The 288,358-nt window shown below is 45.6% G+C and overlaps 2 protein-coding genes, 1 long non-coding RNA gene and 1 pseudogene across 13 annotated transcripts in view; 2 read left to right on the top strand and 2 right to left on the bottom strand.

Moving 5' to 3' along the window:
- Positions 1-20,879: 20,879 nt before the first annotated feature.
- Positions 20,880-137,376, bottom strand: NRP2 (neuropilin 2). 5 transcript variants are annotated; one of them, XM_047082172.1, is made up of 17 exons: positions 136,434-137,376; positions 121,376-121,553; positions 102,296-102,477; positions 95,705-95,935; positions 94,138-94,293; positions 92,269-92,438; positions 90,222-90,377; positions 77,602-77,746; positions 76,120-76,469; positions 74,133-74,277; positions 69,477-69,593; positions 66,452-66,592; positions 54,795-55,057; positions 53,130-53,226; positions 51,932-51,952; positions 26,774-26,821; positions 20,880-24,167 (listed from the first exon to the last, which is right to left on the bottom strand). In XM_047082172.1, the coding sequence occupies exons 1-17, from the start codon at positions 136,504-136,506 to the stop codon at positions 23,863-23,865; spliced, it is 2,778 nt and encodes a 925-aa protein (XP_046938128.1). In that variant the 5' UTR covers positions 136,507-137,376; the 3' UTR covers positions 20,880-23,862. The 5 variants fall into 5 exon arrangements, with proteins under 5 accessions (XP_046938128.1, XP_046938127.1, XP_046938126.1 ...); XM_047082171.1 differs by having other exon boundaries at positions 26,774-26,824; XM_047082170.1 differs by having other exon boundaries at positions 26,774-26,824; positions 51,917-51,952.
- On the top strand, positions 71,871-83,508 carry LOC124514117 (uncharacterized). 4 transcript variants are annotated; one of them, XR_006962589.1, is made up of 6 exons: positions 71,871-72,092; positions 72,612-73,055; positions 80,378-80,571; positions 81,507-81,578; positions 82,247-82,378; positions 82,915-83,508. It is a non-coding gene; the product is annotated as an uncharacterized LOC124514117 (long non-coding RNA). The 4 variants fall into 4 exon arrangements; XR_006962590.1 differs by having other exon boundaries at positions 71,871-72,010; XR_006962588.1 differs by lacking the exon at positions 72,612-73,055 and having other exon boundaries at positions 71,875-72,092.
- A 50,608-nt stretch (positions 137,377-187,984) lies between the features above and the next one.
- PARD3B (par-3 family cell polarity regulator beta) overlaps positions 187,985-288,358 on the bottom strand; it is a 1,011,734-nt gene continuing 911,360 nt past the window's right edge. For all 4 annotated transcript variants that reach the window (XM_047084837.1, XM_047084838.1, XM_047084839.1 and 1 more), the window contains 2 exons: positions 245,865-245,944; positions 187,985-192,703 (listed from right to left, as the gene is read on the bottom strand). In XM_047084837.1, coding sequence (XP_046940793.1) covers positions 192,346-192,703; positions 245,865-245,944 — 438 coding nt within the window. In that variant the 3' untranslated portion in view covers positions 187,985-192,345. The remainder of the gene's footprint in view (positions 192,704-245,864; positions 245,945-288,358) is intronic.
- Positions 251,340-251,476, top strand: LOC124516801 (uncharacterized; annotated as a pseudogene).

The raw sequence follows: 288,358 nt of genomic DNA on the forward strand, positions 1-288,358 counted from the left end.
CAGCTTCCAGGCACGGTGACTCATCTCAAAGGCTGCATCATCCCCCAGCAGGTGAGGGAAGAAGCCTGGAGAATAGGGGAGAGACTGGTCAAGATGTTGAATGTCCAGGGCATCGACTTCAACTATAGAGCACTGGCAGAGGGCCATGCTCCTTAGATTGTCGTAAGATGGGTTTATTTATCTACCTTAAATAGACAATTTAAAGTTTTACAGTAAAAAGTTTTCCCTTCGATCCTTCCCCTTCCCCCATCCTCCTAATTCTCCATTCTCCTGCCATGACAGTCATTCCTCTTAGCTTCCTTCATATACTTCCAGAGTTCCTTAATGTAAAACAAATGCAACTATATATTCTTATCCCCCCCACCACTGTTAGACAAAATTTGGAATGCTTTGTATGCTGTTACTCTGTGCATTAAAACAAAACAAAACAAAACAAAACAAAAACTTAGCAATATATCTTGGAGATCTCCATGTGAAAGTACACAGAAAATGTCCTCACTGAAAATGTCTACATTACTGCATTGTATTCAAACGCTCTGCTTCTACCAAGGTTTATTTAATGAGCTCCCTATTGGTGGACGCTTGGCTCATTTCCATTTTGCCATTTCAAACAAGTCTGCAAAGAACAACCTTGTACCTGTTGTATGCCACATGGTGGGGAGGTAATCTGGAGGATAAATTCTCCAGTGTGACCTGCTGGGTTGAAAAATATTTGTAATTTTGATAGATGTGTTCAAATTGCCTTCTGTAGGAGCTCTGCTGCTTATGCCCCCATCAGCAATGCCTGAGAGACCATACGCTGTGTGTGTGTACGTGTGTGTGTGTGTGTGTGTGTGTGTGTGTGTGGTGGGGAGAGGTGTGGTTTAAATTTCTCTGAAAGTTGTGATAGTATTTAAATAAGAGGGGTGGAGTGAGAGAAGGAAGTGAAAGAGTTTCTTCTGGATCCCCAGAATGTGAACAAAGAGCAACAGGGACTCCAGAGAATAATAACACTAATTGTTAATGTTTAATGTAATGCTTGCTATGTGTTTGACACTAAGCGCTTCACTACATTCGCTCGTTATTAGGCGAGGATGGTTCATCTGCTTTTGATTTTCTTCTAACTTTTGTTTTCAAATAAGCATCGAGAATTTACCGTGTGTGAGACATTCTGCTAGGTGCTGGTTGACGTAAGTTTTGTTGACAGAAGCCCTGCCAAATGTCAACAGAAGGGGAATTTGGGGGCAAGCTCTTACCAACACCAACCAAGATGGTGTGGAAAGTATCAACAGCGATCTTGTGTCGGGCACCGTGTAATGTCTCCCGGAGGCTGCTTGCCCTGGAAGCTGCAACACAGACAAGGTGTGTGGTTGACTCACCTGCTGTAGGTTGAGGCAGAGCAAATCCCAGTAGCTTCATAACACGCGTGCACTGATGGTCTGCTTTGTTTCATGTTTCTGTTTAATAATTCCAGTTTGGGGTTGGATGGGTCGGAAGGGGGAGGAAGAATTTGATTTTGCGTGAGTGAGCGAGCGAGTGTGTGTGTTGTAACACTCAACTAAGAAATAAATCCAGTTCGACGACATGTCAGATTTTGTCAATAGCTGGCGGTTATAATTAGTATATGCGATGTATTACTTCAAAGGAATATTGAGAAGGCAAAAAAAAAAAAAAAGTCAGAAGCCAGAGTTGATTAGCATTGAGAGCTACTGCTTCCCCTTAGTTTCTGGTTTTTCTTACTTTTTTCCCTCTGCCCTAGGCCGCCTTCAAGATGACTCCAAACTTCTGTTGTCCTCACTCCTACCCTCGGCTTCCAGAGACTATCCCTTTACCGCAGCTGGCCTGCCTTCCTGGTTTCTAAGCGAAGCTATGTTATAGTGCCAGGGATGATTAGCCTTTGTGTGTACACCATGGGGCTATGATGTCAGTGTTACCCTTGTCTTTAGGATGCATTTGAATAATGGGAGGGGTTTTAGGGTGGGCCAACTATGGTTAGAGTGTTAGGCATTGGAAACTAGTTTTAGGGATAGTATTTATAGCGAGGGAAGGTGTTTGGGGTAGAAGAACAGTCTTTTGGAGCTATCACTGCTATTTGGAAATAGAAAAACAGGGGATTTAGCAGGAAAATAACTCACAGGAATCGATTTTTTCCAAGGCAGAAGCAGAGAATGGGGTTCTGACTCTAAAAAGCTGGGCTAAACACGGTTTCAGTCATGGTCCATTCAGGTTAATGTAAACCACGGTAGTTATTTCAAATAGGGGGAGACCTACTAGAGGGAAGTGGATACAAGCATCACATCTGGGAATAACTTGTTTGGGCTTGGAACCAAATACACTCTTTTTAAAAAAAATTTTTTTTTTAACGTTTATTTATTTTTGAGACAGAGAGAGACAGAGCATGAACGGGGGAGGGGCAGAGAGAGAGGGAGACACAGAATCGGAAGCAGGCTCCAGGCTCTGAGCCAACAGCCCAGAGCCTGACGTGGGGCTTGAACTCAAGGATCGTGAGATCGTGACCTGAGCCAAAGTCAGACACTCTACTGACTGAGCCACCCAGGCGCCCCCCAAATACACTCTTTAGATAGGACGTGTGCCTTGCTGTGTGCCACAGCCCCTGCTTGGCCCATGAACTGGGTATAGGCTGGCTGGGCCCCTGAGAGTGTGATCCTGATTGCAGAAGGAGTTTGTAGCAACAGAATCAAGATATGTTTCTTGGATGAAAGCCTTTCACCTTGTCGATGTTTTATAGGCAGACTATCATTACCTTCCAGTCGCTTTTGACACGTGGGTCCCTGAATTTTTAGACCTGTCCTTGACACTCCTTAAAAATAGGTCCAAGGCCTTCTCTTCTCAGGCTGTATTTGACCCATCCCTAAGAGATCCCATTCATACAATGGCTTCGGTGGTGCACAGATGATGTTGTGCCTCCGGCATAGTCTCCTCTTCTGAGCTCCAGTCTTCACAGACGCTTCAAAGGCGAATCATTTAACACGTGTGAGACCGAGCTCACCAAGCCCTACAAAACTCCACCTTCTCCCAGTGTTCTCCCAGGGACAAACATCACCATCTATCCAGTGGCTCAAGTCAGCAACCTGGGAGTCATTTATGACCTTAGCTCATTTTTCCACATCTAATTCATTGCTAAGTCCTCTCACTTTTACCTCCTAACCATCTCCTGAGTCTGTCCTTTTCTCTCTCTCTGCCCCTCCCACCCTAGTCTAAGCTACCATCAACTCCCTCCTGAATAACTAAAATCGCCTCCTCACTGGTCTGTCTCCATCTATTTTGATTTCCCTCCAGTTAATTTTCCAGCTGACTCTGGTGTGCTCTTTTCAAAGGCATATCTCATGCTAACATATTTTTCCCTCAGGGATGCTTTCTCTGCCCTTCATATCACTAATCACGGTGGCAATTTTACAGGGCTGAGTGTCATTCCTCAGTTACTGCCTGCCTTTCCCTGTGGATTGTCAGCTCTTGGAGGGTGGTGGCCATGTCTGTTTTTCCTGAATTTTCTGACATTCTAGCTCTCGGTGAGATGTATAGCCCATAGCAGGGACCCAGCAGATATTTTCCATAATGCTTAGCACAGAGTTTTGTACTTCCTCAGTGCTCTGTGAATACTAGATATTTACAAATACCAAATATCAACTGAGCAAATGACTTTCAGCTTCAAAGATGGGTTGAGATGCAGTTACCAACCTATCTGAAGCCACAGAATGGAAGTCCGTGAACCTCTATTTCCCATGGGATATGAAGGAATGCTTCTCAGGGTTTTTAGTTGCAAGTGATAGAAGCTGGGTCTGGCTGAGTGCGCGGAGAAGGATTTGTTCAAAGGGTACAGAGGGGTTCACAGGATCATTGAGACAGCTGAAGGGCCCGGCTAGAGGCTAAACCTCTAGAAACATGCCTACAATTATGCCGTCAAACCAGTCTGATGGGGAAGCCACTGCAGCCACCACTATGCATTGGATGCTCTAATTGGCTCGGAAGCAACCTCTGCACCAGGAACTCGATGTGCTCCTCCCGCCATTGCGTCTGATTGGAGGGGCCCAGGCCCCATGTCTGCACTGCAGCTGCAAGGGAGATAGGGAAGTGAGTTCCTCTCCAAACATAAGATGCATATGTAAAAGATGTCAGGCAGCCACCAACCTGACCGATGTCCTCTATGCATGGACGGTCATAAAGTCTTTGCTTGCTCCTAGCTCGTAATTGTGCATCTGGATGTTGGCATGTACCAGTAAGAGTAGTTATATGGATAAATGGTCAGAGCTTGACCCAGAGTACTCTAAACTCTTTTCCTCCCTTTGTAGCTGATTTTGCATTTCACCATTAGATGCTTTAGCTTAACCATCTAGACAATTAATGTAATACTAGCTACCAAATGCTGAGAATCAGCAGTAATGGTAATGTATTTTGAGGTTCTTGGATAAAAGGCACTCCAAAGATTTGCTGTATCATTATTTAAAATAGAAGATTTCTGATGAAAATGCTAAGTTCAAAGGGCTTGATGGCTGCAAAATGGGCAATGCCTGGTACATTAGCTTAATAAAACCAGTCCCGAAGATGTTTGCCTAACTCTCCTTCCTGCTCCTCTGTGGGCTTTTGAAGGCAGGAATATGCGGGAATGGTGATGGGCGTAGTCACCACGTGTGAGCCTGTTCCATTGGCTGCAGGCACGGTTGGAGCCTTCTGAAACGAATCGCCGCTTTTTTGCAAAGTTCATTGGGTCGGACTTTCTAACGCCCCCTCATCCCAGATAGGTTGAGTGGCAGAGAAACTCCAGATGAGGCCACCGATAGCACTATTTACTCATGTGTGATGCAGCATGAGAGACTCACATGTGATAAACACACATCTCTGTTCTTTCAGTTGTGGGATCTGGAATCTTTTCCAACAGGGTAGGATCAGCAATTGATTTCCTCTTATGGCTCTCCTTCCTTTTCTAGTTCTCTCTCTCTCTTAAGCCTGGTAGCCTTCGCTCACTTCTTCCCTAAGGTTGCCAGCCAGTTTTTTGTCACTGACTCTACTGCAAAAAATGGCTACTCCAGCTTTGTAATCCTTCTTAACCTCTTGCAGCCGACCTTCTTTGGTGGATTGCTCTCCAATCCCAGAGCGGCCTTCATGGATCCCACCCTTCTCCTTTACACTCTTTCCTTCTTTTCCCATTCATTGGTTGAGTCTCCATCGATTTCCAAGTTAAGGTCATGGCGTGTCTATGTGTCTCTTCTCTGTCCGGTCTGCAGTGAGCCCTGGTCTTTTCCCTTTTCCCTTTCCCCTTATCAGCTGGAACATACACCCTGTTCTTCCTGTAAGAGGCCATGGCTTCCATGTTACAAGGTGCTTTACGTGGACTGCGGCAGGTTCTCTTTTCCTGTCAATAACATGGGGCACATAGAAGGATGGACGCATTAGGTTCCCACATCCCGTTATACCACCTGAGCTGATCTCGACTGAGGAATAATTTAGAGGGACTCTACCAACCCCAGTATACTCATGCTAATTTGCTAGCAAGCTTATTTGGAGGGAAAAAAAGCACTGAGAATTCCTTTTTTGGAGCCATCACAAGATGCAGGCGCCCAAGAAAGGTTTTTTGAGCTGAATCTGGCCCCTGATCAGTCAGTTGATTGACTATGACAAGTGACGGGAAGGTACAAAGCCTCCCTAAATGGCACACAAATTATAGTGGGGTGGTCATAGACGGAGAGGGCATTGGAGAAAGATTGAGTATTTATTAAAATATCTTTTGTCAGCCAGATTTATTTTCGTCTTTCTTTATAAGATGTGATAGTTTTGCATCAGCGCATCTAAATGAAATAATTTGCTAAAGGTCAAATGCAATTCCCTCCAGCCAGCTTTCATTTACCTTCTAATTAATAACTAAATGTCCACACATACATTAGCCTGAGGCTCATGCATAAAATATTAAGTACCATTTATTGAACACCTATTATGTCCCAGGCATTTTGAATACATTATCTCAAGTTCTCACAAACCCAGAAAGTAGAAATCCTCCTCTAATAGAGGAGGAAAATGATGCCTGGAGAGGCTAAGTAATTTGCCGTTGGTCATGCAAATTCATATCTGAAGCCAAATGCTCAGTGCTTCCTCATATCGCACTACAGGGCAGTGGCTTCCTGCAAAGATTTGATGTCTTGTGCCATCTGCTGTTACTAATGAACGGGAAGATGAGAGACTGGTATGGAAGACTGTGACTTTGTGAGTCAAACACTCGCCCACCGGAGGACATCGTGTTGCCCAAAGCTTGTAGTCCTTGATGGTTGCCATGGTGCTAATAGCTGGGTAGCTGAGGTAGGGACCTTGAGGGAAGAGCCAGAAGAGCCTCTGAAATGATGAAAGCTTTAGGAAATGAGCCCTCTGAGAAATCTTCGGCTCCTGCGAGCCAGTAGGGGTTGAACTTCTCTAAGAGAGGATGTGTCTTAGTATGTCTCAGCTCATATTTCTTCTCTGGGTGAACGAGTGCCATGATGGGTCAATGAAAAACAGATCTTCCTCTGCAGAATCGAGGTAAGAAGCCATTCTTCCTACATTTCTACTGACGTACGGTAGCCACAGGCATTCCGCAAAGGGAAATGACAAAGGTTCCTGGTGTTAGGGCCGCACTGCTACGGGGAACTCGCATAATGATGGAAAGAGAGAGAGGAGGAGGTAAATATATATTTGGGAGGTAGCAAAATGCTGTTCTGTTCTTGTTTTCAATCAGTTCATTCCCTCCCCCTCCCCCCATGTCCTCTCAATTGAGGGAAAGGTTGCAATTAAATCAGAAGAACATGCTTTGTATTGGTAAGGCAGGATTGGATGTGCCTCACCTGGAGAGGTAGGTGAATAGATCAAAACAGAGATTCGCCACCAAATGGTGATTTCCTAATGCAGGCATTAACAGGTTAGCTTGACGGGTGTTACCAGCTCATCACTTCCGGGGAGAGGCAGGCGGAACTGAAAAGTAGACAAAACTTTTTTCCGTAGCTCTCCAACCTCTTTCCTGACTCCTATTTCCATGTGTCCCGGACCCTGAAACTCTACAATGTATCAGCTGTTTACAAATCTAGTGCTCATTTTTCTTGCACATTACTTTTGGTATTGAATTTGTAAAAATCATCCAAACCTCCTTTTATTTTGAATTGGAACAAGCCACATAAGCTTTGAAACATTTATTGAGTAGTGATTGGACTACATCACATTTCAATGACAAAATCACCACCTTCTGACCTCTCAGAGCCCTCCTTCCCATTATGCCTGTAATTTGATAAATTTCCACCTGGTGGTGATTCCTTGCTCCAGCTGCATAGGTCCAGGACATTACCCGGTACATAAATCATAAGAGTAGCTTCTCAATAGCGCGATGTAAATCCCTTGCATCAAATTACCCAGGACTTATTCCCTGTCCCTTGTTAAAACACAGATTCCTGAGCCCCAACCCTTCATCCACCTAATTAGACTTTTTGGGGCGTTGGGTTCAGGAATCATCATTTTGCAAAAGCTTCCTTGGTGATTCTGATGCAGAAAAGCTTTGGGAATCACTCATTTTGAGAAAAATAGAAATGCAAGTAAGAAAATCTCCTTGTAACTTTTAAAATAGTAAGAAGAGTATAGAAAGTGATACCCATCTTAAAAAAAAACATGCAAACAACTGCTGTACAAAAATCGATGTGCAGCTTAAGTCTTTGTCTCATTAGACTTTGATTATCAACCAGTGTTTATTCGTAACTCTGCTTTTCCTTTCTTCCCTCTAAGCAAAATGTCCCTATTTTCAATTATTCTTAGAGTGTTAGACCAATGCCTTGGTCTCTCCTCACAAGCTCCTGGCAGTTTCCCTCATCCTACAGCTTTTACTGAACACCTTTAGTACTTCGACCTCCTTGTCGTGTCTCATCACCTGGCTGAGGTTCAACTTGTCTCTTTCCCAAGAAAGCCTGGCCTTATTAGTCTTATAAAAGTCCCCAAACCACATTCTTGCTTCCTGTTTCATCACTCTGAAACTGAAAAAAGAAAAAGAAAAAGAAAAATAAAAAGAAGAAGAAAAAGACTGCATGGCAGTTTGCATAAAATTACGGTTTTTATTTTTCAATAAGGAAAATGTCCTTTTGGCAATTACCTTCCCTTCTATAACTGGCTCTTCCAGGTGTGGCAGAGGGATTTTTTTTTTCTTAGATGGATGCTTATTCTTCAACTAAATTAGCAACTACACAAATTCCAGCTGTTTTTATTTCCCTCCATACTACCTTGGGTATTGAATTTGTAAAACTCAGCCAAACCTCTCTTCTCTCCTAATATTTTAAATCTGAACAAGCCAGACAAACTTGAAAGCATTTATTGAGTAGTTACTTGACAGTAACACACAAATACATTTAGACATTCAAGGGCAATATATTAAGCTGATCTGCAAGATGTTCCTCTTTTACTACATTCAAGACACTTTGTTTTCACCTTCCAATTCTCGATGAAGAAATTTGATATTGGTTCTGTTTCATCTCCAGCTTCTGCCTACTGGGAATAGAATTTCTAGCAATTACCATAAAGCATCAATGGGAAGAGATCATTTGACTATTTCATTGGTTGGCTGCAGGGAGGGGTTGGATTTTGATAATGAGATATTTCTTGTATAACCCATTTAAGGGTTATGATAGCGTATCACTTGACTGATGAGTCATTCATTCATTCATTCATTCACCATTTCCACAAACATATATCCAGAACCTTGGAGTGTTTCAGGTGCTAAAACACTCTCCTAAGTTGGCTTTTTCATCAAAGCAGTCACCACAATTTGGTGGAGGATAAATGCAAGACAATATAGACGGTGCAGGCATATGTATGATTCTCTTACATCGATTCTTGTTCCTGGTGTCCCAGCCAACTCAGAAGGGGAAAAATTCACAAAGGAATGTTGCAGTTTGGTCCAGCCTTTGTAATAGTTTTACAGCCAATTTCAGTTGAGTCCTGGAGTCTTCTTTCCCTCAGCTAGGGAATGTTAACCTCTGCCTCTGATCTTCACCTCTGTGCCTCTGGATTATTATAGTGATTTATCTGTACTCTTGGAAATAATTCCTCATCACTCTTCTTAACTGCCTTACCACTTACATCACGTGGAGAGCTTATGGGTCAGTCTCGGGAGACTTGTTCCCAAGAGGTGTCAGTTGTCAAAATTTAAGAAACCTTTCCAAAAAAAATGGGAGTCCAGGGCCATACTGAACAGTAATGTGGGCCTTAAACAGTGGTGAGCCGAGTGTTCATTTGACTTCATGGCATGAAAGAACTCATCGCCAAATCTGCCCAAATGGAAGTAGTCAGCCCTTACTTCCAAATTAGCCTACTTGTGTCTGGATGGAAGATCCGATAGGTGGAACAGCTGAGAAGAATTATTACATTTTAGGCAGATATCATATAGATCATTTACATCAGAGTTGGGGCTTCCCTCCTATGTGCTTAGTGGTTTAGAGCGTGGGCCCAGGAGCCAGGATGTCTTTGGCTGGCTCTATGTTTCACTGGCAGGGTAATATCAGGCAACTTTTCCTCTTTGGACTTCATTTTCCTTATCCACAAAATGAGAAAAGTAGTGGAATGTGCTTTACAGGGAATCATGAGGATTAAAAGAATAATTCACTTAGCACACGGTAGGTACTCAGTATGCGTAAACTATTATTTTTCCTTGTGATTCAGGAGCATCTCAGGTTCTGTCTCTGTTTCTTTGGGTTGCACCATTCTGAAGATGTCTTTTTAGTTAAACTTGAAGCATCGTGTTATTACTGATACATTCATCTAACGCATGCATTTCATGAGATTTGGAGTCCCTTTGCTCACAAGAGGGGTACCACGTATTAACCTGGAGGGCAGCCTCTGTGAAAGTACACACTGGCCCAGGTGCCCAAGGCCTACCAAAGTTCAGGAGGCTGAGGAGATCCTCACAGAGATCACACACACACACACACACACACACACACACACACAGAATATTTGCTATTTATTTGGCTTCCTGGAAGTCTGAGTCCATTGGCAAGTGAGTGAGTGGTGAGAGAGGGGACGGTTTAATGCAAATGGGAGCCTATGTATTGCTTATAGTCTATGTGGACTTTCCTAGAGCCCTGAAACTTTTTCCTGATTATTTTAACTTTTGACTAGATAACATCCATAGAGCTCAAACATTAAAAAATGCGAATAGGCTTATGGTGGAAATTCTTCTCCTTTCTTCTCTTCCTTGCCCTAGTGCTCACCTACTCCTCCGCGGGTGAACCTCATTATTTAGTTCTTGTTGAGCATTTCAGGTTTACCGCATGGAGGCATACCAGCAATACTGGCTTTGTGGGTATGGAGAATGCGTGTGGCAGTCACACAGGGCCCCGTGTTCAGGAGGGCCTTGCCTTGGATTTAATGCTCTGCTCTTGCTGTCTTGCAATTCTTAGTAATTTTTGACCCCCCTGCCCCTCCATTTCAATTTGCACAGCCCTGCAATTTATATGGTCTGTGCTGCATGCTAGACATCATTCTTCAGTTCGCTTCTTGGCTTCACTCTACGTCTTAAAGATCTTTTCATATTTATACATAAAGAACTTTCTTGCTGTTACGATTTTTTTTTACAGCTGCCCAATAGTCTATCCCCGAGGATTCAAAAACAAAAACCATATACACGGCTGCTTTAGGATCCCTATACCAGTATTCCAGTCCTTTAATGCTTCCAAATTTGGGAGAGAGAAAAAGATTGATTGAGAGAAGCACCAGAAAATCTTCCCTCCGGCTGGATCCCTCGTTCCGCCCTCATGGTTTTAGAAGCCCTCAGAAGCAACTCTCATTTCCTTACCAGCTTCCCGACTAGCAGTGTCCCCACTCCCCATGGCTCTTTTCCTGCCACCCCCCACCTTGCTTTACCTTTCAGTTCACGGTTACTGAAATCCTTGACAAGGAATCATCTGGGCTCCATCAGTCACAGCAAACTACTTCTGTCTTTGCCTCGATCTGCAAATACTTTGAGCTGAAGGAGAGAGTGGTCGCCAGAGACACTCTTTTAAAACCCCCCTTCCGTTCCTTTTTTATTCTTACTAATCACTATTTCTGGATAAGTCTATGGTCACGGCCCAACGATGTGGCTGCTTTTCAGAAGACAGCCTAGGCCCTCTCTCCTAAGGAGTCTCTCAACTGTTGGAAGGCACCGGAGTAATGTCCCGAAGCCCATAACTCATTTTGAAACAGCCAATAGCTCTGGCTCCATTACAGCCAGACCTATGTCCTTGAAGCCCTCTCTTGGAGTTAGACAAGGACCGTTCACTCATTCAGGAAGAGATCCCGAGTGCCCCACACCATAGCCGTTCCGAGCGGCTGTCCCTTTGGAAAGAGCAGAACTTTATATGAGGTCCACATTCCCTGGGAGGCGAGCGCTGGGGTCTTGTACACAAGCACATGTCTTGCCTGTCACCCCTCCTCTGGCCATGACTTCGGTTTGAGTACACGGATCGGGATCCTTGTGCCAGACTTAGTCGTTGAGGTGCGCAACGGGGCCGGCAGGCCCCCAGCAGAGCCGCAAGAGGTGCTGGCCACCAAAGGCATGCACCTGCTACCAGGCCTTGGCCTGTGCAACGGCCGCGTGGTGCGTCCGCCAGCGTGTGTCACGTGGGATAGACACCCAGGAGTGAACGGTGACGCAGGTGGGTGGGAGAAAGTCCACAGCCTTGTTGTGTTACCGCCTCTGTTCCTTACGGGGGAAGAGAAACCACAAACCACTCAATGGCTTACTTCTCCTCGTTTCAATCAAGCCATACCCTCGGCACCTGGAAGGAAGATTAACTGGATGCTAAAAATGCACTTTTGGAGTCCAATTCCACTGCCAGGGAAAGCTTCCAGGTACCCTGAGACTCCACCGGGAGAAAACAAGGCTACAATTCCAATTAAACACCATATTGAGTACTTTGGTCTCAGTACACTCTATTTGTTTAGTTTATTTGAATATTTGATGAGGAATGCTGGGGTGGCAAAAATTAATTAAAATAAGAAAGAACGATCTTAAGAGAGGAAGGGGGGAAAATGCTAAGAAGCCGTAGATGGCTTCTCCCCACACCTGCCAGCAATTAATCGCTAATCCGTTCATTATTTCCAACTTAGGAATCTCTGTCCCCTGGAAAAAAAAAAAGGTTATTATTTTGTAAATGTCTAATTAAAACATGTCCAAAGACAATCTCTGAAATGGGTTTGGCCCATGCTAATCACATCCGCAGGATGGTTGGGAGTTGATGGAGTGCAGTCTTGGGGCTTTCTGGGATTGGAGAAATCTTTTCTCATCAAAGCGCTGAGCCTTTGAGGCCTCCTTTCCTTACAGTTCACCGTGTGCGCCTTCTCACTCCAGGTATCAGTGGGCAGGGACGGGCGAGAACATCAACAGTGATCTCGTCCGCCTTCCTGCAGTGGGTCGAAGGGGAGGGCGGAGGATTTCCACCGTAGTCGTCCTGGGCAGCTGGTTGGAATATATGCATTTATAACAGCATTATCGAGACCTAACTTACATGCTCTAAAGGTCACCCTAGATTGTATTCTAACCCTCGGCAATTGACTCAGGAAAGTGCTGTACCTCTGCTTGGGCTGAGGACGGACGGAGGGAGTTCCGAGTTTCGCGCATCTCCATCTGGGGCCCAGCCAAGCGTCTTTATCCCAGAGCCCCGGGCCCACCCAGGTGCTTGTCCCCTCATTTTCCTGTTGCCTGCTCGCCCTTCTTCACTCCAGCAGCTGAGAATCTTTACCCAAAGTGATTTACAGCTGTGTGCATCAGGCTGGGTCTGACACTGATGGAGTCCCTTATCTCCCTCCTGTCCTCCCTGCTGACAGCCTCCCCCTCAGGTATCAATCAGGGCATCAGCTCCCTACTTCCGGGTGAGCCGGGGGCTGTCGGGGATGCATTCTACCTGTCATCTTCATCCGAACTGCCACCTGCCTTTCACGGCTTAAAGTCTTTTTGAGGCGTGCGGGGGAGAGCAGGTACATACACTCTTCCCAAGCAACCTGCCACAGCTCGGGATGGTTCCACGTGTTTTGGACAAATTTGGGGATCGTGGTTTCTAAAAGGCGGCACAGGGGACATTTGCTTGCATCAGCTGTTCAGCCTCCAAATCCCTGTCAGGATGTTGATGGGGGAGGCGACAGCCTCACCTGGCAAGCCCCTTCCCCCCCAGGAAATATCAGCACGCTGTCCTGTTTCCAGGGGCCGCAGACAACTAGGGCTTTGTGAGCAATGAGGCTGATGCTCTCGAAGAATGCAAGTGAGGAGCACGTAGCGGGGGAGACAGAGCGGTGCCGAACGAACACAGGAGTGGAGCGGGTGGAGGGGCAGCCCCTAAAGACTCCCCGGGATTTAAAACCATGGGGGCCAGGAGAATGAAATAGAACACCCGTCTAAGCCTGCCTGTTGAATCGGCCCCAAATGCAGTGACATTTTCTTTCTTGGCTGCTGTGAAAAAGGAAGTGAGGAGAAAACGGAGGCTCTGACATTAAAGATGGATGGGGCTTAGACAAATGGAACAGTTTTGAAGGTTCCCCCCGTGCGGGGAAAGCTGAGGGCACGTCTCCACGGTGCGCTGCTGGGAGAGGCGCTCTCTCTCTGCTGAAGCCCAGAGAAAGCCCCATCAGGAAATGGCAGCTTTCAGTCCGGGCCAGCTGCAAGCTGTCGGCTGGCGGGTGTGCCGGGGTTCGCTCATCCACTTTAGGGTGGCATTTGCAACGGGAACGCGACCGGGCCTCTCAGTGGGGAGGAGCTGGGTGCAAGGGTGAGGCCAGAGGACTGAACTCTTTAGTCTTCTGCAGAAGGCACCTGCGGAGAAGCCCCCTCCCGGGCAGAGCCTGTCGGTTCTGGGCCTGGCTGCGCATTTGACTTTAAAAGCAGATTCAGCTGGCTGGCCCCTCGGCATGTGAATGGCTGTGAATGGCATCTCGAAGGAGCAGAAATCCCATTAAGGAAGAACTATTGACCCATCTGTCTGCGTGCTGTTGACTCTCTGCTAACCTTCCATTTGTGGCCTGTGATTCTTTAATGTGGGAAGTGGTAATTGGAGAAGAGGGATTAGGAAGAGGAATGAGACAATGACTGCATGTGACACTGGAGAGCAAGGACTTGAAGGCCACTTGATCTGTGACGTCCTCTTGGCCACCACAAAACGGAGACTCCCTGTTCCCGTTGCCCCAGCACCTGTTGGTCCAGAGGGGCTCCAAACCCAGTGTATCTCATTCATCCTGGTCATTCCGCTGTCTCCAGCGCAGAATCTATGCTGGCACCTACTAGGTTCTACATCGGTCTGTGTCTGTGTCAGCACAGGGCAGAAGCACAAGGGACCTGGAGGCCAACAGGGGTGATGGCCAGGCACATCTACCGGGACATACGTGCACCCAGGATGAAAAGCAAATTATAGGACCAGCCCTCCCCACTCCCTCCAAAAAACCCTCACCCTGTTTTCATGCCATAGATAGGTACCAGACTTACAGTAGCAGTCACAGCCGGTGCAGGCCGGACGTAAAGAATTTCGCATAGCAGGCAGGTTGAATCTGCTGCCATTGGCATTGGCTGCCGCCGTGGCCCCCTTTTTGATTAGTGTAGCTGAATGAACTTCCCCGCCTTTGGGCTTCACTCCCACCATGCAACACAAATTGAAATAGTGGGGTGGCAGGCAGGGGCAGTGGCGGCTGTGGTGGGGAGGGGAGCACAGGGACCTTCCATCTTGTTAATGTAACACTTCCTTATGTGATGGGAGCTGAGAGCAGCCTGTAATGAATTTCTCCTCTGGTAATCATTCACCAGTGCATTGTGACCCGTGTGTTTTTGCTGTGCTACGCATTTCCAGACTTTCGCGGTGACTTGTCAGCACCTAGTAAAAATGAATTGGACACGACCCATCTCTTCACGAAATGCCCTCCCCCGACGCCTTTCGTCTCGGTTGGGAGAAGGAGTAGGTGGGACCACCTGGAATGGCAGCCGTGGACTCCGGGGCTGTGGTCCGACTCCAGGCCCACATCGCAGGCAGATTAACGCAAGCATGCCAAGTCTGTGGGCGCTCTTGTTACACTGAGCCATGTTCTCTGGTCCAAATGGTTCCAAAGTGGCCTTTGCCTCTTGCACCTGTTGTTTCTTGCTGCATGATGAGCCGGGGAGGCAATTTCTTTCATCGAGAAGACATGGGTGCAAGCGGTGGTACAATTAGGCATCTGGGCACCCCATGGGTTCTTACCAACTCTGGTGTGAAGACGCATTGATGGCGGGGGACAAGGCCATCGTCTGAGTCATCCGCATGAGCGTCGCCATCTGCAACTGTAATTCTAGCCACGTGGTCAATCGTAAGACGGGGTTTACAACCAGCTTTTACTGCATTTGTGGATCATGATGATTAAACAACAGATGGGAAACCCAACCAAGATTTTTAATCTCTACCTCTTCACTGAGGGAGCGAGTGAGGGCTGAGGGAGTCACTTCGTGGCCTCTGTGTAGGGCTGAGTCTATAATTAGGGCAGGCACCCCCCTGATATCCTAGCCTAGTTTGTACACACATCCCTATCAGACCACAAGCACCCAGTTTGGGTTTTGAAATGATGGTACCTGAATCCTGGGAAGGTTCTAGGAAGCTCATGGTGAAGATAAAGCCCCACATTTAGGGTTGCCAGATAGGATACACGAAACCCACTTAAATGTAAATTTCAGGCAAAGAGTAAATGCTCAGTTTGAGTATGTCCCGAGTATTAGACATAGAAAATAAGACTTCTTAAAAAAGGCAAGTTGCTTTTTTAAATTGTGGTAAAATGTGCAGAACATAAAATTGACCGTTTTAAACATTTTTTAGCACACAGTTCAGTGGAATTAAGTACATTCACAATGTTGTGCGATCCTCACCACTACCCATTTCTAGAACTTTGCCACCATCCCAGATTCTGTACCTGTTAAACAGCAATTCCCTGTTCTTCCTCCCCCCAGCCTTTGGTAACTTCTGAGGCACTTGCTGTCTCTTTGAATTTTCCTGTTCTAGGTATCTCCTATTAGTGGAATCGTAGGACATGTCCTGCTGTGTCTGGCTTAGTTCATTTAGGATAATATTTTCAGAGTTCATCTATGTTGTAACATGTATCAGAACATCATTCCCTTTTGAGGCCGCACGATATTCTACTATACACGTGTGCCCAATTTTATTTTCTTACCTGTTGACAGACATTGGGATTGCTTCCACTTGTTGACTATCGTGAATAACGCTGCTGTGGATGTTGGTGCACAAGTATCTGGTCCCCTGCTTTCAATTCTTTTGGGTGTATGTACTTAGGAGTGGAATTGCGGGATCACATGGTAATTCTATGAATAACATGTTGAGGAACCACCCTCCTCTTTTCCACAGTGGCTGCACGGGATATTTTAATTTGTTAACTCTGGCAAGCCTCCAACTTTTTCAACGGTATTTTAATCCGAATATATTTAACCTGAATCATCATATCTAAACCGAAACAGTGCCCATCTCCACGTTGGAACTTGGGGGCATAATTTCTCAGTGCAGCCTCTAGGAAATCTGTCAGGTTTGCGTCTAGAGTGGAGCACAGGTAGCAATGAGGAAGAATTGATATACATCACTCATTCCTTTAGGAAACATTTATTGTGTTTGTATGGTAAGTGCCAGGTCGGAGCTGGAGGTCCTGGTACAAAGAGGGAGCGAGACGTTTCTCCTTACCCCCTGCTTTTGCTCCACCCGGGTTTCCCTCTGGCTCCGAACCTCTGTCCATGCTGGCCCTTCTCTCTGACACATTCTCCCCCTGCCCTTCCCATTCACCTGACCCGGCCCGGGGTTTCAGCTCCCATGGGCCGCGGTGCTCAGGCTTCCCTGACCCCTCACGAACTCACAGCTGTCCACACGTCACTCCACAGCTCTTGCCCTGGTTATGATGATAGATTCGTGTGGTTATTGGATTCACTTATGTCCGTCTGGATCGTAAGCTCCTTGAAGGCGGGGACCACGTCTGTTATGCCTATCACTGTCCCCTAGCACCTAGCAAGGCACATAGCATGCATTTAATATAAAACGTGTTCACTACATGAATGAATCCATGCATTAATTATTTTCTCAGGAGTTAGTGGGAGACCAGTAAGCACATCTGCTTCCATGGGGCTCTGGCAAAGAGAGCACTTCTGCCGAGACGGAGCTGGGATTTGGGCCAGCTCCACAGTGGAGTCAAGCCCAAGGATGTGCTCCCCGGCGCCTCCGCAGTAGGGACACGGAGGCAAGGCAGGGACAGGAGGCTCTGCAGAGCTTTTTCGGACCGTGCGACACACAGACAACCAAACAGAACTGTTCCATCGCTAGGATGTCAGAGCCCGGGGCTCAGAGTTGGTTTAGCCCAACTGCCCTCTGCCCAGATGGGAAAGCCAAAATGTGCATCACCTTCCCGAGGTCACTGTGCTCTGAGGCAAAGCTGAGAACCCTGGTCTCGCAAGTTCTGGGACCAGAGCTCTCCCACCTCCTCAGCATGCCCACGTTCAAGGTTAGAAGAGCGCTGTGCATTTCAAAACCCTCTAAAGGTTTCTTTGAACTCCCACAGGATTTAAAAATCATTGGCTGGGAATAGAAATGTGAGTAATCAAGAAGATTAGGTGGTGAGGGTGGCGGGGGGAAAGGTAGAGAAAGAGGGCAAATCCAGAAAGGCTGCCTGCCAGGGCTCTGGAGGCAAGGCCCTGCCAGGGCGCTTATGCGTGAAGCTTGGCAGGGCGGGGGGGGTGGGCAGCCAGCGGGCGCTCGGAAAGGCTGCGCTTCAGCTCCCAGCGGAGGCAGTCAAGGGCTTCAGGATGGAGATTTATTAGCGGAGCTGTGCTCCAAACCGCAGCATCCTGGCCCTGCAGACGGTTCTAAGCGAGGCCTGGGGGCTGCGGAGGCTGCCGCTTGCCCTTGGCGAGAACTGTACCGGTTTCCAGGGGACTCTGTCCGAACGGGGGCGTCAGAGAGTCCACGCCTGACCGCGGCTGCCCAGGCCGGCTGGTTTGGTGAGGGGCCCAGAGCAGAGCACCCCAAATCTTCACATCCTGGGTCCTTGGCCTCCTGCTGGTGGAGGGCTTTTCTGGGCCCCTCTGTGTGCACACGGGCCCGGCTGGGCCTCAGGACAGGGTTTTGCACCCTGTGTGGGACCTGCTTGGGCCGGGTCCTCCGTGGAGACAGGGGCCCTGCTAACCTGCTGCCACAGGGCAGGAGGAGGGATGAGGAAAGGCTCAGACCCTGGGGCCAGGCGAGGCATGAGTCCTCAGTGGAAGGGTCTCTTGTTCTCATAGCACTTGAAAGCCAGCCATGACAGGAACCGTGTGCCTGCACGCACAGGTGTCGTATAGGGTTTTCTGGCAGGGGAGAGAGAGGAAACAGGTGTCATTCTCTGGATAAGCTGCGAAAACAACGGCAGCCCCTCCCTCAGAGGTCTCTCAGCCCGGTCTTCAGGGAGTACGGAGAAGGCATGCCCTTCCTCCAGCAGCTCCTCACAGGGTCAAAGGAAAGGAACGAGGAGGCCAAGCCTTGCGGGCTGCGAGGCCCAGGAATTCTGAGAAGTGGGAATTCAGAAGCAAGCTGTGCCTCCGCCTCCCAGGCCTTTGGCTTCTTAGGGCCCTTCCCATTTTGTTGACGGGAACAAGAGTCACGGTTTCTGGGGAGCCTGTGGGTGGATGCAAGGCAGCTCCGAGGACCCACACAGGTAGCATTTCCTATTCTGACCATCACCTCCTCCCCTCACACCCAGTCCCCTGGCGGGGAAAATGTTTCCCCAGGAATTTGTTTCGCTCAGCCTGGGATTAGAGCCTGAAGCCTGTAAGAGCTGGAACCGAGTCATCTTTCCATTTCTTCTTCAGGCTTCCCTTCCCCCCGCCGCGCGCCCCCCCCTCCCCCCCCCATCGCTACCACCAACGTCGCAGAGACAAGGGCACCTCAGCATCCAGATGGGTCCTGTTTCCCTCAAGGATGGGCTTGTTCCAACTTCATTTCACTCCCTCCCCTGAGGGTTGTATAAACATTTCCAGAAGGATGCAGATAAGGAAAAAAAAAAAAAAAAAGACCTTATATAAACACTAGATGGCTAGGGACCGGGAGATATTATTAGTTTCTTAGGACCTTGAAAATACCCAAAATCTCAACTAAAGGCAAGTACAAATTTGCTTTCATTGTAACCTCTGTTACTGTTGCTAAGGTCAGTAATATGATAGAAGCAGGCATCTCAGGAGACACATGATACCGTCAAGATCACAGGGGGGCAGAGAGGGAAGTTGCAGAAATTTGACTGTGGTGACCTTACCGGCCAGTGAAGAATGGCAAGGGGTGGTGGTGGGGGTCAGGGTGAGGAGCTGTCTTTTCTCTAAATTAAGGAAGGCCAAAGGGTGATACAGATCAGAGAGCATCTCCCCACTGTGCCTTAAAGGATCTTACCCGGCTCCCCGGCCTCTTCTCCATGCCTTTCCCCCCTCACGATCCTGCTTTTAACCAACCATTGCTTTGTGTTCCTAGGGGGCGCAGCAAACTCTTTCCCACAGCAGGGATCTCTCAGTGCTGTTCCTTCAATTTGGAAAGCTTCTCCCAGGCACTTGGCTGAGCTGACTCCTCCCCGTCAATTCAGGTTTTAGCTTAAATATTACCTCCTCAGAGGCCTTTTCTGACCACCCAGTTAGTGGGAGTGACCTTAGTGATTTTTAAAAGGGAGTTCTAAAGAGATATATTGTATTAGATTTCAGATTCATTAGATTTCATTATGATAAGTGTTGTTGACTCTAAAATTAGACAGTTTTATGTAATTACTGCAAATCCTATAACATCAGTAATAAAGAGCCGTGTTTTGCAAATACAAACTCAAGTAACACAAATATTACACCTTCAATGTCTAGTAATTTTCCATCAGAGCCACCGGTTTATTGCTTTTACATAACCAGTCCTTATTCTATGTGTTTGGCTATTTGCTTTCTGTCCCCTTCACTGGAGTGTAGGCTCCAAGAGCTTATAGAATCAGGAAATACTCAAAAACATTTCCTGAGTAAATGATTGAACCAAATTTCCTTTCCAGGGTGAATACAGTCTCAGGATGGGGGGTGGCAAATTTGTCTTGTGGAGTCTCCCATTTATGTGTCTGTGGGAAGTTCATGGTACAGCTTCTCCCTCCTCCTTCCCTGGGACCTGGTACTGCCTAGAGGTGAACTCAACCTCCTAATTTAGCTTTCCCTGGCCAAAGTCTAGTTTGCTTTGAATCCAATAACCCATCGTTGAAAAGATCCCTGACCATTTTGGGAGGCCAGGCTACTTTGCCTTTCTCTGAGACCAGACGTTCTTAAACTTGAAAGTGTCCCAGAACCCCCTGGAAGGGCTGTTAAAACACAGGATCCCTAGGCCCTCGTCCCAGAGTGTTTTAATCAGTAGATCTGGAGTGGAGCCCAAGAATGTACAACTCTGACAAGTTCTCAAGTGATGCTAATCCGCTGGTCCACACTTTGAGGAGCAGTGTCACAGACCTTAAAATCAGCACAGATGTTGACAAGCTAATGTTTGACCAGGAAGAAGCAGCGAAGAGTCAAAAGTTGCAGGGGATTGGCAATATCTTGGGGGCGAGGGGGGGGGTTGACAGGGATCATAGTCTTGGAACTTTACTGGGCAAGCCTTTGAGTTAAAGTAGCTGACCTGTCCAGGTAGCCCATTCCCCATCCCCATCTTTCACTTTATAAAAAGCCAGCCAATCGACCTACTAACTCCATAAGAAGTGTTTAGAAACATTGTCCTAGGAGAATGACAAACCATCCTGGTTTGGCTGGGATTGAGAGGTTTCCAGGGACATAAGATTTTCAGTACTAACACCAGGGGAAGCCTTGGGCAAACTGGGATGCTTTGGTCATGCTCAATCCAAGTCTCTTTGTCTCCGATAAAAAATACGCAGAAAAATATCTCTGGTATAATGTTTATTTAAATAGCAATCTTAAAAAGGCTTTATACAAATCATATAAACACAGTTTGACCTTGTCGTTTATTTTTTACATTGAAGAATCACAGTAAAAGCTCTCAAGTTCCCATGATCTGGCTCAGCCAGCGAATGGTCGAATACCTTTAGCTGCAAACTCTGGAAAAGTTAATCTTCTGTGTGACAGCTTAACCTTTCCCTTTGTGTTCTTGTATTCATGCTCATTCCTCGGACCCTCAACCCTGTCAACTCCCCATCCCCGCCCAAGAGAGAAAGCAACCCTGTGGCCCTGTTGACTGCCTAGTCCGGGAGAGCGTGGAGGTAATGTGTCATTCAGTACAAGGCAAAAAAGGAGATCAATACTGTGAGTTGGGTTTCCCAAAGGGAACGATTCAAGGAGACGGGTCAGCTAGCCTACCTGCAGATAGAGAAAACAAGTGCACCAGGGTGCCCCCTGGCCGAGTTAGAATCAGGCCCCACTGTCTTTCTGTCTTAGGACAGCCCAGCCTCTGGTGTTGCTGAGGTATCTACATGCAACCCCGGATGGCCAGCTTTCCTTTAGCAGGGCCCACCCAGGGCCTCAAACCAGCCAATGGTGAGTATGGTTCGAGGACTGGGAGAGGGATGCAGGTTGGGTTGTGGGTAACTTAGAGGCAAACTGCAGGCCGAAGACAGGGCTGGTCTTTGGGGAACTGTACAATGGCCCGCTGAGCATGAGTGGGCCAGGACCCCCAGGGTAGGCTTTTGAACTTCTCTTCTTCTGCAGGCAACTTCTGGAAATCCCTAGGACTTGCTAGCTTCCCGAACACTGAGCTACGTGGGAAGGCGAAGAGGAGGGTGGGCTAATGAAAAACTTGCTTCTGCTGCATGCCCAGCTCGGTGGGGGGGGGGGGGTCCTAAAGCTAAGCCCTTGGGCTTGACAGCTTTACTTTTCACCTCTAACTACCACTGTGCCAACGAGTGCGAGATCAGCGGTGACACTCGGGCCCTAGGTCAAAGTCACAACAACATCACTGAGTCCCACGTGACCATTCACATACACAGTAGATACAGAGAACTCAAAGGCTCGCAAAGACACACATATATGAATAAATAGCTGTCGGTTTGGACTCTCCCTCTCTGCATACAAAACACTGTGACATTACCATTTGAACTAGTATTTCCGTAAGTTAACATGTAAGGGAATCAGCCAGTCCCATTCACCCTTTCCCTTTCACCTGGGTAGGAGACAAATGAACTTGTGGGTGACCATAGCAGCAAAAATGGTCTGACAGTTTACCACTGATAAGCAATGGGCTGGGCATACTGGTGGGGTTTCAAAGGTATTTCCAGCACACAGGCAATCTTTAGGCATTACTACAAAATCAAGATTTGGATCTTGACGCGGACAATCTTATCCTTCACACGGTTTTTCTGATGCCTCCCCTTCTAGAGTAGCTGAGAGTCATCGAGGGCTATGACTGCGCCTCGGGAAGCAGGGCTCAATCCATTAGTAGGATCAGCGGTGAGTTGGGGGAGCTGGCAGTGGGGCCACAGGGGTTAGGGAAGAAGGGATGCCTTACTTAGAGGATACTCACTGATTTCTACATAGAGGGAAAATACAGTTTCTTCATTGTTTCAAGGCACTTAATAAAAAATACATAAAGTGTGTGTGTGTGTGTGTGTGTGTGTGACCTAAGAGAGACCTAAGAACATAGGTCTCTCTGGGGTTGAAGCAGTGTTGTTAGTGTTTTGGTCCTTGCATACTTCTGGCTCAAATCAGCTCACGTACATCCTACCTGCCTCTCCTGAAAGTTTGTAAACCCCGAGGAATAGTCAATGTTTACTAGCCTATAGGAGAGACTGATTCATCAAAACGTCTCTGTACAGTCTGCTTAGCCTTGGCTATGACATGATCACAGAGGTTGGATTTCCTTTTCCCTCTCCACTGTTCTCCTTTCCGTCCAGTGGTCTCCAGTTACATTTCACTGGGGGAAAAACATACTAACAGCCTGTATTTGCCACCCCATCTCTGAGAGTATCAAACAATGCTATGCCTTGGGGATGAGACGCCCGACAAATGGGCGCACGTGTGTGTGTGTGTGTGCACGCGTGTGTGTGTATGTTTTAGAAGAGCAAGGAGGAGGGTAAAGAAAAAGTAAAACCACCACCAGAGGCCCCACGAAGTAGCCTCACAGCCACAAATTCTAGGTCTAGATGTAATGAATGGCTCCTAGTCGCAAAGCACATTAAGGCTTGTCCGCTTCTAACATGGAGGTGCTTCTGTGGATTTCTGACGTGTGAAGTTTCCTTTCTGGTTTGTTTTAAATCGCATATAAGAAAGAGCTATTCATGCTGACCCTAAAATGGCAATTTTCCCCTGGATAAAAAAAGTTAAAGGCAACAACATCCTACTTAAATGCTAGGACTGGAAACGGCAGCTTGTAGGGTTGGCTGGCCTGAACCTACACAGCAAATCCCGTAAAGTCGTAAAACGATCAGAGGACAGGATAAGTTGGACGGCTTTTTTTTTTTTTTTTCCTAAAGATGAAAAGTCTGAAAAGACCTTTTGCTTTTCAAGTGTTGATTAGAAAGAGGAAGCAGAGTACCATGACCGCCACTCTGCTTCTATCCTGGAAAAGTCATTCTCCTCTTCTGCCTCTTTGAGTTGCTCACAGACCAAAGAAATAAAATATAATAACAACAAACTCACAAACGAAATAGAACTGTGACCCCCAAAGAGATGAGCTCCCGTCTTAGTCCCAGCAACGACTCAGCCACCGCGCTTCTAGGTGGGTTGTAACCCCCTTCGCAGCTGCATCGCCCTGCCTCCCTCTACTCGTCTGTCTGTTCTGTCCACACCTGCGGTATTCTGGATCGGTTTGATCGAGATTATGGCATTCAGTTTCCAAAGGGAAAAAAAACATGTAATCTTCACTAGCCCCTCTTGCTGGAATGAAGCGTCAGATGTGATTTGGGTGCAATCCGTCATGCCTCGGAGCAGCACTTCTGGTGGTTCATCTTGACCTTGTGCTTGAGGCCGTCGTAGAGCTCAAAGTTGTAGTTCTCCAGCGTGGTGCAGCTGCGGGAGCTCAGCCCTGAGTAGGAGCAGGTGCAGTAGAGCAGGAGCCCCGCACACGTGGCCCCCAGGAGGACGCCCAGGGAGCTCATGGCGATAATGGTGATGAGGATGGGATCCAATGTGTAGAGCCAGCTCTTTTCTTTGTCGGCCGAAGGGGCACCAGACCCTGAGGTCGGGGAAGAAGAGTTGCTCCAGTCCACCTCATACTCATCTGTGACATAAAGCATATGAGAATTGTGGGCACTGCCTCTTTCGAGGTGAAGTGAATGACACCCACCCCCCCCCCCCGCCCCAGCCCGGTGTAGAGGTTCTTCAGGGCACAAGGACAAGCAGGGGGACCCTGAAAGTGCACTGGCTGGCGTCAAAGCCCAGCCTCACCAGGTCTTTGCTGTGTGACTTTGGGCAAGTTGCTTAACCTCTCTGCCTGTGTCTTCCCATCTATAAAACAGGGATACTGTTAAGGCTGCCTTTACTGGGTTGCTAGGAGGATTAAATGAATTAATAATTGTAAAGTGCTTGGTGTCCAGCACATAGCTAGCACTAAGTATTTGATATTTAAATAATTTGACTCCGACTAGGTAAGCTCAGATTTTGATAAAAGCTTCAGGGTGCCTTTGGGACACTGGGGTGGTCCCGTGATCTGGGCACGCTTCTTTCTTTGCCTCCTCACCCCCCACGTCCACTTGCTTCAAGTTCAACCAAAGGACAGACAGGCTGAGACTATTTTCACACGACAAGTTTCCCAATTTAGTATTACTGGCCATCTGAGCAGCAGACTTTTTTCAAGCCACCACACTCACTTGACATACACCTTACCTTACTGTTACGGGTTGAATTATGTCCCCCATATGTTCATATGTTGAAGTTCTAACCCCTAGTACCTCCGAATGTGACTTTATTTGTAGATAAGGGCCTTGAATTTTTTTAAAGTAGGCTTTACACCCCGCGTGGAGCCCAACGCAGGGCTTAAACTCATGGCCCCGAGACTAAGACCTGAGCTGAGATCAAGAGTTGGATGCTTAACTGACTGAGCCACTGAGGCACCCCTGGAGATAAGGTCTTTATAGAAATAATCAACTTTAAATGAGGTCTTTAGGGTGGGCCCTAATCTAATACGGATAGTGTCCTTATAAAAGGGGGAAATTTGGAGGCAGACACAGGTGGGACATTGCCTTGAAAACATGGAGATGACCATCTACAAGCCAGTGAGAAAGGCCTGGAACAGATCCTTCCTTCCCTCATGGTCCTCAGAAGGAACCGGGCCTGCTGAGCCCTTGATCTTGGACTACTAGCCTCCAGAAAGGTGAGAAAATAAATTTCTGTTGTTTAAGACCCCCAGTTTGTGGTACTTTGTTACAGCAGCCCTAGAAGACTAATACACTTATTATTTCCATAGTGTGGCCAAGGCATGACCACATCCACAGCTCATTTTGTAAGATTTCCTAATAATTCCACGAAGAAGACAGGGTACTATTATAATTTTTTAACAGGTGAAGAAACTCAGGGGCACCTGGGTGGCTCAGTTGGTTAAGTGTCCGACTCTTGATCTCAGCTCAGGTCATGATCTCACAATTCATGAAATCGAGCCCCGTGACCAGCTCCATGCTGACAGGCAGTGCCTGCTTGGGATTCTCTCTCTCTCTCTCTCTCTCTCTCTCTGCCTCTCCTCCCCACCTCCCATTCTCAAAAAAAAAAAAAAAAAAAAAAAAGAAAAGAAAAAGAAAAAGAAAAAAGAAAGATGAAGAAACTCAGGTTTTTAAGAAATTAGGTGACCAGATAACTCACTTGAGGTTCCAGACTTAGCAAGCAGTTAAACCAGGAATAGGAATCCGGCTTTCTGTATCCTTATCCCCTGCTCTCTGTACCCATCATAGTGCCTCTTGCTGCTACACCTACTGTGGCCTCTCCTTTTAGGCCAGTTCCACAGCTTTGCCCATAAAAGGAGCGTTAGACGGGGTTTCGCAGGGAGAGTCTGCATTGAGTTAACAAGGTGCTGTTTGGGTTAGTCACTCTGTTTCTATAACTACACTTGAAGTGTTTGATTAAGGTCGGGTTAAAAGCAGCTGTTCTATAAACAGCTCTTCTTAAATGCATCAATCTTGGTCTAAAGTTGTTCTTTGAGAGGAACTGTGGTGATCTCTCTTGCAGATCAACTCTGGCGCTCAGAGAAGCCCAGACAGACATGTGCTGCTCTGAGTCGAGGGGAGAAATTATATCTACATGTTTGCTCGGCGGCCCTCCAGTCAGGGCTCTTGCTTTATCCTCTTGAAGTATGTGTATTTGAAGTGGGAGAATAGAACTTGGACTAAATACAAGATGGGCATTGTAGAAAAGAAACCTAAATCTGGCAATGGGCCCCAACTTGGAGTCTTGGATAGTGTGAGAAAGGCTCCCCCCCAAGCCAGGGAACAGGAAACCACAGAAAGCCTAGGAGAATATTCACATTTATACTCATTTACTCAGGTCCTTTTTGGGAAGAGGTCAATGGGTTCAAGCAGCAACACATTTAGAAGAGCCTTGCTTTTACTTCTAAAGGGTTTATCCAGATTTGAAGTCCATCAATGTCGAAAGTTGCCTGAAGTAGGGGACCTGTTTCAGATTAGGCAGAAGGAACTCAATAAACTTTCCAAATTTCTAAATTTGACCTTGACAAAGCAATTGATGGTTTCTTCACTGCTCTCTGGATTCTTTTCCCTTCTATTTCTGATTGGTAGTTCTAAATTTTGGCCTTCTCATACCCCAGGCATTATTTTTGTTGACATCTTTATAACCAAACCTGAATTTCATGATGATCTGCTAAATCATAGCAATACTCACCATCAATTTCATCTTCATAGCCCTCTCTTCCGTGTATTTCTGGAATGTCTACTATAATGAAAAAGAAAACAAACAAATCAAGTTATAACAAGTTCTATTGCCATGGTTAACAGGCAGAGATGCAGCCTTTCTGAGAGTGACTCCCCAGTACAGTGGGCAGCTAAAGAATCACATCTGCTTCTAGATCATTTAGTATGTACATTACTGGATTCTTTTCCCTTCAAATGATTTGTCTTTATTGCCAACAGCAACCAGAAGAACAGAAACAAAAAAGGTCTTTAGCTCCAAATAACTCCTCACTTGTGTTGTGGTAATGACTGTAGTTCATTGCCATTATAGGTCTGCATTTATCCAAGGTAACTTGGATGGCATGCCCATCATCAGTTGCTACAACTGTGATGTTTATTTAGTGTAATGGACCCTCCTCATATGCATGCACGTAAGTAGACATATCCTATAAGGGTCTTTCTCCTCTGGCTTTCAAATAAACGTATGGTAATTCAACAAAGTCACATTTCATCATTATATGTTTTCATGTAGAAGTAGGACTGGAAAGAATGTCATAATGCCTGTCCAGCTCCACGTATCTGTGCTAATATCTCTTGTCTTTCCTTCTCAGTTTACTTTTCCACTGGTTTTCTTTATGGCTTAGAATAGGTCAAACGTGGGCATCTAATCTGACTAGCCCAGGCTTGAAAAGAGCTAAATTAATTTATTGTGGATTTTCTCCAGTATTATCACTGTCTATCCTTTTCTTTTTTTATGATAATTTGGGGGGGGGATGTGGGAAAGACAGTCTCTCTATTCACTATGCTGTCCATCTTACAGAAATCAGAGCCAATGAAAATTACTGGTCTAAAATGGCAAAACATCAACAAAGAGAATCAAATATGTGGTGATTTATCATTTCTTTGTTTCTCACAGGTTAATTATGCCTGCCCTGGCTGTCAGCTTAAGATGGCGTTAGCAAGTGTATGGACACGTTAGGAGTTACATTGAACCCCAAGTCAGGTGCACAACCTTGAGGTCAGCACTATAAACCGATACCCCAAAATTCAGGCTTAAGTCAAAACCAAATCCCAAACAGCTAATACTATCAAACAAGAGGAAGAGAAGAACTTCACACTGGCCTGAACTTTCCCTCATCAGCACATCTCAGGGAAGATCTACTTGACCATGACATGAACTGAGGATTGATCTATCGCCACCACACTTGAAATTCAGTCTTTTCCTGGAAGCAGTGATTTTAGTCATGTTAGATAGAAGTCTTCCTCATCCTGGCCAGAGTGCTAAAGCACATTTTGATCCCCCTGGTCGTTAGTAAGGGATGCAACAAAACAACTTGCCAGGACCCCACTTGAAAGGATCAATGCCATGTGGCACTAATTTGCCATAAATCCAGCCTGTTTCTGGCATGTTTATAGCACAGCAACTGGCACCTGCAGGTCACAACAGCTTCCCCACCTCAATGCCCATCCCCTGCATTATTCTCCAGGACCCTACAATGCAGGCTGTTTCCTTGGAATGAAGATGTGAATATGAATCAACAAGAGGCAAGAGGTATCTGTCATAGGGATCAAACTGAGCTTGTGAAAGTCAATCTGGAGATTTTTTTTTAACCTTGTGAAAAAACAAACAAACAAACAAACAAACATGGAAAAAAGCATCACATTTCCATCCACTAATCGTTTTGATGGGATGCTCATATGTCTTAACACCTTCACGGTTAAGAGATGCAGAACATTGGATAAGAATATGCGAATCAGCCTAGTACAAAAACTGTGGGGCTCTTGCCAGTGACTTTTGGGCCAAATCCTGTTCTTGCTTTTAGGGATTTGGTCTCTGCCAAGGATGTGACAGATTCTTGGAGGCTAGAATGCCATTTTGCTCCATCTCACACCCTCAGGGAAGAACTCTTAGGACACTATTGACCGTGGCTGGAAAGGAGTAGATGTGGCATTGATCTTAAAGAAAAAGGGGTAAAAGGATGGTAATGAGTATGAGTACATTTTGCCCCAGGAGATCACAGCCTCTTGCCTCTGGAGGTGGAGGACTGGATGAGATGACCTCCCAAGAATCGGTCCATTTCTAAGGTTCTATGTAATTGATTGCTTAGATGGGCCGAGATTTCTGCACCTGGTGAATCAAAGGCTACCTAAGGTGAAGAAGAACACTTTAGAGGCTTGACTTGGCTTTTTGTATAATCACTGCTCCCAGGAGTTTGGGTGAGTGGGAAGGGTCAACAAAAGGATAAGTTAATCAACATTTTCAAAAGCGCATCTGTTCATCAAGCCTTAAAGAAAGAATGGCACACTAGGGAAAACCCAAATAAAGGGAACATTTGTACAAAAAAGCAATTTGCTTTGAGAGCAATTTTCTCTAGTCCTTGTTATTATTCTTGATATCTGTGATTAAGAGCTTTCTTTCTTAAAAGCCCCATTGCTCTTCATGGGCCGCCTTCCTTTTCTGTTAAGCCCAATAGGTAAACCTCACCTTGTTTCCTCAGGATGCTGGTAGGAAGGAGTATGACTCTCCCACCAGGTGCCTGTAGTTCTAGCAAGACAAGGCAAGGGCGGAGAGGGGGAGAAATGATGAGCTCGAGGCACAGAGTAGAGGTAGCACCTCCCTGATAGCAAAAGATAGCACAAGCATGTAGGGACCAGGGACCCTGAACCGAATTGAATTTCTCTTTTTTTTGTCATGAGGACAAACTTGGAGAAGACCTTCCAGGACCCTGGTTTAGTGAGTGGGTGTGTCTATGCCTAATGGACGGACAAGGGCGAGTGGAATGGGCCACACCTCTAGGATCACACAGATCTGGAAAGGATCTTACCACCCACATGACTTCCACTTTCACCCTTTGTGCTCATATGACCCTATTTCCTCTGGGGCCCTGTATGGACTCAGTCTCAGCCAGTTTGACTCCAAAGCCTGAATTCTGACTCTTCAGCACTGCGTGAGGGCCAGAGGTGACCTCTCACCTCCACCCAGGTCTGCCTCCAAGTTCTCTGGGTATAGGCAGGACACTGCATCTATCAGCGTATAATTACCACCTTATTCTAACAGTAAAAACGGGCCTGCCTTGTCTCGGATCCTAGTTGACTGGATATATGCTCTCTGGCTCTTTGCCTGCATCGCTCTCCAGACACTTTGATGGGAACTCAGGAGGACTTCTCATGAATGGGAAAATACGGTCTGAAATTTGAAGCTCATGTTTTCCGTGATAGGCGTGACTCAGAGGGGGAAGGCTGATTTGCCTTCTTCTTCCAAGGGTAGTCTTCATTACCCAACCAGTCAACCGATCCTTACTTATGAAAGAGGTTTACAAAGTGCCCAGGAGCCACACTGGGTTTTTGGAAAAATGAAGATGGATGGGACCAGGTGTCTACAGTCAAGGCCCCTCAGCATGGTCGGGAAGCAAAGACTTGTCCATGACAAAACAGTATAAAAGAACGTGGGGGCTTGTAGACGGGACTCTAAGTGCTGCTGGCATCCAGGGTAAGGATTGGGCACATGAAGCCAGGCCACTGCCAGGAAGGAAAGCATTCGAGTGGGGAGGAGGGTGCTTCAGAAGAGAGGCTGCTGCACTGTGGCTGTTGGTGAGTTCGAGCTCCTTTATCCGTTTGATGGACAGGAATGGCTTCGAACGTGGCACCTGAGCCTTTTTACTCATATACTGATCCCTTGGTTTTTGGCTTGAATTCGCTTTTGTCTGCTCCATCAAGGAATTCAAAGAGATGGCCAGGCCTGGCCACATATCTTCCACCTGGATTTCCCTACATGAGAGTCAGGTTTCTGCGCCTCTCCTCCACCAGCTGCTGTGAGCCAGCACAGTGAAAGGAAGAAGTAAACTCATGAAGGACTGGAACGGAGTTTACTAGAGTTTAAGTAAGCAAGTGAGCAGACTCACCACTACTTAAAAAACAAACAACCTAATTCAACAAAACCTGGTCATTTTCATATTGTCATCAAAGCCTCAGGCTGCAAAGTCCCGTTTCCCCAGGAGTCCCTTCCCTTAGCACCGTCAAGAGGTGGGTGAGGTACACAGTGGAGAGTGATTCAAGGTCTTAGTCCATCTCCTATAGTCCTGATTTTTCAGGGCAAGAGGCCCAGAGGGGCTAGTTATTAAAACACTCACTGACTGTTCCAGAACTCCTTCCACCCTAGAAGAGTCACGTATTTTCAAGTGTCTTTGTCAGTAAATTGCAACACTATGGCACAAAAGGTTAACGGCCATACCCAGTCATAAACCGAACCTACTCTAAGGAGCTATGTTTTCCCTGTGGGGTCTGGAACACTGCCTGGTGGTGTCAGACCACACATGTTATGCAGGAGAAACACCCCCAGACACTCAACCTGCAGCTGGGGGATTCCCCACCGAGCATGATTTATGTCTCAAAGAGGAATGCTCTCTCCCAGTCTTGGCTTCCCATTCTCTCCTTCCCCACTTTACACGCAACTGCCTGTGCGCGTGCACCCCCCCCCCCACTTTATCTATCTTCCTCTCTCCTTCATTTTCTTCCATTTTTTTCCCTCTTAAATTAAGATCCTTTGGTGTTAAACTGCTTTTCTGCAATTACTCTCAGAAAAATTTCGACCTTCCCTTTCACCACTACTGCTATGCTGTGGTCTACCGCGAGTGTATCAGCGCGGGTGTTGTTCTGTTTACTTTCTGCATCATAAAAGGAGCTTCGCAAGACTGCTGGGAAGTGAAAAGCCTGCCCCAAACCACTGGCTACTTTCAGATAAATCATTGAGGACAGTCCATTCCTGGGCCATTTGCATGGAGATCATCTCAGGACACCAAAATACACTGGTTTTCTTTGAAGAGTCCCTTCCACGTGAACTCCGAGCAGTGGAGTAAGAAGCCTGGTTGAAGCTGATGACAGATTAGTGAGCCAGAGGGTGTAGCAGAGACCCTCTAGGAACCGTGTAGTGTCAGCCCTGCTCTCTGTCTGAAGGAAAGGAGCATGGGATTTGGAGGAGCACTGCACTGGGAACAGGTTGCCTACTTCTCATCTGAGCTCCGCTATCCACCGCGGGTATGAGAGCCTGGGCGAGTCATTGACCCTCTGAGTCTCAGTTTGCTCCTCTGAAAGTAACCACTCATGTTCTTCCCTGCTCTAGTCTTCTACGTCTTATGGGAAGAAAATGAGAAAGGTCTGAGGGCCCTTCTGATGAGGGCACTCTCAAGAGGCTGCTGGTTGAGGTAGACAAGGTGACCCCCATAGAAAAGAACCCCACTCTGCTCACCACCCCAGTCTTCACCCCAGGTCTGTCTTCTCCTAGGTTGTTGCTCCCCGAAGTCAGCCGCCTTAAGGTGTGTGTGGAAAGAGAAGACCGCGAAACAGACAGGTAAAGGGAAGCTGTGAGATCCCATGTTTCCAATACTGGTTCATTTGCCTTAGAAATCAGCCCTGCGAACTGGCAATTGAAAAAGTAGTGGGTAAATTGTGCCCCGAGTTTTAAACTTCCACCTTAACGGAAGCCAGGCTGATAAAACCAACCTTAACGTGGCCACTTAACCCACCAAAGTGCAACCAGCCTTCAAAGCAAGGATTGAAGAGTCTCTTACACCCAGAAAATCATTGAAATCACTCATTTTCACAGGCACAGGTGTCACCGCTTCTATTTTAAAGAGAATGAAATTGAAGAAGGAGGGTAGAAAAATGCAGTAAGTCATTGAACAAATCAGTGCTAAGGCGAGTAAGCCACATTTTCGACACCTAGTTTAGGGCTGTGATTTATGTGGGATAAGCTCTTGGCTACTTAGAACCCTTGCTGAATTTGATTCCAAGTTCTTGAAACCCCTGAGCCAGCTAAATCACCGGACTGTTCAGATGGGAGTAGTCTTTAGAAAATTCTCTCAGCCATTTCGTTTTGATCCCAGCAGGAGATGTAACCCTGAGACTGAAATAAATGAGAAATAACGAAAGACTAGGAGATATTTCTTGGCCTTTTGCAGTGTTTAATTCAGTTTAACATTTAGTTTTGGCTGAAGGCTCCCCCACCCCGCCCCACCCCACCACCTTAATTTCCCTAATTCAGTTTGTTCATCCCCAGTTGCTACAGGAGCCAAAAGTTCAGATGTTGATGAAAGCTATGCCAAGCTCCTCCATTAGAGAGTCAGGGTACTTGAGAGCCATTTATCCCTTGCTGGGTTTGGCTTGAGTTGAGAAACACCACCAGAAGATCCTTTATCATGGGTTTTTATCTCTTGGGCTTAGAGCCAAATATATGCAAAGTCATGGAAAAAAATATTTTTTGGAGTTTTCAAATGGTTTCGAGCTGGAAAGCACAGGTTTGAGATATCTGGAGTCTGAACTTGAATTTAGCCATTATTTTCTATTATTTTTAGTTGAATAACTAGATGGAAACACTAAAAAGGGTTGGAAATACCAACTGCAAATGAGAAAGCTGTGAAATGACCTAATAATATTTTCAAGTGTGGAGGCGGATGAGCAGCTGAGGCCAGAATGGCTCCACTGAGCCACAACGATGATGTGAAAATAAGAAAAATGCAGCCAGAGAAATATTTAGCTATAAAGATGGGATTCAGAACTGTGCAGGTTGGAAACACCCAGCAATGATGATGGAGGAACATTCTGGACTCTCTCCTCCACCCTAGGTCTTTGAAAAATCAGAGATTTTCTTCATAAGTATCAGTAGATACGTCAAAACAACAAGAAATAGATACGTGAACAAAAAGAAATTCTTCTTTTGTTGGCTACCTTCTCCGAGTATGAAGGTGCGAAAACCCTAAAATTTCAGGGAAATTCTCACATGTTCACATTTCAGAGAGCTCGCCCAGCGGACTTTGACATTTCTTCTCTCCTCCAATCCTGATACTCAGGAAGTGTGCATGATGGGAACACCACTCAGGTGGAGTAGTTTCCTACCTCTTGGGTGAGTGAAAGAATGGCGTCAAAGAAACAAAACCACATTCGCTTCCACTGTGAAAAAGAGATGTCTTGTCAAAGCCTCCCCTCATATTCTGTAAGGCCCTGAAAAAATGCCCTATGTATCTCACCAAGTAAGCTTGCTCTACTTAAAAGGTGGGCTCTACTTCAGAACACAAGAATGAACAACACTGTGGTAAGAGGTTCGGGGTTCCAAAAAGGAACCTGTCTCTATCCACTCAATAGGTGATTTTCCCCAGAAGCTTGCTGTTATCCCAGGTCTGTAATTATAACATAAGAGAATAATTTGGTCTCTAGTAAGAACACAACTACTTGGAGGAAAGTAACCAATTGAGCTTTCGTTTGAGGGAATCCGCCCCCCAACTTCTCTGGGAAAGAGTTTGATGAAGGGGTGGAGGTGGGGAGCAACTATGAGAATGACAGAGGAGAGGAGAAGGGGCCACTAGGAGAGGGGGTTGGTGCAGAAAGGAGAGCCTGGCAGTTGAAGACGAACGATATCTGGCACAAAGGCAGAGGGGTGGAGACAGGTCCTCCTTGGGGAAAGAGGAGGGGATGGAGTCCCCGTGGCGAATTGCAGAGCGAGACAGAGGACGGCGTCGTGGGTCTGGACTTCCTATGAACGCCATTATTGAGCTTACACCCTCGGTCTGCAGTTGGCCGAGGCTAATGAGGTGCTCTGGGTGGCTGCTTTTACCATCCATGTCGGCCCCCGCCTCGGTCCTAAGGCCCATCTTCCCGCCTCAGTGCCAACTGTTGGGAACTGCCCAGGAGAAGCGACGGGGAAGTCCACGCGGGCCTCCTTCTCCCAGCCCCTCGGTGGCAGTAAGGAAACACAAAGGGACGAGATGGTTCTTTAACGGCCTGTGCTAAAAGGCAGCCTCAGTAACTAGCAGGCTGGCTGGGAACAGGACTTCGGTCAAGGCCTCCCCCAGCTCAAAGCTTTCTCTGCACTGCCATCATTACTGGAGCTGGCTGCTCTCTGGCAAGTCACAGAACTCTAGCTGAGGCCCCGTGTTAATGAGTCCTGCCGCCCGACGACGAACGCTCTACTGCCGAAAGCCAAGACTTGGTATACTACCACTCCGGTTCTGGATCAGCGCCCTCGCTTAGGGGTATGTTAGTTCATGATCTCTAAAGAGTTCAATTTTGCACAATTACACACAGAAGACAAAACAAGGCGTGTGCGTGCGTGCGCGCGTGTGGGTGTGTTTGCAGTGACATATTCGAGTTCATCCATATGTCATGCTCATGCTGCTTTCTTTCCTGAACTTCCCCCCAGTTATCCACCTGAACCCCATGCCCAAGAGGCAGAAGTCCTGGGTTTTTGGCAGGGCGGAGAAAAAAGCCCACAAAGCCCACAAATGGCGGTAGACACTGTCCGTTATGCTCGGAGTCCAACTCCCATTACCAAGATCCCTTTGTCTTAGTGCACAGTAGAAGTCAGAAGAGTGCTCTTGGAGGAAAAGGTGTTTTGACCAAACAGGCCCCTTGCTTCTCTTCCGCTCGCCACTTGGGGCCAGCAGCTTTGCCTACGCACACACACCTCCCACTAGAAAACAACCTCGCCTCCTGGTCACTTTCCTTGGGTCCCAGCAGCCCTGGACCTCCTCGGAAGAAAGCCCGACGCCACCTTTTGGCCCGGAAAGCCTGCTGTCCTGGGGACCGAGGTGGGCGCTTTGGTCCTAAGGCCCCAAGGATTGGAGACTTTCCGTCGACACGTGGGCCCTACTCGCGGCTGCCGGAATATTTTAGTCTGCAGCACAATACTGTGCACTGACCTTAAAGGATGTTTTTTACATGAATTTTTTAGTAGGAAACATAAATAAATAACAGCAAGGCACAGTGCAGTCATTCTTTGAGGAAACCAAGGGGAACTCATTAATCATGGAGAACAGGGCTCTGCCTACAGAACCCAGGGATGGAATTAACCCCTGTACCACAGCTGCCACAGCTCTGGTGAGCTGCCACTTACAGTCAGGCCACATTCGCCACAAATTGACAGTTAAAAAAAAAAAAAAGTCCCTGCGATTAAAATTCCCTTCAGCTAAAACTATATAAAGTCTTCTCTTACAAGCGCTCCACCCACTCCAGGAGAGAGAGATAGCCCCAGAGATTACGTGGCCTGTGGCGATGTGGGAGGGGATAGAATCCAGGACGTCTGCTAGTTTGTGACTCTCTCAAATGGGGACAGGTTCACTGCAAAAGGTTAACCTCAGCCACTTGAAGCATCTGGTAAAATGAAGCGAGGCACACCATTTGGCCGACTCGTCCTATCGCAGAGAAACATGTGCGCAAAGATGCAGCCTCAAAGATGTTCATTGCAGTATTGTTTATAACAGAAAAAAAAAAAGGGAATTAAACGCAACCTGAATGCCCACCAGTAGGGGAGCAGTTAATAAACTAGGGTACAATATGGAATGCCATGCAAGAGTTAAACACGATGGGGTAATCTGGCAGTGGGTACTGACGTATTGTCAAGATTTTGTGAAACGAAAAGGAGAAAGTTGTCCGACAACGGAGCAAATGTTGTGATACCATTTATGCAAACAAAACCGAATCCCAACCAAACAGATCACATAACCGGACACAGACATACAGGTTTGTAAAGGTCTAAAGCAAGGCCTGGAAATATATACCTCAAGCTGTTTCTCGTGATTACTCTCTTTGGGGAAGAGAGTGGGACTGGTTAGCAATGAAATGGACTTCTGCTTCTTCCGTATTATGTACACATTTCCAGGATGTCGTTGTGTATAACTTGTAAGTTAAAAAAAAAAAAAAAAGCGAGAGAAACATCCAGCCGGTTATTATCCTAAAATTTCCCCCAACAACCTCTTTCAGGATCACTGACCACTCTGGTCCTAAGCCTCCAGAACAAGACGTTTGCCCCCTTCCGCCCCCAGGGTGATGCTAGAATGTCAGTTGCTGATTTTTCAAACAGCCTTTCCTATTCCTTGGTGCAGTGCCTGTGGGCATTTAGTCTTTTTGGGCTCTTGGAGGTCGGTGACGGCAAAGCCTAAGGACAATTAGAGTAGAATGATTGTGGGTCTCCTGCCCTCTGGGCTGTGGGGGGAAGGAGGAATGGTTTCTGCTGGCTGCCTGCAAGCACCTAGATTCTCCATTGAGCCACACTATGCTAAAAGGGGTTTGTTTCGTTCCTTGGCCATTCTTCACATCTTGCATCTCTACTGCGCTTAGGTCTGGGGCCAAACGGACTCCTCCACACGGTTACTGCAAGTGTATTCTGGCTGAGGCATGTGGCCTGACGCCTTTTGAGGGTGTAGGTTCCTGATTATATCTAACCTCTAGACATACTCCAGTGCACCTGATCTATGTCAGGCTTAATTAAGTCGCACACTATTCTTAGATTTTAATTTATTTACATAAGGCGATTCTTTGCTGACTCTGAGACCATCAGCTGGTGTTCCTCTCTCCCCTCCTTTTTCTCCGGTTGGATTTGTTTTGTGTTTTCTTTGGGCCATCACCGAAGGGGACGAAAGGCAAAGGACAGCTGGCAGAGCCCCAGTGATGTGCACAATTAAAGAGCGAAAGCAAGCCGCACCTACACCTTGGCTCGGATGTGTAGCCCACAACATGGACAAACCACAACTTAAAAATGAAGCTCTTTTCACCAAAGATTACAGAAAGGCCACAATGTTTGTGCAAAACAACTGCAAAGTCAGTGAAGAGGGGCGATGGACGCAGACGCCGTGCCGCAGCAGATCGGCTGGGCTTGGGTTATCTGGACTGGGAGGGTGCTGTCTTGCTTCAACAGCAAGAACACACATTTAAACCATCATAAAGGGCCAGGTGGGAGCCAAGGAAGACACACGGGGCCTTGACATCTGGTATTTATGATCCATGGAAACACAATGTCTGTAACATTTATGCTTGGGCTCGTTCTGAAATACCACACTGATAACAGTGCTGCACTTGACGCCTAAGATTAGAGTCCTAACAGTCGTTGCCCTTTTGGGGAAGAGAGAATGCTTCTAGAATTAGCCCTGGGACTAGAACCAAAGCAGGAAGAGCAACGATGAAATTCTCAACCATGGCTCTAAAAACAGGAACGCTAATGAAGCATAAGTGATGGCTGGTTTAATTTAGTCTGGCAAATTTGGCCCCAGGCCAGCTCAGGGAAGTGTTGACTGAGCCTGGGTATTTGCCTGAAATAAATACTTTGGAGAGGCTTTCATTTTATCCTTTACTAATGGGAACAAATGGCTTTAAGGAAAGCCAAAGATCATTTACACAAAATGGATAATTATACTTGTCATTAGAGGCACAAACAATGCTCTCATCATGGACATTCTACTCTATTCTCTGGCATAGGACAGACAGTGACATCTATACTGAGCCATCTGTACTAACAGAGTTTCCTGTAGGATCTGAAAACCAAAATCCTATTTCCTTTTAGCACCCCTTAGGTGTTACGGATGTAAAAAGTATTCCTTCCTGGATCTGGGTTTAGAGGGGAAAAGTAGGACTCTGGTGGAAATAGGCTCTCTGGACAGTCCCTTTTCTTAGAACATTTAAGGATGGTTCTTGGACCCCTGAGGAAGTCTCCTGGGCTGATGGAATGCTCTTAATACACCCCAGGAATAGGGGGTGGTGGAAAATCCTTCCCCAACTTCTTCTTGACCACCATTTCACTGCCACGTTGTACTGCCTACGTTTCCCTGCCAATCCCCCACTGATAGAAATATTTTATGTATTTGATATAACTAATCACTAATGACCCAAACGGAAGAACCAAAGAAAAATATGTGTCCACAAGATCTGGCTTTTGGCTTTTAGGGTAAGTTTCCCCAAGCCTCTCTCGAAGTTTTTATGGAATATTCCTTTTACAAACTGCTCTAGCTGGACAGTTCCAGGTACATAGTCATCGTATAATTATCTTCATTACTTGCTCCAAAATGAAGTCTGGAATATTTTGGAGCCTTGAACACGCCATAAGTTCCCATTTTGTCTGGGAAAGTGCTCCTAAAGAGATCAATGTCCCCATGGAAGAAATGATTTGGTAGGCGAGGGGCATCATGTCGCCGCTTCTTCTCCAAAGGAAGCTATCTGTCTCTGTAGAGCCAAGTACATGATTCAACTCCACTGGTCCCATTCCCCCCCGGGGCCCCATGAAAGGCAGAGTCCAATCTCCAGGGATTTGCCATCAAGAGAAATTTTGTGGAATCACACTGAGCAATTTAGCACTTAGCAACTTTTGCAAAATCCCACACCAATCATAAAAGTTGGCTCAGCTGCACAAATTGGATAAAACTCCTAACAAGCAGTAATAAAAATAAAAGAAGAAAAAACTGGCATCCAGCCTCAAGGAGAAAACCCATGTACCTCCCACAGCAATGCCCTGTAGCTCAGAAGGCAGTGGTCAAACTTTGGAAAACATCAATTTGTTCAAAGCCTACATTTCAACTTTGTTCTCATAGGCAAACAGGAAAAAAAAACCCAGATGTTTGTATAAAAATATCATCATTTTATTACATTCCACACAATACATTTTCAAATAGTTTCCAATGTCCACAAGTTATTTAGACACACAGGCAACTGAGCAATGCAAGAGATGTCACAGTTATAGGAAGAGGGATAAGAATAGGAAGTAAAAATCTTTAAGTTTTCTTGTTTTGTTGTTTTTCTTTGGTAATTATCGATTATTTAGGTGTTTGCTTGCCTGCTATTTTTAGTTTAAAGACAAGATCTTTTTAAAGATGGGGTATCAACGTCAGAAATATTACTGGATTTCCTATCCTATTCTGGCTTTAATCCCAAAACTGTGGGGTGAGGGAAAAGACAATTTCACTTTATTTTCAGGGTCCTGTTTTGTCAATGGCAATGCTATAATTTTTTTTTCTTTTTTCTGCCTTCACCAGCAATTAGGGGAGAGCAATTGTTAGAATAATATCAAGGAAGGGATTTTTTTTTTTTTTTTTAAAACCCCAGAGATAAGGGTTGCCCTCCTGGAGCTGTTAATATGAAACCTCTACTAAGGCAAAAACTTTACCAGCCCGAGCTAGACCTTCAATTCTTCATTCATTCATTCATTCATTCATTTATATTTTAGTAGTTGCTATCACCTTTTTGTCTTCTGAGAAGCAACTCTAAACACATGCATGCATGCATTCACCTGTCCAGTCTATTTTTCTTAGAAGAGAGTGATCCTTCCCTCCCTCCATGAAATACAGAATTTTGCTTTCTAAAGCTGCAAAGCATGATTTTATAGAACAGCTGCCCTTTTAGCATAGTACCTAGATAATACTATGAAAGTTGCTGGGCCAGAGGAAGAGAGAGAGAGAGAGAAAGAGAGAGAAGGAGAAAGTGTGACATCCCCAGCTGAAGTTCATCGTGGGATTCACAAAGATTTGAGCAGTCTCATATTCTCAACTATGGCATGTACATAAAGATGATGCCACATGGGGCACCAGATAAAGACACAGCAAATGCACAAAGTTGTTGTCATCTTCTTGTAAAGAAGGGAAATCCTCAAGGGTAGATAGTAAGTAACTCAGACAGTTGATACACTGGCTGGATTTTCCAGGTGTAATTTCCTGACACCATACCTCCACGGGGTGCCTACGGGGATGTCAATCATTTCGAGGGAATGCCTGGCCCCAAATGCACAGCTGGATGTGGACACCTGAGATAAAAAGCCCGTAGTGACTGCCATGGAATTCATCACACGGTATGTTGGGCTTGTGCCCCTCCTCCCTCTCGCAGCTTTGTTTTCCATCTTCAGCTGGGGTAGGACACTTGAAATCTCAAGGTAGCTCATGCTCTAGCCTTTCATCTTTTCTTTTCTTGGCAGAGCTTCTGTGGTTGAGCCAGAGTAGCTCTTTGAAATAGAATAAGAGTGGGAGAGCACCTTTCTTTCAGAAGGATGAAACAAACCAGATGCGAAAGTGAGCGTGTGTTGGAGGGACCTGCGAATATATTCTGAAAGAATGCTAAAAGTCTCTCTCTCCCAAGCAGCCAAAAAAAAAAAAAATTAATATTTTGTTCTCAGAAGGTACCTGGAGGCTTTCAGCCCAGGCAACCATCTTTGGAGAGAATCTCACACTTCCCTGGTGGATTCCTAGCAGGAAGCGGAGAAATCAACACCCCCAAGGCTGAGCCCCAAGTCACTGAGCGTCTCGTTAAAATATGCATTTTCTATCAATGAAATTGACTTCATTATTGAATCTATCCTTTGTACAATATCATTAGGCAATTTATCTCTAACATCCCTCTCCCTGCGTTGCTTAGAGAGGACACACGGGCAGCAACAGATTTATCTTCATTATACCCTCTCCTGATGCAGCAACATCTGGAAATGCCAGGCCAGCCTAAGAAGGTGTATTTGCCAGATGCTACGAATGCTTTAAGGGGTAGCATTTTAAGGGTTGGCAGTTGACATTTAAAAAAAATGGTTACTTCTGAATATCCTCAGAATATTTAAATAAGTCAGGTGAACAGTCTTATGTTTTAGTGGCTATAGATTCAGGCACACATTAACACCACGAAAGGAAAGCAAACGATCCCTTCCCCCCATATTTTACAAATGCTATTACAATGACCAATAGAATACCAAAGATTACAATTTTTAAGCTTCTTACTCAACTCCATCCCAAGTCGGGCACAGTAAACCCCCCAAGTGAGGAGACTTTGAAAAGACCACATTCAGTCCTCCCTGCTCCTGCCTTCTCTCCTCCACCTCTCGCTCCCACCTTAAACAGGCTACTGCTTTTCCTAAGCCAGTCTCAGACTTGTTATGCTTTATGACGTATTCCAAGATTGGACTTAACTGATAAAAGCCACACATTCATTATGAGCTTTCCTTTCATAAGGCAACACGAGACAGATTTGCTTCAGGGCTGGAAGTAGAGATGATTCTGCACGCGCCCAATGGCTGCCATCTTGCTACTTCCAAGACTCCAGGAGACATGACAAGGGGTCATGTCTGAGTGCGCTGGGGGAACTTTCCTCTTGGGTCAGGTGGATCGGGAATGGGATAGGGATGGGAGGGGCCACATTTCATTTCATGCGGCCTCGAGTTTTTTTAGGTACCTGGAGAGGACAGTGGTAGCCAACAGAAACCCAGCCAGAGCTAGATAAGGCAACAAAAAGCTTCAATCTCTTCTCCAAGTAAACAAAACTAGTACAGCATATTATTTTTTTTTTTGGAGAATGTACCCCCGGAGAAGTAACACAAGGGTTAAAGGGGGTCCTCTCTGAACACACCCACACACACTACCCCCCACCCCCACAATGAACCAGTCTCTCTCTCACGTCCACACACACACACATACACACACAGAGCGATTCACACGCACATGTATATACTATGTACAAACACACAGATCCAGGTTTCCTCTCCAGTCTCCTGGCACACTGCCCACCGGGAGGAGGTATGGGATAAGGCAAGGGGAAGAAACAGGGAACCAGTCTCTGAAAGAAAACCAGCTGAGCCTTCAGTTGTGAAGTGCTGAGGGGCGTATCTCTTCTCATATTCCAAGATGCAGCATTAGAGGTGGGGGTGGTTGGTTTGGAATCAACAAAGGATAAAAACAAACCAAGAGAGAGAGAACCCAAGGACAATGGTCAGGATGAATAAAAGCACACAGGGTTTGGGCCCCCAGAGAGAGAGAGAGAGAGAGAGAGAGGAGAGACAGACAGAGATGTCTTGAGAGTCCACACAGAGACTAGGCGAGGAGAAAAAAGTGCAAAATCGAGGCAACGTGTTGGTAGTCTTTCTCGTTTGTTTTGGGTGCCGTCCTTGGCTTCGGCCCTCAGCAGTGCGAGCCGCGGTCTTGCTCTAGTTTAATGGTTAGGGTGGGCTCCACCGCCAGAGGGGCCCCGTTGGTGTAGTGGGAGGTTTTGTAGGTGATGGAGTGATCGGTCTTCTTGGCCGCATAGCGGAACCGGTGGTAGTGGAGCACCAGGGCCAGCGCGACGGAGACGAGCACCAGCACGGCGCCCCCGGCGGCCATTACGTAATACCAGTAGGCTGGGATGGGCTGCACGGGCACCGTGTCCACTGTGGGCTCGGTCCCTGGTAGGAGGGTGCCCCCTGGTGGAGAGACACAGAAGAGTGTTGCTAGGCTGAGAGCATGCAGACTACTCCAAAAATTAATTAAAAAAAAAAAAAGAAAAAGGAAAACACATACATGCTTTGGAGCGGATAGGGAAGGGGCAGGGGAATAAGACGGTACTGAGTACTTCGCTCGTGACAAGCACTGTTAAACGACTGACATCATTTCCTACTCGCAACCTGATGAGATAGGCACTGTCGGACCCATTTCACAGATGGAGGTCTAAACAGAGGCTCAGAGAGGCTAAGTGACGGGGGTTATACAGCAAGTGATGGTAAATATGGGATTCAACCAAGAGCTGTATGATTACAAGGCTCTTTCCTTCTTTCTGTTAAACCGCAGTTACCCTACCGTAGACAGAAGCGTCATAATTCACACGCGTACGGACACTCACGGATGCGCACAAGCAAGTAAATGATGCTGGAACGACTTCCGGGATTCCGGCAGGCTGATTCTCGGAAGGGGTGGAAATAGAGTATTTGGTCCGGTTGGCCAGCATTCGTAAACAAATGTATTAATTAGGCTGGCTAGACTTAAAGGTGAATTCCACCTTGGCTTGCCAAGGCTTCCATGCCCATCGAAATCAGCCTGGTCTTGTCTAAACAGGCCAGTTATCACTGTCAAGCCATGACTAACGCATCTTCATTTTTTTTTTTTTAATTGGATGGAGGATTTTGAAAGCTGATTGGAAAGACGTTGCAACAGAAAAAAAAAATGTGGGCACACACGATACGGGTATGTTAAGAGAGAGAGTGAGTAAGTGAGAGCCAAGGGAGGGAGATCATTCTTAATCTCAGAAAAGACAGAGGAGGGAAAGAGAAGCTAGCGGAGGATTTCGAAGGCAACCACATTCGCTGGCCAGCCTCTGGTTGCCATGGAGACGATACAGCAGATTTAAGCCCAGGGAAACTCTGGGGAAAGACTGGCCAGAGTCCCACTTGATGCAAAACAGTGCTACAACTTGATTCTCCCGAAGATTTACATCAGATGAGAATCTGGCCCAGAATGGGACTAGGAGCTTTGGAGCTTGCCCAAACCAGACATGATCTTTACTTCTGAAAAATGATGTATGCTTAACCTATGGAAGCTTCCATCCCTAGCTGCTTCCATCAAGTGGTGGTGGCCAGAAAGACCCATCCTCTCTGTCCCTGGGATCCCCCAGGGGGACGCACGGCTGGGAGGGGCCGCTGCCTTCTTCATCCATCCTTGGTCCTACACTGTGGGTGTATCTCTACTCAAGATGCAGCCAGGGTGCATTTAGATTTTCATGCCCCCCCCCCACGAGGCTTGGAGACCCTCAAGTAGAAGAAGTCCCTCTCCTGTTGATGTCTCCCTCAGGGGTTGGACAAAGAAAGCGCTCCACAAATGCTCTTGACTGAAGGGCTTCTGAGGTGAAGCCTCCTATCTGTGGGTCAGTGTTGGCCAACTCCTCAGCCTGAACACCACAACGCCTCTCTTTGATTTGGGGGAGTAGCTGGGGGGTGGTCAGACCTTCTGATGTGTCTCAGAAGTGGAAGCAAAATGAGAGCATTTTGCTGGAACTATCTTCTAGAGCCTGTCCACCTGCCCAGCCTTTAATCACTGGTTCCTCTAGTTTTAGGGATCCCCTTCTGCTAAAGTGCAGGGTTTGTTGGTGCCTCTCAGGCCACCAGGAGGGTGCAGTATCGGAAGAGCTTTGACAAGGATGTGTCACACAGCATATACACTGGCAGCCACGTCCAGAGCCCCACTGTCCCCATTCTACCTCGTCCCCTTCGTTATCACCTCCTCTATTTTCCTTTATTCCCAAATCACTTCTGTCTTTTAATAATTTCATTTCTGTAGCTGAGAAAGCTCTTTATCTCCCTCTCCCCCTTCTGCCTCCCCTCCCTTTCCCTCTCTCTCTCTCTCTGTCAATCTTTGTGACCATATTGAAAATTACGCGTAGAAATGGAAAGAGAAAGCAAGGCGCTGAAAACAGCTCCTTGAAAATGGCCAGCTTTTGAGTCACCGTGAACTGGTGGCAACTCATTATTCAGGTCACTAAGAGTATCTGCTGCCTGGCAACCACCCTGCCGTTGGATTTTCATGTGGGCTCAGAAGAATGCACGAGAAACAACAAAGTGCATGGGGACGGGCTGAAGTTCCCCAGTGCCAACCCCCTCTTCCCAAAGGGCATCCTTGGGTTTGCTTCTGATTTCGATTTGGTGCCATAGTGAGAGCCCTCCTCTAATGAGAAGAAAGGAAGGTGATACATCCACAGGGATTCACTCCCCACCCGAAGCACCTGATCATACACCACAAAGGGAGCAGCACAAATTTTTGTCAAGCCAAAAATGGTCACAACTGCTCACATTCCCTCCAAACCACATAGTTTCAGTTCAAAGGCTTGCTTTCCTTCAGTCAAAATGCTGGTTTTCAACATTAAATAACCACCCCCCCCCCGCCCCAGGGCTCAGAGTGCTAGGGCTGGGCCTCAGTGCTACTTCTGAAGTGTTTCTTGTGATAGAGACAACATTGGGCCACGGCGGGGAGGATGTCAGGGCCCACAAGAAGGGGAGATCGCAATACACGGGTTACACGTTCAGAGTCACAGCGAGACCCCTGGTCTCAGAGTTCTGTTCCGCTTTGGAAGACACACTCCACTTTAGGTATGAGACCCTTTCCCCTTTCCTACCAGTGCTCCCCTCCCCCAAGTTATCAACATGAAGAAAATTTTCGTGACAAAAGCCATCTTATGGACAGTGATGGACAGTACGTCAGCTCCTTAAACATTTTCCTTGGACATTTGTTTTGAGAAATGAGGAAGCATGCTATGTGAGTTTGTGCTTTTAATATGAAGGGAGTTAGAAAAGAGAGGATCCACCTACCAATTCTTCTCTCCTCCCCCCACAGGCAATTTTGGGTGACGCACAGTTGGGGCCAGAGTTTCTCGGGACAGTCTCCAGCTAAAGAGACTTAACTCCCACAGACAGGTGGATTGCTGGTTTGGAATCTGGCTTTGTGGCAGCCTTCAGGGGCTCTATACTAAGGCTATATACTATGCCAGACAGAGAAAAGAAAGGTGATAGATCAACAGGGGTTACATGCCCTTCCAAAGAGCCTTCCCAGACAATAGCAGCAATCCAATGGATGTCAGAGGGATGGATGGATGGATGGATGGATGAACAAATGGATGGGAGAATGTATTTGAAACAACATCCAGATTCCCCGGAAAACATTAACGACCCACTGGTACTTCACATAACAGTTATTCTTGGTGCTAGCAACTTTGCTGGCTCGTCTTGTGCCTCTTAGGTGAAGTTGCACAAAAGGTACCCCCCTCAGATAGATGTCACCTACACCAGGTGCCCAGGTTTGTGAGTGCCTCTATTTTGGCCCCGCTTATCCCCTCAGTCATATGGGGTGGCTGGGCCATTGCTTTGTAACAAAGGAGCCTGGGCTGGTTCCCCGATATGGGAGAAAGAGGGTGGGTAAGACCTCAGCCTTGTCTAGAGCTAGCAATGTGCTGGACTGGAATGTTCCTTTTGATTGCAGTAACGTCTATCACTTATTCACATCCCTCCCCCCCCTTTTTTTTACCCAATTGGAAAATGCCTTCAACTCTTGAACTATTTTTCTTTAATTACCATCCTCTAATTCTCCACAAAGTTTTCTCATTGTGTGAGATAATGAGAAACAAATATTTAAATAGTCAATAATTTCAAGTGTATTTGCAAGGTTGAGCAGGCTTCCATCTGTAAAAGTTCTGGGCCCCCTGGAGAAAGGGGCAATGCAAAGGTGTAAGAATTTGAATTCTGGCAAACCATAAATTCTAAGAAGCCATGCATAAGAGGAGACTGAGGGAAAAGAAGACACCCAGGTAGTGCTCCTTCCATTCCTCTCATGCACACAGGGTCACTGAATTAATAAACCCCTGGGAAATGTGGCCATAACAACAGCTACAACGAGCGGTCACTTTCCATGGGAAGGATATAGGGCGACAGGCTTCGCACGAATCACCCTGTTTGCTCCTCGTGACCCTCGGACGGGAGACCCGAGAATCTGAGAGGATGAGTGATAAAACCAGGAGGAACATCGAGGAAGAGGGCAGCGCAGCACAGAGCAAAACCCTAGCGATGGCTTGGAGCCCTCAGGAAGCTCATGCCGTTGGAAAGTAGCAGCGTCAGGACCAGAAGCACGTGCACCCAATCCCCAGCCTGTGCCAGGGCCCGGGGTCGGATGACCGCTCTGGCCCGCTGCCCAGTTTTGTCCATTCTGGAACACAGCCACCCTCCTCACATATTGCTTACGGCTGCTTCTGTGCTACAGCGGCAGAGCTGAGTATTTGCAACCCAGAGTCTTATAGAGCCCGACACGCTCTCTGTCCTTTTCCAGAAGAAGTGTGCAGACCCAAGCTGGGATGGGACAGGAAGTCACCCTCTCTCTTTCTGCCTCCAGCCTCCGTCTGAACCTGTCTGAGGACCATCCTGGTCAAGTTCTCGCTGAACCACTGTATAGAGAAAGCACGTCCTACAGCCAAGTTTACCCTATGTCCTCTGGACCTGGAGGAGTCACCCAGGTTTCCAAAAGAAATGCTCTGAAAGACCCCGGTGCCGGGCGGGCCATCTCTCCCAGAGGAAGGGATCAAGGCTCGCTGCAAGTAAGAGGTGGCCTTGCTGTGGGGAGACTTGGCCTGTCGGCCGCGTCCTAGCTGCACAGCTTGGAAATGAGGTGCAGGCGAAGGAGTATTTCAGACAAAAAGGCTTGTTGAATTTGTGAGATTAGACAAACAAACGAAAAAGGTTGGCGCCTCTGGAGAAGTTTACGAAAGACAGTAGACGAATGCGGCCACGTCCCCTGGCCTGTTCGGAAGAAGACTGTAAAAGTACAACGTCTCCCTGAGAAATGACTCTTTAGTTGGCCTTACAAGCAGTGTCCAGAGGGGCCTTGGAAGGGTGCCACTAGGCTCGCAGAAGCTGCACTGATCCCCCACATCTATCCCAAATGCCTCTGAATTCAGAGCTGTGGCTGGCTGGAGTTTCGGACACTTCTCTCTGGTGGCACTCTCTTCCCGGAGAGAGGAGGCGTCGGTGAAAAAAATGTCCTTCTCCCCTTAGGGAAACTGACGTTGGCAGCTGTTTAGATGAATGGCGAGCTTGCGAGGAGGGGCGCGTCGGGCCTCTGTGACGGGGGGGGGGGGGGGGGGGGGAGGCAGCTTGCACAAGCAAACCTCACAAAGAATGCCTCAGTGTCCCCTTAGGCAAGCTGTGGCAGCCAAGCAGTTATGCGGTTTACGCACATCTGATCTCCATGCTTCCTCGCTCAGCAACACCTAGCCTCAATCTGGCAGCTGGAGACGTAAGGGGAGGGGGGCCAAGGAGAAGGAATCGCACACCACAGCCGCCTTTCCGGAACCCTGGCAGGGCGTAGGAATGCTTCTCTGCCTTTCAGCCACGTAACCCTCACCGCCTCTTGGAAGTGCTTCTAGGAGAGAAGAGCTCAAGGGGAAGCCAAGGAGAGAGGGCACTGGGGGGGGGGCAACCCCAGGTCCTGCGCCCTGGGATGGGGGGACGCTGCACTGATGGGCAATGCCTCTGGGAGACGGCCAGTGGGGAATAAGGGGGGGGGGGATAAAAAGGGAGAGGGGGTGGGAACTGGTCCAAATTGGTTTGGACCAGCTGGCACCAAACAAACAGAACTTAAAACGTGAGGCGCACCCCGGCCAGCTCTGTCACTACCTGGGAATGGGTCTCTCTTAAGACTGCTCCCCTCTGTGCCCAGGAGACTGACTGAGATGTTCACTTTCTCCTGGTGTAATTGAGCAGAGCTGCAGAAAGTGAACTCTGAGCGAGACCCACGGCTCTCAGAACTGGTCTGAGAGCCCAAGCTCACAGCTGTTAGTTAGCAAGAGACACTGATGTCCCTTTTAGCATCCATCAGTGGCAGACCCAGTGCTTCTGAATGCTTTACTGTAACAACCACCTTCCCTGAGAGCCCCCGTGCCTGGGATTTCCACGGGCCTCTAATGGGTAGGGTACCAGACCCGGTGTCCCTGCTCCTGCGTTGTTCAAAGTCCTCAGCCTCTAACATGAACAAAACCTCTTGCATCTACTGTGAGCTCCTAAAAATAACTACTTGGTCAACAGCTACAGAGCTCTGATCATGCGCCCTCCACATTTTTACTGGCTTCTTTATTATTCTTTTTTCTTTTATGGAAAAAAGAAAGTATTGGTTAAGGGGAAATAATCCATCACCTTAATTATACCACTTTTCGGGTTTTTTTTTTGTCCTTTTCCTTTGTACGGGTTTTCATTTGTTAAAGCTCACGTTCTAGAAAAAGATACATGACGGCACTGTGCTTATAGCCGATGCTTAAAAAAAAAAAAGAAAGAAAGAAAAAAAAATGCACACCCACCCGGGCTACATTGTTTAAGACGTGACTCATAACAACAACAACAAAAGTCTTTTTACAAATCACATGACAACACAGCTTATTCACGTTCTCTTTTCCTTGTTCCTTCCCTCTATGGCTTGTTTCTCTTCATTACTGACTCACACCCTGGTTTACAATCAAAGTATACACACGAAGCAGAAAACATAAGGTGATTGGAATAAAAAAAATGTTTCATGGCGAGAAATGAGTAAGAGGCAGAAAAATGAAAGACACTTGCCAATATAACAGATCAAGAGTACCTAACAAGACCCAGCCCAGAGGCCACTTCTATTTCATTTCCTTAAAGATTGACCTAGTCCACGCTGGGCTCTCCCAAAGAATGAGATTGCGTCTGTCACATGGTTAATTTATAATGGAAAAGAAAAATAACCCAGATTCAAAAAAAAAAAAAAAAACAAAAAAAACAACCACACTAACAATGTAACCATCTATGGTTATTAGCTTTGAACCACCAACTCTCTGCATCCTGCCTGCCCAAACCTGAGTTCTCTTTGTTCCCCTTTTTGAGAGAAAAGGCCAATTTAATCCCAGGACACCCAGGCTCCCACCAGGGCCAGCGGTGCCCTGACCAGGAGAGGAGCAGTGCACCAGTCACCAGGTTAGGCAGGGCAGATGGTCCTCCTTCCTTTAGCCACTGGAAGGCTTTGCTTGAGTCAAAACACAGATTGCATGCTGAGGCCAGAGGGGTCTCGGCCCAAAAGAAGACTGGTCCTGGGTTCATCCGGCTACCGACTCTGAGTGCCATGTACAGCTTGACAATGTGATAGAAACTGTCCATGTTCAGTTTCAATCCTGCTCTTGACTCTATGTTCCTTGGCCCAGTCTCTGCCCCCCAAGACTCGGCTTCCTTCTTCCAAAGTGCTCGTTACCTCCAGAGACAACAGTCATGGGCCAATGCACACCCCCCGTGAGCTGCTTTTGCTTAACGCCCCAGATCAGCCCATCGTGAGAGCGCTGGAGACGCTTACCTTCAAGTCACTAAGCCCTGTGTTTATTTTGGCTAAATGAGCACTGCGGCTCCGATGATATTTTATTTATATATTTTTTACAAGAGAACATGACTGGACTGTAAAGCCTCACGGTAAACACAACCTCAAGGAAGCACATGTGCCCCGGTTTGTTTATTCTCTTACAGAAGCAGAGCACTTAGCCCCCGTGCTTGTCAGTCATGGACCCAGACACGCGTGCTCACTCACAACCATGTCTGTGGTCATAGCTGCAAGCCTTCAGCCAGCCTTCCCGGGAGCTTTGAGTCTTAATCAGCAGGTTTCACTTCCCCAACGTAAACATTACCTTGGGTCCTAGAGGTTAGAGCTTGAATTCAACTGTGATCCAAGTGATTCAGTTCGGATCTCAGCTTCCCTCCCAATGCTCAGATCCGCATTAGCATAAATCTCACGCCCAGAGAGCACCAACATGCACACGAATACTCTCCACCCTTTACAATGTGCAGCGGGGAGCGGGATGCCGTTCGGGAGGCAAGGAAGGGCGAGAGAGAAAGAAATTGTATTCTGTGTCCGTCTGTCATTCTCTGTTCTGCCGCTTTCTTCCCCACCTATTTGCTTAGAGGGTGAGGAGCGGAAAATGAGGCCAGATGATTTGGAGGCAACGGCGCATCTAGGTGGCAAACCGGGAATTCATCTCTTTCTAGCCAGGAGCTGGACAGATTCATGAGAGCGAAGGTAACGAGTCTAGACTTCAGATGTGAAAATGACTTCCCTTACCGCTGGAACGCTGTCACCTCTGGGGTTAAGGCCAGCCAGTGCAAACAGGGCACAGGAAGCCTCACAACTGTTTGCATAAACCAGGGTATGAAAAACCCCTGTCCTCGGGTGAGGGCGAGTGTCTGAATGAGCTTTGCCGCCCCGGCCAACAGAAAGGAAGAACTTAGGAGTGGCTTCTAAACACTCAGCATGGGGACCGTGGGCGGAAACGTGATCGGTGCGAACTCACTGGAGCACAAGAAGGGCAGAGTGTGGGACCCACTGCACCCCCACAGGACAGGCGTATACCACCACCCAGGCTCTGAGGGTACGGCCATCATCCCCAGTTCTCCTCTCTTTACTGTGCTCTCTCCTTTAGTAGGGAGAAAATGGCCTGTGCTGTGTTTCGGTCCCCTATTTCAATGCTCTAACTCCAGTCAGCGTATGTGCCTCCATCTTCCCTTTACCAGACACCAGCTCCAGAATTCTGCACCTTTTTCCCCCTTAGGATTATCCTTCCTTGTGTCTTTTCCCTAACTTTCTGCCCTCCTAAAGTGGCCTGCCACTGTACCTCCCTGAGGTTCATTGAAACCACTGCCTTGGTGCCCTGCAGCTGGAAAGAAACCATCTTCAGGCGAAAATAAATCATTGCCACCCCATTTCACTTTTAATTTACTACTGATTTTTTTTGTTGTTGTTGTTCACTCTCCCCCACAGCCTCTCCTTTCTCACCACTCATGCATTTTCAGCCTCATTGCTCCCCGTTGGACAATGCAAGGCTGAAAGGTTTATCTGTAACCTATTTGTCTCTATTATAGGTTTCTAAACTTTAATTAAACAGGAGACAGTGAAGATCTCAATCCTCTTTCCTGGAAGCTACAGGTGTGGTTGGTGCCATCTAGTGGCGGGAAGGTGTGGTGTCTCTTTTCTCGTGTGAGCTTTGTCAAATTTGGAGGTTTCTTCCCCATACCAAATTCACATCACATGGGGGGAAGAAAAAGACATGCAAAAAAAAAAAACGTATTTTTTTTTACCTTTAAAATTCTCACCTGCAAAAGCCGATATGGGTTCTGGGGGAAAAAAAAGAAAAAATATTGAGTTAGACAAGGGGAAGAAACAATCGGGCAGGTAGAGGGTATGATGTAGATGACTTCCAATAATTTTTTTGGTAATACCCCATGGAAAGTGTCCTGTGTCCTCCTCATGCTCTAGACTGTGTCTAACATATCAGTATCATGGGGGCTGGGTGGGTGGGGAGAGATTCCCAGAGTTGCTTTGGAACAAAAAGTCCTTTATAGAGCAATGGGTCCCCAAAGCATTGTAATCAGTCACTTACCACTGATTACTTTCTCAGAGCCTGGATTATGCTTAGATGCCCAGGCCCGAGAGCTGCCTGAAGGGACTGGGGTGGTTCCAGGCGCTCCTGACATCATCAGGCACATACACATCTGGGACCCACGTGCCAAGAAAAGCACTCGGTGAGTGATTACAGTTACTCTGCCAAGTAAAAGCAGGTCTGTTCCTTCTGGGGATTCCCTCTTGTTTTGGAAATGCCCATGGCTCTCATGGGAGATGGTCAGGATGCCCCTGGGGTGGCCTGGGTAAAATGTGTGCATCTTCCTTGGGCTGGTCGCTCAGCACTTCTGTCCAAAGGGACACTCATGGTGTCCTTCTTGTGCTGGTCACCTGGCATGTGATGTTTAATCTTACAACTCTGGGATCTTGGGCACTGAAGGCATCAGCTTCAAAGCAAACTCTAAAATCTTACTTCACCTGCCACAGTTTGCCCTGTAATTCATTCATGTAAGAAAACAACTTGGGTAATTGTGTTATCGCTCTGATATAACATATGTACTATTTTCTTTCACCAGTGAAGGCTTCCATTAAAAACATCAAACCTTTGCAGCATGTAATTCTGACTGGCAGTTGCTCTCAGCCTCTAGCATTTTCTTTGCTAAAAGCTGGAGTCTGACGATGGGGTCTTGGCACCCTGAGTCTCCATATACTTAATGCAGGTCTATTTCTGAATGGGAACAGGAGATAGAAGACTTCATCTCATTTATACCCCTCCCATCCTGAATGCAGCCTAAGATACAACTACATTCATACCTCACCTCCTGCACAGACTGTTGCTATTCTACCCCCTGGGTATCACTGGGTTTGAAAATGGTGTGATGCTTCCTCTTGTAGATCCCAGCCCTTGGTATCTTATTTGGAAGAGCCACAAAGAGACAGCTATTCACGTACCCATACAGTTCTCCAGTGGGACATCAGTGCTTATCCGAATGTCATCAATGGCAATTTCTCCCGAACGTCCTTTTCCTATGACTCCTTCAAACACAATCTAGAAGCCAGAAGAACAAGAGCCATGGTTAACTGAGCTGCTTGGAAATAGTGCAAAGATTTCCAATTCTCTGTTAACTGCAGCTTAAAGCGTGTGTGTGTGTGTGTGCGTGTGTGCGTTACTGTACCTGGTACACATCTGTTGACCACATGACTATGGTGCTTGAAATCTTAATTTAAAGAGTGGTTCAAATCAAACGTATATCTGAGAGGATTAAAAATATATATAACAAGGTGATGGACACTGTTGTCTAGTAATCAGAATGTAGAGATTAAAAGGACGAGAATCAGGACATGTTTACAGGAGGGTTGAAATGTCTCTAGCAATTTTGGAGGTTCCTTTCTCATGAATCTTTTAAATGCCCAATGCAAGTACTGTATTCGGAAACTCAGAGCACATAACAGGTGGGGGTAAGGTGAGAAATACAGCACTGGGCTTTGCCTTGGGGGTAACATTGTCTTAGGGCTCCACTATTACAACTAGGAGGGGAAGGATCTCTTCCTTCACCAACAGCTTACTGAACACCTACTATGTACCAGGCACAAGGACAGTCACAAAATCTAATAAGCCAGAGCCTCTGCCCAGAGAATCTCACCATCTGGCGGGGGAGACAAAAATGCAACCAGGCACTTACAACACGAAGCATTCAGGTTTCTAAACGGGAATGCAGTTAGGAGTGCGGCGGAACTCGGGATAGCTTGCAACCTCCAGGGCGACTGCAGGCGGCACACAGAGGCCCCTCTGCTCTGTGGTCTTCAATCCTCCCTCATTCCACCCTCCCGGGTTCTTTCCGCAAACTAGCACATGTCCTCTGGCAAGCCGAGCGAGCAGTTGGCTGCCTCACCAGCCATCTGTTGCTGCTTCTCGTCTGGGGAGGAGCAGGTTAATGCTTTGGCTGGTTCTCAGTCACCTCTTCCACAGTGTGTCTACTCCTACCCAAGCCTCAGCCACAGCTGTGCAGACCCATCTGTGCCTCAGTCTTTTGCTCTGTGGGGCAGAGATAATAGAACTCCGCTCCTGGAGCCACTGGGAGAGAAACTACTCATTTGGGAGTCTTTCTGGTCGGCTGGCCACTGAGTGCAAACAGCAATCCTCCCCTTCCCACGTTCACCCTGGGACAGGTCTGGCAGGATTTTCCCCTCTCCTTGGAGTGCGAGAGGGCTGGGCAGTCTCCTTCCCGTGTGTGTGTGTGTGTGTGTGTGTGTGTGTGTGTGTGTGTGTGTAGAGGTTGGTTCGTGTTGATTTCCCTGGCTTCTGTGTCCCTTTGTCAGCCTACCTGATAGCAATCTAAACTAAAATGGAGAGAAGAAACATTTGTTGGGAAGATTTTGGCAATATAAAAGGCAATAGGAGGAACAAAGAACCAAGTCTGGATGTGGAGATAGGCACGTTTTGAATAACAAATAAGAGTGTCATTCAGTTGCCATGGCAATGTGAGAAACACAATGAAAACAGCAGTGCTTAACCACGTTCCCTAATGATGAATGGGCACGGCCCTTTGAAATCCTGAAATACACATCACAAAGATTCCCTCGGATCTCTGCACCCACCTCCTGTCACCACCCTACCTGATACTCCATGTCATAGCTGGGCAGGATGATGCGCCCGTGTTTCCACTCGTTGCCCTGGTCCTCGCGGATAACCCAGAGGAGCTTGCTCTCCTGGCTGGCTTCGCGCACCACCTGCAGCGCCACCCCGCGGCCGCCCGTGGCTTGGTACTGGAACTCCATGCACACGGGGCTCCGGGGCAGGTGCACGGGAGGGCTGATGAGCCGCGCGTACTGGCCCTCTCTCCGGCCATCGCTCTGCAGCCGCAAGAAATTCCTGTCATCTGGGGGAAACAAACCCAGAGGTTCTTGGTAAACGCTTGGGAAAGAGACCAGTTTGCGGCTGTGGCCCCTCCCGGAGAAGCTGGGACCAGAGTTTAGGTGTCTTGTCGATTCATGCCTTTGTCCTCCAGGCCCCGTGTTTCTTTCTCAAGGTGCTTTCGGGGCTTGGCTGAGACGCCGCTTCCTTTTGAAGCCCCTTCTGGAGGCTCTATGTCAGGTTGGTCCTTCCTGCCTATTTCTCTGCGTCACCTTCTTTGCGCCTCTTTTACATACGGCACTCGGGGCGGTTGGCCTTGTGTCTTGGCTGATGGCATCTGCTCTAAGTCTCGTCTTCCTGAATTCTAAGATGCCAGGCCCATGTCTGATTCACCAGTGGCTTACCCAAAGGGCCAGTGTAGCCCAATGAACTACATTATAAGGGGCTGAGGTGGCTGCTGGGCTGGAAGATGATTCTAGCAGGTGGTTTATGCTTGAAGCCTTTGTCATCTCGGCTGGGCACTGTCCAAATGGAAGACATTGAAAACCGTCTGTCTCCACCAGGGCTACTAGACGGTGCCCGGACTCTAGGGAGTATTAGGAAGCCCGGTGTCAACTTCAAGCACAAGAAGCGATGCATGGCGGCTGCACAGGGATGAGTCAGGGACTCGACCCCCTACTCCCTTCCCTGTTCGGCTTGGGGAGGCCAGAGGTGGCCTTTTTCAGAGAGCCTGGCAAACAGAGCTCCAGCGAGAACAGGCACTGTCATTATCACTAATAAAGGCTATGTGTTTAATAGAGAAGATACGCATGATGGGAAATTAAGGTTTCGCCCGCGCAAATGTTTGGGGAAAGGGCCTTTCGGCGGATTAGTTTTCAACTACATCAGACACTGTGCAGAAGACTAAGTTCTTGTCGCCATTTGCAGACCTCACGCCCTGCAGATACAGGTGTGGGGGCCTGTATCTGCAAACCCACCTGGCACGGAAGCATTCTGGCCACTTGCACAGAAAACAGGCTGCGATTTGAGGAGACAGGCTCACTGCCTCCTTTTGGCCCTGAAACATCTTACGCTGAACACTTCTGCAAGATGGCAAGGGCACTCTCACACCACACAGCCAGCACCCCAGACACTTCAGGATCATGTTAATCTGAGACATGTGAACCCAGCTTTCCTATTCACCAGAGACTGTGAATATCCCAGGCTTGTCAGCAGGGGACAGGAGAGGACTCCAGAGCCTTGTATCAACAGGTTAGTCTCTGGACCGCTGGTTTGCTGTTACTACTCCTGCTGACATCGCGACTCTAGCAAGAATGAGCCTGTGACAGTCTTCTTATCCATGGCCCCAAACCAGCTCCTTCATTTGCCCCCCTAGCCATCTCCCTTCCTCCTTCCTGGCTCCCCTAAGTCCCCTCCAGTTAGATTCTCTGGGATTACTGCTCCAGAAGCTACCCTCCCCAGGGAAGTCAAATCAGACCAGTTTAGGATGCATAGTTGGGATTCCAGTTTGTCTCCTTAACCATCCAGAACCATGTCTGTCTAATACCCTCACAACATGAGACTTCTGCAAGGTCAAAGTCAGCGCAGATGGCTAGGCAGCTGCCTACACCAGAGAATTTTAAAGCTGGTGATCTGCCAAGGGAGGAGACATGGGCACTGCAAGCAGACACTCAAAGACCTTCCAAACCTAAGCTTCTCCGATCGGATCTCATTACGACTGCTATTAATGATAACAATTACAAGTCATACCTGCAGAATGCTTTGTGGATTCCAAAGCACGTCACATGGCATTATTTCATCTAACCCCATGCTAGATACTTGTGAGCCAGATCTTCTTAATCTCGCTTCGGACAGGATGATGCAAATGAGGCTCAGGAAGGTTCAAGTGACGTGTCCAAAGTAGGGGGTAGCAGAGCTGGACCTGACGTTAGGTTTTCCACCTGCTTGTGGTAGGTTCTTCCCTTCAGCTGCGCCCCAGGTACCTGCCCCGAGGCTGGGCAAACAGGCACGCTCTATTCAAGGCGGACTGGCTTCCCCACCCTGCACCCTGCTCCTGGACCTCCTTAGTGTCCCCCCTCGCTCCCCTAACACCCCACTTTTGCTAGTTCTCCTAACTCTTCTGGCACATTTCAACGAATGCTGCTTTTCTCTCCACAACTTGAGCGTTTGCTGACTGTACCACTAACCTTATCTTGTTTTTATTTTTTTATTATTTACTTATTACATTTTTTTTTAATGTTTGTCTTGGTGGGGGGGGAAGGGCATAAAGAGGGAGACACAGAATCGGAAGCAGGCTCCAGGCTCTGAGTTGGCAGCACAGAGCCCGACATGGGGCTCGAACCTACAAACCTCGAGATCATGACTTGAACTGAAGTCGGAAGCTTAACCGACTGAGCCCCCCAAGTGCCCCCGTTACCTTGTTTTTAAAAAGACTTGAGGCCATTATTCATGCATTTCAGCAGGGAACCGCCCACTAGCTTGTGCTGTAATTTAACTGATTCATGTGTGTCTTTCTCATCGCTCCGGTGAGATGATTAAGTCCCGGTCTTACACATATGAGGGTTAATACTGCTCCTTCTCCCTGACATACATATGCCACTACTCAAGAAAAGTTTGCTCCCAAGGATGAATGACAAGCACAGATAAAGAATGATATGAGTCTCTATATTCTCACAAGAGAAACAAGAAAATCCCACAGACCCAGACAACGTCTTCACAATTCCCTCCCACTCTCCCGAGCCAACAGCCCCTTTCAAAGGTGAGGTGCACTGACAATAATGGGATGACCTGTGGACACACCCTGGAGCCACCTGCGAGAAGCCCTCAAACGCTGCCATGCTCCAGTAATTTCCAAGCCCTGACTGTTTCTACCTCATATATAAAGAAAACCAGATTTCAGAGACTTATTATTCAGCCTTCTTCCTTCACAGTTTCACAAATAAGACCCACTTGCTGCTTGAAAATTGCTTGGCAGAAATACTGTCACTTGTGTGAATTTACATTCTTAAGCAGCAGGGGATTCATAGCATAATGGTTAGAATTTAGTAAGTAAAATGTGTGTGGAAGTGGAAAGAGCCGTGCTGGCTGGATTTTATCTGGGTCTGTTCTATTTACCCATCCTGTTGCTAAAACTTCAGGCACAATCAGGCCAAAGGTCTCACAGACTGCCGCACCCGGGACCGGGACCGGAGCTAGCCCCCTCCTCCCCTCCTCCCCCCCCCCACCCCCTCTCCCTCCACAATAAGACGATAATCGCTTCACATGATTTAAAGGACCATTGGAAGACCAGGGAGTTAATGCTGGTGGCGTGCTAAGCACGAGCAGCTGAAGGATCATAATTCAGCGCTGACATCTAAGCTAATCCACTAGTTTGCAGAATCTCAAGACAAGCAGGCCTCTGAATTTCACTTAGTTAAATCATTTGTGCCCCACTTGTCTGTTAAGTGCTGTGAGCTTGAGGGAAGAAAGATGATATGTAAATTTAAGGAATTAGCAGTAGACATCAGTCAGAGGGACACGGAGCTGCAAAACGTCCCTGCCTGTCACTGAGAGAGGGCTGATTAGAAGCAGGACATCACGGAGGAATAGCTCAGACCAGGAAGAGCCCAGGGAGGGGATAGGAAATGCACGGGCAAGAGAACTGACGTTCCCTGGGCACCTACTGTGTGCCAGATGGTGCAGCGGAAGCCTTGTCTGCCTTTTCTTATGTGGTCTTCCCTGTGCAGTCTACGTCTGTGAAACAAGTATTGTTTCCTCCATTTTCACCAGAAAGGAAACGGAAGCTCAGAGAATTGAAGTGATGTGTCCGAGACCACTGCTGGAGAGTGAAGTACTACATGAGCCCCGACTGAAGTGAGTAGAATTGCCAGGGCATGGCCTCTCATCTGGCTTGGAATCCTGGTCTAATGCTCACTAGTCTTTTAAAGCCTCAGTCTCCCCATCTGTAAAATGGATATAATAACAGCATTACTGGATAGGGGTGTGAGGAGGAGGAAATGGAACAAGCCATGCAAATGCCTTGTACAGTAACAGGGATATAGTAAGTGCTCAATAAATGTTAGGATCTTTGTCTCACGACACATACTGCCTGCTATACTTGCCCCCCATTTTTTTTCTTAAGAAAGAAAAAGGGTCACAAGAGCACCAATAACCTGGAAAGACCACTCCTAGACTCACAAGGAAGTATGGTTTGGCTCGAGGGCAGTGAAGATGCTCTCTGGATTGGCTGATCCATCCAACCCCGGCAACCAGCCAGCTCCTACTTGTGCATCATGTGCTGTTTACCGATGTCTTTCCTGTCAAGATATAGTAGATGAAATAAAGTACTACATGATTCTGGAATGAGAGTGGGACCTCAAGAGACGGTTTAGATTGGGTCAGCCTGGCTGCCCGGAGGAACCATGCTGTAAACATCCCTAGAACAGCTGTCCACCCTCTGCTTGAAATTCTCCAGAGAAGGAGATTCCATAGGCCACATCGGCAATGTGTTTTCTGGGTCACAACCCTAACTGTCAGGGACTTCTTAAATTCAGTTTTAGGTTTTCCTGCTGTCATTGAGACACATGTCCCCCTTCGATCCCTGATGGAGCACGGCCAATTTCTGTCCTCTAACTTGGAAACATTTTCACCCGTGAAGAATTCAGACCCCTAGTGTTCGCTTTCTCGGGAAACTCAATCCTTGCCTCTTTACATGTCCACTTTCCAAGCCTTTACTTGTGGTGGTAGGTCTATACCAACCCTCCTCTAAGCTAAGTGCTTCAGTGCTTTTAAGCCACGGCACCCATATATATGTTCTTCTAGAACATTCTAATTTATGGCCTGCCACTGACAAACATGGAGGAAGTTTTAAGCACACAGTGGCTGTTGATGACTGGATAGAGCAAGGGCTTGGCATGGTACGGGTGGGCCACTTTAGCGATTTACTTGGACTTCAAGGAAGAGCCCTGTGGATTGTAAAGAGGTCCCCAAACATGACAACTGACCAGCTAAGGGCCAGCTCTGCCTCCTGGAGGCCGTCTTCTTGTTCTTGTAGCTGATGGCAGTGCTGTCGGCAATGGATAGCTTCCAACAAAAAGACAATGGAAAGGAAATATGTTCACTCGCTGAAAGAGAGTGAAGAAATAATGTCCCAGAGACCCAATCCCTCTCCTCCTGGACCTGACATATTTGGGAGGCATTTTGCTAGGTTCTTGACTCAAAACATCTGTTGTTGTCCGCGATACAGGGGAAAATAATCACACGGGAATGAACAACAGGAGTTCAAAAGGGCAGAGAGGAAGTGCAGAGGACAGGGCCATTCAGGCATTTTAACCTGCTGCTGTCTCTCGAAAGGGTCTCCTGACGTTTCACCTGGCGATTTATGGCCGCATCTGGCTTCAGCTGCATAAGTGCTGGGTGAACATGTGACTGACTGTGTTTGGCCCGACAGCAATGGTATCGGTTGTGTCCACGCCTTACCAAACCCTGAAGTAAGTCGCCAGTCTGATCCTCCTGGCTATGGCAAAGCCAAACACACCATCTGTCCAACACACACATCTCCTGGCTAGCATCTTGCCCTCTTACCAGAACAACCATCTGAAAGAATATTTAGTGCTGCAGGAGATGTAATCTCTCTGTATAGGTCATGCTTAAAACATGAGTCAGCCCCTCAGCTGGCCTCCCAAGGTCCGTCTATCTCTGCTAAGGTCCTCAAATTAACAGCCAGTTAAGGGAAACATTGACTTTGCATGAACTCAGCAGGGTATCTTCAAGGTTTACAATTGACCATTTTGTGGACATTTGGGGTTTTAGGTCTGGTCTTTGCAGGAGTCTTCTTAGAGCTGGGTTTTTGTTTGTGTGTTTTTTAGTGTGTCAGCTTTCATGAAGGCTTTTCAATTGAGGCAGTCTTGTTATCATTCTGCCCTTCATTATCAATCTGCACACTGCTGCGGAACTCAACCAATCAGGACTTTCAGAAAAAAAGGAATAACAGCTTCTCTTTATTGCTGTCTGTTCTATAAAGTCAGAGATACTTTCCTTCCTGTTTTTCTTAAAGAAGCACCGCTATGCTTTCCTTTTCCAGTTGAAGTTATTCCTTGAATATTGGCTTTCTTTCAGCCAAGTTCTTCCTGGTCTTTAATTATCCATTGCAGTCTAAGCCTGAGAAGGTCCTGTGTCTGTATTTGCAGTGGCTGTGCCCCAGCCGAGCCCCATCGACCTTTTTTTGAAGGCAACTCAAGGTAATGCCAATGCAGCTTCTGGATTCTTCGCTACCATCGGTCCCACCTACCGGGGAGGTCTTTTGAGTTCAGAGAGAGTTGCTTTTTAATTCAGAGTCACTATTAGTTCCCTGTCAAATATCAAGCCCATCATGGGCAAGTTCACTCATCAATTCTTTCCCATAATTTCTCTGCAACCATCTACTCCCCCACACTTAATCTTCTCGTGTACATGTTCCCCAGGGAACTATAGTTCTGGTCCTCTGCTCTCATGGAGTTTATAAATGGCCCAATCTGCATCAACACAGCCCCATGATACGTTAACAACTTTACCCCTGACATTTGATGGAATAGCTACCATTAATAAAATTTGAATATTTCAGAACACTGTATTCCTTATTCTGTCTTGAGCTTACTTTTGAATCCAGAGTAAAGGTTCTGTTTTCTCAATCCAATAAACATATAAATGCGAGGCAGCCAAAGCTCTGTCTTACCATAATCGTGTACTGGTACAAATAGGCATGGCCTGTTTTCTTCCTCCCTCCCTCTCTTCCTTCCTTCCTCCCTCTCTCCCTCCCTCCCTCCCTTCCTTCCTCCCTCCCTCCCTCCCTCCCTTCTTTCCTTCCTTCCTTCCTTCCTTCCTCCCTCCCTCCCTCCCTTCTTTCCTTCCTTCCTTCCTTCCTTCCTTCCTTCCTTCCTTCCTTCCTTTCCTTCCTTCCCTCCCTCCTTCCCTTTCCTTCCTTCCCTCCCTCCTTCCCTTTCCTTCCTTCCCTCCCTCCTTCCCTTTCCTTCCTTCCTTTCCCTTCCCTTTCCTTGATTTTGCATACGCTCCACACCCAATAGAGCACCTGAACCCACAACCCTGAGACCAAGAGTCTCTTGCTCTACCAACTGAGCCAGCCAGGCTCTCCTGTATATTTTCATTATATCACTTCCATGATTTGAAGCTACTGAAATAAAGAAATACTGTAACCATACTTCATGAGGTCAACAAATGCATAGAAGAACACACATTTAGGGACACCAGACACTTAATACTTAAGGATTCTGAAGCTAACATGGTACCCTCTTTCTCTAGTCTTCTTGTCCCATTCCTGACAATAATGGTGATAATAGTAATAATAACAACTATTGTTACTATTATCGGCATTCCTTAGTATTTACTTTTTTTGGTCCAATGAAACAGTTCCCACACTATCTAATGCTATGCTATCTGCTTGCTTTCTCTACTATGGTTGTTCACTGAGGTCGAATGGCTCAGTGACAAAAATAGCTGCCACTGGACACTCTCACTAAGGGACCGTAGAGAAGCCACATCCACCTAATTACTTGCTTCTTGGTTTACAATGTGATCGGTTCCCCTCATGGGGAAGCAGGGTCAGCAAGGACCCCAGAGGTCACACATACGTCGATGCCAAAAGATGCCTGAGCTGTCTAACCAAGACAATTCTGCGACGATGGCCACGTTTTACATCTGTGCTGTTCAGTATATCATGGCCACCAGGGCCCTGAAATGAGGAACTGAAATTTCAGCTGTATATAACTGTAATTAACTAAAGTGGAAATAGCTACTTGCAGCTCTAGACATGTGAGCTCACCATATTGTCTCAGAGTTTTTACCTTGTTCCTTAAAGACCTGATCATTCTCGACACTGGGTTGATGATCATCGCACTTGAGAATGTCTGTAGAAACTACTACAGCTCCCACTAGGGAAGGCATTTTCTGTGTCGTAGCTACACAGAAAAGACAAAGTGGCTTCTCAGAGGACATCGGACCGGTTCCTCTACAACCACCAGGGGTCACTGGATTCGGGACAGGGTTCCCCAGGGGCTGGTGTGAGCACAGCCCAGGCTTCCAAGCCACAAGCAAAGATCTCAAAGAAGGAATTCTGAGTGGCTTGAAAGATCATCTTGAAAAACAAAAACAGTGGCATGAAACCAGTGGGTGTCTTGTCAGCCTTAAGCAACTATTACCACTGGCCAAAAGAACAGAACTAATTGCTGACTTAAAAGGAAAAGAAAAAAAAAAAGGCAAAACAAAACTTGAGAAAAGAACTAATTCAGAAAATATCTAAGGAATGTAAATAGTTTCCACAGACACTTCTAATCAAACAGGCTGCATGTGATATTTCAACATGGCTATTTCTTCTTCCTTTTCTCTCTCCTTGTCTATCCTAATGCCCCCTCTATACTTGATGGAGACGCCTCCTTTCTTACATGCAATTACTTTTGTTTATCTACCCAATAAGCGGGTAAAACATTTGGCACACTTCTCCTAAAGAGCATCTCCTCTTTGTGGAGTGGCGAAGTGTGGGGGACACAGGGCTTTTGGGTTTGACTGGGAAGGTCCAGCATTTGCCCTGTCCCTGGTCAGCACAGCTGTTTCCTCTCTCCCAACTGCTCCCCTCGGGGCCCCATTTTTTTCTTTTTTTGAAGAAAGGACCACCCTGAACAGAAAGGGCTTTCTATCCTTCCCTGCTTAAAGCCCCATATCGAGTTTTGTAAGGAGAAGGAAAATGGGAAACACAGCAGACGACTTTTAAAATCATCAGAGGATAGAAAGAAGGGTTCTGAAAAGAATGTCACGGTTTTGTTTTCTGGAGACAGGTTACAAGTGCCACTTTTTCAAACTTCAGGGGTTCCTCTGGAAGAGGGAAATAATTATTTTCCTTCTCAATATCTTAAGGGAAAAACAACATTAGATCTAGCAGTTCCTTATGGCCCTAATTTTCTTTCTGTCCCCATCCATCCAGCCAACGGTTGGAATTCTGCCCGCGCTTTGCGAGCTTGCTCTGAAAAGCCCTCCCAAACTGCAGGGTGGAATGAATCAACTGGAATGAGGACAAGAACTAGAATTTCCAACCAGTAGCCAGGGCAGTGGAGGGGTCACTCAGGTGAGGGTGAGACCCGCAGCAGGGGGAGGAGGCCAAGGTGAACGGGCAGAGGGACAGAAGGACAGAGGTCAAGGCCAGGCTCAAATGAAGAGTAACTGAAGCTCTCCCAGAAGTGGCACTTGCTAATTGGTGGCCTTGTGGCCTGGACAGGGCTGGCCTCAGACATTCTTAGAGAAAGTCTGCTCAGAAGACGGCAAGGGAGGAGGCCAAATTTTTAGGGAGAATCTGAAGAGGGATGTTGAGTAAGAGCCAGTAAATCTCCCCATGCTGTGCCATCTACATCCGTTCTTTCAGAGCGCCTCTGCCCAGCTGCCCCCTTGTACACACCTCACACGATGTGCGTGCACACGCACGGCACTCATGCATACGAACCACAAACACACTCAAATGCAAACACACACACATTCGCATGCAAACACACGTGTATACATAGTCACAAACACCTACGCATAAATCGCATGACATTTGCACACACACACACAAAACCCACAAACACCCTGAGAGAGAAACACATATGCAAACACATACATACCGACATCACCCACAAGTACACACTATGCGTGCATACACTCATGCATACCCCACAAACCTTCCTTATGTTGGGATGAAAAGTGGAGGTTGGGAAAAACAACCAATTAATTGGGCCAAGTCTCAAAGGAGAGGAAATGAAATGAAAAATCCAGGCTGGGTTATAAAAATAAGTATTTTTTTTTTCCAGCGTGCAGGAGGCTCATTATACTAATTAAACATTATTGCAGTGAACGAGAGGGGGGGGTGATTAAGGCTGGGATGAGGGTGAGTACTCTCTCCCGTTGCCCGAGGCCGTGGTGATCTTCAGGTATTAATCTCTCCAAGCACTCAAATGCTGAAGAGACAAACACTTGAAATATGAAAATGTTTTTCTCCAGAGCAGACACTGTGACCCTCCAGGAAAGCAAGTGCAGGCTGTGTTGGGAGGCCGGCCCGCAGAGCTCTCCTGGCGTCTGTCCCACTGCTGTCCCCTGGGGGACAGGGGACGCGACCAGTCCTTGGGGTTGACGGGCTGCAGAGCAGCTCTGGGGAGCCCTGTAGAAGGCGAGGCCCCTTCCTCCCTTTATTCTCTAGTCAGGCAACATTTGATGTACTAATTTCCAGAATTAACCCCTTTCCTCTCAAAAGCTTATGGGGCCCCAAGGTCCAGGCCAGGGGTGCAGAAAAAATGGAAACTGAACAAGCGGTGTGCGGGAGCCAACGTGTGCTGGCTTGCGAGAGCAGACTGTTACAATTTCCAGAATTTTGCAAGGCAGGTGGTAAACGCAGTCATTATTAAAAATTAAATTACATAAAGTTACCATTAAATAAATTATATTGAAAATGAAAGGCCATACATTCTCAAGACTCAACGCTTCCTAATGATTTTAATACCTTTTATCAGTATCAATGCTCCTGACGTCATTCATATCTATTCTAGCCGTCTGATGGCGAAAAACGATGTTGTGTAGTTACTGTGCTTCCCAGCCCTGCCCCGATCATGTCCTGTTGGCAGCTCAGCCACAGGAGGCGTCTTTATGCCCCCGAAAGTTGCACACGTTACAAAGCAGGGTTTTTCTTTTTCCTCAGAGTTGGTGGTGAAACCCTGACCCGAACGCCACTGTAAAAGCACGCTGCGGTGCAGAGGGTAGACGACCCTTGATTCTATGGGCTTCTAGGAGGGCTACAGGCAAGCCCTCTCTGGCCACCGTGCCAAGAGGGGCTGCCAAAACCTGGCTCTGAAAGAGCGGCTGGACGATAGTTCAAGGACAGGCGTCAACACGCTCCTGGAGGCTGAGCGCCAGGCCACTCTACTAGACCCCCTGGGTGTGGCAGCATTTCGGACCCTCAGCTTGGTTTGCTGCTGAAGCGATGATACCCTCGGAGAAGTATCAGCCAGGCTTGAGGCCAGGGTTTGCTAAGGAGGCATTTGAGGAACAACAGGCGGCTTGGTGTTGACAAGAGGCTCTGCTGTGTCAGCCGTGAGCGCTGGCTATGGAGACAGGGAGGCACTGACTCATCCCGTCTCCTAAAACCTCCCAACTGCCCTTTCTTTCTTCCTTTCCTTTCTTTTCTCTTGGCCTCTCTTGCTCCCTCTCAGCTTCCAGGCTGCACTGTAATCACAAGACGGGGCTAGAAACCGCCAGCCAGCTATGGTGTAGGGTGACGTTGCAAGCAAGGACTGTGGTGGTTTGTGGGCGCAGAGCAGAGGATTGCTCTGTGGTGGGGAGTTACGAAGCTTGCCGGGGAACCTGGGGCTGGGAGACGTGGAGCAGGCTCCCCTTACCTCCTTCACCGCTGAGTCTCTAGCCGGCTTACCTGGAAACGTCCGGTCGTGTGGGCTGGAGCTGCTGGCCCAGGTACTCCTGAGCCACTTGGCATGGTCGTACATCCAACCGCAGGGCTCCTCGGGGAAATCAAAGTTGCAATTGAATCCTGAAGGGAGCTGCAGATCTTTGTCTGAAAGTGGGGGGAAAATAACCCAAAGAAGGCAAATGAAATGGGTTCGGACAACAGCCACAGTGGTGCCATTGAAAGGGCTGGCAAGGCCTAAGTGGAGGGCAGAGAAAGAAGCGGCTCCCTTTGCTTATTCATTTAACTCATCTTGGCGATCGTTGGCTTTCGGGTCAGCCTTTGGTCTCATCCTTCCCAGGCATGAAAGCCAAGTCTGCCAGTGGTTCCCAGAGTAAGCAATTATAAATGAGGCCACCAAATGGCTTCGGGCTCTAATCAGGCTCTTCTGTCCACCTCAGAGAGCAGACAAATGTGAAAATTGCTGTTCCCTAAGTGCCAATGAAGAATGTCTCCCCGGTGCCTCAGTGGAAGGCTGGTTCCTGCCAACCTGGCTCTCAGAAGTGACGGGGCAGCCCATTAACATCCAGAGAGGCTGAAATGCCGGGGAGGTGCTGGCCAGGGCGGAGAAAGTGGGCTCAGAAACAAGGAAGTCTTTCACCTCCTGTGATAGGTCTTTTGTTCCAGAACACAGGGTCAGCCCGGCATCCCCGTGGGGTGCCAAGGCCAGGTAGGTGATTTGGCGTGTTAGGGCAGAATGAGGGGGCCAGACCAGCCGGCTGCCTAGCTCAGCACTGACCGGCAGAAAACATAATTCCGCACGGCACTGAGAGCCCACAGGCCAAGATCCCAGGGCACTAGGGAATGCTTTCCTCGTGGACATGTCCAAAGTGACCGTGCCGTGGCCTGTCCCGTCTGCTTCGTTGTTCACCTGTCTAAGCTCCCACTCAGCTCTAAAAGCCTCGTGTAAGCTGGTGCCAGATGCGTGATTGAGCGGGGGCGGGTGTGGAGGTGGGGGAGAGAGGAAACGGGAATCCAAATGTGGAGGCTTGCCGGCGGCCGTGGCCATAGAGACAGCGGAAAAGTGCTGGCTGATGCTAGCAGCGGGGAGGAAGCAGGGTCTTTGGCCTTCTCACTTCCCTTCTCAGGGTTCCCAGAGAGGAATTTCCGCGGGGAAGGCCTCGAATGCAGGTTAGGAAGTCTAAAGGGAACAACAGATGGGTGGGAACAAATTGCTCACACCATGGGGGCGAGGAAGGCCCACCTCTGAGGGGAAGGGACTGCCACCAGGCTCCCGTTGGGCCGCCCCTTCCCAAGACACAATACTACACACGTTTGCCTGCCCTCAGCCAAAGTCAGCTTGACTTGAGAGGAAACACATGGAGTCTATTACAGAAGCATCAACCTGTGGCTTGGAAAAGTCAGCCCTTAGCCCTCACCCCCCTTCTCCCAACAATTTCTGAATTTCTATTTTTCCGTTAAAAAATATGGAGTAATTCAATATACCATAATTCCTCTCTAATGTTTACACACATACTGTAGCTCAGGAACCAAATTCCACAAAAAGACCTTTTGCAAAAAAAAAAAAAAAAAAAAGAAAAAGAAAAAGAAAAGAAAGAGAGAAAAGGGAGGAACCATCAAAGAAAGCTAAAATGAAACAAACCACTATCAACGGGAAAATTATACGAAACTGCTGAAAGTCTGCGGCAGAACTCTGACATTTCCCTTTGGATTGCCACTTGGATAGAGCCCCGTCCTCCTGCCCTCCACCAAAGCTAACTCTGCTGATCCCATGCTGTATATTAACTCCCTGTGCATTCCACTGTGAGCTCTCCAACTATCTGAAACACGCCTCGGAAGATTCTCCGAGTCTCTTTCTCCTCTTCACACAACAAAAACAAGTTCATTAAAATGTCAGAATCCTGTATTCAACTAACCCTGACCAAGAGCGTCCCCGCGCCCACACGATATACAAAAGCACATTCCTAAAAGCATATGCGTTAAATTATCATTTTTCAGTCACACAACTTCAGCATTTATTTTTGGCTTCCCGCCCATTCTGCTTTGCAGTCACTGTCTGGAGCCGTCCACTCCATCAGTGCGACCGCTCACACCGCAGTGGCCGGTGTGATGGCCTCGGCAGGTTGTGCCATCCACCTACTGGGTGGGGGCTACATTGTGTGCCTCTGCCACTCCCCAAGTCCCTCCACTGGTCTTCTCTCATCTCATTTAATGAAGGTTTAATAGTGATCAGTAATGTACTGTAAATGGAGGCTGGCAAGCATTACATTCTAGCCAGAAACGCCAGGTGTTCCGAAATTTGTGGTTTGTTGGGAATGTCCTCACACTCGGTAAGGTGATGTTCTTTTGGGCTCTGCCAATTAGTGTTTTTATGTCACTCGGATGTGTTTACAAGATGAGAAAGGAGGTGACGCAGGGTGCCCAGGTGAAGACGCTGATCCGGAACCAGGAGGCCCTGTGATCTGAAGGAAGGGTTGAGGTGCCTTTGCCCATTCCTGCCTCTGTCACTGACCTGGGCTCACCCCATGGAGGATGGGATGTGCCATTTGATGGAGCCATGGTTATTACGCTTTCTCAGTCGGCAGTGTGCAAAGACACAGCGAAATTCGGTCGAGGAGTGGTTAACTGCTGTGTTAACCTGACCGCTGTGCTCCACAGACCGAGTCAGCCAGACGACCGTCAGATCTTCACCTGACTGGACGGTGGAGTCACAGCTCAGTAGCAAAAGGCCAAGGATTCTAAGGCCAAGTGAGGGCTGGAAAGGGAGCCTTCTCAAAGCAGGGGTGGGGGGTCCTCCCTGGATGGACTCTTACGTCAGCTGATGACCACTGGGTTCCCACATATAGGCTGCACCGCTTGTTCCAATATCTGAGTGTTTCCAGAGCGATTGTAAATGGCCTCTGACCTCACACACCTCCCTGACCTCTGACCATGGGACACCCAGGTCCCTGCCCCAGCCACAGACCAGCGGCCTCTGACTGTTAGCACCTTGCCATCCCGGATGAACCATGACTCTGATCCCAATTCTCACCGTCTTCGAAGCTGCAGTTCTCCCCACACTCCGTGACCTCTTCATCGATGGGATATGGGGTGGTGGTCTCTTCACTCTTCACGGTGGGTCCCAGTGTCTCTACTGTGGGCTTCGAGTCTGCGTAATGGCAAAGAAAGGGGAATGAACACTGTGTATGGCAGTCTGCATTGAAACCCAGCAGGAGGAAGATGCCCCAAACTAAGTTTCCTTTTTATGTATTTATTTTTATTTTTTGAGAGAGAGTGAGAGAGAGAGAGAGAGAGAGTGCGTGCGCATATGAACACGCTGGGGCAGGGCAGAGGGAGAGAAAGAGAAAGAGGGAGGGAGGAAGAGAGAGAGATAACCTTAAGCAGGCTCCATGCCCAGCGAGGAGGACAATGTGGGGCTCCATCTCAAGACCCTGGGATCATGACCTCAGCCAAAATCAAAAGTCAAATGCCTAACCAACTGAGCCACCCAGGTGCCCCTAAGTGTGGGCTTATAGGAGGAAGAAAGGATAACTACTAATGATGGACACACACACACACACACACACACACACACTGCTCCGGAGTCACCTCTGTGCACTATCAACAAGTTAGGAGCATTGTCTTTGTTGAGTGAGAACGGTCCCAAGCTGCAGAAACAGCCACGACAGAGGCATGGACACAAATCCGTGCTCTTTACTCCACAGCAGAGCTCCTGGAGCCGGCATGAGAGGCCACGTGGGGCCATGGTGGACGTGGGTGAAGCTGACCCCGAGGCAGGCTAACGCGTGCTCTGGGTGCTCTGTCTATGACAGAAGCGTGGGTGATACGCACGTGCACGAAATGAACGGTGTCCCCCTAAATGAACGGTGTCCCTCTAAAAACAGTTTTGAGAAAATCCCGGTGTTTCATGAAATGAGCTTCCTGTGCACTGCCTCTCGGTGGCTCCTGACGTGCCTTCCCGCCCGACTCACCCCTGCTTTTACGTGGAAGGGATGTTCTCTTTTCAATCTTCTCTGACTCACACAGAACGTTTATGGAACCCAAGCTAACTGACCGATGCGGCCCACCTATAACAAGATAATCAGAAGCACAATAGCAAAGCCAAGAGCCAAGCCAGACAGCTGGGGAGGTGTAACTCCGGACATTGTTGTTCGTGTTTGCACGAAACTGAATGGAAAGGAATATGGACTCAAAGGGACTCATGCTCCACTTGGTGGAAGTAATTAGGCCTGTGCCTCTAGGTCAGGTCAGGGTGTGGCAAATTCAAATGCTTACTGAACGCAAACGGCTACTGTAAGCGAGACAGCTGACTGGGGGCCAGGAGAGTAGAGTGGGGGATAGAAGGTGGCAGAGGGGATCTCGCATGCCCACTTTAAGGGCGGCCACCAGGACCGGCTCCAGCACCCTGAAGGCCTGAAGGGACGTGGCCCAGTGTGGCCAGATCTTGCAAAAAAATTTTTTTTCCCACCCGAAGCCAAAAATCCCCATGGGAGATCTCTAGACCTGTCAGTGCTGGCAACTTGTCCAAAGTATTACAATAAGGAGCATGCAGCAGAGCTTGGCCGGGCCAAACCTGGCTGCAGGCAGTCAGTTCTGACCTGGGCTCTAGGTGATTCATTCACCCTTCCATTCACTTGTCTATTTGCTCCCGCCAGTCATTCATTCAGCAACTTACGAGATGAACAAAACAATGAGTCAGGCCCTGGGTGGGGCCAGGAGGGGTTCTGGTAAGTGGTGCTCAAGTCTGTGTGTTGCGGGGTGGGGTCTTCATCCCAGAGCTGCCCTCCAACGCGACTCTCTGAATAAGGTCGTGCATTGTTCTTCCCATTTCTATACATGTTCCTTTGCACTATTGTACGTGATTAGGCACCTTTGTCAGGCACACTTCAGGATACCATTTAATAAAGCCAGGAGCTGAAGGAAATCGCTAAATACGCTGAATAGCTTTTTCACGGTCGACTTCCCACCTTTCTGCTATTAAATACTACGCACATAACCTTTCATACTTCCCTTTGCCGTATCTGCCTCTTGCTCACAGTAAATAGCAAATAACCTCGAAGCGTCCTAATTTGTAAGCTCAGATTTGTCACTGTGTCACAAAATCTCAAACTCGATTGTAAAGCAAACTATGGGCAGCAAAGCAAGAAGTAATCATTTGAAACACAAACAAACTAACAGGTGAACCCGCCCTGTCACATTATTTAGCTGCAGTGACTCAGGCCAGCCCTATTATTTTTCCTGCTATCCTTTCAGGGTAGGAATGAAGTGAACCAGGGATGAGTCGCTGAAAGGAATGGGAAATTGAACAGCAAAAAAGCCACATGGCCTAGGAGAATAGTTCCTGGGGGATGTTAGGAAGCTGGTTGGCACAGATAATGTCAAATCCAGGGGTACGGGGGGCTGATGAGGCGAGAGGGCAGGGCGTGTGAAGGAAAGTGAGAAGGCGGGGCCGTGTCTGCTGTGTTTTGCTGGGAGCTCAGAGGTAACTGCCCATCAAACTGCAATGCTCCCCTGCAATTGAAACCAGATGTCAGAGACTTCAAAGGGAAGGAGGCTGGACGGAGGGTAAGAAGCCCCAACTCTGATGTTCCAAGGAACGGCCAGGCAGGACTTTGAAATGAGAAACCTGTTGCTGACCATCACCAGGGTAATTTGGGCCAGGTTGGGGTAGGGGGGCAATAAGAGGAAAAGGACATTAGCAACTGTCCTGCCAGTCATAAAGCAGGGCCAGCCTGGGAGAGGCAGGGCACGGAAGGCCAGAGCATAGGAGGGAAGCAGGAGTCAGCCTCCAGCTACCTAAGCGACCTCTGGCAAGTAGCTTCCTTTCTCTGGGACTCAGTTTCCCCATCTGTGAGAGAGAGGTTGGCCTAGATCTGTGATTTTTGTTTTTTGATTTAAAGTGTGTGCCACACTCATTAGCAGGTTGTGGAATCAATGTGTCGGGTCACGACCAGCATTTTTTGAATGTGACCTGTAATATTTCAGAGTACGCTCACATGGGGAAAGTGAGCACTGATCTGGGAACCTCTCGTTCCATTGTATTTACTCATTATAACAGGTTTGTTAGGTGCCAGGTAGCAGTCTAAGCAGCTTACACCCATTATTTTACTGAATCCTCATTACAACCCTGGAGGGTAGATATACTCTCATCATCCCTGTTTTTCAGCTGAGATAACCAAGATGCTGAGAGGCTAAGTAACTCGTCTGAGGTCATGCAGCCAGCGATCGGCAGAGACAGGGCTTGTACTTGGCAATCTGTGCTCAGGGCCCAGGCACTTAACAATATGCTATAGCCCACATGCACACACTGTGTGAGTGTGTGCCTGCAAGTCAAGTGGGTTGTGATACAAATTTTCAACCGTCGATCATGGTCGAAAATGTTTAAAAGCCCCTGGCCTACAAGCTCCTGGCTCCCCTGCAGCTCGAACCGTTTGATTTCGAAAAGGCCGTAAATGAAGCCAGCTTGTACCCCTGTTGGACGGCAGTTTTCAGCACCTGCAAGCAGACAGCTGACGTGCAGGCTGCAGCGAATTGGCCTTTTCCCTACGTGACGGGGAATAAAGTGTCTTCCCACTAAAATGTGTTCACTGGGGCTGCCTTCAATCCAAAGGTGAGAGAGGCTAATTTCGGCCTGATTTCCAGCCTGCGTGCCTCAATGGGGCTCCTCCTCTGTGCCATCGTGGCCAGCACACGGGCAGCACTTTGCTCCCTGGGAGCCAGAAGCACTTCTCCGACATGCCCTTATTAATCCTTCCCGCTACCCTGCTGGGTGAGCTGGCGAAAGGTACGGCACAGACAGGGAAATGGAGATACCTGGGGCTCTGGTGGAGAGAGGGAGGGTGGCTCGGCCTGTGTGCTGCTCCTGCTGGCACTGGGTTCACGTGGCCCCCCTGAGCTCCTTCTGGAGGGCAGTGAGCCAGCTCCGGGTGAGATCTGCTGCCAGCTTTGCTACAGGAGGTGCCCGGAGGGAAGGTGGGGCCTGACTCAGAAGAAAGGGGTGCTTTCCAGAAACAAGAAGCGTGGGCATGCTCGGTGGGCCTTATCCACATTAAGGAGAATTAGAGGACCCCCCTGCCCCCGCCACCACCAGCCTGGGCCACTGAGGAGGGGGCGGCGGGAATGAACAAGACTCCTGCTCCACACCGGGAAGAAGTCCTATTCCCGTCAGCTTCCCTGCAACAGGGTCCCTTCTGAGCAAATAAATGCCTTTTACAGATGTGGCTTCAAAATGAAAATGAAGTCTCTTAGCCACTGACATCTGGAGGCCAGATTCAGACATAAACCGATTACTTTATTATCATGAGGGGGTTTTTTTCTTCCCTAAATCAACAGCCACAGCCTTCTGGCCTGAAGAGTCAGGGTCTAATTGAATTTGGGTGGGTCGTGTGTGGTTACGATTTGTTTTTGAGAGACTTGGGTTGGAGAGCTGAAATGATCCTTCAAAAAAGACAAAGCACATCCCTTGAGAAACTGTCCCAAGCCCAGAGGCTGCGGTGCCTGTGGTCTGAGGCAGGGGAACACAGCAGGGCCTGGGGTGGGTCGGGTTCTGAGCTGACAGAGCTTCAGCAGGGAAGGCTGCCCTCTCTGCCCATCCGTGTCACGGTCTGAGCTCCTCCCAGGGCATCCCGGGAAGCCAGGCTCACGAGACCCCGTGGGCGAGAGCCCTGGAGTGGAAGGCGGGCCTTACCTGTCCAGTCGCAGCCCAGCACTTCCAGCCGCATCCCAATCCCTGCCGGAGACCACCGCTCGGGGTACACCCGCACGTACTGTGCAGGAACGGGGTCGAATCTTCGGATGTCCGGGGTGTCGTAGTGCATGTTCCCTTCAAACAGCTGCAGGGGAGACAGGCCACTCAGCCCTTCTTCTGTGGGACGCCCTCCCCTCTCCCCCTCTTCTTCCTTCTCCCCTTCCTGCCCTTCTCCTCCATCCAGAAGGCAGCCTCATAGTTATCTCACTGGACATGACAACCCACAGGAGCTCCATTCTCAGACCGAGGTTTTGATTCAGTTGGAAGATGGCTAGGGTCCCAGAAACATGGAAAAGAGGGAGCAAACGCAAGTGGCAGTTGCCAGCTTCTGTCTTCTATCCTGGGACGGGAGACTGAGGACTCGGGAAAGAATTAGGCTCCGAATAAGCCTTAAGTTGGACTTGGCTGGAGGGTGGAGAAGTGAGTTTGAGGCTGCTTTGCCCGTTGTCTTAGAAGTTCTTGTTGCGATGCTACAAAGTCTAGATGTGGGACCCAGCTCACTGATAGCTCTCAGGTCACTGAGGTCGCTGAGGTAAAGCCATCCTCTTCAATAGGCTAATGACAACATCGTCTCATCACACATTTGATAGTCTGAGACTATGTTCCTTAGTTTTGTTCAGCAGAGCCAATTCTCTCACAACAAAGCTCACCTGAAGCCCAGGTACCTGAACTGAGGACAGTATGGCTGCCCCGGTCAAAGGAGGGTGGGGGACCCAAACGAGAGCACACGTGGAAGCCACCGATTCAGGGTGATGCCAGTGTGGAGACGTGCTAGGGGCTGTGGCACCTAGGGACGCTGCAGGGCTGCCTCACTTGCAGGATGCCCACAATTCCAAAAGGCGGCACTGTCATGGGGAGGGCCAGGCCCTGACCCTGGCTAAGATCATCTCCTTTCCCAGGCTCCTACAATGGTCCAGAAGAGTCAGGGTCAGCTCTCCCCGGGAAAACCCATGATCCAACTTCTGCTCTGCCCACTACAGGTTCTAGCTATCAACTCCTGAGCCTTTCCAGGCTTCCAAATTGTGAGCTGGGTGTTTACATCAGTGCTGCAAAGCCTCCAAACCAGCCCGTGCCTCTGCATTAGGAATGGAAACATTTGCTGAGCAAAGGCGGCCAAACGGAGACATGTAATTCCCCCTTCCTTGGTAGGGGTCTGCTCTTCTGAGGAAAACGAGGGTAACTTGGCAGTTAGGATCAGAACGCCTGACTACCCCCAAGATTGACCCGGAGAAGGACAAAGGCACGATGCCTTTTCCCCTTGCTGGGGCTCCTCCATACCCCATGTTGAGGGCTGACCTTCCTTCCCTGATGGTGGGAGGGGCAGGCTGCGTTGGCCTGGGTGAGTTTCTCCCGCCTCTCCCCAGCCTCAGTGTGAGAGGTGGGAAGATCGAAGCAGAGTCAGGACTGGGAAAATACAAACGAGTGCAGTGGCATTCAAAAAAAACAACAACAAAACAGTTGTTTTTGGAAGTAATCCGCTCGTTTCTACAGTTTAGCCTCCAAAAACTACATCCCGTTTGGACGTCTGGCCAATTCCAAGGAAAGTTCATGTGAAGGAGGGTATAAAGGGTATCACACTTTACAGAAAGGCAGTGCTGAGTGGTGGGTAGGCGTCTGGGCTCTGGAGTCAGGCTGTGTCCGAACTGTGGCTCTCCACAGGTATACACGGTGACCCCAGGTATGACATCAAGCCTCAGCTTTGTCACCTCTAACACGGGAGTGGCAAAACAATCTCTCCCTCTAGAGATGTTGTAAGGATTAAATATGGCATTTAGCACAGTGTGTGGCACAGAGTAATGTATAAGTTAATGCTTGTTTTGTTAGAACACAGGGGTTTGGCGAAGACTATCTAGTTGGGCAGTCAGCACCTCCAAACTGAACTTCTCTGTCTGGGGTAACGTTAGGGAATCTTCCAGAAATGACCTACCTTCGGCTGCTGGGTCCTGGGGTCCTGGATGTGTTCCCAGTCTCTGCCGTTTAGGCTGTAGGAGACTTTGAACTTGCGCACAAACGCCCTGGCTTCCACGGCAGTGATGCTGTCTCCTCCACGAGCCCCCTGGATGATGACGCCCTTCACCGTCTTGGGCACTCCCAGGTCCACCTGCAGCCACTCCTCGCCCGGCTGGGCCTGAGGGACCCGGGGGAACCAACCCGAGCGGCTGCTGACGAGGCGGGCGGCGCTGGGGCTCCAGAGGTACTCGCGGGTGGAGGAGGCTGAGATCTGAGAGTCAGGGATGAGGCCCGAGAGCATCCCCAGCATGTTGGAGCAGGGGGCATCTGTGGAGGGGAGGAACGTAACAGCTCGTGGCTGGCACCCTGCTTAATGGGTACCACCTCCCGTTAATAGGGAGCTACAAAAGAACCCGACTATCAAACGCTGTCGGCCAGCACCGATTTCTTTGCGTTTCAAGCACGGTGGTTAAGAGCCCAGACTGGCAACCAGACTGTCTGGGTCCACGTTCGTTTTGTCGCTTGCTAGCGGTTTGACCTTGGGCAAATGATTGCACTGCTCTGTGCCTCAGTTTATCTAGGTCTAAAGGAGGGCTGGTGGCAGAACTTACCTCTCGGGGGTTGTTGTAAGGATTCCATAAGTTACTACATGAACGCTCATGGCACAGGGCCTGGCACATCTCAGCGCTCACACTGTTAGCCGAGGGCTCTCGAATCCTCGCCAGTGACACCAGTCCCCACTGAGCCTCCCAGGGCAGTGAGCGTGGGGGGAGTTCAGCCGAGCCCGGAACTGCTTCCCGGGTGACTGCTTTCCCAACTGGATGGACACGTACCTGGGGTCAGGTCTTTGCTTCCACTTGTTATCACCGCTCGTTACTACCTTGCATCCTTTGCACGTGCTGTTCCTCCCACTCCAAATGCTGTTCCCCTCAGTCATCATCAGGCTAACCTTTACTCACCCCCAAGCTTAAGTGTCGCGTCCTCAGAAAGGCCATCCCCAAATTTCTAATCAACAGTCAGGTCCCCTCGGCCACTGTTTCTCGGAGCACCCTGTTCTTTTCCTTCCTACACGCATCCTAGTTTATAACTATCCAGTGCTTGACGACGTTATTATCTATGTTGCCCACCAGCCTGAAAAAGCGTCATGATGTTAAAGACCCCATCTGCTTGTTCACTTTTCCTGTCCACTTTCACTCCCAGTGTGGGGCCTGGGGCACAGCAGACCTTCAAAACACACTCGTGCCGCCAATGACTGAGTGGCTAAGACACAGATAAATGGCGTGCGGCAAGGCAGGGTCTGCAGTCAGGGTGCATTAGATGCTCATAAACTGAGTTCCAGGTGAAAGCGGACCTTCGGGAAAGGTCACGTGGTGCAATCATGCTATGGGCAGAGGGCTGGAAGGGGGAGCAAAGCCCAGGGCACCATCAGCTCCCCAGCCTTACTGGGGCGCCCCCTCACCTGTGACCCGGCAGCCGAAGAGCTCCAGCCGCAGGGCAATGCCGGAGTGCCAGGTCTGGGGCCGGACCCTGACGAACCTGGTCAGGAGCGGCGTGTGCAGCTTGTTCAGAACCACCTCCGTGGCATCGTTGTTGGCTTGGAATACCTGCAGCGGAAGACGGGAAACCGCCGTTGAAGTCCCAGTTTGTAGGCTGGCCACTCAACACAGTCCTTGAAGGCAGTGCAAAAGTTCTGTTGAACCTTAGTTCCCTCCAGTTTAAAAAGAATCAGTGCGTTTGTTGTTTGGGGCTTTGTTAGAAGCCCCATGGAAAAAAAAAATCTAATGGCTCACACTGCTCTCACGTGAAAACAATAAATGGTCTTCACAAAAACTTTTAAAGGAAAGGAAAACTTTGCCTCTGGCCGAGAGCAAGCAGAGGGAAACACGTTTGCCTTGAAAAGGAAAACGCTTTCAGGAGCGGAGAGAGGGAGAGGCACAAAAAGTGGAATATTCTTTAAAAATGGAGCCGAAAGGTCATCTTTTAGGGCTGGCAGACCCCACCCACTAGCTTGAACTTGATGCTTCCCCTCCGTCATGGTGCAGGCATATAGGAATATTCACAGGGTATTTTTATAAAGTGCTTCAACAGTTGTCTTGTTAGTTACTTTGAGGCCTCCCTGCTCCATGAGCGGGTGAGAGCATGGGGCCACCCACCATCTACCCCTAATGGCCCTGTGTCAATCAACACTTTTTTGGTTCTCTCTGGTCTTTGTTGTAGGGTCAGGGTTGCAGACAGTCTCTCAGAGTCCTGCTCTGGCTTTCTCTCACTGTAATCCCCACCCTGTAATGAAATCCATCCCTGTCCCCATCTGACCAATGCATCTCTTAGGGGAGGAAAGGCTTTTGGGAGTAGCTTCTAAGCCAACATGGTAGGAGTAAGTCCTAGTTTACCAGATGGCCCAAATCAATAACTGCCATATGGACCTTATGCTTTTCTGTGCTCTCCATTAAAAAAAAAAAAAAAGTAGCTTGTGCAAGTATATATGAGTTTCTTTTGGTTTCTCTAGCTAAGGGTGGAGGGAGAGACCAACCAACCGTCACTTCTAAATCATACCTGTCATAGCTCTAACAATCAGGAGAGTTTGCAAATCTACTCACGGCCAACTCTGCAACACCTAGCAATTTCTTCTGGGTCGAGGGACTAAATACTTCAGCTCATGATACCTATAGCATGCCAGGTATTTGTGCATGACAGGGCTGGGACAAGACGGTGGGGAAACTGGGATGTTTGAATACCCCTGAGCCAGACACTGTGTAAACACAATTACCTCTATAATGCCTCAGAAGGTAAGTATTATTATTTCTGCTTTATTGACGAGAAAATGGAGGCTCAGAGATGTCTGTCTGGATCCAAAGCCCCTGCCATGTTTTTAGGCTGTAGGCTTGTGGGTTCCTACGTCGACTGTCATCTCTTTTAATAAATTTGCAGCGTTTATGTTGGTGGCTAGGAGTCTTGGAGCCCTTAAGGTCTCCAAGCATGGGCTGAATGGAGGTGGAGTTGCTGTTCAGATATGTGTGTTTATAATCCTGACATAGAAAGCTCTAGGTCACAGGAGTGGGCTGCACGGCAGCTTAGAGCTAATTAACAACGTGGTTCTTTCTTTCCCATGAACTGTAACTAGGAACTTTGCCATTTGGCAACCTTGAACCCTTCATATTTCCCACTTGCTGAGGTCAAAAGTTACAGCCATTTAATAGCACAGCACTGATGGGGGGGGGGGAAGGGTAAGAGACGCTACACCTTTTGCCACCAGATGAGGGGAGGTGGCTCATTTAAGGCAGATGGACGAAAGGCGAGGAGGAAACAGGTTTTCACTGGCCTACCATATTCAGTTTAAACCTCTTGTTCCTGGTGCTAAGCCCACCGACCCAGGGGAGCTCCCCCCCGACAGCCTGCCCAGCTTGCTGCTTCCCTTTCCTTGCTGGGGAGCCTCCTGCCCAGCCCTGAGGCCAAGTTCCTTCCTTTGCTGCCTTGCTAACCGCAGGGAGTAAGAGGCAGAACTGCTTGACCACCGGTCTCTCTCACAGGTTTGATTTGGCTGCTTCCTTTACAGTGACGGGGGACAAAGAGGGGCGAGAAAACAAAGCAAGGGAAGAATGGCCAGGGAAACAGGAGGAAAGAGGCTTAAGGTCAGACACCTGGGGAAAGGCCGATGGGGAGAAGGGGAGAGAGGTACCCAAGCCTCTGTGATCTTAATCTTGGAGAAGGATGACCAGAGGAGGAGGGGACAGGGTGCAGGACGGCTCTGGCCTGGCCATGCCCACTCCATGGCTTCTCGGGTGCTTCTAAAGGACTCTGCGGCTCTGAGAAAGGAATGGAGGAACTGAATCCAAGAGAATGAGATGACTCAGTGCTCCTAGAATTCAGCGTGAGGCAGAAGCTCTTGTTTGTTTGTTTGTTTGTTTTTGTTCTTTTGGCAGGGCAGAAGCAAATGCAGCACTTTGCTTATTTGGGGAGGGTGCTGGGAGCAGTGGGGGGCCACCACCAGCCTGCTCCCTGAGGACGGTGACGGTGACTGTGTGTGGCCTCCATCCGGAGATGCTGAGGAGTTCATGTGGGGGGGGGGGAGCTTGATTTGTCATGTGAATACAGAACTGGAGCGTTGAGTGGGTTTGAACTTTAACACAGCTGCTAATCCACAACATATACACCACGCTGGTACCGTTTAGAAACACAGCACGTCTTATGTGTTTTTAATATCCAATTTTATCTTATCTGACCCCTTCGTTTTTCAGCCTTGGCAGACAACAGTGCGAAACCTTTCCTTCCTCCCGCTCAGTAAGGAAATGACTGTGTCTTTGACTGCCTTTGGGCGGCTGGCATGTGCGTGAGTGTGGCTGCACGTGGGCGTGGCCACGCGGACACACGAGTGACCCAGTCTGGCGAGGGGGTTGGTCTTCCCCCAGAGGCACGAGGTCCCGGACTTTGGGTGAGCCCCCTGGATCTCCGCCTACGGTGGCCCCAGTCGGAGAGGGGACGGGCACGCGGTTTCTCTGCTGAGCCACCTAGCTGACCGCTCCAACTCCGCGTCATTCTAATTCCGTTTTGCTCACTCTGTTCCTGCCCCTGCCTGGAACCACATGAAGCCTCATTCAGTGTGGCCTCAAATTATCCTTCTTGGTTTCCTGTTTGCCCTTGACTTTGTGCTCAGATCTGCCCCTGCTCTCTGGACCCTTTGCTGAAGGAATCCCACCTTGTTTGATTAAACCTGTGATACACCTGTCACGCTGAGTGTGGTGGAGTGGGGAAAAAAAATCCTCGGACATCACTGAGGCAGGAGCCAGGACAGACACTGTGCTGCCAATTAACTTGGAAGTGTGGGCAAATACCTCCACTTCCCCCAGGCCTCAACTTCCTCCTCTATTAAATGAGTTGATTTGTAAGGTCTTTGCTGGCCCCCAGATTCTAAGGCTTTCTGCATAAGAGTGTCCAACTAGAACTGCCCCAGCAATGTAACAGGGCATTTTAGTTGTCCATTGTCCCTTAGAGCCTGAGTGCTTTTGTAGACGAGTGCTGTGGGTCTTAATACGCTTCAAATAGTGCCCAAAACACACGGTGAGTGCCCCACTCAGAGGGAGAGTACACCTTGTTGATGTTTTCGCTCAATAACGGTTCAAATTATGAATAATGAAAAGTAATGAATAACAACACCTTAGTCCTTACATATTGTCTTGCACCCAAAGATATCAAAGTGCAATTTATGAAAATCCATTTTTAATGAAATATTAAGCAGTTTCTATTTCTCCTGACCCAATGGATTTACAAGGTCTCTATTTTTCTCCCTGCATCTTCCTATTTATAGCTGGTAAATGCTATCATATATTATACATCTTTATGACTTTCTCAATGCTTCTGTGGTTTCAGAATCACCCTTCATATGTTTTCTGATCAAATTCTCTGAGATGGATTCTTGGCATCTCGTCTAGGCGCTGCAAGGTAAGGGGTTGTGTGCATGGGAAATGATGCCAGGAAATTGGTTTTATTCCCTACTCCCTGCCGACTCACTGAATCACTATAGGCAAATCAATAATCCTTAGATACCTTGGTTTCTCCTTCAGGAAGATAAACTCAATAACAGGCTTGCAGGTGAACGCTAAAGTCTACCAGCCCTCCCTGCTGGCTCCAATGCCTGCACAACACCCAGGACAGATGTTACAGTGAAAGCTACATCACAAGTGACTAATGGGTCTCTGTTCAAAGGGGAGGGTTCAAGTTCTAACAGCCATTGACTCTCACGTCCCACTTTGAGGTCGTAACTTGACAGTAAGGTGTCCATAATGCTGAGAAGAATCAGTGGATCGTCAGTATATGGTACACGCCCAGATAAGCATAAGACACCCAGATCATCAAACTGTGATAACATGATAACATCTGTTTTAAAAGCTGGATGTTGCAGATGGTATACGTTTTTGTTAATTTTAAAAGAAAAACTGGGGCGCCTGGGTGGCTCAGTCGGTTGAGCGCCCGACTTCAGCTCCGGTCATGATCTCATGGTTGGTGAGTTCGAGCCCCGCCTCGGGCTCTGTGCTGACAGATCAGAGCCCGGAGCCTGCTTCCAATTCTGTGTCTCCCCCTCATGTTCTGTCTCTTTCTCTCAAAAATAGATAAACGTTAAAAAAAAACTGAAGAAAAATAAAAGAAAAATGCTAATATGGTTGCTTTACCACCCCAAAAGAAAACCAGAAGTGTATTCAAGTAGGGATGCACAACTAGTGTATCCCTAGTTTTTTTAAGAGGTAAGGATAGCATTGATTGATGTAATTATTAAAGTGTGTGTGTGTGTGTGTGTGTGTGTGTGTGTGTGTTGAACACATAGATTTCTTCAAGTGCATCCCTGTAAACCAAGTTTAAAAAGGAATTCAGGGCACAATGTGGTTTGGATAATCCATTTGGTGCCTCGCTGAATTCTGAACATAATCCAACACTTTCCAATTGATTCTTGAGACCTTTGGTTTACTTGCAGTAAGACAGAATCTGAGACCAGCAGCACTGCAAAGATTTTCTGATTTGCGCCTCTGGGGGGAGGGGGCACCTGCCAATTAACTTGGCTGCCACCCAACATCCCAGCGTGGTTACTTTCTATACCCCACCCAGGAAAAGAAAACCAACATGTTTTGACCATGCCTACGAGCTCCTAAGGCGTGGAGTATACCAGCACGTGAAATGAAAGAAAATAATATATGTGATCTAATAGGAAACATCTAGCCGGAAGGCATCCCTGATGGCTTTGAGGTCATCTCTTCTCTGTTTTTCATCCCCTTTCTTGTTACAGCCACCGTTCCCCGCTGACCTGTCCTTAAGTCTTCTGTTAAGAGTATGTGGTGACTCTAGCAAAGCTGAGACCAAGTGAAGTGCTGGCCAGGTAGAGGCCTCTCTGGGCAGGGGTGTTTCCTGCCAGGCCCACATCCCTCGCCGTCGCCCCCCTCATCTCTGCCATCAGCACTCAGGTGCTTGGGACGGCGTGGATGCTTCACGTCCATGGCAGGCTTTGAGCTTCTTGGCAGAGAGATAAGGTGCAGGCTCGCGGTGTGAGCCGGCTGCTTAACCTTCCTCAAGCAGGCAGGCCCTATAGTTGACACACGCGGGCTCTCGTCATGTGCACCGTCTCCCATCCGAGTAGGGCTTTGGTATTCAGTCTGCACACGCCTGTCTCTTCATTACCTATGGCATGACCTACAGTTTATTCCGATTTTGCTGTAAGTATCTGAACGTGGCCAGCTCCAGGGACTGCAAAGAAAGCAGGCAATTTTTCAAAGGCAACACAGTGCTGGAGCCCTGAGGTAGAAATTGTGCAGGAGACGTTCTTCTTCTTCCCCCCTTTTTTTTAAAATAAATATTTCTCTCCGCTAATAAATGTTTCATTGCATCCAAAGTTCTCCTTTTCCATCTACTTGGCATGGACACTCAAGGAGGAGGAGAACAAAGCAGGCAGAAGGGAGAGGTGGCAGGAACGGAGGGCAGAAACTGGGGAAACCAGTGGCAGATTTTAAAAATTTCTCTCTGAAACAACTGAATGGACTCATCCTTACTGCAGAACCAAAGGCCTGTCTGTTCTCTCCCACCCTCTTCCCTGGCATCTTCTCTAAAACCAGCCACCGGGCCTACACATAAAAATAAATTGTTAATCAATGAACACCATCCTGTTTAATTAATTTGTTGCATCAAACAGGCAAGGGGTGGGGGGCAGGGTAGGGGGGCTGTTGCACTCGGGGACAACGATGTTAAGGTAATGGACACTTTTTTGTTTTCCTTTTTGTAAATCATGGCCCTGACAATTCTCTCTTAAAACTCCTCCTTAAAGACTATAAAAAAATTTTTTTAAAGCTGCTTTCATTCTAGTGGATGTGGGAACTTAGCCAGACACAGAGTCAGAAGGGATGTGTCTCATATAGATGTGTATACATATACAGATATGAGAGAGAAGTGGGGGAGACTTTAAGGGAGGGGAAGAAGGGGGGCAGGGCAGAGAAAATTCCTTAACCACCAAATGCTCATTTATGACCATGATGCCCTCCTGTCTCCTGCTCCTTTACTTAGGGCTGTTTTTGTCATCAAGCAGCTCTGCTGATGCAAAGGAGAAGACAGAGGAGCAGGGACATGTCATGGGGTGGAGGGCGGGGGAGGCCGGTTTCTTCCTGAGGGTGAGGGCGGAGGTGGGTGGGACGTGTGCATCCCATCTGTGTGTGCCTTGTGGGTCCCCGTTAGATTTACTGCAGGATTATGTTACCCCCATCGAGACGCCGAGCCCTGGAACACAGCATACTAACAGGATTAGGGTTTTGGGACTGGAGACAGGAAAGCACCAAGGAGAAGAGGAGGGGAGGGCAGCTCAGGGATTTGGGGCTAGAGGAGAGATGGTGTGGGGGAGAGTATAGCATCAGAGCAATGAAAGGGAGTGGCCAATGTCCTCCCGGGAAGGTCGGGAGAGAAACACAGGCATTCTCACATTGTCACATTTTTTGAGAAGGTGCCTTTAACTCGCAGGTGGGCAGAAGAGAGCGTGAAAGGGTATGGGAGTCAGGCTCCGGAGACTCTCTGCCAACCGCATTCCTCTTCCAGCGGAATCTCAGCAAATCTCAGAGCAGGGAAATGGTGATGGCAAAGAACCCGACAACCTACCAGATGAGGTGTTCACTCCAATGCTCATCTAGAGACGCTGGAGTTAGGGCAAAGAAGAGTTTTTCCAGCCCCAGCAGAATCACTACACTCTTTTATAAGCCCTGCTCACTCGCTCTGTCCCACTGGCCTCAGTGCACAGCAGTGAGATGGAAGGCATTGGGAATTTGGCAGGGAGCATCGTAAGCGCCAGGGAGGCTGGCCTCAGCTCCCAGAGACAATTCAGCACCCATGGGAGTTGGGTGAAGCCGGCCACAGGAGCCTGATAGAAAAAAGGTTCCAAGCTTATGTGTAATGACATTTTCCCTTGGGCTTCCTAAGTGGAGAGGCTAAGGGTCTGAGCTCATCCCATGGCAAATGGATAAGGGACAAACTTAATTACGTAGGGCCCTGGATTCTTCTCAGTTATAACTGAAGGGGGCAGAGAAACCAGGGGACATGAATTTCGAAAGGGCATCGGCTCTCTTCGGAATATATGCAACCCTGGTTCGAAGAGGCAACCATACGCATGGCTGCTGAAGTCTGAGGCTATTTCCCAGCTGACAGCTTGTGTCATTGTCGTCGTCTCATACACAATAAACAAAAACTACAATGAAAAGGATAAGGGGAATGCAGTCGTCATCCGCCAGGAGGTAAAAAAAAAAAAAAAAAAAAAAAAAAGGTATTTTTTGAAAACTGTGAGTTGTTAATTAGGGGAACGACTGCATCCCTCACAGAAGACTGGAGCCGAGGAGGGCAACGTTCGTCTCAGGCAGCTCCAGCGCAGGGCCCATCGGATGCAGGGAAAGGTCTGGGTGATTTATCAGGTTCCTTCCAGACCTCCGATCTTAAAGGAGGCAGATAGATATCCCATGGGGCCTTGTTACTTTTTAAACTGATAACTTGCTTCTGCTCAAGAAGAGCTTTGTGGGTCTAATACATTAATTCCACCTGCAGACAGCCTTCCATCTACAGATCCCAAGGTGCTCTGCCAAGAGCCGCCGCAGCACCATTCCATTTGGGAAGGCGGAAACACTGAGGCACGCAGCCATGAAGAGAAATTTCCAAGGTCACACAGTGCATCATCTTAAGGGGATCTGAAAATAGACGCCGCGTGGTTCCGTCCGCCGACTGATTTGGGGGGTTTGGTTTCAGGACACCACTCTCTCTCCTCCTAAGTCTCTGATAATTTCAGACGGTTTTAAATTCTCAAGTGGCTTTCGAAGTCATTTGTTTTAATCCAGAAAATAAATATAGGGCAGAGAATTTTCGAAGTGAGGTGTTTAAGTGTCTTGAAGGGATATGGCCGAATCAAATGCAAAGCAACTCCATCTTCAAGATTCTAGGATGCAGCCCATTCTGTGATGTAACTCCAAGAGCCTGCCGTGCTGAGTCACACTGTCTGAGCCCAACTTCAGATCTCAAAACCAATGGAGGCTCTCCAGGAATATGCACACCTCTAGACCCTTAGACTGAACATCTAGGAAGCTGATTTCCCTCTGGATCCAAGACGACGGCCAGGCCTAGATCAGATTGCTGGGAACACCCTCCTAGAGATCAAAGCCCCATGACCAGGTGCCTTTCCTGGGGACTCCATGGTTCCCCAGGTCCTGGGGCAAATTACTTTAAGAGCTTTGATTCCAGTCTTTGAAACAGTGCCACATTCTGAAGCGAATGAGGTGGTACCTGAAGGCTCTCTGATCCCGTTGGCGGCCACGATTGCATTAGTATGACGAGCTTCGTGCGTTTCCGCCACTCATTACAGGGTAATTCTGAAAATGCTTGGACCTCATCCCTGTCCTCCCCCTCCCATCCTCAGTCTGGCCATCAAGATATGTTTAGCACCCCCACAGACTCTCTCTTTGAGCCCAGATTTCTTCCAAGTACATCAGAACAGCCAGCAGCATTGTGACTAAGAGCAAGGTAACCGGGGCTATGTCAACAAGGAGACGCCCACGCTTACCAAATAGGGGAGGAAGGAAGGCAAGGGCTTTTGCTTAGACATATAAGGGCACTGGCCTCTGTCCCTCTGTCCTGACACTAGAAGTCTCGGTCTCATTCCCTCCAGTGCACACTCCCAGAATCAGCAAGTCAGAGGTAAGTGGGGTCCTGGCCAAGGCCTCATGCCCCCAGCTACTCCCATCTCTCTCTATGCCCCTCTCTTGGTTTTTGTGCACATGATTGTGCCTATAATTATAGGCACGTACACGAACCTTCTAATACTGTATTTACAACACTATGTCAATGTTTGGGGTGTTATTAATATAGCTGGCGAAACCAAAAGCAGTCGTTTTCTACTTGTGGTTTCTGAAGAAATAGATCTGAAGCAATTTGTATAATCTAAGGGAGCACATGGGCTGGATATGGGCTCCATCAGGCGGACAAGCTCTCTGCCTTGTGGTTACGCCATAAATATGCATGAGGAGGGCCCACCCTATAGGAAAATCATAGGTTCCATATATTTATGGCATGTGTAATTGGATAAGGATTTGGGGATGTGCTGTACATGTGGCCTGCGTAAGTCGGCTGTGTTTTGCCAGGAGGATGCTCGCAATACCCCCCACGATAGCGGAATGCCTCCCCCATAGGCAACCTCGTCACGACCTACTGGGTGGGAAGAGACAAAGAGGAGGCTGCTCGGAGGCCGAGGGAGGCTGGAAAGAGCTCCCTGGTCCCCACTTCCTGGACAAGAGTCGTTCGGCCGTAGGCCCAGGCCCTGCCTCAGCCCGGTCTGGGTCCAAACTGTAAACGGTGTGTAGCAAGGAGATAGCATAGCCATCCCCCACCAACCGCCAGCACTCCTTCATCTTGTTTTTCTCCGATTTCCCCGATTCCCTGGTCTTTGGCACACTGTGTTGGTGCTGACGGGGACCCAGGAATGGAAATCAAGTTCCCACATCTCTGCCCCCAACGGCACCATCCCCTCCTCACACCCCGCGCGCGGGCTTGCGTCTGCAAACCCTCCCTCCGCACCGTGGAGCAGAACAGCCTCCGCCTTCCCCTCTGCTATGCTTCGCTCACAGGTCCTGAATTGTGCTTTCAAGCCCACCACCCGGTACTGGCCGGCCTGGCGTGGCGCCCACCATCCATCCAGCGGCTGCAAAGAGGAACCCAGTGGTAGCGACCGACCCAGACGAAGCCTCTCCCCTTCTTGCCCCCGACGCCCCTCCTCACCCCCCTCCCCTTCATGGCATCAAATCAAACTGCAGCAGACTTGACAAATCTATTTGGCACGGTTCACTCAACTATTTCAACCCGAACAGCCCAGAGAGCCGCGCCGACGCCCCACGAACGGTGCGGAATCTGCACGTTAAATACAGACATCTGGGAGACGGATCTGCTAATGGGGGAGCAGCAGAGATCACCCCTGGAGGGGAGGACGGGCAGGTCTCCCTCGTCACCCACCACACCCGCGGTGGGGCAAGGGAGCGTGGGGAGGGGGTGACGCCTTATTGGCAGGCTTTCCATTCTCCAGCCTCCTTCTAGGTTAGCCAGAGAATGAATTATCTAATGGGGAAGGGAAGGGGCTTTTCCTCTGCCCCAGCACTTTTTATGTGGGCAGGACGGATTCACTAAAAAACCAAACAACAACAACAAAACGAAAATGAAATTACCCCTTGGCTCCTGGGCAAAGAAATTTAGCCAAGGGTGAGAAGAGAAAGTGAGAGAGAGAAAGAATAATGCATCCAATATGAAAAAGTTGAGACCGATTCCAAAGGAGCCCAGAAAAGCTAAATTCAGTTCTCAGGAGTAGCTTCCCTGCAGAATGAATACCAGGGATAAAGCCAGGGAGGACAGCATTCTGTCAAAATGTGCAGTGCTAAGGTATTTCCAAAAGCAGATTTCCTACAAATAGTGTTTTAAATAGCATCCCAGTCCATCTGCGTGCTTTTAAAATCAGCTTATGCTACAGTATCCCTCTGGCCAGCGCTGCTTAGTCATTGCGCCCGGACAGGGAGGCTGTCAGGTGAAACTCCTCCTTCTCCCTCAGGACCCACTCCGACTCAGCGCTGGCCCTCGCCTGCCTGGCTCAGCTTCTAGGTTCCACCAGTTTCTTATTGAGCAGGGTGGGCAGGGAGAGAAGGCATGAAAAAGAGTAGGTTGGGGAGAGGACTCAGCCCATGCACCTGGCATCCAGTGCCAGCTCCGGCTTGCCATTTCCAAGTGATATTTGCAACTGAAATAAACAAAGTCAGTGAGAAACCAGACCTGGGTGAACATGTTAAGGTGAGGAGGTCCTTCAGTTAACTACCTCACTTTCCCTATTCGTCAAATGAGGAAAGTGTGTGTGTGTGTGTGTGTGACACCTGGTAATATCTAGAAGCCGTGATTTTCAGATGAATGGTGCCACGTTACTATGGCAATTTTAATAATAAAAAAAAAATCCACTGCCTTAAAACTCACATTTCCAGAGCGAATCAGTGTCGACATTACAGTGGAGCATTTTCTCGGTTCAAGGTTTCCAGTCTCCCCAGCGAGGGCAAGCAGCCTCGGGGCAGTGGTAGGAGACAAGGAGGCTGTGTTTGCAAACGATCTTTGGCCTCTCTAGGTGTGGTGCCATGTGTCCCATTTTGATCATTCACAGCGTGACAGACAGGGGAACCGTAGCGCTAAAGAGGAGGGTCTCTTTGCCTGTCCCCACTTCCATTCAGGGAAGGATAGGCACTCTCCTCCTAGAGCCGGGAGCCAGTGCATGACCGTGTTCTCCCCCCGCCCAGGTGAGACCACCAGCCACTTCCAATAAGCCCCCTATACGCTGCGTGCACCTTATGAGCAGTGTATCGCCAGTGCCGGCCCGGGCCCGCTCACCGGCAGAATGCCACGTGTCTAAGTAAGCCGAGAGCCAGCATTCATCCTTGTGCGCAACAAAAACCCCACGTCACCCACACGGCCACACCTCTGGGGGCCACAGACACTGAAGACACCAGCTGCGAGAATTCAATGCCTTGCCGCCAAGCGTGATTGCCAGTTCAGATCCCATCCCTGACAAACTGAATTTCTCCTCATTATTTATTGTCCTCTTTCTTCTTCGGGACATTGTGAGTCCCTCTCAGGATTTGTGCCCTTTCATTTCCAGACCTCGGTAACTCCTGAACTACAGTTTCATGTGGCTTTGTGATTGTTAACCCAGCATGTGGAAGGGACTCAGGCCATAAATGCTCAATGAATCCTGTGTAGGGAGGCGCGGACTGGGAACGCATTTTCTCCTTCATTTGCAGTCAGAGAGCACTCCGCAAGCTTGCTCACTCTCTCTCTGCTGTGCGACATGCAACAGCAGCCCGGCTGTCGGAGAAACCGCGTTTTCCAATCACTTTCGCATAAGAAAGGATATTTTCAGGGCCACCGCCTCCCACGCCTCCATCAATTATTTGAACCTCACAGAACAAGGCCTCCTCCCCTCTGTGGGGTCAGCTGGAAGCTCCTCTTGTCCCAAGCCTCCTGCACCACCCCAGCGTGCCTTTGAGGTGGGGATATGGGTTTTACCTTGTGGTTTTTGCCATGCCGGTACACCATCCAGTCTTCACCGTTCGTGCTGACTTCCAGCTTGTACGATTTGACGTAGTAGCCATTCTGGGTTTCCCTGGAAATCGCTCCTTGCGTGGCAATGGCTGTAAGCATGGTTAGAAAGTGCAAATCCACCTGAGGGAGAGCAGAGGAGGAGTGAGGGGGCCGCAGCTCCTGACAGGAGGGCAGCATCTTGCTTTTGCTTCAAAGGACACGAATGGAATACCCGGCTTACAAGTCGTGTCTGTGATTCCCTCAGAATCAGCGTGATCAGTTATCAGTTTGCAATTCCAAGCTGGACGGTTAATCTCGACTTATTGGACACTGGATTGGACACCTTTGAAACTGTAACTTGATTATTTTTCTGCTTTTCTCTTCTTTGCAAATCTGAATGGACGGTAGTCAGTTTATCTTAAAGGGATCCTTGAACATCTAGAACTGTGACCCCTTCTTACTGGACTACAGCCCGCCTTAAGTAGTTAAAGCAGATGCTATTCTAAAGGAACAATGGCTAAATCCACGCCGCTCCGCCCACTCCACCCCAGTCCAGTCCAGTCCAATTCACTTATGACACCCTTGTTGCAGCGTCTCAGCTCAGGGCTGCTTTGCCTCCCGTGCCCTCAGTCCCTCAATCCATTGTGTATTTAGTCACTCAGGTCACTAAAGGGTCAAAGGGCACGCAGAGTCTGCCCAAGCAATTAGGCTTATGCACCAAGTCCTGACCTTTTGCTTGATGAGGAAGATGGCCAACATTTGGAGGCACCTTTCTCCCCACAACGCCAAACCCATTTGGAAATTGCTTTGGAAAAAACCCAAAGGAATGCCATTCCTTTGCTGGCCACGGCGTTTCTTAATGGCAACCTCTGTGTGATCAAAATTTAGCCAGCACTCGCTGGTAAAATTTGAGTCAGGAAGCATTTATTGGCTACTTACTATGTGCTCAGCATAGTAAACAATTCAAAAGAAGTATGCGGGGCTGCATATGTGTATGACAGACAGCTGGATAGCAATAAGAGAAAGTTTATGATTGAGGCCCAAAAATAAGGAGTGAAATCAATGGGACATTGATTATAAAGGGGAGCATTCTGGAAGCTTTGCAGGATCAGAAGGGTTTTTGGAGAGGCAGAGGAGACACAGTTACAAGATGGCCGGAGGACTGTGCTGTTCGAACCTCTGTGGACTCCCTGGAAGTTTCTAAGTAGCCCTTCTCCCTTTCCTGCTGCCTGTTCCACAACATCCTTCTCAGAGCGGAGGTCACTGTGTCACATCAGAACTAGGACAGGATTGTCAATGGGTCACAAGGCCGTCTGGTGTGTGTGTCATAAAAGCAGTCATTGCTCTAGCATGGACTCAGAAGCTGCTCTTCCCTGGGGGATGGGAGCTGGACCAGTCTGTAGTTTCAGGGTGATTATTCAACACAAACTGCAAGTCTTATTCAGAAGGAAGGCAAACAATAGTCTGAAAAGATGCCGCAGAGCATCTGGGCAACTAGAGTTTCATTCCCGGTAGTGACATTTTCCCATGTGTTCTATCTTCTCTGATAGCTATGTGCAAAACCTTCCTGGCAGGGCTCCCTCCAAGTAGCAAAGATCATGAGAGGCTGCCATGCTCAGCTAGCGACTCAAGTCTGCCCTTAGGAAGACGCCCTCCCCCTACCAAGTCTCTGATGCCTCCCTCTGCCAAGAATGAGGAAGATCTGGAACTGTTTATAGAATGTTCCATGGATATCTCTACTGAGAGGCAAATAGCACCCAGGCCAAACAACTTCTCCGAGGCCTGGTAAGTGTCACAAGGGCAGCGGCAGTGTCCATCTTACTTGTCATTTTATCCCAGTAGTTAGCACAACACCTGGCTAAGTCTATTCGTGCCTGGCACCTGTGTTTTTGGACGGATGGATGAACGGGGTTCTCGAGTAGGCTGTGTTTATTTTCTTTGTGTCCTCTGTCCGCTCCGGGCGAGGAGCCACCTCCCTTGTCCACCAACACACGTGCCCTCTGCACACCCTCTAGTACATCTGAGTGAGTACCTGGAGATATTCCTTGCTGGAATCCAAGTTGGGTGTCCAGCCATTGTCGTCACCATGGAGGCGGCTTTGCTGGGGTGTCCACCTTCCATCAGAGTAGGTAGATGAGGCACTGATCTGTTCATTGGCAATCCGGCCGGATTCCATTCCCAGAGGGACATTGCACTGGAAGTCTGGGGAGTGGAGATGGTCAAAGGCAGAGTTATGTCTCTCAACCTCGAACCCCTGGGACTCTCAAAATGTTGCTCCCTCTTAGGGGCAAGTCCTTGCAGGAACTCGCTCGTCTTAAAGACCTCATTATACGCTCACATTTTAAAAAACGACCCCGCCAAGTCACAGACTTTCACAACCCCTCTGGGTCTGAAAGAAACTAAATTGGACCTAAAAGGAGTCAGGCTGTGGGTAAATAAGAATCATCATACAAATTAAAAATACAATCTAAAGCACAAGAACTGTTGGTGCTGCAGGCTACGGATGCTCACAGACACCAGATGCACCGATATTGAAATACAGGTAAACGTGTGATAGACCCGTGGCAATCTGGGTGGGCTGATACATCGTGGGAAGCTTGCTTTATTAATAAACACCCAGGAGGCACTTTTGCTTCTTTCTTTCACTCAACTGTCTCGAGTTCTGGCACAGAAGACAGGCATCACAAAGCAGTAAATGCCTGTCTTTGGGACACCTCTCCACGAGCACAGGCGTGTCACTCCATTCCCCTGAGCCACTTGCTTGGGCAAATGGACCCAGAAGTCACTGAGTCTGGCCATGCACCATTAGCTCAATTGCTGTCCTTCCCACGGATACCACAGGCACTGGTCACTATTCGTGTGTGCACGTGTCTGATAAAGACCAGCAATTTTTTCAGCTATCAAATCCACTCTCTAGCTCTGTGATGGAACTGGCCAATTGCAGACCCTGGTGCAATTTGCAATACTGTTTTCCTGTCACTCAATCTTCATGGGCTTTTTGAAGAAGCGCAAAAGCAAAACCCAGAACAAAACTCGTCACCTTTCCAGCAGGCTAGGCTGCCCTGTGCGTAGGTAGGCACGCAATAAGCCGTCTACAACCGTGGCACGATTTCCCCAGCTCCAAGCAGCCTTCAAGTACGTCTTTAGTACTTAAAGTTATCCTTTGGGTTTCTCAGTGGAAATGGCAGCACATGTGAGGCACACATCCTAGAGGAGCTGATGTGAAGATTCAGGAGGTGGGAGTAAACGTTGATGGAGGCCTGAGACTCACGGCCTGGATGGGAAGTTCCAGGGCAGCTGGAGCCAGAGGTACACTTTATGCTTTGCACGGCACCTGGCACATAGCAGAAGCTTGGGAACTGTGTATACTGGAAGCGTGCAGTGAAAGTGCAAGCGTGTACCAGTCTAGTGAGAGAAGCTCTACCCAGGGCTAGAGATGTTTAATATATATATATATATTTATATATTTATATGAGAGGTGTAAAAATTACTCAGTTTTCTGACAACGGCCACTGAGGCTTAGAGAGCGAGAAAAATAGCCTCAGACTCAAAAAATGTTAGCACAGGGTAGGGGACTCTACAGAGACGTCCTCACTAACTTCCCTTCCGTTCACAGATGGGAAAACTGAGGCTTGCGATGGTTCTGAGACTTACTCTGGGAATAACTAATTCTTGGTACACACACGTACTTTGTAAAGAAAGGAGTACCCAGTCGACATCTGTCTTATTTTCATTAATCTCTGCCTAGCAAGAAGATATAGCCCCCATTCCCTGAACTCAGATGCTACTATAAATTCTGGAGAACTGCCCTCTCCTCTCCCAGAGGCCAGTCTGTCTTCATTACATGTCCTCACAGCCCTGATGGAAGGACAGGACAGAGGTTCCCAAATGCCCAACTCACTGTCTGGTGGCTCTTGATGGACCAGGTAGTAGCGTGCAGAGAAGCCATCCTTGGCCACCGCCATGTCTGTGTGAAAGGTCAGAGAGAGGATCCCGGTCGACGAACGGAGTTCAGAGGGTGTTTTGGTGCCACAGTACTTGCCAATCAGGGGGCCGACTGGACATGCAAGACAAAGACAAGGCAGTAGACATGGGAAGGTCAAACTCCATTTTCGATACATTTGCACTTGCCACAATCACCAGTCACTCCATGGAGTGACTTTGGGTATGCCTTGGCATAAAAGAATGACCAAAAATAGGTCTTAAGAACAACACGTAGTATTTTTCCTGGACATTAAAAAGTACAGTTCACCCTTGAACAACACGGGTTTAAAGTGTGTGGATCCACTTATACGTGGATTTTTTTTGGAGAAATACAGTACGCTCCTATAAATGTATTTTCTTTTCCTTATGATTTTCTTAATGACATTTTCTTTTTCTCTAGTTTCCTTTATTGTAAGAAGACTGGGTACGCTACACATAACATATAAAATATGTATTAATTGACTGCTTATGTTATTGGTAAGGCTTCCGGTCAACAGTAGGCTATTAGCAGTTAAGTTTTTGGGGACTCAGAGTAATGTGTGGATTTTTCAACTGCATAGGCAGTCCAAGTATTATTCAAAGGTCAACCGTACTTTCCCTGACCTGGCTTCATTCTGTTCTCTCCCTCTGTTCAGGGATGGGCCAGAAAGCTGTCATTATAATGCCTGTTCTACAGAAGAATAAATTGAGGTTCAGAGAGGTCACATGACTTTTCCATGTTCATATGGCTAGGAAATAATAGAGCTGTGACTCAAACCTGAGTTTTCTAACTAAGTCCTAGGCTTTTCTCAGGGAATGAAACTGCTTAGCCATCAAGTCTCCCTTATAGTGCAAAACACTAATACTGACTACAAAAAGGAACAATTGGTTTCTTCACCAATACAGATTCTGCTCAAGACCTATGTTGGTCTCCCCCTGAGAAGCACCAGTTCCTCTGGGCCTTGGGTGATGCACCTTTTTGATATTTGTGATTGTATTAATAATAGTAAAATCATAGTAATAATAATGGTGATGAAAACAGTTTATTTATACACATAAGACACAGAGTTTAAGTGACCTACCCAGGGTTGCAGAACTGCTCAGAGCAGAACCAGGATTCAAACCTAGTCAGTCTGGCTCTGGCATCCTATTGGGGCATAGTGGTCACTGAGTCACTTTCTCTGGAAATCCTGACAACTTGGGGCAGAAAAGAACACTACCGATAGGTCTTCCTATCCTCATCTGAGTATCTACTCACTCTCCTCCTATCCTTCTCCAGAAAAATACCTCCAAGAAAGGAAACTGCCTTCCTGCAATTTCTCTGAAATCATCCTTGGTGAAGAATACGAAGAGAAAGTCATCATGGGTCATACACAAACCCTAAGGAGCTTTGAAGTCTTTGTTCTCTCTCTCTCTCTCTCTCTCTCTCTTTTATCGTTACTAAAGCAATTCACAGGCAAAGGCGAAGCTCCTGAGAAGGGTCTCGTGACAGCGACATCACTTACCATGAGGAATGCCGTCCCAGATGTCCAGCCAATCGTATTTGCAGTCTCCTTCGCCCACCTGCAAAGGGTCATGCTCCAGGTCAAAGGTCAGAAACTGCAGGATGATCTCCATCTTGGGTTTGGCCAGGATGGTAAAGGTACAGTCCAAGTTGTGTGGGTACTTCTCGGGAAATCCAGGGGATTCAATGGTCCCGTTGGGGCTTGTGAAGTTTTTTGAACAGTCTTCGGAGCCTGTATGTAAAAGAGAACTGTAGCATTAAGAAAGGAGAAGAACATGCCTTTCTCTCCTGCCTCTGTCACATGGGTTATTTACATGTTGGAGCCCCAATCCCCCTACTCGTGACGTTTTTGTTTTCACTGGAGTGGCCCTTGAAGCAACATACTCTTCACAGCCACGTCTCAAGCCTTTAAGCCAGACTTTCTTTAGGAGAGAAATTAGGGGAGGAGAGCTGGCGTGCTCTACATAATACAGTAAGATCAGCAATTGAGGAGTTGGGGAGTGGAGGGGGGTTAGAAAGAAGTGTGTGTGTGTGAGATACAGGGAGGGAGAGAGAGAGAGAGAGAGAGAAAGAGAGAAAAAGAGAGAGATTCTCTTGAAAAGAGGAACAGAGCCTTCTTTCTCAATTACTCAGCTGCTCGCTCCAGAAATGTAAGTTATTTCAATCCTTAAGGAAGGCTTGCTGATTGCCAGCAGGGAAAACAATGTTACCCCTTATTTATTGCTGACCTCAACACTAGCCCCTATTGTCCCAGAGCCAACCCAGTGCCCCCTTCTCCCTCCAAGATCCAAGGTGCCTCAGGGGAGGGGCAAAGGGGAGCTTGGGTCTCATTCATGTCATGACTATATTAAAACGAGCTGCTCTGTAGTGGCCAGACAATTAACAATCGACGTTTGTAGCTGGTGGATCACAGCAGGGCGTTGGGGATGTTAAAGGCCGCTCCGGCAGCAAGTTTGGAAAAATGTGGCAGTGTATTGACATTTGGAAGGCTTCTGGTTCCTTTGTGGTAGGGATGGCCTTGTTTTTTCTCCGAAGCTCTTGTGTCTGCTTTCCTGGGACTCACGGAGGCGTTCTTATTAAATGCCGCACACATTCGCACCCCGGTGCAGGCTTGGACGGCAGCAGCTCTAAGAGGATTACAGCCACCAGATCTGCTAATGCCTCTAGGTGGAGTCGCATTAAAAGGGCCCTCGTGTGCCTTCACCCAGCCACCATTGGCCAGCGTGGGCTTCCGACCAGCCCCGGGACGCTGGGCCCACGGAGCAGCACGGGGCCAGAAGCGATGCCAGTCAATGCAGTGGATGTAAAGGCTGGACAATCGCCATTGATTTCACTACGCTCCGATTTTAAAATTAAAAAAAGCTAGCAGGATTTATGAGGAGGATAATAAGCACTCTAAGCATGAAGAAAAAATACAGAAATACTCGATAAACCAGGTGTTTACTGGCAGGAAGTGTCCTCTGGGGATCCCGCTGAAATATAACTGTGTGATGTCAATACACTGATCTTAGCCCACAGCAATGTCTTTATCCGAGGCTCCTGCAGCAGGGCCCTCCGTGAGGCTCTTTATTGATGACGGCTTTCTGGAAAGCGCGCGTGTCTGACTTGGAAAAGGTGCCATGCAGATAAGTGGGAGAAGGGGGATTGCAACTTCCTTTAGCATCAGACCGGAAATTCCAACATCCCTACCTGCCCATCCATCACCTCTGCCTTCAGCCCAGCGCTGTGCCCTGGCGGCGTGGGGATGGGGGATGGGCGAGAGCTAACCTTTTCAGCATTCCCAAGGCTCCCTAAAGTGCTGCATCTCTGAGGCTCTGCACTCTGTCAGTCAGTCACGGGCGGCCCAGTGGGCAGCTGGGTCCAGAGGGCTGAGCTGGGACGGCCTTTCCCCAGTTTGTTTACCACTGAGCCCCCAGCTTTGTTTACTGCCAAGCCCCACGCTCCGGAGGGCCTCCTCAATGGTTTGGGATGAGGCAGTTTGGCAAAGCGAAGCCAGCTGGCCGGTCTTTGGGGGGCTGAGAGGAATCTTGAAAAGGTTAGTGTTTATTGCCATTGTGCAGCCTTCTCCATGTGGGTCACTTAGCCGGAGGAAATTAACTCTCTAGCCACAACTGGCTTCCAGAGCCGGAAAAGGCATCCTGACATTCCCTCCTCAAGTTTGCTGTCTTGTCATTCCTTCTCAGGGCAAGGGGAATCCCCACCCCACCCCACCTCGTCCCCCCCCCCCCACAGGAGCGGGGAATTTTTGGTGGAATCTTTCTTTGGTTCCTCCCATCCATGGGGGAAAATTCACCCACAATGGACACCTAGTGAGTTGAAGACAGGCCCGGAGAATGCGACATTTTAAAGCACCCCCAGCTTCCAGGGTTCTGAGGTCCTGCGCTTCACTGGTCAGAATTTTTCAATATGATATATATTCTTTTAACGCTTATTCATTTTTGAGAGACAGAGACAGAGCATGAGTGGGGAAGGGGCAGAGAGAGAGGGAGACACAGAATCTGAAGCAGGCTCCAGGCTCTGAGCTGTTAGCACAGAGCCCGACGTGGAGCTCGAACTCTTGAACTGTGAGATCATGACCTGAGCCAAAGTCGGACGCTTAACCGACTGAGCCACCCAGGTGCCCCCAATATAATATTCTTATGGCAAAACAACCAACCAACCAAACAAACAAACAAAAACACCAAAAAGAATATGTATCTATCTCTGACACATGGCTATCCATGGGTATATTCTCTGGCTTATTTTAAATGAGGAAGAAAGACAGTTTTATCCTTTTTACGCAGAACAGTCCAACTTGCCCATTACAACGGTGCATTCGGTCCGTAATCGTGCCACCTCATAGTTTGGACTGTGGTCAAAGTGCCAGAAAGCAGGCAGCTGGATGTTAAATGTGGGGGAGAGATCTCACAAGAGGGTGACGATCTTGGGACGAAAGGGGCGTCTTGCAGACATCTACCTAATCCAAGATCCTTCTCTGCAACATGTTAAAAGCATCAGAGGTTAAAAAAAAAATAGCTCAGTGAACAAATACGCAGGTTCACTCAATGCTAAGATTGTCCACACAAGCTGGGGGATTTTGGCTGCAGTGAATGGTTTCATACCAAAGGACTCTGGTGTGAGAAGTGCCCACTCCATCTTTTTCCACTATAAATTTTACAATAACTCTGCAAGCAAAGGAAGAATCCACACGCATAAAGCTATTTAAAACATGGTGGTGGAGGGGCGCCTGGGTGGCGCAGTCGGTTGAGCGTCCGACTTCAGCCAGGTCACGATATCGCGGTCTGGGAGTTCGAGCCCCGCGTCAGGCTCTGGGCTGACGGCTCGGAGCCTGGAGCCTGTTTCCAATTCTGTGTCTCCCTCTCTCTCTGACTCTCCCCCGTTCATGCTCTGTCTCTCTCTGTCCCAAAAATAAATAAACGTTGAAAAAAAAAAATTAAAAAAAAAAAACATGGTGGTGGATTTATCCAAACTGAGCTGGGCCTGCCCTCAAAAGGTGAATTCAGTTCAGGGAGCGGGAGCAGGGGGGGCACTCCAAGTTTTCTCTGTCTGTGGATGACCCCAGAGATTTCAGATTCTGCGATGTCTTTGGGCACCAGGAAGGAAAACTTGATCTTGAACTTTGGTCAAGGGAGTCTCAGAAAACGAATGAACAACAACAACAACAACAAAAACCCACGTTTTCCAGTGATTCAGTTTCCAATGTTACTTTTTAAGTTATTTTAAAATTCCTTTCTCTGTTCTGCTCATGATTTGGCAATTCGAGATCCTTTAAGTCTGCGAGCTGTTTCGGTTTGCACTTTTGTATGCGAGCAGTCTGGTAATACACAGACGCGTTTAGAAACCACTTCATTCGGGGGAGACGTGGACCTTGCACTCCAGCCACATGTCCCCCTTTTGCACCTGAATTGCGGGTTTGTGTCTGTCAGTAGAATTCGGCAGCTGAGCTTCCATAGTCCTCGGTACCATTATTTTGGGTATCTGTGTTTACAGTCCCCGCCGCCCAAGCCCCGTCTTTCTCTATGAATCTGACTAGCAAACATAGCTATGTTTGTTTGGATTTCTTCGGCATGTTCACGCATTTCTTTCATGTCTTGCGGATGACGTAAATTTTGTGTATTTTCTTCCAGGACTCCCACAGTGGAAATGTGGGTGCAGGGAGGGCATGGCATCTGGAAGAATGTTCATCTTCCTAGGCTTCTCAGCTTTGAATTTTGTAGCCCGCGCATGTATGTGTTTTACACAGCGTTGCCCTTCATGCTGAGGGCTGTTCTCTCAGGCAGGCCTGATGGCAGGTGAGAGCGGCCCCCAAGAAGACCACTGGGCTCTCATTTTCTCTCTTGCATTCCCCGGAAATATGGCTGTGGTTGGCAGGGCTCTCTCCCACCACAGGAACCTCTGTCCTCTGTCTTTAGGGAGTCCTCGTCCTTGAAGTAGGGTGCCCCGTTGGTCCATGCCTAAGCCGCCTTCCATGGCTGGTGCTATGGTGTCGAGGCATCCGCAGACTATCTGTCCTCAAAACAGTACTGCTCAGTTATGATACCCTCTGTGCATTGTAACTTTTAACATCAAAACTGCATGATGGATAGGGTTAACATTCATCCTTTCGGTGGCTTTCTGGAGAATACGGCATCATCCCTTGTGAAACGCTAAGTCAGGAAGCATGAAAGAGACATGAACTTTAATGGTCCTGCTCACCCGTGTTCTGACTTCCCTTGGCCAGCTCTCTGGACGACCTTGCTTGGAGCTGTTTTCCGTTCACTGTCAGCACGGGAGAGCTGAGTGACAGCTTTAGCACCGGTGACCTTGCTATCTAATTGACTTCCTGGATCCCCCGCTTGCCACGTCACTCAATAGAGCCCTCATTTTCACAGCCATAGCACGTTAATCGTACCTTTACTTAGTGCTTACGCCTTCTGCCTCATATTATAGTTTTCCTCTCAGTAGACATATCTATTTACTTATGTTCATCCAACGACGCCTACTGTGCATGGGTTACGTGCCGAGGGACTTCACGCGTGTTTTGCCCTCTTCTAGTGTTTTATTCCTTTCTGTGCTCTCTCACCCCAACTGCTCCCCAGCAGAAGAGGGTATGATGAATGTTCCATCTGAGCTGGTGGCACGGACTGATCTGAATCTTGCGTAGGACTCTAGGGAATGTGGACTGAGGTATTCAGGAGCCTCACACCAGCCCCCGAGACACTGGACACCGCAGACTGTCAGTCCTTATGACCTCATGTGGGTGGGAAGCATGGCAGCCTGTGACAGACGGGCCTTCGTGAGACTCGTGCCCTGGGACACTCTGTGCTCCCACTGGGGCTTGGAGATGGCTTGACAGAGTTCCCTCGGCCCGCCCCTTCATTGGATTCTTCGTTCTTACTCTCAGGCAGACAAATCTGACAAATATTTAGACAGAGTGGATATAAAAAGTGCTTTCAGCAGCTACCACTTCCTTTCAAGAACTGTTTAGTGAAAAGAAAATATATATGAATAGGTCCCCTTACACTGAACTCAAGAGGCGCCGGACTTGGGCCTCTCGACGACAAGGCGGACAGCCTCCCCTTGTACCAGACTCTGTCTACAAGTTGTAAAACGGAGGCTCAGGAGGGGCCGTGCTGGTAGATGCGGTAGGAGCCCGTGAGGCAGGGAAGCAGGCTGGGGGTGAGGGGGGAACTGGAGGGTGCTTCGCTCAGCCTCAAGGTAATGAGCTCTCACACTGGAGGGAAGGGCATGCCGCTTAGAGTGCTTCAGCGTAGCTACTGAACTAGCGAGTGACGATTAAAAGTTGGCTCAATCCAGTTATGGAAATAAGGATGGGCCCATGTTTTCAGGGCCTCAAGTAATCTGAGGGGGACCTCATGGAAAGCGGACAGTCAACTTAAAAGAAGTGAAGTGTTCTCTGTCTCTTTTTCTCCTATCTTTTTGATTGCTTTTCAGGGGGCAGCTGTATCTGCATTTAGGAAGCAGGGGTTCAACAGGTAGAAGGGGTAAAACAGATCAGCAAGGGGGATTCCTACGAGCCACATTTGATTTTAAACGCTACTGGATGACCCCACTGGGAGGATCATACTAAGATCTTTAGAGACTCTAAATACTGAAAAGATTATGTCCTTCTGCCCATGAAATCCCAGATAAAGGCAACATTAAACCATGAAGTAATCAGGAGGACGTTCAACTGAGTTTTGCTTTCCCCCCACGAAAAAAAACACACAGAAATCTAATTGCGATTTAAAAAAAACACACACAGAAATCAAATTCTTTTCGAAAGTGGTTCTCGAGTTAATTGACCCTCCTACACTTTTGGTGCCACAAACAAATGCTTGCCTGCCTGCCGGGCAGCACCCAGCGCTCTCTCGAGTTGGATCGTAAGTTAAACTGGGTTTTCATCTTGGGCTGTCACCAGGGTCACCCGAAACTCTCTTCCAACTCCAACAACTTTTGTAACCCCTCCCATCCGTCTCACTGGGCTCCATCCATGTGCATATGATTCTCACACAGTTCCCTTACACAGTGCCCCACAGCCAGACACAGAGGGCAGCTACCCGTCCTCCCGGAGGTGCCCAGCTCCCCGCTCTCCACCCGTGACCACACTGACCTGTCTTGAAGATCTCATAACGCAGGGAGAAGCCTGCCCCCTGCCTGGCGTAGTCGGAGGTGAACTTGATGTAGAGCACGGAGCCCGAGGAAATGATGGTGGGTGGGGCGATGTTCCCACAGTGCTTTCCCAAGAGGTCTGCAGATTCACTGTCCCCATCCCGAATCTCAATGAAGTCATACCTGAGTGAGGATGGTACACAGGGGCACATATGAGCAAAGATCACGCTCAGGAGATGAAAGGGACCATTGTCTCACTCCAGCTCCTGTGCCCTCCATTTCCAGATGTTCAGGTGTTTCAGAATGATAAACAAAGGGCGTTTAGGTTTGCTTGTATAGACCGGTGAACCTAGACATAGGAAGTTGCATTGCCTTATTGAAGCCATGAACAGAATGGGCGCCTCAGTGGATGGCTAGGTTTTAAGGCCTTATCTCTTGCCCACATAAGAGCAGTAGCATCATTCTATCAAATTATCTCAAAACAAACATTTTTCCTTCCTTCCATAGCACCACTTTTATTTCCATCACGATCTCTCTGAATCTTAGTCTTTTCGTCTTAGCTCTGCATCACTGAGAGTCACTTAACCCCTCTGAAATCAATTTCTTCATCGGCAAGATGAGGATAAAAATATCCAGTTCCGAAGGCTGGGCTGGAGAGGGAATGAAAAGTATAAGTAAGGTGCTAGGCACCGAGCCAGGCACACTGGGGACAGTCCTGGGATATTTGTTTACTTTCCTGCCCTCTCTCCCATGTTTCCATTTTCTCCTGGGTCATCCCCTCTTTCCTTATCTTTAATTGTCAGTGACAAAGGCTCCCAACCATGGGCCCCCTCCCTCCTTGAGATGACTCTGCAAAGTTCACATCAGCAATGTCTCGTCAACAACACGTTTTTAAAAGGAATCAGCATCATATTAGATAAGGCAATAAAAACCTTTCTCCAAAAGCAGGGGGTGAATCCTCAGGGACCCAGAGTCTATGAGCAAATAACTATTAGCCTCAGCAAGCTTCTGAGCAGGCTGCCCTCCCTGTACTGAAGCTTGAGCTCATTTCAAATAGAATCAAACTGGCCCCAGGTTGGGGAAGACACCTCAAAGACATCCTTGGCTCGGTTCGTGGAATGGCGCACACACCATGGGTGCCATTTTATCTGTACAGGCACACAGATCCAGCCTTGGTGGGTGCTCCGGCAGTCTTCACTGTGCCGACTCTGCGCTCCTCCTCTGGGTTCCCAGTAAACATCCCTGTCTCAGCGGCAGAGGTGGGAAATTCCTTCCCCACCAGCTCCCTGCAAATTGCTGGCCACTGCACGATTATTTACCAACAACCCCCCATTTCCTTGTCTCTCCCTGTTTATTTATTTTCCATCAGTCTGTTAAAACAACATGTAAGATATTTCTTTCTGGGGGATAGAGAGAGGGCCTGGAAAAGCTACTCTCTCTGGGATGTGCCTGCAGACTCCCGCACACACACGGGTCTGTGGGAGCTGGCTGCCTGTAGAAGTGGCTCGTTTGAGCTGGAGTGGCCCAAGGCCTCCCTGCAGCCCCCAGGAACCATATTTCAGATTGCACAGCCACTTATGGATAAATAGGCCTGTGAAGGAAGTATAAGGAGTGCACCAGGATTAGTGCAATCTGAGACCCCAGAGGGCTGGAATCCTACAGTCAAAAGAATTACAGAAGCTGGTTAGGCTGGAAAAGACAAGATGGCAGGGTTTCCCCCCAGGAGCTCTGAAGAGACAGCTACAGATTGAGAAAGGCAGTGGGGGTGGGGGAATCTGCGATTTCAGTTTGGGAGATGATGCTGCCTTTGAAAATGTGCCTCCCCACTTCCAAAACCAAAGTGAAAAGACACTTAGTTTGTTCTCAAAGGAAATTCCCCAAACCCTCTGGAAAATCCCTCCTTAGTATTTCCACACTGAGGTAAGCGCTGCTGGACAGTCACTCTCAGCTGAGTAATGGTGATGCCTGACCAGGGTACACAACGGTGGAGAAGCTGGCTGTGTTCAGTAAAGCAGACACTACCCAGTTCCCCTAGAGCAGTGCATGTATGAATCTGCATGGAAGAGTCCCGTCCCCCTGGCCTCCACCCCCCAGCTAATCCCAGAAGTAGAACTGGGTTTGGATCTCAATTCAGCCTTAATAGCTGGGTGACTTCAGGCAAGTTACTTAACCTTTCTGATCCTTAGCAATGGGGAAAATGACAGTAAAATGGGATATTAGAACCTTCCTCCTAGGGTTGTTGTGAGATTCAAATGACCAATCTAATCCATATCTAGTGTCGGTACCCAGCCTGGTAGTTTAGTGACTGCTCAATGAGTGTTCATTGTGATTTATTGTATTCCCACACGCATTTCTGGGGTGAAGAGATACAGCAAGTGAGTAGAGGTGCAGTATAAGCGGAATGAACATCTGTTAAAACATTTTGGAGTGCATTTGGGCAGAAATGTGACAAAGTCTTTAATCCAGCAATTCTGCTGCTGGGAATTTTCTCCTAAGAAAATAATCAGACAATTGTGCAAAGATGTACATGCCTCCTTGTGCATGTATAGATATAAGAAAAACAAAAGTGAAGGGCACCTGGGTGGCTCAGTCAGTTAAGCATCCGACTTCAGCTCAGAATCTCGCGGTTCACAAGTTCGAGCCCCACCTCGGGGCTGGAGCCTGCTTCAGATTCTGTGTCTCCCTCTCTCTCTCTGTCCCTCCCCCGCTCACACTCTCTCTCTCTCCCCCTCAAAAATAAACAAACATTAAACAACGTTAAAAAAAAAAGTGAAAAGATGGTTCATTTATAAACAGCATCATATCTAAATGTCCAATGGGGGGGGGCTGGTAAATCAGGTTTGTGTTTATAAAATGGAATACTCCACTGCCATAGTAGGTGACGCTGTGGGTCTAGATATTTTGTTCTTATGGGAAAATGGCCATGCTGTATTGTTAGGTTAAAAAATAGATTTTAAAAAAAGCATGTGTTAAAAACATATACATATACACACACATATACACATTCTTACATATACATAAAGAAAAATGTCTGAAAGACTACCTACTAAAATATTAACAGTAATGAGATATATATGGGTGGTGACATAATTGGTAATTTCTCCTTCCTTCTTTGTTCTCTTCTATTATCTGAATTGCTTACAGGGGGCTTGAATTTTTTAAAAAGCCACAAATATATAAAATAATGCTGCTTCCATTAGGATTTTTTTTTTCATGGTGACAGATGGTAACCACACCACGGCGGTGAGCATGGCAGAATGTATCCAATTGTGGAATCGCTCCGACGTGCACCTGAAACTGACATAACATCGTATGTCAACTGTACTTCAGGAATAATAAAGACAGAATAGAATAAAAGAGAAGGAAAAATAAAACAAAAAAGATTTTTTTTTTTCAAAGTAGGAGAGCTGAGAAAAATAACCCAGCTCTCAGAACACAGCGGATGAAAATGTAAATACCCTCATCATCATCACCACTTCCATCATCACCTGTCTTGCGGAACCATGGTGGGGACCAAATGAGACACGGCACTGGGTCACCTACAATAGTGCCAGGGGCATGGCCCACGCTCGGTAAGTACTTAAACACTTTTTTTTTAAAAGACCACCAGATACCTCCAGTGTTTCTGTTGCCAGTGTTTCTGGAAAGGACAAAGAGAGGCCCTGACGTCCCACTGGCTGGTTCATTAGAAAGGGAGGGTTTTATCTGGTTGCCTAATCACCCATGGAGTAATTTAGGGGATTAACACAATCAGCGATGAAGTGGGGTTACCTAACAAACGCCATAGCTGTAAGCTGGCCTCAATTTACTCAGTGAATATACCACCCCAAGTCCTCTCCTGTAAATGCTGGCAGCTACGAATACATCCCGACGTATTTACACACGCAGAGAGAGTGAATGAAGGGATGCATTTTTTGAAAAGGTTCACATAAATCAATCACATTATAAATTTTCTTTCTAGAGCTTGTCATTTAAAGGACCCCTCTGGTGAATCCTTTTGTGAAGCAAGTAATCAGCTCTTACTTAAACTCCTTAGAAAAACCAGATTTTCCTCTTAGGTTTGCTTGAGGGGAAAGGGACCCAGAGTTACAGTGGGGTGGCTAATCGCCGTTCCCCCCCCCCTCCTCCCCGCCCCCACTTCCAGTGCCCGGGATCTGCCCCGTGGACGGGCCCCAGTTAACCACCAGGTCTTGTGGCTCGGCTTCCTGCATAAAGGGCACACACCAGATGACACGTTGACTTCACACAGAACGTCTCACTTATGTCCTGTGAGCCTGACTCATTTGGGGAAATTTTTTATTATTAGGGATTTGCTACAGCTGCAGTAAATCTCCTTAGAAATTTCAGTGTTGTCAGGTTCATTTGGAAGAGCTCACAGAGGATTAGGAAGTTGGTGGCCTCGGTATAAATATGGTTCCGCATCTAGCATCTGATAGCCAGCGTTTGTTTGGTAAAGGAATCTGGGCTCTAAACTCGGGGCTCACCCCAGAGACAGTCAGGTAGGATAACCCGCAAAGCCGTTCCTCTTCGAACACATTATTCATTTTCCGGAAGAAAACATAAACCAGCTAACGGACATATTAACTACTGTGTTTGCATTTCATTATTCGTAATCTCCCTCAAATGAAAAAATTCCTTCCAAAGCTTTCACGCTACCTTTTGTTATTTTATTCATTTATTTACTTTGCTAAGCCCAAGTAGCCACTTCCACTCCTACCTTTCTCTTTCTCTCCACAATGGTTCCCGAGTGCCTTTTTCCTTTTCTCCTCACAGATTCCACCATCTGCCTGTTGAGCATTTGTCGAGAGAACGTTTTCTGTCCGTTCTTCCTCAACTTCAAAGTCTTAATTTCTCTCCCCAAACCCGCATGTGGGGCGTGGGAATCTTGACGGCGGAATTAATTTTCAGAGACCACGGGAGAGGTATGAAAAAGCAACAGTCTCATCCTTCCTCTCATCACTAAGGCCAACATGAAAAGGGGCTTTCTGCTTTCCGTAACTCTATCCACACTTGACGCTTCCCAGCAGGCCACCAAAACGCTGGGTTAGCCAACCGAGCCCGTGCTAGAAGATCCACTACACATCAGAGCCCCTGTGCACACCCAAATCCTGAAGCCACAACCTTTGCCAATCAGTCAGTGCCTCCTTTTATGCTACTTGTATCACAAATGATTAAGACCTCACACTCTGCACATGGCAAGCTCCTTCCAGCCTCTGGGCCTTTGCACTTGCTCTTCTCTCTGCCTGTGATACTCTGCTACCTTTTTCTACGGCTGGTGCCGTCTCATCCTTCTAAGGGCAAATGTCACCTCCTCAGAGAAGCCTGCCCTGACCACCCTATTTCAGACAGCATACCCTTATTCTCCAGCTCACCACCGTCTTATTGCCTTTATAGCTATTCATCGGTACAGGTCTTGTCAATATACTTGTTTATTTGTTTAGAATCTGTGTCCTCACTAGATTGAAGGCACCATGAGGGCAAGGATCTCACCTTTGTGCTGCTGAACCTCTCGTGCTTGCACAGTGCCTGGAGGGCTCACAGTTTTTTGTGGAGTGAGTAAACGGATGAGGGACCTAAGGTTGGTGAATTCTGAAGAATTCACTCTGTGATGACGTTTCCTGAGGGATTGGCTACACTGGGTCCATTTTGTGGACTTTGCCTTTGTGTTCTAACACATTCCCTGAGCTATTCTGGTTTTATCTGGAAACCGAAATGTTGCCTCATGACTCGAAAACACGAAATATAACATTTTGAGTGGAAGAAACATCTCAAATCATGCTGACAGCATTTTCACTATTAGCGGCAAACAAATCAACTATAATTAAAATGCTGTCAAAGTGATTTGAGATTTTTCTCACACTTTCAAAGTTCCATATTTCATGAGTAGATTATGGAGGCCAGAGAATTTACCACCTCCTGGAGTGCCTTTCTTCTGGGAAGCTCAAAGACATCTACAAACACTGTCTTATTAATCCTTACATTAAAACCTGCAGGGAAAAATAGGAGGAAAAAACAATGCTGTCATGTACAACTTCTCGGTGAAGAAGCTGCCTAAGACACAAAGAGACCGTGGGCAGGTCTGCAGGATGCTGAAGTCTCTGGTCCATTCAAGGCCAAAGGCAGGTCACCTGGTCTCCAGCTCAATAGTGAAATCCAGCCTCAATAGAAACAGTAGCTCACTGTCAGGGCACATTTTTTTAAGTAGCAATTGTCATTTCCTGGAATTTCTCCCTTTCATTGGGGCTACCCATTTCATACGAAGCTGGAACATCAATGCGAATATCAACGGAAAGAAGTACCGATTGTTTATTGAGCATTTACTATGGGCTAGACCCCTGTTTCGATAGTCCTTGGTTTAATCCTCAGTGAATACACACCACACCCTGTTATAGCTGCCACCCGTTTACAGATGCAGAAACTGAGGCTCAGAGAGGCCAAGTGACCTGCCCAAGTCTGAGGCAGGCTTTACCCCCGGGTGGTCTCACCGCTGGGCAAACTGGCCTCGCCTCCATTCTTTTGTCTCACTATTGGATAAAGATCTGAGCGCAGTAAGAATAACAGATTGCCACAGTACAATACCATTAGAAGGTACTGGGTAGAAAGAAACCGCCTGGTTTCAGTTAGAAACTTAACAGAATCTTGCTCTTTTTATTTAGCTGTTTTGTTTAAACAAAGCCCACAGGACTTGCCAAAATTAATTGACAAATCGTACCAATAGAAGCAGTGAGCAGATTTGGAATTCATGGTTTCAAGATCCACCCAGCTCTGCTTTTAAGTGTTCAGATGGGATAACATATTAATTTTTGCAAGTGAAGTATTTTTATAAGCGCATATATACCCATATGTGAACATATGGTCCATCGAGTGAGAAAACAGTACCCTGTGTATTTATAAGCTCTTAAAGTATCATCTAGAGCATGTATTCTTAAGCCCGTGGATTTCCAGTAGGGTCCGCAGATGAGTTTCAGTAGGTGAGGGAACCCTACAAGTCAAATGCAGAAATTTTGTGTTTGTGTATGTGCACATTTTCCTAGGTCTGTGACAAAAATAATCTTAAATTACTGTTATACAGAAACATATCTATAAATAAGCGTGTGTGTTCTGAGAAGTGTAGTACATGGGCTTTGTGGGTACACCCATCCAGTTTCCAGCACTCACTAGTGGCCTGACTGCAGGCAAGGCATTTCACCTCTCTGAATCTCAGTCTCTTCATCTATAAAATGGAAAAAATAATAGTCCCCGCCTTATGGGATTGTGGGAAGGACTGCCAAAGTACATACAAGCCCAGAAGAGTCCCGGGTGCCTTAGAAAGTCACCGGGAGACACCGGCTATTTTTACTACTCCTCCTGTTTTTATAAAGCGGGGTGGCGGACGTGGGGGAGAGAAAGGTTACATACACGTAACGTCGTGGAAACTGAACACGTGGAGATGGAATGAAAAGTCATAATGGTAGAGACAGTCTCGGTGCCCCCCCTCCCCCAACCTCAGTGCTAGCAGTGGGGGTTTCTAAAAATCCTCCTTCCGTACAAATCCATCAATAGTGCTTCAGTCACTTGAGTTTTTGCGATTTCCTTTCCATCTCATGTTTCTGAGCCCAGGCTAAAATCAAACAACCTGTGCCTTTCCCCTCCCCCCCACCCCGCTCCCCACCTACAGGTGGGTCTTGAACAACCACCCAGCCTCCCTCTGTTTGGTGAGTTAATGCATGTCAACAGCTCAGCACAGTGCCTGGCACAGAGCAAGTACTCAGTAAAGAAATGTTCGTCATTATTGCCGCTATTATTACTGTTGTTATTGTTATCATTTGTGAGATAACTACGGGACTCAAACGGTGCCAAGACGCTACATCTGTTTGCGTATTTGTGTCGGTGCTGCTGCCTTTTTAACAGCGACTGTTGGCAGTTTCATTTTCTTCCTTCATTTCTTCCCACCACAAATCTCTGATACGTGGAGGTTATCCGCAGTCCCCGCACAGCCAGGGTCACCGTGCCTCTTTAGAAAGGAGGAAATCTGACCACCCAGCAAAGGAAGTATGTGAAGAAAATAACCCAAAACAAACCGAAGGAATGATTCCAGAAAACCTTGAAGGCAAGAAAATGGAAACTACAAATAACATCTATTTATAATTGCTGGTTGTTTTCCGCAGAAGCCCTGGGATGATGGAGAGGGGCCTGCCGATCTCATTGTTCCTGACGGAGCAGGCTGCCAAGAACGCCTCGCGACGTGAGGAAGGAGGCCGCTCCAGACAGGGCGTCTGATAAGTCTCACTGAGGATGAACTTTCGGAGAATTAAGGGCACGCAACAAAGCCTCCGGCACTTTTCCCCTGACCCCCTGGCTCAACACCGCTTCCCCCACTGACCTGGCTCCCCAGCAAGACGCATTCCTGAGGCTGTATGGACACAGATCTGTTCCACTCCCGGACCAGCGAGCACTCTGGAGGCTGGCTTGGGTGGAACGTGTTTGCTTATGTAAGGACTGATTTTCTAGGCAAGCAGTGCCAATGTGAAGTTTAAGGCTGCTGGGCAGGCTCTTTTCGGCACGACGGTTGGGTCTTTTTTCTGTTTGCTGTACACGTCTATAAAATCCTCACTCTGCAGTTAGCTTAAAGGGCCCCTTGTTAGCATTTGGTAACGATACTAGAGTGGGAAGGAGGTAAGAGGAGCCCATAATTTATGTCTGTTTAACAGTAGGCTGGCGCTTGGATGGGAAGGTGCACCCCAGCAAGGCCAGAGACTGCCTACACTGTCCTACACTGGCCTGGGTCAATCAAACTCGCGTGCCTCAGTTTGCCTCATCTCATAAATAGGAATCATGCCTCTGTGACTGGTATCCACTAAGGGGAAATCGGAGCACACCATCCCAGGGCTTGGCATGCTGGCGGCATCCTTGCATTTGGCCGGGCAGACAGTTCCCTCTGGAACAGGCGCTCACTAACCCTGGCTCCCAGAGGGTCTAATTGTGAGAGCAAATCATAACCTTCCCATCTGTCCGAAAAATGGGAGCCTGCTGGGAATGAGGCACACTGGGCACCGGGGAATCAAACACTGCGTCAGAAAAATGTTTTTCTAAAGGTTTGGGCTCCCGACCGTTTTTTCTATCCCCCCTTTGCTGGCATCCAGCCTCCATAACAAAACTTAGAAAATACAAAGCTTGCCTGAAAAATGTACCACGCAGAAATGCAAGCAGGGGACAATTTGGGAGTACGTGGCTGGTGTGATGGGCCCCGTCCTTGGATTTCACTCACTGCAAGCTTCAGGTTACAGAGTTCAGAGCCTCTCCGGGCTCCAGCGGCAGACTTGTCGCCATTGTGCAAAAAAAGCACCTTGGTGTGGAAATGACGGGCCTGCGCGAATGTCCAAGCAGGAAGGGCTGCTGCCACGCCAGGGTGGAGATTCTGAATATAGTACTCGGTGGCCAGTCGGCTGGAACGGCTTCCACCTCTCAAGCCGCCGCTGGCTAACTGTGCTCTCCTCGACGGCTGTGTTGTGCAGGCACTGTGGCCGCAACAGGCGCAAAAGCAGCCCCCTCTACCCGGTGCACGTGGAAGCACGCGCCGCTCCCCGTCACAGACACGGCCCTCTATTCTGAAAGAACTGGCCAGCATCTGTCAGGGGTGGAAGGAGGGAACATTCGGGAATACCGGGTTCTCTTGGCCGGAGGTTCCACAAGACCAGGAGGAAACAGGTGTAGAAAGGACGCCACCTTCTAGGAGAAAGGGAACCAGATTGCAGGAAGTCTCCCAGCAGGATGGGAGCAGGCTGAGTCAGACCGTGAGGGACCTTTATACATCCTACAGCCGTCAGGGGCTGCTTGCTTTGGGCAGGAGCTGCCGGCTGCACGGCCCTCACGCCGTCGGGGGCGGGTGGGGAGAACGCTGGTGCCAGGGGTGAGCTGTGAGGGCCACACAAGGTAAGGGGCCTGGTGGGCAGGAGGGCAGCAGAGACCCCCAGAAGAGGAGTCAGTCCCCCCCCAACACGGAACCCAGCCGCCTGGCCCGAGGCTTAGAGCGAATCCCGAATCTGCCTGGACCTCAGTTTCCCAGTGGAGAAGACCAAAAATGAAAAAAAAAAAACCAACAAAAAAACCCAAAAAAAACCCAACTTTCTTACCCTCCTACCACTCTCAAAGGGATGACACATAGATAAATCACTTTGAACTTTCAGATGAAAGGTGCTCTATAAACTCCAGGTCTCATCAACCGTAATTGTTACGGTAATTATTTTAATGATAATAATGATGATAATGGGAGAAAGGGGGGGGGCGTGGGGACGAAACCTCCTACCTTGAGACAAAGAAAAACTCTTCCATTAAAACCTGCATCACGATTCCTTCTGCTTCAAGCTCTCAACCGTCTCCTTCAAACTGCCAATTCCTGGGCTGAAATATTATTTACTCCTTTCCTTCCCAATAAAACAATTATTTGTTCCACTGTTCTCCTGCTCACTCACTCTCCGGTGTGTCTGGCTTCGCCCTGACAGCTCAGCCATGGACTGTTTACATGTCTCGCTCACCTCCAAGACTCTGGTTCAGCTCCATTGACACTGAAGGCAGGAGAATTCTCTCTGTGTGAGGAATCAATTACTTCCGCTGACACTCTATTACTAGCCCTCACATCTTCAGATTCCAGCTGCAGAGTGAGGCGGTGGGGGGATGGCAGAGAATTTGAAGAGGATGGCGAGGGGGGCTGGAGGGGACCAGGAGGTGGATGACAGGGGGGCAGAGGAGACCATCGACCGAAAGGCAGGCCTCCACCCTGTATTTAAAGTCACAGATCTCTCTCTCCTTGACTGCCCTGCTGGCATCCAGAGGGGACTGCATGGCAGAAAGAGGCAAAGAAAAGGAATAAAAAACAGAAGAGGACAGGAAAAGACTCGTCAAGGATGTCTAAGGAAATCAGAGAGGCCCCAAATACCTAAGGACGGGAACAGCAGGTGACAGCTCTAGGTAAATAAAGGCAGCTTTGGGGGTGGCTTTCCAATCCCAGCTCTACCCTTACTGTCTGTGAGATCGCTCAGGGCCTCGGTGTTTCCACCTGTTAAATGGGAACAACAGTAGTACCCGGTCCATTATATACACAGACCGTCAGGATGCTTGGCTACAAAGTTAGGGGGGATAAAAAGCATATACAATCGTGTGGATTTTATCGCATGAAGTCCTTTGCCAGCTTTCCAAACCTAAGCCCGGTTCACATGTTTTTCTGTCTTCTTTTTTAAAATTTTATTCTGACCCAGCTAACATTTTTCAGGGATTTTCCCTCTAGGAAAAAAATTCTGATTATGTAAATTAAATACAACCATCTACTCTGCAATCACTGAGATGAGTTGTGAGGCCCTAGGTTTTATAATGAAGGTCGATTATGGAAGCTCTTTTCTAGAGGGAAAGACAAGGGCAGCTAATATGTATATATTTTTTTTCGGGGATGATTTATCCAGGCAGAAGTACAAGAATGGAATTAAATTATCTATTGAGTTTCTCTTAATCCAAAGGTTTCAATCCCCCTGTCACCGAAAAGGACAAAGAGAACACATTATTTTCTATAGGACTTATAACTATAGGCAAATACACAAATCCCTTTTTAGAAAAATCTGATTTCTTCACTCGGTCTATTTCCTTCTCCTCTCTATCCCCTCCACACCCTGAGCTCCCACTGAATTTCTGAAGACAGACTCTCACCCGGTGTAATTAGCCGGGAGAATTACACGCAGTTACATGGGGTAAGATGCCTGCCCTCTGGGACCTCTGGCTTCAGAGAAGGTGCCAGGGTTGAGAGGCAGAACAAGTGGGATTGTGTATGAGAAAACCTCAAGTGATTTTCTCAATCAGGAGATAAAAACGCATTGTTAGGAAGGACATCCACAGCGAAGCTTGCATTTGGAGAGTTGTGATTGCAACATCGCATATTTAAAAACAAACTGCCAAAAATAACCCTTGTCCCAACTGCTCTTTAACCTTGGTAGGAGGAGGAGAACAGTTTGTGATTTTTTTTTCTTCCCACTTCTCTAGCAAGTTAAGTTGCTGGGTGGAGTCCTTGGTCAAGGTTGGTGAGCTGGGGTCTGCTGCCAGCTGAGCTCCAGTCAGCAGGACCGTCCCGTTATTGCACCACGTACCTGCAGGGGGATCTGTTTCTGTCATTAGGCAGGGTTGTTGCAATACAGAAGAATATTGCTGCTCGTTGGTTCCTTGGGGGAATCGGAATATTTCTGTGGTTGGGCAGGCAGTAAATCTATAATAATGTCATGAGTAATCAACCTGAGGCTCTCTCCTGAGTGCAAGACACTCTCTTGAACCAGAGAATTTATACTCTGCTTCGATTTCCAGAGACTCAGGTGGACACCAGCCGAAACCACACCTCCAGTTGGGCAATGTGGCCTCCTGCCCTCTATTCTTAGGAAAGAGACACGTGTTCAGAGAGGGTCCTGTGTAGGAGTAAACTGGCAAGTGGAGTTTAATCCAGTGTTTTCTGGACTTTTCCAGGCCAAACCCCACATTCAGGCATTAACTCGGGGGGGGGGGGCGTGGATCCCTGGATATAGAGTACAAAATTGTAAAGACGGCCAGGGAGGGGGAGAGCAGCAGAGAGTCCTTAAGATCTTAGTTTTTCCTACTTCCTGACCCAGCCCCTTCTCTGAGATGGTAGACGCCTGGCCAGGAAATAAAATTCAATAGCATTGCTTAGGCACCTCTTCACTGAGAAGTTCTGTTGATCAGCAAGTCACAAGGATGGCCCTTCAATTACTGTTGTTCCCAAAGGCATCAAATTCTTTCCCCTTCTTATCTTTGGCATGATTCTCTCCACCTGGAGAGCCAGGGCGCACACACTCCCCCTCTGTCTGCCTAACTTCTTTGGGATTGGTGCAGCCATCGCTTCTGCCAGGGAGCCTTCCCTGATCTCCCCAGCCTAGGCTGGGTCTCAGGGCTGTGGGCTCACATTACTCGCCTATGCCGTATCCCCAGTCAGCAGGCACAGTGCTGCGGGGGTGGGCAACAGAGCATAAGAGCGAACAGCCCAGGTTGCAAAGTAGGGCATTCTGGCTTCAAATCCCTTCTCTGCCTTCTTCCGTGAATGGGACCTTGGGCCAGATGCTTAACTGCTTTAAGCCCAAGTTCCTTCTTCTGTAAAATGGGAAGAGTAACACTGACTTCGCATTTTTTGGAAGCAAGGATCAAATGAGATGATATATGTGAAGCACTTAGCAAAGTGCCAGGCTCAGGGGTGATGCTTCAGATGTAGTAGCTTTATCATGAATAACCACATTTTTTTTCACTTGCTCCCAAACTCGAAGTGCCACGAAGGCAAAGAATACGATTTGCCATTGCTGCATTCCCAATGCTATCATCTCTCGTGGCACATCATGGGTGTTTAATAACTATGAGTGAATGCATCATCTGTTGCCATTTGGGTGGTGAAAGGCCGAGTCACAGAGAGCCTAGCGACTTCAGTAAGCCCGTGTCTCGTCTTCCCGTTGTTACTATGTCACATCACAAGCTGGGCGAATGGGGAAGACAGCTCTGTCTGCCTTTCAACGCAGGTTCATGCCATGCTGACCTATGTCCTGGCATCGCAGATGTAAAAATACCAGGGAAACAATCATTTGCACGTGCCTGCTTGGTATTCCAAGATCAGGTGTCTAGAAATGAAGTATGTGGTCCATGCCCTTAGAGGATTTACATGCTCAGAATACAACATATTGACCGCATAGGAACCAAAGGCAAGCCAGCAAATCAAGGCAATACACAATGCTCTGGGAGCTCGGCATTGGGACCCATAAAAGAACTAGAGGAATCAAGGAAATGGAGGGGAAGAGGAGGGGAGTGCACAGCTGGACACTAGGGAGGGGAGAGGGAGGAGGGTCCAAGCACTGGGCGCTCACAGATCTCATACAGATGTAAGGTTGTCTTTGGCTGTTGACTGGAATCAAGGCTGCTCACTGAGTGCAGAAAATCATTGCTGGCTGGGTGGGGAGGGGCTAGATTATATATATATATATATTTTTTTTTTCAACGTTTATTTATTTTTGGGACAGAGAGAGACAGAGCATGAACGGGGGAGGGGCAGAGAGAGAGGGAGACACAGAATCGGAAACAGGCTCCAGGCTCTGAGCCATCAGCCCAGAATCTGACGCGGGGCTCGAACTCACGGACCGCGAGATCGTGACCTGGCTGAAGTCGGACGCTTAACCGACTGCGCCACCCAGGCGCCCCGGGAGGGGCTAGATTATTGAGGTCTGGTCTGTTCCCTCTGTTTACTATCATCAATTTATCAGCCTGGGAAACCGCTACCTTTCAAAGATATCGCCCGCTACTTTAGTAGAAACAGACACATCTTCTAAGATTTAGAGGGCTCCTCTGGCCGTAAATAAATACAAGAGCACCTTGCTTATCCAGGACACTTAGCTAGAGGCCAAATGTCCCTAAACCTCAAATATGCAGAACATGGGTGGCCTTCAGGGGATGGTTTCAGCCTTGAGCATCTCCATCGATGCTGGGGACCCCGAGCACTGCTGTTCTTATACTTTGTCCCTGGGGGTGTCCCTCAGTCCCGGCTGTGCCATGAGCTTGGCCAACGGAAGCAAACCAGACATGCTGGCCCAGGGGTTACACTGGCTTGGGGCAGAGCTGAGACCCCAGAACCAAAACTTCCCAATAGACAGCAAGACCTCCTGAAGCAAAATCTGTACAACACAATAAAAGAGTAAAACAAGTCAAAAGAGGAAGGGTCCAGGAGGCAGGGGTACACATAACAGGAAGTGACAGCAACAGTACTGATAGAAAAAAGCCACACACGTCCCCATGACAAAGTACAAAGATGCCCACACGGTGGCTAATTCATCGTGTATCCAGATGCAGGAACCTTGCAATGCAGTTATCATCACACTTTTGCAGACGAGGAAACTGAGCCCTGGGAAGTTGAAACGGTCAACCGACACTCAAATCTCAACCTGTCTGATCGAAATAGGACAGTACCTGACCTCTGTCACATAAAGTGAGGTTTAAAATTAGAAGCCTGAATCATCAAGAAAAAGTTGACTCCCCTTAGTATTGGTTTTGTTTAAGAACACAGGGAAGTGTGGCACATGATTTAGAATGTTCTCTATCAGAAATTCTTTCAAAAAAGGACATTAGAGCTTTAAAGGAGTATGCTTGAGTATCTAAAAATTCCACTCGGATTCAGCGCTACTCTTCAGCGCCGCGAGGTGAATAAGATGCTGCTGTGCTGAACACACATAAAATCGTTAGAGTAAACTTCTTGTGGGTTTTTTAGCAAAAAGTGTTTTTTAACAAGACTTTTTTTTAACAAGCAATGTTCTTTCAGGTTTTTCTGGTGGTTTGTGCACTTTGTGGAGCACGTTTTTGTTTTTACTTAAAAAAAATTTTTTTTAACGTTTATTCGTATTTTGAGAGACAGAGCGTGAGTGGGGGAGGGGCAGAGAGGTAGAGGGAGACAGAATCTGAAGCAGGCTCCAGGCTCTGAGCTGTCAGCACAGAGCCCGACGCGGGGCTCGAACTCACAGACCGTGAGATCACGACCTGAGCTGAAGGTGGACGCTTAACCGACTGAGCCGACCAGGCGCCCCACGAAGCACGTTTTTCAAGACACCCATCTGGAAATGACACACTCTTAACGGGACCCAGACTCTTGGTTTTGGTTTCCTTTGAGCCCCTGGGATGGGGTTGGGTGCCACGCCCACATGAGGACTCATGAATAAGCTGTGTCTCACACCCAGGTGGGGGCTTTTAAAAGACGTATATATTTTAGATTTCAGAAATAGAGAAAGATTCAACTCTGTGTACATCTGTTCCTAAAGCCCTAATGTTCAGCCTCTTGTCTGATGACTCAGGTGAAAGGCGGTATTCTCTTCCTCACCACAGGGAACGGGTGGCTTCTGCCTGTTTGCTCAGATGGCTCTGAGTCCTGCCCTTTGGTAACTCGGCCACATCAACGTGGCAGGGCCACCGGGGCCTCTGGTCTCTGCCCACAGCCGGTGGTGAATAGGCCCCAGAGCAGCCTGTGGGCGCTGGGGGTTTGGATGCCTGCTAACAGCCCGTGGGAGGAGTTGGGGACCTCACCACAGATGGCGGTGGCCTTGGATTGCACTGACTCAGGCAAAGTTGAGGCTTGTGAGTGAAAGTTTCCAAGCAGACAGCAGGCTTAAGTGGAACCAAATTAATAAGTGACCGTTGGGGGGAAAAGGTCTGTCTGGAGTTTATTCATCAACGGCCTTGACCTTTAGGTTGTTGATTTTAAGGGACAGGGAGCCGAGGGTCCAGGGGCCACTGGCCGGGGCCTGTTCCTGGCTCACGGGGCAACCGCTGCAGTTGATCCCATACACAGGAGGGAGAGGGGAAAACACGAGGGGGAGGTGCGGGCCGCCGCCCTTTCTCCACGGTGGGGCTGGCTTTCTTCTGCCACTCTTACTCACTTCCCTGTTTTGCAGGGGTGCTGCCGCTGAGCCCTCTCACCAGGAGGACGGCTTTGGCAGTTTTCTCTTGGTAAGCATCCACGCTATGGGCCTCGAGAGCCAAGTCCAATTCGAAGCATGCACCGGAAATGAAAAGAGAAAGGAGTCTAATTTCCTTCGGTACTAAGTGCTTTCCAAACCCAGGAGCTCCCTTGGAACGAAAAGGAGAGAGGGCAAGAGAGGAGGGACAAGACAGAACTTCGAGGACTTCAATTAGGCTAATTGTTCCTCTCACAAGCAAGTGACACGAGGCAGTGGGGGTTGGGGGGGGAGGAGGAGCCCACTTATTCTGAATGCAAACGGCCGGGGAATGTTAAAAATACCTTGCAGAGTGAGAGACTTCAGAGAACCGGATGTGTCTTTCTAAATACAAAAATTGACAAGAGTGACAGGGAGACAGGGAGAGGAGGGGAAACGGGGGAGGGAGAGAGAATTAAGGATGAGGTTAAGCAGCGGAGGCTTGACCCCAACAGAGCCTTCTTGCCAATTTGGCGCTGGGGAAAAGAGACCCCAGAAAGATTTTTCTCTGACCTTCCTGACCTTTTTGGTTCAAGCCGGAAGCATCCACGGGGGAGTGGGGAGGAAAACAGGAAGCTACTTAGTAGGGATGATAAGCCAGATGATAACCTGTAACTTGCCTGCTTCCCCTGCTCCAAGTCGAGTGCGAGGCAACATCCTTGTCCCCTTTTTGCTGCCAGAGACTCCAGTGACCTGAGTTCTCCCCATCCCTAGGGCTGAGTCCTGTGTGGGGAAGGTGGACCCTGCAGCCCCAAACAGGGCAGGAGCGTGTTTTCCTGGCCTTTCACGCTTCCCAACACGTGTTAAGTCACGCTCACCAGCTCCCCGACTTTTTCCTTCCCAGAGCCATGCCTTCTCCCCCCTGCCACTATGAATATACATAAGACGACCTCTTAGCAATTTCCCTGGGAGATTTGCTGGCATAAGCATAACAGAATTTGGCCCTCAGTCGACAGAGGTGCTTAGTCAAATTTCCCTGAGCCCAGACCCAAGCTCTCTGTGCATCACGCTTCAGTCCGTGCCAGCCGTCTGCAGCCCAGCCAAAGGCACCAGGAGCAAAGACACCCGACAGAGGAGCTCTTCTAACAGACACCCTTGCTAACGTCCACTGCGGGGAATCAGCAGGCTTGAGATGCCGTAAAAGTATTATCAGGCTGCGCATTTAACTCAGACAAAGAGGAACTTATGAGTTACCCTAAGTCATCCACTGGGTCAAGAGTAGGTCTGGGATTAGAAAACCCATCTTATGACTCTTCGTCACATGAGGCCTCATCCATCCCGGAAACCCTCGGGTTTTCCGTGAAGACTACCTCTCGCTAGGAGAGAGCCATTATGTAGGTGTGAAGCAGTCCCAGGAGGATAACGATGCCATCGATTCACTGCCTCACAGCCTAGCCCTGGTTAAAGAGGGGTCTGTCTCCTGCACAAGGACGCGCTGGCCTGGACGTAGGCCCTGCTCCCTTGCACCTTTCTCGCCCGCTGGCCCCGTTAACTTTTCAGTACTTGCAACACCTTGGTCACAAGGAATGTCCAGACTGCTCGTGAATCATAAGGGGACACTGAACACCCATCAGAGCACTGGCACATCACAGGTGCACGTTTGGAGCAGAACGTGATCGTCGGCACATTCTTTTCCACACGGAAAACTCGCGCTATTGTTTCAATGAGCAAGGACTTTCAGATAGAGCCCACTGGACGGTACAAAGCACATTCACATTCTTGACATTACAATGCTACCTTCCCCTTCCCCTTCATTTAAGGGACCTCGGTGTCAAGGAGGCATTTCTAAAGCACTCACAGTTGTCCTAATGTCCACTTGGTATCTCCCAAGCTACACATTCCCAAGGCGCAGGGCTGACGTTGTGAGACCAGCTGAGCTGTCTTGGGTGACTGACAACCTTTCTGGGCTTCAGTTTACAAGTCCTGACAGCACCAGCTTCCCAGGGCCACTGTGAGGACTGGATGGATTGCTATTTGGAAAGCAATTAGAATGGAGTCTCTTAACTAAGTCCCTAACACTGGCTTCGAGACTAACCAGTGCAGCACAGACAACAAGAGTCAATGTGAATCTTCGACCTACCAGTGTAGCCTCTGATTTTTAACTCACTTGCAGCTGCTTCCTCAAATAGCAGCCAGATCCTTCGGGGCTAGTCTCTGCTGGGGGTGGGGGGGGGATCTGGCTACTAGTTTATCAAGGAAGCTGGTGGGGTTTCTACGTGTGGTGGCAGCGGTGGAAATGGGGAGATCTCCAGGGGGAAAATAAATCCCAAAGTCAAGAGCTGGCCTACTGTAGTCCAGCCCCTGCCCCCAGATGGATTTCTCCCTCACTGCTTCCTTTGAAGATGGGGTGCTACTCCCTACACTCTTCACTCGGGAAGGCTCTTTCTTCCATGCCATGGGATCCACGGGGCTTTTATTTCCCCTGAAGGAGAACCTCAGCTTGAGGTTTCCTCCCAACCCCCCACCGGGGTCACTGTTCAGCAGGTGCTGGGGTGGGGGGGGGGGGTCCTGCCATTAGGTGTCAGAGGTGGCGGGAGGGAGCCCCAGGAGGTGGTGGGAGTGTGGCTCACAGATGCCCAACGGCACAGCATGGTGCTTACTTGCAATCGTGCTTCTCAATTTCGAAGTGAGGGTTGAAGTTGAGGACGATCTTCTGGTTGGGTTCAGGGGCGTAAACAATCCACTCGCAGTTCTGGTGGGAGGGGTAATCCTGGGGGTAACCTGGGGAGGTGATATAGCCAGCATCTTTGGAATTCAAACGACCTCCACAGGCTGAGTCTGAAAGAGAAGGCAAAGAAGCCAGAGAACTTCAAATATGCTACAGCCTTCCACCCCCCCCCTCACCCCCCACCCTGGTTCTTTTCGCTACCAGTGGCTGATTAAAACCGTCTTACAGACCTTTTATGGCAGTCCAGAAGACTAACCTACTTACTCATTCAGTGGAAGAGATTATTTCAGCTCATCTTCCCCACCCCACTCACCCAACTGCACACACACACACACACACACACACACACAGACGTGCTCACAATTGCACACACTCCTCAAATTAAAATATTCCAAAAAATGATCATAAATATACTTAATTACATGGTCTGAGATTAACAAAAACAAGAGAGCTGCAAACATAGCATGCCCCCTGCCTTTTCCTGTCTCCCCTCCTTGGCCCGTCTTCTTCTGGTGCAAACCTCTCATCTCTATCTTTATCTCATAAATCCTTCGTTTCATTCGGTGTCTCCCAGCCCAGCCCAGCCCAGGCAGCCAGAAGTAACGGCTCCAGGAACTGACAACAGTGGTTTTGTGGGGCCGACCCACAACCGAGCCTGGTAACAATTACATGTGATGGGGAAGGAAGCATTTTCAGCCTTGGGCCAGAACGGGCCCTGGAGGGTGATTTTAGCTTCTTCTTCTTCTTCTTCTTCTTTTTTTTTTAAGAAAGAAAAAGCAAAAGCCCCAAACATTTAATTCCACATACACCACAAATTTGATTTATTATTTCATTATACACCGAGTGGAAAAAATCTGCATCGCAGAATTCACTGGCTCTGACCTCAGAGTTTCGACAAAAGTGCTTTGTGCCTTTCTCTCGCTTTCTACCCACTGTCCCTCCTGCCCGGTCACCACCACCAGGGTGTGCTGCTGCTTTGTCCGGCGGCAACCAGTAACCAGCCATTTGAAAGGAGGCTGCAGGGGATGTAACGGCCCCCACCTTCCCAGCGGTGCCTGGCTGGAGGTAAACAGCTTCACGTGAGCCAGGAGGCGAGGGGGCGACTTCAAAGGCAGACAAGGTGGGCGCTGACATTTGAAGAATCTCCTGTACTGGGGAGTGAAGTTCTGTCATCCCCAGGAGGGGTTCCTGGGGAATGGGGGCTTTGCTTAATACCACAGTAGAACAGAAGACGGGAAGGCACAAGAGCCCTGGAAATATTCAGAAGCCTCCTGGAGACCTTCCTGAGATGCATGCCTCTCTTAGCATCAATCACGATTTAATATCGCCATCTGCATGGAGCAGCATGGGCCCGTGAATTATGTATTACGGCTCAGCAGCCACCCTACAGGACGGGGTCTTTCTCCCGTGTTCACTCTTTGAGGGAAAGGGTCATGCATTTTTTAACTCTACAGGTGCACTTTACTATCCCCCATGTCTGTTGGCATTACTGTCTTCCAGACCTCTGCTTTAGATTACCGGCCTGACAGGCTTTAAATGCATAAAAGATGGGCACGCCGCACAATGGTGGTTGGGACACACAAATCCACACAAGTAGCCTTTTAGGCATCGTGCCTCCGAGAGCTCAAACTGTGCTGTGCTGAACTGCCCAGAATCTAATGGATTCAGGTTCCACTTCCTACTGGGTGGAAAACAAAAGCAGGCCATTTCCTCTGCCTAGCAGCGGCCACATCATCCTCTAACTAATGACCCCGCACCCTCCCCAGTCCAGCAGGACAATGGGCCCAGCCCTCCCGCACAGACAGAGAGGAGGCCAGCAGTGAGGCCCGGTGCCGCCCACTCCTCTGCAGCCAACCCCCACAGCCTGCCCCGGTGCCCGTGCCACCGCCATGTCGGGCACCCGACAACTTGCAGCAAGTCACGTTGTGGCCCACTGGTGCTGGCTCATTCATGCACGTGAAACTGGCTGAGAGGGACCCTCTGAGAAAGCAGCGGTGTGGGGGCTTCGATCACCAGCTGCTCTTACCACGCTAGCAGGAGAGGGAAGTTTCAACTGGGTTCCCCTCCTCTGCTAGCTATTTTGCTGAAGAGTATTGCCCTGCCGCACACTCACCCCAAACCGCGCTTTTCGCCTCGGACCTCATCAGAGGGAACCTGAGCTGAGCTCCTGTTTAGTAACTGTTATGGTTTCCACATCATCCACCCCCTCTCCCTCCTTCTCCCACCCCTGCCCTGCTTCTCTCCAGCTGCTCCTGAAAGAAGAACTTCTCCTCAATTTTCCACTCTGCCCCTCCTCCCCCCACCACCAAGTTCAAGCTTTTAGTAATTAGACCGGGCACACATCATCAGCAATAAAGACAGGAAACTTCCTCATAGGCAGGTTTCGTTTCTCATCCACACCAGGAGCAATCATTTTCCCACTCAGAAAACACTTTTAAATGATACAGAACCCATGGCTGGCAGTCTGTATTTTCCACAGTAAAAACTTAACTGAAAGATAAAGGAGTAACACATCTCTTTCTGTCCTTTCTTTATCTGAAGAAAATCAAGGTGCTTTATTAAAATTTTTGAAAACTCATTAAAACATCTGCTTTGCTTTTGTGTGGTTAACCCTTTCGATACCCAAACATTTATAAACTCACATTCTTGTGTGGATGGCCCTCACACTCAGAAACACACACAGACGTGGATATTGCACATATATCGGGTACGTAGACATATTAGAAAGTCACACTTCAGTCCCGCACACACTTTCACACCCTCTCGTAAAATATCACACATCATTTGCGCAGACATATATCCACCAAGATAAATACTAGAATTTCTGTCCCTATTTTTCTTGGAGAGAACTGAATTCTTGAAATATATCAGTAAAACTTGTAAGGAAAACACACTTAATCCCTCTACACCTCCTCTTGATAATGGATATTTCATATCCAGGTTTGGGGGCCCTTCATTTCTTAAATACAAAGACACCCCCAACCGAAATGAGCTGGACTTTCTTCTGACCATCTATTACCTTGGAGGCCAGTATTGTGTCCCCCTGTATTATGTGGAACAGCATAAATGCTCTCTGTCCTGTCTCAGAGGAGTCCAGCCCAGGCAAAAGAGAGTTGAACTCAAGGGCAAACCCCTTTAGGCCAGTCTCCACATACTGAAGGGGAGTTGACCCTGGTGAAGTTTGAGCTACCGAGCCTGTTTGGTGAGTTAACAAGGGACTTCTTTCTCCAACCATTTTGTGAATACCTTTCACCTGGGGCAAATTCATTTCCCAAAGAGGAGCAGGCAAACCCAGGCCTGGGCTGTTCCGATGGGGTTTTCTCCTACATCTGGGAGGGAAGCCTGAGGGATGAGTCAGCTGAGGCCAGATAAAGACCTCGGAGGCCCAAGAATAAAAGGATTAAAGTGACACCTCTAGATGTAGTTGGAAAGAAAGTCCTAAAGTCACAGAGGCCTGATTTTTTTTTCCTCCAAGATGAGTATCTAGGTGTTTTTATTTCACATATGAAATGTCAGATTATTTCGGACATCTGTATCTTTCTGTCTCTCTTTTTTCGTTTTTGTTTTTGTTTTCTCTTCCTCCGGTGCCCTTGTTTTGCTGGCCACCTAAGTATCATCTGATGCTGCCTGCAGGTAAACTGGCTCCTGGTCTCGGTAAAGGGATTTTGTATTCATCCACTTAACAATTCTAAGGTGCTCTGCCAGCCTCGGAAGGAACTTGACCTCCTACAGAACCCAATTTAGGACAAACCGTAGTTCCTCCGTAACATCAGATTTTTAGGAAGTCATAAGGAATAAAAGAAAATCTTAAAAAAAAAATCTGGTCACCTTCTAAGGAAATTCAACAGAAGTTGTTTTAAAGGAACACTCTATGGCTTAACCTTGACAGCGGGATTCACTAAAAGAAGCCTGACTGTTGTGAGTACTTTAAAAAAAAATTTTTTTTAACGTTTATTTATTTTTGAGACAGAGAGAGACAGAGCATGAACAGGGGAGGGGCAGAGAGAGAGGGAGACACAGAATCTGAAACAGGCTCCAGGCTCTGAGCTGTCAGCACAGAGCCTGACGCGGGGCTTGAACTCACAGACTGTGAGATCATGACCCGAGCCGGAGTCAGACGCTCAACCAACCGAACCACCCAGGCGCCCCATGAGTACTTTTAAATAATTAGAATGGCAATGGCTTACTTCAGGACAGGGAGAGACACCAGGTGACACCAGGCGACAGAAAGCTGGCAGTCCCACAGCAAAGGGAGAAAAATCAGATCACCTGGGTTAGCCGAACTGAAAAAAAAGTCCTGGGCAAAAATGGACGTTTAGGACTCGCTGAAGGTAGGATTGGAGAGTCCGGCTGTTGTTGGAGGTGGGTCTGGGGTAACGAAGCGGGGTGGGGCGGTCTGAGAGTAGTTAAGAGGGGACACGGCACTTGGATTCTTGGTGACCTTCCTGGGTCTCAGCTTCCTAAACTGTAATTCAATGAGTGGATTGAATGAAGTGGGATGAAGCGTGTAGTTTTCAAAATTCTTCTTAGAAGGTGTTTGTTTTCTCTTTGGATAAAACTCTACCCAGAACTCCAGTGTCCAAAGCAGAGAGAAGTGGAGCTCTCTTGGATGCAGGAGGTAGGGTGACGAGAAGAGGTGTTGAGTCTGGGCCCTGCAGTTCCCTCATCACCACTGAGGGGCTTTCTCCGTAAGAAGATCGGGCTTCTTGGAACAGGACGTGACACCCACTGAACTAGGCATCAGTTCCCTTATTACTTTAAAATGCCTTGTGAAAGAGAAGGAGTAGGCTGATTGGAAGACACCTATTTCTTTTTCTTTTTAAGTTTATTTTTATTTATTTTGAGAAAGATACAGAGAGCAAGAGGAGGAGGAGCACAGAGAGAAGGAGAGAGAATCCCAAGCAGGCTCCACGCCATCAGCACGGGGCCCGATGTGGGGCCGGAACTCACTAACCACAAGATCATGACCTGGGCTGAAATCAAGAGTCGGACACTTAACCGACCGAGCCACCCAGCCACCCCAAACATCTATTTCTTGTATGTACCTGAGGGCCATACACTTGGTGGAGAAAAGCAGTCGGTCTCATTTCCTATGAAAATACTGTCCTTTATTTATTAAATAATTTATCCTTTGTCCACAGCATAACCCCATCCTGTTTCCACTTCTACAGCATTTCCTTCTTTAAATTATTAGTAGCAAGGCAAAGAAGAAGCTCTTTCTCCTACTTGAAAAGAGAGACGGTTGTCACCTTGCCACTTGACTAACAAGAAGCCTTGTCTTCAATATGGTCTCACCACGGGCAAGCTGTGTGACCTTGGGTAAGTCAGTACACACCTCTGAGCCTTTGTTTTCTCATCTGTAAAATGAGGGGAGTGATTCTAAAGGTCAGTTCCAGTTCTAAAATGCGAAGCCTGTATAATGAGGTGAGGAAAAGATCCGATACAACCGATAGGTGGAACCAAAAATTTAAAAACTGGTCTCCCCTCCTAGAGAACAAGACATTTGTTCAAGGTGTCACTTCTGTTTCCTCTGTTTGGTAAGCCTTGAAACAACCTCTAGGATTTTTCCGATGAACGTGCCTGTCTTGCATTATGGAGAGTTCAAATGTCTCTTTTAATCACATTAGCTCTACTGACGTGAGTTTCTCTCCTTAACTGAGTCTGTGGCTGCATGCTTAATAAATAGTGTGGATGTTCAGCAGTGTGTGTGTGCGTGTCCACAACAGCGATGCATAAAAGGAAAGCCCAAGAAGAGTTTCTTCAAATCCCTTGCCTGAATCATCTAAGTCCTCCGCTCAGGGTTTTAACCAAATTTTGCTCGCTAACCCCGGATAAGCTGCTTTTTAAGAGTTATTTCTGGGAGCCGAGGCTGGATTTTGTTTTATTCAAAGCGACTTCAGTCTGTCACAAGACAGTCTCATAAAATCTGTATCTTGGCTTAAGCTGGGAAGAAATGAACCGATCCATCAGCCTAGGAATGTGGCTGTTTGACCACTTCCTAAGGCAACTGGGAGGGGATTCAATCTATTCAATTTATGGGGCCGGGTGCCATTGAGTGATGTACTCCTGAAGGCACAGCAAATGGAAATCTCTGTGAACTTTTGCAGTGATAAAGTTCAAAATCTGAATAAAAGAACCTCCGGGAGGACAGGATGGAGGGGATGAGAGAGAGGGAATGAGGCCAGCCTGTGAGCATGGAGAGAGGAGTGAGGAACCAGGCAGGCTTTTGCTTCGGAAACACTTCCCGTGGATTCAGAGGGGACAGAACTGGAAATTGGGTCTGGAAGTAGGCCCTTTGGAAAGTCTTCCCCCCTTAATCTGGATTCTAAAAATGAACCTTCATTTCAGTGTTACAACGTAAGTTCGATGCGATGACCCCCTCTGACCTCGAATCATGCCACCTGTGGTAACCTTGTTATTTGTCATCTTATATCAGAAACAAATGCAATTCCAATAGGGCAGTCAATATAATAGCATTAGTTTATATTTATGTCCACTCTTTTCCAGCCCTCATTGCAAATGCAATTTTGATGCCCTTGATGAGAGATCTGGGATTACAATTCCTGACCATTTCAACAGACATTTGGGGAAGGAAATGGAAGAAGAATAATTTTGAGGTCTCTCCAAAAACCAAAGGAGAATAAAAGGTAATATAATATTTTTTTCCATTTATTTTGATTAGCTGAAGGCTTATGTTGAAACGTCAATGGCTCCCCATTGGTTAGTGAATGAAATCCAACTCCCGAGGCCTGGCAACGGGGCCTTGCATTTAGCCGAACCTATCATTTCCGACCTTCTTTGCAATCATTTCCCTCCACACGTTCTAAACTGCAGCTCCTGAGTGTTCCCCAAATACACCAGTGTCCATTCCTCTGCTCCCATCTTCCCCTATTACACCTTTTCCAGCTCTAACGCCCATCCATCCTCTCCACCCGGGCTCAGATGTGACCTCCACCCTTCCCTCCCTGGTGCCTCACACCAAGACTACTGTTCCCCCCTCCCTGTCTGGAACCTCCGAGACGGAAGCTCTTTAATGTCCTTCTGAGGCTTGTGAGGGCTCGGAAGGCCTTATCTGTTCTTCTCCACCGCGGCAACTCGAGGGTGTGACTCCTTCCTCGGTGAACTTGATAGGATCAGACTCAGAGTCTTACCCAAAAGTCAGACTCGGTGACGTTTGGTGAATTATTCAGTTACTAGCTGCCTAACATAACACCAGAAGCAGCCCTAGCTGCCACGGACTCCGAGGAAGCCTCAACACAATCATTCTGCTTCTCTAGTACGACTCTTCTTCCCCAGCCCGTAGCTGCTATTGAATGCAGAGATGTTTTTGTGGTGAACCGAGAGTTTCAGTTAACTTGTTTGGAACAATAATACCTGGTCATGAGGCAGGGTTGAGTCCCGTGAACCATGTCTCCAAAGACACTCTAAGCCTCCGCTAATAATGATGCAGGTCAAAGGATATTTACATCTTAATCCTAATGATGGTAAAAATAATTTATCTGAGGGTCTCTTGGCCTCCCTCACTCTTCGAGAGGTGAGTTCTAGATATTTGTTGTCAGTAGCAGCAGGAAGATGCACATCACTTCTTCGTCACTAAGCTGTTTGCTGGTAACAGATTATCTCTTGCTGGGTTTCAGTTCCTTTCTCTCTACTTCTATCTCCCCATCTCCCTTCCCCTGGCCCCCATTATGCCTTTAGGGCACATCTGTTTTATTTTTTGCCTTTATCAAAGCAATTATTATTACGGCTCGGCCCAGTAATTTGCAATTCCCTCTATCTTCTTTGCTGAAAGACTGGCCAGAGCCCAGATCACTGGTTATCAGGGTCCTTGGAGGCAGTGAGCAGGGTATCACTGGCTTTGTGCATTAAGCAGGCCAGCAGCCCCGTCCTCTGCACACTACTGGGGAGAGCTTTCCTTGTGTTATTCCCAGCTCCCCCACCCCTCCTTTTTTTCTGGATTAGATCCTGACTCTTTTATGAAGACCCAGAGGGAAATGGGATTATTAAGAGTCTTGCTGGGTAAAAGCTATTTTGTCTTTATGATGACTTTCTTGAGTTCAGCTGCTGAGGGGCTTTAATGCCAGAGTAGAAGTTATTGCACATTCAGGGGAGCACCCTGCACAGAGTGCTCCCTGCTGAGCACACCTTCTGTGATGAAGGATGGAAAGGGAGGAAAGGGGAGGAAAGGAAAGGAAAGGGAAGGAAAGGGAGGGAAGGGAGGGGAGGGAAGGGAAGGGAAGGTAGGGGAGGGGAAGGGAAGGGAAGGGAAGGGAAGGGAAGGAGAGAGATAAAAAATAAGTAGAGGCGAGAGCACTGAAAGCAGAAGAACAAGGAGAGAAAAAAATGGCAACGAGGAGACGTAAATTTTAGATGAAAATCCAGCAAAGACTATTGCTCTCTGAAGAACAGTGTGAGTGATAATCTGAAGCTTATAAAACATAGACAAACGTTCAGTGGGGTAAGAGCCGAGAAAGAATAATTATTTACTTATTAAAAATAACATAAACATACTACAATGGTTATAATGTGCTTCCTATGGTCATGAGATACAGTGATTAAGTGCCTTTAGAATAGGCTTGATATGGGCCAAATAGTATTCTATGTAATCTGGCATAGCACAAAACAAAACAAAAACCTATGGAGCAGGTATTACTATCAAACATACTTTACAGAAAAAGAAATTGAGGTACAGAGAGATTAAGTGTTCTAGACCACAGAGCTGGCAAATGGCCGAGCTGGATTTTAAACCTAGGCCGTCTGGCTTCTGTACCTCAGAAGCTGGGAAGCCCAAAGAAGGGCTCCCCCAAACCTCTATGTGACAAACTTATTTAGTGCCATTTACGGAAAGACAAATGTTTTGCCTGGGTGAAAACTCCCTTTTCTCTTCCTGTGCCAGTAATCTGTCTGCGTGAACAATGAGAGACGTGTTCAAGGCTGGGCTGTGGGGAGGGCGAGAAGCACTTGACACCTTCTCCACTGCCTGCACACGCTGGCACCCAGCTTCTTGTCATCCTGACTGTCTTTCCTGTGTACTGGAAACCAACGTATGTCTTTGGCTCTAGAGGGAGGGTGGTGTGGATAGATGTTTCAGGTCTGAAACCATGTGTCACAACATTGCGGGGTTTTTTGCTGGCAACTCCCATTTGTCTCCTTTTCTCAACCCCACTCAACCCTATCCTAAATGCCACATTGTTATTGTTCTACTGGATAGGAGCAGCATTTTCAGAAACGGGGGATTTATTTTTATAGCACAGCTGGTCTGCCAAAGGTCACATAATTTGGCAACGTTCCCAGTGGTTAAAAATTAATTTCTTCTTATTAATACAACCAAGGTCCCATAGGATGGGAGCTCAGCCTTATCTAAACTTGACAGCTTCCTAAACCTTCAGAAGATGCTTTCTCCTGGAGGGCCAGTCATGCTACAGGGCCACTGTGTCCAGGAATCCAGCCTCACCGAATCCTGTTAGGTAATGAAACCATTAAGCCCCTAGGCCATTTCTCATCAAGGCAGATAAAGCTTTAAAAAATGCTGTAGGCTCTCTAGGACAAACTTCTGCGGTATCTTCCATGAGTGGGTTAATTAAAAAAGAAAAGGAAGAAAAGCGAATTCTTTACCTGGAAGGAAAGGTACAAAGACTAACTTTTGGGGATCAAACTCCTATCTGCCATTCAAAGAGGGTGCCTCAACGATGATGATACAGTGGGAAACAATGGTCAAATGACAAAATACCTAAAATATGTTAATGATAACATAAACTACTGCCCAGATGTTACTTTTCAAGTCCTTTTTCATCCACGCAAGAAATAGAAAGGTATTATGCTTTAAAAAAATTTTTTTAACGTTTATTCATTTTTGAGAGAAAGAGAGAGAGAGAGACAGAGCATGAGTGGGGGAAGGGCAGAGACAGAGGGAGACACAGAATCTGAAGCAGGCTCCAGGCTCTGAGCTGTCTGCACAGAGCCCAACGCGGGGCTCAAACTCACGAACTTCGAGATCATGACCTGAGCCGACCGAAGTTGGCAGCTTAACTGACGGAGCCACCCAGGCGCCCCGGAAGGTGTTATGCTTCTGCTCCATCTTTTACAAAAGGAAAAAAATCTCAGTTCTATTTCCTCATCTTTCCCTCGACTTCTGGGGAATGTATTCTGAAAACTCTTACCAATGAACCTGGCTCTGAATTCAGTCAACCAAGAATTGTCCCACACTCTGGTCACCCAAAGTCAGCTCATTCTCTTGATTACTTTATTGAGCAGCTGAATGAAAGACACCAAGTAGGGGCCTCAGAATCACCTGAGTACATGGCGTTTCTCCCCAGTGACGCCCCCCAGACCCCTCCCAGCTCTTGTTTACATTCATGCCTCATTGCATATGAATTGGCATCTGGGCTCCTAACTTTTTCTGTACTACAAAGATAGGAACTGGCCTTTCTGGTTGCAGAATATGGACTTCACATTCAACAGCAGGGGATGAGAGCCATTTGGTAGACAGCAGGAGTCCTGTCTAGACAGCCTGGGGTCCCAGTCACTGGAGCCTTCCAACCTTCCATTTTGCCAGTTGTGTGCTCTGTGACTTAATCGGAGGGCTCTGCAGAATGGCATCAAAGTCCAAACCAGTGGTGCTGCTTGGGCATTCACAATTCCACCAGGCACATCTTGGACAAGAAGGTGCTTGCCTGGAACACTCAAGGGGAGCTCTCTTCTTTCCACTGTTTGCACTGTGTGTTCTGTTGGCAGTTGGTAACAGCTTCATTACCTCCAGTGGCTGTTTATGGGGTAAAGTTTACTGGGCACCCGTTGAATGTGGGCATGAGACCAGTCCCCAGAGCATAGAGCAGGCTGTCTGTGTACAATCTAGGAGTTCACAGTTTTCCTTGCAAATTATTGTATCTATACCTACCCATAGTCAACCCGCATTTTGGGGAGACAGGCTAAAAAAGAACGTTTGCCCAGTAAGGGCGCCTAGAACGTCACTGCTTCTCATTTAGGATTTGTTTGAACCCAGACCTATCTCCCACAGACAATTTAGACCTCTTATCTGATCATCCATTCCCGACGCAAGGTTGATTGACCGCGTCTGCCCCGTGTCCATGGCAATGGTGTTTAAAGCCAAGCACAGATCAAAGCTGGGGGGGGGTGCGGGTGGAGTGCGGGGGAAGTTGTTGGTTATAGGGTCCGGGTTCTTTGGGCCCCAAGTGGTGAGGAGGGGCGTTGGGGCTGGGAGTTGCCACCATCTGAAGAAGCCCATTGTCAGGGCCTGAATGATTTCCCGAGCAAACCCCAGACCCACCCCCCATCAACTGGAGCAAAGGGGAGTTTCGAGGCCAGGCGCTGACAACGAGTGGCCAGCGCCAGGGGGCTCTCCACTCAGTCTGAAAACGAAAGGAAAGGAGGCGGAGGGAGGGCAGCGAGCATTGAGCACACGCCAGTAAACCAGAGTGTGGATCCCCTCCCCTTCCAGAGAAATTCAACCGGAGCCGCAGAAGCTGCGACAAGGATGAGCCGGATCCTCTAAGCTTGCCAGGAAAGCTGATTCCCACCCCACCCCCACGGTTCCCAGAGGAGCAACCGGTTCATTCCACCACCACCCCCCGCCAGCCCCAGGACGTTGGCTCTGCGGGTGCCCCCCACCCAGCCGCCGGGCGCCCGGGACCCAGTTGGAAAAACTGCGGTGCAGTCAGCCGGAGGCAAAGGGTGGGGGAAGCCGTTTAATCACCGCTCGCCTCGCCTCCATTAACTTGTATTGATATTAAAAAGAAATCAATCAGTGAAAATGAAGCATTGGCCGTGAATATTTTTTTCTCCGTGGAAAAGCAAGGAGCGAGGCGGCGGGGGAGGGGAGGCGGACCGCGCCGGCGACTGCAGGTTTCTCCCGAGCGGAGAGCCGCAGCGGCGACTTAACTTTCTGGCAGTGGGCAGCGTGGAGGAAATGCCGCAAGCCTCTCCCTGGGGGTGTCCTTAGTCAGGAGGAGGAGGCGACAAGGCTGGAGGAGTTGGAGGCGGCCAACTTCTCCCAGGCCCGAGCCTTGGTTTTGCTTTCGCTGGGAATATTTTTGCCTAATAGAATGTTTATGGATCGTTCGGCTGTGTTTCTGCTGCTCAGCCCAAACAAATCGATGCGGCGTTAGAGGCGGCGCGGAGGGCTGGGGCGGGCTGGGGGGCCACCACGTCCCCACCACGTCCCCACCACGTGGATGCCGGCGCGCCGCGTGCTCTTCACCTGCTCAGGCGCACCGGCGGGCGCTGGGCGCTACTAGGGGCAGTGGAAGTTGCGCGCATTCCCGCGGCTAGAGCTGGCTCCTTTCCGCCCCTCTCCGCCCGGGATTCCGAAATCCCACCCCGGCTTCCCGCGTCCCAGCTTCGCCAGCGTTCCGATCCCCTGCTCCGCCTCAGCCCCGCGGAGCCGGCCCGCCAGGGGCGGCGGGGGAGGGGAGAGATTCAGCGCGGAGCAGAGCGCGGAAGGCAGGAGGGGGCGCTCCGGTCTGGGTCCTCGGAGCGGCCCCGAGCCCAGGAGGAGGGAGGCAGGTCGGCGGCGCGGCTACGATCTGGCGAGGCAGCGTGGCAGAGAGTGGGGGAGCCTGATGCGCGCAGCCCGCGCGGCCTCCCTGCTGCCCGCCAGTCCGAGAGTGCCGCCGCGGCCACAGGGTTATTTGCTCAGTCGCTCCCCCTCATGCACCTTCCGCCCTCCCTTTCCCCTGACTCCTTCTCGCAACGGGTTCCCGCCGCCGCTGCCGCCGGCTGGGCTCGGCCCCCTCCCGGCAGACGCGCACCGGGTGAGTCAGAGGTCTAGCAGGGCCTCGCCCTTTGCCACCCGCTGCCAGCTCCCCGGGTGCCAGTCGGGTGCTCCAACAGGAAGTCCGAGCTCCCTGCGGCTTGCTTTCGCCTTTTCAAGGGGCTGGAGAATATCCACCTAGGGCGGGTCCCAGCTCCGCGTCCCACGAGGGGATCCCACCCCGGCGGTAAGGCTGCTGCGGCAGCGTCGTACTGGATGACCTGCCCCGCGCTCAGCGCCTCTGGGCTTCTCTAGAAGTGACGCAGCGCGGCCCGGGGCGAGGGTGGGAGGGGGTTCTGCAGAGAGCGCGAAAGGCAGGTGGCAGAGCGGGAGTGGGTTCGAGCGGGTGTCGCACACAAACGTACACTTCGCGCAGGGCTCGGGGACAGATGTGCGAACATCTGGGGTAGGAGATGGCCCCTGAGTCTTCACGACCCCTCCCGCTCCGCAGAGAACACAGAACCTGAAGTTGTGTGTTGCGAGTGTGTGTGTGTGTGTGTGTGTGTGTGTGCGTGCGCGCGCGCGCGCATGCCGGTGTGTGCCCCAGTGTGCGCGCGCTCGCCGGGGCCTACTAGAGTCCGTGCCTGAATACATAATATACCGTGGGCATCTTCCCCGCGTGCGCGCGCGCGCGCGCACACACACACACACACACACACACACACACACAGCGAATCACACAAACATACATAATTTATGCAGCATCTAGGTCTGTGGGAGGTAATTTAATTTCGCTTCAAGCTGGGAACTTAGAATTAAGGCAAGAGGGAATGGGGAGACACAGGAAATCTCCCCAAGTGGGACCTGCACCCATCTCTTTGATAACGATTTGCAGCTGCCCTGAAGACCAGATATGGCAGAGAAGGAGCAGCAAACGGGTGGATTTCGATAGCAAGGGCATTCCTCAGGCTTCCTTCCCCTCAAATAAACACTCAAGCTTAAATGGGGTGTGTTGGCGGTGATAACCAGAGCACCAGGCGCAAAGCTTCCCCTTTAGGCGCCCACAGGACCCACTAGCCCGCTCTGATGGGGGAAAGGGGGGGACGTGCCCAGGGAGCTGCTGCAAGGGGTTAACCCTACCACTGCGGCCATAGCCTTGGAGGTGCCTACCGGTAAGGGCACTTCAGCCAGGCTTTATCTCCTCTTTCTCTTTCCCCTATTTCCTCCATAGATGGTTTCCCCCATTCTCAATCACCTGTAGCAGCTTCCAAGAGTTTTGTCAGATTCCAGACACTGTTCTCAGAGGGGAGAGAGGTTCACCCTGGAGAGTGGTGTGGGGAAGGAAGGACAAGCCCCACTGGATTCCCTGCAACCATAAATCCCTGCTCAGGCAGGGTGCCCCTTGCCAGCCCACCTCCCCGCTGCCAAATACTGGCCCCAGACTGTTCTGGGCCTTGCAGTCCTTATCTCTGCAGTCTGTCCACACACCCTTTTTGGCAGTGGTTGAGAACAAATTCCACTCAAAAGTTTCTAACCACTTCACAAGAGTAAGAGACCTTCGAAGGCCACGCAGTCTGTTTTATCTAATACGGATTTTTAAAAGAACATGATTTACTTTCCCAGAAAACACATGGATGCAGGAAGGAGAGCGGGGACGACCAGCGCCTGGGTAGCCAACAGCGCCCAGCCCAGCCCCAAGCCCCCAGCTCAGCCGCAGGCCAACTTGCTCCATCAGCCTGAGCCCTAGGATTCTGAGGCGTATCCACACAGTCTGCAAAGAATCCACAGCATTGGAAAACCAAAACTAGACTCTTGTCTTTCCCAAGCCCTTCAGTTAACATTGCTCAATGGAGCTAAGTGGAGAGAATGCAAATGATTTATATTTCACTGGCTAGGTTGAAGAAACTCAAGGGAGATGTGTTCTGCCTCAAGACAGGGGGAAAAAAATCCCAAAAACTGTAATGCAAAGGCTTTGTAGTATTTTTAAACCTTTGATTCAGTCCATATGTGACATCTGAACACCGCCAAATTCTGTCTATGTTTCAAAACACACACACACACACACACACACACACACACAGTGCTAGCAGGAGAGAAAAGTTGGGTTTTAGAAGCGGTGGTGGTATAGGGAGGGCCGGCTGGGATCTCTCTTTAAGTTATTTAGTATTGAGGGAGCCTCCTTCTATGCCATCCCATGTGCCCAGAATGAGCGGTTGCTTTTAAAGGGAAAAGCATGTTGAAATGAACAGAAAAAAAGAAAAAAAAACTTTTAGGGGCTTACCTGGTTGGCCTCTCACTTCGTGTCCTGAAAAGTAGAGAGCCAAGAAAACCCAGGTGAGAGGAAACATATCCATTTTGGAGAAGGAGGCTCTCTCCAGAGCTGGATTTGTAGATGCCTTGTAAAATTTTAAGTCTTTGTGTTTTTCTCTCTCTTACGTTCTTCCTTACAGTGTCTTCTGCAAAGGTTTCTAATGGTCAGGGTTTCCCTCCTGGGTCCTGACGGCCCGTCTTCACCTTTATTCTTGCTGGATTCTCACCTAAGAGGAGGGTGGCTCTTGAAATCAGCAAAGCGGGAGCAAGCCAGGAAGGGGGGAACGGGCTTCCTCTCTTAAAAACAAAACGCATCTATGTCCTCTCCAGTTCCTCAAAGTATCATTTCCTTTATCCTACAACATCACGAATATTTCCCGAAAGCCAAGCGTAAAAAAAAAAATTATAATAAAAATAAAAGCCCAGACTTGCTTTGGGCATCACACGGCCCCCAGGCAGCTGTGTGATCTCAGAGGCGTAAACTGACACACATCTCCAGGCACCCGGGACCGACACGCGGGCGGAGGCACCGACCGCCGGACGGCCCGAGTGGGAGAGGCGGCCGCCCCGCTCTTGCCCTCGCCGGGTTCCCCTAGCGGGAGCCTCCCCAACGACTACACCCGCTCGGCCAGCCAGACGAGGGGAGTCCGAGGAAAGAAGCTGCGGCGGCGGCGGCGGCGGCTGCTGCTGCTGCTGTTGCTGCTGCTGCTGCTGCTGGCGGGGCGGCGGCGGCTGGGATCGCCTGGGAGTGAGCGAGCCCCTCTCCGAGTTCGCTCGCGCCCGCCCTCACCTCCACCTCGCCCAGCGCCTCGCCGCGGTCTGCGCGTCTGAGGATGTGCCGGGGGCGGGCTGCGGGCTGGTGCCTCGCTCGCCTTCTCTGCTTCCCCTCCGGCTCCCCCCAGCCTTTTCAGGCCGAGCAGCATGTGGATGTCAGAGCCGCGGCAGAGCTATCCGATTACGCGCCGGCTCAGGGCCCGCCCCTTCTGTGTTCCTGATTAAAGAGGCAGCCGCGGAGACGAGCGGCGCACAGCCCAGCGCCGCGGCACCCGGCTCGGGCGGGGCGGCGGCGGTTCCCCCCCCACCCCCCCCCCCAGCCGCGGCCCGATCAAAGTTGAGGCGTCTCCCACCCAGGCTCTCCTCTCCCACCCAGCCGCTTCTCTCCCACCCGGCACCTCCCGCCCACCCCGGGCACCTCCGCGGCTGGCTGCGCCCGGCCGCCCGTGCGCACAGCCGGGGAGAGGGAGCGCCCCGGGGCACCTCCAGGGCGCAGTGCCCTTGGCCGCGTTGTCCCCGCCCGGGGGAGACTACGCAGGAAATGGGGGAAATCCCTGTTCCCCCCCAAATTCCCTGGCTCCGAGGCCACACACGTAGAACCCAGCACAATGCCACGCGCAATGGCGTTACAGGAGGAGTTGGGTGGCGTACGGTGTTTGGTGTGGGGAACCAGGCGGCAGCTCAGCCATGCGTTCGCACAGGCAGCAGTGCGTGGCGGCGGCACACACCGTCAGCCCAGGCTGAATAAAACCCCAAACACTCGTGCGCTTACTACTCAGATCCTTTGTTGTGTCCCAAACATACTCCTGTCCTCGCCGGGCGAGCATTTAGTTCTCTCTGCGCACCCAACTTGTAACCAGCAGAAGGAGAGGGACTTTCCGCAAAGAATTTCTTCAGGCAATTAAACCCGGTTCTCCCTAGTCCTCCCCAAAAGTACAGGTACACGAGGGCTTTTCCTCAAAACGCTACTGTAACGACTACCTTTTCCCCCATGGAAATGTGGTCACAGCGCCCAGAGAAAGAAAACCGCATTATGCCAACTATTTTTAAATGGAGGTGTGAAAACTGTTTAGAGGGAGTTGCAAGCTAACAGCTGGGGCAACACTTGTATCTTTGTTTCTGAGGATGGCTTTGCGGATTCCAAACTGTCTTGCTTCACTAAGCACCTATTACTACATTATCATGAAGACTCTAACAAGAACAGTCTAAATAACACTCTGCATATACCTTCTCTGCCACTCTGCGGATCAAGAAAAATAAAGTTTCGGTGACAAGAAGCACACACACATCCGACTACCCATTTATTTCTTTGCTTGCACTTGTGGATTCTTCTGGGTGGTTTTGCTCCTTATCTGGACTTGCCATTAGCTTTGTTTATCACTTTTAGTGTTTGAAAAAATCTGTAACTCCCACTTAACTGTTATTTACACTGAGATAACCAAAACAAAATTGAATCAGAAGTGATTTGCAAATAGTTGAGCCAAGCCATGGAGGGATTTTACAGCACTGTGTAAATCCACTGGCTGCATATCACACTGTTAATCTTAGATGCCTGGTTTGAAAGGGCATTTAACAGAGGCCTAGTGAGTTCTTCCAGGGAGCATATCCCCTGGCTGGCCTGAAGGCTACCTTTCGTTCTTTCTCTCTTCCTTCTGTTCCTCCTTCTCTCCTTGGTTTGAGAGCACACCCACGTTATTGAAAACTCCAGATTTACTTTTTTTTTTCCTGTTTAAACATTAACTGCACAGAAAGATTGCCACTCATCAATATTTCATGGGGGTTAAGAGGCAATCTGGATTTTGAACCTTCAGCAGAGATCCTGGCTTCTGTCATTGCCAAGATGCTAACCTAAGGACAAATAACACTATCTATAGTAACACAGCCTGAATACAGGAAGTCATTTAGTATCACCACCCCCCCCCCACCACTCACCAGGTGTGCTAAGCCATTCTAGCAAGTGTCCCACATGGAAGAATCTTGTTTCCGAGAACATTATAGCCAGAGTTTAGGTGAAGGGCACAGGGAAGAGGAGAGAAAAAGTACACTGAGGCCCACTGGGAAACCATAAGAATGACAACTTTGGGCTTCTGCTCTTGGGGTTTTAGGGTTGAGGATCCCCATCAGGCTGCTTTGAAGGTCCTTGGTTACCAAAGGAGAAGGGTCGGTTCCAGTGCTCTGTTCCTGGACCTGATTCCCAGTATTACGGATTTTAACTGTTCAGAGGTGTCCTAAAGAGGGAGCTAACTTATTTTCTGGCAGTCCTTGGGACAAGTGCTACAAGACATTCTGGTCAATCCATTTGAGTGATCTCCCGCGGTCGGGTAGAGGGCGAGTCTGGTTCAGAGCCCTGGGGACTCCAAGCTGCCAGACCATTTGTATCCTCTAGGGGGCAGCACTCAATAAATAATGCTGAGACTACCCGCGAGCAGCGCTTCTGGCTGCGCTTTTACTTCCAGGAGCTCAAAACCCTTTATCAGACCAGGGAAGAGTCAGAGTGAGACCGGATCGCCCCCAGGCCACTCTGAACAAGGGCCCACGGGCCCAGGGAGGACTTAGAATTTCTTTAACCCAGGACTTCCAAGGACTTCCCAAGGACTCTTGGGAACTAAACAAAATTCCCATTTGCGCCTGATGGCAAATAAATCTTTAGGGAAATTCTCCCGACTGGGACTGGTTCAGACCTGCCAGCCCATTTTTGTCTAGACTTGGAATCTCAGGGGGTTGGCTGCAGTTGGTTTGGTTTCGACCGGAGGTTCAGGGGTGAGGAGCCAGGCTCCGTACTATTCATTATTTTGTGAGTCCACCGAGGAGCCTGCCTACCAAGAGACAGCCTAGTAACATGGACAGAAACAATGGGCTTGTTAACAGAAATACAGAACTCTCTAGAAAACAGCTAACTTAGTGAGGTGGAGATTCCTGGCAGCATCACTGACTCACCTGGGACATTTCGCATCATTATCCTTAATTGTGAAATAATAACAGATAATCCCATCCTACATTCCATTCCTTTGACAGGACGGGATATGGGGAGCATAAAACAGATTTGTAAAAGATGGTACGAGAAAGCTGTAACCTGGCCACACCCCACTGGAAAGATGGGTGTTCCCAGCTAGACAGTCCTACCCTCGAGGGTGCATCAGAATCACCCAGGGCAAGTAGGGAAAATTCAGATCTCTGGGCACCGTCTTCCTGCAGATCGGGTTCGTCAGATCTAGGGTGGTGTCTGGGAATCTCTAGTTTTAAACACACTTTTTATGTGATTCTGATGCAGATGCTCAACAGGCCAGCAATTGAACACCTCCGCTCTGAGATGTTATATTTACCCTTAGCCTTCGATCTGTATGCTTCCATTGAGGGATACCTGGACGAGTAGTTCTCCACATTTTTTTTCTCGAGGCACCTTTCAGACAGGGGGCAGATGTTTCAAGGAAGACATAGGGGAAAGTCTCCGAGAACATGTCTCTTAAAATGCCAGAGTGGTGGTATTTTCCGGCTTTACTTTGTGACATTTATTTAGCAGCAACAGCAAAGAGCCTTTTGAAAACACCAAGAGCCTCACCTCACGGGGGCGGGAGGTTTGCAGGAACATGCTCAAAGTTGTGCCAGCGGATGGGGTTTATGAAGGTGGATCTAGCCGTTTCGCCACCAACCCACTCAGCCCCTGGTTGTTACTAGAGTTTTGTTTCAGGTATGCTTTTCCATCTGTGTTCATCACATTGTACTTATTAAATGCTCATGGAAGCATGACTATGCAGGAGGTGTGCAAGCAAATAAGACACTCGGGTCTTGTCTCCTGGGATTACAGGATCTGAAGGCTCCAGAAGTTTCATGCTTCCACAATAGACACCACCTGTCACATGGTGCTCCCTCTTATCTGAGCCCTAACATCGACAAGCTCTCACCCTGAAAGGGGGAGATACAAGGCATAATTGCGTCCTAATCTGTCATTTGCTGCATTGCCCCAGTTAATATTTAGCTACATCTGTCTCAGAGGCAAAGCTTCAGTTAAAATGTAATAAGCCCTCGTTTTTCAGTCTCGCTTTTGTCTGAAGTGAAGTCCACGTTCCCGGTCGGCAGGGTTGTCTCCCACTCACTCTTTGAACAACGTTTTTCTTGTATTCAATGCATTTGGATACTACCTAGCAATCCGTACTTGATATTACCTTTGATGGGTTCCCCGAATCTTTACCGATTTCCATAAAATATCAGCATCTCCTTCACTTTGAACTGTATACCTCTCATCTCTTTCTCAGACACAGACACTAGATCAGGTAGGAGGGAACCTTATGAATGAAAAACAAGCGAGCAAAATGTACCAAGTTCTTTCAAATGTCGCTGGAATCCTCGGCCAGTTGCTCTCTCTACTCTGCTTGGCTTAGGCGTGTGGAGATCCCCCTCAGCCACGCCGATTTTTATACACTGGAGGCATTGGTGCTTCAGAGAGGACCCCGTCAGCCCTTTTCTGCAGAGCAGCGTTCTCCAATGCAACTTTCTGCAACGAGGGAGGCACCGGTGCTTTTCCCATGCCTAATGAGCATTTGAAGAGTGTCTGGTGTGGCTGCATAACTGAATTTTAAGTTGTACTTAACTTTGTTAAACACATTTCCGAACCCCTCAAAAAATACAGATTCCGTTGGCGTTCAAGAGCTACCCCATGAGACAGCTCAGCTCTAGATAATCACGTACCAGAGCTGGAGATTTCCCACTGCAGCCCGTAGACGTCCACACCCTTGTGAGTCTCTGAGACAACTGCACTTGTTCACCAAAAAGGGAATCCTAGCATCAGCAGAAGCATCATTTGAAAATGTTTGGTGTCTATTTGGCAAAGAGAGAAGGGCTGGATCATATTATTATCTATCATCCTGTGCTCCGTCTGTGCTCTCTTGGATGACTTTTCCAGAGCGCTCACCAGGAATCAGATACTCCGCAGTGCTCCCCTGGCTCCTGGCCTCAGCTCCAGGCCTCAGTAGAGAGAAGCAGGTTGGGGCAGCAGAAACCTGAGGTCAGGACAGATGGACCCTAGGTCTCCGCTGCCCTCGGGTGTCCTTGAAAGGTCTGTTAACTAATGCAGGACCAGTTTCCTCACCTGTAGAAATGAAGGGGTTAGTTTGAATGACTTCCATCCCTTTACAGTTTAGAATTTTGGCTAGGAATGTTTCCTGACTCCGTCCTCCTTCATAAATTTAAAACTGTTTTAGTCCTAATTCCATAGCCACCCTCAGTAATTAAAATTAATAGCCATTTATCCCCCAAGAAGACATTAATGCATGGATGGGGCTTAATTGGATATTCCATTATCACAGTATTTACATTGAGTACCTTTTCTCAAAGAGTGAGTAATAGTGGGTATGTTAGGCATCGTCCCACGGCTTTCAGAAGAGATATTTCTGGACAAAGCCTTTTCCTAGACCCTCAAGAAAAAACCAAAACAAGCAAGCAAACAAACAAAATGCCCCCAAACAAGAAACAGATTCCATTTGACAATCACGAAAGCCAAGAACTTATTTGTAACTTCATGGCATTTATAGGTGTTGTGATTGGACGTTTTAGGGTTATGATCTGAAATGTCCCACCATTCAGGAAATTCTTATTCTGGGCTGAAAATTCCCAGTCTCTCACTAAACGTATAGATTAATATTCTTGGAACCTTGAGTCTTCCACCCATGTGTGCACATTCTCATGCACACACACCCTATCAGACCCCCATTGATTTACAAGGGATTTTTTTTTTTTTTTTTTGGTTATTGCTGCTTTCAAATTTGTAACCTGTGACTTATGGTGCCTTAATTAGACATCTACATGTCAGGTGATTGTTACATTATGATGGCAATAGCTGCTAATTTGAGCATGAAAGTCGTGATGGAAAGGCAAGAGTCAGGGAGCTGACCTTTTGCAATTGAGGAGACTTCAGGGTGGGTTAATTCACACCCACCCTAGTCATTAGTTCCCACTCGCCTCCTTCATATTTACTCCTACGCAGTTTACTGAGCTGCCAATCAACTTTAGTATCAGGATGGGATCCCTGTTGGGGAAGGAGGCTTGGAATGATGCTTGCTTTCTGCAAGGAAAGATGATTTGTAGAGGCAGTTTCCTTTTCCATCTCCAGACTTGGATTCTATTTGTTTTCTAAATTAAAAAGAGAATGAGTGGTACATGTACATCTTAAAAAAAATGTAAACAGCATAAAATGTGTTCGATGGAACCCAAGCTTCCCATCCACCCAACCCCCCAGTTTTGTAATTTACCACTCCGTTCACCTCCCATTGATACAGGTTTTGTATTCAATATTTTTCTAGAGCTGTCGATACTATGTTTCCAAATGAAAAGCAAAGACATATTTTATGTTTTTCTACAGCTCTCTTTTCTGCCCTCTTTCCTTCTCTCTCTCTCTCTCTCTCTCTCTCTCTCTCTCTCTCCCCCTTAGCAGTAATGATCTTGACAACCATTAGGGGGCAGCTGTGACCAGAAAAGAAAACAACAGGAGAAAATGCAGAACTGAAACCCAAGAGGAAGGGATGGATGCACAAGGAAATGAAAGGAACACTAAGGAGAGACATCAGCAAAAGTAAAACAATGAAAAAGAAAGCAGGAAGATACGAAGGCAGAGCATTATGAAATAAAAGGAAATGGAGAAGGAAATTATATTAAAAAGCGAAAGGAAGTGTAAATGTAAAGGAAGGGGAAATTTACAAAGGCCAGGGAGTTTTTGAGGGTCTGTTGTTATTCTTTTTTAAGCAAACCTGTAGAACCTGAACTGGCTTAATGTTAGCAGAAAGTGGGAGGTTATCTTTTTCTGAACCGGAAGGCATTTATCATACTAGACTTTACATTCTTAGGACCTGGAGGGTTGAGAGCACCCTCTGTCCCTTGGGGCTTGTGATGTGGGAGGTGAGGGTGGGAAGGAGTACTCCCCCTCCCTTACAGCTTTAGAAGCCTCAGAATGCTTTCAGCCCTCAGCAAGGCAGCAGAATTAGCCTGAATATAAAGGTGCAATTCTATTTCTCAATGCAGCAGAGCTCAGAAATGAGGGAATGGGTTTCTTTTGAAGCTGATGCCATAATCAAAGTGCTTTCAGGTGTAGTTCAGGCAAACCTCCCCTGGTTTCAGCAGGTTAACTTCATTAAAGCTCCTAGCTACTGCTTTAATGTTTTCTAGGCTTTCCCCCTGGGTACATTAGGCAGAAACAAGCCCTCACGGGAGTTCTGTACCCTGATGTTTTGCATTGTGAATGGAATGCAGGGGCAACATTTATGCTGGAATAATATGAAACGGAAAATTACTTCGAGAGCACAATAAATATGATCACTTTTAGCTTTGTCTCCTTTTCCCTTTCTAATCCAAACTTCCCATAAACTAGACAGGAGAAGCTTGAGGAAACCTGTTGTAGGGTGACCAGATAAGACATGGAATGCATGGCCATCCTGTGTTTATTATTTGCTAAATCTGATTCAGAAGGACAGAATACTCCCAGGCTGTCCCGAACACCGTGCTCAATGTCACTGAGCAAAATCCAATGAAAACTTTTGTTTTAGAATCAAAGGCACTTCCTCTCAATCTTCTGTCACAGTTGTTAGACTTATATATTTACTAAGGCCCAAGATGGGCAGGGGACATTTTGGGCACGCTGGGGTTATTAGGGAAAAAGCCCAAGGTACACTTGCCATGAGGAACCCTTAAACCCTGTGCCAGATGGAGCTGGGGCTTTCTCAAGGGGGCACTGGAGTTTTGATGAATTGCAGTCAGTCGCAATATGAGCTATCTGAAACAGTGGTCATTTTGCAGAATTTGGGCTTTTCTCTGTTGCCTAAAGTCACAAGCTGTCTGTAATCCTCCCTTCCGTTTTTTCTTTGACACAGAGCCCTGAAGTTTAGTATCTAAGCAGCTTAAAAAAAAATCATACAGGAAATTTGGCCAAACAAAAAAACCTCTCTGACCAGAAGCAGTTTGCTTCCTTTAAACAAGTCCCCCAAAGTTAAATTACAAAGCAAGTTTGTCTCTTTATTAGAATTTGGCTAAGAGCTAGGATGTAAAAACGCTTCCCATTTGATTTCCCATTTGATTTGATCATAATTTAGAAGAAGTAAATGTAATTTTTGACCTTTCAACACATCTGGAAGTATGCCTGTAGCTATACCCGACTGACAGTATTATCACAAAGACTGAGGCTTCTTCAACACTGAGCCCCTCTAGCCCTTAGAAAAGGGGAGAGTTGCACTTCAGGGGTGAGGAGTATTCTAGGACAAGTCAGCCGAGTAACATTAATAATTAGGTTGACAATGTAAGACAGACATGTCAGAGGGAACTCACTCAGGTCCCTGAACTGGGTCAGGACACTTAGTTCCCGGTTTTAGTTTTTCCACTGAGCTGTGAGTGCCTTGTGTCACAAGATCCGTTTGCCTCTTTGTGATTCTGTTTCCTCACCCATACAAGGCATGTGGTTATTCCAAAGCAATGGCCCTATCAAACTATTCAGGCAAATCTGCACTTGATATAAAGCAGGGTCAGTTTAGAGCCCTCACTGATTCAAAAAGTATTTATTGAGCACGTAGTGTATGCCAAGCTTTGCATGGGGGGCAATAATAGTAAGTATTCAGTGAAGACAAGTATTCTCCTAGTGGGAGAGACAGATAACACCCAAGTCCACAATGAGCAGGATCACTTCAGAAGGTGGTTGTGAGTTTCGAAAAGAAAAACAAAGTAAGATAATGTGATAGCGAAAAACCAGCAGACGGGAAATCGGGGTTAGCCCTTCCACTAACCAAGGCTCTGCCATAAGCAAGTGACCTGACTCAGGCTCACTCTCTCATCCTTAAGACAGGGACTTGTTCTATACTGGTACCTTTCAAACTTCAGGATGACACCCATTAGTAAGTTACAAAATCAACTTAGCAGTTTGTGATCAACATTAAAAAAATGCAATAGATCCAAATAAAATCAGAGTGTATATGGTTCATGAAACTTTATATATATATATAAAATCAATATATATATATTGATTTTACTTATTATTGAATAAACAGTAGCATTTGCTCATATATATAAATATATGAGCTCATATATATATATTATATATTTGCTCATATATATATATATCATATATATAATATATATATATTTGCTCATATATATAAATATATGAGCTCATATATATATATATGCTTTATATATATAAAATCAATATATATATATATATTGATTTTACTTATTATTGAATAAACAGTAGCATTTGCTCATCAGAGAAATCTCAGTGTTTAACCCAGTTTCAGGCACATGACTGGTGCTTGGTGAATGTTTTTTGAATTAATGAAAACATGAGATTTATGCACCAGGTCTTAAAGTAAATACAGCAACTTAATATGAATAACCAAATAACTTACCAAAGTATCAAAATCATTTATTATATTTCCCCAAATGCCAGCCTTACAAACCAAAGTCAAAATTATATTGCCCTTGTGATGCTAAGAGCTGTCTTTTCTTAGAATTCTCAGAAACTCTGTTAAGATTTAAAAAAAGAAAAAAGAGCTTAACGTGTTCTTCTCTCAAGTCGAGTAAACTGCCTTCTTCCCACTTATAACTGTAATTCAATAAGGCTTTAGAATGTTTAAAGAAAGAAAAGCATTAGTGGGGAAATTTTTTTATTTCTTGTCCTTGGGGATCTGGATAATTCTGCCTTCCTAAAACTGGACTTGTGAGCTTTCATTTCTTAAGACCGCTTTTTCAAAGCAGTAGTAATCTTACTGTAACCCAGATTTTTTTTCTCTTCATTATGGCTTAAATGGTAAGTTTCTGAGTGTCAGAATCATTTTTTAAAATTACACATTTGATTAAAAATAGATGACCCAAGTCTTCCTTCCTTCCCTGCCTGGATCCCTTGTTGACGTCCATTGGGATGGGAGAACCAGACCGAGGCGATCCCATTGAGGAATCAATGATACATCATCCTTAAGAAAGGCAAGAGTCAATGGACCCCGCTCAAGGCCCAACGCACATACCCGTGAGTTAATTTTCAAGTCCATTTCCTTAATTGCCTGAAAATCCATGGCCGGGCAAATTGACTCAGAGTTTAGGATTGCTACACCCAACCTTCTGTATCTGTCCCCTCCTGCCTTCCCCAAAGCAAAGCAGACACACATATACAAAGAAGAAACATCAGCATCCCAGTACCTCAGTCACATTGCAACTGCTTGCCCAGCCCAGGACAACTCAACGGTCAGGGTTGTTTCTATTATGGGCATCTTGGTTCAGGCAAAAATGTGCTCTTGAGCTATGGCATAAAAAAATCACATGTTTGTAAGTCCAAGTGTATTATACATAATAGCACAGAAGGCACTGCATGAAGAAAGCACATCTTTTTGAAGTGAATAAGCATCGCACGGTTGATCTGTCTTATAGGTGTAGATTGATCTGGAACTTACTAAAGTATATTTGCTTGGAATCAGTTCTGAAGTCATAGTTTAAGCCAAAATGTATAAAAACCACGAAAGGCTTTTGCACCATTTTATGGTTTTTATTTGTGTTATTTTTATTGTTATTATTGCTCCTGTTACTAATGATGAATTTTCCCAGGCCAGAGACATTCAATGTATTCACATTGCTTTTCTTTTCTTTTTTTCTTTTTTTTTGCATTGCCAAATAGAAGTTATATCAAATCCAAACCCATCCCACGTATTTCTCTAATTCTAGCTTTTGTAGATTTTCTCCTTGCGGAATGTCTCATAGAATCATTTTAACAATGAGACTCTGGTAAAAAAAAAATATGCTAAGGCTCATAATCCTTTTTTTTTTTTTTTTTTTTTTTTTGTAGCTGAAGTTAACCGTGCTCATCATTTTGGGACTCGACACCCAACCGACACTGAGAAATGGCAGCTTTCAGTTAAACAAACGCAAAGCTGTATTTAGGCTCTCTTGTAACATTGTGATGAGAAGAAATCAAAGTGTCTTCGGCTGCTATTTTTAAAATACTCACCAGGGCAATTCCATCAGAAATACGATACCTTACGATAGCTTTTATATTTTGATCCTTTCTTTTCAAGAGTAACATGTGGGAGAAACCCCGGATCCAATGAAACCGATTTAAAAAAGTCGATTTGAACAAATGCTGCTGTGCTGTTAGAGTTATTAAAAAAAATTCTCAGACTCTTAAAACGTGGTGGCAGGAGGATCGTTTAGAGAGGAGGGTGGTGCTTACCGTCAATGGAAGGAGTGTCAAAGTCTGGGATCCTCACAAAATGTTTCAGACAAGACCCTTTACCTTTTGCTAATTGCAAAATGAACATAGGTCCCCTGCTCCAGAGTTGTGTAGACAGTCTTTCTGCCTATAGGTACAGGGATGTCGGCTTATTCACCACACAAAGAGTTGTTGGCTGAGGAGGAAATTAAACTCTAAACTCCTGGCACCAAGTGTACTTTCACCACAGGGCAGTGTGCAGACTTCAAACTCCAGCTCTCCCAACCTCACGTGGTCCGTTTACTCATGTGCCTGCAAAAGAACTTGGTAACAGATCCCTCCCCCAAATCTTGCAATAGACCATAAACCAGCATCAGCTGGCCAAACTGGGGTCTGTCACGAGGATGCTGATTGAAAAAAAAAATCCAAAGTATTTTTCACCACTGTAGTAAAAACCTGTCCCCCTACAATAGCATTTCCTAAGCACCCAATTGCTTCTGGGGGTAGCTGGGACTGTGCAGAGAGATAGCTCCTCCTTCCGTCTATCTGTGAGTGCAGATCACATGGGTAGCCTGTGAGCAAGAGAGGGAAAGACCCAGGCATGACATGCATAAATGCAGTAAGACTTCCACTCCGGAGTGAGTGGTAAACTTGTTTATTGTTGGTGCTCTCCAGGAACAAGCAGATGGGGCGGCTTAGGTGGGAAGAGCTACTGAATGTTCTTTCTACTCGCTCTGATGGGAACTAAGTTAAATAAACCAATTCCTATCTAAATGGGGACAAGTTGCCATTGTTTGTCATGTAACATTCTCAAAGAGAGAAATATCTCAAATATCTCTTTGTCGGTATCTTGTTGCTTGAAAAAAAAAAAAAAATCACAGCGTTTAGCCCAAGGAGGGGGCACGGTAAAGCAGAAAGAACATTCTTTTAAAGGATAGGAAGTCTACTTTCTATCACTCAGCAGCTCTGCAAGCAAGGGGTGCTCGATGCGCTGGGTTTCTGTTTCTTCCTGTATAAAATGAGGGGGTTGGAATGGATAGGTCTCCCTGGAAGATTAGTCTTTCTTCTACTCCCTGGTCCTCTGAAGCGTCAGTTCACCAGACATTTTTATCCGCAGCCCTCTCTCAATGTGTGTTCTTTCGGAGGTGGTTAGCTGTACATGATTTCGAATGCTCATCTGTACTTTAGAAGAAAGAGCCTGGCAATTGATAGGTTAGCGCCCTTTGTCCCAAAGCAGCAGGGTTAGGTACAGGGGCAGGAATGCAAACATCATAGAGGTCAAAGGTCATGACCTTTTGGGGGTCGAAACCAAGACAGTTGCATACCTCAGTGGCACTAGAGTCTTGATTTGGGCCGGTCACAAGGTGCTTTTCCGCTAGAGTATTTTGTCACCAGCCGCGGGTAGAGGTGCTCAGCATTGGGAGAGGCTGGGTGGCGAATCGGAGTTCAGGCCGGAGTTCCTTAAGCGACTGTAGAAGGACAACTTGGCAAACTGAAAAGTGAAGGCCCTGCTGCACATCCGCATTGTTTTGGAGATAATTTAGAAGGGTCAGTGTGTGCCAACAGCCTTGGGCTGCTTCCTTGAAATATAGGGAGCTTAACCAGTGGTACGGAATCATGGACCAGCGATAAGGCACAGTGCAGGGCTGGGAGAGGCACATATAGACATATGACTTCGAAAATGCTCATCTGTACATGGCCCCTTTGGGGCAGGAGGAAGGTCCTGAGGAGTACAAAGAAATCATGGTACTTTCGGAAGAGAGAAGAAAACGTGGTGGTCGTGTGAGGGTGAGATTGTTCGACAGATGTGGATGGTACCCTGCAGTCGGCTTCCGTTTGACGGAGTCGCCGAAGTGATTTTACTTAGTGCTGAAAACAAATAAACAACAACAACAACGACAACAAAACCCCCCAAAATGGAAGACACATACACACACTGCAAAATCTTGAAAGTGTCACCCTGGGGCTCATCTCTCAAGGATAAGTCAATAGAAAAGTAATTTGTATGTAAACAAAGGTTGTGAAGGAGACATATCTCTTTAGCCTAAGAAGGTACAAAAACCTTGCTAGCAGGGAGAATATGAGTCTCAACTATACATTTAGGGAAATCTATTGGCAGAAGATAAACTTTTGCAGTGTGAGATACCCGCTCTATTTAAAATGTGACCATAAGTGAAGGAATTCAGAGAGGAAGCGAAAGCAATCTGCCTCTTCAAGTCAAGCCCACACTATGTCTTTCTTCCACAAGGACTCGAGACTTTCCTGTTACCTTACCCAACAGAGGAAATGGGAACAGGCAAGAACATGTATCCCTCGTGCCCCCAGAGATTTCCAAGGCAGAAGAGGAGGCTTTGGGAAGTACTACAGCCTGGGAATGAAGGGGAAATAGGGAATTTGGGAGGGCAAAGAAGACCCAGCCCCGTGTGTGTTTGTGTGTGTGTGTGTGTGTGTGTGTGAGAGAGAGAGAGAGAGAGAGAGAAATGAAGAGGGAGGTAAGGAGTGATGGGTGTGGCATAAAGAAAGGATAAGAAATTCTCTGAAGGACACTAAGGGCTTCCTGAAGAAACAGCAGTGACGTTATGCCCCCAAAATCTGGACAGTGGAATTCTATGATACTGTATAGTTGGAATAAGCAGGTTAGCTCCTCTGTGGGACCCTTCCCCAAACTTTGTCACTGAGATAGGTTGTACTGTTGGTCCCAATTATTCACCCTATTAACTGCAAAAGGATGAGGCATTGCTCGTTTGTTCTGCGGCGTGCGGTGCTTTCTCTAAGGTATAGTGTATGTCTCCTCCCCTTTAATGTCACACTTAGCCATGTAAGGTGCTTTGGCCATTGGAGTCTGAGTGGAAGTGACATGTATAACCTGCAAACAGAAGAGCCGTTGTGTGGTTCGGCCACTGCCCTCTGCCTCTGCCGGGAGGATGGCATGTACCAGCCAAGGGTTGCCCCATCAGCCTGGATGCCAGCATGTGGAGGAAACGAGGAGCGGAGCTGAGCGGTGAGCCATGCTGACATGTGCCGAGAGTGAGACACAGACCTTTGTAGTGAAGTCACTGAGATCCCGGGGTTATGACACCATAATCCTGTGGATGCAGATTATGCAAACCCACTTTACATTATATGGATGCTCGCAGTGATCCTGGAACCACGTGATAGATGCGATGGGACTTAGACCATTCTGAACGGGGTGTGACCTTGCCAGAGGGAGGTGTCCTTGGCCCTGTGGCATGGGTAGGGAGATCAGGGGAAGTCTCTGACGATCACCTGACCGGTTAAGCTGTCACATCAACGTTCCTGCCTGTGTTTCCTCTCCCCACAGGAGAGCTGCAGTCACCCTTTGGAGGGCCAAGAGAACGACTCTGTGACTTATTCACAAAATCCTTAAAGAGGAAATAACTGAAGGAACTGACCCAGAAAAGGGGAAGTTTGGGGCAGAGGGATTCCGTGGACAGGCTGCAGGAAATTCCACTGAATCAGTGCGGGTGACCATGAGATGAGCAGTTTTATTCTGGAGGTGGGCATGCAGGGAGAGGGAGCTGGGGTTCAGAGAACAAAGACCCTTGCTTTTTCCAGAAACCTTAAAAGGGAGAAAAACTGAAAGAGAAGCTAGAAATGCCTCCGGTATTGCTATTGAGAGTAAAAACTGCCATCTGATAGTGGCAGCGGGAACTTACCGGGATTCCTTGCGACAGAATCCTCCCACAGACACTCACACTTTTCTCCACTCAGTGGAAAACCCACCAAGCTTCACATCACCTCTGAGGGCTTCTCCTGAACCATTTCATGAGGGAATTGTGTGCAGTTTCTTAGTAATTTGCTATAGAGCTGAAGTAGGAATCTCTCTCCATTTCACTGGACAGGATATGACAGAAGCTATATTGGGTGGGAGGTAGGACTAGACGACCTCTCAAACTCTTCCAACTCCAACAGATTAATATCTATTATTCAGGGCTATAACTTATGACATTAAAATGTCAAAATTGACTTAATTAGGGCAAACAAGTAGAATTAAAACTGCAATGCAAACATACCATTTTATCATCTCTGTAAGCCACATCAAATTATTTATAGGAATGAAGCAGGGTATAAATAAGTGAATGAATGAATAAAATGTGACGTTGCCACCTAATGCCCCTTTCAGACTAACACGAGTGAACACTAGCAAGTTGTGAGAGGTGCAGGACCACGGAAACGGAATCTTCTTCCATCATGGGGAAAATGCTAATAGATTTGGGTGAGGAGGGAAAAGGACTGGCGGTTGTGTGTGAGGTTCGTGAGTTCCAACACTTCCACAAAATGCTGGAAATGGTTCAAAAGGAAAGTGAACCATTAGGTGGTTCCCAGCAGGCACTGGTGCATTCCAACAAGAGACGTGCCATTGCTGTGGCTTTACGTTAATTTCTTTTTCATCCCCAAAGTTCATTTCAGTCTCCTGAGGGGAGTTCCCCCCAGTGTGACAAATTTTCCAATTTTGTAATGGAAGCCAGGAGAAAATGGAATTCTCTTTATAGAAATCCATTCTGTAGCCAACTTTCTTGAGGGGCATCCGCTGAAAGCAATTTCTCTCATCCAGTAGAGGCGGCTGAGGTGTTTAGGGCCGGCTAAGTGGATCTCTGACAATTTGCTCCTAGAGCTTGTGGGAGATTTAACAGCAAGGCCTTGTGGGGAAATGCGTTGAGACCTACCCTGTCCAGGCCATTCTCTAGCCGCTCTGAGTTCTGTTTTCAGAACAGCAATTTCACAACGGAGTCGGCAGGATGTGGGGAGGTGTAGCTGGGAGTCACTTCAACACCCCAAGGCACGAGGTCAGTTACCTTTTGTATATATCTTCAGCATGCGTTGGAATCTGCCTGGTAACCTGCACGCCTCAGCGAGGTAAACGGAAGACAAGTCAACAGACAAGCGTGGTGTCACGGTACGTCTCTGTCGCAGATCGGAATGGCCACAGAGGATTTGTAAGAAAGGGGAAGGAATTGTCTCATAAGGACTAGAACTCACGTCTGGCTGGCTCCTTGCCCTGGCTTACATTCCAATATTGCCTCTTTGGGGGCACATTTGTGATTATGTAATGGCAAAACAAAGCGTTTGGTAGTAAATTAAATCCGTTTTATACCACGTAGTGACTTGCGTGCAGCTTATACCGCCGGGCTTTGATGCATTCCAATGTGGGAAAGGTGCTCTTGAAGCTTAACAACTGGCTCTTCTCCATCTGTTCATGTTCCCCATTTGACTCATCCCTCCTCTGTAAATACTCTCTGACTTGTTAGCACGTTGAACAAATTTCAAAGCTCTATGAATGAAGTGCGTGTAGGTCAGAAGTTACCTTGTGGGAGCCTCGGAGGACTTACAAACTTGCCTTACCATGAGAATCGTTCCATCCATTTGACGCTCATGAACCACGCTTTCTCATGCAAGCACAGGGATGCAAATAAAGATCAGATGAGGGCTAGTGGGGAAGGAAATTGGCGAAAAAGTAAACATTTGTGTCCAGACGGAGAGAGCAAAAAAACCTACCATTGGGACATGATAAAGAAAAATAAATGTTCACGGAGGTAACTAGACAGAAAAGGCATTGACAAGCACAAGAAGAAGAGCTCTGTGGTTCTTAACCTTGATGGGTGTCCATGGTCTCCTCTCTCTGGTTTTCATAACAGCTTCCCAGAACACCATCTGTGACTTGCTGTGGTGGCGACACACCATCGTGGGCCTTCCTGATCATGCCACCTGCTGCCCAACCCCACAGGACAGTGATTCCGTGTGGAGAAACAAGCACCCGAGTTCACAGGCAGAACGATCGGGAAAACTACGAGGTGCACCTTGTGTAGCCGAGGAGAGCTGTTGGATTCTGTATCTGTATACCCATAGTTGAATGAGTACTATCAGGCAGATTTCACTCTTAATAATGCCAGCTTACATTTTTTTTTTGAGTATTTGCTATGATTTGGGCACCGTTCTATCTGTTCTCCTGGCACAAATCAATTTAATTCTCATGATCATGAGGTAGGCTTATTTTCTTCCCCCATTTTTATGGATAAGGAGAATGAGACACGGAGAGGCTATAATTAGCCCAAAGTCACACAATATATCATGATTTGAACTCAGGCCATCTGGAATCAGAGTTGGAGTTCATCGTCATGCACCCAGGTATACATATACCCCAATCCAGTCAACAAAAATCCTGTGAGTTAAAGCACGCACATACACACACACACACACACACACACCAATTACACTCAAATGTTTTGATTGGCCTAACCAGATTGATGTCAGAATAAAAAAGTCATACTTTTGTGCCTTAGCTTTCTCTTAAATCCAGTGAGCAGTATGTCACAGCAAATACTGGTTAGTAAGTTCAAGATCCCCCTATGTATCAGGCAGTGTGCTATACTTTCAGAGGTTCCAACCTTTTCCCCAAAGAGCTTTCAATCTGCTCATGGGACAGCACTGACCCTAGTGAGAATGATATGATGCAAATGGAGAGAATGAGATGAGAAGGGAGACTTCAGTTGGGGTGTGCAGAAGAGAAGGGGAAACCCAAGCACAGAACTAACATCAGGAGAACAGTTATTGGTTACACTGTGGATTAAATGATAAGGAGCAGGAAGAGACAATAGATGCTAAACTTCTGATGATGCCTGACTTGCAAGGAGACCGACTATGTTCTCTTTAAAAAGCATAGTCATCTCAAATCACCTTTTCTATCTATGTTATAGATATTACAAAGAGGTTCATGAAACAACTGCTTCATCCAATTATGGAGTTTGGGGTTTTGTGACCCATCTGCCCCCAAAAATGAACTGATAAATCGTGTCTATTCTTCACTGGTAAGTTCATTCCTGAATTAACCAAACCTTTGACTATTACATGGAACAGATATTCAACCCAAATCAACTCAGATGAAATGGGAATTCATTGGCTCATCTAATTAGGAAATCAGAAGTCTAGGAACAGCCAGATCTGGGAACCCAAACAATGTCGTCCAGGCATTAAGCCATTGCCCCATATTAACACATGTGCCCCGAATAATCATTTCTCTCTTGCCTCAGAACGTCTTGGCTTTGTTCAAGTGGCAGGCAACTCACATCCTCCCGGCTTAGCAATTTCAACGGGAACAGAACTTCTCTCTTCCTTCCAACATCTGAACATTAATCTTTGAAAGTCTCCAATTGGCCATGCTTTGGTTGATGCCCATCCCTTAGGCCAGAAGATGGAGCATTCTGATTGGCCAGCCTGGGTCATGTGCCTCCTCTCAGCATGGGGTGCAGCTGAGACTCCATGCGTGAAAGTCCCACCATGGCTACACGGTGTTGGGGAGGAATTTTCACCAGAACAAGGAGACCAGGAGATGGGGATAGGGTCAGGAAGTGGTAAAGAAGCTAGACTGGTAGAACCAAACTGCTACAGTCCATCTGATGATGCCTAAGACTTTCAAAACCTTAGAGCTCTTCAGTTTCTCTTATCGGTGTTTCTTAGCATGAAGAAGTATGCTGCACCTACAGACGGCCATGCGATTTATGACTACGAACAAATGTATCTTCCCATAGTTGCAGGGTTCTCATGATGACTCGTCTCTTGCTATTAGCAGCCACTCACACTTGTCTAGCTCTCATGGATCACAAAGCGCTCCCACATAAAAATGATCTCATTCCCTCCACACAGCAACACAAAAAGTACACAGGGTGGTCATCATTATTCCCATTTCATAGATGGGGAAGCGGGGCCTCAGCATGGGTAGTGGCTTGTCTAGGGTAACACGACTGGTAAGTGGACAACCCAATTGGAAACCTGGGTCTTCCAGCTCCAAGATGAGCAGAAGAGAAATCGGAAGTTTTATGTGAGTCTAGGGAATGTCTCTGAGGTCACACAGTGACTCAACCCCTGAAATAGGATTAGAGTTGGAAATCGTGATCTTCCTCCCAGGTTTTCATGAGTAGAACTTTGGCTTCCTGAGCCTGTCTTAAACCTGTCCAGAGCTGATGCCAAAAAATTGTTTCGAAATGCATTTGGTGAGGACTCTGCAGGCTGATTTGTCTACGGTACACCCTGGAATGCTACACATGCACATTTGATCTCCAGGCTTCTTTGAAAAGGAGCCAATACAAGAGATTTGTGCTCGTGAATTATTGCACTTGTAATGAAAAAAGAATCACAATACATGCTTGAGATGCTCATATGTTAGATGTGTGCGTGGCTTCTGGATTGCTAACACAGCATCTAACTGCCCATCCTGTTAATAATGCCATTAAAATTTTTGTGAAAGGGAAGTTACCTTCTTTGGGGATGTAGAGGGTGGGAGAGGGTGCAACCTGTTTCTGGAATTACAGATGGTAAGGAATAGGATTAGAAGGTGTAGTCAGAACACTGTAACTCATTGCAGCTGCTAATTGGGCTCTCATCTGACAAGCACCTTATTGCTTTACAGGGGAGGGAGAAAAATAAAACAAGTAGCCCAGACAATTAGGGACCAAACAAAATTAAACAAGTCCTTATGGCCATAGGTATCGAGTATAGTGCTTTGCCTTGCATTGTTAGTGACTCATGTATTATGAAGCACTTAGGGATGCTCGCTAATGGGGTCTCTCTCCCTCCTGGAGGGCGACTTGAACATTAGACTCTGTGACTCAGGTGCAAAAACTCTGCTGTATTAGCGCCAGCAGAATGATGCTTTCCTCTCTCACAGGGGTGTAGTGAGGCTTAATTAATTGTTGGGGAAGCACTTTGAGATTCTGGGATGAAAGGCACTATAGAATGATAATAATTTGCATCGACAAGGTACATTTCTTCAGTGGATTTCCAAGCACTTTACAAACATTAATTAATCCTCATAACACCCTGGCGAGGCAGGTAAGTTTTCCCAGGATACACTAAACAAATCCACCATGTTATGAGTAGGAGGGAAGCTATTGCTCTATTGCGATGAGCTCACTTTATTATTTATTCTTGTTGGGAACTTCCAGAAAGGCTGATGTGGACCCTGCTTCCCATTAGTCCAAACGGTTTGCCATTCGCTTTTGATTACCCACAAATATCGTATTCTGCTGGAGCGCTAATCATTCTGCTTGGGGGACACGTGTCCTGTGCAAAGCGAGTCATAAACAGCTGTCATTCCAATGGATATTAATGCCTATTGTCTCCCATTCTGGAGCTCTCTGCCTCCCTGGCGAAAAGAGAATGGCGGCGGAGCGGGTGACATCTGTTTCAAAGACGATCTGCAGCCATACTGGAGAAAATGCACCTGGCTTCCACTTCCAAACCCATGTAACCAGTGGCTTCTTGGCCTTTCTTTGTCACCAGCACATTTGATATTTTACATTCTGTTTTTTCGTCTCCATGCAGCAGGGGGAAATGGAATTGCGGAGGTGGCAGGGGGAGGGAGTTCTGGGTTGCATGTAAACAGGGTAACCAGCGTTTCCAGAATCAAGAGTCTGTTATAAATCAGTGGTGCAGAAGCAGCTCAAGTGTCAGGACCCAAACAGCTCCCCCAAACCCCAACCGTTCCGCAAATGAAATAAACCTAAAGAGGAAAAACAATCTTCCAGCTAGACAAATGACTTCAACATGCTGAGCGGTCAACTTGTCAGTCTTGAGTGGCTCTCCGATCAGGCCTCTGTTCCCACACTCCTGGCTTTAATTCTGCACACATTCAATGCAGCTTTTCAGATTGAAGAGGAAAAGAAAAAGAGCGATGAAACTCTCGGGCTGTCATTCTGCACAGGCGCGGCACTTTGACAGTTGTCCCCCCGCCGTGCTCTTGGTGGTAAAAGCCCTCCCTCGCTTGTCTCGGCAAAGCCGCCCGACCAGTGCGCCTTGAGAGAACACACTATGCACAGAGGCGGATCCCTTCAGCCATCGGGATGGTTGAGCACCCAAGAAGGTCGCCTTCCCTCATTCGTTTACTCTGGGACGCTTTATAAATAGTTTTTATTTTCTCTGTGCTTTGGGACACGAAAAAAATGGGAAGTGCTGCACTCCTTATTGGCATTACAGATGAGTAAATGAAGCCCAAGTGACTTGCCCATCACTATATAGATAGTAATACCTGTGAGTCTGCCTCAGTCCAAAGACTGAGTTCTCAACCACCATTCTAGGAGCTCCCAATCCTAGCCGCCCATTAAAACCAGGGGAGGAGCTTTAAAAAATACCCATACCTGCTCCAGAGATTCTGATCGGACTAGTCAGGGTAGGATCTGGGCTTTGAGAGCAGCTTGACTTTCTCCAGGGGATTCTGGTGTGCAGTATTACTGAGAAGCACTGGTCCAGACAGTATGGTTCCCGCTGTAGCGCTTGTAACTGAGGGATTCTAGTGGCCCTTGAGAAGTCAGTGAGGAGCTCTGAATCATCTAGCCGGGGTAGTAGAGGCCAGCTTCCATTTTCATTCACATATAATGAGGGCAGAAAATGCATTTGAAAGTAAAACGTCCCAAAACAAGCTGTAGACGTTACAGCTTGTGGGCATTATGTCACAATGTCCAGAGAGCTAAACAATTTGAAGTCCTGAATTAGGTTTTAAATAATTCGGTAGGTCACTGAGCAGCTTTCCTGGCTCCTGGAGTGGGGGTTGGAGATGACTCTGGGTTGCCTCCTTTCTTCCCATCCTTGAGCTGGGGAAGTTGCAAACCCTGTGCTGTGATTATTTCCTGAGACCGGGACCCTCTTCCTCACCTCAAACAAGAATGTCCCATAGCCCTTTAGTCTTCAAACCTCCTTCAGTGCCTGGATAGGTGTCTGGAACCAAGGTGAGGGAAACGGGTCAGGTAGGGCCTCAGTCCCCTGCCCCATCCCCGTGTGACAGTGAGGTTTTCTACGCTGCTCCCAATGCCCCTGGCTGGGGGTGGACAGAGGGAGGAATAGTGTCGGCACCTAAGGAATGGAAGGCAGTTGGGGAAGGCAGTGCAGTGCTGCTTCCAGGGGAGGAAATAATCTCCAGCCCCTCTAGTTGGATGATGGCTCCTCTTGGAGCAGGCCCGGAAGGAAGACCAGAGAGTCCTCCCTGGGAGAAGGGGAGAGAGCCCATCAGCCTGCTCCATCACCCAGCCTCAGACTGGCTGCTGCCTCGGCAGAAGCAGCTCTGCCTCCCGGCCCCATGCAGCAGGAGCTCGGAGTCTCTTCCAGGTAGGTTTTGTCACCTCCATTTTAGAGGAGAAGTAACAGGCCCAAATGGCGAAGAGATTGGCTCAGGGGATACAGCCGGTAATGAGTGCCAGAACCAAGGCTCCCATCCAGGCTTCTGGCTCCAATTCCAGTGCTGCCATTTCTGTAATTCAGCACGGTGGTTTGGAAAGAGGTTGGGGTGCGGATTCTTTCAGTTTGGTACTCAGATGACCTTGGACAAGGCCCTTGAGGTTAGAGCAGAGATTACACGAAGTAACGATATATGTGGAAGTGTCTACCTCTGCCCTAGAAATAGCAAGTGCTCAAGAAATGTGGTAGGCGTGGTAGGGTGGGAGTGAGGGGGGTAAAAACAAGAGTAACACTGGGCCTTTGGCCCTTAGGAAATTCACGGTTATGGGGAAATGGAGGACAAGATAACAGCAGTTAGGCCGCGACTCTGGAGTCAAACCATCCAGGTTTGAAGGCAGGCATATCTTCTTCCGAACTGTGTCACTTTGGGAATGTTACTTGTCCTCTCAGTGCCTCAGCGTCCTCATCTCTAAGATGGGCACAATGGCAGTATATGCTTTAAAAGTTTACTGTGAAGATTGAAGGAATGAGCACATGTAATGCACTGGACAAAGCCTGATACACAGAAGGCTTGTGATAAATATTCACTGTCAGTACTATGGTCGAAACACGTAAAAAGGCAAACGGAAGATTTTGGTACCAGTCAACAAACATAATGGAAGAAATGGCACAAAGCAAAAATGAGAACTTTCAAAAACCTCCTAAGGAACAAATTTCCTGCTATGTCTGGAAACGCACGCAGGTACCATTTGTGGCCAGATGGCAACTGATCCAACTCTTAGTTGATCATAAAACAGAGTCCAGACGATGATGCCAAGTATTTCTTGAAAAATAATGGTGTCGTGTTCTTTCTCCACTTGCCTGTGGTTTGTTCTGGGCATCTTGCTGCAAGGTCAGGTCCTCTGAACTTTCCAGGTGCTTGCTAGAAAAAGTCTTTGGTATACAGCATTGTATTACTTTGCTGTTGCTACTGTAACAAATTAGCACAAAGTGTGGCCTAAGGCAACACAAATTTATTATCTTACAGTTTGGGAGGTCAGTGTGGAGATCTAAGATCAAGAAGTCTAAAATCAGTGCTGCGTTCCTTCTGGGAGCTTCAGGGAGAATCTGTTTCCTTGCATTTGCCAGCTTCTGAAGTCGGCCTACATTCCTTGGCTGGTGGTCCCTTTCTCCATCTTCGGAGCCACCAGGGTGGCATCTTCTCTCCTCTCTGACCTCCTGTACAAATCCTTGTGGTTGCACTGAGCCCACGAGGATAATCTCTTCATCTCAAATCCTTTAACTTACTCACATTTGCCACCTAAGGTAACATATTCGCAGGTTCAGGGATTGGGATACTGTCAGCTTCAGGAGGCCATCATTCAGCCTGTCACAAGTATCTGTAAGTCACACACACCTTTCTCTTGCTGATATGGGCAGCTTTTCTTAGCTGATAATGAACATGAGCTATTGTGCAAATTCTCCACCCCACTATGGGTAAGGTGGGGGAACATGCCAATGGTGAGAGGGAATGAGAACCCTATCCATATAATTGCCATGGGAATTCTGGTGAAGAGCAGTAAGGGAAGGCTCTTGATGGAACTAAGAATGCTAAAATACCTTGGGAAAAGAACAGGTCCAAGGTTTATTTCATTTACCCGTAAACGCTCGTGTAGTACTTGAGGTATGTGGGGCCTCTTCTAAGCACTTCATAAGTAGTCATTCAATCCTTCTAACAATGCCACGGAGTGCTTTCTATTATTATTATCCCCATTTTACAGGTGAGGGAACTGAGCTCTAGTCAAGGTTAAGGGATATGCCCAAGGTCATATAGCTAGAAGTGGCAGCTCCTCATGAGATGGGGTTAGATGATCTTCGACAGCAGAACCCCTGGTTCCAGCCACCCTTGGGCACTCTCCATTCAGGGCTGGACACAATTTTCAGTGTCCAGCAAGGTGGCTTTTTTATTTAGATGGCACAACACGAATATCAGAGGTAATTTTGTCCTAGGGGAACGTGTTTGTGTTTGTCTCACCTCTTGAAAGAATGAGCACCAGGAAAGGAAGGAGGATATACTTTTAGAATCCAAGAGCTGGAACAGACCTTAATGATCATCTTGCTCATCAAAGGTTCCTAAACTTCTAACCCCAGGGGCAAAGCAAAGTAGCTGAGCTGGCCTGAGGGTTCAGGTGCTTTGCCTGGATTTCCTGCCTCAAGCAAGAAAATGGCTTTCAAGTCTCAAGTTCTAGCTTAAAAATTCATGAAGCATTTTGCATTTTAAACCTACAATGTCTCTGTTAATGAACTGCAATGAACTGCGTTTCCAAAAAAGTAAATCTGTGAATAGGTTATCAAAACATTGTGCAAGATATAACTGATGATTTTGAGTGCCCCCAGACCCACCTTGGAGCCAAACACCCAATTTCCCCACCTATTTAAACAACATAGGCTCTAGAACCACCCACTCGTAAGTCTAGGCTCCAAACTTATGAAATGATGGTTTATACAGGGCTTGGACAAATACCCTGGGAAGCAGAAAGGGACCAACTGCTAGCTCATGAAATGCATGAGACACTGTTATCAATCTACGCCTTGGAGCAGGAGCAGAGTTCTTACTCTTGCTTCTAGAGTCACTGCATGTCAGGTCATCCAAGCTAGTGTGAGAGAAGGGGCAGTGGTAGTAGATGGGGACACTGGGACCTTCCCTTCATCTTGGGCCTGACTGGGCTCCTGGGGACAGAGCTGCTGCTTTTAATAAAGAACACTGATGGTCAACACCATGGGCAGAGAGCAATAGTGCTGAATCCCCTTAGGACTTGAGAGGTTTTTAGCGTGTGTTAGAAGGAAATATCAACTGTTGTATGGCAAGGGAGAGCCATATCATTCATCCAAGTTTAATGGGTTTTCCCAAGCAGAAATTGTTAGGGCCAGATTTAGGACAGGGTTTGTGCAAGGTGGTGAGTTGGGGGTGGGGGTGGATGGAAACAAATACACTAAATAAAGCAAGAGTCTAGGCTCTGGTTGGCTCTTGAGGTAAAATCTTCTTAATAACCAGTCACCTTTAACTCTTGGTTTACCTATGCTGGGAAACATGGTTCCAAAGAAGTCAGAAATTGGGTTCTTAAGATTCTACCAGGCCTGAGGTCATGTGCTTGTATGCACATGCTCAAAGCCTCACAAGAATTTTCACTGATGCTTGGTCTAGGCAGATGACAGGCTAGGGGTGTGCTTCTGTGCAGAGATATTATTGCCCAACCAACCTAGGCATCTCTCACTCAAGAAAATGAGAATGTGGTGAGGAGGAAAAGGAAACCCTGGTTTATATTTGGTTCTCATAGGACTTGAGGACTGAACTACAAATTTTCAAAGATCCATAGATTGTAATAGCTCACCACAACCTCGAATTAGAAACCAGATGAACAAAATAGACCAGGTGGCATTTGAATGACCCCTAAGATCAAGATGGGGAAATGGCCATTTCGCTATTCCAGTGCTGTTCAGAGCCTTATTTTATTTTATTTTATTTTATTAATATAATTTATCAAACTGGCTTCCATAAGACACCCAGTGCTCATCCCAACAAGTGCCCTCCTCAATACCCATCACCCATTTGCCCCTCTCCCCCACCCCGCCATCAACCCTCATTTTGTTCTCTGTATTTAAGAGTCTCTTATGGTTTGCCTCCCTCCCTCTCTGCAACTATTCTTTCCCCTTCCCTTTCCCCATGGACTTCTGTTAAGTTTCTCGAGATCCACATATGAGTGAAAACATATATCTGTCCTTCTCTGACTGACTTATCTCACTCAGCATAATACCCTCCAGGTCCATGTATGTTGCTGTAAATGGCATGATTTCATTCTTTCTCATTGCCAAGTAGTATTCCATTGTATATATAAACCACAACTTCTTTATCCATTCATCAGTTGATGGACACTTAGACTCTTTTTATAATTTGGCTATTGTTGAAAGCGCTGCTATAAACATTGGGGTACAAGTGCCCCTATGCATCAGCACTCCTGTATCCCTTGGGTAAATTCCTAGCAGGACTATTGCTGGGTTGTAGGGTAGGTCTATTTTTAACTTTTTGAGGAACCTCCACACTGTTTTCCAGAGCTCAGAGCCTCATTTTAGATATACCCTTAGAAGGTGCATGGGTGGCTTAGTCAGTAGCATCTGACTTCAGCTTAGATCATGATCTCAGAGTTTGTGGGTTTGAGTCTGTGCTGACAGCTCAGAGCCTGGAGCCTACTTCAGATTCTGTGTCTCCCTCTCTCTCTCTACCCCTCCCCGGCTTGCATTCTCTCTCTCTCTGTCTCTCAAAAATAAATAAATGTTAAAAAAGTTTTTTTTTTTTTTTTTTTTTTTTTTTTTTTTTAGATTTGCCCTTAGAAATGTGGTTCTGATCAGGAATGAAACCATAGGGGGAGGAGAATAAGATGGAGAAATCCAGGAGCTGTGCCAGGGGCCTCTTGGTTTCAAGATCCAACCCACTGGGAACTTCGAAGACAGAGCATTTCAGGTATGCCACTAACAGGGGATTCTCACCAGAGCGAGGGGGCAATTTGGGACTGTGAAAGAGTCTTCCTTTGAAGCCTTTGTTTCTCTACTAGACACAATCATGGAAGGATCCAAAAAGGGAAGGAACACAGCAGAGTGGGAATTACTACGGGCAGATGACAACTGCACTGGCAGAGGTAGAACCTGAGGACAGTGGGGCTACTTTTCCTTCCTGCCTCTGCTCGTGGGAGAGCTGCAGCAGACTGGAAATCAAACTCGGTTGTGGCACTTTGAAGTCTCTTCCCATTTGAGGTTTTGGTGGAGGGATAATGAGTGGATGAAAGGCCTTTTTAGCTGGGGCTGTGAACAGTCAGTTCCAGATGAATGGGCACTAGCAACACAGGGCAGCCTGTGAGGCCTGTTCCAGAGGGGAAGGGAGGAACAGAGCAGGCCTTTGGACGACGTCTGCCCCCAGCTCTAGCCCTGGAAACAATTAGTGAGGGGAGGGGAGCAAAAGGGAAGGAAGCAAGGACGGAAGGACAGTCCTCCCAGACTGGGTGACTCATTGGCTTCTTGGTTTGCCTCTCCTTAGGCATTTGAATGGACTGAGGACAGTAGAGGGTGTGAGCTTGGAGAACAAGGCAGATTCTGGCAAGATCTCCCTCTTTCCCCCATGGGAGCCCTTTCATCCTCCTGTATTTATGGATCAAAGGCTACCATCCCCCCCCCTTTTGGGGCTATGAAGCAATCTCTCAGATCCCCTGGCTTTGGGGTTCCTGTAAGACCCTTTCTTCCTGCCCCAGCACCCTGGGCTCCCCCGTGTTTATTGTTGGGGAAATCCCCCTGTCTCCTCTGCCCTTACCTGAGAGGCCGAAGGCCTGCAGACTTGGCTTTCCATTATCCCTAAAGTATCGCCCTTCCCAGGCCATTACTTGGTTGCTACAAAATAGGCCACCGACTGGCAGTCCTTGGGTGAGTTGTGTGAGGTTGAATTCTGTGTCATCATTTAGCAATCAGAGTTCATGTTTCAGAGAGAATCCTAACTCAGAAGCTTGGGCAGCACTGCGCCCTATAATCGGCCAGAGTCAAGTAGAAGGGGCATGAGTCTTCCTGTTCCCCAAGAACAGCCTCTGTCTCTCCCCATCTTCTCCCAGACCTTCCATCCCCCCACTGCTGCCCTTGATGTTCTTACACTCCAGCACACTTTACATAGCTGCACTATCCCCCTGTGAGTGTTTGAGTCTTTGACCCCAGATGGGGCTGATGGTGGGGAGCACTTCATCTCTCCCTTCCATGTTTCTAGGCAGAGAAAGTTTCACTTGAGTGTCACTGCTGGCTCTCCCCTTCCCCTCACCTGTACGTTTGGAAGAAGGACCAGGCATGCCCAGCTCAGCCCCTCCATCCTCAGACTGCCTGCCTACGGGAGGCTCCCTGATGGCTCTGCTCCCACCCAGAGGGGAGGGCTCCCTTTGTAGGAGACCACTGAGATTGTCCATCACTGCCTGCACCCAGGAAGTCACGTTGATCTAATTCAGGGTGAAACGTTAGCAAGCTGAATTGGGTGAAGCTTCCAGCCAGTTTCTTTAGTTGCATTTATCAGTGATCAAGCTGACGTCTCCATCAGGTATCCTGGTATCTGGTTTGGAAAAGGTGGTAGCTGTGGTTCAGAAGGTGAAGGATGCAATTTACATGTGCTGACATGTACGTCTAGCTTGGGACCAGCAAACTTCTTACCCCGTTCAGGCGGGTGAAGTCTCCCAGGCCTCGTGGATGTGCAAACACTCATGGGCCACAGAATTTAATGATCCCGTTTCACTGGCTCGGGCTCCCTTACCTGTATGGGAAGGACTTGCAAAATGGCCCTCCCTGAAAGTCAGAGGCATGTCTTTTGCTCTCATTCAGGGCCTGTGCATGTACAGCTTTTGCCCACATGATGATGTCCACTGCTTGTGTAGCTCCTCAACACCGCCCCTGGCTGGGGTCCTCCCTGGGAGAGCTGATGTCTGTAGTGATGGTACTCTTTTCAGATGCCCCTCAAGTGCCCATCCTTGTGGTGACTAAGCTCTTCTGGGTTCTCAGAGTTCTTGAGAAGTTCTTGAGGCCTCACTGTATAAAAGTAATTTGTCTTCTGTGCAGAAGCATCAGGAAGACTGCCTTTCTTTCTTACTCTGGGTCTTGTTTTGGCAAGCCCCAGAGGAGCTCTGTGGGTCCTCACATTCCATTGCTGGCTACCTTCTCTCTCTCCACGGGCCTCCAAGGGGCCCAACCAAGGAGACCACTCCTGACACGGACCCTCGGCCGTCTTCCCCATCCCAGGCTCTCTTGAATGTCCCCTCTCCTATCCAAACTTCTTGGGAACCTCTCCTCATGCAAAATGACATCTCAACAGCCAGTCCAACAGTCATGTCCAAACTGAACAACAAAAGTCAACATTGACCGACCCAGACCTGAGTCTAACCGCTCCACATAAACTAAGCACTGGGAGATAGGGGCTGCTATTACCATCTACATGTTACAAACACAGAAACTGGCTCAAAAGGCCTCAGAGACTTGCCCCAGGTCACAAGCCTGGTCAGAATCAGAGCCGTTCTTCGGATATGGGTGGTAGGGGTTCAAAGCTGCCCCTCCTTGCTCTCTTTAGACCACATCTGTGAGGTAGGCCAGAGAGGAGGAAAAAAGGAGAGGAAGATTTAAGGAAAGTTGGAGATGGGCAGAGAAGTAGAAAATGAGAAGGTCCAGCTCCCAGTATTTGCACGAGAAATCATTCCATCACGCTGTGTTGCTGAGAGTGTGAAGGGACCTCAGAGAACCCACCCTCACTTCACCAGAAAGCTGAGACCCAAAGCTTCAAGAAACTTGCCCTTATGGAAGTATGTGTATTCTGAGAGGATAAAGGAAGGCAAACTAAAAGAACTTCTAAAATGGAGATGGTGCAAATCTTTGTCTGACCTTATAGATGGAAAACCAGAGCCCAAAGGGAGAAATGACTTGCCCACCTTTAAAATACGTGCAGAAGGGGAAAGGAACTAGCCCGAACGAGCTTCTAGAATGGAGATTACTCCATTTTTGCGTTAAAAAATGAGAGAAAAATTACTCTTTAATACGAGCAATATACGAACCATACTCTCTATACTGCTATCGAGTAATGGTGAAAATAGAAGGTTTGCCTGTTGATCTCTTTGAGTGTCATGTAAACTCGAGCAATCTTCTAGGTGGAGTCTACTGGAATTTGGAGCCGGATGCTTTCACATTTCATTAACTGGAAAGGCTCTTCCTGCATATTTCACATGTGCTCAGGACTGGGTTTGAGGAGCTCCGTCTCGAGGAGAGGCACGTAAATTCATAGTGGTCTGGGAGACATGATGACAAAGATGTGTAGGGTGTTGGGCTCGTGCAGGATCCATCCATGTTTAGGGAAAAGGATAGATCAATGACTAGGAGGCAGTGAGCACTGCAAACATTAGGCATATGTTTAAACACGAATCACTGCAAAAAGGCCGAGGTTAATGTGAACACCTTTCACTTCCCTAACAGAAAATTGAGCCAACCCGTGCTTCCACCCACAGGCTCGGCGATGCCTGTGTGGTTTCTGTGTGGTCAGAGGCATTAGCTAGGGTCTTGTCCATATCTATTAGGAGGGAGGAAGCCCATTTAGCAAATTAAAATTGTTTTTATTCCCCCGGCTAATTGTTTTTTAATTGTTTAAGTAAAAGGTTTTGGTCTTGATTAGAGGCTTTTAGTAAATTAAATCTGTTCGCGTTTTACAAGTCTAATATTTAGATCATAGAGAGGCAGGAACGGTTAGTGAGGTTTGCTATGACAAGGGTTTTGAAATCTAAATGTTGATGCTGAAGAGGCCTCAGAGATGGTCTGGTTCAACACTCTCAGCCGACCACGGAAGGAACAGAGGCCCAGAGAAACGAGCGGATTTGTCAAAGGTCACACAGCTTGAAAGTCGGGAAAGCTAGGCCAGAGCTGCCAAGGTCTGCTATACTGGGCTGTGCAGGCGTTTTCAGGAGGAATACCTCTAGTCAATACAGAAGGCTTTAATTAAATATTTAACCTCGAAAATAGCCTACACATAGAACAAATGGAGCATGCAGAAACATTAATTAATGTGATTTACACCTTGATGTCCATTGTGCGCCTCACACTTTAATGTAAAGTGGCCGGTGCTTGCTATTTGACTGAGCAGTTGTTAGGGGAAAATTTAACACACTGTTGAGGATATTGGAGCTAAGTGACCCAAAGAAAGGTACCCACGTAATGTGCATACGCTCTGTAAAATATAAGTGATATATTCCACTATACTCTTTAGAACAAATGGGAAACAAAAAAGAAGATTGTTATGATGCAGAATCTCCCCAAGTACTTTGGAACCCCACAGAAGTCGGTGCAATAATAACAGTTCTTGTGAAGAGGAAAATGATTTCATGGTCTAATGAAGATGGAAAATACCAGGGGAAGCCAGGGTAACCAGATTTTTTTCTCCTTATTTTCCTCCTCTGCTTCTCTCTCCTTCCTTCTCTCTCTTCCATCCCTCCTTCCTTTTTTTTTTTTTTCCTATTCTTTCTTCCTCTCTCTAGCATCAGGTCACTGGGAGAGTCATGTCGTGCGTCACAGGGGGAGAGCTGTGTGACTCAGCTGGGAGGGCCCCTCCTCGTTTCCTTGCAGGATCTGGGGAAGGCTGGCCTGGGTCACACAAGACATTTCCTTTCATCCAGGATTGGGGCTCACCTGCACTTCCTCACTGCTCTGCCCAAGAAATCCCCGCCTTTCCTCAGATCGCCACATCTCATCTCTTCCCTGTCTGTTCGGGAATGCCTTGGCCTGGAGGTCCTCCCCTCTCCCCTTCCTCTCATGTCCACCCCCCTCCCTTTGCAGTCAGGCTGCCGTGATTCTTAGGGTTATTTTTAAGCTGGAGGACCATGCAGCCTTTCCTAGAGAACAGAGGCACCTCCTGTGTACATTCAGAAAGGGCCACACGCACCTATTTTCCTGGGCATTCTGGTGGAGCCCAGGCCTGCAGCAGCTGCGAATCCCCCAGAAACATGGTGCCTCGTACTCTCTCTCCCGTCTCCAGGACGCATCTCTGAGAGGCCAAGAGTAGACACCAACTTTCCTCTCACTTGTCCAGTCACTTTGGTTATTAACAGCCTTGTAGAAATAAGCTTCCCTGTCTTGAAATATGGAATGACTGAGAACACAGCCGCAGGATTTATTGCTCCACACGGCATGCAGTTATAATTTTTACTTGGCTGCCGCGATGACAAGATTCAGTAAAGCATTAGGCAAGTAAGTCTGAATTACTCGGCTAAAATATGGGCTGTCCCTGGACACTCAGTCCCTCTGAGAGGATACCTGATTAGCCTTGGCCCGTCTGGGGGGCAAGAGGATGTTTGGTGTGTCATTTCCATTTGGCTGGAAAGGTGGGGGACCAATTTGGCTAAGTCTCTTGGGAGTTTTGGAGGAAGGTGTAAGAAAACGAAAACTGGCCACAGAGCTGTCGCTCACCATCAGTCACTCAGATTTTAGATAAGGACTCTTTCCTTTTTTATTGTCTCTCTCACTTAACCTCTGCCTTGTTTCTTTTCCATCCCCTCTGGGGACAGGAGAGGGGGAGAGGGGGGAAGAAGGGGAAAGAGTACTTTCTTTTCAAGCCCGTAACCATTGGATTTGAGTCTGTAAATAAAGGTTAAACTGAGAGGGAGCCAGGGTTAGCACAATAAATGCCCACTTGAGCTTATCAGGGGCTCTGTCCCCCACTGGTCAGTCTCCTGGAGCCTCCCTTGAAGAAGCAGCTGCAAAGATCAAACCTTTTAGCTATTTGGTCTCCTGAATCCAATTTGACTTGGCCCCACTATCACCCACTGACATTTGAAATGTGTCTATTTAAAAAGGAAAAGAGAAAAGAGCACAAATAGGAAGGAAAACATATGCTGGAGACGCCATATCCTGCAAGGCAAGAGAAAGAAATATCCTGTGTGTGTGTATGTGTGCACATGTGCGTGCGCGCGTGTGTGTGTGTTGGTGTGTGTGTGTGTGTGTATGTGTGGTTTTTTGTTTGTTTGTTTTTTGTCTTGGTCTTTTCCTGTCCCTCTGCCTTCACTCTGCCACACTTATTAATATGATGATAAGGATGACTTAAGCGGTCTGAGTTTTTGTAGAAGGCGGGAGGGAGGGGACTTGGAAAATGAATGGACTGAGCCTGCCCCCTGCTTAGTCACAGGACTGTGCTTTGAAGGGTGTCCTTAGGCTCTGGGTTTCTGGCTGGTTGGGTGAGGGAGGTCACTGGAGGAAGTTGGCTGGACGGAGACAAAGACAACAGGCATATCCAACGGAGGAAGGACCCAACACGGAATCCCAGACCAGGGGACAGGCTTCTGCAGGCTTGCCATTTGCTGGTCAAGGAACATTAGACATGCCCATTGAGAGTCTGTCCACAGGGGATTCTGAATCTCCTGTGGTATCATTTCTGGTGTCTGTAGGTGTTCCAGTCCAGTGCTTTTGAATGTAGGCTCAAATGTACGGTCTTATTTAGTTGGTCTGGGGTGGGACCTGAGATTCTGCTTTTCTAACAAGCTGCTGGGTGACAATGATGCTTGGATGACAAACGTGCTTGGCACAAATGTAGAGGTGCACAAGGGAGGGGTTGGGGCCTGAAGTCACAACACTGAGGGCACCTAGTGTTCACAAGTGTTAAAAATGCTTTGAAGGCAGACCCAGGTGGCACTTGATTTTCCCACATTTACTCATATTCAGTACATTGGGCCTGTTGTAACCTTAGAAGAGATGTCTTCCCAATAAGGAGTAATGCATATCACAGCGTTTCTCAAAGTGTTGTTTTTCTGGAATGGCTGCAATAGAGTCACCTCAAGAGCTTCTTAGAACTGTCATTTCTGAGGCTTTTACCAGACCTCAGCAGCCCTGGAGGGCTGGGGCATGGGGGGACCCAGAAAATGACAACGATCGAGTTTGCCAGCTGATTCTTGGACACACAGAAGTCGTTGAAGTATAAGGTCCTCATGTCCATTCGCTCTTTTAATCTCAATAGGGTAATAAGCACCACAGGAAAATAGGACATTTGTTTTAAGAAACTGGAAAATACAGGTAACACGCATGTGGTCAATAGAGAAATTGAGAAAAGATAAGCCAAAACAAGATGAAATTCATCTATCTACATTATATTTAACATTTTGGTTTATGCGCTTCCAGACATCTTTCCCTATGCATTTTAGGATCAAAATGGAAACATAATTGTAATAAGATGTTAACTTTTTTTTTTAACTCCACAATAAATTGGAAAACGCTTCAAGCCACTACATTTCTCCCATATATTTTAATGATATCCTATTTGATTTCTTTCTTTAAAATCCATTGTCTATGAGCAACCTCTTTTTTTGTTACTGTTTATTTTTGAGAGACAGAGAGGAGAGAGAGAGTGCACAAATGAGGGAGGGACAGAAAGAGAGAGAGAGAGAGAGAGAGAGAGGGAGAGAGAGAGAGACAGAGGATCTGAGAGTAGCAAGCCTGATGTAGGGCTTTAACTCATGAGCTTCAAGATCATGACTTAAGCCGAAGTCAGGTGCTTACCTGACTGAGCCACCCAGGCGCCCCTATGAGTGACCTCTTTTAAACAGTGTTTCTTGTGAGCAAAGTGAAATACCTTTCTTTCCTTCCTCTCTCCTTCCTCCCATCCTTTTTTTTTTTTTTTTAATTTTACCTTTCAGATCAGGTGACAAAGTAGGTTGGAGAGTTTTGAAATTAATTTCCCAGGTTCTGTTGGGTCTCACCTGCTGACTTACTGAGTCACCTCAAGAAAGGCTCATCCCTTCTCTGTGCTCTAGTTTCTGCATCTCTACGATAAGACTAATAATGCTTGCCTTTATCCCACTCACAGAGAGATTTCCAGAGTTACATTAGGATAAAATCTGTGAATCCCCTTGGATTATTGAGAGAGAGAATGATAAGAAAAATTAAAGCACCATTGTTATTTCTTTAGTACTTATCACAGAATTACCAGCTGATGTCCTATAAAACCATTAAAAAAATAAGCCACTTTGAAGGTGTTCACTTCTGTGAATGATACATTTCTCAATTCTCCTTTTAGACATTGGCATGACACTGACTGCAAAAGGACAGGAGACAGAGGGGGCCCTATTTACAAGCCATGTAATTTAATTCTACTTTGAATCAAGTTTCTAAAACATGGACAAGATAAAGAGCCATATTACAAAGGTAAAGGAATAGAGGAAGAGGCAGTAGGAGATGATAGATAGGTAGGTAGGTGGGTAGATAGGCAGACATATATATTGATTTAGGTATATGGACTCTATATGTGTATGTTTATTTATATGTGACATATGTGTGTATATACATAAGCACACATATACATATGTGCATGTATAGATACAGATTTAGTAAAAGGTATTGGCTTACACAGTTGGGGGGGGGGAGGTGACTAAACAAGTCCATAGGGCAGGCAGTCAGGAAGGGAAGGTCACGGGTAAGCTAGAACTCCACAGGCATTGGCTGAAGCTGTTATCCACAGGCGGGAATGTTTTCTTTCTTGGAAGAAAGTCTCACCCTGCCTTTACGGCCTTTCAACTGATTAATCCAGGGCCACCAGGACAATATCCCTAATTTAAGATCAACTGATTAGGGAATGTAATTACATTTACCCAATCCCCTCACAGCAGTATCTAGATTAGTGTTAGACTGAATGAGTGGGGGCTGTAGTCTAGTCAAGTTGACACATCAAACAGCTATCACACTACACCTCTCGTTAACTTGGCACCCCTATGCATCTCCTTAAACCACACTTAATCTCCAAATAAAAATCATCACTAAATCGTAGTTCCACCCAACAGGATACAACTATCTGGCATACAATTGAAAACAGTTGTGAAATTTGCACACACCCACTGTCTCTACCACCTTCCACTCTCCCACCTTTTTGCCTTCTCATAGCATCGTTTTCATAACTTGTTAAGCATCATTTCCTTCAAATCCCTACCACTGATCTTTCCAAGGCCAATATTCCTCTTGGTTCGTTTCCATTATTTTTGTGATAGAAAACCAACCTAATAATAAGACAACAGCAACCATGTTAATGACTCTCCTTGAAGTATTTTCCCTTAGGAGTAGGTCTCCAATTACAATCACCAGGTCCAGTGCTCAACATTGTTTACATAGTATAGTATTTTATTTAATCCCCATGACGACGCTATGATATAGGAATTATTACCTCTATTCTCTGGATGAGGAAACAGAGCCTTAGAGTGGTTGACTCAATTGCCCAAGATCAGTGAGCCAGTAAAAGGCAGAGCTTGGATTTGTGCTGGGTGCAGTTGTATTCCAAAGACAATGCTCTTAAACCCAACTAAGACTTTTTTTTTTTTAACGTTTATTTATTTTTGAGACAGAGAGAGACAGAGCATGAACAGGGGAGGGGCAGAGAGAGAGAGGGAGACACAGAATCTGAAGCAGGCTCCAGGCTCTGAGCTGTCAGCACAGAGCCCGACGCGGGGCTTGAACTCACAGACCGTGAGATCATGACCCGAGCCGAAGTCGGACGCTTAACCGACCAAGCCACCCAGGCGCCCCCCAACTAAGACATTTTGAAGTTTCCTGTAACAGTAATATTTCTTCAAGGGTGAGCTGTAGAGCACCTATCTCAGACTTAACTTCTGTACACACTAAAAATGCAGATTTCTGGACCAACCCCACACCTAAGGAAATTGCATCTTTAGAGATAGGCCTAGGATTCATCAGTTTTGACAAACTTACCAGGAATGTTTTATGTATTCCATGTCTGGAGCAGTGCTGAAGTAGGGAGTAAAGGAAAGGATTTTCAAAGATCAATCATCTTAGCTGTTGGCAGGTTTCAATTATTCATGTTGTTGAAAAGAAGCATTATCAAATGTTGGGAACGGCCTTCTATATGGGCTGGGGCTAACAAGTTGGAAGACTTTCCTAGTTATGCTAACTAGGGAAGTTGCTCACTTTCCTTAGAGCTTTGCAGAATGGGTTCCTACCAGAGCCACATATCACATGCTCAGAGGACCAATCTCACCACATATACCAGTTGCTGGACACATCCAGACATGACCATGGCATGATGTTATTACTATCCCCATTGCATCGGATGGACCAATATTTCAGATTACAATACAATTCTTGGTAACAAAAATATACACCAGAGATTTATAAGACCTTTTCATTACCCTGGTTTTGCAGATAAAGGCAAGTGTGGGGGAAGAAAGGAGCCAGAAAAACTCTGAAAGTCATATGATTTAAAAAAAAACAACAACAACAACAACAAGAAAAGGGGAGGAGGAAGCTTAGTCTCGTTCCCAAGCTAGATCAATCATTATTCCAAAGTGATTTTTAATCAAATCCAACATATGGTTTTTATTAATTTGGGGGCAATTCCCCTACCAGCTAGTGCAATAAAAAAGGATGTTGATATCATAAAAGATTATAGCATCCCTTATCAAGCTAGCAAACAAGAAGTGTAAAATCCAAGATAATGAAATAAGCTGAATGGCCTCATCCTTCCCTCCCTGGTTTTATTGTTATTATTTTTTTTTTATCGCTGAAAGTTCTAAGGGGAAGAGATTCAGAGCTGGGTTATGAATAGATTGTGAGTCAAGTTCATTTCCAGTATGAAGCTGATACCAAGGGCCCAAACTTCTCAACAGCCTCAGTGGGAAGGAAGCAAAGTACTGTCTTTAAGCTCTAATTTGCAGGAATGATTCACCCATCCTTAACTTTCTGTTTTCTGAAGATAGGAAAAAAAAAAAAATCTGAGCATAGGAGGCTTTAAAAAAAAAAGATTTTATTTTTGAGTAATCTCTACACCCAACATGGGGCTTGAACTTACAACCCCAAGATCAAGAGCCGCATGCTCCACCGACTGAGCCAGCCAGGCACCCCAGGAGGTCAGTTGGTGTGATCAACTTTTGTTCCTGTTAGTAGAAGTTCATGCTGCTTTCTCTGGAGCTAAACCTCAGGACAATAGACACCGGCAGATCTCCTATGATAATCCCACCATGAACATTAGGTTCCTCCTCAGGGGAGGCTGGCTAGCAAGGCTTTTTAGCTCTGCCACCGTGAACTTCTGCAACATAGCCTCAGACTCTGACCCATTCAGTCACAGCCTGGAAAAGAGCGAGGGTGGTTCATACAGGAGGTGATGACCCATGACTTCTGGGACTTGCTAATCTATTGTTGAAAGAGACTAGGAGGGAAAGGCAGTGGGAACAGAGCTGATGGAGTGCTTAGGTATGTTGATGCAGGCATCTTATTCATCTTCCTAAACATCCTGTGAGGCAGGAATTATTGCCACCAGCTCAAAAAGGAAGACCCTGTGTCTCAGAGAGTTTCAGCAACCCACTCAAGGTCATAAAACTCATCGGTGGTGGAGTAGAGACTCAAATCCTGGCCTGTTGGACTGGGAAGTGCAGCCTCTTCGCATCTACTGGTACCTGCTGAGGTGATCACCTCCGCCCGCTGTGGTGAGGCGGGGAGACAGGAGGCAGGTGGCAGAAGGCTCAAGGAGTCCTTCTGTTCCATTTCTGTTCCCACAGCTCTCGGTGCAGCCAGCTTTGGGGAATGGAAGAGGAGCTCGTGTCACCTGCCTATCTCAGGAGAGCTTGAAATTGGCTTTTCCTTGAGGGAGACAGGGTAGTATAGAGCTTGCCAAGCTGAAGGAGGCCTTTGTGTGAGCCAGCTCTGTTTCAGAGAAAAATTCTGACCCACAGAATTTTTTTTCTGCCAAACTGCACTCCGCAGATTTGCCAATCACTCTGCAGATTTCCATAGCGCATTCAAGAGAAATTACCATAGGTGGGGTAATGTGTAAAGAAGAAATGATCATGCCACATTTTGTGGATGAAGGGGTGTCTTAGCTCCGGCTGCTATAACAAAATACTATAGACTGGGCGGCTTAAACGACAGATATATCTCATAGTTCTGGAATCTAAGAGTCCAAGATCAAGGTGCTGGCAGGTTTGGTTCCTGGTGAGACCCCTCTTCCTGGCTTATGGATGGCTGCCTTCTCATGATGTCCTCACATGGCAGAGAGAAAGCAAGCAAGCTCTGGTCTGTCTTCCTCTTCTTATAAGGAAGTTTTAAGGATGAATAAGGATTAGTCCCATCATGAGGGTCTTACCTCGTGACCTCATCTAAACCTAATGAACTCCCAAAGGTCTCACCTCCAAATACCATCATATTAAGCGTTAGGGCTCCACCATATGAATTCTAGGGAGGAGAGAACACAGTCTAACAGGGATTCAGTCTCTGCATCAATGAGAGGAGGTTGGCCATTTTCTGTTCTCCTGATCTAATCCATGGGAGGCATGGCGGGGAGGGGTCTGACTGCAAAGGAACAGCGTCTGAGGATCAAGGTGACAGAGACAGAGCTTCCCCTCCACTTGTGCTGCTCTTGAATTGCTTTGCACCGAAGGGGAGTCCTCACGGATCCTTTTCAGTGGGCTCTAAGAAAAGCTCACAGGGATTTTTTTTTTTTTCAGTTGAATGAATTGCTGTTTCAGGCCTTAGTACCGGGCACATAAAAAAATCTCTTCCTGTCATCCTTAAGTAATTTTTCCAACCTTGACGCCTGGAATAGAAGAGATTCCTTGCAACCTCAGCATCCTGTTTCTAAAAGTTGAGAAGCATCTCAGGATAGTTCATGGGATGCCCTGTGATATGGGGTATGTGGCACGTGGAAAAAAAAATAACGATGAAGAAGCACTTCTTAGATTAAAATGCAAGAGAAAAGCAGACACCATAGATAGAGTTTGGCAGACGAGAGGTTTCTCACTAATAGGGCTAACAATTTAGAAGAGAATGTCATCAATTGTAATATAGGTTTACTTTTCATCTAATGAATTTTAATGGCAGCTTTCACCATGAACTCCAGGAATCCATAAGAAACAAGAAAACCTGCCTGGAAACTTATTTGATGGTCGCTAAAGCAAAGTCTCTAGTATTATCCCAGCTCCATTTCTAAAACACATTATTTTCTCACAAAACATTTGTAGCACAAAGAATATTCATCATATTGCTTGTACTCAGTGCAACCTGAATGCAGGCTCTCTTTGAGAAGTCTTATTTTTCTGCATAGCTTATTTTGTTATTCAAATGATGAAGCATATCTTGCAGGGAGTTTTAGAGGCAGATTTTGTTCTGGAAGATGGCGCAGCATTTCCATTTCTCACATCTTATTTATACATCTTATTTATTTATTTATTTATTTATTTAAATGTTTATCTATTTTTGGGACAGAGACAGAGCATGAACGGGGGAGGGGCAGAGAGAGAAGGAGACACAGAATCGGAAACAGGCTCCAGGCTCTGAGCCATCAGCCCAGAGCCTGACGCGGGGCTCGAACTCACGGACCGCGAGATCGTGACCTGAGCTGAAGTCGGATGCTTAACCGACTGCGCCACCCAGGCGCCCCCCATTTCTCACATCTTTACGTAACTGGTTTCTTATTAGCAGATATAACGTGTGTTTGACAAACCAGCCCTGTAAGCCATCCTTGCAAGCAGTGGGCTGTGGTGTATTTCCAAATCTCTAATTAGGAGGCTATACCTTCCCCAGGAAGAAGGTAAAACGGACAGGCGTTTTTCAAGATCTTGACTTCTGGCATTAAATTTTGATTCGAAATACAGACCCTTGTCACCTGAAAGTGATCTCTACCCTTGACTTAACTTTCAGGTCGAAACCCGTTTTCCCAACAAGGCCGTGCTCCCCATTAGCCATGCTGGAGAAAGGCTGGGCCACACAAGCCCACACTGACCCCAGCTCACCTGACTGTAGAGGTTTGCCTGAGGTGAGGAAACCCCAAAGCTTTCCTTTTTATCTCTTTTTAAGTGGAATTTTTGCCATTAGAAGGTGGTGTTTTGCATTCATCAAATAGCAAAAATCATGGGGCTGTAAGCCAGGTACTTTGGAGAGAGGTGAGCTGTATGATACCTCATACAGACGTTGCCCTGTTTATCCCTACTGTGCCAAGCTCTAGCCCTTATTCTCATAGATGCCGCACGATGCCTCTGACTAGCAGGACTGTTGCACTGCACAACTGTAGGAGGTGCTGTTCACACCATATTCTGTATGCATGGCCCTCCAGGGCTTAGGTGAGCGTTGCCGCCTGAGTTGTATATCAGAGCAGTGCTACCAGCGAAATTGAAACAAAGTCAGTCACACCATCAGGCAAGAAAACTTTCTCCCAGAAGTCTTCATGGTTCCGCGTGGTCGTGGGATTCCCACCGTCCCTGGTGAGCAGGTCCTCAGCCCTCTCTAAGGCCCCTGAAGCCACGCCTCTGGATGCTTACTCCAGGTCCCATTATTATTGTGTATTAGTTTTTTATTGCTGCTGTAACAAATTGTCACAAATCTAATAGCTCGATCCAAGTTTATCATTTCATAGTCCTGTAGGTCACAAGTCCAGTATGAGTCTTATCAGGCTAAAATGTAGGCCCGCTGTGTTCCTTTCCAACAGCTCCAGGGGAGAATCCATTTTCTTGCTCATTCAGGCGTTGGCAGAATTCAGTTCCATGCTGTTACAGGATTAAGATTTCCATTTTCTCATTGGCTGTCTGCCCCTGGATGCCTCTTCTGGTCCTAACATGTAGATTCCCGCACCTCAGAGCAGTAACAGATCGTTGACCCTTCTCATCCCACCATCTCTGCTTTCCACCATTGAATTTCTGTCTCATCGCAGTCCTCTGCTTTAAAGACTCATATGGTTGGACTGGACCCACCTGGATAACGCGGAATAATCTCCCCATCTCAAGGCTCTTAACCTTAATCACATCTGCAAAGTCCTTTTTGTCAAGTAAGTAACATATTCATGGTTTTCTAGGATAAGGACAAAGGCCATCTTTGGGTGCCCATTCTTCTGCCTACCATGTTATTGACTTAATTATTTTGCCTTTTCAACTGGTTAAACACTAAAGCCAATTATTTATTGAGAATCTACTGTGTTTTAGACAATTTTAACTAACTGCTACTGTTTTTTTCCATCCACAGACATATATATCCTCATTTAATCCTTTCAGTGACCCTATGAGGTAATATTGGAGTCAGCCAAGAGTGCGATCAGCTGCAAGTAATGGAAACCCCAACCAATGCTACTTTATTGTTTTAAAATAAAAAAAGGAGCAATATAGCAGCTCACTTAAGCCTTCAGGATCCCCAGACTCTTTCTATCTTTGCCGACAGGTAGAAGGCCGTAGTAATTACCAGCATGGACCTTGCATCATGGGTTTGTGCAAGTTTCATCCCCTACAAATAGGAATAATAATACACTCAGACAATGGGGTTGATGGAGTGAGTTAATTACATTTAATGGGCTCAGAATCATACCTAGTGCATATTAGATGCTCAATAAGTGTTGACTATTTTAAATGTTATTTCTGCATGCTAAATGTTATTTAGCACGTTGGGTTTTGGCTTCGTATCCTCATGCTTAACACCTCACGGTAGCAAGATGGTTGCTGTCCTTCTAGCTATGACAGGTAGGAGAAGGAAGGAACAACTGAGAAAGAGGGAGACAGGTATGCTATTTGTATCAGGAAACCAAACGCTTCTCAGAAATCCCCAGCCACTTCTCACTTCTCACCTCTCATTGGCCAGGCAAGTGAGGCATAGGACTTCCTATGTTGAAGGAAAGTCTGAGAAAGTGGTTTTTTTTTTTCTCCCCATATAATGAGGAATCCGGATGGACAGACATTCATTGCCCCCATCCTTTGCTATCCCCCCCAAATTGTGACTTTTTTAGTAAAGAAGGAAAACAAGTGGAACATAGGAGGACACTAGCAGTGTCTACACGGTTGGTCATTGGTACATTGATCGGTGTGCAGGAGTGTTGACTGCACACAGGGCAGAGATTTTGATGGGAGGCTGGTGGGAGGTGCAGAGATGGGGGATGGCCTCTGGATGATGGATAGTGTTGTGGGTGGAATTGTGTCCCCCTCAAAAGATATGTTCAAATCCTAAACGCTGATACCTGTGAGTGGGGGCTTATGTGGAAATAAGCTCTTTGCAGATATAATCAAATTAAAATGAGGTCATACTGGATTAGATTGGGTCCTGGTCCAATGCTTAGCATCCTCATAAGAGGGAAATTTGGACACAAAGACACACAGGTAGGACACTATGTGATGACAGAGGCAGATTGAAGCCCGTGCTGATGCTAATGTAATTCCAAGGTTTTGGGAAAAGTAAAGCTTCCATTTGATGCTCATTGTACTTGGGGACAGTCTGGTTTGTCTCCGGCTCTAGTAGGAGAATCAGCCAAATGCTCCTGCAGTCATCCACTGCTGGGAGTTGAGAGCAAGAAAAGGACCCACAGACACACGGCAGAACTCTGGCGAGGACCAAGTCAAAGAGCCAGGCAAGATCCTCCTTGGGGGAAACCTACCTGGTCAGCACAATCTCTTTCTTGGAACATTCTGGCCTCATTTCACTCATTTATTCATCCATCTACAGGTTTCTCTGGAGTCCTAGGGTTCAGACAAACAGCTTGCATCTTCCAGAAGTTACTCTACCTTCTGGAACCTTCAGAGGTCCCTGGGACACCTCTCCACTGTATTAGCACAGTGTTTCCAAGCTTTATATTTCAGCCACGCCATGGTTTTTACTATATCCATTTGTACCATTATTTACTTAATATCTACCTATATAATTTTATTTTTAATGGACACTTACTTTACTACTGTAAGTGAAAAAAAAAAGGGCCAGGATCCTTTTGATCTAAATAGAAGACAATTAGAAAATTAATACAATGAAAGCAAAACAAAGTTATTAAATTCAAGCTAGAGCCTGCAGAAGTCTGAGGTCTGCTGTCTGTTAATAAGAGATTGGCAAGTTGTGGAGGGGTGTTGAAGGCATACTAGCACTTGACCGAGTCTTCCTTCCTGTAGGAAGCAGAGATTTAAGAAGGAAGTGCTTTCTTATGATAATCACGTGCTATTTACCACTTGCAGACAGATTCTTTGAAAATCAGGGCTAATGATGGTAAATAACCTGGATCCTCCTTCAGCCGATATAATAAATGCTTTATGTGCATTATTCCATGCAATCTTTGCACCACCCTATGAAGTCAGCACGATCATCACCATTTCGGAGGCAGTAGCTGAGGACGCAGTAACCAGCTGCTTCACCCAGCTTGTCTAGCTGAGAGCCACCTGTAACCCAGCGACCACAGTGCCGGCTCTAGGATGCTTATCCTCCCACGGAGAACTGGGGATGAAGGAGGGTGCACCTGCCACTTAACACACCCCAACCTTGGCCCAACATGACTCTGTTATCAATCTCACTCCAATGAGTTCGCTGGGGCAGGGTGATCGCGTAGAACTGACAGACAGCAGTAAAGTCTGAGCGAGAGCCCCAGAGGGAGCTGGGGACACTGCAAAGGAAGGATGGAGAAGGCCTGATGCCGGGGGCTCTGGAAGGACCTCACTGCTTCTCAGTACAGCATGGCTGGCCCTTGGAGCCAGGAGTACTCAAGTGTCCCCACCCCCAGCCTTACATGGCACAGGCCTGGTTTGTGTGTTAGGGGAGAGGGGTGTTACATCCGTAGAGAAAAGTTCTGCGTTCGGGAACAAAGCCAGGTTTCACACAACCAACACCTATAAGGTAGTCAGTTCACCTGCAGATACTCATGTGCCCATTGCTATCCTGTGATCTCCACTGGGGGCCTGCATCCTGTGATTTTCCAGAACACAGCCTTGATTTCGCAGAACACAGCCGGGAGAGCAGGAGCCTTTGAAAGTGGGTCCCATAGCAGTGTGGCCACACCTCTCTGAGGCTTCCCTTCTAAAGCCTGGATGGAAAAAAAAAAATCACCATGAAGAGGCAGAGCCTCAGGCCAAACACTGTCACACTGTGAAGGTCAAGAGAGGGTCAGGAGAAAAACGGATATTGAAAGGCCACCTGGAGAGCAGGGCTGCGCCTGGGTCTCCATCCCCCCTCCCCCTCTGCCATCTCGCACCTGGGGGGTCGGGAGGCAGGATGGTGGGAGGGGACGAAGCGAAGGCTCCACTTTCCAATCACCCCAAATGCTGCTTATCAAAGGGATTTTTGACTCCTAGGTGGTAGAGCCATTGGGAGCTCGGAATGGGGAAGGTATAATATGGCTAAAAGCTGCTTTAATAAAGCGCAGGGCTGGGTTTGAGCTTCACTCTCCATAAATCAAAGGGCGACACCACAGCTCTCTCTGAAGATCAGCAAGACAGCGCATTGTGGGGCTGGGGCGGCTCTTAAATCTAATCGACAGCTCTTTGAGCAAAAATACAGCCGTGACTGGAGGACAGAGGTGGCTGCACGCTGGAAAATATCCTAAGGAGCACGCACATTTCCCAGGCGATAAGAATGCTGAATGGTTCTGAGTCGAGAAACCTTGGAAAACAATTAGCCAGAGAAGCAAGATAACCTGTTGAAATTATGGCCCTGCACTTTACTGCTCTTAATAAATTTTCTGGCAGCCTCTTTCCAACCCAGAGTCCTGGTCTGTTTATACCTTTAGTAGTTGGGGGAATTAAGTCATCAAAGTTTCATCTACCTGTCTGACTTCAGCCAGAAGTACAACTCATTTGCCTGGATACCTTTCAAAACTGCTGTCTACATAGATTATAATTTAATATATAGTGGAACTAACACAAGGCTGCATGTTTCTTAAGTCTAAAATGTCAAAATCTGCATTTACATGTTCTGAATTTTCTTCAACATTGCACACACTTTAGGTAGTGATCACAATGTAGGCTTTGAAAAATTAAAATAAATTGCACTGAGATTTACTTTTAATGCCCCTTGGGGGTAGCAAGGAGACTTGTGGACCCAGAGCTGGATTTACCAGCCACTTCACTAGCCACAGCTGTTCTTAGGCTCTCGGAGCCTCAGTTTTCTCATCTGTAAAATGGGCCCCCTTGCTTGATAGGAAGAAGAAATGAGATTAATGTAGGCAAAGCAACTCCCATAGCTCCTATAGACTCAGTAAATATTAGCTCTCCCCTCTTTAGTAAAAGCTGATGGTTTGATGACTTTTCCAGTTCCTTTTGTGTATTGCTTTCACCTGGGCTGGTTTTATTTAAACTGTCTTTTGTGTCTTTAGCGATTCCCCCTATTACCAACTGTCCAACTCCCTGGAGACCCTACGTAACTTATTCTAGCGTCTGAAATTCCAAAGGCAAGTTACTTAATTCATTTATAGCTGTTTTCTCATAGAGTTTGAGGATTAAATGAGATAAATTATGAAAAACATGAAGCCAGTATCTGGCACTTGCTAAGCACTGAATATTAGCCGTTGTTAGTATCAACCTCCCACCGTCTCACCCCCCGATCTCGCAACCTATATCCACCCCCCACCTGAAATCACACAGAGCTGGGGGCTTCCTGTCTCTGTGTGGAGGCTTGTGTTCTGTAGCTGGAAAGCCAATACCCTTCCTTGCTTGGCCTGTTTACATCCTTCTCATCCTTTTAGGCCATTTCAGATGTCAGGTCTTCCAAAAAACTTACCCGATCCTGTTCACACCCGGAGGCAAAAGTCAGGCTTCCCTGGCAGTGTATACTCACCATGTTCAGCCTTGAGTTTTGGTTCTTTGTGTCTGTTTTCCTCTCCAACTTGACTTGCGGGTCCTGGAGGGAAGAATCCAAGCCTTGTCTATGTCTGCAATACTCTGCAGCGTTTTACAATATCTGACATGAAGTATCTGTTGGGCAACAATTGAATCTCATTTTCTTTTTGTACTTCCTATTTGATCGACCAGGCAGAAGGGCCACAAAGTCGAGGGTTGTTAGGTTTCAGTTAAAACCATTCTTCTATACTGTGACACATTGGTTATTATGCAGCAAACTTAGGTATCTGGGAGGGTCGGTAACAAGCAGCCAAGTGAAGCTTCAGTGGAAAGGGTGATAGCTGAATGTTAAACATTGACTGCTGAAGCATCTCTCTTCTTTCTCCAGAGGACATGGGCCATGCCTGATGACCTCTGAGAGTCCAGTAATTAGGAAGGCACAGGTATGATGCAAACTGGCCACGTGCCGAGGAAGGACCTTTTGTTGCAAGCTGGGGAGGAACCCACCCACGTTGCAAAGCAGAGAGCCCACTCAGGAGGTAGCACAGAGTGCCAGGAACATAGTAGTTTCTCAAGAAATACTCCACGAATAAAGGAAATTCACCTTTCTCCTTTGGCCCTCAATTACCTGGTTGGTTTCTTCATGCCTCAGTTTCTTCAGGTGTAAAATAAGCCTGATGTTCTTCGACTGGACGAGAAGCACAAATTACTGTAATCATGAAACATTCAGCATGTGCTATAAACAATAATTAGTGAGAATAAACATGGCCACTAAAAAAGAAATCTCGGGGCGCCTGGGTGGCGCAGTCGGTTAAGCGTCCGACTTCAGCCAGGTCACGATCTCGCGGTCCGGGAGTTCGAGCCCCGCGTCGGGCTCTGGGCTGATGGCTCGGAGCCTGGAGCCTGTTTCCGATTCTGTGTCTCCCTCTCTCTCTGCCCCTCCCCCGTTCATGCTCTGTCTCTCTCTGTCCCAAAAATAAATAAATGTTGAAAAAAAAAAAAAAAAAAAAAAAAAAAAAAAAGAAATCTCCATTGTCAAGACACAAAGTTACCTCTAGGTTTTTGGATATGCCTAAATAGCGTTCATTAAATCTTTATGTTAGTACCATTCTATGTAGGACTCAGTTTCCTTGTGGAAAGTCAGGGAGCCATTCAGTTCACCACCTACAGGTGTTGAAAGGAATAAGTAATACAAGTGATCACAAGGCACTTGCCTAAAATCCAAGGAATTATACAATAATAATAGTAATCGTCTGTCACTAAAAGTATTTCCATCTTAGTCGGTTGCAAGGAATACATTTTCTCTTTACTTAAGTCTCTCTTTGCTCTCTAAATAATGCATTACCCATTGCATTTACAATCTCCTCGCCTGCTTCGTGTTTTAAATTAGAATCTGGCCTGCCCACGTGAGCTAACACCTTTTACCTCAGGAAAAATACCGGGCGATCTTTAACAACAGGACTTTGAGATTTATGGTTTGAACTGCAAGGTGGGACGTCAGCAGCGCAGCATTTCAGAAAAAGCACCCTCACACCTCATTTCTTCATTCAAATGAATTCAGCAAATATTTCTCGAGCATATAGTCAGAGCCAGGCAACGTGTTATAAATACGATACTCTTCAGAAGGCCACACGGACATAGAAACTAATCATTGTAATAGAGGTAATAAAAGTTTTATTGAGGATCTGCAGAATGTGTCTCAGTAACATTCAGGATGGAATTACCTTGTCTGGCTCAGGAGGAGGGCTGCGGAAGGAATCTTGGTGAGGTTAGTTGCAGATAACTGAATCCCTTCTAGCAAACAGAAAGGGATCGGATGTGGAAAGTTAGGTGCTTGCAAAATTCTCGGAAGGGCTGCAGAAGCAAGCTCTAGGCAAGGCTTCCAGAATGAATCTCTGAACGACAAGTCAGAAGTGGCTCACGGAGGAGGTTACTAACTTTTCGAAGATCGGAAGATGCCCCGACTGTTGGTGCAGAATCGTGTTGCCTCAGCTATGATCCGTGCTAACACAACGGATTGCCCTCGCACAGCCTCTTGACTCCCAGGAAGCTAGGGGCTTGAGTATTCTTGTAGGAAACCAAACGCCTCTGTTACCCTGTTTGCCAGCAGAAGCATGCCTGGCCCTCAGTTCCATCCTCCGGAGTGTTTGGTCTGGTTGGTAGGAGCTGGGCCTCATGTGCAACAACAGCTAAGAGGAAAGCTGGAAAATGTGGTCTGCAGAGTTAGTGCCTCTGCCCTGCAGTAAATCCTGCTACGAGAGCATGGGATGGACGTGAAAGAGAGAGCCAGTCTCCAGTTTCTGCCTTGAAGTCTTCATGGAGAATGAGCCGCTTGATCTGGGCCTTGAGGGATCCACGGGACGAAGGGCACTTTGAGCAGCTATGTTTATTGTGTGTTTCCACGGTACAGAGCTGTGAAATGCACACCTGGTTCAAATAAATAAAAGTAATTTGGAAATAACAGTAGCGCAAGCTGTAAAACTAGGAGCGACGAGACGTGAAGAGGGAGAGGCGCCAGGGACTGATGTTGCAAGGTTTGGGCTTTCAACTTTAGGTTGTAAGTAGGAAAGAGCCACCGAAAGGTTTTGAGGAGTGAGAACGTACGTGTGTGTGTGAGCATGTGTGTGTGTGTGCGTGAAGGGGGGCAAGGATTAACTTTCCTTGACTGCTGGGTATGTTGTCTACAGTGGTGTGCTGGTAAATGTTTAACCACTGGCTTTCTAGAGGGGAAAGAAAAAGGCCTGCTTTGTACACTACGCTGATTTCTGTGTCATCAAGGCCTCCAACATGGCCTATTTCAAACTACTAATGTGGCATCACTAGACATGGGACCGGGGAGAGACGTGGACAGTCGGCTCTTGGAGACTGGCTCACACTGGCACCAGAACTCCTGTACATGTACATGTGAGTTAATTCTCAAAACAATCGCACAAGACGTGTACTACTTTTGCTTCACAAATGGGGAAACTGGCCTAGAGAGCTAAGTAGTCACACAACCGATTAGTGCTGGAACCTCGCTTTAGATCTGGGTCTGCCTGTTTTCAGAGCCAATGTCTTTCAATAAGAGCATGCTGCCTCCGGAAGAGCAACACGCCTGGTCTGATCTCTACTTCAGAAAAATCCCTTTGGCAGGATACAGGAGAGGTTGATATGGTAGCCGGGAAGCGTTCTAGACAATGATTAAGCGAATTGATATGTACACGTTGCGACCAAATTCTATGCACCAAGTTCTAGGCAGGTGCTGAGTCCGTAGAGTATAAAGGTCGTAGGGAAGGAAGCATGGTCAGAGGCAAGAGATCGCAGAGAAGGCTAGTGAAGAGGCTGAGCCAAGGCAGGAAGTCAGGAAGCATGGACAGATAGAGTGGAATTGCTGGCTTTCCAGACGGGGATGGGTCGGAGGAATGGGCAGAGTTATAAATGGGAAGTCAAGGATAATTTCCAGAGTTTTGGCTTGTAACTGTGAACATGGTGGTGCCACTGGCCAGGTCAGAATCATGAGAAGCAGGCTTCTTTTGAGAAAACTTATGCTTTCAGTTTGAGCTTGTTCAGTCCAAAGGGCCTGTGGAAAGCTCGAGCGGGGATGACCAGGGGGAAAATGGAGATGCATGTGTCTGGGAAGACAGATCTGAGCTGGAGATTGTGAGCAAACCTCTCCAGAGACGGTGGCTGAAACCTCGGTGCGAATGAACTTGCAAGACACTTCTGGGAGGTCTGAGAATAATCCAGTGAAGAATCTTGGGTAACAGAGGGTTGGTTTCAAGGAGAACCCACTCAGAGTCACGTTTCCCTAAGTAAGGTAAGAGGAAGGGTCAACAGTGTTGGAGGCTGTGTGGTGAGCTGCCCAGATCCCACCTCAAGAATGAAGGACAATTTTGCCAACCACTGTAAATACCTCCCTACTGCCCAGTCCTGGGTCCCATCTCCTTCCAGGAGTAGCTCATACCTACCACCCAACACAGTGGTATGAAGACCCAGCTCTTTAGTCCCAAGTTGGGACAAGTCTGAAGGGCCACTGTGGCTCCAGATTGCCCTGTGGAGCTGGGTGAGGCCTAATTTGGGAGGGTATCACTGCTTAGCTTCTCCCTTTGGCCGGCCCTGCCTCTTGCCCTGCCTTCCGTGGGTATTGAACCCAAGTGCGCTCTCGAATAAACAGCCTACATGGTCGTCTCCGTCTCGCATGTGTTTCTTGGGGAGCCCAGCACGTGACAGAGGCTTCTCCTTCATGACCCCTGCCCTATGACGTTGCTGTTTAAGGGTGATCAGGACCAGACCAACCTATTCATTCATCAAATCCTAAACCAAACAGGTGGGGACTGAAAACCAACACTCTGGTATCTTAATGAATAAAGCTTTATTTTAATGCAAAATAAAACAAGAAAAATTTGTATGTTCATATATAACAGCATCCAAAATGTTTTCTGTGGTACAAATGGGATCATTGTAAAAAGTCTGTGAAGAATTCATTCTCTGCCCCCATATGCCAAAATACGATTTCACATAATTTATCTTCAGAACTTATGAACAGACTTGGTGCCAAAAAAGCGCAGGAAAACACGAGAAGAAGTGACTGTATCCACAGTAGGGTTTGTTTTTACATTCCAGTAGTAAACAGCACTGCGGGCAGCATAGATGGAACAGCACACGCTCTCAGAGCTGAGTGAGGAGACAGTCTCGGTCGTTGGGGTTAGTTCACTGTGCACTCCAGGCTCGGGAGTTAAGCCCATCTTTAAAAGTCAGGAGCTGTGTGATTCTATTACTATTTAAGGACATGAGGGAGAAAAGAGTTTCCCTTAGAAGTAGTAGCTGCATATGAGATTCTAGGCTTATTTTAGATATCTATCTTTTATTCTCCTTTTTTTTTTTTTTTTTTTCCAGAGAGGTGACTTTGTAGGGATATCTTATGGAGACTCCTCTTTCTGGTCTCATTGCAGCATCATTTCCAACTAAGTCGGTGGGAACTGGGAGGGCAGAGAAGTACTCCCGTGGCTGGTTCTGGATCCCACTCCCTCCTGCCTAATTGCACCAAGTCTGGACCTTTTGTTGCTCCTGGACTCAAAAGAAGTAGGGTGTCTACCCAATTTAGCACTGATTTGAGGGCAGTTCGTTGCGGATTTCAGAGTTTAATGCCTACGGGGATTTTACAGGCATACATCCCTCCCCAAACTGTGCAGATCTCTCTATCCGCCCTGAAAGGCTAAGATGTCTCTCCAAAGAAAACAACTGCTGGGGCTACAGGTTAGGGGAATGAATGCCCCTCAAAGGCCGGATCCTTATTATGCACATAGACTCCATGCATGACAGCTCCTCAAGTTGTCAGATGCATTTCCTTCAGAAGATAGTTCAACAAGTTCACAGATCTTTGAAGGGAATAATGAGTCATGTTTTAATTTTATTTAGTTGGTGGCACAAAGAGAGCCACAAGGAAGTTTCCAACCTCCTTTATCGGGCAGCATGCATGGTTTCCTCCATGGGGTCATGGTGGGTCTGTGGATCTCCTCACACCCTTGGTTATAAGATCTTTGCTCCATGCTGTCCTGTGGGGTCAACGCATGTTGACGTACATATCTAAGAATAACGAGCTTCACGGTAATTTTATTTTCTAATTTTTGTTTGTTACTCGATTATGATGTAAGAAGGTGCTCCTGTCTTTGAGATTGCCTTTCATCCACTGATTTAATATTGTGGGGAACCAATTTTCTACCAAGGGTGATATTGCCACAGTCCAATGGCGCAAGGGGTTAACGAGATGCAGTGTTTCTCTTCCTGGCAGAGGACTGAATTCTCCTGCATCTAAAAGTTTTCAATGGTCTGCTCCCTTTCCCATCTCCCCTCCTTCAAAAAGGGATAAACCAGAGCTCCTTCAAATATCTCACGACTCAAGGCCAAAGCATCATTTCCAGGCCTCAGCGACCCAGCAGTCAGATCAGGAGTCGGGTGGGTGTGTGCTGATGGGTTTGCAGCTCACTGTGCTACTCTGTTCCTGTGGGGAGGGGCGTTATGGTATTCTGAGCAACGGGCAGACACCAGATTGAGTCTCGCCAAGGCCATAAATAAATGGGGAACTACTTCCTGCTACTGGGCACCTACTGACTACAGGCTGGCCTTCTAAACACTCTAAACCACCAGTTCTCCTAGATACTGGGAGAGACTTCTGCAGCCTCTGGGTGCTGGCAAGTGGAGGGTTGGTTCACAGGCACTTACGAAGCTTACATTCGAGCTGTTCTTAACTGTAGCCTGGCTCGATGGAGCCTCTGTGACACACACGTGCGCTTCTTTCGGGCGGGGTTAAATTGGGCGTGTGTTGTACTTCAAGCAAGAAAACGGCTGTCATCTCGTTTTCGTCCACTTGAAGAGCAGTTTCAAAGCACTGGCTGCCCCGCAGGATTAGCAAATGTTTTATTGACTGCGAATACAGCGCAAGACCGTATTTGGTGCAGCTTGCCCCGAGCCTGTGAGCAGGAGGCATTGTGCAATGTGGGAAAGATGGGCATTCTTCCTACAAGGGCCACTCCTCCAACACGCACAGGATATCTCACCCTCTCGCACTGCCTCTGGCTGCCTCTCGTGTGGCCTTGGCCTTAATCCAGAAGGAGACTCCTGGCTTGGCTATGTCTAATAGCCTAGAGAAATTTGGCTCAAAATGCAACATGCCCAAGAGCTGATTTTAATGCTCCCAAGCACGTTACATTTCCCTCACTTTATCCTTCTCTTCCTGGAAGTTTATTTATTTCGAGGGTAAAGTGTCATTCAGCGTGTTGGCAGAGAAGCCCGGGAGCTCACCTGCATCTCACCTCTAGGTGAGCAGGGCCCGAGCCCCTCAACCTCCGTGCACACGTTGCAAAAGGTCTAAGGTGCCTGGCTCAAGAGGGATGACAGATGGAGAAGACCAACTTGACAGTCTATTTATTAAGATGGTCAAGGTAATTGTACTTTAGAAAATGATACCTCTTAAGGTCCAGTAAATAACACTATTTACGTCTAAAACCAGCAGCTGCTTCATTCCTGGTAATAGAACTCTATTTTAAATTAAAAAAACACCTAAACTGGGTTGGATACTCTATAGTTAATAATACTATAATTTATTAAGTCCTGTCAGGCAGAGGTATTCTAATCTCAGCCAAAATATGTCCAAATGGAACTCAATACTTTTTTGTTTTGTTTTGAGGGAATGGAGAAGGAGCGGCAAGGCTTTAAGTCTCTTAAGAGCCATTGAACGATTCAAACGGCTGCTCCCAGATTTTGCTGTTTCTCAGTCCTCTGTTGTGTTCTCATTTGGGTCAGGTTGGAAGTTTTAGAAGTCTTGCTGAAATAAGTAGAAAATCACTGCAAAGCTCAAAGGAAATGGGATGGGTTTTAGAGGGCGGGGTGTCAGCTTTTCCAAGCCATAAGACCTTCTAGTCCCAGTTGGAGATGCTGGCCCGGCCTGGGTGCTCCCCCGACTTTTGTTAATGAAATACAGGGGATGTAGAATGATCTGGTTTTATGCCTCTTTTCCTTTCCCCTCTGATTTTTTTTTTCCTTTTTATTTCCTTCCTCATCAAACTTTCCAGAAAGCATTTTTATCTTACATTCTCCATACTGGTAATCACATACCTTCACACATACACACACGCATACACATACACACACACACAGTCAGTCACTGCCATCTACCACTTCCTGGTCATCAATCCCAGAGGCCACAGTCAGCCCCTCCCTGTCCCCGGGTGCAGATGGCACTGTTTGGCACTGAGTGTGGAATTGGCATCTCCGGATCGTTGCTTCCTGTGTGACCTAAGCAACGAGCCCTCTCTTTTCCAACTACATTTTAGCCCTCAAGTGGGAGCCTTAAAGTCGAGGCCCCGGTTCCAGTAATTACAGGCAGGAGATTTGGAGATGGTTCTGAAACCGGATATCTCCATGCAATCACGCCTGGGACTCGGGGGAAGGAAGGTGAGGATCAGGGGATTTTCAGCCCTCTTAACCTGATCGCCTTGGTCCTTGGACTATATTCCTTCTGGAATCTCTGACTAGCTTTAAACATTCTCTCAGGACACTAATACTGCATTCGTGTTGTATTTTATATATATATATATATATATATATATATATATATATGTATATATATGGCAAGGAAATGTAAAATACTTATACCAGACGAGTGGTACGAGGAACCTGAGAAATTCCACAAAGAGAGAAATGCAGTCTTCTTCTGGGTATAAACATTTCAAAGAGATCACTAGTCATGTCTGCTGTTGGTTTGTTTTCTCAATGAGAAAACTACTCATTTAAGACACCCATATTTGCAGCCACTCTCAGGTGGCTGAGGCTCAGCCTCTGAGAGTCTCTGTGCTGCCAGTTCCATGGGGCTTGTGCGCACCAGGAAGGCACTGTGTGGTATGTCCATTGTTCTTTGTTATTTGCCTGTTTACCTGCCGCTCTCATGGAATTGAACAATTCTAAATGCATTTCAGATCTCAGGCAGTACTGTTTTGATGGACCCTGTCCTTTCTCTTCCTTCTGATCCCCCGTCCTCCTGTCCCCTCCTTTTTCCCTCTGGTTAGCAGTCAAGTGTTGCAACCTCGGTGAGAAGAACCTATCTGTGCCCTGGAGAATTCTGAACAGGAGGAAGGTCTTACAGTCTAGGAAGGGCAAAGGTGATGTTAGCCGTCTCCCCTTCTGGGCTGGGCTGGGCTGGGCGTGGTGATATTCAGTTACACAGCTGCAGTCATGGGGCTCTTCTGCCTGGGATCCTGGGCTCGGTAGGGGTACTGGTCCGGGCTGCCCCCTCGGGGCCCTGGTCTACCCATTTCCTGATAGGCTGGCACTCTGGGGTGCTGAGGAGGGGAAGGCGGGACATCTTGTCGGAAGGGTCCTTTATGCTGGGGGGCTGGTGGAGGAGGGTAGTACTGAGGATACCGGAGGTCTGCAAGCCTCAGATCCGGGGGACGTGGGTAGCTCCCTTTGGGAGGATGCACGGGATGAGCCCCTGGGTAATACGGGAGCTCCCTTTCTTTGTAGAGCCCTCGAGGTGTGGCCGTCAGATAGTCTATAGGATCAGCTGGTCCTCCCCTGGAAAGAGAAGAACAGACACATATCAGTAGCTGCTAAGGGAGCTGCCCGACCGAAGACCCCGTTCCTCAGCCTCCTGCGTAGTTTGGCGTGGTCATTGACTAGGCCTGGCCCATGGGACGTGAACAGAAGTGGTGTGTGCCCTTAAAGAGAAGAGAGGGAATCTTCTTCTTCCCCTCTCCCCTTCCTGTTGGCCATCGGAGTGGCCGTTTTTAACTACAAGGAGAAAGCCTCATGCTGAGGAAGGTAGAGCAACGAGAGGGTAAGGGCCTGAGTCCTTGTACCATGGAGCCACCATGTTAGCCAGGACTGCTTATACTCAGATGGCTGCACGAGGGACAAAAAGACTTCTTTCTGGTTTGTACCATTGCGTGTTGGCCTTTAGCATAGCAGCCAAGCTCGTTTTCTAAACAGGGGCGCACTTTGGCTCCCTTACAGCTAGGATCATTGGACCTGCCCCCTTCTCTGCCCCCCTGAAGCCTGTCACGGGTAGTGGGAGACATGTGCAGGTTATTCAGAATTATACAGTTCCCAGGGGCTGTACTCATCTCTAGATCTGTGGGGGTGCTTTTGACATGGACCATAGTCTTGGTCTAACTCCGGTTAGCTTCTGGGCCACCCCTATGTGCTCTCCCCTCTCTACAGCTCCTAGAAAAAGTCCTGAGTCAGAGCTGGGGATTATCCACGTAGCGCCTTGATAGAAAGCATTTCTACCACGAAGTCAAGAAGTACCAGTAGCAGAGTGGGAAAAGCCAAACCAGCTGTAAGTTGCATTGTGTAATGAGTAGGCACACAGAAAGGTCCAGGGCAACAATAAACACTAACAGAAAGTGACCCTGTCTGGATCTCTCTACTAAGACAACAAGCATCTTCTGTTCCATTTGCTACAACAGAAGCAATACGTCTCTAAACAGCGTACAGATGACTGCATCTTATCTAGCCTGGGGTTAAACAGATGAGTTCTGTTTGCAGCTCTTAAAATCCCATAAACCTTCTGTGCACGTATTCACCACCACCATCACCAGATCCTTCCCACATTCTACTACTCTCCCTGTGATAATTTTTTGAAGGAAAAAAAAAGCAACAATAATAATTAATGAAAATCTCTTCGATGTCAGAGTACAAATTGGTAGAACAGTTGGAAGAAATGACAGAGCTAGAAGAATACGGCGTCTGTGGTTAATCAAGCACTGTCAGTGAGGGTCGAAATCACCCTGTAATCTGCAGAATCTGATGTTAAAACAGCTCTGTAAGTTCCCCAAATCAATGAAGGGTTGACGAGCTCCAAGTGTGGGTGCGTGTGGAAAGCAGCATGTGAGGACATTCATAAGGATGAACAATAGAACTCTCGCTCTACTGTTTTATGTCTTAATTTGGCTATACGTAATAATGAAAGATCCTTCAGCTTGGGGTAATCTAGTTAGAGTTTTCAGATAAAAAAATTAAATTGTTTGTGTACAAGCTATTATAGCATCAACTGCTATTATTCAGCGCAGTTTGCTTTGCTCTATTTTAAATTGCCCATGACAAATAGAGCACAAATGCATAATCTGTCACTCCAGCCCTGGGAAATAGAGGATCAGGGTTACATCTCCCCTTTCCTTTACAATTTTATCTTTGATTTAGAAAACTTCCAGCATTCACTAGATCTTTTGTCATAAAATATTGTAAGCACCAACACCCCCCCCCCCCGCCCCCACCGCCGCTCTCATTTCTATTTCCTTTTGGTTCATGCTGGAGATTTCTGAAACACTTAAAAAAAAAAAATCCTTAACCTGTGCTTTCTCTCGAAATCTACTGAAGCTATTTCTCTGCATGAAGTGAAACATGTGGTTTTTCTGCACTCATTTTAAGCCCTTGGGATAAATCACTGACATTTGTAACACACAAACATTATCTGCCTTAAAATGAACATACAACCCATGCTCCCTCTGGACCCTCTTAGCGGGAATGTTTCCTGTTTAAAATGGAAAGAGAGAAAGGAGGGATTCCAGGCCTTGGACGTTTAGGGTCCTGTTCTTTCCCTGGAGATTTCTCTCCTTTAAAACAGGACATTATAAAAGACAGGCACACCTTGTTGGGGTTTTTTTATTTATTTTTTTACTTTTGGAGAGACAACCCAGATCAAGTGGTGACGGGGCAGAAGCCACCCTGAATGTGCTGTGACAGCACAGGCTGTGTGCTTGTGGTGGGGGTGGGGCAGGAACAGTCATCTCCTCTCCCACACCTCACCCCTGCGACTCGTCCACTCTCATAGCAAGGGGCAGGCAGGCTTCCCCCGGGCAGATGGGAAAGAGCTCAAGAGTTTTGGGGTTCCCTATCCCTTTCTCTGAGGGGAGGTTTTACGGCTGGGGGTTTGCTTACATGTGGCAGAAACCAAGTGAGGTAGCTGCTCTTTGTCAAGAAATGAAATCATGGAAACTGTCTTTTCCCGTAGAACTCATCAAAACAGTTATTGTTTTTAATTTTTCATAGAGAAGAAAAACAATGAGCTGGCCTATAAAAACACTGTTTAAGGTTCAAAGCGTGCTAGAGGAATTTTTCTTTCTTTGATGGGGGGGTGCTGCTGTCGTTTATAATAACTTTTTGCTCAAAACTGGGCATTTCTTACAGACTTTTGCCAGAACAACTTCTTTTTTTTTTTTTTTTTTTTAATTTTTTTTCAACGTTTATTTATTTTTGGGACAGAGAGAGACAGAGCATGAACGGGGGAGGGGCAGAGAGAGAGGGAGACGCAGAATCGGAAACAGGCTCCAGGCTCCGAGCCATCAGCCCAGAGCCTGACGCGGGGCTCGAACTCACGGACCGCGAGATCGTGACCTGGCTGAAGTCGGACGCTTAACCGACTGCGCCACCCAGGCGCCCCGCTGCCAGAACAACTTCTAAGTGCTGGTGAGAATTGTCTGTGTACCTCTGTGCACACGCAGGTTGACACAGACACACCCACACACATGAAAAGAAAATAAAAAAGCCCTCCTCGTTACCTTGATAGCATAAAAAAAGAAGAAGAAAGAGCTGAAATTTTAGCTCTGTTGATCTTGAGTTTCCCTTTCTTGGTTTCTTTATTTGGGTGAAATTTAGTGTTTGTAGGAAAGCGCAAAAGCCGATCCATTCTGGGGCCTAAGAAATGCTATCAGAGTGACTGATGTTGCATGTTGTGAACCAACCCTGAGGAATCCAGGGGCAGCCTCCTCTGGAGACTGATGAAAACAAGGACCCACATAGCAAATGTATCTCTACTTCATGACCCCTCATTTTTCAGGTGACCTCCTGAGTTTTATTTGGATGTGTTATTAGCTTTCATAAAAAACACTTTCAATTGAAAATTTCACTCTGGAACCATCTTTGCCTAAGGAAGGAAAAAGTCTATATTTGCTTTCTGTGTAATAGAACTCTTTGGGGAAGTTATCACGAAAATATCTATATTTTTATCTTTTTCTTTACTAATATATATATTTTTTTAATTTTAATTTGAGAGAGGGCCTACAAGTGAGGGAGAGGGGCAGAGGGAGGGAGGGGGGAGAGAGAGAGGGAGGGAAGGGGGGAGGGAGGGAAAGAGAGAGAGAGAGAGAGAGAGAGAGAGAGAATCTCAAGCAGGCTCCATGCTCAGTGCAGACTCAGAGCCTGTTGACAGGCTCGATCCCACGACCCTGGGATCATGACCTGAGCTGAAATCAAGAATCAGATGCTCAACCGACCGAGTCACCCAGGCGCCCTGAAAATATCTATATTTTTAAAATGTCAATGATTTTTTTCCACATTTTTCACTGTTCACTTTTTTTCCTATTTTATTCTTGATTAGGCTCATTTCTTTTTCTTTTAAATTTTTTTTACTGTTTTTATTTATTTTTGAGACAGAGAGAGACAGAGCATGAGCAGGGGAGGGGCAGAGAGATTGGGAGACACAGAATCCGAAGCAGGCTCCAGGCTCTGAGTTGTCAGCACAGAGCCCGACGTGGGGCTTGAACTCATGGACTGTGAGATCATGACCTGAGCTGAAGTCGGACGCTTAACCAACTGAGCCACCCAGGCGCCCCTAGGCTCGTTTCTGGAGGCCAAAAGAGTCAGCTTTTTCCTGGAGGACTCACAGGAAGTAGCTCAGTTATACAGTTTCCAATCCCACAGATGCAGATGCTAACCTTTAAGCCGAAGCATCACAAGGCTTTATGGTGTTGATACGGGAAGAAAGAGTAACGATCCCTTACTTTACATGAGGTTTGTCTCTTTTTGCCATCTCACTATGTTACTATTCTTCATTAAGGAAAACAGGGGCTGAAAATCAGAGACTGAGCAAGTCAGAGAGCCAGCCCCTGGGTACCAACAGTCTTCACTCTACGGAAAGACATAAGGCATGCTCCAATATTTGCTAAGACAATCCTGTGTGGGGAAAGGGCTCAGTATGGGATAAATCAAATCACTGGCAAAACCTCATAACTAGGAATGGTGTGGCTATATTTCCTGGAATGGATGAAGGGGCATGAGCAATTTTGAGCCCTCCCATCTGTCCCTGCTCTCCCTACTCCTCCCTTTCTCAACTGCAAAGAAAATCTCTTTTTCCTGCACTCACCCCAGTAGGTCATTGTCACCTTACACGGATGAAAGACTTGTTATATACCGGACTAGAGCACAAGCATCTTGAAGGAACTGAGTCTCATATATCTGGTGATCTCCCTCTGAGCTGGGCACATGGCTTTATGTATCTAGGCTCATAAATAAATGTACGTTGAATTTGTTAAGGAGAGTTTAAAGAGAAAACCCACAAACAAGCACGATAACCATACAGGGTCAGAGGTGTATGTAAGGTGTGGAAATAAGTCAGTGGGTAGAAAAATAAAAGGAAGTGATGGACTGTCATTGACAGCCAGAGTTTGGCAATGGTTGAGATACGACTGGTCTCTATTTTTTCCTGTTTTATTGAGAAATAATAGACATACATCACTGTACAAGTTTAAGATGCACAGCCTGACGGTTTGATTTACAAATATGTGAAATTATTACCACAAGTTTTAGCTAACATCCATCTTCTCATATTGATATGATAAAAAGAAAAGAAAGAAGAAAAGAAAAAAGGGAAAAAATTCTCCTTGTGATAAGAACTCTTAGGATTTACACTCTTAACAGCTTTCCTATATACCACATGGCAGTGTTAGCTATAGTCATCATGCTGTGCATTACATGTGTATTACACGGTCTCTAATTTTTTTTTTTTTCAACGTTTATTTATTTTTGGGACAGAGAGAGACAGAGCATGAACGGGGGAGGGGCAGAGAGAGAGGGAGACACAGAATCGGAAACAGGCTCCAGGCTCCGAGCCATCAGCCCAGAGCCCGACGCGGGGCTCGAACTCCCGGACCGCGAGATCGTGACCTGGCTGAAGTCGGACGCTTAACCGACTGCGCCACCCAGGCGCCCCGGTCTCTAATTTTTAAAGGAGGAAGGAGGGAGGGAGAAAAAGATGGTGGGCTGAAAAAAAGTGTTGGATTGGGTCCAACATGGAATAGCTATAAACTTTATCAGGGCATGGGTTAGTATATTTGTCTTGTTTTCCAAGAACAAAAGTATACTCTGTTGTCTTGTATCATACTTGAAACATAGTATGTGCTTAATAAACCTTGGGCTCACATTTAATTGCCTTGACTCACCAGTGAGGTCAATATGATCAACTAGTACAGGTTAAGTGTATTTATTCAAAAATCTTTCATGGATTGTTTTTATTATTATCCAGCAAGGAAATTTTCTTTGTTTTTGTTATAAACACAATAATCTAAGAACACTGCAATGTGTACATTTAAAAATGCAGTATACAGGGTCTCAAAGGCCTTAGGAGGGTAATGTCAAAGGTGAAAATCAGGTGTAATCACCACAGTTTCAAGTACCTGGCCTTGAGGATTGATGAACATGAACCAGAGGTACAGGTGATGTCCAGGCCCCATCTGCCACAGTACTTCCCAACCTTTTCTTGACTGGAACACACATGATGGATGACTTTCATATAAGCCACTGGAGCCCAAGAGAGGCAGAAGCTAGGCTTATGCAAACTTCCTTACCACCTGTGGGAACACAACGCCCTTCCCTCCCACTCAAGAAAGAACAAGGGGATTCAAGAACAATGGGAGCAACATTATGAAAGGAGAAAACTCAAATCTGTTGTAATTTATTAAAATAAGTTATTTGCAACCTTCAGTTCAAGTATCAGTAACAAATCCTTGCAATACAGAGCCGATCATAATTCGCCTACGTGACTCAATGCTGAGCTCGAGAACCATCACTGTCTCTCATCTGATGAGCTTCTTTTAGGAGAAGAAAGGACAGGTGAAGTTGAAGAAGGACAGGGGAGAAACAACTCAGATTGAGACCCACTGGTGACTCGAAGAGAGTTTGCTTTGAGAAGGGATAAGTTCAGCAGGCACAAAAAGTGTGAAAGTCATAAAGAAATTATGAGAAAAGGTGAATACGTCCACCTTAGGCATCAGCATCAGCTTTCTCACTTGAGGAAAAACTTCCAAAAGGCAGATTCTTGTTCCTCTTAATTTCTGTAAAATACCATGTGTGCCATTAGCAGCCAACACAAAGACAATTTCGTAACTTGCAAGGTAGCCTTTATGGATTTCCTTTTTTGGTAATAATGGACTGTGACCAAATTTGGGGTTCAGATGGGAGGAAGCAACATGATGTAAAACTCCCGGTGCTAACAGAGGTACTTGTACCCCTTAGCAGAAAGCTGACATCTGGCAAAGCCATACTACTCTGAAGCATGCCACGCATGGATTATTTAGCGGCTGATCTGATGCCGATGCTTTGTTCTGTAGTTCTTCTACAAATATGGCAAAGCTCAAAGAAGATCAGCACAAACTAATACATTTGTAGGCGCTTGAGCCGCCCGTGTTATGTAGACAGAGATGCTTTTAGTCTGTGTTTGGAATTCCTTCGGTGTCAGGTTTCCAGTTACCAGGACTTCACCCGTCATTCAGGCATGAATGTGGTTGGCCAGGATTAGCAGAGCCCTCTGCAAGGTATATTACATGGCTTTGATTTTTGCAGATTTTGCAGAATCATAAAATATAATGATCATTTGATGGCTTGTGTTATAGAAATGATTTTGGGAAAAAAATCTCCCTTTCATCACTCACATTTCCCATTGCGATATGAAGAGAGGGCTCTTACTCTTTGTTAAGAACTCGAGTGGGAAGAGATTGATCAGTAGATGTTTTTGGCCCTTGTTGACACCAAGGAAATGTTTGGAAAGAAAATGAAGGTAGAAGGATAATGACTCAGTGCTCGGAAGACATTTCTACAACACTTCAAGACAGTAACTTCGATCGCCTGCATTTAATTCCCTTTTTAGTGTTTTTCAGCAATGGCCCCCCAAACACGAATTTAGTTATTAACAAATCGCATGTGCCAGCCACAAAGATGGGATCTGATGTAACCCTTTAGCAGATATTATCTGGGGAAGGGTCCCTACCAATGTTTCATGGTATCAGATGGTGGGAGGTATTCCCTAAAAATGGTCCTGCCAAACTAATGTCCTTTATGAGGGTGTGTGAGGCTTCTGGTAGGTGCAGAGGACAATTAGGAGGGGCTGCATGAAAGCGTATAAGGAGAAGGAATCCCATGGAAAGCTAGAACTTGTGAGTGGCCGCAAAGTCATGAACTCCATCTGAAGGATAGCTGCCTACAATTACCCTGTGGTGTTTTTTTTTTTTTTTATTCTTTTTTTTTTTTTTAATTTTTTTTTTCAACGTTTATTTATTTTTGGGACAGAGAGAGACAGAGCATGAACGGGGGAGGAGCAGAGAGAGAGGGAGACACAGAATCGGAAACAGGCTCCAGGCTCTGAGCCATCAGCCCAGAGCCTGACGCGGGGCTCGAACTCACGGACCGCGAGAGCGTGACCTGGCTGAAGTCGGACGCTTAACCGACTGCGCCACCCAGGCGCCCCTACCCTGTGGTGTTTTTAGCCACAGAAGAGGTTTCTTTAAAGAGAATGACAACCAAAGGAACAAATCATCATAACTTGTTAGGCCACTAAAATCATCTCTCTCTCTTTCTATTGTAACAGCGGTCTCAGAATTTCAATGCCTAAACACCGAGGATTTCATCCAATTGTCACGCAAGAGACAACGGTTCAATTTCAAGGTCAGACTGCGAGGGCCAACAGGTTCAACAGCGTAGGGTCCTGAATTCTAAAGACAATTTCTCCTGCCCCTTAGGAGAAGCACTACATAGTTTCTTGTCCAAGGTTACTGCCTGGAGACAGGACATTCTAGGAGAAAAACACGTCGTTCGTGAGAGCTGCTTTTTCTTGATCAATTTAGATTATATGTATTTTTAGAGTCATACATACAATTTTTGGATAAGCTACTCATGTATCTTATCCAAAGATATTCAGATATTCATGTCACTGCCACATCTTTACCTGCCCCTGTTCCTCTGCCGTTAAGTTCGAAAGCTTGGGCAATAAGGAGATTTGGGTATAAACTACCTTCAGTCTTAGATCATCAGAATCCCTCTTCAGGAAGGGTACTTAAATACTTTGGTGATCGTGTTGTGTGTGTTTGGGTCAGGAAGAGCTTCTCTATCATTTCACTGAGACCTGAGAGAATCCTGCCACCACAGTTCTCCTATTCTGCAATTTAGAAGCAGAAATATAAGCGCTGAGAGGAGCTACCACCCTTCATGAGCTCAGGAATAGCTTCAGAAGAAGCCTCATTTAGAACTTCAGAGATATGAAACCCATGAAGCACTTTCCCGAGGGCCTACAGCAGGCCATTTTCTCCCCATTAATACTTGTTCCTTACAGCAACTCTACAAGGTAGGTACTATTATTGTTTCTGGTTTGCAGGCGAGGAAACTAAAGAACAGAGAGGTTAAGTAACTTGACCGAAGTCACACAGGAAGTAGGAGGGTCTAGATTCAAGCCCAGGCAGACCGACCTAGAGGCAACATGCTTAACCACTAACCTAGACCATTCACCCTCTAATCTTTCTTTCTTCTCACTGTTCACGATGTGCCCAGTCAAGGCAGGTAAGAAGGAATTCACAGAAATTTTGCTGACATGGCTGGGGAACAGTGGGTGAGAAGTCGTTCAGAGCGGAGAAGCTGTTTGGAACCTGGTCGTGGAGGGGACCAGAATACCAGGGGTGGTGTGGGGAGCATTAGGACTGTGATTTTCATTCAGGGAGTGATGTGAATTACCTGTGGGATGGGTGGGATGCCTCCACTTGGAGGTTCCTTAGGCAGCTCAAATCTTACAGGTACAAAATTAAACCATTACCTCCCCCCCAAATCTGTTGCTCCTCCTGTGGTCCCTTTGGAGAATGATATGATCTACACAGCTACATCAGAAATGGTATAGGTCCTCCTCTCTGTCCTGCCCACTCCAGCCAGACATCGGGTTCTAGAAAGTGCTCTTTTGAGTATTCTTGGCTGTCCGTCCTCACTGGTCAGCCTTACTTTAAAAGCTCACACCGCCTTTTCAGCTAGGCTAGCAATCGTATATTAGGACTAGCAGACGGGCAGGCAAAGCTATGGGCCAGCTTCACAAAAGAGCAGTTCAACACTGTAAAGCCAGGAGAACGTGAATCCAAAGGACAGTTGGATTTTGTAACCAACTCTGAAGCACTTTTGATCGTATTGTACTTACTCTCACATGAAAACATGGCACCGTTTGTAAAGACAGGTGAATTCAGTTTTCTTCTGGGGACTGGGTACGCGTTCACATTTTTTGGATGTGATACTCTCAGATTGAAATCCTGACAACTACCAAGAAGTTTTGGCTTGTACCTGAATATAAGGTCTGCTGTCAGCCTTTTTATTTTTTTCCTCTCAAGATCAAGTAATCTCTTCTCCCAGAGTTATAAGACTAAGTGAGGCTTATATAACATATTTCATAAACCTCTGCATTCACTTTCTGCCTTAAGAAATGAGCATGTTAGGGATGCCTGGGTGGCTCAGTTGGTTGGGCGTCCAGCTTCAGCTCAGGTCATGATCTCGTGGTCTGTGGGTTCGAGCCCAGCATCCAGTCCTGTGCTGACAGCTCAGAGCCTGGAACCTGCTTCGGATTCTGTGTCTCCCTCTCTCTCTCTCTTCCACCCCCTTCCCCACGCCCTGTGTGTGTGTGTGTGTCTCTCTCTCTCTCAAAAAATAAATAAAATTAAAACAAATAAAAAAGAAGGAAATGAGCATGTGAGTGTTAGTATTTAATTAATAAGGTACTTGAGGAGACAAATGGACCAGGGACCATATAGAAATGAGGAGAGCTGGGTTCACTCTTGGGTAGGAAGAATTTGACATCAGCACCTCCACATACTGCCTTGATTCCATCTCCATACATGTTTCCTGTTAAAAGGGTTTTCCTCATCCTTCTCTCAACAGTGACATGAGCTTCTTGGTCCTACCCTCCACTGTGGATGGGGGGCACACTGAAGGAGGTACAGCCTGGCCCCAGAGCTCCATTCAGGGGGAGTTTGGATTTTGGAAATGGACCCAGTCACCATCGTGCTTGGGTACATTTTGGAAATTTCTGGTATAACAGTCTCCCTGATGCCCCGCACCAAGGCAATGGGCCCATTCTCCAGTTTCCACCAGATAATAGATGGACGCGCTTTTGGCCTCTCCGTAGTAAATTTGATGTGGAGTTGAAGTGCCTCAGGACAATTTTCACCAAAGTCTGGAGGGTTGTTCGGGGCCTTCATCTCCTTTCTATGCTAAGCAGGTTCCAAAGCCCCAGGCTGGGTCTGGTGGGCACGCAGGCGGCTCGGCTCTTGGCCCCACTCGGCCTGTCGGTCTGGAATCTAGCTTATTATTTGGCAGAGAGCTTTGGAGATAGCACCAGCATGACGGGTTCTATATAATATCACATTCTATTCAGCTTTCATTTTTGCAGATGAAATGGATTTATAGCACAAAGGTTACTGAACTGTATTGTCGACATGATTTTCAACAAATAATAAAAGTTATTAGGAGAGTCTTAGGTGCCGGTGACTCGTGCTGAGCTCTCCCGTCTGGCCTTGGTCTCCTCCTCCTCTGATTGTTATGTGGCTGGTAAAGACTGGTTATTAGTGTCATTACACACCTTTTACTTCCAAATTCTCCTTTTATTGAAATCAGAGCATTCTTTGTTATTCCTCTTTCTGCCTTAGGATAGCCCGAATGTCAACCCGGCTTCTTTGGGTTCCATGCTTGCTTTTGATGCTGGTAAAATTGGGCAGCTAGCAAATCAAGGCTTATCATAGCTCCACCTGATTGGGGCTATGAAATGACTCTGCTCTCATCATCATTCCGCCTTCATCATCATCATCATCTTCTTTTTGGTCTCCAGTATTCTCGTATAGTTATTGTCCTGAGTCTTTACACAAGCCCCCTCCCGTGCCCCCGCCTCCGCTCCTTTTAGCGAACTAATACTTGGGTCCAGAGCCATTGATGAGTGCTTTTAAAAAAGACAGAGCAAGACAAGCTTTTATCGTGAGTGAGCGCCTTCAGATGTTATTTCATCCTACATTTGTTCTCTAACTCCCTGATTTATTGATTTATTCCTTGAGCAATTCGAAGAAAACTGTAAATTCGCCCTGGCTTCTATTTCTCTGCGTGCTGCCTTGCTCTCAGCCACATTTGGTGACAGCACATGAGCCAAAAGCAGTGATTCCCGCCTGTTTTATCGCATGCGTTCTATTATCAGCACGGCGGCAACCTGATTTCTTAAAATCAGTCACGGAGCTGATGCTTTAATAATTTAAACAAAAGCTTACCATAGAAAAGCAAATATTTACATATTTCAGTCGTCTAATTGAAAGAAATCAATTAAAAGCAAATGCCGAAGTGATTTAAAACTAAAGAGCCATTACCAAATTAAATGTTATTTACCGTTTGCCCCCATGCCGGCTTGTTTGCAAACTTCAGGAGACATGGGAATCCAGGCTCTCCCTTTGCTGTTGTGGACCTGACGTGCCAGGCCCACCAGCCTTTTTGGAACTAGATCTCATGTGTCTGTGCGGGTGGGAGGCACTCTCAGGATGCGCTCTAGTGGGGAGAGCGTGGGGCTCAGAGAGAGAGGTTGGCTTGGACTGAGCAAGGCACCGCAGGGAAATACGAACCAGGTGACTTGACTTTTCCTGAACCTCACTTGAGCTCGTAAGTGAAGTGGGGACAGCATGACGGCCTTTCCCCCCCCCCCCCCCTTGCAGGCACCGGGTAAGAAAGAACACACAGACCAATCAGACTGAGATACTCAATACTCGTTGAATTTGAAGTCACACTAGGTCAGTTTTAAAAGAAATAAAGCTGCGTCTTCCATATGGAGTTTAAAGGGACTCCAAAGACCTAGAATGAGCAAGTAAACAAATTCATAAGCAAATCTGAAATTTATGACTGAGCGCTAACGGACCCTGTGCGTCCTATTCTACGGAAATACGTGTCGACATAGGAAATCCTCTAACAGAGATTGCAACTTATATATAGGCCTATAGAATGAACACACACACACACACACACACCCTACATATATTCATATATAGTCACTATATATGTTCAGTGTTCTTGTACAGCATATCCATCTATCTCTGGTGAGAGAAAGAGAAAGAAAGAGTCTCACGTGATATTTTTTAAACATTTCCGCTAGTTGCTAACATTTGAACATTGAGGGCTTTCACATAAAAATTCATCTTTCCTGTTTTTCTTTAAACCCGGGCCTTGCCTTCCTTTAAGGCTATATATACTTAGTGGGAGCCACCCCCGGAGGCAGGGCTTAGTCCTCCTCAGAGTCCCCTCCTGCTTTGCTTCTGTCCTTGAACGCTGCCACCTGCCTTAGCTGTTAGGGCTGTAGCCCCTGCCCTGTGGGAATACATCCCCCCTCCCCCCACCCCCCCCCCCCCCCCCGGGGTCTGCATGGCCACATTCAGGTCACGGCCTCCACTTTAGAGGTGCATGTTATCCAAATTCCCCGCTTTAAGGAGCATCCGTGTTCTGGGAAGCACACTGAAATTTCTATTACCATACCTGGTCCACCTGTAAATCTTGAAAAGGAAATTCTCTGTCAAGACCTCTGTGCAAGAGAGAGCTGCAGTGTGGAGAAGAGACCCCGGGTAGGAACTACAGAGACTGGCTCATATCCCAGGGGGTCTCAGACAAGTCATTTTACTTTCTGAGACCTTATCTTCAACTCTGTAAAATGAAGAGGTGGCCCCCAGTGAGTCACCGGGGGTTACAATTTCAGGACCCTTCCAGGAAACCACACAGGCTCCAGTCCAAATTGACCTTAGGTCACATTGCTGCATTTCAGCCTGACCTCTGCCTGTGACCCTGGCTAGAGCCAGGTCACTTATCTGTGCCTTGGTTTCTCCATCTGTAAAGTAATATGTGCTTTTCTTCTCACAGGAGAGCGTTCAATGATATGAGTGAAAGCATACTGGAGGAAAGTTGGGGTAAAAAGAATCTAAGATCTTATATTACTCTGGGGTCTCAAAGGTTGCAGTTATGAAGGGAAGCCTGCTTTGCCTAATGGGGTTTCTGGATCGGAATTTGCGCTCCCCACGAGAGGCATTATGCGGATATTGTTCTGGCCAACAAGGCAATACTGTGCGAACTCTTGGCAGAGGAATACCAGACCTCAGGTAAAGAAAGGGGAGGTGCGTGCCCCTTCTGAAAACCTGGACTCTAACTTACCTCCTTGATCCACGCGTTTTATGAGGAAAGTCTGTAGTTAACTGTTATCAGGTGGTTGGGCAAGTTGATGAGGTGTGAACTAGCCCTTTAATTGTTTTGTTTACAACATACTTATCCCTCCCTAACATCTCATTGGGGAATTCTCTACTTAGTTGATTAAGTTAAGTGAGGTTTAGTGAACTACATTTTGGTAAAACCAGAAGCTGAAAAATACCTGCTGGATTTTAGCAATTTTATAGTCACTTGTAAGTAAGCGTGGAACCCACTCAGTGGAGGTTAAAAAAAAAAAAAAGTAGCAGCAGTAGCAGCAACAACAGCAATGGATTAAATTGTTAATTACCTTTACCACCACCATTTAAGATATAATAACCTGGAAAATCAAGATGGTGGAAAATAACGAAATTTAAATCCATTTGGTCCTCTTTGCATACTATTTCTGGTAGAAAGACATGGCTTCAGGGGAAAATTTCATTTGTTCAGGGATAGGCACTCAGAATTGCTTTTAGGACCCAAACGCTTACTTAAAAACGAATCCTCTTATCTTTCTTCTGTAGTTCTATATCTGGACAGACGAAACGCCGAATGTTAACCTAGCCCAGAGGGCCATCTTACGTGTCGGTAGGCAACAGTGCTACGTGAACCCCCAAATATCAAGCACCTCCGGAAAGGTATGAGCCTCAACGTCTATCCTCTAGGATCGTACCAACCAGCTGAGTGGACAAAGAAACAGATGAAAGACAAGACAGGGCACATATGCTCAATGCTGAGGAAGTGCCATGCGGTGCCCGCCATAGCAGAGGGTTCTGATGAGTGGTTGCGTTGAAGGAATCTTGAAGGAGAGCTGGGTATGAGCAACAGAGAGAAGGGGACGGTGAGAGATGATGACCCTTTCTGATGACAGGATGCAGCTGAAAACTTGCAGGATACCGGGTAGAAACTTTCAGAGGCCAAGAACGTGCTCTTGTTTTTAAGTGTCAAGTCTTACGTGTCCCAGCTATCATTTCTTCCTGATCCCTTATTTCTGAATCAGATGCCGATTGTAAACTTCTTGAGCACTGTCGGTAACGTTAGCGAAGTAAGTCATGATTGATTTAAGTTTCTATGGTAAGATTACATAAGATCACAGAAAATCTTTAACATAGCACAGACTTTACGCTTGTATAGGAAGAGTTCTGCCTCTATGGAATTTATTTGTCTGCCAATAAACTGTGAGCTTCATAGTTGTAAGTACTATTACTGAGTTCATTGTTGACCTCCAGTGCCTGGCACATGGTAAACACTCACCGCAATATTTAGTAAACGAATGCTCTCTGGCAATTCCTGGTGTGGAGAAAAGAGTCCTCTTTTCTTTAAACTGAGTGAGACTTACACCTGCCGACTGAGGAAAAAATATGCCCGTTTGAGTTTCAGCCTTGTATCTTTCCCAGCCAGCAGCTGGCATCTTGCTCGTTGCCTGGTGACCAAGCACTCGTCTTGAGACCAGCTCCCGTAAATGGGTTTCTGTCGTGCTGGTGGCTCAGCCTCCCTAGGGTAGACAAGAGCACTGCTTCTGGAGTCAAAACTTCTGGGTTCAAGCTCTGCTCGGCCACTGGATTTGAGTGGGAAATGTCACTCATGTTCACTTTCTTTGCTGGAAAGTGGGGATTATAACGCCAGGCTCTTGGATTGTTGGGGGAAGATCAAACTAGAGACACGTGCAAAAGCCTGGTGTAACTGACAAAGCCCTACTCAGTTGTAAGGTATCATTAGAGTTGGTATTACCTCCTCTCTCTCTCCAGGCCTGAGGTTCTGCCCTACCCGTTAAAATCCTTCAAGGAACGAGGTCCTGAATCTTAACGGCCACGGCTGGGTGTCTTCATCTGCTGCTGATTTCCTAATAACAGCAGAACCGTTGTCTTTGGTCTTTTACCATCTTTCAGGCTGTGCTCCTTTCTGTCTTGAATTTTTGTCGAAATTCGTTAGACTTCCCTGTCTCTTCTGGCTTCAGTCGCCAGCCCTCTTCCCTTATCTCCTCTGTTGGGGCCTCTCCTGATCTCTTCTACCTCCGGAGATGTCTGTGTTCAGGTCTCAGCTAACTTCGAGCTGAGCAGCCCTGACCAGCAATACAGATTCTGCTCTGAGCATCAAGAGATGAAGTGGCCGGGGAGTTAGGTGCTTATGGTTCTGGGTTTTCACTCAGTGGAAATGTGGCTGTAGGAAAATTGCTTATCCTCTAAATATAGCCTCAGTTTCCTCATGTGTAAAATTGGAATAGCAAGGGTTACCTGCCTCACTGACTAGTTGGGGGTTAAATTAGAATGTCTGTAAAGCACTTAGCATAGTACCTGGGCACGGAAAACAATTGATAAATGTTGGGTGTTGTTATTTTTCTCTCTGCTCCAACTTCTTATTGCTTATTCCCGATTCCATAATGTCTTGCATGTTTTTCTCCGTCTTCCAAATCCTCAAATATGTCCAGAGGCCTTTTTCGTCTCTAAAAATCTGCTTCCTCCAGATGGAAATGAGGCAAGTTATCACCACTTTCCCAAAACTTATGGACTATGTTCATTTAAAGAAAGATACAAAATACACTGAAATATATACTCTCTAAACAGTTGTTCTTTTTTGTGTAGTCCTGGTTATATCCTTTATGTCTAATTGCTAACTTATTAGTGAGTCCACATTGATGCCGCCTCTTGGGAAACTGCTGGAGGACTTGGACTGGGGGTTGTACACATCTCTGAGAAAGACAAACACAACAGCATGTGCAAGCTATAAAGTGAGTTGTAGACACATGCACCCAAACCCAAAGGAAGTTGGGCAGCAGCCAAAAGACCATCAAGCATGGTCTTGAAAGAGACATAATATCCTCCCTCTCTCTCGTCTTTTTCTTTAATATCAGACTATCTGGATGGATGAAACACTGGATTATATTTACTTGAGGAGTCATGCCTGAAGCCTGTGGGTTAGAGGACAATGAGATCCAGAAGCAGAAAATGGTTTGCTGCATTGGTCTGATGGATAATTTTTTTTTTTTTTAATTTTTTTTTTTCAACGTTTATTTATTTTTGGGACAGAGAGAGACAGAGCATGAACGGGGGAGGGGCAGAGAGAGAGGGAGACACAGAATCGGAAACAGGCTCCAGGCTCTGAGCCATCAGCCCAGAGCCCGACGCGGGGCTCGAACTCACGGACCGCGAGATCGTGACCTGGCTGAAGTCGGACGCTTAACCGGCTGCGCCACCCAGGCGCCCCGTGATGGATAATTTTTTAAGGGGTTAGCCCTCCTACTTTTTATGAGTGTGTAACAAGAGCTTCTACTTTTCTCTTTCATCCTTGATTCTACCTTTCCTTCTTCCCTTGTCACCCGAGTTGGGACAGTGCAAAGGTGCTATTTTTCCTGCCAACTGTCTGTCCCTTCTTATCCTGGTGATAGTATTCTGTTCTTTTGGGAATTGTCCCATGCCCACTCCCAGTCCATGTGGTTCAGGTGGAGACACTCTACCCATGACTCCAGAGGTGGCATGTAACTTAGGCTTGCCCATCGGAACAGTCCACCCCATTATTAACAGTGATAGTATAACAGAGATTATTAACAGTGATAATCTATGGTTAAATACATAACCTGATCTCAGCAACCTGGGACATGGCGCTAACACAGAAGAAAGCAGAGTCAAGAGATGGGGAGAAGGACACCAGCTACTGATGGCAGCCTAAGTTCCCAGGTAGCTGCACCTGAAGATAAGTCCACCCTTGGACTTTTTTGGTTATATTTGCCAGTAGATTTTTGTTCCATATTGAATATAGAGAAGTATCTGAATACTTGATACAGAGGGAGACCAATGACTAATAATGTTTAACTAATAATGTTATTTGTGTGTGGTGGAGAGTACCTAATGGTATAAACACAAGTTCTACAGGATAGCATACTTAGGAAGAGCAGATGGCCATTCACTTTAGAAACCACCTGGGGAGGGAAAAGCATCCTTGTAGCTCATGTTGCCTCAGTCTGGCACAGTTCCCAACATCTCCAGAGTGGAGAAGGTGAAAAGTAAAAGGTCTAGAATAATTCCCTCTTTAAACTGCAATAAAGAGGGTGTTAGGTACGGAAAGAGAAAAGATATGCAGTGTGGGAAGGTGCCTGATGAGTTTCTGGTCGTGGCCAAACTTCCTCTAGGCTTCGATGCCTGCGACTAACTTCATGTGCAATTAGGTTAGTCTATTTCTGAGAAAGTGAATCATCCCAAACTCTCGTCCTCTACCAATTATCCAGTAGGTGACAACAGTGACAGTGTGCAAATAATTAGCAATTAGTTGTATAAATCTAACACACGCCAGGAAAATTCCTGCCTGCTTAGACCCAAGGGGGTAAATAAAAAGGGAGATACCCAAACGACTTCCCCATTGTCTCCTTTTTGACCTGCTCCTCTTCCTTCCAGCCACAGAAACACAGTTTTTATTAGTTCCTCATCTCTGTCCATGTCTCTGTTCACATACACCATGGGAGAGAGAACTGGATCTGGAGTTGTTTTGGAAAAGGAGGTCTGGAGACTTTGGCGAGATTGTAATCTTACCCTATGGCATATTGGTCTTAGGACAAGACTAATAAGACTCACGACGTTCATTTGATTGGCAAACAGACTATTCCAGTGCCTGAGAATATGGAAACCTGTTTTTCAGGAGTAGCACGAGACAGCCAGACTAACTTGGGTCCACTCCTGGGCCTTGGAAAGTGTGGTAGGTAGGAGCCAGGCATCCCAGGCATCTCCATCTCTGAGAGTTGGAGTTTGCTAGGGACAAGCAAGGGAAGAACTCAGGAGAGCTTGAGCTCTCCCATGACCTGACAGTAAAGCCCAGATAAAAATGGGCCTCTCGGGGCGCCTGGGTGGCGCAGTCGGTTAAGCGTCCGACTTCAGCCAGGTCACGATCTCGCGGTCCGTGAGTTCGAGCCCCACGTCGGGCTCTGGGCTGATGGCTCAGAGCCTGGAGCCTGCTTCCGATTCTGTGTCTCCCTCTCTCTGCGCCTCCCCCGTTCATGCTCTGTCTCTCTCTGTCCCAAAAATAAATAAACGTTGAAAAAAAAATTTTTAAAAAATAAAAAAAAAAATGGGCCTCTCTTTTCACTCCCTCCACCCCCACTGACACATTTACCGAGATATAATTTACATACAAGAAATGTGACCACTTAAGCGTTCAGTTCCATGGCTTTACAAATGTACACATCTGAACCACCATCAGAACCAAGGATATGTGTGGCTCTTTATTTTACTTTGCTCAACTGCTCCTTTTTCTTTACCAACTCTTAAACTGAGCAGTCCGCAATTCCACAGAAGACAGAAAGAAAATCCCACACTTGAAAAATTCATTACTTGTCTGGAAAAACTCCAATCACTCATGTCTGATAAAAATTGCTGAATGTATTAAAATAAAATCAAGGTCTGGATGGGTAACAAAAATGAAAAATTTGAGTTTTGAAAAGAATTCTCTGGGATAGATAAGCCATTCAAAACCGAAACTTGGAAAAACGTGCTATGTCATCTCAATCACAATTATTCTGTTGCTTTAGCAGAAAACTTTCACTTAATGACAAAAACACAAATTACTGAAAAAGAATTGGCTTTCAGTGAAAGAATTCTCCTGACTCAGTAAGAAAGCCCACAAAATTTAATACAAGGGTAGATTTCCACTTAAACTCAATATGGTTGAAAATGGAGAACCGTCCTTCCTGACACCTTCACGGTCAAGTATCTGGAATGTTCCCCCTAAGCTGCAAATTCTTTCCTGTGTTTTTGCCTTCCCTTTTTTTTTTCCTGCCTTAAAATTTAGTTGAATGACTACTATGTACCAGGTACTATGTAGTGCTGATACATTGGTGACAAGGCAGGACCCTGCCCATAAGGAGCCTGTAGCCTTTGCTTTCTGTATGCTTTTTTTTTTTTATATGAAATTTATTGTCAAATTGGTTTCCATACAATACCCAGTGCTCATCCCAACAGGTGCCCTCCTCAATGCCCATCACCCACTTTCCCCTCCCTCCCACCCCCCATCAACCCTCAGTTTATTCTCAGTTTTTAAGAGTCTCTTATAGTTTGCCTCCTTCCCTCTCTGTAACTTTTTTTCCCCTTCCCCTCCCCCATGGTCTTCTGTTAAGTTTCTCAGGATCCACGTAAGAGTGAAAATATATGGTATGTGTCTTTCTTTGTATGACTTATTTCACTTAGCATAATACTATCTAATTCCATCCACGTTGCTACAAAGGGCCAGATTACATTCTTTCTCATTGCCAAGTAGTATTCCATTGTATATATAAACCACAACTTCTTTATCCATTCATCAGTTGATGGACATTTAGGCTCTTTCCATACTTTGGCTATTGTTGAAAGTGCTGCTATAAACATTGGCGTACAAGTGCCCCTATGCATCAGCACTCCTGTATCCCTTGGGTAAATTCCTAGCAGGGCTCTTGCTGGGCCATAGGGTAGATCTATTTTTAATTTTTTGAGGAACCTCCACACTGTTTTCCAGAGTGGCTGCACCAGTTTGCATTCCCACCAACAGTGCAAGAGGGTTCTCATTTCTCCACATCCTCTCCAGCATCTATAGTCTCCTGATTTGTTCACTTTAGCCACTCTGACTGGTTTTGATTTGTAGTTCCCTGATGAGGAGTGACGTTGAACATCTTTTCATGTGCCTGTTTGCCATCTGGATGTCTTCTTTAGAGAAGTGTCTATTCATGTCTTCTGCCCATTTCTTCACTGGATTATTTGTTTTTCAGGTGTGGAGTTTGATGAGTTCTTTATAGATTTTGGATACTAGTCCTTTGTCCGATATGTTATTTGCAAATATCTTTTCCCATTCTGTCGGTTGCCTTTTAGTTTTGTTGATTGTTTCCTTTGCAGCGCAGAGGCTTTTTATCTTGATGAGTTCCTAATAGTTCATTTTTGCTTTTAATTCCCTTGCCTTTGGAGATGTGTCAAGTAAGAAACTGCTGCGGCTGAGGTCAGGGAGGTTTTTTTCCTGCTTTCTCCTCTAGGGTTTTGATGGTTTCATAGTGTTGGAAGTTCTAGCATCAGCAATCGTACAACAAAAGGAAATCAAAGGCATCAAAATTGGCAAAGATGAAGTCAAGCTTTCACTTTTTGCAGATGACATGATATTATACATGGAAAATCCGATAGACTCCACTAAAAGTCTGCTAGAACTGATACACGAATTCAGCAAAGTCGCAGGATACAAAATCAATGTACAGAAATCAGTTGCATTCTCATACACTAATAATGAAGCAACCGAAAGACAAATATAGAAACTGATCCCATTCACAATTGCACCAAGAATCATAAAATACCTAGGAATAAACCTAACCAAAGATGCTTTCTGTATCTTAAATCCACTCCCATGTTCAGCCCACTTCTGGTCGGTCTGTTGCTCTTTGCAAAGCATGGCTAGACGTGGGAAACTGGGAAAAGAGGGGCAGAGAAAGGGAAAAGAAAATATAGCATCATAACTATTTTCCATGTGGTGAAGACTAGGAATTCTATTTATTTTCCCACCATTTGTCATGGGTAGGGATTCATGGTAGAAACAGATTCTAAAAATCCAAATAAATGAAAAGCAAAAAACCCCCAAGACTAACCCAGTACCTGAGCATTTGCTTAAAACACAGAACTCTCTCTCAGCAGCTCTATCTACTTTAGGGGAAGAGAGAGGTTAAAGTCAACGCCAGTACAACGAGGTACCAGAAGCTTCCAATGATTGCTGCATTTCTTACATGTCAGAAATTTGGAGAAGAAAATATACTGTTTCTGATGGCTGTGGTATTACTATTCAGAACATTGGACTAGTGGTTTAGATATATAATATATAGATAGCATGATAGTCATCATCAAATCTAAATCTGGTTATATTCTAGGGCTGATGGCGAAAACTTTTCTATTAATAGCTTGTTCATGGAAACACCAAGAAGTAAAACCAATCTAGACCACAAATATAATTGTGGTTTATAAAAAAAATTGAAACACTTGGTAAGAACAGACATTTACTTCTTGACCAGTGACTTCTGTGATCTTTCAAGATGCAATGACTCATTCAGAAACCACCACTGGTTCCGTGAGACCTGTGATTTCTATATTAGCATCTTAGACTAGACTCCACAGGGCACTTGATCGTAATATAGGTCTTCTGGTCAACTGTGGTTATGATTGTGGCTCCTGAGGCACACCAATGTAAGATTTTCTTCTTGAGACCAAAGGATGTATTGCTGTAGAAGCTCACTGTGGTTGGCTTCTTGGAAGAAAGGTTGAAGAAAAATATAATATAGCTTGTTATCAGAAATTTGAAATAGATGAAGGGCACATCCTTATAACTGCTACTATATTTGGTTCTTTCTTAGGATTTCCATTTCTCTGATTACATTTCCCATCTGTTCTTCTGTGTGGTCTACTTTATCCACTAGAGCTCTTAGCGTATTAATCATAATTGTTTTAAATTCTGAGTCTGATAATTCTAACATCCTTGCCTGGGCAGGTTCTGTTTGCTCTCTCTCTTCAAATTATGATTTTTTGTTTTGTTTTCTGTCTTTTTTTTTTCCCTTTTAGTATGCCTTGTAGTTTTTTCCTGCTAGCCAGACATGATGGACTGGGTAAAAGGAATGTGGTGGTGAGATGTGTGTGTGAGGGAACATTCTATAGTCCTGTGATAAGGTCTTCTTAATCTTTTAGTGAGCCTATGCTTCTGGCCTGTGAACTTCATAAGTGTTTCTCAGTTTTTTCTCCCTTCTTAGTTGGAACAGGATGGACAGAGTGGCTTGAAGTTGAGTATTTCCCTTCTCCCACATGGAAAGCTAGAGCCTGTTGGAACTGGGTATTTCCCTTTCCCCACGTCAGTTAGGCTCTGACAATACCCTCAGCAGGTTGGGCTCTGTTAACTAGTTTACTCTGAGGATGTGCCGTGTTAAGAACACAGTACTCTGGAGTATTTCAAAATGGGCCCTTTCCCCCTCCCACTGCTGGAGACACAAGGGCACCCCCCCCCACCTCTGTCCTGATATTTGCTGTGGGAAGCTGGTTGAGCTCCTGGATGTAAATATTGTAGGCTCCCTGTCTACACCTGGGTCCACCTGGAGTATGTAACTCTTCGAGTTATCCCCACTGAGCCTCCAGTATTCATTAATTACAGGCCAGGTTTTCCTACCCCAGCACTGGTTCTTGTAGTGGTTTCTCTTGAGTCTTTGCTCCTGTAAGCCGTGACTCCTTGTACTTGCCTGTCTGTCTCGCCAATCTTTGGGACAGCGATTTGCCCTGTGTCCTCACCTCTCTTACAGATTCAAGAAAAACCATTGGTCTTTCAGCCTTTTTAGCTTACTTATTAGGATGGAGTTGTGACTTCCTAAGCTCTCCTTACATACAGAACCAGAATAGAAGTCTCCCCCTTGTATTTGGTATCAAAGTTTACAACTTGTGAAAACTTCTTTTTCTTCTTCCTTCTCCTTCTTTTTCTTCTCCTTCTCCTTCTTCTTCTTCTTCTCCTTCTTTTCCTCCTTCTCCTCCTACTCCTTTTTTTTTTTAATAATAAGAAAGTACAGGGATACTTGGCCCAGACTGAAAACTTGCAAATCCTTTTGCAAAACAGAAAACTATCACCCCATGCCAGTCCCTTCCCTCCAGTGCTAAACTGTCTCCAAAAACTAGGCAGCAAATAAGGAGCAATGAGTTAAGCAGAGGAAAATTCTGACTTTAAATCTATAAAATGGTGAAATCCAAAGCCTTTTTATCTTTACACAAAACTCCTAAAGAAATAATATATTTTCATATATATCTCAAGTCTACACATAAGGAATGCTAATAATAGGAAACAGAACATTTCCATTGTGCCTTTAAAATAGAGAAAGAAAGAAGAATCATATGGGATGAAATATCTGAGATGAAGAAAATTCTTCAGTAATCTCTCACCAACCCTCCTTGGATATGAGGCGACAAGAGAGAAAACCATAATGGAATAATAGCCTTCCACATAAAAGAATTATGGTAAGTTGACATTAGGTTGAGCGGCAGTCCAATCAAAATGAAAGAAGTTCTGAGCCAAGACTGTCACAGAGGTTCTGAAAGAGGACAATCAATGTGTGTTTTTATACTGTCTCCTCATATTCAGCCTGCAGTAACTTGAACTGAGAATTGGCTTTTTATGGAGATTTATTACAATAGCATTGCCATTCAAGAATAGGCGGCTATCATCATAAATAAAGAGCAGACACACGGGGATGTGAAGCACCAAGACAGAGAGAGAATTTGTCAAGGTGGGTAAATCATGAACTTACTTATATTGCAAATAAATACATACAACTGAAGCAATCACTCATTAGGACAAAACATTTTTTTCTGTCCTGAAAAAACCAAGCCAAGCTGCCATGGTTTGTATTTCCTAACCTTGTCGAGGAGTCCCTGGTCGTCCTAGAACTCAGAAACCAATGCCTGGTCTCTCTGTTCTATGGCACACATCGGCTGCTCTGATGAAGAAAGGTGTGGATTTCCTTGAACACGGAATCTGCTGTGGCCTGAGGGCTGATACTTACGATCAACAGCGATAAGGCTTGCCTTCTCCAAGAGACCACAAAGCTACTGAAATCTAGCACAAAGCCCTTCCTGAAACAGGAGGGGAGAAAGACAGCCGACTCCTTATTCCCCATAGTTGCCTTAAAAGTCCAAGAGGCAGGGCCTAAGTGTCTCCCCACATTTCCTTTGGACATTGAAATCTGTGTAAGTGAACGTGTTTCCATGTCCAGCTTTGTTGTTTCAGCTGTTATGAGAGCTGGGGATATCAATTACGCCTTGCCCGGAGACGCTGACCTGCACAACAGCTCCAGGCTGGCCTCCCTCTTCTCTAACAGCTCCACATTTCAATACAGGCCGGCCGGAGTCTTCCTGAGGTGACCACTCCAGCCTGCGCATCCCCACTAAATGATTCATTAGGTTGGATTAACCCTTTAAACACTACTATTTACCAAAGGGTCCCTGGGGATTCTCACACACTCCATCATTTTTAGCCATTATAAACAGCCGGTCCCAGCAGGGTGGAATCCACTTTAAGGCTACTCAGGTTGACAATGTGGGTTTTGTTAGCCCCAATTTACTTAAAAGCTCAAGACAGCATTTACTTTGTGAGATGGGGCGGACGCATTTTCATCTCCCGTCCTATGCATTCCAAATATGCCTCTCGCCGTAAACACCTAGGCAGCGCACAACAAAGGCTGAAAGGAGTGGTCACACCAAGGCCGTGGGGTGACGCGGGGTTTATTTTCATGCCTCCGTTACCCAGGCCTCCTTTTTGGTTGTTGCCATTTTCTGCCTATAATCAGCTGCGTGCACAATGAGTGGTGCCTGCCAAATGGCCATTTGTGGGCGCAATTAGACACCTGTGCCTTCAAACAAGTTGCAAGCACCTAATTGTGTCTGCATGTAGCCACTTGTGGGTGCAATTATCCAGAAATCCAGGTGTGCCTGGCATTATGCACAATTTAAGGGGCAAAAAAGAAAAAAAAAAAAAAGGAATGTTTTCCAAAAAAGAAGGAAAGAAGGCTCAGGTCGAACATGTGCCCTTCAGACTTTAACCAGGGTGGTTAAGCAGAAGCTACCACCACTCTACGTACATGGAGCCTCTTTGTTTTAGGGTCTCCGGCAGGACTGCCCAATAGAAGATAATGCAAGCCACCTACATCGTTCAATTTTTCCCAGTGGTCACCGATAATGGAGTGGATGAAGCCAATTTTAATAATTTTATTTGACCCAATATATCTGAAATATAATTTTACCATGGAATCAATATCAAAAATAATTAATGAGATAGTTTGTTTTTTTTTTTTTTTTGGAGGGGGCTGTACTAAATCTTTGGAGCCTGGTGTGGATTTTACATTTAAAACACATCACGATTTAGGCTAGTGAATTTTAAGCGCTTGATCATCACACACTGTAGTGGGTACCATGTTGGAAAGCACGGGACTACAAAGAATTGCTTTCGATCATGTTTAAATGTTTGGGATTTTTATCCTTTAAGCACTTTCCTGAATCCTTACAAAATCAGACTTCAAAGGAAGAACATCTGAAAATGCCATTTAGTGTCTTAGGGTTGTCATTGGTGAACATGGCTCTTCATAATAGGAACTGCCAGTAAGATAAGGTAGAGCGTTGAAAATCTGCCCCTACCTCTTTGTGTTATAGTTTATGAGGAACATGGTGGGGCTGGGTTCAGAAGTGACAGGCACAAGCTTTGTAGACAGAGTTAGAAGAAGGGGAGCTAGAATTGGAAGGTAGGTGGAAATAGGGAATCTGAACATATCCCTTGTTATATATGTGAGTGGTTGTTCCAATTTATCCAGATAAGTATGGTGTTAAGAGCATTTTAACAGAAAGTCTCATCCATCTTGCTTGCATTTGGGAATCAATTAAAATTTGGCCAGGAACTCAAGATGTTATCTTTCTTTAAGGGTAAAATGGAGAAATTATAGTACGTACTTGATAGAGTTGTGAGGATGAAATGAGTTATTATGTGTAGGACTCAGAACAGTGCCTAGCACGTATTAAGCAGTCAATGAATATTAGTTGCTGTCATCATCCTTCCCACCACCACTGTCATCATGATTTTTATCATATTTGTTCTTAAGCCATTCCAGAATAGTATGCCTGGACATCACACACCACAGTTGTGTTTGTAAGTACATAGGCACACACACACATACACACACACAGAGCTTTGCAGGGAGAGATGACTAACCTCTCCTTTGCATATGGTTTCCAGTGCCTTCTAATTCTGTCAGTCCTCATCACCATGCGCTCAGGTAATTCTCTGAATGCGGGGATCAAATGTAAACATCTCTGATTCTCCGGAGCATCGTTCCTATTCGACGCCGAGCTCATGGCACAGGCATTGCCTCAAAATTGGCTAAACAGAGGCTCTCAGTGACGTGTAATGTTCTAACTCGCATTTCCCAAAATGAATCCCTGGAGAGCACGAAGAGCGCTTCTCTTTTGGGTATAAATGGTCCCTGAGTCAAGAACAACCAATGTCATGTACTTAGGTAACAATTAAGTATGTTTTTATACAATTAGGTTATATATTTACACACCTACTCCCGCCCATCCCCATGACCCATTCTTCCTTTGACCTGAGACCAGCCAGTTTAACAACCCAGGTGTCCTGGGTTCTGTGCCTTCTATACCAGTTGTCATAGGAACTACTGCTGGTTCCTGTAGAATATTTCTTCCTCACCAAACCCTCACCCTGGTTTTCAAAAACCCTCTGAATCAATCAGCAAGAGACTTGAGTATGCCCAGTTTCCCTCTGGGTGCCCCTAATAAACACCCCATTCAATTCCATCAGAGGCAACACCACTGTCTTTAATAGATCCCTACCTCCTGCTCTTACCTTCTCACTCCTCCCCAGACACTTCGAGAAAATGCCATTTGCTCTTTGTTCCATTGCCAAAAATATTTGAGGAAAAGGCAATAATCTAATGTACAGAATGTTTTAGGAAAAAAATATCCCAAAGGAAGCAGGGCCATCAACCTGGAAAGCGGCCAGATGCCTCCTTCAGAACTTCAACAACAGATTCCAGCTACTTCCGCATCCTTTTCCGACTGAACCTGCTTTTCCTCAAATACAATTATTAAAAGAGATGAAACATGACTTCTTATTCAATTTCATATTTTTCTGCTTTAGTTACCGGCATTGTAATAGTATTCTGCAACGTAATGATTCTTCATCCTGTTTCCTTTCATTACATCTCATTTTTGTACACTCAGACTCTAGTGTGTTACTCCAGAAGGCAAGAAGGTTTGAGTTATCCCGAGTCCGTTTTAGTCCGTTTTCTGCAGAGAACATGCGCTCTGGGGCAGGTGTGTCAATGTCCCACAGCAACAATGTTTTTTTTTTTTTTTTTAACGTTTTTATTTATTTTTGAGACAGAGAGAGACAGAGCATGAGCAGGGGAGGGGCAGAGAGAGAGGGAGACACAGAATCCGAAGCAGGCTCCGGGCTCTGAGCTGTCAGCACAGAGCCCGACGCGGGGCTCGAACTCACAGACCGCGAGATCATGACCTGAGCCGAAGTCGGACGCTCAACCGACTGAGCCACCCAGGCGCCCCAGCAACAATGTTTTAAAAGTGGTATTCATGTGGACAGCGCTTCAATTATGTAATTGGCTAAACAGGTTTGTGTGGCTGCTGGTCTGGCAGCCTGCTCACTGCACAGAGCAACCTGCGTATGAGAAATGCACCCCCGAGCCTCGGGAAATTTGCTGTAGACACAGACCGTAGAAACACAGCCCACTGGAGATCGAGGACTGACTGCAGGAGGGATGGGTTTGTGCTGGCTCACTCACGTCTTCTCATTTAGTTATTTCCAAGCGGCAACCAGAAATGAAGACAGCGGGACCAGGATACACATCTGGGGACGGGGACCCAGCCAGGCTGTGAGGACTGGCTCTAAACCCAATCCATAAAAACTGCCTCAGAATGAGTTATGTCTGAAAATTGGAGTTATGTCTTCTTCCAGCATCTTTTTTTTTTTTTAAGTGAGAGAGACAGAGTGAGCGAGACACACACACACACACAGAGAGAGAGAGAGAGAGAGAGAGAGAGAGAGAGAGAGAATAAGCTTGGCAGTGGCAGAGGGAGAGGGAGAGAATCTCAAGCAGTCCCCATGCCCAGCACAGAGCCTGGCACAGGGCTTGAGATCATGAGCCGAAATCAAGAGTCAGACGATTAACCAACTGAGCCACCCAGGCGTCCCCCACCATCTTTTTATTTTAAAAATATAAAATGAAAATTTGTAGACTATTCGAATGTCCTTCATCGAAAGTATTAGTTAATTCTCAACCTTAGTCAAATGCTTCAAATGTGAGCACCTATTCAATTTAAGATGCATATTTCCAAAAGTATCCAGGTATTTTATGCTCAAATTGCAGTAAAAACTTACAAGTAACTTACAGTATGAAGTAGAATAATTTAAAACTGTCATGATCATTCTAAAGAAGCCTCCTGTATTTATTGTTGTATCCAAGAGAATAGCTTTTCCTAGGGATTTTACCATCTTATGCCCTCCCGTGATTCAACAAATGAAGACTGAAACAACAGGAAGGTTGTATATCTCTCATATGACCATCATGAATAGGTCCATTTGTGTTTCCAAGTTCCATTTTTTGTGATTCATTCTTTCACAAACTCTAGTCAGGTAGAGTGAGACATTTACAGTCTTTTTTTTTTTTTTAAGGTACTGAAACTTACTCCTTGTATAATTAAAAAATAGACATTAGCATAGCTCCTGGTGCCAAACTGGGATGGAAGTCACTGATGCATGTTTTCAGCTCACCCTCTGGTCGTAGACCTTTAGTCCCTGCCACGAAGCGATATCAACACACCCTCTTGTTACGGGGTCTCCACGCACGTGTCATACCCATTATTACAGATGTCAAGGAAGAGACGGGAGAAGCCTGTTTTATTACGGCCATGAATGATAGCGAGAGATTGGACCTTCCAAGGGGCATGCCGATAAAATGGGTGATTCAGAGATGCTGCGCCTCATACTTGAAAAAAGATCTAAATTTATTACGTTTAATGTTTAATATAAATCACCAAACCTGAATGTGTTATAAAAATGAGCTAAAATGCTGCTTAACAGACATTATTAAAGAGTCCTAAGTATGGAGCCATTTCTAATTGGTAAAAGTTCACAGATGAACACTTCTTGCAAGCACTCATTTTGAAGAAATATTTCTTCCAGTAAGAAGGCCCTTATTTCAGTGTGAGATATAATCCAGGGGACAAATCTCTTTATGAAAGCATCCTCTTTATGTTCACCCAAGGAATCTCAGAACCTACGATTTAAGTTTTATTCCTCATTTATTTTACTATGAGACAAAAATCAAGGTGAACAATAATTAAGACTGCAATGGCAAACAGTCCAAGCTCGTGTGCCTGGAGTAAAACTTCTGCTGTGCAAGGCAATACATGTTGAGGGCCAATCAGCAAGTATTAGTCTCAAAAAAATTAAAAGAATAGTGCGGCAAGTTACTTGTGCGGTGATTATCATCTTGATTAAAGGATATAGGGGCGCCTGGGTGGCGCAGTCGGTTAAGCGTCCGACTTCAGCCAGGTCACGATCTCGCGGTCCGTGAGTTCGAGCCCCGCGTCGGGCTCTGGGCTGATGGCTCAGAGCCTGGAGCCTGTTTCCGATTCTGTGTCTCCCTCTCTCTCTGCCCCTCCCCCGTTCATGCTGTGTCTCTCTCTGTCCCAAAAATAAATAAACGTTGGAAAAAAAAAAAAAAAAAAAAAAAAAAAAGGATATAAACAGGGGTAATTTAAAATTAATCTGTGGAAGAATACGCTGTCATTTCAATTAAACGAAAAAGAATCATTCTGGGGCCGTCCCGCCTCGGCAAGAGCACCACCTTCAACCAGGGGAGTTTGGCCTCCGAGATGGACTGGGCGCGGTAAACCAATTTTCAGCCACAAAATGTGATTTGCAAAATTGGTTTGAAGAAGTGCTGGCCGGATACCACCTCTGCTGGGGAGTGAAATTAAAACTGTCATCCATTCACAGAGTCCTCAACAGCTTGGCGGCCTCTGGTGTGGCTGCTTCATAACCACAGCCGCCTTCCTTGTCAGCACAAAGAAGCCCCTCTGGGGACTCTGCATCTTCAGCCCGTTTGTCGGAATTCTCAAACCAATAATGGAAAGGTACTGCTGGGCCTCAAGGGGGACCTCGTCCCCGGGGAGGAGGACAAGAGAGGCCAGGAGAAATTGACTAAGCCACAGCGGCTTTTTTCCCCCTTACGTGGGTCACTCCGAGTTTTCTAATTCCTTCACTTTGATGTTGTTTTTTCAGCCTCCCCATTCCCCCTAAACCACATTTTTATCCCCCAAATGGAGGTTCTGAACAACTGGGTATAAGAATAACAGCTCCGACTTTTGAAAAAGGAATTCAAGGCCCGCAAAAACAAACAACTGGAATGCTAGGGAGACAAATATATTTTCTTACAGATTTAAAAATCTGACTTTTTTGTCGTTAAAATATTTACATTTTTCCACTTTACCGATTTATTTAGTTGTTCATTTGTACTCTGGTAGCAGATGAACTTTTCTTAGAGCATAGCTTATTATAATCAACTGTAAAAAACAAATATTTACCACGTATCTACTGTCTGGCTGCTACCGCAGAGGATATAGAAACATTTAAGACATATTCCTTACCTTCAAAAAGCTTACACTTTCTAAATGGGAAGATGAGCTAAAACTGCATTAAAAAAAAAGGTAATATGATGCAATAATCCATGTCAGAATGGCATAGATTTGGACCTACTACAAAGTCGAATCGCTTAATTGCTATATAACAGTAAAATCTGGATGTTGACATGTCAGCTTGAAATGTTGACTTTGAGCCACTCCATCCGACATCACCATGTCAATACGATTGTTTCTTATGGTTCCACTTTTACCATCCATTCTTATGATTCTGGGTTGTATTATTCAGTCCACCTGGTAAGGGTATATGCTTTATGTTTTAGAGTAGACGTATCTTCATCTGCTTAGCCACTTTGCCATACTTGGACCGCAGCTTTCTGTACAGGTGCCGCAGTGATTGCAAGGGTAATACGTGTGCCTGCCCGAGCTTCTTATGTGACACAAACATGTGGAAGGGGATGGTCTTGCCTTCTGGGGCCATTATGGTCTTTGAATGCACATGCTGATACAGAGTTGACAAGGGATTTAAAACTCTTGCTTTAAATGACATGTGCTAATGCAACCCTACCTAACACATTATTATTTGGCATTTATCTACAGTCAATCTACACATAGATGTGTATTTGCTCTAACACCTATCAAGGTAAGAAGAGGAAAGGGAGAGGAACGGAGTCTGTAGGAAACTCAGTTGCTGGGGCAGCTGTTGGGGCTCATCGGTGGAAGAGCAGTTGCTCCCTGTGCACGGCTCTTGTGGATATTCCTGGGAGAAAATGGTTGGAAGTTGCTAAAGAGTGGCTGCTTCGTGATGTTAGAGAACAATCCAGTGAGGTGGCCCCTGAATTGGCACCACCAACGCTGAAAAGTTAAGTATCTGCTTATGGCCTGAGCTGCTTCCTAAACATGATTCTAATCCGTGTTCAGAAGTAAATATCAAAGAAGAGGCCCCCCCCAAGATCATCTTTCTTTGGAAAGCAATGGGTGGTTCTGAAGCAATCTACAAGGTTGGCCCAACACCCAGGGAATTACCCGGGTATCTTCAAAAATTTCCTACATTAAACTACCTGCCAAGAGGAGGAAGGCTTGAGGACTCTTGGAGATACTTAACATACATTAAAGATCCTATTAAAAGATATATTTATTTCCATAGTGATTTTGATCTGAGGGAAAGAAAAAAAAAACTTTGCAAACATTATTTATCTTTAAGTTATCCTCATGAAATATTTAAATATAGGTTACCTACTTTACTTTAAAAAAATATTTATTTATCTTGAGAGGGTGAGAGAGAGTATGTGCATGTGAGTGAGGGAGGGGGGGCACAGAGAGAGGGAGAGAATCCCAAGGAGGCTCTGCACTGTCAGCACAGAGCCCAATGCAGGGCTTGATCCCATGAGCCATGAGACCATGACCTGAGCCGAAATCAAGAGCTGGATGCTTAGCTGACTGCGCCACCCAGGTGCCCCACCTACTTTATTCTTTGTTTGAACACACAGCACACACACACACACACACACACACACACACACACACACGCAATTTGGCCCAGATGGAATTTAAATGAAAATTTATATACATTTGCTTTCTCCTTTAGAAATTCATGTATCACCCACTGTCTATCAAATCCTCTGGACTAGTACCTATTTACAATCTTTTCCCATTTTCCTGCCACATCACAAGCCTAAAAATCTGAAAAATATTTCTCTTAAACATTTTCTTGGCTCCAACGTACTTTTTTTTGTTTGTTTATTTGGTTTCTGAAATAGCCAACAGAATACTCAAAAATGTATTCTGATGTGGTACATGCCTTGTTCTTGCTAGGGCCAACCAATTGTTAAAGCGTCGGCCACTGGCATTTCCCCCTCCCATAATGTTGCTTATGAGAGGGACCACTGACAAAGGGTGTGGACCTTTCTCTGTAAAGAAGATGAAGCCACAGGCTCTATTTTTAAGTCCGTAAATGCTACCTTTGGCATAACCTCTCTGTCTCTTTTGTACTCAGTGGCTTCTGTCCTCTTCCAGCTCCTACAGGTCTCAATGGTCCTCTACCTTCTAGCTCCCTCTTTTCATCAACACAGAAAAAAAAAAAGATATTATCATATACATTTCAGCCCAGGAATCCCATTTTTTAACTCATTGATGTAACTGTGTAGGGAAAGCCTTTCTCATATTAAAGCTTTGGGACATATGTTACAACGATGTGAAGCTACCTCAAGTTAGAGTCTTAAGTCAGTGAGTTTCATTGACTTTGGCTCACGCTAGAACATGGAGAAGTGAGGAATGACGAGTGAGTCTCTGAGAAAAACAGATGGCACAAGTGAGTACTGTTGATCTTTTTTTGCAATCATTTTAGAGTAGCAGTTGTCTACGCTAGCTGGAGTGAAGAACAATGAAAGTCCGTGCTCACATGGAACGCTGACTGGGGTAGTTTATAGTCGTCTGCCTGGGAACCTCTTCCTGGAACCGTGATACCACTGGCACCAAGAGTGACACCTTGATTTACAAAAAGCATTGAGCGACATGTTTAGTCCTGTTTGTTGTCTGCTTTTGCTAAGTTCTCTTTAGGCAATCTATGAACTCTGCACCCTTTTAATTTTATGCTTTTCACGTTCCTAAAGAATGAGGTTCTCATCATGAAGTTGCCACAAGGGTTATTGGTTTAGTAAACTTTGATGTCAACTTTCTTTCTAAAAATGACTTTTGCTGCACAGAGTATAACATTGTAGCTGTGGTTTCTGAAGTTCAGAAATAAGGTTTTATCTTTAAGGACATTTTTTTTGCTATTCTGTGGTGAAGTTGTCAACACTTTTTAATATATAAGAATTTCTCTCTTTTCCCCCAATATAATTTCTTCCATATTTTCAGATACTTACATCATCTAAACCAATTTGTTGGCACCTTTCACCCCCTACCATAGAGAGAAAGCACGGTACAGATTTTAAGTGCTGACAGAGAGAGAACTGTTAATTTGCCTAGTCTGCAACCTGTGCAATTTTCTACTTTTTACATAGAGTATAAATTTCCTGATATTCACATAGACGTTTTATTAACTATCAATGTGCTGGGTTAAAAAAAAAAAAGTGGCTTTTCCAAAGATGATGATTTCCTACTTGTTACTCTCCAATCATCTGAACACTATTGATGGTGAGCAATGATACAGCCATGGTTTGGAGATATCTGCATCTTTGGAATCCCTTCACCTGGCAGAAAAACCAACCAAAGCAAAATACCCTTCAGGAATTCAGTTTAAACATGAGGAATTATGCAGTTTTATAAACCTGTTTCCTTTTGGCATGGACTTTTCAAATCTCATTAGGTGACTCACATAGATAACTTCTACTTCTCTATGTGCCAGCCCATCATCCTTCTAGGGGCCGGAACCATCACAAACACTGGTTTTCTGCCATTCTTCCTCATCTGCTGAGAAGAACAGCACCTCCCTCCACCCAGCTGCCCAAGCCTTGGACTCCAGAGTCACCTTTGTCACCAGCCCTTCCCTCAATGACCATGTCTAATCAGCCATCCAGTCATGTCAATTCACCTCCTTAAAAGCACACGCCCTTCTTCTCTTGCTGGCATTCCCCACTGTTACACCCTCGTTTTACGCCCCCAGTGTTCTTCACAGAAAATATATCAACAGCTTCACATTGTCCTTTCTCATTCCAGTCTTGCTCCTCTAATTTATTTTCCATGAAATTATCAAGGGGCTTCTCTAAAATGCAAATCTGCTCAAATCATTCCCTTGTTTAAAAGCCTTCAACGAGGCGCGTGGGTGGCTCAATCTGTTAAGCGTCCGACTCTTGATTTTGACTCTGGTCACGATCTCGAAGTTTGTGGGATTGAGCCCTGCATCGGGCTCAGTGCTGACAGCACAGAGCTTGCTTGGGATTCTGTCTCCCTCTCTCTCTCTGCCTCTCTGTTGCTCACACGTGCACGCTCTTACTCTCTCAAAATAAATAAACATAACAGAAAAAAGTAAAAGCCTTCGGTGGCCTGAGGTTTTCTGGATAGAGTCAAATGTCTTAGCATGATGTACAAGGTTATTTCAAACTATTTGTCTTGTCACTTCCACCCCTCAAATCCAATGTATGTATATAAAATTTGAGCATGTAATATACTCTACTTCAATCTCTGTTTCTCTTCCACTCCCTACTCAAGCCGCCAGGGTTTAGACTGTAAAGCCCTGGAGACAAGAACTGTGTTTCACTGAAGAATATTTCCTCAGTGCTGGCTACATAGTACTGTCTAACTAAAAGTTTACCAAATGAGTGAGTGGATGAATGAATGAATGAAGTGTCAACTCTCTCTACTGTCGTGATCTTGTCCAACCTCAGAACACCAGACTAACTGTTCCTCAACAACTCACCTTCTCAAATTTCCCACGCTCACCTCAGCTGTCACATTAACACAAGTCACAGGTTTACCTTCTTCCATCAGATTCTATCTTGTCTCCATCTTTTCTTTGCTCGGCCTCAGCCAGATTCCCTACAACTTTCCTCCTACACATAAAGTGCACTAAATCGAACTCTAATCTTCTTAAAGAGTTAATGTGCCTCCCTAAATGACTAATTTACTACTAGAAAGTGACTTAGGCACTGGGGAGAATCTGGCTCATTATTTAATAGCCAATAAGGCCAGCTGTTTCATTTCAAGAAATTAATGGTCTTTAAAACCTTTCCATATTGTACCAACTGCTCTTCTCGATGGAGAGCCAAGTGACTTTTATTAGTAAGGTTGATAAAATCCAAACCCTGTTAGCCCTGCTCTAGCCTTCTTCATAATACCAATGGAGTCTTCTGGGACATCTGGTTATTTTTGCTTTACTCTCTCTGTTGATTTTTTGAGATATTTTCTTTGCTGGATTTTCTTTGGTTACTCCCTTGGAGACTGCAAAAGGTGGTCTGACAGCTGCACTCCCTGGCCTGATGTCTTGACCCCCGGCCTTCTTGACTTCTTAAGGAATGCCTTTCAGCATTAAGCCTAATTTGGCGGATACAGTGAGCAGTTTGTTACTTTCAGGTTAGCTCATTCCATCTTTGGCCGCCTGAAATTACTCATATGTAAAAAACATTCACATTCAGGGGATGTTTTATGCAACCATCTTTCTCTTATTAATATCCCACCATTAGGGAAAAAGGTCAAGAAAAGGCTAGATTAGACCACAAATCCTTATTATGAGACAGAGAGATAGCAGCCCTTAGAGTTTTAGCCATTGATCAGTATTTTATTTGAGGACATTCAGCTTTTAAATATTAGGATGAAGAAAGGATATTTGTCATCTATCAGCAACTCACGTCTCTATTTTTTTCGAATAGAAACCGTTACCAGTGGCACATGAACAACTGTATTACAACATCCTACATATGTTAAATGGATTATTTATCTAAATTATACATGGTGGGGTGGCTGGGGTTTAATGTTAGTATTTTACTTTCTTTGGGTTTCCTGTGGTTTTATGCTGCTAAGATTTATAGTGGGATTGACGTAGTACTTTGTGTCCCAAAGAAGGTTGCTATTCCTTCTCCTGAGTGTTTCCTCTCCCTCTGTACTCCCTCTTTGAGTAGAATGCTACCTCTCAAAAGCTGGGAAGATAGTAGGACGTGTAAATCCTTCTTTAGGTCATACTGGTGAACACACAGAGGTAGCCTCTGGAACATGAGCAGGTCCTGTGATGCGGGTGCCCGGTTAAGAGTTTCATGCCATCCATCCTGCTTTCTGGGATTTATATGCTGGGAAGGGTTTGTACTTTCTAAAAGCACACAAAAGGTAGGGTCCAAAACAGAAATATATATACACATTATGCTGGGGGGGGGGTGGCTAAAAGGTTGACCAAAATAAATTTTCTTGCTAAAACAATTACATTCACTCTGATATTGAAGACACCCTTCAACACAGTAAGCTACTGTTTGGGTATTTTTTCTCATAAATTTTACAAATGAAATATTCTCTATAAAGACATTATTGTCTTATTGAAAGAAAAATGCCAGCCACATAGAAATCATAAGGGGAGGATTTTTAAAAATGACCCTTTTGAGAAGAGTTTACAGTAAATCCCACCCCCCCCCAATTCAGTAAGTTTTAAACTCATTGGTCATAAAACTTTCTCACTCACTCCTTTCCTCAGAAATATGCCCAAAATGTTATTCATTAAAAAACTGGGATGGGGGGTGCCTGGGTGGCTTAGTCAGTTAAGCATCTGGCTCTTGATTTCAGCTCAGGTCATGATCTCATGGTTTGTGAGTTCAAGCCCTTTGTCAGGCTCTGTGCTGATAGCATAGAACCTGCTTGGAAATTTCTCCGCGCCCCCCCCTTCCCTTCTCCTATTCTCTCTCTCTCTCAAAGTAAATAAATAAACAAAAAAATTGGGGGCACGTGGGTGGTTCAGTTGGTTAAGCATCCAACTCTTGATTTCAGCTCAGGTCGTGAACCCAGGGTTGTGGGATAGAGCTCTGCATCGGGCTCTGTGCTGAGTATGAGGCCTGCTTGGGATCCTCTCTCTCTTCTTCTTCCCCTCTCCCCTGCCTGCTCTCTCTCTTTCTAAAAACAAAAATGGCATGTAATTTCAGGGAACTTGAGGATCCCCTGAAACCTATCAGTGGACAATTTACATATGTTATATTAAGACCCCTTTCACAGTTCCTTTGGGTTAGCCAAAGTAGTAACATGTACTATCTCCAGATAAGTCTCTTTCTGGTAGTACTACATCTCTTTCTCACAGAAACTCAAAGAGCAACGTCCAATGATATAAGTACTGTCTTTGGGGAGCACACTTGGGGTTCTCATCAAGCGCATCTGAGGAACACGGCATACATATCCCAGCGGATGCAAGGTGTGTGTGTCAGCTCAACAGTCACACCATGTTCAATGCCGCGGAGGGTCAGTTGCAACAGCTGGCAGAGGGTCAAAGAGAGGAGCACATATTTTGCAAGAAGTGCCACCTTAAGAAAAGATCCCATTTGGGTGATCCTGACTACTCCTAGGACACTGAAGATTTGGTGTCATGGTATCATGTTCCAACGGTCCAGATCAGAATGCTTCAGGGCACTTGTGTATTCTGACATAGAGCCTCACTGTGGTGAGAGCAAGAAACAAAAACGTGACTGGTTGATGCATGTCAATAAATTGCACAGGTGTCTTCTGCATTATTTGTACAAAGCCATTTAACACGGGTATCTATACCATCATGTATTTCTTATGATTATGACAATATCATGGCCAATACTGCTTGAAACTATGTTATGAAAGTACATTACTGCTTAGGATGACATGTGTGTTCAAAGCATTCCTGTGGTAGAATAAATAAATAAGAAATAAATGAAATCATAAATAGCTAGAAGAAAAATAGGCTAAATGTATTTGATCTCATGAAGATAACTTTTTACATATAAACGCAAAGCACAAATCATAAACCAAAAGATCGAAGATTTAACTTCTAAAAATTAGAAACTCCTATCTACCATAAGTATAATTTAAAGTTAAATTAAAATAATATTAACATACGTCAAAGTGTTAATATCCTTAATATACGAAGAGCTCTAGTAAATCAAGAAGGATTGAGCACCAAGATAGAAAAGATATGAAAATAGATGAGCTACCACAGACTGAAAAAAAAAATTCCCATAAACATGTAAAATTCAACTTCATTACAAGTAAAGGAATTGCCAGTCAAAACAATTTGTGATCATAATTGGTAGCTTTTAATCTATTAAATTGAAACAAGTTAAAAAATATTTTATATGCAGTGCTGGTGAGGTGTAAGTTGGGACAACCTTTTTAGAGGTCAGTCTGGCAATATATACCAAGAACCCTAAAAATGTTCACTCTTTGATTTAATAATTACATGTTAGGAACGTATCCTGTAGCCCACATGATTTGTAAGCTATACATTTTGTTCTCAGGAAGATGAGCTTAGGCATCTTAAATGACTGGATGTGATTGATCCAGTTGTATAGGCTCCATGGATACAACACTGACATCTCCATAAAGTCTCACGCTAAGGTGAGACCACAGGTGCAGTATGGCTAGGGCTCTATGACTAGTCCCTGCATCTGGCCAAGCTCTTGCTATTCTTAATTGGAGCAAAGGTGGCCTGTTGAAATCCATGCAAACTTGACCAGATATGTGTTGACAGCCATCATCATAAGTAAAGTCACCGCAGACACTCAAATTGTGTCATGCGTTAATGGGCATGCTTGAGTTAGGCACCTAACTACCAAATTCCCATTTTCCCGAGGCTTCTGTATTTTGGTATTCTCAGAGGTGCTGCTGTGTTTCAGCGATGTTTTAAGCATGGACTCCACGGAAGATGAACTCATCAAAGACTTGACATCGTTTTGATGAATTGTACCTTTGAGTGAAACAGAGAACCCGGAAATACATTCTTCTGAGGTTACGCTCTTGGGAGGCTCTGTCAATTCTATCATCAGTCACTATGCTCCGTATAATACATGACCAGTTCATACAACACCTACTTCAAAAATACAATGAACGCATGAAGACTTTCTAGAGCTCCTTAAAAATTATGTATTTTTCTCTTGTAAAAGGACACCAGGGACTGACCCACTTTGACCCTGGGAGTTGACACTCACTCGCTGTAGCATTGCTGCCTGCTCCCATCCAACTCACCAGCACTTCAGGTCCACTGTTGGACTTACTCCACATATTTGTGCTTCCTGGCTTAAGGCTTCCTCGTGCCACTGCTCTAGCTATGCAGAAGTGCTGGGGAGCTGGCTCCTTCAGGAGCAATCCTTAGCCAATGACAAACAGGACTTGCAAGACAAATTCTGCAACATCCGTGCTCTCAGGTGGCACAAGGTGTGGATGCGTTCCATACCATTTCCAGAGGGTCCTCGCGGAACTGATCCCCATTGCCTACGGCAGTAACCTGCTCATTAATGTGGTAGAGACTGGCTTTCTTCCCTGCTCTTCCTCACTCTCCTTCCAATACTTCCTGGGATTGCTTCCCTAGTAAAATCACTTACACTCAAATCTCGGTCCTAGGGTCGGCTTTTGGGGCAAACCCAGCTTAAGACTTTAGAATGAGGACGTTTTTGACTTTTGAGTTTGCACCAGAAAATTATGTCAACTTCCACTGTTCCTTGTTATTGCTGTTGTTGCTACTGCAATAAGAGTAAAAGGAATTCCCCGTATCCTTTCTCCAGATTTACGACATCTTCACCTTTCGTCCCATTTACGTCATCATTCGTTCTCTTTGCATTCCAGTCTGTTCCCTTCCCCTCTATGCCCCTCTTTCTCTCCATATATATAAACATGCACACACATATCATTATATATACATATTATTTCTGGAACCATGTGCGAGTAAATTGGAGGCTTGCATCTTTTTACCCCTGAAGTTTTTGGTGCATATTTCTGAAGAACAAGGATGTTGTTTTATAAGGAAAGCATAATTACCAAAATGATTTCCACTGTTTCTTATTATCTTCATGCTTACACTTTATGGGGTCAGAGCTATGCTTAGTCACAGAACGCCAGATGGCATTAAGTCACCAACTCTTATTACTTGAGAAAAGTATAATTTCCAGAATGAAATTACACGGACAGTGACAGATAAGCCTTTGCTGCCCATATAAGCAAGGAAGACATGTCACAACCACACACTGATGGCCAGGCCAATGCAATTTGCACTGGCCACCTGCCTCTTTTTGTACTTTCTGAGGATGAGGCTCTGTGGTTTATGACATCATCACCCTTGATATGCCCTGGGGTCTTCTGTGTTCTAGAGTATACGTATGTCTAACATCCTGGATTAGCCACCGCCTTTCCCATCCATATTGAGCCATCGCTATGGCACATTTCAGGATCTCCTGGAAGTCTAAAAGGCACTTCAAATCCAGCATTTCCCAACTCACATTCATGATCCTCCCCCCCGTCCCAAACCTAGTCCTCCCCCAGCACTTCCTCTCTTGGGGAACGGTACCATGCTACCCACGTCGTTGTGTGGGGATTCGTTCTTGATACCTGGTTTCGCTCACCCCCCCAAACCTCCACATGCCATCCATCATCGCGTTCTGTCAGTTCTTCCCACCATCTCTTCTCATCTCTGCTGTCATCACCCTCACCCTCGTATGCCCCACCATCTCCCGCCTGAGCTACAGCAATAACCTTTGAACTGGTTTTCATCCCTCCACTCTATTTTCCACGCTGCAGCTAAAAAAAATGTTTGAAACACAAGTCTGACCATGTCTTCCTCCTGCTCAGAACCCACAAATGGTTTCTAATTAGCGTTTGAACAAATGCAAACATACTAAGCACTCGTGGTCTGACTTCTGCTGACTTCTGATACGCTCTCACATCTCCCTCCTGGCCACACGGTCTTTTCTCAATCTCTTGGCTCGCCGTGCTGTCTCCTACCACAAGGCCTTTGTATATGTTGTTCTTTCTGCTTGGAAGGTGCCTTATTCCTTCTCTCTAACCTCCTTCTGGTCACAGCTCAAGTCTCACTCCCTCCCTTGATTCAGGCCAATTTCCCATATTTTCTGGAATCACGTACCTCTTGTTTTTCATGAGGGGCATAGCTACAATTTTATGTTTTCTCTGTGACTGTACAATTATTATCTTCTCCACTTGATTACAACTTCACAGCACAGGGACTGTGTCTTGTGGGCTTATTATTGTATCTTCAAGGCCTACAGAGTGTATTGTATTTAGTATGTGGTCAGCAAATAGTTGTTGAATGAAGGAATAAGCAAGCATAGATGACTTTGTTAGCTCATCTCTTTAGGCTATGAAATCACACAGTTAGCTCTGAACAAGTCAGGACTAACCTGGGTTTTTAAAAAAATCATATGAATGAAGTGACCAGAAAGAGGACAAACTATGGTATTCAAGCTGTTGACAAGGTGGTCACATAAGTGACTTGTCTATAACCAATCCACCAATCCACAGAAAGCAGTCCTCACATCTTCCTGGCCATATTACAAGCAGCGCATCCGGAAATCACTCATAAAATATTGGCTAGAATCTCTGTCTTATATACAGCCCAGATTCTGGATGTTAGAAAAAAAAAAAAAACAACTGTAAAAGGGTGTTACACAGTCTAGACCGTTCAGCATACGTTGTCAAAAGCACCAACATATCAGTGGAAAGTGATCAAACACAAACCCCAATCCTGATTTTATAGGACTGTCTCCAGAAGAAAAACTTCATTGTGGCAAACTCCTTAAAATAGCTCAACGTGCTTATTTTCCATCTTAGACGTCTGCTGCCACAATTACAGCTCTTTCCAGTACCTCGCAAAACCCAGGCTGTCAGACACTATCATTTCTGGAAATGGGTGTGTGTTTGCCTCAGCCGCATGCGAGCAATTAGTGGGCAGAAACCTTATCTGAACAGTCACCACCCTGTCTTCACTTTCAAGCAATGGCCAAGTTTAAAGGCGACTTATCGTGCCCCAGAGCGTATTGTTGGTGGAGAGTGGCCAGTGAGAATTGCCAGGTTCCTACCTATTGAACATGTCATTCCATGTTCGACCATAAGGGTCAGGTTTGCTGATTGTTGAGTGGGACAGCCCTCCATTGGGAGAAGCCCCAGCCACTTCTATCTAGACTTAATTGAAGACTTGGAATATAAGCAAGAACACATTCTGGAGGCTGCTCTTTTTGTACCAACCCTTCCCACATTTGTATTGCAAATGTTTGCCTTTGCTAGAAATAATGGAGCTGGACCAAGGTGTTTCCTGGCACAATGACTGAGGTTATGGGGCCTGTGTCACATGAAATCCAGGGCACAGATGGGCTCGTGTGGCACCTCCGTGGTAACTGACTGCCAAAGTTCTCTTCTCTGGACTTGAAGCAACACAGTAAACTGATGCCATCCCTCCACAGTTATCTGGCATTTACATCTCAGCCATGTCCCCTGAGGATTTGCCAGGACTATACCGTGAAAGAAGCAACAGTACTTCCCTGGCTACGAAAATTGCTGAAGTGGAACCAATTGGTAGATTTTTTAAACACTAGCATAACAAAGAGGCAGTCTTTAAAAGAGGCACTGTTTAAAAGATATTTCAGCTGGAAGGAGGTGGCTGTTTATATATGCTAAGGGGAGCTCTGTGGTTCATGGTTGCTGTTCTTAGTAATTTTGAATGCCTATTAGGGGTTTGTTCATTTTAACGTTATATGCTGCAGTGATTTAGGGTGGGGTCAGCATAGCAAATGTGGCCTCAGTAAGGGATAGTCATTGCATGCTTCTCTTCTACTTGCTCACAGCCAGCCTAGCACAAGACAGCTTGATTTATAAAGATTCTAGAGGTTTCAGAGGTAGAAAGGGCCAGACTTTCCAAAGTCTGCCATTTATTCTGTGTGCAAACTTGGCCGTATCACTTTGCATCTTTGAGCCTCAGTTTCTTCATCTATAAAATAGGGGTAATGAAATTTATTTCAGGATTGTTACTAGAAACAAACGAGGTCAGATTTAAGGCACCCACTAGAGTTCCTAGAGCACAATAAATGCTTGCCAAGTGTTGGGTCCTCCCCTGTGCCCCATGGCCAGTGCTTCTGTGAAAAGGCAGCGTGGAGAGCCATCTGGGGGCTGGGAACCCGGTCCATGTACTTGGGGTGGACCGCCCTACGTGGAACCATTTACAGCCGTATTTATGCTCCCAACAGGGACAGAATAATTGTCGTAAGGAAAATGTGGCTATCTTGTTTTTACTTAGGGAAAACTTAGTGATATAAGAATAAAAATGGTATGCTTCAAAAGGTAATTTTCTTTTTCCCCATAAATTCCCTATTATTTGTCTTACTGTATCTTATTATTTTTTCACCGTCTGCAGCTTTCAACATTTTCCATGTTCTTTGGAGCCCTAAGAAGCAATGAATGTATTTCTAATGTGGCCTAAGATATCTTCCTTCCCATGAACTCACATTACTCAAGAAAAGAGCTGTCGTATCCCAACCTCTCCCTGATTTGTCAGTGTTAGTGGTATGGTAACATGAAATAAAAAAGATCTTGAGGGGTGTCTGGGTGGCTCAGTCGGTTAAGCGTCTGACTTCGGCTCAGGTCATGATCTCACAGTTCGTGGGTTCATGCCCCACATCGGGCTCTCTGCTGACAGCTCAGAGCCTGGAGCCTGCTTCGGATTCTGTCTCCCTCTCTCCCTGCCCCTCCCCTGCTCATGCTTTGTCCATCTCTGTCTCAAAAATAAATAAACATTATAAAATAAAATTTAAAAAAAAGATCGTGAGAACCAGAAAGAACTGAGCTTGAATTCTGATTCTGATCTTGCCACTTCAAGGATGGACTTTTTTCTTTTCCAAAATGAGCATCATAATGACTACGACCCAGCTGGATGGTGAGGAGAAAATGAGACAATCCATATAAAATGCATGGCACAGGGGAGGTGTCCCACAAATTTACATCACTCCCCTTATGCCTTTGCTTTAATTGTTCTTAGTTTGATTTTCTTTTCATATACAATTGGCTAGCTTAGGAGTAAACATGACATCTTGGAAACAATCTGCATGCAGATTTTGGTGATAAAAATGGAAACTAAACCTAGTGATTTTACTCTTAATTATTCCTGGTGAAGACATCATGTGCTCACGCATTTGGGGAGGCACTCGCTCTTTATCCCAGATGCCTGCACGTTTTAGTGATGTAATGTTCTCTTAAATAATCATAAAACATAGCCCTCCCAAACACATACAAACCAGATACGATGACGAATGAATACACTTGGTTTATTCAGAGTGTCTCTGCCTGCAGTCAGTTGAAGCCAGGACAAACTCAGGAACTTGGGCCAGGCAGGGGACAGCAGCAAATGGCTGGAGAGATGCAAAAGACAGAGGGAGGCAGGTGCAGCGTGCGAGCATCAAGCAAAGCACTTCAGCAGGGTCAGGAAACCTACCAGAGTGATTCCAATGCCATACGCTCTGGTGGCAGATGGTGGAGCGACAATGCAATTGGAAAACATCAAGAATAACCAAAGAATATGAGAAATTGGAGACAGAGCAAGACTCTCCATGACGCAGCTGCCTAGACACAAAATAACCTTTCCTTTTCCTTTGGCTGGAGAAGTGGGAGATAAAGGCTAAAACTCGAATATGCGTAGGAGGGAAATCGTGGAAGCCAGCTTACCAAGATTAACATGTTTCAAGTTCAAGGTAATGTCAGATGTGGCACTGTTGAAATAACAGGCACATCCCCCTCCTCTAAAAACAGTACCTAACGAACAGTGATGGAATAGTTTAGAATTTTCTGGGGAAGATGAGGGAAAAGTAAAGATCTGTGGAATTTAACATATGTGGTCCCTTAAGATTCACTTAAAACTGTTTTGGGGACATCGGTACTGTAATGGGTCTTAACGTGTTTTAAATCGCGAGTCGTGTAACTAAACTCATAATGGAGGCCTTCCACTGAATAACTAATATTAAATATTCTAACTGGCACCAAGGATATATTGGCTATGAGGAAATGATGAGAAGTTGGATTACCACGGACTGTTACCTGAGGAACTAAGTGACATAAAAATGATACGGTGGCAGCATTAACCCCCTGATCTCAGCTGTTTGGCATCTTAAGGCAGTATTACCTGCTAGGGCTTTCTGCATTTTTCAAGAAGTTTGAGTTGACAAAGGGGATATCTTCATCTCCCGAAGAATTAAATCGCCCCAATTCATCATTTTGACCTCTGCCTTGCGTGAGGTGGTGTCAGCGGAAGCAAACAAGCGGCCGACTCTACACGGCCGGCCGGGGAAGCGGAGACTAGGTTTTCAGCACAGGAGCCTGAGGAGAGAGGACGAGAAGCTCACCCCACTCTGGTGGGGGAACAGAGCTTCCCTGATGTTCACGAGGCTTTACAGTCTACGGTAGGCGGATGCAGGAGATAGCATCTAGACAGAATCTTCAGCTTGTCTGAGCTTCCCTCCAAGGTCAGGGCAGCGATCACAGACAGAAGCACTGAAAGGTGGTTGTCCACGCATGGAAAGGCAGTTCAGATAAAGCTGTGCCACCAGGGAGGTAGGTGTCAGAAAGACTGGCCAGGATTAGCTGTATCTCGATGACGCGCAGCAGACCCCTGTCTAGTGCCCTGCGGAGCAGAAGTAGCCGGAATGGGCTCAGACCCTGGCTGAACATGCAACTGCGGCCAGGCCCGCCTGGAGCAGTGCAGACATTCTCACGAAGCCCCTTATCTGACACACTGGCTCTGTGGCAGAGAGAAGCAGTCAGTCAGGCAACCTGAGGACTTTGTCCACTTCCACGGGCCCAGACGCCTGAACCCCTACCCCCGCCAGACACGCACTCACACATAGACATTTAGTGTGCTGATTGCTCAAGTTGTCAGTGCACTCACTCCATCACGATCTAGCTTAGCTTCCGCAAAGACCAGTACTGTGGCATTGGTGGAAATCTTTGCAGAACTCGAATGTCACTGCCATCTGCTTGGCAAGTGCTATGAAACAATGCAAGTTTGGCAAAGGAAAATCGAGTAGCTGTGAGCAGAGCGGAAGCTAACTCGAAGAGAACCGGAGAGATCAGGGAGGGAGAGGGTCTTCAGGCAGCGAGGCAAATGACAATCAAGGGCACCAGGGATGCCTAGACAAAATGCTTTCGGGGAAAATACGATGGAGGTGGCACGGTGCATGTTGCAAGCTGCAAAGTTAGCGGTGTGCTTGTGATTGAGTCTTCCCGGGTGGGCACAAGCATATGCAGACAAGAAAGCTGAGGCTGACAAAATGAACCAACTGAAATGTTACAGCGGAAGTATGTTCTTATGGCATGTTCTTCTGATCTGAACACAATCCCGCCCAATACCAAAACACTGGGAACACACTTAGAAAGCAAGTTTATTTTGGGTTCCTAGGAAGCAAGCATAAGCTGTTTGCTCCTTCTAAAGTTGCTCTTTCTACCCGAAATCGGTACTAGTATGTTGCTTCTCATTACACAGCCAAATTAAAGCTGCCTGAGATGATCAGAGACACATTTTTTCCCCCTCAAGTAATTTATGTAATATGGGTTAGAGCAACATCAGGACTGGAAGCCAAATACAGCCTGAGCAGGCCTGTGTCCCACATCAGTCTCGGGAAAGGGAGTCTCATTCTCTCCTCAGGAACGCTCATGCAGCTTTTCACCTGAAAATGTATTGTCACTTTTTTCCTTCCGGGTAGATATTACTCTTAATCTTAAAGAACCAAAGTACCAATTTGCAGATACTGCTTTTTCAACTCTCAGGAGTGTTCTAACAAAACAGGATTCCCTTTTTGGTAGACAAAGTATATTGCTTAATGTTCATCTAGCAATTACGCATTAAACTGTTCATATTTCAAGGGAAGGACCCCAGGGGATGGGAAGAGAATTGATTTTATGACAGCATTACAGAGATGTTTGAAAGGCATTACCTAACCTGTATATTAGTAATGTTCTGTGTCATATACAAAGATGAATAAGACATTGTCCCTGTCCTCAAAGGTACTTATAGTTTAGTGAGAAAGACAAGAAGGTGAGCAAATGATACAAGGGAGTGTGATAATCACAGTTTGATTCCTGGTTTTTGGGTTTTTTTTTTTTTTTATAAAATTTGTTTTAACTGTTTGGGCTTAGGCTGCATATATCATGACCCTCATCTTTAAACATGTCAGTATGCATATAATTCTACTGAACAAGGATATTCTCTTTTTTTTTTTGAATATTTTTAAAAAGTAATCTCTACACCCAATGTGGGGCTTGAACCTACAACCCTGAGATCAAGAGTTGCATGCCCCACCGACTGCACCAGCCAGGCACCCCCACAGATTTTGATTCTGACTCTGAACTGGATAACTTTAGTCCCAGGGGTTAAATGTACGAATTTGCAGCCAGACTGCTTGGGATCCAATCCAATGCTGCCATTTCTAGCTGTTGAACTTGGGCAATTTTACTTGTGCTCTTGCCTATGAAATGGGGATGATAATAATAAGGGTTGCTCTTGAGTCACAGGGCTGCTGTGATCACTAAGTCAGTAGACAGAAAGCATTTAGAACAGGGCCTGGTTCATAGTAAATGCTCAATTAGAGTTGACTATTTAGAAGCCTGGACTTCTACAGATTTCAGGGAAAAGCGACATTCTCATGAAAATTAGTGTTATGTTGGCAAACAGTGTCCTGAAACAAACAGTCGAGAAAACTTGGAAGAAATTCTTTCTCATAATTTACCCATATAAAAAAATCTATTTTCATCTGTAGGCCAATGTATTAAAAACCTGTTATAAACATGGTCCTATCTATGTGAGGTCCTCGTGGTGGGTATAAAACATGATTGGTATAAAACACTGTCCCTTTTTTCCAGAAATTTATAATCCAATGAAGGTAGAAAGGGGCAGCAAAGCATCGTAATCTAATGCAGGGTATTTTCAGCAGCACAAGAAAGGTGCCAAACAATGTCATGGGTGTTAAAAGTAAGAAGAGCTAAGGAAACATGACATCGAGGTCTTGAGTTTTGGCATGGGAACTTTGAAGTATCTTGGGGTAGGATGGAGGTGTCAGGCAGGCAATTGTAACTGGGGTCACATTAAAAGTGAGATAGGAAGGTTAGCCAGGTTTGTTTTGGAATTATCATCATAGAGGTTGGGGACCAAATCTGTAGGAATCAAGGCAGCCACTTGGAGAGAATCTACATGAGGAAAGGAGCCAGAGGCAGAATCCGCTGGAAGCATCAGCGTCAGTGTCAGAAGCCTGGGGTTAGAGCCCGGTGTGTCAGTGGGTGGTATGGAAATAGAGCCAATAGGTATGAGCCACCCTTCCTAAGGTAGGAAATCTGGGAACAAGACGAGGCGTTTGCTTTCTCTGATGGACTAGAGTCAAGTGCATGGGGCAGTCTGGCCACCTGCGCCTTATATGAAACTCCCCATCCACAAGAATTACTGTCTCCCAGCATGCCCGTTAGCACAACTTGTTACTCAGATCATATGGGTTTGCTACGTCCTCTTGCTTTTGACCATCTAGACCACTGGTCCTTCCCCAGAGTTGGCTAATCCTTTAGTCTCAGTTATACCCCCAGCATATAGCCACACAGGTGTTGGCTCTCCCCTCAGCATATAGCCACACAGGTGTTGGCTCTCCCCTTGTCCACACTGTGGGCTCTCAGAGAACTGTGCAGCCGAGCCTATGCATTTACAGTAATAGGTAGTGGTGGGTGGGGAAGCAACTGCCAAGGGACTTCAAGGTGCAGCCGAGAGAGGAGTGGCTGATGGCGCAGGATCCCCGAGAAACCAGTGAGAGTGAGCTCTGTGGTATGGGTTTGACTCACTAAAGAAACACATCTTCCCCAGAGATAAAATTAAAAAGAGCTAGCATTATGAAAAAAAAAAAAATCCTTACAATACGTCAGGCCGGCTTTTCACTAAGGGTTTTGCTTATACTTAGTACTCACACCAGGACCACACAGAGGCCCTCACATCATCCCCATTTGCAGATTAAGAAACTGAAACTGGTGCAGTTAGATCACTTGCCCAAAGTCATGCAGGTAGTAAGTGACAGAGCTGGGGCTCTAATTATGGCCCGAGTCCACTTTCATGCCGTTGCTGTCACTCCTCAGGCAACGTGGTCAGTGAAGGCAGCGAATCTGAATTGTAGGGAGCAGAAGTGGAGGAACTCACGTTGAATATGTCAAGGCCACAGAGGAGAGGAAGTGAGGTCATCTCTAGAGACTGGGCTTGGGGGGTTTAGTCATTTTCACAGAATTCAACGGGAGTAGCACAGGGTTGGAACGGCCACTGTGGGATAGTCAAGGGAGTCGACAGCACGACCGACAGGACTTCTGGACAGCAGCAGGGGCCCAGCTGGGGTTGCATAATGTGCATTTTGTAGTGGAACCAATGAAGGCATTTTTATGAGGGTTTCCAGCAACCTCTCACCGCCCCCATATAGAGGACCACAGAAGAGATGTTTTTGCTCACTCCTTAGGCCTCAACACTTGATTACGAGCCCGGAAGAGCAACGTCCTGCGCGGGTGCAGTGAACCATCTGTAGAGAAGGGATAATGGGATCCCAGGGGCCCGGGATGGGCCAGGTGGGAACAATGGAGGCTTGGGGTGAGTAGCGAGTTCACTGCTAGAGGGACTGACCACAAAGAGGCCTGTGAAAAGAGACTGGGGCTGGGAGGCTGAAGCGAAAAAGCAGCTGTTTGCAAAAATACACACACTGATGTTCACACATTATGGCAGCGTAAGGAATGGCCGCTTCCCTACTTGCTCAGGGTGAGTAGTAATCTGTGTCGGGCAAGAATGCTGATTTCACTGTGTCTACCAGCAGAGAAAACTGGGGGCTGGACAGGAGGGTAAAACATTGGCCCTGGTAACAGCCTGGTGTTTGCTAACGAGGCTGTAGAGGCTGTATTACAACTGCTCTGCTTTCCAAAACAGCACCCTCAGGAGACAAGAAATAAAGTCATTTTCCTTCAGAGGCAGAAGATTTAACATTGCTTAACAATAATACTTAACATCCTTAGCCCTTAGCCTTAGGCAACATCCTAACTACCAAGTGCTAGGAATTGTCTTTTTCCTGGGTGAGCTAGGGCTCTGGCTTTACTTGTCGAAGTGTCTTTTCTACTCTGGCAGCAGGTTGCGGGAGCCTACTGTGAAGAGGGCTGAATTCCATGACAGCATAAAAGGGTGCCCCTTGATCAGGGCTACTGACTAACTCCACGTGCTGGGGGTGGGGTGGGTGCCGAGGTGCATTTTCTCTCTGGGTGTCGATGGTTCCGAATTTGACATATAAATCGATATTACGGAGTTAACTTTAAAACTCCTGTCATGCCTTCCACAAACCACATGGGAACCACATCGGTCAGTAACCTATTAAGTCCACTGGAAGGTCGGCCACCAACTTCCCATAGAGAGAATTATTCCTATTTTTAATTAAAAAGTTAACTCCATAAATATTGTAAAGCTCCCTGCCTCTGACAAAGAGGGGATCCGGTGCCTACAGAGATGTGCTGACTTCCCTCCTGGCAAAGGGGGAGAGCAGTGGAGCTGCTGTGATTCAGTCGAGTGAACAGTAAAATCTCCAGGGTGGGGAGGACTAGAAAACCAGGGTAAACATCACTGGCACACGGAGCTGAGTCTGCATACCTTCTTGAAGCCAGCAGTGGGTCCCCTGCCTCTGCACTGTGCCTCTTCCTGGGTAAATATGGAGCCTCCCACGGACTGGAGCACAGTGGTGAGCATGCCTTGCATCTCCCCTTTAGATGTTGAGATGGAAACTTGAGGTGGAGCTCCTCTACTTAAAAACAAGCGCCAGGGACCTTTCCTGCATTTGCCTGAGCCCCATGCATTGTCCATCGTGGCCAACTTCTGGTTGCCAGGGAGCCACCAAGTTCTGTTTGCTCATGTGGCTAATCCTAATCACTCCTACCACCGTGTACAGGTGTGGGTGGACTACTGGCCAAAATTGTTTTTGGTCTAAGATGCTTCCCCTCCTGCTACAGTTACACTCTCGGGATTTTGTCAATTCCTGCATTGCGGTGATAGCTCCAGGGCCAGAAACCGCATAAATGCATTGCCTTTGTCAGAAAACTCCCTTTGCAGTGTTTGATCCTCAAATAGACTTGTTGAAAGTCAGCCATGATTGAGCATTTCAGGGCTTATTAGTAAAGATAAATAGGAGCTGGAAATTCAGAAGACTTTCTGCTAATAATTACTAAACTAAGCATCTGCTGTGCGGTCATAAAAAGGTGATTTGCGGTCTCCTGTCCTAGACAGTAGAGTCCCGAGGATGGACTGGCACTGTGTCTCCAGTCTCCATATTCTCGGGCCTGATACATAGTAGATGATTAATAGATAGATGGGGAGTGAATGAGTGAAATTTGTAGGATCTTCAATGTTATTTCTGTGCTTTTGATTTGTGCAAAAAAAAAAAAAAATCCATTTCCGCAGTCTGGTGCAAGTTGGCTGGGAAGACATTAAACTGTTTCCAGTTTTATCTTTCTTTCTTTCCTCTCATAAGAACATACTACTTTCCATCTGCCTTAACCACAATTTCCATACACTTCAACACTGAAAGCCAGAAATGTTATATTTAAAACAAATTTTGGAGACGACTTCCATTTTTTTTAAAACGAAAACAAAATAGTAGGCCAGGGAAAAATAAGGAGGGGAAAGAAATCAAAGATGAGCAAAGACTAGGAGACAACCTATAAAAAATGAAAATCGGGAGATAAATAAAATACAGTTGTATAGAAGCTTTAAAAAAATTGTATTTTAAGTATTCTGCCCAATCAGTGTTAAAAACTGGTTCTCCACTAGATTTGAGATTTTATTACTTTTGAAAATCAACATACTATTTATAAGAGCAGATGGTCACTTAGGCTATGCCTGTTGCAATATCCAGGGTGGTATTTTTGTAAATTCCCACACAGAGTTGTAGCCAATGTGAAACTCAACGCAGTAACTCCCTCTGGGATAACACTTCAACAATTCCACTTTGATGAAAAGCTCTATTTAGGATCCACCCCCTTCTTTTTAAAAGGAGATATTCCGTAACATTTCAGTTTTCTGGCTGGCATTAACCTTTCTTTGTTTGTTCCCCCGCCCAACCCCCCCCCCGCCCCCCCTCCCCCGAACTCACGAATTCTCACACTCTTGATTCACTCCCATAGTAGCCGTCCTAGACATAATCTTGGAAAGTTTTCCTCTTTGTCATGTGCTACTGATAGCAGACCAAAATTATTCTTCATCTCACAGATAAGGGCACAAACCTTTGAGAATTGTATCTCATTTTCAGGGGTGTTCAGTTACAGCATAAGTGGATCACGTTAGGCCAGAATCACCAAGTGAACTTTTCCCACGCGATTATTTCCTTCCCCCACTGTGTCTGTACCTCTCAGCAATATTTGCTGACAGCAAATACCAGGTCAGATTCTAAATCAAGCAAAGAACATCTTCCCAGGTTCACATTTCTCTCCTGCTTTTTAACACCCACACGAAGCTCCAAGGTTAAGGTTGGCTCGCCCTTCCTTGTAGGTAACTGCTAGGACAGAGGATTTACTATTTTATTGTCCCTAAGCTTGGTGCAGGATGTTCAATACCATTTTTATAGCAATGGCTTAGGATTTCCATTCTGTATCCAATATTCTTGCTGACATGTTCAATTGCAATGATATACTATTTTCTTCCCTTAAAAAATAACCCACAAGTGTTTCAATTATTAGCACAGTTGTGAAGATGGCACGAAGGGTGTAGCAGACGGCGGTAAGGCACATTATAACATATTCCAGTTTCAAAGCCAGATTTCTATTTCATGTAGATTTCTCTAAAGGCTTTATCGGTAGGTGAGCTGGTGGTGGGAGACCCTTGAGTGATCTACCTGGGTAAGGAGGCGTACTGTCTCTCCATCCCCTCAAAGCGGATGTTGTGTGCATTCCCATCTGGACCCTTTCCAGACACCTGTGGAGAGAAAAGTAATTAGAGATGAAGATCCATTATACACCCTAGTTACTGACAATGCATCGCAAAATTATAATCAGCGCACAAATGCTGCTGCTGCCTGCCAAAAATCAACCATGGAAAAAGCAAGCAAGAGCTCAGTATTGCTATAGGAATTGATGATCAAGCCACAAACATGGCATTTAACAACAAAGTCGCTTCTTTCAAAAAGGGTCATTGTCAAGCCGACTCCTTCCTGTCACCAAGCCAGGGATATTCTGTAGGCTGTGGGCCATTTTTTCCCCCCTTTTACATAGGCGTTAGTGTTTAGAACAGTTTTAGACTTACAGAAAAATTGAGAAGACAGTACAGAGTTCCCATTCACTCTGAACTCAGTTTCCCTATTACTAACATCTCACATTAGTATGATACAGATCTTAAAATTAATGAATCAATATTGATACATTATTGTTCACTAAAGCCCATAGTTGACTTGCAATTTTACTCAATGCCTTTCCTGGTCCGGGACGCTGTATTACATGTAGGTGTCAGGTCTCCTTAGACAGCTCTTGGCTGTGACAAGGACCATGTTTTTTGAAAGTATCTTCTTCAACCTTTCTTTACTAACAGGGGCTGATGACAAACAACTATCTCCTCCACAGCTCCCATGAAGCCCTTCCCTCCCCCAGATCTCACTTAGTTCTCTCCCTTAGCAACTACCACAGAGAAGTCATTTAACTCTTTTCTGTCTAGGGTTGGTCTTTATTATGTTTTCCCCCTTCCTATGTACTTTCTGTGTTCCCCTCTTGTCGGGTCTCCTCCTTCGACCTCTGAGGATCTGAAGAGCAGTGACTGGCCCCCAGGATGTTCTCGACAAAGTATGTTGGTTCTGTGAACGTGAAGACTTCATACATAGTGCTTCTGCGTCTATCCTACCAATTAGAACCAGGATGAAAACATACACGTATTTCAAAGTTCTTGTTGACTGATCAATCCATCACCTGTTCATGTCGATGTATGTGGTTTTGTGGATCACTTACGCGCTTGCTTTCGTGCTGGGCCAGCCCTCGCAGAGTGGGCCTGGAAAGGGTAAACAGAACACCTGGACCATTGTAATGGGGGAAGGGAGAGTTGGCTAGTAAACACAGAACGTAACAGTGTCAAGTCAGGAGGGGGGATTTTTCTAGGTGGTACTCGGCTTGCCAAGTTCTTTTCTTCCCACCAAAAGTTCTAGCTCTCTATAAAACCTCCATCCCAGCTTGGGTGGTGGGTGTAGGGAGGGTTTATTGTGGGGGGGGGGTTGCAAAGCAAATATACACACTCATTTAGAGTAAGAAAGGCTATGCCTGGTGTCAAAATTATTACAGGAGGCTCTTCAGAGTGTGTCCTGCAAAGCCTTTTTGTATTTCACCAATACATGGAACAGGAGTGGCTGGAGTTGTTTGAGAGGCCAACAGCCCAGTGAATTTCTCAGGGAAGGATAAAGACTGCACCTACAAACGTAGAGACGACTCCAGAGAGACTGAGAGTTCTCCGCATGAGGATAAAAGCCCTGATGTAAACCACCGTCCTTTCCAGGAAACATCAGGAACAAGGATGGCATCAGACAAGCTGGGGTTAAATAAATGGTACAGAAAAAAAAAGGGAAGGATACAATTATTGTCCTCAGCCTCGTCTATCTGAGCTTTGTTTTTAACCTGTTTTTCATGGAGGGAGAATTAGCATGAATACCAGAACTATGCTGAAGATTATTTAATTGTGATTGTTGGGAGCACATTATGCTTATGTATCCATAGTATGGCTCTAGACACTTACAAGTAACCTTTCTTCTTATGGCCACAAAACTCCAAGTTAATACTTTCAGCACTATTATCCAGAACTGGCCTGGCCTAGTGATGCAGTCAGCATTCTGGTGTCTCTAGGGGGCAGCACCCAAGTGCCTATCCTGATGAGCTACCAGTATATGAGATCATATAAAGCACAGGATGATCCTTATCTTAAGGAAGTTTCAGTCTTTTGGGGGAAAAGCAAACATCAGAAATGAAATAATTAAATAATGATGTAGGACAATGTATGATCCTGTGTCATTCAGGATGGTACTAACAGCACAGGTGACACCTGAAGGTGTCGGGAAAAAGCTTCACGGAAGTAGCAGAATGTAAGGCAAAGAAGGGTGGCGTGATTCTCTATCAAAAATGATTCTGTTCGAACATTAAAAAAAAAAGGGGAGGGGCACCTGGGTGGCTCAGTCAGTTGAGCGTCCGACTTTGGCTCAGGTCATGATCTCGCGGTTTGTGGGTTCGAGCCCTGCGTCGGGCTCTGTGCTAATGGCTCGGAGCCTGGAGCCTGCTTTGGATTCTGTGTCCCCCTCTCTCTCTGCCCCACCCCTGCTTGTGCTCTATCTCTCTTTCAAAAATGAATAAACATAAAATTTAAAAATGATTCTGTTTGTCACAAACAGAAAATGTACATATTTAATTATTATATTTATATAGTGTATATATTGTGTTTCCCTATTAACACGACAACCTCTTTAATGCAAGCATTGAATTAGTGACTACTGAGCAGCTACTGTATCCTGATGCCATGCTAGGCACTATATTCAAAGGAGTGAACAAGGGCTGGATTTCTTCATTGCTCTGAATATCGAGGAGACAGACCTGCAAACAATTACGGTACGATGAGATCACTGCTACAGTGTCAGTAGGAGAGAGGAGGCAGTAGGAGTCGGAAGAAACAGACACGAAAGTCCACCTGAGAGAGTTGAACACAGCTTCATTTGGGTGTTGAAGCTTCCTCTAAAATTTGAAGGCGCATGAGAAGTTTTTGTGGGGGAGAAGGCGTAGGAGTAGCAGGAGAAGGCATTCTAGGTAGAGGGAACAGAAACGAAACAACATGGAGTCATTTACAAAAGAAAAGCGCTCTGTTTTCAGGGAATGTCAAATTTTGGTAAAGGAAGAAACAGAACCTGTGAAGGAAGAGGAAAACCACACCACTACCACCGGAACTACTATTATGGCTATAACCATTATTGCCAATACCATAACTTTTTCTTAGGAGGCTTTATTTTTTTGAGAGCACTTGTAGGTTCACAGCGAAATTGAGAGAAAAAGTACAGAGGCCCTATCCCACTGTCTCCACATGCACAGCCTTCCCCAGTATCAACATCCCCCCATGTGGTACGTTTGTTGTAAGTGATGAAACTACATTGACATATCATTACCCAAAGCCCAGAGTTTATGTTAGGTTTCACTTTGGGGGTTGTACATTCTATGAGTTTGAACAAATGTATGGCATGTATACATCATTCTAGTATCATACAGAATATTTTCACTACCCTAAAAAATTCTCTATTCTCTGCTTGTTCATCCCTCCCTCTCCCCAAACCCATGGCAACCACTGGTCTTTTTATGATTTCCATAGTTTTGCCTTTTCCCGAACGTCACAGAGTTGGAATTTTACAGTATGTAGCCTTTTTATATTGTCTTCTTTCACCTAGTAATATGTATTTAAGTTCCATTCATGTCTTTTCATGCCTTGATGTCTCATCTCTTTTTAGGGCTAAATAGTATTCTATTGTCTGGATGTACCGCAGTTTATTTATCCATTCATCTCCTTAGAAGGACATCTTGGTGCTTTCCAAGTTTTGGCAATAATAAATAAAGCTACCGTAAACATTGTGCGCAGATTTTTGTGTGAAGATAAGTCTTCATTGCCCTTATGTAAATACCAAATACTGTGGCTGTTGGGTTGTATAGTCAGAGTACGTTCAGTTTGGTAAGAATCCGCTAAACCATCTTCCAAAGTGGCAGTGCCATTTTGTATTCCCACTAGTGACGAAGGAGAGTTCGTGTTGCTCCACACCCTCACCAGCAGTTGGGGTGGTCCGTGTTCCAGATTTTGGCCCTTCTAATGTGTGTGTAGTGGTATCTTACTGTTGTTTTAATTTATAGTTCTCTGATGACATATGATGTGGAGCATCTTTTCATATGCTTATTTGCCATCTGTATGTCTTCTCTGATGAGGTGTCTGCTAAGGTCTGTGGTCCATATCGAATTGGTTTGTTTATTTTCTTATTGTGGGGTTTCAAGAGTTCTTTGCATTTTTGGGTAATGGTCCTTCATGACATGTGTCTTTGGCAAACATTTTCTTCCAGTCTGTGGCTTATCTCTTCATTCTCTTGACAATGTTTATTGCAGAGCAGAAATTTATAGTTTTACTCAAATTTTAAATTTGCGTCGGTGATTCATGTTGAGTTAATTTTTGTAAAGGGTGCACGGTCTGTGTCTAGATTCATTTTTCTGCTTGTTGGATGTCTGGTTGTTCCAGCACCACTGGTTGAAAAGAGTATCTTTGCTCCATTGTGTTTATCTTCACACCTTTGTCAAAGACCCAAATAAATATTTATTTGGGTCTATTTCTGGGCTCTGTATTCTGTTTCATTGATCTATTTGTCTATTCTCTCACCAATACCACACTGTCTTAATTACTATAGTTCTATAGTAAGTCTTGAAGTTGGAGTGTCTGTCCTCCAACTTTGTACTCCTTCAAAATTATGTTCACTATTCTAGGTCTTCTAAACTTTAGAATCAGTTTGTGGAGATTCTTCAGAATCAAAAAAGCAACTTGTTAGGATTTTGGTAGGGAGCGCATTGAGTCTATAGATCAAGTTGGGAAGAACCGACATCTTGACAGTATTAAGTTTTCTTATCCATGAATATGAACTCTCTCTCCATTTATTTGTTTTTTCTTTGATCATTACCACAATTTAACACTTACTTGGTACTTATTGTTGGTCAACTAAAATGCTAAATGTTTTATTTTTATCAATCCATTCAATCTTCCTAAACCCCAATGGTTGTCCTGTTTTTCAAAGGAGACAACTAAGTAGTTGCTCAAGTCATATAGCTAGTGCATGGAAAATCTGAGACAAAGATCAGGTCTTTCTGATCCCAGAGTCCAAGTTCTAGAGATATAGACATGGACCCAATCTTGGAGGAGCTAATATGCCAAGGAACTTGGTTTTGCCCTTAGGTGATGGTGAAGCCATTGGCAATGGCTACTTGGTAAGTGATGGGACATATTTACAGGGTAGAAAGATTATTCTTGCCATAGTGTGGAGGTGCCAGTGATAGTTTGAGCCAGAGATGATAAAGGCCTAAACTAGGGGATATTCTGGGGTGCCTGGGTGGCTCAGTTGGTTAAATGTCTGACGGGCTCAGGTCATGATCTCACTGTTTGTGGGTTTGAGTCCCATGTTGGGCTCTGTGCTAATAGCTCAGAGCCTGGAGCCTGCTTCAGATTCTGTGTCTCCCTCTCTCTCTGTCCCTCCTCTGCTCGTGCTCTGTCTTCGTCTCTCAAGAATAAATAAATGTTAAACAAAATTTAAACTAGGGGATATTCAAAAGGATAAAGGCCTACACTTTGTTATAGCTTGGAGTTGATGAACTCACAAGTGTAGGTAGTGTGCTACATTGGGGGCAAGTCTTTTACTAACCCCACAAGGGCCTCTGGCCCAACGAGTGGAGTTTGATAGTAATTCTTGGCATAACTCACATGTGTCAGAACTTTAAGGAAAAATGAAAAAATATTTTAAATGGCCTGTATTTTCTTCTGCTTTTCTCCTTACTTCTTAACTGCTTGGGGCTTTCTGTTTTCAGAGCAACCTGGTGAATTCTGCTAAAAGGGAGCGCCCTCAGTGGGTATTATGGAGTGGATACTGGCCTGGGGAAGTTCCGCACATGCATGGCACCATTTCCCACGAGGATCCATTGGAGGTCATGCCTGATGTCTTATTCTACAGAGATCCTGAAGAGACTGAGAAGAAAGAGCAGGCTGCTGTTGAAAAGGCTGTGACCAAGCTGGAATTCTGGGGTGAATGGGTTGCTCCAGATCTTGAGTTCATTGCTACCCAACCTGAAGTTTCAGACTGGTCTGAAGGCACACAGGTGTTCTCTGTGCCTATTCAACAGTTCCCTACTGAAGACTGGACTGCTCAGCCCCCCACTGAAGCCTGGTCTACAGCTCCCACTATTCAGATCACTTAAATGAGTGGGGACAACTACGAAGTGGTCTTAAGCTGCTCTTCCACAAAGGCAAACAAAATGAAAGTCAGGTTGACAGGAAATAAAGTTCCTAAAAAGAAAAAAAGGATAAAGGCAAGGGAGTGATATAAGAATATTAGGGGGACAGGTTCCATAAGAGTGACTGAAGATTAACAGGAAGGGTGTGCCCGGAATAATGCACAATTTTCTGAGCTTAGCAACTACTTGGGTTTGGTAACCATCGCCAAGATGAGAATAAGGGAGGGACAGGTTTAGGGGCAAAGGTAGGGGTGAGAGTAGGGGATACTTAGATATATATTGAGCTTGACTTGGGACATCTGATGATGATGTCTGATAGGTAATTGAGTGTAAAAGTCTGCAATGTTGAAGCCTGGACTAGGGATGTAGCACTGGGAAACATTCAGCCTATGGATGGGTACCTGAAACCTTGGAAAAGAATTAGGATGCCCACGGGTAATACGTAGACAAAGAACAGAAGAAAAGACACGCAATGAGAACAGAGAAGAATACCCATAATAATCTTAGGAACACTACCATTTAAGGGGCAGGCAAACATGAGTTGAACCCAGGAGGAAATCTGAGGAGGTCTAAAACAGCAGTTGGTTGGGAAAAGAACTGGGAGAGAGTGTTATCATAGAAATCAAAAGAGAAGCATCTCACAAACAAGGGCGTGGTCCACAGTGTCCAAGGCAGTTGAGAACTTCAGCAAGGCAAGGTCTGTGGTCAGTATGGTGTGTTCGTGTGCTTTACCCAAACCCCCTTCCTTGCAGAGTATTACCCTGAATGACAGAGCTCAGAACTGCCTTTCCCAGAATGCCCTTGTAGTCAGTGTACTGGTATGATTTAAGCTGGGTCATGGAGGCAGTGGCCACACTTGCACCCTTTACTCTGACAAGAAGGAAGGTGTGCTAGGTTTTCCTTGGCAGTCTCAGCAAATGTGCCATTGCGAGTTCCTAGGGTGGAGTGCAGCTTTTATAGCCAGCATTGGAGATGGCAGCACTAGAGGTGGCTTTCTGATTGTGGCACTTTCCTAATTATGGTGGCTCCTGATACAGGCATTGTTATGTGGCTCTGGAGCCCAAAGCTTTCTTACAGAAGTGGCAACAGCTCCCTTGGTAGCCTGGTTCTGTAGCATGCCGTGAGAAATCATTCCTGAAAGGTTGGCCAAGATTCCGTATCTTTAACCATCCTTAAGAGTCTGCAAGCCCATTAGCAGGCTATCATAAATTTGTTCCTGCTTCAACTGGCTAGAGTGGATTTTGTTCTCTGTACCTGAACAGTGACTAACATAAGTTCCACAGAAGTGTATGTGGGAATTGGCAAGGAGATGGTGACTGGTACTTTGTTCAGAGTGATTTCGGTGGATCCATGGGGAGAGAAAGCAGGGCTCCATGGTGTTGAAAATCTTTATTGCTTTCCCCCCAAAAGCAAAAACAAAAACAAACACTGGTTGTACTGTCTTATGCTATCATGCTGAGGAAATAAGACTAATACTTTCAAGTAAATCAACATTTGTTAGTGTCTCCTAAGTGGAGTCATGTGCTACGTACTCTAAAACCTAGAGATGAGAAAAAGACCTCTCCCTGAGGGACGCAGTGTTAGTTAATGGAAATGATGGGAATAAATTTGTGTTCCATTATTTAAAAACCAGACTGAGCTGATTTTTCTCCCTAAATCATCCAAAGATGACCTCTGTTAGCATTTACAAACATATACATATTTTAATGGCATATGGTTCCCCCCCAACTATTTATTATTGACGTTTTCCTAGATATTTCACAAGCACAAATTTTAATAGGTATACAACATCCCACTTACAGGTAAATCATAATTTATCTAATCTCCTCCTGTAACTTGATCAACTTTTATGTCCTAATCAGAAATGATGGCAATCCAGATTATTGTGTTGGGTACAAAGACTCTTGCAAAGAGCTGTGAATTGAGGGTAGGAAACCGCAGATCAAGGATTGCCAAAGAGAAACTCATTATAAATTGTAGCTGGGTCCTTAGGAAGTCAGGCCACTTTAGGAAGTAGTGAGGGGAAAGAGAACAGGCACAGGCATTTGTGCTCAGTAAAACTCAGAAATGTTCCTGCTTCCAGCCTTATTAGGTAATTTCCCTCATCATAAAAAAATAAGGTCAGCGGCTTTGATCCAATTAGTTTTTTTTTTTTTTTAGAAGCCCTTTATCTCACTTGGTATCATGCAGGCTTTTTTTTTTTTTTTTTTTTTAATGTAATGACCTAAATATACTTCTGATAGAAATACTTTTGACTTAAGCCATCAGAGAAACCTAGTCTTTTCCAAAACAATGTAATGTGAGAACTTAGGCTTGGATTTGGGGCATATTTATCTTTCTCTGCTAATAAAGCTCAGGAAGAGAAACTTCAGAGAGCTTATTCAAAAACAACTTGAAAGGCTCACACTCGGTGTGCCTTATAGTGGTGATCCTCTTTGGCTGGATTATGACAGCCTATGACAGCCTATCAGGAGGGTCTGGTGTACGAGGAACGTTGAATTAAGATGCTTTTAGTCCATGGGAGTTCTCCCAATTTCATTCACTCAATGCCTGCTGCTGGCTGGGATGTTAAGAGCCTTGTTAAAATAAAGCTATTAGTCTTTTCTCTACAAAAGCAAGGAGCTTGCTGGTTACATTCAGGGTTCCTTAAATTAGTATGTATTTCTAGCCAGGCGTTGCTGGAGTCAGCAGTTTCATAAAGCAATATACTAAAGAGGCCATTTAACCCCCTATTTCTCCCATTTGCAGATTAATGGCAGAGGGGAAGACTTAATGCCCTTTCAAACATTTTTTAACAATTCATTACAAATAAAAGAATAAATCACACACGATTTTCTGCAAATGTCTGATGGTAAAAAGCGGAAACAATTCAAAATTAACATGTTTTCCAGTTCCCACAGGTTGGGACACATTTTGGCCAGTGTTGTAATTTATGTCCCTTAAGTCAATTTTCCTGGGGAAGTTTAAAAGCTGCTGTGATGGAAAGGCTGTGCAAAGTTGCAATACAGCTTACTCACCTATGCATAACATCCTCATTTTCCAATATGTCTTACTCAGATTCATTACACAAAAACGTGTCTCATGCTGCCAGACCCATCATAAGATTAAGATGCAAAGTATAAAAATTTAGATGCCATTTTAGGGAATACGCCTTTCATTTCAAGTTGGTAACGTGACAGATATTTTTGAGCAGTTTCCAGAAGCTTTCTTTTAATTACATTCCTCTTACTTAGCTATAGGTCTGGCTGGAAGATTTTTGAAGGAATCAACATGATGAAAATATCTAAAAAGTTATGAACTTGTCTTTGAGCATCTTCTAATACAAAGACACTCTGCTAAAACGCTACATGTTTGGAGCGAAACTCACCATACTTGATTTAAGCAAAAAGAAACTAATCAAAATAGGTTGTAAATGATTTCTCTTTGGCAATGTGGAGTATATTATGTTGGCGATATGTATTTAGAAATATGCTATCTGCAGAAGCAGAAGTACGCACACTCTTTCAAACCATTATTTCTGAAGTGTTTATTTTCTCTAATTTAATTTCAGTAATTTTGTCAAATAGCTGGGTATTCAGTTTATAGACTAGTTTAGAACATCTGCTAGTTTAGAAAATACAGCAAATAAAAATATTTTAAAAATAACTCTTGGGTAAGCCTTTTAACCATTTTGTTTCTATATTTTCCTCCCATGTAGAACACTGGAGTTAAAATAAATCCTTATAATCCCTTCTAACTTATGCACATTTATACAAGTTATCTTGCATATAGTTTCCACATTGTGTTAACCACGTACATCTCATTAATATGGTAACTATATGTCGGTACATAATTATTTTAAAGCTGAATGACAAAGATAGCGAAGTCATCTGCAGCATTGTAAAAGTATAACGCATTTATTGGGATCGCAGCATTAAGTCTTACGCTAGCATGACCCAAGGACTAGCCATCTGTACACGGGGCCATGGCATCTGATAACCTGAATTATCTCTCTTCTGATTGTCTTCAGAGAAAATAAAATCAGACATCTCCTGCCCAGCTCTGTTTGTGTCTGGGCCTAAGATACAGTTACCATAGAAACTATGATTATGGATACAATTTCACAAATTTGGCTTCATCCATCAGATGCACTTTGTATGTGTCTGTGTGTGCATGTGTGTGCACATGTGCATATGTGTCTTGCCAGTGAGCGTGAAGAGCAAACTCTGGCTCTACATCTTTAATTAAAGAGCCAGATACCATCTCATTTCCTTTCCCCATCTGTCTACCTACAAATGGAGATATTGCAACACTGGCTGAAATCTAAACTTTCACTTGAGAGAAGACAGTTTCTGATGAAAAGGATGAAAAGGTATCAGGAAAAGCATTCCCTAATAAAGCCATTTACCTGTCCTGTATTTTCCGGGAACGGAGGAAGCCGGAATTTAGTGGAGTCTCAGTTAGTTACATTAATCACCAGATGCTGGTGTCCAGTATTTATCGAATTTGGTTTTGAATTGCTTCTTGGATGTAATATGTGAGTTAATGATGCCTCTGCAGTTTTATTTTTATTATACTCTGTGACAGTCAGTGTTCTTTACTCATTCTAAAAGAAAAAAGTTGACCCTCAAAATATGCCAAATCTTAAAATGATGTAAGTTTGTTCACATTATTTCTTATGAGTTCATACTATCTCTTTCAACTAATAAGTCTTATAAAGGATATTCATTGACAACAGCTCCCTAGTATACTTAAAATACACTTGCATTTATACAGACTAAACAGCATAAACATATGTAAAATTTCAAGCTTTTCGGTGGCCAGCTTCCAGTCACTCCCATTACTAGAAATAAATGAGTAGAAAGAAATGACTTTCTGCAATACTGTGCAGTCAGTATCATGAGCTATAATCAGTGCTATCATTTCCATCTCTGCCTCACTTACACACGAGGAAAGTAGAGTTCGGAGACCATTAAAGCAACATGCCAAAGGTTCATACCTTTGGCAAGGCCAACGTCTGAACTCAGTCTCACCGCCAATGTCACCTCATATGTTGACAGTGATCATTCTAGTTGCTGCTGCTCTATTTCCTAAACAAAGAACGGAGGTATAAGACTTGAACTTCACATGAGCTTATGGTGGCAGTGGGAGGGGGTATGTGAAATGATGACCATCTTCAGGCATTTTGCGTGGGCTCACGGTCTTCGCAATCTCACTGAATTCCAATTACCTGGCGATAGTTATTTCATATAGCTGGAGGCATTGATGGGTGCCTGTATGTTAACGTTTGGTACACCAAAAGTCATTTTTGGTAAAATACTGTTTTAGAAACAATAACAGTCTACATAACGTACAGTTTTTTTTTCCAATATTCATGCATGGTGTCAGTCTACTAATTTGGTTTACACAAGGCGAACTTCATCGGAGTTAGGACAATATCTGTTCTCTGAGCCATTACATTCTCAAGGCCTGGCTTATCACCTTGTTCATTAATATTTACCGAGTCAATAAAGCAGAAGTGTCACACATCTACTCAGTGGCACTTAACAGAAAGAATCAGCTAACACAATGGCTAGCTATCTCTTTGAACGTGACCTGTTAAGCAGCACAACACAGATCCCCAAAATATTTTAAAGGAAGTTTTATGACATCTGTCCTATGGTTAAGTCTTATTAAGACTGCCATTCTCAAGCTCTTTTGTTTACATAGTTCTGAGTTTTCCCTTTCCCTTAAAAATAATTTTTAAAACTTACATCCTAACAATTTAGATTTAAACTTGGATCTGGTGTATAAATCAAAACCATTAGGAACCTTAATTATATAATTGTTTAGAGTGGGGGAAGATTCCCATAAGCTGAAAATAATAGTAGAGTAGAAGAACCTTACATGGTAGCATAGGTTACTGGGTCCCCTGGGCATAGCTACCGTTGACCTGAATAGCTTCTTCAATGTGGAACCACCTACTGGAATTACAAAGTAACCAGACCCATGCCACTGTCAATGCTGAAATCACACACCCAACAGCTTTAAATTTATATTAACCAAGTTATTTTGCAACGGGCTATTGTATCGGCCGGCCGAGTTCAAGTTCTAGGAAGGTGAATGACGACAAGAGGAGGAGAAAAAAAGAATTAAATGAATGACATTCTGAAAATTGATGTTCTTGTGTCAAAACTTGGTTTGAAAAACCAAAGCAACCCCCCACGCCCATTTAGTGATTTTCTATTAACTAGCAGATAAAAGTTTCAGTAACCTGTAGCAACCTAACTTTCCGGCTTTACTTCATCCCTCCCCGGATGTTCAATGACTTGAGCCCCGTGGGTATTTTATGGATGCTGAACATACGCTTTTGGGCCTGTGCCCAAATGCTCACTCCTGGAAGTTTTGGTAACTCTTCCTGTGGTTAGGTCAGTGCCCTGCACATGTCAAGTGCTCAATAAATGCTTATTATGTGAATGCATAAAGCAAAGCAACAGATGTTGCTCTGAATGGTCGTATTTACTGCTGTGAAGGGACAAGAAAAGGTGAAAGTAGGAGTGGATAAGAAAAACATTCTGTAGAAGGTGGTGAGAACATCAAAATGGTGGAAAAGAGAGAAGAAGGGAGCCTTGAAAAAGGGGTGTAGAGAAAGAGAAATAAAAACCCTGAGAAACAGAGAAATGTTGCACAAGAGAAAGGGAACTATGGAGTGAAAATAAGCTACATTATTGCAATCTCTTCTAATTCATAGCATACAGGTAATTCCTGTCCTAAGTATCTCTCCATTAATCAAACTATTGGATCATTCAGAACACTCCATTCCTTTCCAGGCTGGTAATACAACTTTGCTCCTCTGATTAGATGTATATATATATAGCATATTGCTTTCAAAGTCTTTAAAATATGATTTTTTTAAAGTCAACATTGAGAGTTGGATTTGATATAATCATTTAATTGGGCATCAATTCATCTACACAGCGCTCATTACTGAATTCTTCAATTTCACCAACGACATTTACTTCCAAATTATCTTTTACCTAGAAGCTGGAAGTCCAAGTGCTGTGAAAACTTTGCCAAATAAAAAGCTTTTAGGTTTCTAATGCTGGCTGGACACAAACCCGTGGAAGAGTGCTGAAGAATAATGTGTGCTTGCCAACTGCCAAATATGATTGCTTTTCGCATAATTAATGTCATTCTTGCTGTTCGAGTACCATTCCCATCCTCTAATAATTTCCATTAATAGAGGAAGTTTCTGCAATAATTTTTGCATCCTGAACAACCACCGTGGCTTCTGTAGACCTTTTAATCAAAATAATGGCAATAAGTGAAAAGGGGATGGTTAGAGATATTACTATAACCCTGGGTTGCATTTGCTTCGTCATTGTTTTCAATCTCCAAAAACTGTCCAAATAGCTCATCGTGTTATTATGTCAATTAGACCTTGGTGCTTGGATTTCAATAGCACTGAACTATATGAATTTATACCGTGAAGAGAAAAGTGTATAAAGTGAGTATATTGGGCAATCCATCTACCAAAAAAAAAAAAATTGTTAAAAGAGAGTATTTTTTACAAAGCCACAACCAAAGATGAGCAGACGCAAATATCAGCTCGAGTCCTGTGAAATATGATAATTGTATAATACTTCTGGCTGAAGCTTCCAGTAGCGGAAGTGGTAGACCAGCTGCAAATCATACCCCTAAACCCGCCAATTCACACTGTTTTTTATTATGATGTTGCAAAATCAAGAACTCTGCTCAGGCTATAAAATGACGCAAATATAGGGGCACCTGGGTGGCTCAGTCGGTTAAGCGTCCGACTTCGGCTCAGGTCATGATGTCGCAGTTCATGGGTTCAAGCCCCGCGTGGGGCTCTGTGTTGACAGCTCAAAGCCTGGAACCTGCTTCATATTCTGTGTCTCCCTCTCTCTTTGTCCCTCCTCTGCTCATGCTCTGTCGCGCGCGCTCTCTCCCTCTCAAGAATAAACATTTAAAAAAATTAAAAAAAATAAAATTACGCAAATATACAAAGAGCAACAACAACAATCAGCTCATTTCTTCTACCAGCCAAGAAAGGGGCGTGGCGAAACGGCACAGCGGCAGTCCCATTCCAGGGAGGGGCAGCGGGCAGTGGTTAGCTCGGCTTCTAAAAACCCTCTCCCGGAATTACCCTCTAAGCTGAATACTGGTATTTCAATGAGGAAAGTTTGGATACAAGGAGACCGGTGCCGAGAGTCTCCCCTCTGTTCATGAGCAGCTTTGCAAATAGGGAGTCTACATCAAAGCCTCCCTCTTCTCTGCCTGAGAAGCTTTGAAAACACTTCACCTGAGTCACATCTAACCTTCCTTCGGCCTTCTCTGTGAAGTCCACCCAGTGGAGATCTCATGACGCCACTTGAGCAGGAAGCACTTACTCTGTGCAGTGGCCTGGGGGAGAGGGTGCGTTCATTTTTGGAGACCGTGTTCAGTGATCTCGATCAAAGCTTGCGAGCCGGGTACCTACATTACTGAGGAGATAGTACAGAAACAGTGCTTGTGCATGGGTTTTAATAGCCGTTGTTAAAATCCCAAACAGCTGGTCATCAATTGTAGCAGCTGTGCTTCCACTTGGTGAAAAATCTGGTGGGGACGTAGGGGAGGACAGGGCCGGGAGCAAGGGCTGGCTTGGGGGCCTGGACGCATGGGCACGCATCCATGCGCCTGGCAGGGTGTGCACATGCTTACTCTAGAGGCTGACCCCTAAGGGGTCAATACCAATTTTCAGACTATCTGTCCTGTCTCTAAAAGGTGCTGTCTAGGGGTGCCTGGGTGGCTCAGTCGGTTGAGCGTCCGACTTCGGCTCAGGTCATGATCTCGCACTTCGTGAGTTCCAGCCCCGCGTCGGGCTCTGTGCTGACAGCTCAGAGCCTGGAGCCTGCTTCGGACTCTGTGTCTCCCTCTCTCTCTGACCCTCCCCCATTCATGTTCTGTCTCTCTCTGTCTCAAAAAATAAATAAACGTTAAAAAAAAATCTTTAAAAAAAAAGGTGCTGTCTAGATCTTACATACACATAGGAGGAACTATATGTCATCACATACTATATTCATAAAGGATTTTGCAATGATCCAAGTCTGTTCTCATACATCTGACTCATCCGTGCCACTACCCTGACCAGGAAAAGGGCAGGTGTTGTACATTCCTTGTTAAGACAGCACACCCGGTCCCAGGTCCCTCCGTTCTAACTGGAAACTGACTTGTGGGAGGAGTTTCTAGTTGGACACTGAGAGGCGTGGTCTCTGGCCTGCGCACTGGGCGAGCACCTACTCCAAACCAGACTGGCTGTGCTTTAATCTCATCACCTACCCACAGCGTAACCTTGCGCCACCTCATTAGCCTCATTTATCATGACTGATGTGGTTAATAATAGTACCTACTAATGGTTGTTATGAGGATTAAATGGCACGATGCATCAAATTACCCAGTAGGTATCATACATACACAGTGTCCTTATATGTTCAATAAATCTTAGTTGTTGCTAATGTTGCTGGAGTTACATCTGAATCGGATCTTTCTTTTGGTAAGGAAAACACCTGGAGAGAATTTTTTCCCTGACCTTTAGCTTTTATTTCTATGAACCTCTGACCAGCCGTGGCTAAGCCCATGGAAGCTTCTTCAGTGATACTATTCCAAAAACAGTCCTGGGAGAGAGAGTGAAGAAAGAAAAAAAGAAGGGGGTTGGGGAGGGAGAGAGACGAAGAGAGAGAGAGAGAAGAGAGAAAAAGAGAGGGAGAGAGAAAGAGAATTCTTACTTTCTCTCATAAGACTCTGTTTTCTGAGCTTTTTATACACAGGATGAGTGGATGGAATGATGTGACATTTATCAGATGATAGATATATGCATATGTCTCTGTGTGTACGTATGCGTATATATGTGTGATGTATGTATATAAATATGGACTTATGCAGACACATACACATACGTACACAGTCTTCTTAATGCTGTTCATAGAAACTACTCAATGACTAGAATAAAGTTTAAATTACCGAACATGTCATCCAAATCCACAGTCTACTGTCGTCATCATCATTGTCATTCTTCTCCTCATCTTTGCAGCCCTATTTTCTTTCACCCTGCGTGCCCTGTAGGCACCTTCCCAACCACTGGTCCTTCACTGATCCCCATGCACTTGCACACTTTCTTATCCTGGCTCAGCCCTTCCTTTGCCCTTCCCATCACCACCCTGGGAAACTCTCCAGAACTCTCACTTCCTATTTTCTGAGAGCCTAAAGTATAGCCTTTAAATAATTAGAGTGTTATCTTATAATGATCTTGTATAATAATATGTATTAACACTTGCTGTCCAGCACATATCTCATGCTCAATAAATGCTGAATGATTAAAAGAGCGAATCATTTAAATGAAAAAAATCATCTTGAAGGTGAGATGGAACATAGTCGAGCAGAGAGACACATAATCCTGAAATACCCAAAGAAAACAAACTTGAATTAACCTAGCTGGCCTACCTCAAGAGGCTATTCACAACTCAATATAGCGCTCCGATTCATGGAGAACATTAATTCTACAGCATGGAGGGCGGTCAAGACACAATCTTCATTGCGATTCAGCCATTCAACAGTACAGATGTGAAGTGTGCATTTTCTCACAACATTATTAAACTGTTTGCGATCACACATAAATACCAGGGACCTGGTGTGTGACTCTGATTGACTGAGTAGGGAGAGAATAACAGCTGGGTCCCCTCCCAGGGCAGAAGGGGCTCTGTGCACAGGTAGGAAGTGAGTCTGCTTTCACCTGCTGACCTCAGCCACTCTGTGAGAAGTCCTACCACAGTCTTTTGATGACTTTTCCTAAATGAGTGCAATCCCAGATTTAGAGCCACGCTGTGGTGGGAGACCCCAGATGCATTTCTTCCGGAGAAGCAAAGATTCAGAGTCTGAAGGGAAGCATCATGTAGCAGGAGGTCAGCAGACAGGAGAAAGAAAAAGAAACAAAACAGAAACCAACACCCAATATGATTCTTTCTAGGCAAAGAAACAAAGTCCCAACTTTGGCAGCTAAGCAATGGAAATGCTAGTTGAGTGCCATTTAGGTGACCTCCCATATTTAAAAAGAAAAATATCTACTTATTTGAGGGAGTATTCATTGTGCCCCACTACAGTATGAATGTTGAGCAGAAATCAGCACCTATTTATTATCGATGACTGCTTTTTACCATTTCCATGGGCTCAGTTGGGGAGCTGTGAGGTGATTTATAAACTTTAGTCTAATTCTTCTAACATCCTCAGATGTAGACAAAGGATAAACTGGGATCTCTGCTTATCAATGTAATGAAATTAAGAAAGTGAAAATTTAGGATGAATTTTACAAGGAACTTACTACGGTGTAATCCATTAGGATGATGGATAATTTCCCAAGGGGGCGGGGTTGATCTGTACATTAGAAAATGTATAACGCCCATTCATAATGTGTTTGTGACAGACATAATGCCATGTCCATCTATAAATCAGATTTGCCTTCTGTGTTAAGCCCCAGAGTCCTTCCTACTGAAGGCTATCCTCAGGGGCACTGACCTGAGAGGATTTAAAATCCAAAGGGCCCAATTACTAAAAATCCTCCATCATATAATTGGACTTTGGTATGGAAAATAACACCAGTACTAATCCAAGTCACTTGGAAGGAAGTAGAGTTTCATCTCCTGATTCCGTCAACTGGTCCAACATAGTCTAGGGACTGGGTCTCTTTGAGCATCTTCCCCAAGGGCTATAAGAAACTCACTTTTACTTTGCAGACAGCAAAACTAAATAAATTATGCTAGCAATCCACAAATGAGTTACTGAATGTATGAGGAACACTGAATTTAAACTTGGGGAGTTCACAGGGGAAACATCATTTTCAATTTGAGGGTCATCCACCGGGAGCAACTCATCCAAACAAAGAATGAGTAAACTCACCTGCCCTTAGGAACAGAGACCAGACACCATAACTCAAAGAGCAGCAAAATGTAAATGGGAGCATGAGAACTCAATGCTTTGGAAAGAATAGACATGGAACACTTTTCACGCCATTCCTGGAAACATGGGAGCATGTGGTTTGAAAGTTAACCAAGTCATTTTTTTTTAAACTAAAATTCAGTTCAGCATGCAACATTTTCAATGGCGCAGAACTCAGTTAACAGGCGCCACACTTGTTCTACCTTGCCATTCTCACTCAATGAGAATTCAGTACCTGTCCATAGTAAATACCTCTAAAAGTCCCCAATTGCCCAGATAGTCATGAAAATCAAACTGCAAGAAACTACAAGAAAGAGAACAATCCTATTAAAGTTTTTTAGGTCCACTCCAATTTTCGTTAGGCTTGCAGCCAGGTTTTTATTAGACTCACCTGATCGCTTCTCAACCTACCCTTGTGGTTGAACACAATATAGTGTCATCGGGCATGTTTACAATGGCAAAGGCCCCAGGGAAAAATGACCCAACACTGTAATGTGTTTCTAATGGCTGATTTCTATGAGTCATGGAAATCAGGGATCCTTAAAACATGGGAGCTTGACGGTTGCTTGAGGAGTTACAGCAGAGCAGCAATGTGGGCAGAACTACCTTGTACAAAAGAGGAAATTAGAGGGACGGTGGAGTGAACCCACCTATCTCTAGGGGTGGGAAACCTTTCACTGGATACTGTCTTCAATCTCTTTTTCTTTTAAACAACCATGAATTAAAGAGGCCCATTAAATCAGGTCCTATATCAGTATTTTCAGAGACTTCTAAAGCAAATGTATTTCTCTTTATGCTACACATATCCCAGTGGAAGTATTATTGTATGACCAGAATGCTAGTATTCAGTTTGAACAGAATACTCACAAGTTACAATGAACCACACTGGCCATCCTTTGTGTATCCAATAACAGAGTTGCAAACTACTGTTAGTGCATATCTCAAAGGATCTTTTTTTTTAAATATAATTTATTGTCAAGTTGGCTAACACACAGTGTATACAGTGTGCTCTTGGTTTTGGGGGTAGATCCCTGTGATTCATCGCTTACATACAACACCCAGTGCTCATCCCAACAAGTGCGCTCCTCAATGTCCATCACGCATTTTCCCACCCCCTCCCCCATAAACCCTCAGTTTGGTCTCTGTATTTAAGTGTCTCTTATGATTCGCCTCCCTCCCTCTCTGTTTGAACTATTTTTTTCCCCTTCCCTTCCCCCATGGTCTTCGGTTAAGTTTCTCAAGTTTCACATATGAGTGAAAACATATATCTGTCTTTCTCTGCCTGACTTAGTTCACTCAGCATAATACCCTCCAGGTCCATGCATGTTGCTGCAAATGGCATGATTTCATGCTTTCTCATTGCCAAGTAGTATTCCATTGTATATATAAACCACATCTTTATCCATCCATCAGTTGATGGACATTTAGGCTCTTTCCATAATTTGGCTATTGTTGAAAGTGCTGCTATAAACTTTGGGGTACATGTGCCCCTATGAATCAGCACTCCTATATCCTTTGGATAAATTCCTAGTAGTGCTATTGCTGGGTTGTAGGATAGTTCTATTTTTAATTTTTTGAGGAACCTCCACACTGTTTTCCAGCACAGCTACACCAGTTTGCTTTCCCACCAACAGTGCAAGAGGGTTCCCGTCTCTCCACCGCCTCGCCAGCATCTGTTGTTTCCCTAGTTGTTACTTTTAGCCACTCTGACCTGTGTGAGGTGGTATTTCAGTGTGGTTCAAAGGATAGGTTAGTTTCGAATTTTCCCATAACATCTGTAGGCAGTAAGACTTCCCAGTTACGAGTCTCAGGACCATGACTCTGCTCCTCTCTCTACCTGTGGATAGGGAACCGCTCTGCAGGACAGTTACACAAGGATGGAGCACGTGTTAAGGAAAAGGCAGGGATTAGATACCCGTGATGTACATGCTCAGTGGCTGTGACTACTTCCTTTTTCCATCACCTGCAGAATTTGGAGGTGGCTGCAGTCATCGGTAGTGCCTGTGGTAACCTCGGAAGGAAGCACAGCACATTTGATTGTGGGGGTGATATGTCTGCATATTGGGCCTGGAGACAGGAAATACACATGGCAGAGCTCCATTCTCCCCGGCACACACCCTCCACGGAGGGGCAAACCCATGTGTCATAATTAGGAACCAATTTGTCTGTAGAATGGCCTCTGGCATAGATAGTCTGGAATGAAATCATAGGTCATCTCTCCTGGAAATCGTTTGCCTCAGTCGGGCCTTAAAAAGAACAAAGCAAACTATACCCATTGCCAACCCTTTCTACTCTTTCCTAAGCAAGAGTATTATGCATTGTATATACATCTTAGAAAATTAGAAATAACAACCATCGGGGAGGATGGTTCAGTAGTGGACTTAACAAGTTTGCTCCAAAAGATGTATACAGTTTTGAACTAGTCACCTCTCTGGTTTGTTCCCTCCTGGTCTGACTCTTATTGCTTTAGCCACACTCCTTCCTCACTGCCCCTCTAACTTGCCCAGCACGCTGCTCACGGCCTTCCTACTCACACTTCCCTGGAACATGCTCCCAATATCCACATGCTTTCGTTCCTCACTACGTTTGTGTCTCTGCTTAAATGACTCCTCTGCAGAGAAGCTCTCCCCAACCACCATATATAACACAGCACATTTGGCCCAGCAACACGTTCTAGCCCCTTAGCACAGCTTTATATTTCTTCGAGGAAATGATCATGGCCTGATATTTACTCTTCACTTATTTATTGTCTGTCTCTCCTCAAAAACATAAGTTTCATGAGCACAGGAATTTTTTTACTCTCCTCATCGCCTACACCCGTGCTTGGAAGACATTCAATAAATCAACATTTGCTTAAGTGAAATAGTTAAAAATCGCTTTTCTAAACATTCATTTCTTCTCTTGGTACTTTCCTTTTTTACCCATTTTTTCTTTCTGTCTTCTCTTTCCAGAGACAAGTAATAAATGCACAGAGTGGCCCAATGTAATAAGTCTTCTTAAATGCCTTTTATTTTATTTTTTTTATGCTTACAGCAGCATTGTCAACAATAGCCAAATTATGGAAAGAGTCCAAATGTCCATCAATGGTTGAATGAATAAAGAAGATGTGATACACACACACACACACACACACACACATGCACACACACACGCGCACACACAATGGAATATTACTCAGCCATAGAAAGAATGAAATCTTGCCATTTGCAACAATGTGGATGGAACTAGAGTATACTATGCTAAGCGAAATAAGTCAGTCAGAGAAAGACAAATGCCATATGACTTCACTTATATGTGAAATTTAAGAAAAAAAACAGATGAACATAGGGGGAAAAAAAAAGAGGAAAACCAGAAAACAGACTCTTAACTACAGGGAACAGCCTGAAGGTTGCTGGAAGGGAGGTAGGTAGGGGTGATGGGCATTAAGGAGGGCACTTGATGTGGTGAGCACTGGGTGTTACAGGTAAGTGATGAATCACTAAATTCTACACCTGAAACTAATATTGCACTATGTTAATAAACTAGAATTTAAATAAAAACTAGAAAAAAAATTAAATGCCTTTTAAATGTCTGTTAGAAGTGGCTGGTTGTCCAATGCTTCCTTTTTTTCATCTCTTAGAACATTCTTCATTGAAATCTTTGTCTTCTTGTAATTTTAGTATTTATTTTCTTAAATTCGAGAATGATTCTAGTCACGTGGGAGTGATTTAGTTAACTGTTACATTTTGGTATTGACTTTTAAATTAGGTGATGAATGATTTTTTTAAAATGTTTATTTTAAAATTAACCTGAAAAAAGAAGTCTCTCGGCCATAAGCTTAATTCTTATATGTGATAAAAGGTGACAGGGGTAAAGCAGTGAGAGAAGGAAGGAAGGTGATGAAAATGGGTGTTTATTTCCAACATTTATTACTTCGAATTAACCTACGAAAAATTTCACGCACAAGGATCTCGTGACCAGGAGAATAAAATAAGCCACTTAAAGCTCTGTTTAGAGTATGCCTTCATTTATTTGTCTTCTGTCATCAAAGAATAAAACAGTATATCCAGGCACTGGCGTGTTCCTCACACTTCAGTCTCACTGCCGAATTGTTTTATTTATGATTGTTACTTTCCCTCCGCCTTCCTTTGGGAGAAGAGAATACAAAAATTAAAATGTATAAATTCAAAATATCCACATCTTAAAGAGAATATGTCTAATATTTTCCTTGCATGAAAAAAGAGGGATGGACATATTTTGCTTTCCTTTCTTTGCAGTGAAAGTTGAAACAGTGATTTTGTGTTATTATAACACTCATCGTTTCTCCCTCTAATTTGGATGGTTTTTAATAAAGCTCCATTGATTCCACTGAAAGGAATTCCTCCTGGCAAAAGCAGAACACACACACTGATTGCTAAATATGCAGCAATTATCATATTCAGCAGCACACTTTAATATCTTATTTATAGACATATCTATCTGTAATTTGCTTTAATTAAGTTGCATTGATTTTAATGACAGGAGCGATCCTCAGACAAGGGGCTGGTGTCATATGCTCCTATGAGTCCTGGTCTATCAATCACTCTTTAAGACATGGTCCTGCGGCTTTGTGACCTTCTTTGGGCTCCAGGCAAGCCCATTCCAAGTCAGTGAAATTTCAGAGAAATTCTCAAAGTGTTGACAAGCCAGGATTTATCTTACTGATCAGGGGATGGTAAGAATTGAAAGGCTGCTTGGTCGAGTGAAAGTGGCAACCATATTTTAAAATGGCCTCCCTCGTGCATAGTGTCCTCACCGGCCCCAAGTCACTTTATTTCCACAGCTCCTCTCCCAGGTGTGGCGAGTAACTCAGCCTTTCCCCACCCCCCTGCATTTCCATAGCACCAGACAGCTCTCAGAAGGATGTTGGGACCTGAGGTATTTTTGAATTCTTGATTATTTTTCACACCCCCTCCTGGGGAAAGTTCTGGGAAAACCGGAAGCACAGCTTCGCCTCTCATAACACCCATGTTCCAAAGTGAAGGCTGGCTGAACACAACACAAAGAAACATGAAGATCGCGAGTATATTTTTAAAGGCTCTAAAATATTATTCATCATGACCAGAAACGATTTCTCTTTCTTTTTTAATGGATGAAGAAGTAAGCACTGCTTCTATAAATCTTTGCACCTCAGAAGGTGCCAACATTAATTTTGTATAAATTATCCATGTTCGAATGCCAAGGCATGATCACAAAGGAAAACTCAGAAGACAGTTATGTCAGTGCATTCACAGATTCTGGTCACCATTTTTCACTCACTGATTATTGCTACAAGTGTTGATTAATAGTGGTGCTCACGCTGCTAGAATGCATTTCCCTGGAGGTGAAGAAAACATTCAAGAAAAAAAAAAAACAGAAAGAAGGAAAGATAATAATCAACCCATCCTTCCGCTTCTCCGTAATAACCCCGTGGAGGGTGTGCAAATCATGGCTCCTGATGATCTCTGTTAGCAGCTTCTGAGCCATTTCACTAAAAAGATCATCCATATGCATCAGATCACCGATTTGTCAATCAGTTTATAAGGCAATTAAATGCTCCCTGATCTCCTCCTTCCCCCTTTGGGAAAGGATAAAGTGATATAAACAGCAGGGCTCCAAGAGTGGTGTTAGGACATCTCACACCCGGCTGGTCCCTCTCTGTGTCTTTGTACCCTGTTTGAATTCTGGGAGAAAGCTTCTATGATAATATTGTGCAAGACTGGAATTTACCAAGGCTGATTAGCTTAGGACTTATTTTTCTCTCATCAGTAATGCCATACCTCTTATCCATGGAGGGAAACTAATGAATTAGATTTAGAGAGCGAGAACATTTCTTAATAAATGCAATATGACAGGAGATATGAAAAACGCAGATGAGGATACCGCAGGGGAGGTTGGCATGACCAGGCAGTGTTACTTCAGACCCTGTTCAGACCTCAGTTGGACAAGGGATGGATCTTGAAGGCTATCAGTTTCTCTTTGTCTGGTTCAATAAGATCATTTCCTGCTTCACGTTTCTCTCTCTGGGTGGCTTTTCTTATCTTTTCTATGACGTGTTTTTGTTCTTCTAATTCCTAATTGTCTCTAATGAGGAGCAGACAGGGGACGGCTACATTTGCAGTTCCCCTTTTGATTTAAGTGGAAAGACTAATTAGTATAAATTATGGCAAAAGAACTCAAGTCCCATAAGTTGGAAAAAGAAAAGCAAGGGAATTTAGAATATCGTATCTTCTTGCACTGAATTTGCAATTTATGCAATCTTACACATGGAATCAGGTTGAAGTTCATTTTGGCTTTCCCATAAATTCTTTTATGCAGGTCATAGTCAACATCAATACTGAAATCTCACCTTTGGGTCATAACCTTCTACTTCAACATCTCATCCCTCACCCACCTCCCTCCTGGCACTTCGTTCGGGATCCTGTGCAATATAATTACTTTACAACAGTTCTTCTCCAGGTGACTCGTGCCTCTGAATTACAGCCTTTTTTTCTTCCCCACTTCATCCAGCATGGATCTCTGTGTGGCCAACTGGGAAGATATTTTTCTTTGCTTTGTCTCTCAGTGGAACTATGTGAGACATTCTGTTGGTGATTATGCAAAAAAGGAAGTCATCTTAGCTTCCAGCCCTCTAGCCGCCTACAGGGCAGGGAGTTCTTGTCCACCATGAATGTTTACCGTGACTCTAGCTCTCATTCTTTGGGAAACTGCAATAATGCTTAAGTAGTTAAATGTTTCCCTTTGTGAGAAGGAAAGAGAAGTTCAGAGATTAAAACAGAAACAAACATACAGACAAAAAAACCCATTACCTAAATCTGGTGGAAGACTTTCCAAGTGGGGGTGTCACATGATCTGGGCTCAAAACTAATGATGTGATTGTCAGCAATCATGCACGTTTTCTGAGCCTCAGTTTTCTCTTCTGTAAAAATGGGTTCCTGTCTTCATTGAACTGCTTAGATGTAATGAATGCGATGAGGATAATGTCTTTCAAAATGCATGGCAGTATATAAAGTACCATATGTACATCAACGAGACGTTACTATGAGGACAGCTCATTTAATGCATGGAAAAGACCCCGTGAGAGCGTATTGTTGTTTAGGTGATCACAATGCTGCTAAATTCTCACTCTAATATCTCACTTTATTTGGTCGTTTCCAGCATTCATGAATGCAGAGACAGGCCAGGGACCAGACTGCTGAGCAAGAGGAGGAAATAAATGGAAAAGGCTCCCACAGATGGGCAGCCTCATAAGCAAGCATGCCCTTGCCAGTTTGAACCGGTGCTTGCATTTGGAGCTCCTCAGAGGAGAGGGATGCTGTATGAAGATGGCAAATCCCCAGCGGATATATTAACAGAGTCTCAGTCTTAGCCATTGCACTAACCAGAGCACTCTGCATTCTGCAAGGAAGCAGACAAAACAGAAAGGGGGAAGTAAAAAAAAGGAGGAAGTAATAAGCTGATACAACCTCTCAACTACAGCAACCACGAAATCCTTATTTTACTACAACTGAACAACCTACTACAGAGCGGCATTACATGTAAAGTAAATCGATGCCCTTATGATGCTTGGTAGCTACTCCCCAGCCAAAAGTCCTCAAATCCCATTAACCCTGTTGTGGGTGGGTGTGAGTAGCAAGACACAAGTCTCGAACGTATTAGGATAATATCTTTTCTCCCAAACTCCACTAGCAACTTCGGTGCGGCAGAGAACTGGGTTTAATATTTAACAAGTTGCAGCTGTAAGGCTAGATGTGTGCAGCAATTTCTTCCCATATGTTCTTGCATGCCATTCTTTTGCATCTCGCGCTGGAAACGTGCATACCCTACGGACAGCGTTTCTTATTCTTCACAGCGCTGTTGGGTGGCACCTTCTTTGCCTGCTGATACCAAGTTGGCAGTTGGTGTAGCCTCTCCGTGGTCTGGTATTATCTTTCATTCATGCTACCAGATGGATACCAGATGGGTAATTGGACCCAGCGCCCCTGCCCTGAGTCCACACCAGAGCCCATGGGCACAGACCTGTCAGTGGGCTGAGCCTCAAATGGTGCTTCAAAGAAATACTCCTTAAAACTGTATGCATCTGTTCCCTACGCTAATGACCCTAAAGAAAAAAATAATAATAAAAAGGAAAGAAAAAAAAAACTCTTGTAGACAAGCTTTTCTTTTACTAGATGCTACATCTGTAAGAAGAGGGGGAAAGTAACCATATAGGGCTTGTGGATGTCAAACTCATTTCTCGCTAATGGTACCTCTAAAAAGCCACCAACTCAAATAGCCACATCAGTAGAGAAAGTGAAGGCTAATCAATCTATTCCTTTTTTGGGATATCCGTACAATATAGACTCTCAATTCCAGAAGGGCAACTTCTACATGACATGTTCTGAGTTAAAAAAAAAAAAAAGGAGAAAAAGAAAAAAAAAAAGAAATCTAAGAGCTTTGAAAGACCTCGGTGATTCCTTGAGAAGAACACAGAGTAGAGATAAAAAGAAATGCACAAAATGGGAAAGACCTATAGGAAGAACTCATCCCTAATCTATTTCTCTTAAACTGATGCCTCAGTTGTCACTTGTGACAAATTACATTTAAAAAAATATCCTGATGGATCATCTGGTTGTTTCAAGTGTGTATTTCAGCAGTTCATTATGAAAGTTTATTTTCTAAATTAACTACAAATAAAGTGAAATCTTCCAACCATTCACTCACACAATGCTGTCAGCGATTTTTTTTCCTAGCAGACATCAAAGCATATCCCCAATCCATGCCTGGCTCTCTTCATGCAGAAGTTATCACAAACAGGTTATGTGTTCCCTTAGGTTACTATGGAAACACTTTCTTTTCAGGTCATCCACTTACAAAGGTAACATTTGCATTAAAATATGTTAGAAGTTAATTTTTTTTTTAACACTCAAGTGGGGTCATGCCACCATATCCAGATCTATTATTTCAAAATCCATGAACATACATTGATTTAATCTATAAAAAGACTTGAATGAGGTGCTCACCCTATAGGTGTAATTGCCTGCACGTCAGGTAGGTACTTGGAGCATTGTAAAAGACACTAACCAAATTAACTTTTATCGCAAAGGAAAACGTGGCAGTGACCCACTAGCTGGCATTCCTCATTATGTTAATTTGTTGAATATTTACGTTTGTGTCATCTCTGACACAGAGAGAAGACACTGGAGATGAGAACACAGCGATGAAAAGGTTTGACAGCTTTAGAGATTATGAGACTACTCTGCCTCATTTTACCCATTTGAGCCATCAAGAATTCAATTTGGCAAGCATTTGTCTCAGGGCAGCAAAGCCCTCAGGATGGGTACAATGTAGGGCTAACACATGCACAAGCTCTCAACTAATTTGTGTGATCCTACACCAGGTAGGATGTGATTAAGTTTTACTTCCTGGTAGAAACAAGAGGTAGTAGAGAAGCACTGACAGAAGAAGGGTGATGTGGCTGGAGCAGCTGGGAAAGACTTTGCAAAGGAGATTATTGTGGCAGTGTAGACATACAAAATGTGGGCATGTATTACTAACATATGGCATCATCCTGCAGGCTAATGGGACTACTTATGTAAGCCATCTTCTAGCTCACTCGTGTAGACCACTCGTTGGTGATTATAGCTGGCTGTCAATGAGGGACTCTGACCAAGTAAGAATCTCCGTGTCCTGTGGACCACGAGGAATTCCTCTTCAAAAGCAAACAACCCAGCTCTGACTGCATCATGCAGTCAATGGCTACTTGCAAAAGGCAGTGAGATGAAGCCCATGCTTTACAGTGAAGGGAACTAGACTGCATATCCATGGAAACTTCTTTGTTATTCTAAGTTGCTTATGGAGGAAGTATCTCGATCCTCCTCCTTTTCCTGAGAGAGACCTGGAGAAAATGGCGCAGAATTCAACAAGCCTCTATCAGGTATATCCCCTCTACAGGAACAGCATTATGGGATGCTAGAAGAAGGAGGTAAAAGTGGACGCTGAAATAGACTGTGAAAAGGGTATGTCTTTCATGCACCCTTCCACACTGAAGGAGAGGCAGGTGAGGTCTAAGGGCTGACCTCCATAAGGTTTTTATATGGCAGAAGAGACCTGAGTAGCCCTATCTTTAACTTCCCTGGTCAGTTATCATGGCAGAGAAGACTATGTGGTATGCTGGAGCCAACAGAAGCTGAACCATTAACGACTGGTTTTACCAGCATCCCTGAACCATTATCCACCTGTATGAAATAAGTAAAAGTTCGGCTCTTTCTCCTTCACTGATTTTGGTCACATACTACAGAATCAAAAGCTTTACTGTAGTGCTTTACTGTAGTCAAAATGTCTTTCTATCTTTTTCCTGTCAGAGGCCAGAGAGTCTTCTAGAGAAAGACGGTAGGATGTACTGACAGGATTTGTGCTAACCGTGTTCCTTGTCTCCTTGCAGTGTGTGCATACGAGTATATGTGTGTGTTTATGTTTCCGAGTAGATTGTTTTAATTATCTGCTCCATTATCTTTCTAGAAGCTGCACTTCATTGTATTAAGCATATTTATCAATAAGAAATGAATGCCATCCTGGGAACTGATTTGTTCAAGGTAACTTTCATTACAGTTACACTTGCATGTCTGATGACTTGTGCTGTTTTATTTAAAGCTGCAGATCTTTCATATTGAAAGCTAAATGGGAGTCTCAGTGGCCACTTGTGTCCCTGACCAGAATTTACCTGGAAAGAGATGTGGACATATGAGTTCCAGAACACGTATGATTATTTTTCAATCACTACTTATTATGGATGACGATTGGTCTCCCTCAGTCCACACCATGCCCAGATGCTATTTCCAAACAGTAGCAAATAAAGGCAGCAAAGTTGCACTTTGGGTGTTGCATACCTCAGGAACTTTAAGCTAGACAAAAATACGATGATCATTAATGATAAAGCAATAAGCAGAAGCTCAGTGGTGTTCTTGTAAGTTGAAAACTTTTCCATGTCGATTAACTGAGTATCTTACATTTATTTTCCTCCCAGAATTAAAAAGGTAGTCACATGGGATGTGGCATCTGTCCAGCTTGTTTCCTAGTTGACAATGGAAATATGACTAGGCACTAAGCGCTGTAACCCGGAGACGAGCAGGTGGACATCAGAGTTGAGCTTGCTATCAAATTGGAGAATCACTCTTAAGGTAGAGAAGCCTGTAGGATTCTACAGGCTTTCTGACTGGCACATGTCTGGGCACACACACTTACCAACAGTTAAGGAAAGGAGGCCAAAAAATCAAGTACTTTTTCTAGAACTCCACCTTGCAATATCGGAAAGAAGTGTGTATCCACTACCACTTCTAGCTTTGAAGTCAAGATTGTGTCACCGCCAGATACAAGGATAGCGTTTGAATGGGACAGACCGTGAGAGTTGCATAAGGGTGTAGAAGCACATGCCCATGAGCCTACAACCAGCACTCAGGTGTAGCTAGGAAACACAGTGGGGCAGAGATTAAAAAAAAAAAAAAAAACAATGGCTCTGAGAGGAAAGGAGAGATGAGACCAAACTGAAACAGAATCTGTGTTCAAGATTGTCCATGATAAGATGGCAAATTGATAGGATTTGGGGTGAAACTGAAATGGGTGACCAATCCAGGTCAGGGAATTCCAATAGGAACTGTATCGCTAAGGTTCTAGGGGTTCCGGAGGTATCAGCCTCAATGGAAATCTGATACTCAGGAGGAGGTGAAGTCCCAGACCCTGAGAAACAGGAGGTCATAAAGATCAGAGTAGGGCTGGCTTGATTCGAAGAACACTTTTGAAAAAGGATCTCACAGATTTTCCTATACTTTCCCAGGACTGGGCACAGATCATAAACCTATAGGAACCCAAGTAATCGTATTTACAGGGGTAAAGGTGGGAGGGAGGCAGTCAAGGAGGGGGAGGGGAGAGTCTGGGAAGGGAAGGGGGCCAGGGAGTCAGTCAGGCCCTTTTTGAAATTCTCATTCAGATTAAGTTGTCACCAAAAGGGACAGTGAATATCAGTTTGATGTGAGAAAGAACAAGCATTCAATAATGCTGCGGTCTCATGCATACCGTTGCAAACCCATAGTGAGAATTTTCTACTATATTATAAATATGATTCTGTTATTAGATTATCATCCACACTGAAGACCTCAGTATAGGAATTAATAAAGTCATGCAACCAGTGTATCTACGTCTGTGGCAGGAACTTCACTTTTCATTCTAAATAACTATAACCATGCAGCTTGGCAGAGAAAATAAGATTTTTATATATTCATAGGTAACTACATATACATAACCCCTCACATGACATTCTAATTAGTTTTTACATCTTTAATGTAAACAAGAAAACCAACAACTCAACCCTCTGAATTTCTGGGGCCCTTTCAGCTCAGCCCTACTGAAGTTACACTGATGGGCAACTAGGAAGCCAGCTTTCTTACTACATTTTGCAGCCTCCTTGAAATGGTCAGGAAACCAATTTGGAAGTTTTACACCATGTCTCGCTTCTGCAGGACCATTTACAGAAAAGCTAGGAGTTGGTGTAGGAGGGGGGAAAAGCCATAATATTTTCCAGCCATATCACTAGATAGGCATTGTTTTACTGTGTGTGAATAAGAATAGGCAGCAGCTAGGAAAATGGCCTTTGTGATGCAGTAAAACCGTCCTGGAGCTTGCTATGATTCACCATTAAGAAATTCCTTCTTAAAGGAGGTTTAAACATTATAATGAGTATTGAATTCTGGACTCAGGGACAGTGTGAGTGCAGGCAATTTACCACTGATCTCCCAGATTCGGCAGAAACGGCCAGTGGGTGAAACTTGCACCAGTGCTCAGTATGCAGGAGTGTTGCTAGAAATGGTGCCACAGACCAAACCGCAAGGGGGCCATGGTACCAGAACATAACTGATCTTCCTGGGGAGCTGGCAGAGAAGGCTGAAACTGTTCTGCCTGAGGTGAGGCTGGACGAAAGGTTATGCGGCTGATGAGGAAACTAACGTGGGTATTTTCTTGTTTGTGGAGTGGCAGACTTTCCATACCGTCTACCTGGAAAGCAAAGGGTTCTCAAGGTGGCTGTCACATGGGAAACAAATCTAAAAGAAAGTGTTCCCTCCTAATTTGTGGGCAATAGTATGAGGATGCAGGGTAGACGCAGCCACAGGTAATACACAATGACAGGGCTGGGGCAAATAAAAATCAGGGCACAGAAAGCTGATCCCTTGCCCACAATTCCAGAGAAACCAACTGAGAAACTAAGCAGACGCAAGGTTCTCCTCCAGGCATTGCTCAGGACTTTGGTTCCTTTCCTGTTTTCAAGCTGCCAAACCTCTAACAGGAGGTGTGATTCCAGGTGTGACAGCCAGGCCCGCCATTGAGGTAGGAGAGGACTTCTTTACAGTTAGGTGTCAGGATAAGAGAATCAAGGAAACTTCAACCATCTTGTTTAAGGAACAACATCTAGCTTTCAATTAAGGAAACAGACAAGAAGTCAACACAGAACTGTTAACAGGAGGGCTCAGGAAGAACCTGGCAAAATGAATGAAAAGAGCCCAATAGCTAGAAGAATTTGGGTGAAAATTTTGAGTATCATGAATAAAGAAAGAATCCCATAAGATTCAGATAGGGAAAACAGGTTACTTAAAAAGAAGAAAAATCATGTCAGCCTTGGATTTCTTCTTCCCTGATATTAAAAACCATAAGACGATGGAATGTCTAGGGAAAAATCCCTTAGGAAGCAGGTATGTCATTCATTTAACAAATATTTATTATATACCTCAAAGCACCAGGCATGGTTGTAAGTGTTGAGATTTATACATAAAGGATACTATCAGATTTCAAGGATTTAGAAATATACTAACTATATATCCTTCCTGAAGTGAAATTACTCAAAAGGGTAAGCGTGTTAACAGAGAGATGAATCAAGATAAAGAGCCCAGTGCTGGAGATGTTGTAGCAAACGGGCTGGCATTAGACACGAAACGTACCCCTGGATGATATCATACATGCCACACAAAAAATATTAAAAGAGAAGACATACTCTCTTCTTTAAAGCCTCAGTCTAAAATAGCACATGTTAAAAAGTGTGAGGGAAAGTTGTGATAACATATAGTCATGTCCCTTTGTTCCTTTTACATGGAAGGAACTCAACAGGGATGATTTCATTTATGCTGTTGATAGAGAAGACAGGATAAAGAATGTTTTTATAAAGTCAGTATGAGTGAAACTACTAAATAAAAAAAATCCAAGAAAATATAGCACATGGGGTACAAAATAGGAAACGGAACAAGGTGTGCAAACCCCAAAGTCCAAAACAAAATGACAGAAGGAATAAGAACGACAGTTATAATAACAGATATAAATGAGCTAGACATTTCTTTGGAAGAAAAAAACCTCAGAATGAATCAACCATCACATTTCAACCTTTTCCAAGAGACAGACCTAAAAAAAAATGACGCACAATGCCTCAGAAACAAAATGGTACTTGGGGACTTTAACCTCAGGTTCATCTGTCTTTGACAGACCTAGAAAGTGATAAATAAGGACATACAATATCAGAAACAATGTAATTAAGTTATCTAACTATATTATGCCAATGGTAGGACACACATTTCTCACACTTAAACATTTGAGAAATGAATGGGGATGGCTCTTAATATAAAAGTTTACATTAAAAAATGTTTATTTATTTATTTTGAGAGAATGAGCGTGCAAGCAGGGGAGAGGCAGAGAGATGGGGGAGAGAGAGAATCCCAAGCAGGCTCTGCACTGTCAGCACAGAGCCTGATGCAGGGCTTGATTGCACCAACCATGAGATCATGAACTGATCTGAAATCAAGAGTTGTCCATTTCACCAAATGAGCCACCCAGACACCCCTAAAAGGTTGCATTTAATGTGGTGGTGTTTTCTTTTTGTTCTTTTCCTGAAAAGCTGTCATTATATTTATAGTGTGTATAACAATTATGCTGACTTATATTTAAGGAAATATAGTGACACATGTATGTTATATACTAGAATGAAAGTACCACAAGGCAGAGATTGTTGCCCATTTTGCTCTCTGCTACATCCTCAGCAGCTTGCCAGAGCTTGGAATGTCATAGGCACTCAATAAGTATTTATTAAATAATAAGCATTTTTAGAAAATCATCAGTTTAAATTTAATTAATTTAACTCTTTAAAGCTTTATTCATTCATTCGTTTGTTCATTAATTCATTCATTTCGAGAGAGAGAGAGAGCATGTATGTAAGGGAGGGGCAGAGAGAGAGAGAGAGAGAGAGAGAGAGAGAGAGAGAATGAATCCCAAGCAGGCTCTATGCCCAGTACATGGCCCCACAGGGGGCTTCATCTCACGACTGTGAGATCATGACCTGAACCAAAGTCAAGAGTTGGATGTTCAACAGCCTGAGCCACCCAGGTGCTCCTAAATCATCTAAATCTTTAAATGACAAAGTTACAAATACTATGTCAACTGTTAATAAATGCCCCAAGTTGCAGAATTCAATATCCTTGACTACAAAATAGTAAAATTATACATTCATTATAAAATCTTAGGTGGAAAAAACCTAAATCCTTAAAAATTAAAATAATGACTATATAAGTCATTCTTGGTCAAAGAAAAAAATCTTAAATTTCAAATTACCTAGAAAAAAAATAAGAGGAAGAGCATTAAGATATTAACATTTATGGAAGTACATCAAAATAAATTAAAAAACAGGGGGGCCTGGGTGGCTCAGTCAGTTAAGGGTCTGACTTTGGCTCAGGTCATGATCTCACAGTTTGTGGGTTCGAGCCCCGCATCAGGCTCTGTGCTGACAGCTCAGAGCCTGGGGCCTGCTTCGGATTCTGTGTCTCCCTCCCTCTCTGCCCCTCCCCCACTTGCACTGTCTCTCTCTCTCAAAAATAAACATTAAAAAATAAAAACAAAAAAACCCAAACTCATTGCCTTAAATTATATTGTCACTGAACATGATTAAAAAGTAATTAAATAAATTAAAAATAATTTATAAATAAATTTATAAATAAAAAAATAAATTAAAATAAGCTAATAAATAAGCTAAATAAATAGCTAAATAATTCAAAAAGTTTGCTTTATCTCTTCTTAAGAAGAGAAAAAATAAGTTCATGAGGTAAAAATAAATGTATTAGTACACAAAAACAGAATTAGTAAATATATTAAGTGGCAAAAAAACATAAACAAATACTAAAAGGTTGAAAGTTTCAATGAAATAAATAATGTTACGGAAAAAGATAGCAAATTTCCAAATTTAGTAAAGGAGGAAACATCTTCTTTTCCACAGATCTCCATCTATGGGAAAAGTTGAAAAAGGTGTCAAAGAATTACCCACAAAAAGCATGAGGCTAGATGGTTTTATGGATGATTTATTTGAAATCTTGACAAAGAGATAATTCCTAGACTATAGAAATTGATGTAACGTATAGTAATAGAGGAAATGCTACTCAAATCATGTTACAAAGGTAATATAACTCTTCTATGTAAAACTGCTAACGTTAGGGGGAAAACCCCTTAGATATCACTTTTCTTTACAAATACAGACACAAAATCACAAATGGAAATACCTATAACTCATGTCCAGCTCTATCTTAAAAGAAAAAACAGACATCTTGTGGTATGTGAGTGTAGATTTATTTTTTCATCACTGCAAGGGCCATTCAATATTAGAAACTCTATTAATATAAATCATCTCATTAATAGAAAAAGAAGAAAAACCATATGACCATCTTGATAGATGTTTAAATGCCTTTTGAAAAAACTAACAAAAATCTCTGGTTTGTTGACACAAAAATTAAAGCTTCTTTTTCTCTGAAGTATCATAAAGTTAACAGCCTATTGACAAAGTTAGAAAAATGTTCTGAATGGTATTTGATAGGAGAGGCTTAATAATACTCTACATCAAGAACATTTACAATTTAAAAGCAAAAAAGGCAAACACCGTAATAGAAAAAAAGGAAAATTCATAAAAAAGAAGAAATCTACATGACCAATAAACACATGAAATGTTGTATCTCAGTTGTAATTTAATGAAAACAAAATAATTTCTATGAGCTATCAAACCAGTAAAAACTAAGAAAAATGAAAACAATGAGATTTAGTAGGTCTGGTATAAAGCCTGTACAAAACGGACCATTAACATTTGTTAAATGTTTTAATAAATACGCTGCTGGGGAGAATACAAACTTCTTGGCTTTTCTAGAGGCAATTTGTATCAATTAAAATATTTTTCATAGCCTTATATTAAATAATATTTTATATTGATTTATGATAAAGATAAAGAAATAATTTAAGAATGCAAAGATTTATCTATATGACTATCTATCTATAATTATTACCTCATTACATATAGGAAATAAAGAAGATAACCTAAACATCTAACAATGGTAGCATGATTAATCAATCAGTGAATTAAACATTACATTCAAATTTTTGCAGATTATTTAATGGCACGAGAAATGCTTATAATATAACAGAAAGTGAGAAAAGTGGCTCCAGTAACAGCATATCAAGTAGAAGCTCAATTTAATACTACATGTGATATGCATGTATGTGCGTGTATTTGAATAAGATAGGCCAAAGGATAAAGTATTCATTTGTTGTGTGGTTGATGATACATGAGTTACATTTCTGCTTTAACACTTTTACCAATTATGTAAATTATTACAGTGAGCATGTATTACATTTATAATAAAAAAATTAATGTAAAAGGTAAAAATAGTGACTTCAGGAAAACAAGAAAGACTAGAGTATGCCAACTATATTCACCTGGTCTTCAAAATATTTTTGTCTATATAATTGTAACCTTTCTTCAGATGTTCATTTAACAGCTGCATAAACCATCGACTGCTAATTAAAATATTTGCAAACTGTGTACTTATCTATCTTTATCTGTATATCAACATATACGAATATACTATATTGATATATGGATATAACCAAGAAAAGCAAACTCTGTGCCATTATGTTTTAGATGGGATGTATTCAACATTATTTACTGAAAAAATTTTCGAGCCCCTAGAGTGAAACAAACATGATGTAAATTCTTATAAATAAAATGGTCAATCAACCAGATATGGAACTTAAAGTCTAGACTAGAGGTTTTCAACCTTTTAAAAGCATAACCCACAGGAATATAGTTTACATTATGAGCTAGTAGATATGTGTATCCGTCTACAGACTGGATATGAAACAAGAACTTCACGAAGCAATACTCATAGTTACTACCAGCCATGGCCTCTGATATATCTTATTCTATTCAAAATCTTAAAAATGTCAATTGTGATTAATTGGTTTTATGATCATCTAATAAGCTGTGACACACAGTTTGAAAAACTACCCTCTAGGGTAGGTCTCACTCAGTAATTGGGACAGATGTGATACACAAATGCTCAAATCCTCAAAATGAGAGGTTGGGCGTAAAGTATCATCATGAAACATAATAAAAGCCACTTCATATTTGCTTTGAAATTCCAAAGGGCATTGGAATAGCTTACGTGGAGGCAGAATGCCCTAAATGCAGGCAAAAAGGAAACTTTGCAGGGATTAAAGCAAATCTATCTGTTCATTGATTAGTCTCCTTTTCCTATTTGTTTATCAATTTTTTTTCCTGTACAATGATTTCTAAATTTTTCATTATGTTCGAAATTATGTTTCCTGTCTGCCTTTCCCACCAGACATGAACTTCTTATTCACTTTTGAATCCTCAGAGTCAAGTAAATTTCTGGCACAAAGAAAGAAATTTGCCACAAAAATTAAGGTCTAAGGAATTAATTGATAAATGAATAAACGAAAAACCATATGCTTTGAAATTTTGTCCTTCAATATTGGAGCCCAAAATGTACCACATAAGTGAGAATGAGTTTATGCTTTTCCTTAATTGATTATAGGACATTAACAGCTTTACGTCTTATTTTAGAGTTAAGATCTTCAAGAAAGTTAGGAAAATTGTAAGAGCTTCTCATTGGGACACTATTCAAATTTCTGATGAATTAAATTTATGAATCAACTAAGTGAAAATGTTAAATGTTTGAAACAAAATTTCAGTTCTTTTCTGTTTGTGTGTCATCTTTTTATTCCCCTATCAGTGTGTACTTGAGGACTAGATTTTTTTTTTTTAACCTTACATATTCACATCTATATATGTAGAAACAGGAGCAGGTTATCCACTTTCTAAAACTTGGAAATTTAAAAATAGTTCTAGAACCACACATTAACCACAAACTGCTAAAATCCCATAGCATTTTTTTCCCAATCACCAATTTAAGTATTATGTTAAGAGACTTTTTCCGGCCATCACTCACGGTAATTGTGAGACCACGAGTGCCTCCTCTGGAATGTGAGTCTCTGATTCCTTTATAAGCACATACATTTTGTTAGTAAAGTACTGCCTGACAATTTAAACCTGGGGAAGTTACTGTAAAGGGAACTGCATGGAAAACAGGCAACCCGGTCTATACTAAATAGATGAATAAAAGAAAAGTAGATGATATATATAAAAAATTACAATTAAAATGTTTCTGCTCTTCAGAAACAATCTGGACCTCTGGCAATTAGTGACGATGGGAAAGCAAAAGTGAAAAATGGAGATTTCTCCACATCGTTTGGGGGTATCCATTATCATAGAGTGAGCCAGAAGGTTCATTAGAGGAAAGCCATCAGATCATGACAGAGAATGTCTTTCTCATACAACATTTCCTACTGTTTCTCTAAGGAGAAATTTCAAAACAATGTCTTTGTGCACACGCTCCAACCTCACCCCCTCCCCAGTCAGGTTTTCCTTCTTTGTTGTTAAGTGTTGATGCAAATGTTGGGCTTGCTGTATACTTAATACAAATCGCTAAGTATTCAGTGAACGAATAAACCAACAAGGGAATAAAGGCAGAAAAGCTATTTCCCTCATGTGTTGCTTTGGCTTTGCTGGCTAGGGAACGGAGCTATGTCTTAGTGAAAGATGACACAGAATGAACTAAATCATTTGAAGAAAGCCCGATGGAGATAAAACCCAAGAACTCCATTACTTTACAAAAGTCTTATCTCAGAGCTAGGAAAGAAACTATTTCTCAATTGTTTATAATAACAGCATTATACCAGTTCTTCTTAGATCATTTACTTGAATAAATGGAAAGTTTTCCTGTGCCTGGCTGAAATCAACTTTTACACTTACTCATAGACACTCTGAAAATTAGCACTATGATTTCAAGCCTCAGCAGTAAACACAGAGAAACAAATGAATTTCACAGAACTGTAAAGTCACAGGCTCTGATATGTGTCCTTACAATTGTATTCAAAAGTGGTCATTCTTGTGGAGAACGGCCATTTCAGAATTGCTGTAGTGATTATAATCATTTTAGAGTTCTCTTTTATTCAAGTGTTCTTCCTATTGCAGAGGAGCGTTTCTGTGAGTTTTCTTTCTCCCATAACACCATACTTGTTACTACTTAATAAGAACCAAATGATGGTAAGCTTGCAAATAACTCTGGTTTGAAAATTTTTTTAAACTGAAAGAACAAGATGGCCACCACAGTGATCTGATTGGCTAATTACACAGGAAGCTGTCCGAGGGGACCATTTTGGGTTCCAGGATCTGAACACAAACATGGCTCAGGTTGGGTCTTAATTGTCATCAAGGTTAAGTGATACAGGTGTTATGAATGCCAGTAAAATGTATCTCCATATCTTCCACTCCAAACATCTTCAATGAAAAAATTTAGTACCCAAAGTTAATTTCAGAATTTTGGAGCTCTGCTAAAATAAAACATAGGCAACTGATTTTAAACAGCTTTGAGAACAGTTTAGGAAATCTGGAATTCATAGGCGTTTCTGCTATGGTTTTTCCAATATTACATAAAATGGTCATTTCTCCCATTGCAGTAGAAGAAAAGAATGTGATTATTGTAGAAGTTGGAATTTTGGGTTTTAACCATGATCCAACACAAACGGTTGTGGTTTGGGGGAACTTAACCTATTCTAAACTCGACATCCTGAGCTGGAATTAATTGTTCATTAGAAGCAGAAAGAGTTCTGTTTTTCACTCTAATGTAAGTATAGCATAGGGTTATTTGACATATTATGGAAAAATAATGTGGTTTTGAACTTTCTTTTTCTGTTTCTTGGTATTTAGGGTTGGGTTTAAGCCAGAGATAGGCTAACTTATTTGATTATAGCAAAAAAGAATGATTTCATTTTGACTTTTACAGAGAACTGATGAAACAATACCAATACCATTGAGTTAAAAAAAAACTGTAAGAGTGCTAATTAAAGAGTAGTTTAACAGAGGCACAGTCTGTATGGGCTTATAAACAAATACTCAGAGTTTTCCTTTCTTCCAAACATCTCATGTAAAAAATATATCTAAACAGCTGCCACAGTGATGCTCCTCTCCTCTTTCTACTAGGAGTTAGCACACGTTAGAATATCAGCTTTGCTAATGGTTGTTGACTGTGGTGCGGTCTTGAAACCTTAATCTTCTCAACTGTGAAACAGGACTAAAAATACCTACCTCATGGATTTATTGTCTGGAATAATTTATATAAGGTATATAAGGTAGTGACACATATCTGTTGAAGTCAGCACTGAGTAAATGATTTCATATTTGTTATTAATCAGGTTGTAGTATAACTTACTGAGTACATAATTTGCACATATTCTCTTTATATTCCCCTCCACCTCCTATTTTAAGTCATTAACTAGAGCCTGGTATTTCTCTGCTTCGGGGTTTTGCAGAGCTGAAAGCAGAAACTTCTTTCTTCTGGTCTTGGGTCTTTGATTTTAGCATAAGCTCATTAAAGAGATTAGGTGCGCCCCCGGGGTCAAGGATGAAAGGAGTGTACTTTTGAAGAAAAAGTTTGTGTTTGGGAGAGAGGGAAATAGTTATTGACCTTTTGACCAATGGACTTTGCCAAAGTCTCTTACAACCAGGCCAGAGAGTCACCACCTGAAGGGACTACGGCTATACCTCAGTGACAACCAGAGTGTGCATGACTGGAAGGTCTCCTAACTGCTTTATGTGTTGTGTAATGTCCCAGGACTCTGGAATAACAGAAAGGGTTAATTAAGCTCCAATCATGACAAAGTAGGATGGTTGTTTGCCTAATGGAATATATTATTTCTAAAAACCCCAGTATGTGCACCATTTAAAAAAAATCCTCACATTTATTGAACACTTACTATATGCCAGACAATATTCTGAGTGCTTTACATGTAATAATCATTTAATTGCCACAACATTTATATGAGTCCCAGGAGAACTATTATCCTAGTTTTAAAAAAGACTGAGAGGTTAAAGAAATGTCCAAATTTACCAAGTTAGTAAGTGATATATCCTGGATGTGAATGTAGGCAGTCTGACTTCAGGGTCCATGCACTCAGACATTATGCTAAAATGCTTCTCATACATGCTATATTATTAGGTCTAAGATGTGACCAGATGTGAAGACAGGCATAGCTTACAGTAGCTGTCTTCAGGGCAGAATTTTAATCGGGACATGCTCCATGTTAGTTGTAGCAACTGGCCATGGGCCACAGCCACAGAGGGCAGACTAAGACACAAAAGACTTCCTTTGGGGGAGGTGAGGACCAGTTTATAGGACAAACTGGTGCCACTTTCAGAGTCAGGTCAATGCCCACAGGAAGCCAGTCAGACTGGGAAGTCTAGAGACAGCTCATACATAAAAGTGAAGCGTTGGAGAAACCTCAGGCTGTGGAGTAACACCAAGGCATCAGCCAAGGGCCCTTGCCCCTTTATGTCATAGAGAGACAGTTCCCAGTGGTAGATTCCATTAACTCCTCTCTCATTTCTTCCTTCTACACTTGCCCTATAGGGCCTAATTTTGGATTTTATTAGGGTTAATCAAATATCTTCTTTAAAAAGAGAAGTCTCTTAGGGGATGTTAAGAACTTTTATGGGTTAGATTATGTGCATCCCCATCCCCAGCCCCGAAAAGTATAGCTGAGATGAACTGCCTGAGAGAAAGGGAGCTTTGTGGGAAGACAGGGATGGGGCAGAGAGAACTCTGGACTTCTGAACACTCTGGGGGAAAAGGTGGGTCCAAAGTGGGGTGTCATGATGAGGAGGTAAGGGTGATTAAGGGTCAAGAAACCTGGTCAAGAAACTTGAAGACTGGTAGATGAGAAGGGGCTAGAAGGTCTCAAAGGTGTACCCAGAAAAGAAGGAAGAAAGGAATTTCCTTCTCTTCCCCCTGGCCCTGATGGCCCACTGCTCTTGAGGTCTTTGGTTATTGTCTGTGATTAGCACAAGGGTATTGGGTTTTAGTGGGCTTTTGCAGACTGGTTTGGGACCCTAACAACCAACCATTGTTTTCTCCCCCATGGGAAAACCATTCCCAGTTCCAAATTGCCGATTTCTAAATGGGTTTCTGAAACACAGTGTATTTCTATGTTGGGAATTGCCTATAAATATATTGCCTTCTTTCAAAATGATTTACACTATGTTTAAAACTAGAAATTCATTCATATGATCTCCATATAGCTAATATGCCAACACGTTCCCATGAAAGCCACATTGAAATATAAAGAACTAAAACTAACAACCAAAAGAAAAAAAATCTTCAATTTATTTTGTCTTTTTCCCTCACATTTTCACTACTTCCTTAAATCAAAGGGAGCAAGTCTCAACTCTCCAGCTGGCATTTGATGTTGATCAAACCTCATGCCCTTCCAAAATCCACCCAATTCATAGACAGGATGTGTTTTCTGCTCCTCTTCACTCTGCTTTGGTACCTCTTCCACTCCTCAGTTCAGCTGTTTTAAGAAATCTGGGAAAAACACTAATGTGTTGGTGGAGGGACACATTGGGAAGGAACTATTTATGGAGCTAATGAGGGCTCATCAACTGAGAAGAGACTGGAAGGTATATGGTAGGCGCTAAACTATGATAGTAGATGTATATATTTGATGGCTCTAATTCTTTATCTCATTCTATCTTTTGGAGCTTTTACAAACAGAATATATCCTTTCTTTAAAAACTGTAATATAATTGACATACAACATTGTGTTAGTTTTAGGTATACAAAATAATGATTTGATATATGTATATAGAACTATATTTATCACAAAACAACAATCCTTGAGGATATAGGTAGGGCAATTCTACCCAAAGAAAGAGAGCCACTTTTAGTCCTTTCAAAGAATTCTATTGCCTCCCTGACCACTCCCCACCCCCACCCCCACCCCCTCATCCCCCTCCCCTGCCACCAGAGCAAATTCCTAGGTCTGGGGTGAATCAAAATGTCATTTGCCTGTCTAAATAAGTAGCCAGAGGTTGCATAATTTCTCATGTATAATTTAGTGAAGCTACCTGGGTTCCTGGAATGGCTTAAAGATCCTGGACCAGTAGACAAAAATAAATCTTGTTTCTCCTTTTACCAGTAATGGCAGCAAGTTTAACACTGACAATAGA

The sequence above is a fragment of the Lynx rufus genome, unplaced genomic scaffold (assembly GCF_022079265.1).
Source record: "Lynx rufus isolate CCGP_SWC_20201006 ecotype Redwood Valley unplaced genomic scaffold, mLynRuf1.p SCAF_2, whole genome shotgun sequence".
Taxonomy (NCBI): Eukaryota; Metazoa; Chordata; class Mammalia; order Carnivora; family Felidae; genus Lynx; species Lynx rufus.

Excerpts from the sequence above, each read along its gene's own strand:
- NRP2 (XM_047082170.1), bottom strand. The coding sequence starts at position 136,506 with ATGGATATGTTTCCTCTCACCTGGGTTTTCTTGGCTCTCTACTTTTCA. Across the intron at positions 92,439-94,137 it reads CCATCAAGAGCCACCAGACA|ACTTCCAGTGCAATGTCCCT; the intron begins GTGAGTTGGGCA and ends TCCACTCCCCAG. Across the intron at positions 24,168-26,773 it reads CTATGAAGATGAAATTGATG|ATGAGTATGAGGTGGACTGG; the intron begins GTGAGTATTGCT and ends TTTATGTCACAG.